This window comes from Podarcis pityusensis (assembly GCF_964106645.2).
Source record: "Podarcis pityusensis genome assembly, chromosome: 2".
Lineage (NCBI taxonomy): Eukaryota > Metazoa > Chordata > Lepidosauria > Squamata > Lacertidae > Podarcis > Podarcis pityusensis.
The window spans coordinates 3668246-3907286 of NC_138029.1; the positions used below are offsets into that span (position 1 = coordinate 3668246).

The 239041-nt window shown below is 46.6% G+C and overlaps 2 protein-coding genes and 1 long non-coding RNA gene across 11 annotated transcripts; 2 read left to right on the forward strand and 1 right to left on the reverse strand.

Moving 5' to 3' along the window:
* The first annotated feature begins 22878 nt into the window (after positions 1-22878).
* On the forward strand, positions 22879-100535 carry PPP1R1A (protein phosphatase 1 regulatory inhibitor subunit 1A). Of its 2 annotated transcripts, none has more exons than XM_080990589.1 (7): positions 22879-23063; positions 70899-70959; positions 89051-89088; positions 90494-90557; positions 92538-92729; positions 97122-97245; positions 100404-100535. In XM_080990589.1, the coding sequence occupies exons 1-7, from the start codon at positions 22983-22985 to the stop codon at positions 100405-100407; spliced, it is 564 nt and encodes a 187-aa protein (XP_080846715.1). In that variant the 5' UTR covers positions 22879-22982; the 3' UTR covers positions 100408-100535. The 2 variants fall into 2 exon arrangements, with proteins under 2 accessions (XP_080846715.1, XP_080846714.1); XM_080990588.1 differs by having other exon boundaries at positions 22888-23063; positions 97119-97245.
* A 7172-nt stretch (positions 100536-107707) lies between these two features.
* On the reverse strand, positions 107708-238417 carry PDE1B (phosphodiesterase 1B). 8 transcript variants are annotated; one of them, XM_080990043.1, is made up of 16 exons: positions 238403-238417; positions 237256-237373; positions 133338-133451; positions 131836-132018; positions 130821-130887; positions 129975-130091; positions 127967-128107; positions 121192-121292; positions 120242-120367; positions 117015-117116; positions 115820-115940; positions 115005-115086; positions 114666-114783; positions 111454-111590; positions 109206-109324; positions 107708-107855 (listed from the first exon to the last, which is right to left on the reverse strand). In XM_080990043.1, the coding sequence occupies exons 2-15, from the start codon at positions 237360-237362 to the stop codon at positions 109227-109229; spliced, it is 1614 nt and encodes a 537-aa protein (XP_080846169.1). In that variant the 5' UTR covers positions 237363-237373; positions 238403-238417; the 3' UTR covers positions 107708-107855; positions 109206-109226. The 8 variants fall into 8 exon arrangements, with proteins under 8 accessions (XP_080846169.1, XP_080846166.1, XP_080846165.1 ...); XM_080990040.1 differs by lacking the exon at positions 238403-238417 and adding an exon at positions 238041-238234 and having other exon boundaries at positions 237256-237370; XM_080990039.1 differs by lacking the exon at positions 238403-238417 and adding an exon at positions 238041-238234.
* LOC308468707 lies at positions 143435-146813 on the forward strand. The gene is made up of 2 exons (XR_013981826.1): positions 143435-144366; positions 145662-146813. It is a non-coding gene; the product is annotated as an uncharacterized lncRNA (long non-coding RNA).
* Positions 238418-239041: the final 624 nt, after the last annotated feature.

The window sequence follows — 239041 nt, forward strand, 5'->3', positions numbered from 1 at the left end:
CCCAGAGATGGAGGAGGAGAAATGAGAGCTGAAAGGGACAGATCATCCTATCATCATCCAACTCTCTCCCCTTTGCTGTCCCAGACTCAGGAATATCCCATATTCCAGGCCTGAAGCTGTCAGGATGCTTTCTTCTGACCCAGTTAGTTTGCCAGCCAAAACTAAAAAAAGAAAGAAAAACACCCAACCTTCCAAGATATGTAAATTAGTGATGAAGCTGGTGATTTAAAGCTGCAATGAGCTTCTTCTGCTTGGTGGGGAAGTCTCTCTGCAGCAATGTCTCTCAGCCGTTGAGGTGTAGCCTGAAAGCAGATGATGGTAATAAGGCAAAGTGGAGCTGCAGCTGGACACCCTGCCTGGACGGAAGATGGGCAAGAGCTCCCCAAGGAAAATGATGTAAATGCAATCAGTAAATGTGGTGTGGTGTCAAAGTCATTCTCCCCACCCCACATGCATACAAGATGCTGTATACACTAAAAACAATTTGATTCATGTATAAGCTGTGTACACCCTTCAAAGAAAATCCTCTCCACAAGGAATACTGGGAACTGTAGTTTGTGAAGGGTGCTGAGAACTGTTAGTATGCCCCTCAGCCTCAGCACCCACAGCAAACTACATTTCCCAGGATTCCTTGGGGGAGGAGCAAGTAGGGCTTTAACTGCATGGTGTATATGCAACAGAGCTGGCCCACTCATAAGGCTGGGTTAGGCAGCTGCCTCAGACAGCGCCCTCCAAGGGGCATCACCACCACCACCACCCCAGCACTGCCGCCAGTCTCCCCGGCCTCTATGGTCACAGAGAGACCAGCAGCAAAGCTCTGTGGAATGCCTCCCTCCTGCCAAGTTGGCGCAACAACATATCTAAAAACATAAAACATCAAGTGTTAAAAACGTCCAGATGCAGGGCTGCCTTCAGGTGTCTTCTAAAAGTTGTGTAATTCTTTAACTCCTTGACATCTGATGGAAGGGCGTTCCACCACTACCGAGAAGGCCCTCTGCCTGGTTCCCTGTAGCTTCACTTCTCGCAGTGAGGGAACCAGCAAAAGACCTTTGGAGGAGGACCTGAGTGTCCAGGCTAAATGATAGGAGTGGAGACGCTCCTTCAGATATACTGGGCCAAGGTCGTTTAGGGCTTTAAAGGTCAACACCAACACTGGTAGATTAGGCCAGTAGTCTTCACCCCTTTCAGACACAAGGATCCATTTTCAACACTTTCAGGCATAGGACCCACTTTTAATAGCTACACTGGGAATATATTTTATTGCAAGTTATTTATTGCTGTGAGCACATTAACCCCAAACACTCTCTGAAACCAATGACTAACCCAGTCAAGGAGATTAACATTTCCCATAGGGTGACAAAGCCTCAAAAGCCATACTGTCTATTGTTCTAGACATTGCAGTATATGTGACCAACAAAAATATCAGGTGTATGTCTGGTACCACTCTCCTGCTCCATCAAATCAAGGAGCACCCATGTCCTAAAACATCACACAACACTATGTCTCCACCACCACCACCTCTGCACTTTATCACATCGGTTGCCACTAGAAGGGAGTGGCACCAAGTACAACACAAGGGTTTGTCAGGACCACAAACCAGGCAACTGGTTTATTTCAAAGGTGCCTGCACCAGCTCTATAAATGTCTTGGTGGGAGAGACCCAGCACCTGTGCTTTGTAAAGAGGTGCACAGGGCTATAACAGCTCACCAGATGAATGGCCTCCTGATCTCTACCAGCTGCCTGAGGCACAAAGGGGAAGAAGTAAAGACATATACAAAAAGAGGATCACAGTGGACTCTTGGATTGTTTGATGTGCTGCTTGACAAATTGTGCGTTTTATTATTCTGGAGCACCAAAATTTTAATGCAGAAAATATATAGGATTGGTGCAACTGCCAATGTTACTAGTATTAATAATCATAGTAATTAGAATAATACCAATGAATGTTGCAGTCTATGAGTGATAAAGCTGCCTGTGTGAACTGGCTCCAGGTATCATTGCCGGCAATTGAGTTGCTGGCAGTATTCTCCACTAGAGGGCCTTCTGGTTCATTCTAATTCTTTGACTCAAACCCCCAAACTACCGCCAACCTATCTGGAGATGCTGACCAAGACACATTTCATAATGTTTTTGGAGGTATACCGAAGAAGTTTTTGTGTGAAAACTAAAGCATGAATGAAGCAAAAGCATGTCTCATTCACATGACTGGAAACATATGGATCTCAAAGGTGCACTCATCAGGAAACTAAGACTAATAGCAGCCTGTCAAGTGTGCCCTATTTGATGTCCGGTCCAGGTTTGCTGTCTTATAATATATGGAACAAGTCATAGCTTACGATGAAGGATGAGTATCAAGAGATTGCATCAATGGCTCTTTAAAGTAAGAGATTTTGCCAGACACTTACAATACTGCCAGTTCTGTTTGTGCTGTTTATTCCCGCAATCAGCTGTCTTTGCCTTTTGTACTTGTGATTCAACCTGACCTTTTCCACAGAACTGTCAGTTGTTATATGAGACATATCAGCATCCATTTACTGAAGCCAGCATGCACCTGAACACTGGATGATGTTGCCAAAAGGCAAAACAAACCTTTCAAGAATTTTCTCTTGCTCCCATCTCACATGTAAGAGGCTGAGAGGCTGAACCCCATGCATTCATGTTCTGAAAGGTTTCTCATTGTGTGCCTTCCTGGCTGCTGCAGTCACAGGAAGGGAAACTCAGAGCAGCTTCACAGAGTGAACTTTGGCCATAATACACCACAACTTGGCCCAAATAATTGGTTCAGGGATGTAGGGGCAGAGAAGGTAGCACCTTGGGGGTCTGCATACCCCCAAGTTTGGCTGAAGCTCAGTTGAAGGAGAATGGTACAATAGAGCAGAACTCCCATCAGCTCTAGCCAGCATGGGAAATAGGGGTGATGGGAGTTGTAATCCAACACCTACTGGACAGTGCCATGTTGGGTACCCTTTAGCAAGATAATTTGCTGTTGTCCTGGCTATTGATACTGGTATCTCAAACCACATCAGAGGGCAGCAGGCTGAATAAGCCAGCACACCAGCTGCCCAAGATCCCTTGCTTATTGCATTGGTGCACCCTTGCTAAATGGCACTGAGCAACATAGAAGTGTAAAGGTCCAAGCTAGATCGTTTCACCTTTAAGTGCCTGCCTCCTTTTAGTTCTTGAACCTGTTGGAGGAATGATGCCTACCCTAGAGCTGTCCCTGGCCCTGGAAGGGAAAGCAGGAAGAGCAGTCACAGTAAAAAGAGGAAAGGTTTGCTATTGCTGCTCTTGTAGATCAAACATAATTCTTGCATTGGGTGTGAAAGGTCATCAATTCAATTTCCAGTCATGCTCTTGGAGACATGTAAGCAGACTTTTTGAAGAAGGGGGCACAGCCAAAGCACACACTTTGCATGAGAAAGAACCAGATTTGAACCCCAGCATTTCCTATTAGATGATTCTCAAGTACCAGGATTGAAAAGGACCTCTACCTAAAAAAGCTTGGAGATCTGATGACAATCCAAGCAGACAATGCTGGACTAGATGGATCAATAGTTTGATTTAGTGAAAGGCAGCTCTGTAGTGTAGACGTTGCCAGCTGCTCTGTGACTGGCATCATTCCTACTTCTGGCCAGACAGGGAAGCAAATGAGTAAAGAATTGAAGACTGGGCAGAGTAGATGGTGGGGGATTGGATTCATATCAAACCTTGTGAAATTCTCCATACAGATATGTCATGCGTGTTCAAAATAACATTTTAGGGTGGCATTCAACCACTGTATCCTGTCAGCACAAGGATTTCTGTTTGTGCAATTGCACTTCCCCCTTTCCTTCCCCTGCACATGTTCCATGCCCTCCTCAAATTTGCACCAACTCCTGGAACAGTTTTAGGGGGTGCAGAAGCAGCAGAAAGGGAGAATGTTCCATTGCCCAAGGATGTTCCTTGCACTGATGGAACAGGACTTTAGTGTTACATTGAGTTCTACCCTTAAAAACTCATCCTGTCCATAACAGAAGCAACTCTCTGTTGCTCTGAGCCAGTTTCAGAAAAAAGAAGCAGCAAGGGGGGTGTTTAGGCTTCTGCAAATATTTAAGAGTGGAGATGCAACTTCCCTCGGATTTGGGCAGCAAATAACAAAGAGGGTCTCTACTGTACTTCTTATGCTAAGGGCCACATGCAGTTCACATCTGCATATACTTCATGGACCCAAGCATAAATCTCAGGCAAAAAGAGTCTGAGTATGGGCAGACAATCATCAGCTCTGGAAGCAGCTGGCAATCTAAAATTGGACTGTATGTATCTGAGCATCCCTGCTGAGATGCCTTGAGTTGTTGCCAGCTGTGCCAGTGGTCAGTGCTGCCTTACAGCTGAGAGAATAAATCTGAACTGAACTGAATGGAAGACTTGGGAAAGAGCTAATGGTTTGGAAGGAGATAGATGGTACATTTCCAAGCAACACCAGCATGGAGAGAAGGAAAGAGGGGCAGAGAGAGGGATCTGCTGGGAGAGCAAAACAAAAACAAAAAAACCTCAGAGCTGATTTAGCCCTCCTATGTAAAAAGAAAGAGAAAAAGTGCACTTTGCTAAGTCATATATTGGTGTCAAACTGATCCCTAACAATGTAAATGAATGAGATCCAATAAACAAGTATTATTGCTTCAATTTGAAATATTAAAATGTACTAGGGATTAAGGTTTGTTGCATATAGTAGGGCATACCCACCAAGATTTATCCGATGAAAATAGAGACATCCCTTTCCATCATGATAATTTTACTATACCCCACACATCTTACTGGGTTGCCTCAGCCTCTCTGGGCAGCTTCCAAATAATAATAATAATAATAATAATAATAATAATAATAATAATAAATTTAACATTAAAAAATCTTACCTATATAGGATTGCCTTCAGACAGCTTAGGGGGTTGGAAAACTCCATACCCTCCAACATTTCTCCAATGAAAAAGGGACATCCTAAGGAAAAGTGGAACATTCCAGAATCAAATCAGAAACCAGGATGGCTTCTCTAAATCAGGGACATCCCTGGAAAATAGGGACACTTGGAGGGTCTGGGAGGGATGCCTTTAGTCAGTGAGTCCCCTCCCCCACAAAAAATTACATATATATCCTACTTTTTCTCCAAGGAGCTAAAGGAGCCATAAATGCTTCTCCCCCTCCCCATTTTATCCTCACAGCAACCCTGTGTGGTAGGCCAGCCTCAGAGACATCAGCTACCCCAAGATCACACACTGACCTTCCTAGGACTGGCGCCCTCAGGATGAAATGGATTTCCTCCCTCTGCTCTAGACATTCTAAGCATACTTTGATGCCAGGGGGGAAAAGCTCATAGTTAAGTCTGCCTGGGTGAATGCCAGTCTTTGAGTTTCTACAAAAGACCTAAGGGGTATTGATGATTGCAACATTTATCTTGATTTGTTTCCGTGGGGTTTGGATCATCCACTGACTGTGCTGATGTGATATTTCGTTATCAAAAGTGACTTGGGAAGAGAGAGCAAGGCTCCCTGAGAATGACTGGGCCTCCACACCGTGACTCAGCAGTCCTGTTTCCATTTATTTAAGGTGACGGTGGAGGAGGTTTGACTATTGTGGGGGACAAAGGAGATTTTCCAGATAAAGTTAAGATCTGCCCCCCCCCCCCAGGCCTGGGTAGTCAGAAAAGCAGAGAAGAATCTAACAACGAGATACATGCAGTTGTGTTTCTGTGAATGTGTTTGGAAAAGATTCCCCTTACAGTGGTGCCTCGCAAGACGAATGCCTCGCAAGACGAAAAACTCGCAAGACGAAAGAGTTTTTCGTTTTTTGAGTTGCTTCGCAAGACGAATTTCCCTATGGGCTTGCTTCACAAGACAAAAACGTCTTGCAAGTTTGTTTCCTTTTTCTTAAAACCGTTAATACCCAGGGTGCATTGCTTGAAGAGGTGCAGTTGCGACTTGACTTCGAGGAGCAACTCATAGCACGCGGTGTGGTAGCCTTTTTTGAGGTTTTTGAAGACTTTGGTGATTTTTGAAGCTTTTCCAAAACTTCTTTTGCAGCCAAAATAAAAAAATCCTTCCAGTAGCACCTTTAAGACCAACTAAGTTAGTTCTTGGTATGAGCTTTCGTGTGCAAGCACACTTCTTTTGCAGCCATTTGGTAAGTTAAACTTTTAAAACTTTTTGGGGGGGTTTTGGATTTTGGGTTGGGGTGTTTGGAATTCAAGGACTTGGTGTTGGGGAGGGGTTTGCAAGAATCTGGAAGCTTGTGTGGTTTTTTTTCTGCATTTTTATGATTTTTTGTGACCATTGGGGAACTCTGCTGTTGTTAAAAAAAAAAGATTTCTGGGTTTGGATTTCTGTGTGGTGGGTGGCTGGGGGGGTCAGGGAATTGTTGAGAAGGGGTTTGCAAGAATCTGGAAGCTTGTGTGTTTTCTGGGAGGTTTGGTGCTTTTGAATTTTTTGGATGTGAAGCACTGGGGGGGGGGTTGCAAAGGTAGGAGCTGTGCTGCCATGGGGCCCAAGAAGACTGCTGCTGCAGAGGCCGGTGAGAGGAAGAAGGAGAAGGTTACATGGGAAATGAAGAAGGAGGAAGAACTGAGGGACATTTGCCAGAAGTGGAAAGATGTGCAGGCTTTTGCACAGCGGCACCACCCTGACAAGGACCTGACACGTGACCTTGCGAACACTTTTGATACGAGGGTCATGTCGTCTTTCAGGGAGGTGCTGAAAAGGCGGATGAAGCAGCAGACCATGGACAGGTTCTTCAGCAAGAAGCAAAGAGTGGAAGAGGAACCTTCTTCGAGTTGTCCCCCAGAGTCTTAGAAAATGTATGTACAGTACACTTTGGTGATTTTTAAATGCTTTTCTGTCATGTGTAGAAACTTAAATTATTGTTCCTTCAGTTTTTGAAATGCTCTTTACAGTATGTGTGACTTTAAAGAGCACTTAATAAACTCCTTTTGTACCAAATTTGGCTTTGTTTGGACTTTTTTTGACCATAGGAACGCATTAATTGATTTTCAATGCATTCCTATGGGAAACCGTGCTTCGCAAGACGAAAAATTCGCAAGACGAAAAAACTCGCAGAACGAATTAATTTCGTCTTGTGAGGCACCACTGTATTCTGTTATTGACTAAAGATCTCTTCTTGTGTTTTAAACATAAGCCAGACAGAAGGAAAAACAGTGGCTTACATGGCTATTTTCCATTTCAGCTTTCCACATGATTCACCTTACTTTCTCAACTCCCAACCCCCAATCTTCCTGGCTGTTCATTAAAAAAAAGAAAGAAATACAGAGCATTCATCACACCAGCACTGAGTTTCCTAGCTCAAGAAACTGAGGAGCACCATGCCACAGTACTCAAATCATAGAAGGAAGCTATAGGGAGCCCACCAACTTATCTGTTTTGCAATGGATAGGCTCCTGCCAGTGTGTTTGCACCACACTGACCTCACCACCAGCTCCCACTCTCCACCCTGTTATGCAGCAGCTGGAGCTCAAATGAGCAGTGGTCACCCATTCCTGTCAGTGGCACTTCATGGCAAGGCCCAGAAACACAAGCAGCAACCACGTCCCAAACATTTTGAATAAAGTTTTCCTCCTTGCCCCTAAGGAGAAAGCTGAAAAGCACCCCTGGCATTTTCACAGGTGGATATTATTTTGAGAAACTATGGCTGGGGATGCAGATTTCAGCCTAGCATAGTCTGAATTAGCAGTGAGAGCTTCTGGGAAGCCACAACATGGTGCTAGGGCACCCAATTGGAGCAGACAGTCTGGCTGCATAAGGGCAGGTAGGTTTGAGGGCTGCTGGCATGGAGGCTTCCCACACATTCGGGCAATGTTTGGTGAGGATGTTTTCACACCAGCAGCACCACAACTGCACTCATGCCAGATGCAAAGGAACACAGGGGTGCTGTTCCTTAGATGGCGGTAGAACAGGCTTCCTCAAACTCAGCCCTCCAGGTGTTCTGAGACTACAATTCCCATCCCTGACCACTGATCCTACTAGCTAGGGATCATGGGAGTTGTAGGCCAAAAACATCTGGAGGGCCAGGTTTGAGGAATCCTGCAGTAGAAGGAACATCAGCAGATTCAGATTTTATTGTTTTATTTGTTTTACAGGTATATATAGCACATAATAAACAGCAGTATCCAGGTGGTGATAAACACATGCACAAAACAACATGAAAGTAGCACCTGAGCAGCCATGCGCAAGGGCTGAAGGCTTGAGCTATGACTTACAAAAGGTCTGTGTAAACGGCTTCAGTGGCATCTGAAACAAAGTAACAATGGTCCTTGCTGAATAGAAAGAGGCAAGGAGTTCCACCAGCTAGGCACAGAAACACCAAATGCCCTCTGTTTCATAGAAGCAAGGCAAACATCAGATGTTACTCTTAATTGGGCCTCTCAGGCTTGAACATAAAGATCAGGCAGGTATATATGGGGAAAGACAGTCTCTCAAATAAGCTGGTCCCAAGCTGTTCAGGGCCTTGTATAGGAAGCTTAAGACTTCTGAATTTGGCTCAGCAGCATATAAGCAGCTGGTGCACATTCTTAAGCAGAGCTGTTGATGGGAAGCCTCTGCCAGGATGAGAGGCACCAGCCAAAACCCCCGCTTTGTACACAAAAGTGTCCTGTTCTACTTTGCATCTGGTGTCCCTACTTTCTCATGAACTTTTCCACCCATGCAAAAGACGGGTTACATTTGGCTCAAGCACATAGCAGTGAGCTGAGTGGGCTAAGAACCCTAAGAACCCCTAAGAACTTTCATTGAAGGGGGGGTTAAAATTATAATTAATAAAGCATTGTTCCCAATTCTTATTTTCCACAAATAATTCTGAATGCAATTTTTAATCTATAAACATTTGCTGCAATTCCACAGGAGTACAGGAATTCCACAGAGAATGTGGCACTGGCCATAGATCTGTAAATCTCAGCTTTCTTTTTTTCAAATGAACATGTTTTTTCTCCCTTGTGGTTGAAAAAAAAAAATGTGCTTGAAAGTGCATCAGCAAATCCTGCTGAAATCTTAGAAACTGGAGTATTAACTGGGAAATATTTCAATTGATTTAAGATGAGGCTTTAAGGTGTCCAACATGTGTGCCTTCCCCTTCCCATGACTAGCAAAACCCAAATAAAATCCACAACGTAGTGAAAATGGGCAGAACAAATTGTGCCAATGAATGGCAAAATGCATATGTGTTTAATTAACTGACATCATTTATACATTTGAGCTTTCATTGGCACCAAATTTGGTGCAGTATTTCAAAACTGATTGATGGTACAAAGTACACATAACTGCCAATAAATAGCTCAGATTTGTACTTCCTTCAAAGTCTCTCTTCGGCCTGATGACACCCTGAAGTGCTTCTGCCAATCAAAATAGAAACATAGTCAGCAAGGAGTTTCACAGGAGGGTCACTTGGAGGAGAGGGTGGGGGGCAATGGGCCAAAGGTCCCATCCTTAGACCCTGAAGCAGAGTGCCAGAAATTCCTATTGCGAAAGCCAGTACTCTCCCAAAATAGCACACCTCTTGTCAAAAGACTGGCAAGTAGGGGATCAGTTGGTACAGTTCAGGAGAGACGGGCAGTGTTGACTTTGGCCTACACTTGCTGATCTTTTGAACAGGTGCATTCTAAGTGTCTATGGCAGGAGTGGGGAACCTGTGGCCCTCCAGATGTTGCTGGTCTCCAACTCCCACCATCCCTGACCATTGGCTGGGGTGACTGGGACTGATGGAAGTTGGAGTTCAACAACAGGTACTACCTTGAGAGTGGATATCCTCAAGCAGATTCCATGTTCCCTTCATATATAACCATGGCAGCAACTTACAAGTTACATGAAAGAAGACACCACTTTGAATAATATTTGCATATGCTAATTTATAGGTATGAAAGTACATTCATAAATAATGACCTTAATTTAAACAGAAATACAATACTGTGATGAAGTGCCTGTCTCTACCTGCTCAGTCTGCTGATGGGCAGGGGTGGACTTTGGTAATCATTTGTAATAGGGCGCCCTATGCAAGGCCAAAATTAGGTGCCTCCAAACGGACCTTTTCAATTATGAATCTTCTCAATTTTGCATGTTGGCTCAGCGCCCTGTGCAGGGGAACCACCTACACCACCCTGTTGTTGTTGTTGTTGTTGTTGTTGTTGTTGTTGTTGTTGCTGCTGCTGCTGCTGCTCCTGCTGCTGCTGCTGCTGCTGCTGCTGCTGCTGGATTTATACTGAACAACTCTTCAAATTGAGGGTTTCTTAAGATAGAGAACTGTCTTCTGTAAAGTAGGTCAGATGGCCACTGTTGGTCTCATTTTAGGACTTCCGCATTCTCAGGAGAATCAACCCACCTCCATTCTGCATCTCTTTTTGCCTGCAGGTATCAGGACATTTGCCAATGGTGTGCTGTGTGGTGTAGTGCAGGGCAGGGGGCTGATGACTGCTGGATTCCCAGAAAGGAAGCAGGCAAGGTCAGAGGAGGCCAGCACTGCACAGAGGATGCTCCCACCTCTGCCCTTTGGACCAGTGACTGCAGACGTCAGGGCTTGTATTTGCAATCCTCCCAGCGCTCTGCAAACATTGACTCTCACAGGTTTCCATTCTTCTGCACATGAACCCAGCTGTGCCCAAGGCCAACCTAGCAGTGGAGGACTCACGGAGGCCCCACAGAGCTGGGCGTCGAACATTCCAGGTTCACGTGCCCTGAAAGAAAGAGTTTGCCAGCTCCCTGTGAGTTGATTGTTGACTGTGGAGTGCATGCAGCGTTGTGCTCTGCTCGGTGTGTTTATTGACACCTGCTATGAAAAGAGCACCACTGTGGCCTGGGACAGAGCCAGAGCCATCTGACAGATCACCAGATGCAAGAAACAGATGCAGGGGATGAGGAGGAGGACCTGATTTGCCCTGAAGGCCAGACAATGGCAGGAGCACACACACACACACCCCAAGCCCATGAAATAATAGGGAAAGAGAAGGATCTATTTGGTAGCTGACATTAAATGTTTATGAGGGTTGCAGATTTTCAAATCTTGCCCCCTCTCCAATAACTTACATAAAATGGTTGGTCTGTGGAGCCTTTTACTCTAGGGCAGAGGTAACTAACCTGTTGTTGGGCTGTATCTCCCACTGTCCCTGACCACTGGGCATGCCAGCTAAGTGATGGGCGTTGCAGTCCACAACATCTATAGGAGCACACATTGGCTACCATGGCAGGGATTAGGAACCTGTAGCCTTCCAGATGTTGATGGACTCCCTGACCTTTGTCCATGCTGGCTGGGGCTGATGAGAGTTGGAGTTCAAAAATATCTGGAGGGACACAGGTTCTCCATCCCTGGTCTAGGGAGTGCAAAGGAAGGGCACAGAAGGTCCCCTCTGCCTAATTACTGTGTGGAAGCTCCATAAACAAAATGCCCGGAGGAGCCCTTGGTTTATCTCTCCGATTCTAATGGGATTTTACTGTTCTACCTGATTGCTTATTGATGGCATTTTAGTGATTTCAAACTGCTGTGCAAGACAGAAAAGTGGTGCCTAAGTTTTTGAAATAAACAACCCTGTTTCTAGCAGTGTGGAGCCATAAATGCTTTTGGGAAACCCATAATCAGGGCAATACAACCCCAGTCCTCCCTTATTGTTTGTGGGGGAGAGCAGACACACAGGCCACCATCTTTGAACTGAACATCCCTCAACACTACCCATGCTGGAAGAAAACACTTGAGGAAGGTGGATACTCCAAGCCTGGGGAGAAGCTGAGCACCTATCACAAGCCAACAGGTTCCATTCAATGTGTGGTTTGCAGTTGTATCAAGAAATAGAAGGAGATCCTAACAAGGACCACTACAGTCATGGCTGCCTATTAGTTTCTAGGCCCAGTTCAAATTGCTGGTGTTGACCTATAATGCCTTCCATGGCTCAGGGGGACCTCAATACCTTAAGGACCACCCCTCCCTATACAAATTGACCCAAACCTTGAGGCCCTTCTCTATGTCCCCACTCCCTGAGAAGTTTGGAGGGTGGCAACACAAGAACAGACCTTTTCTATGGTGGCTCCCCGACTGTGGAATGCTCTCCCCAGAGAGGCTCTCCTGGTGCCATCATGACATGTCTTTAGGCACCAGGCGAAAACATTCCTCTCTATCAAGGCCTTTGGCCACTAATCAATGGCCTTTTAAAGCGGGGGGGGGGGGCTGTTATTATGATTTTTTAATTATTATACTTTTGTTATGTTTTTATTATTGATGCTCCATAAAATGCATTCTTAATGATATGCACTGCTCTGGAATCTTTTGATTAAGGGCAGTATATAAACTAAATAATAACAATGAACATTTCCCCATGCCAAGATGCTGACAAAAATTGCTCCCAAAGATCCTCCCCCCCCAAAAAAAACAGCCATAGGTCCACATTCTTTCTGAGCAACCTTCTGAGGGCCATGTGCAAGTGCTGGGCAAAGCAATTTTTCCTTTGTACAGTATGCTGGTTTCTATATCTACAAACACACCCCTTTCCCCCATCCAGGCAAGCAAAAGGCATGATCAGGATTCAAGGACACATTCCAGTCAATCAAAAACACTTGGGGTGAAGCAGGGTGCATGAGGGAGGGCAGGAAGGCATGGATTTGACCCCCTGGCTTGAGGGTTCCCAGTTCTGCCTTAAGGGAAGCTGCTTTCAGTGCAATTATCCATTTCCTGCCCAGTGCAAAAAGAATAGCTTTAGGGAGGTGCTTTTCATCATGGCAGAGGAAAAGAGTTAACCCTCCTATCCAGCCCCACTGTGATCCAAATCCAGACTGAGAGGAGACTGACCTGATGCAAAAGTGGACAGGGGTCTCCTCCTCCTGCAATAGTTATCAGGAAGTGGGGATTTCAACAGGTATAGCTTGTCGTGCAAACCACACCTGTTGAAATCTACACAACTGTTAAAGGTCCTCTTTTGCATCTTGTCAGCCTAGTTGAGACTGACAGTGAGCAGCTCATTCTAAACCTTTCAAGTGAGAAATTCTTTCTGCAGGAGAGGCAGGAGGGGTGGCATGAAAAAAAGTTGTGTTCCACTGAGAAGCTTGTGTGGTCCCCCCCCCCCCTTTGGATGAGCTTGATGTCTGGCAAGGGAAACTTGGGTGGGGACGTAGGTTTGTGACAGCCTGCAGAATCCCAGCCAGAGGCTTTCCCCTTCACAGTCCATGCCAGGCAAGTGAGGCAAGTGGAGGGAATGAGACAAACTAGCCTTCCCCTTCTCTTGTAGCTGATTTCGCAAATCTGGATCTGGAGAGAGGCTGTTTTGTAATGCAAGATCTGTGTGATGTCTCCTCTCCTGGCCATCTCTGCAGCATTTGCAAAGGGAGGAGAAGTGGGCGGCAGTGTGTGGGCTGTCTGCTCTGGAAAGTGTGACAGCAAGTAGGTGCTGCTGGGAGGAGGTGAGAGCAAGTAGGTGCTGCTGGGAGGAGGTGGTGCACCAGGCCAAAAATGGTCTCGCTAACAACTTCTCCACCTAAGTGTCAGAAGAAGAAGCTGGATATTTTTAGGCTTAGGGACCAGAAATGCCAGACTCACTGGGAGTGAGGGGCCATAGGTCACTGGTAGAGCATCTGCCTTGAATGCAGAAAGTCCTCACTTCAAACCCTGGCATCTCCTAATAGGGCTGGGGGAGCACTCCTGTCTGAAGACCTGGGGGCTGCTGCCCATCCATGTAGACAGGTGGATCAGTGGTCTGGCTGCTTCCTATGGGTATTATTGTGCTCTCATCCCCCAAGTTGTGAGATGTTCAAGGTGGGCCTTACATGTCCAGTGCTACAAGTCATGATGGCTATATTTCCTCCTTCAGGATCAGGGCTTATCTATTGACAAAGCCACAAGAACTATGCAGGTGCAACTGGGGAGGCCTCTTTAGCAAGCCATCAGTCTAAGGTTGGTTTAATGCTTCAATGATATACCGTATTTTTCGCCCTATAGGACGCACCGTCCCATAAGGCGCACCTAGTTTTTTTGGGGGGAAATAAAGGGGGGATTTATTCCCCCCCCCAGGTGCGGTGCTGGGGCGGGGGAAGCCCGAGCTTCCCCCGACCCCAGCCCCCAGAACAGGCAACTCTCCACAAGCCGTGGGAGCCCAGCGCTGGGCTCCCGCGCCTTGTGGAGAGCAGCGCGCCCAGCCTTCGACATGCAGGCAACTCTCCGCAAACCGCGGGAGCCCAGTGCCGGGCTCCTGCGCCTTGCGGAGAGCTGCGTGAAGTCTGGAGAGCGAGAGGGGTCGGTGCGCACCGACCCCTCTCACTCTCCAGGCTTCAGTGAATACCTGCATTCGCCCCATAGGACGCACACACATTTCCCCTTCATTTTTGGAGGGGAAAAAGTGTGTCCTATGGGGCGAAAAATACGGTAATTTCATCAGGTATTTCAGCAGCATGAAGAATAGCAATACACAGAAATAAGAGGGAGGGGGAAGCATATTGCAATAATCAAATCTGAGACCCATTAAAAAATCAGAGATTTACCAGAGCATGTGTTAACCTCGGTTTAAGAACAGTCCTGTTTACAAACGATTCGGTTTACAAACGCCACAAAACCGGAAGTAGTGTCCTGGTTTGTGAACTTTAACTCAGTCTAAGAACGGAATCTGAATGGTGGAAGGGCACCGGTGGCGGGAGGCCTCATTAGGGAAAGCGTGCCTCAGTTTAAGAACGGTTTTGGTTTAAGAACGGACTTCCGGAACAGATTAAGTTCGTAAACCGAGGTACCACTGTATACTAATTACTATAAATCAGAGGTTAGTTACTGCTATAGTTTATGCTAAATTAACAATTGTTTAAGCTCATTAAGTATGAACCAGAGATTCCCTGAGTGGGGGCATAGTTATGTAAACACTATCCAACTATCAAGACTTTTCCACTTCTGTCTACCTGGGGGGGGGGGGATATCCTTGAATTATACAATAATGTTCTTCACTCATACCAAAAATTCTGGGAATTCTGGGCTTGGGAACTAATTCCAAATCATGGGCGTAGCCAGGGGACGGGGGGCACATGCCCCCCCCCCAAATCAAGTAAAACAATAGAAACACTTAACTAACTTAACTAACTGACCAATCCTGTCGGTTCTCCCAACGAACGTCCTGCTCCCCCTAACAAAATTCCTGGCTCTGCCCATGTTCCCGATAGTCCTCCTTTGCTCCCATTCTTAGACCACCCACGGTTTCTTGACCCGTCTAAATACAGTCAATATAAGGGATGGGAGGGAAAGGGTTTAGCTCTATTCAGGATTTGTTCCACAGAAGGAAACCTCTCACTTTCTAACAGTTAGAAGACCTATTGAGACATGTGATAAGTCCAGATCTTTGCAGTTACTTACCTTAACAGAGTTGAAGTATTGCTTAGGGTTTGTTGTTGTTATTAATATATTGTGTTGGCTCTTCCTTATGTTGGGATGATTTGATTATTTTATATCAATTGTTTGTTTTAATGTTTTGTCTGATTTTTTTTTTAAAAAATTTTTTTAGGGAAATGGAGGGATGGATTGTTCTTCCTCATCAAAGCCATGGCTTGGAGGATCATCTCAGCTGAGAAACTGCAGCCTTAACTGAGCTTTCAAGCTCTGCCTCCCAGCTCTGTAGTATTTAACATTCTATTGAGCCAGAATTTAGGGAAACTTCTAGCCTTAGTATGTCAGGTGGAGATATATTTATGAATATTATTGTTGCTGAGTTTTGAAAATACTGAGAGCCATTTTTAATCATTCTACATGCCTTCTTGTCATGGAAGCATCTTGCAACACTGTAGACATTAATGAATTCCAGCTGGCTAGTATCTAGCTTATCTCTGTCTTTTTCAGGCATCTCGCAATTTATTTATTGCTGCCTAATCAGGATGGGTGCTGAGCTCTTACTTTCCTGGCATACACCTTAGCTTGCACTATGGACAAAGAGATGAGGCAGATTCCCATTGCATTTTTGAGGAAATGAAGGTCTAATCAGCAGCACTGAACAAACATTGTAAAAAGAGAGAAGAATCTTGAGCACAGCATGGTTCTTTTCCCACAAATGTACCCTAGCTAGGCAAGACATTATGGCAGCTGTTCACTGATATGCAGAAAGTTAAGGGGGCACTGAAGGACACAGTGGAGGTAGACAAGGTGGTTCCCACCGTCCCTGACCATTGGTAATGCTGCCTGGGCTAACCACCATGTTGGCTGACCGAGGGGTAAAGCCTAAACCTGCCCCCTGTGACACCAGGGTTTGGGGCAAGTTGTAGGCACACTCCCTCTCAACCATGAACAGGGCTGCTGCATGTTTTCTTTCCTCCATATAACTTAATGGGAGTCATGGAGAACCAGACCTGATCTTCTTGCATAGTCTGTCCTTTCATCTGTATTCTGGGTTTTGTTCCTTAGTTCTGCTAGTACAAGGATGAGGTACCTGCGGTCCTCCAAGCATTGCTGGACTACACTGCTCATCATCCCTTACCACTGGTCATGCTGGCTGAGGTCAATGGGAGATGGAGTCCAACAGCACCTGAAGAACCGCAGATTTCCAACCCCTGTGCTAGAGCAGGATGGAATCTTGGAAGCTGATGCTTATGTACAGGGGTGCCAAACAGAATAAAATATTGGAGGTAAGCTCCATCCCACATAATCAATCATATGATGCGGTGCACACACCCCATTTGAATGGCAATGCCGATTAACTTTTGGGGGGGTCCAGGCCCTTCAAATAATTTATTGGGGGGCTGAAGGGACCTCGACCCCTAGGAGTTGGATCCTATGTTTATGTATAAATGCACACAATCTATATGTTCTTTGGCTATTTTTTTTCTTTCTTCAATTAACATATAAAACACATATATATATACATTTACACAATACACGTAGTGTGGTGTGTGTGTGTGTGTGTGTGTGTGTGTGTGTGTGTGTGTTCTTTGGCTAATTTCATGGCTGACTTAGCAGTTTCCCCTCTCCCAACAGAACTAAACACTCTAGGTGTAATATTTTTTTAAAATTCTCTGTACAGCTTCTTATGCCTGCATGCATCTCAGAAAGACAGAAGCTGCTGAGTCAGACCATTGGTCTTTCTGAGTTGAATTTGTCTTCCTGGGCCAGCACCAGCTCTCCAGCATTTCAGGCAGAGTCTCCCCCAGCCTTACCCATCACATTTCCCCGCTTGTTGTGTTTTGTTCACAGAATCATAGAAGCCCAGAATTGTAGAGTTGCAAGGGACCCCAAGGGTCCTGTACTCCACCCCCTGCAATGATGTGGTTGTTTTTATTAATTGCTATTGGTTTTTACTGATTTGATGCTGTATCGTATGGTTTTGTGCTAGTAAATATTGTGCTGACAGTTTTAATGGTTAAATGATTGTATTTGTATTGGTTTGCTTTTCATTTGTGAACCCCTTAGAAGACACAGTTAATCAGATGCTATGTAAGTGGCATGCATACCTGGAAATGCGGAGACTGATCCTGGTACCTTTTGCATGCAAAGCATGTGCTCTGCCATGAAGCTACAGCCCTTCCCTGGGGCCCCATTGTGGGATATGGTGCTGGTGAGCACTGAGAGATCCAGCATAATAAGAGCTGGAGTCTTTCCTTTCTTTTCCTCCTTGAGCATTCATTGTTCCTATACATTGCTCCCAAGAACTGAGCAACTGAAAAGGAAAATGGAAAAAGCAAAGTGCTGGATGTGAATGCTCATTCATTGGACATGGATGTGGAATCAAAGGAAGGACACTCTCAAAACCCATCAGCTGTGCAAAAGTAAGTTAAGAGCAAGGAAAACCTGGTGCTTCACCCAAGAGAATTTCACTGAAATTTTCTCTCCCCTTAGATAATGTAATTTCTGTTCTCATCCACTGGTAGAGAGTTGGGATGCAAGAAGAAATTGTCGGTGCAGCACTACTTTTAACTGTGAAAAGGAGAGAGCGAGAGAGCTGGCTATGGATCTCCCAGGGCACATCTTGTTTGGCCCTGTGCCTGAGAGTGGGTGCTGGCAAAGAGCAATCCCAGCATCTCTATTGCTATAGACTACCGAAGGGTGATCCACTCGGGTGCACCTCCCACCAACCTCCTTCTGCCCTTAGCCAGCCCCTACCTACCTACCCTCTTACACACAAGTTTGTGAGTAGAACAGCCGGTCAGCTTCCTCTGCTACCGCCTCAGTGCTTGCCCTAGGAGAACTCAGCAGATAGCGACAAAACTAGAATGAGATGGCTCTCTGCCTGTCATTGGCTCTGGCACCACCTGCTGTTGGCTTCCCTGCCTTCTTCCCTACCAGTTCCAGCGGCACAAGCTACCACAACTATAACCAAAATATAGAGAGACAGAGGGGAGAAAGGTCTTAATAGTATGCACACATTGGTAATAGATACTGCAGAGTCTTGCACAGTGGGTATCGGGGGAGGGGAAAGCAATTGAAGAAGCACCGTCAAGCTGGAGGGAGAGGCTGGAAGGACAAATTGAGAAAGCCAGTATAAATAGCAGCTGGCTTCAGACCAATTTCACATGTGCTACTTAAGTGTTTTTGAGCCTCCCTCTCCTTGTTGGAGTGCAGGTGTGAAAGATAGAAATGAAATTGAAAATGTTATTATATCAGGTTTTAAAATTGATTGTTGGTGCTAAGGAAGGTGGATTGACAAGCTGCTTCCTGCATTTTGTTGCCTGTGTGTTGCTCATGATCTGACATGCTCTTTCTCTGCTAGGGACTGTAATTTTAAGGATGTGCTGGTTTTTTTACCCACTCTTTTCGTTGTAGGTTGTTGTTTTTTTGTTAAACTATTTTAATTGTATTCTATCCAGGCTTGGGAATGGTGTGCTAAAAGCACTCTTATTAAATAAATAACAAATAACTCAAGTGCATTTTTAGGTCTACACCCACCATTTCCCACCATAGGCATGTAGGCTGAATCTCCATACTCTGCACCACAGCCTTCCCAAAGCTTGTGCACTTGAAATATGGGACGTCCCTTCTCATCAGCTCCAGCCAGAATGTCCAGTGGTGAAGGTTGATGGGAATTGTAGTCCATCAACATCTGGAGGGCACCATCTTGGGCAAGGTCCCCCAATGAGAGGAGCAGTCCTCATGACTTATTCCTGATGTATCAGTTAGATCAGGGGCAGTGGGCTAGAACCAAGACTGGGGCCTTTGGACCCCGGGGGTTGCTCATGACCTATTGGATTTGCAGACAGGGAGCCTGTGATGGTCATCCTTGAATGGCAAGATGCAAAAGAGCACAGGGAGTCCTTGAATCTTTAATAGTTGTGTAGTAGGGAAAATTTCAGCAAGTATTTCTTGTCAGGGGTTGGGGAGGTAGCATCTCTGGTGGGGGACAGGTCATGCTCCTTCTGGGGTAGCTTGCCCACCTTTGGTCCCCACCCTGCACTCCGCTCTCACCTGTGGCTCCTAGAAGCTATCAGGATGTGACAGCAGCCACACCCCGGGAACGGCTTCGACTGGCCGGCTAAACCAAGTAAGGGGGTCAATGGGTCTCAGATCCTTGGTGGGTTAGGGACTTCCCCTGAATGTGAAGACAGGCTCTGGCAGATTGAGCAGACAAGACTGTTCAGTGGTCAAGAAGGCAATTTCTGCACATGCTGTAGAGGGAAGTGAGGGGTAGATAGGGCTTGTCCACCTGGGAAGGTGGTCCATCTAGGAGAAGGAAAACTCTGGTCCTAAACCTCCACTGCCTTTCTTCAGGAGAAGAAAAAGCTAAAGAGTAAACCCTACACACCTGCAGGGTGGAGTCCCTAAGGCCCTTCCATGGCAACTCCTGCAGTCAAGCTGTTGCCAGATGTTTGCTCTGCTTTCCTTTGGACCCCATCAGTGAGGCCAAGAGGGGAGTCTTGTCGTCTAGGCAACCCATGACCTCCGTACACACTGCCCAGGACTGCATCCTGGGGAGGTCACTTCCATGCTGCTAACGCAGCATTTTTACTTCACCCATGGAGGGGAACTTCATTGTCTCTTGAGACAGACGGGTGCCAACAACAACAATAATATATTGTCATGTAACAGTCAATGGGGGTCGGGGGGGGGGGGGTAAGAGGAGGAAAATAAACTTTTTGCCAGAGAGACTCTGGCACAACACCAGACCATATGTCTGCAGCCTCAGGAAGACGCTACATAACAAAACAGTGAAAGAGGAGGCATGCGAGGGAGGCAGCATTAGTAATGGCTGTGGGCTGGGACTCAGGGGACACTTGTGTGCATCATAGCTGATTCAGACGCAGACAGGCTGGCCTGCATGAGCCCTCCTGAGCAATCACGTTATCTCTCACGGGGGCTGGGGGTGGAGACGGGCATCACACTACCGGGCCAGAGTGCATTTGCACTGGGTTTCTTTAGCACTTTAAAACGTCACACTTCAACACATTTAAAAGAGGCTTTCAGTTAAGAGTCCTTTCAAATAGCTGTGGGGGTGGGAGGAGTAGAAGAGGTGGATATTGCCAGAAGTATCCAAATAAAGCCCCCGGGCTGTGCACTGTTCCACTGTCTCACGTTACCTTTGCATCTCTGTGGTGTTAACGTTTCAGACAGCGAGACTGCAATCTAGTCATGCTATCTGTGGCTGATGGGACTTCCAGTGCAGCAGGGGTGCCAACTTGAATGAATTATTGGGGGGCAGGTATGCCCTGCCCCACATAATCAATCACATGACATGTGCATGCATACTATTTGAATGGCAATGCCCATCAACTGGGGGGGGGGGTCAGGTCTCCTCAAATAGTTTATGGGGGGGGTGAAGGGACCTCAGCCTCTAGGAGTTAGCTCCTATGCAGTCCAGCAACATCCAGAGGGCCTTGGGTTCTTCATTCCTGCTATACAGCTGGAAAGCAAATCCCACTCAGTTCAATAAATTGCAACTTTGGATCTGTTTTCTGTTTTTAGTTATTTGGAGACCATGCACTCCTTTTTCTGTGCTTGAACAAACATGCAGCCAAGTTTGTAAAAGGGAGGGTGGAATAAAAGTGGTAAATTGGCATTATCCCATAGTTCTTGTTAGCTTCAGGCAATTGGAGCTTGTACTCCTAAGCATCCATACTTGGAAGTAAGACCTACTTAACACAATGGGATTTACTCTCAATTAAAGTGGTTAGGATTATCTTTGAACGTGGCCAGAATTGCTCCCTCCCCTCCTTTTCCTGCTACTAGGAGGTAATGGATAACTTTTGGAAATGATTTCATGGAGAAAACCCTGTCACATGATTTTTTAAGGGAAAACCCAGGAACAGGAGCCCATAGAATTTAGCTTCCTGCTGATCATTAGCCTTTCCTGGAAAAGCCACATGAATTTTCAATCCCTAGACCAATAAAATGTTTCATGGAAAGGAGGCTTCTGTGCAGCTCTGCATGGTGAGGGCAGGTGTGCTCCATTTCCTAATCTCTCGGAGTTCACACACACACATCTGTAAGCAACTGTCAACTACAGCTGTCATCAGATAAGGTTCACAGCACAACCCTATACAGGAGTAAGCCCCACTGAATGCAATAGGAGTTACTTCTGCGTTGACTTGGTTAGGATTGCTTGTGGCTACTACACTGCTGCCTGGAAACATGCCCATTGCTTGCTGGCTGCCTTGCCCACGTAAGGGCAGCCCGTGGGATTAGCTCAAAGGCCAGTCAAGTCCAGCCTCATTTTCTCACAGGTGGACAACCAGGTGCCTATAGGGGAACCCCACAAGCAGGACTGAAGTGCAGTGACCCCCTTCCTACAAGTGAGTCTCAGCCACTGATATTCAGAGGCATCCTACCTCTGGACGGTAGAATTGCAACATAGTAGCCACATGAAATTATTTGGTAACACTTGTATACCATGTAACTTTGTGTTTGATTGAATGGCTGTGCAAATTTCTCTTTTGTTCTCTGTAAAATTAAATTTATACAGTAAGGCAAGGGAGCATGTGTCCGCCTAATGTTTCCGGATTGCAACTCCAGGTAAAGGCCCACCTGTCTGTGGGATACTAGTTTCCATGGGATGTTAGTCTCCTACTGCAATGAGAAGCCATGAGTGGCTCCATGGGAGTTTTATGTCTCAAATGTTGAGTGACGCCCCATGTTTTCCCCTGCTATAAATTCCACTGAAATTGGTTGCATTTTAATGTTACTGAAATTGTTTTATGTTCTATCTGTATTGGATTGTAACCCACTTTGGGGCTACATGATGCAGGGCTGGCTAAAAATCTGATAAATAAATAAATTCACTCTCTATGCTCTTCCATAATCTCTTTGAATTGTGCACACCCGAATGGAGGCTCGGGGCGCTTCAGGCTATATTCATGTTGTCTTATCTCTGCAGCTCTTAGCAGTTACAGTATTCCGAATCATAGGAGCCAACTCCTAGGGGTCTAGGGGTCTCCCCCCCGCCCAGTTTATGGGCATTGTCATTCAAAGGGTGCGTGTGCACCCTGTCATGTGATCGATTATGTGGGGCAGAGCTTACCTGCCCCCCCATATTTTATTCAGGTTGGCACCCCTGCTCCCAATCATGTCCCAGGTCCGCTTTCAAAACAACCACCGGACAGTGGGCGGAGCCAAGACCAAGTTGCAGCCGGGCGAGTTTTTGCAAGTGGGGGGGGGGGCCTTGCCCCAAAGAGATCCCAGTCAGGGTTGCAGCTAGGTCGCTCGGGCCTGATTAGAGGGTGGAGCCAGGCAGATCAATGCAAGTGGGACGCGGGGGTGGGAAACCTCGTCTCGAAATTCCTGCTTTATTCGGCAAGATACCTGCTCGATCCCGTCCCGAAGGCAAGGGCTGCTTAGAGGCGCGTCTGCGTCTCCTGGCGAGCATCTCTCCGGGCAGCTTTCGTGTGCGTGTGCGGCTCTCCCCGCGCTGCCTGTGCGTGTCGGGGGCGGCCCCTCGGCCCGAGCAGCCAATCGCGGCGCGAGGAGCGCGCCCTGGGTGGGCACGAGAGCGGCGGGGCGCGCGCAGCCGGGACGGAGCGAGAGAGGAGGTGGCAGCGGCGGCGGCAGCGCGGCTGGCAGAGGGGACCGCGGGACCGGAGGAGAAGCCGGCATGGAGCCCAACAGTCCCCGCAAGATCCAGTTCACGGTCCCGCTGCTGGAGCCGCATCTCGACCCGGAGGCGGCGGAGCAGGTGGGTGGCCAGGACCTTGCCAGGCGGGCAGCTGGCTTAGCTGTGCGCGGCGTAAAGGGGTTTTCTTTTCTCCCCCCCCCCCCCGCTGAGATCTGGAGTTACAGCTTCGCCCCGGGACCTCTTTGTCTGGGTTATGTGGGCTTCCCATTCTTAAGCGCCCTTTTGAAGTCACCGTGCGGCTCCCGATCGCCGCTCCTCCCCATCCAGTAGGATGTACTGAAGTGGCTTTTGGAGCGTCTCTGAGCATATGCAGAATGCTTTCCTCTCTCCATCGGGGCTCCCCTCGGTTTTGAGCCTGTGTCCTCGGTCGGGTTTTCAGCCCTGGCAGCTCTCGTTTGGGAAACTGCGATGTCCCGGTGGTGTTTTCCTTGGCACCGCATGTGCCAAGGAACGGGGACGCAGTCGGGGCAGGTTTCTCCTGTATGTGCCCCCACCCCAAACCCTTCTCTCAAGAGGAGCCTCTCCTGGAGGTCATGAATTGGGTTTACTGTGAGGGTTGAGCATCCTCTTCCTCCTCCGAGTAACCCAACTCCACAGATGTAAAGGTGGCATATCTTGTGGCATCGCAATGGGACGTGCTCTGGGATCTGGGTGGTGAGCTCTGTGGGACTTCTCCAAGCTCTGGAGTGGGGTGGGTCGTGGAGGGTGGGTTGAGCACTGGGGAAGGGGCGGGATTGTAGCTTGTGGGTGTGGTGTTTGTCATTTTCGTCACTGGGCTTTCAGTCATATGTAGGTCACTTTAAGGAATTGGGGCTGTGGCAGGGAAATCTGGGGTGTTGCAAGGTGCTGCCCCCGATGTGGAGTGCTTGGCTCTGGGGGGTGGTTTGGGGTGAAAGTGCAAGTGCTTGGGCTGTCCTGTTCTCAGGTTTGCACTGAAATGCCAAGTGGTTATAGGGAGTTGTGTAGCACATGCTTATTAGGGTGCTAACATACATCTGTAACAATACCATCTTTCTAGGCTTATTACGTCCGCCAAATAACTCCCTTCACTTTTAATATTTCTTCTGATTTCTCTTAGATATCAGGGATGCTTTGTCAATGAGCACTCTTGAACTGTGATCACATCTGCTGTGTAGCTGGAGGCTAGTTAGTTATAGGTTGGCTCTCCTGTGGCGGTGAGGTTGCTGGCTGAAAGGATTGTCCGTGGGTGGTTGCTGTGCCATTTTATTGGGAGGGTGATGAAAAGCGGGGCTCGCTGTTTGAATTAAATTATGAGAGATTGCAGTGGAGGTTTGGGATCCGGACACTCTTGCTCTGGGAGGTATTGTGTAATGGGAAATAAATGGGGAGATTTTAAAACAGTGCAAAGGATGGCAGGGCACCTCTGACTATAAGAGTTGATGGTTAAAGTGGAATAAGAGTGATTTAAATGTATGGTGTGGATGTGACCACTACTATTAAAAGTGCTTGGGAACCTGGTGCTCTCTTGTGCCTGGCCTAGGGTTTTCACACACACACACACACACACACACACACACACATTAACTGACCCTCTGCTAATGCACTTTTTCAAGCCGCTTGCTATGTAGACATATCAAGTGTTGATGTTCATCTCCATGCTGTTAAAATCACCAGCTGCTGATGTCTGCAGGTGAAGTGGCTGTTAAAAAGCCAGAGGCAGGCCACAGTGGCCCTTTCCCAATCAGTTGGCAACCTTCTCCACCATTGGAAGCCCTTTAGGATATGTCACTTCTGCATCCTGTGCAGCACCTAGCACCCTGTTGGTACCAAATGTTAGGCATAAAGAACTGAGATGTATTATGTAGTTGTGTTTGGGTTGTTTGGAGGTGCAAGATCAACTGACCTATAGCATGTATGAGTTGTATTTGGAGAGAGAGCTTGTATTGTGCAGAGAAAGCATGGCTGACCAAACCCAGTAAGCATTACAGGTGACTGCCTGGGACTTCAGAAATCCAGGATAATGGGATGGGTGGGGGGGATCCTCTAACAGGCCTGTTTCATGCTCTCTTCTAGTACTTTTGTCTGGCTATAGCACATCATTGAACTGTGGTGACGTCCTTGGCTGGATAGAATGAGGAAAGAAGTGGATGTGTATAAACCTCTGAGTTTTGCATGGATGTAATCTATCTTCTTGTTAAAAGTCAAATCCATTGCTCTGCCTTCATTTTGCCTCTGGCCACACCCACCATTGCCATGGGGCCTCTGAAGGGTTGCCCCTAAAGGAAGTCCTCCCTTGGGTTGAACAAAATTTCCCTGCTGCTGTTAATTCTCTTGTATGGAACCTGCTTCCCAATACTGGAAGTCTATATGTACAATTTACTATGTTTTATGTAGCTTTTCAGATATATACTCTCTCACAAAGTGGCACTGCCGTCAGGCTTCCAAAGACACACAAGAGAAGGGATGAGGAGGGGGAAAGAAGCTGAAGAAGAGCAGTCATTTTAAGGCTAGAAAGAAGTGGTAAGCCATAAGTGGGTTCTGTTCACATGCATGGATCAAGCAAAAGAGATCAAGCAAAACAAGCTCTTGTGTTTTTTTTTTATAAGATATTTATTGAAATTTTCAAAGTATTACAAAATAAAATAAAAGCAGTAGAAAGTACAAAATAAAAATAGTTAACAAAGTAGAAAAAGAAGAAGAAGAAAAACAAACCCCTTCCAACCATATGAATACAAATTCAAAAATAAGAAAAAGTGACAAAAGAAAAAATACAAAAACACATCACAAACAATTAAAAACATTTAAAAACAAATTCATTATTCTCAAATCCTCAACTGTCATTACCTTCTTTCTTTGACCTCCTCCTCCTCCCTTTCTTTGTATCCTAGTTATTAATTATCCCAGCAAATCCTTTCCATATTTCATAATATTCTGTCATTACATTACCCTAAATTGTTTTAATCTTATCTTACTATAATAAAATAAACCTTAAAACTTAAATCTTATCCTTACCCATTTCTCATAACCAAAATATTCTTTCATAATTCTTTAAACATCTTTACTAAAGCCAAGTAATTTCATTCCAACACTTTTCTTACATTCATAAATTTTATAAAATAGTTCTAATGGTAGAAAAAAGAGATACAAACAGATCCAATCTTCATCCAACGTCCTTTCCTCCTGGTTCCGGGTTTTGTCAGTCCTTATTATCCCGTCGATCTAGCCCATTAACCTGGCAGCCTTATATCCGAGGCCCTCAAGTCTCTTCCATGTCCCTTCCGCAGCTCTTCTTCATATTTGTAACTGTATTTTCCCTTGTCTCCTGCTCGTGGTAACTCCAGCTTGACAATATTTTTAAACCTTCTCGACAGATCAGCCCCTTTTCCATATTCAACACTGAATTCCATATGGTATTTAAAAGCATGTTTCAAAGACCCTCCAAAATTAAAATTAAGAGCCCCCACAATCCCAAACATCTCACGGCCCATTGCCAGATTTGAAAAGTCCAAACATCCCAGCATAGGGGGGTCAATCCAGCCCCCCATTTCCAAGCCAAACCAAACTTTTTCTTTCCAAATCTGGCTTTTTCCAAGTTCATTTGTCAAATCTGAAAACTCATATTCCTGTTGGGCCTGTTCTGTCAGGACACACTCCTGATTTAATTCCTGAGTGGGCTCCACATATTTTCCCACTGTCTGTTCAAAATTTCCCACTGCCTGTTCAAAGTTTCTAGTCGAAGTCACCATCCAATTCACCTTCTCATGTAACTGTTCCAGTAGGGCATTTGTTTTATAGAAAGCACACAACAAAGCTTCTGAATACATTCTCCTGCAAGGTCAGATGCCTGTTCCCACGATTGTAATCTGTAACAGCTGCCGGCTCCCTGGAGTTGGTCACAGTTTCACAGTCTCCCTCTAGGGGGAAAACTTCTATTTGTTCTTGCAACAAAGTTTCCCTTTTTGAGATACTTTGTCAATATTTGTTGCTTAAAGATGCGAAGGGAAGCAGTGGAATTGCTATGTTTCTCTTCTTTTAGCTATCTGTCAAAAACGCTTGTCTCTGGTCAATGAACTTCAAACGTCAGTCCTGACACCCCGCTCCAGGATCAGGACGGAGGAAAGTTACTTTACTTTAAACTCACTTTAAACAGTCCAAAAAAAATCCCCCTCCTTCTCCTGCTGTCGAAGGGGGGTTCCACAATTTTAAATGATGAAATCCAATCCTTTAAAGGCGATTTTCTAAGCTCTAGTTTACATTGTCTTTGCTTTATTCTGTCTACAAAAGAACAGAAGGCTGACTTCCTGTTTAGACCTTCCCGTTCCGTACCAAATTAAAATAGGTTTTTAAAATCCAATTCCTTTCTGCTCGCAAGTCCTTATTTGATGTCCAGTTGTTCAAAGTCTGAGTACTCACTGGTGCTTATTTTAGAGTCCAAATTGTCCCAGGAAAAAGGCAGCGCTCTCCGGCAACGGCTATGCGGCTTCGCTCCACGGAAATAGCAGTTGACTCACAGCACCGTGCCACTTCCCCCTCTTCACTTCGGAGCCCATTAGTGGGTTCCTTAGCGAGTTGGGGGGGCGCTAAAGGTGCCCGCCAAGTCCCATGGTCACAGGCTTCATCCGCCTGTGATTTTTAAGAGGGTCCCCGCTTCGCCATAGCGGAGAAGACCCGTTTCCCGCAGAGCTAGTCCCTCCAATTCAGAGGGAGTCCGCCATTGCCGATGGCGCCACCCCGGAAGTCCGCCAAGGAAAACAAGCTCTTGAGGGAGACACTTGTTCATCCCCATGATTGTGCAAACAGGGTTTGGGCCATCCCTGTACCATGTAATGGAGAAGTGGGGAAGCTGTGGCCTTCCAGATGTTGTTGGACTCTAGTTCCTATCCTTGGCCATGCTGGTTGATGCCAAGTGGAGTCCAACAACATTTGCAGGGCCACAGATTGCCCATCTTTAGCATACAACGAGAAGGGGCACACACAGAATTTGACTGGGGGTACAACCTAGCTGAACTGCCTTGGCTTATGTTGCGATGTCCAAAATGAAGACAACACACCAGTTATCCCATCCCCCCCCCATCCGCTTCCTTGCAATGCTTTGTCAGTTTTGGAAAAGTAGAGATCTTGTTAGTTTTGCCTCCCTAGGAAAAGATGCCATTTAAGGAGGGTTCTCAGAAGAAGCTGCTGAGCAGATGATCCTGCACCTTTAGCACAAAGAAAGAGCAAATGCCCTGGATCCCTTTTTTGTCTTCAGGAAGTCAGTGCTGCTAGAACTAGAGCCTGATCTATCATGAGCGCTTAAGTACATTCTCCCTAGAGCAATACCCTGGTAGATTCTGCTCAAAAAGGCCCAGCACCCACTGACAGAGCTTTCTTTGCATGTAGAAGCATACCTCCAGATGAAAATAGGGACATTTCTCACACACACTGAACTCCCCCTCCTCAGCCCCTTATTTTCACCCCCCCCCGCATTTCCTATCAGAAGAAGGGTGAGTGCCCCCACCACTGCAGCAATGGGACACAGCACACACACGCTCCACCGCCCTGAGAAAACCCCTTCATCCTGAATTAATTTTATTCTTTGATAGAGTTACAGAAAGAAAAACACCCCCCAAAATAAATTTTTAGAAAGGGGTAAGATTAGATGTGGATGCACACAACTTGGAGGGTCCTGCCCTCTGCCTTCCCCTCAGCTGGTGCTTCTTGTGGGGCTGGGTCTTGGCGGCAGCAGCCTCTCCTCCTCGCCTGTTCTCCAGCAGCTGCTACAAGCTGCCCCAGAGAGAAGGCCGGCAGCAGTGGCCATGGAGAGGCCAAGGGATGGTCCCTCACAGCCACCACTGCTGTCACTCAGGAAAAGTGTCAGCTTATTCTCCTCCCCGAGCTCAGCGCTGGCAGTGAAAATAGGGACATTTTGGGATCAAATCAGAAGCCGGGGTGGCTTTTGTAATTCTGGGACTGTCCCTGGAAAATTGGAACACTGGAGGGAATGCACAAGGTCCTAGGTGCCCTTCAGATGCTCTAGGACTCCAGCTCCCATCAGTCCCAGACAGCGTGGCCAGTGGTTGGGGGATTATGGAAACGGTTTCCTACCACTGTCCTAGGTTCAGCCTCTGGTATCTCAGTACAATGATGATGGAAGCCAGGATGGGGAAGAGATTGTGGAGTTCCACTATCAAACAGAGTAGACACTACTGAGCAGCTTGAAGGCCCTGGCTTGGTCAAAGGCAGCTTCATGTGACCTTGCTGCTGTACACTCAGTGCTTCCCATCCTGGGCTCCCTTTCCTCCCCACCTTCCTTGCCTTGTGGAAAGCCTGATTTGAAGTGCTTTGATGGCTTCTGCTCTGCCCCATTTGGCATGACAGCCAGCCCCAGTCCCTGACCTGCCAGGTCACCGTGACTTTTCACCTCCCATAACCTGCAGTTACCTAATCGTAGATTACACTGGAAATGTAAGGAGACATTCTTCTCTGACAAGGACTTTGCTGGCAGCCTGCTTTTTAAGCTTTTGATGATGTTCTGGGAGCATTTGCTGGAAATGTGGTCACGTTATCTATGTACATCACTTGCTGCAGTCATTCTGCAGTCATCAAGTGATAGCGGGTGTGAATGTATGAATCAGCCCACAGAGATTTTATGGACTAGAGAATCACAGTGACAGTTCCAGCTGGTTTAGTTGAATTCACAGGTGCTTTATTATAAATGCTACCAAAAAACATGGACATTCTCCCTCACCCCCAGTAAAGCTTGCCTTCTCTCCAATGGGCAGCAGACAGCTTTTCATCTAAACCAATTTCCTTCAGGGTAGATTTGATTTAAATCAAATAGATTTAAATCACTAGTCAGTAAGACTTGATTTAAATCATTTTTTTTTACAGAATGACTCATTCTTCCTGGTATAATTTTAATATTTACAAGATGGTTTGATTTTTGGAATAATAAATTTTCAGAGTAGTTTTTACAGTTATATAAAAAATTACTGATTTGGTTATACTATTAGAAATACATTGACAGATAATTATGGAATTATTGTGAGGTTTAATAAGTTAACTGTTTATATTTGAACTCCTTTTCCACTGTACTTTATTGGAAGGAGAAAAATAATCATTTCCTTAATAACAATTTAAACAATTTATTTAAATAAAACAATAACATTATAGCATATGTATCCATGTTTGTTAACTGATGTGGTTAAATGATTTTTTTTTAACCCCTTTGAAATATACTCGGAGTCGAGAGTGGATTTCATGCTCTTTATTCAGCTCATAGTGGTGAGGAGGAATGGAATTTCCCCCAGAATGTCTGCTTTAAATACATTATTTACACAATGGGCCCCACGTGATTGGCTGATTCCGGGATTCACCTGTAGGCCAATCAAGTTGCGGATTCACTTTCACCTGGAGCTGGATTGGGTGGCTCCTGTGGACCAATCAGACTGCTGCATTTTGGATCCTATTCTCCTGGTATGTCCCACAGAGAAACTTATGGTCTTCAAATAAAAACATCTTGAAGGTCCCAGGCCACAGAGAGGTTAGGCTGGCCTCAACTAGAGCCAGGGCTTTTTCAGCTGTGGCTCTGATCTGGTGGAACACTCTGTCACAAGAGACCAGGGCCCTGCGGGACTTGACATCTTTCCGCAGGGCCTGCAAGACAGAGCTGTTCCACCAGGCCTTTGGCCAGGGCACAGCCTGACTCCCTCTTTCGGCAATCTTCGCGGAGTTCTGGCCCAATGATTGCCATTGGTTTGATTTGAATTAATTTTATAATGCATGATTTTAGAGTGTTGTGTTGTGTTGTACTGTTGTACTGTTTTATTGTTGTTAGGCGCCCTGAGCCCGGCTTCGGCTGGGGAGGGCGGGATATAAATAAAAATTTTTATTATTATTATTCAACTCAGTACATAACACCATTAGACTGAGTTTTAGCACACATGAAAAACTTGAAACAAATCCTTATTTCCTGATGAATAGCCTTTGGACTATAATGTAACTTAAATAGAAAACTATATTTAGAAAGAATTTTTCTCCAAAAGCATTTTATTTTAAAAATCCAATTTTAAAAATCCAGTTTTTAATATATATTTTAAAAAAACCATTGATTTTTATCCACCTGATTTCCTTTCAGTTCAAGTAGAAAGGATTATGAAATTATTTAAAAACAAAACAATTTATAGATGCAGGGAAATTAGAAAATAGGATGAAGTAGGTATGGTGAAATCTTCAAACTGCTTTTGGACCCCCAAAGTGGGTAGCAGAGAGATCTGCCCAAATGCTGGCTGTGATGATGGTGCATAAGGAAGAGGCAGACCTCTCAAAGGTGCAGGTGGGTCACCTGCAGCCTCCCATTCTCCTTGTAGGTGACCTCTAGTGCTTCTTGAAGCTTCACCATCATTCCATTCCCTAAAGAGTTCCTTCCTGCCTTTTAGTGTCCTCCTTATTCCCCCCCCCCCCGGGTTTTGAAGTGCCTCTCCCCTCAATTGCTTTCTGTGTAGTTTCAGAACAACTGGAAGGGACAGTGTTTTGTTTTATATACATGTAAGTGTGTATGCTTATAGGTATCACTGCAAGTCAGCTGGGGGAGCAGAGATTATTGCTTGGTTTGTGTCCTTATTTTTATTATGCATTTTGGTTTTTATATTGTAATTTTATGTTGTGAACTGCCCTGAAATATATGGATGCAGGGCAATATACAAATTTAATAACTAACTAACTAATAAAAACATACTCATTTCTTGGTTGTAAGGCTTGGGGAGATAGCCGTAGTGAAAAACTGAAGCAGAGTGGCCCCTTATTCCAGAGTAGTTAGAGGAGGGTCTCTGATCCAGAGTAGTTAATCCAGATCCATCGTCTGTGGCTCTGCCACTGTTAGCACACTGCATTCAGCAAATTACCCCTGAGAGTATGTGGCCTTTGATAGAAAAAAGAGATGGCTCTCTCCTGCTCAAAGGAAACTGCAGGTGAAGAGAGGGGCTGTGTGGGCCGCAGTTCTCCACAGTACTTGCGTTTCAAGGGAAGGAAGCATGGACACTTTACCTTTCCTGATACGACCCCTTAACTGTTTTTTAGGGGGAGACGTGATTGTGCTAAAATCAGACGGAGTCTGTAGGCCAGATTTGTAGATTTAATTAAGCTCCTACTTTCTTCCTTAATTCAAGCACTGGTTATCCAGATCCCACAAATGACGACCAACCCTCACTTTGTGTCTGCTGCTTGTCCGTTGATTTATTGATCTGGTGTCTGCATACCACAAGTGTTTGCTGTCTTTTTCCTGGAATTGAGCTGTTTTTCATCATTGCTTTTTCATCTTTCTTTTCTTTTTAATGGAGAACCATGTATTGCCTTGATTTCAGGCACCAGAGTAGAAGGTGTCTGGGCAGGAATCAACTGACTAGTCCCACCAACAGAAGACCATGCTTTGAGCATCATAAATTTATCACCAAGCAAGTCTAACAGCCACAGCCAGGGAGGTTGTAGCTTTATGACAGTATTGGAGCCATAAGCAAGCAGAACCTCTGATGAGACAGTGCTCAAATGTGGCCAAATCTGTCACTTTAAGACCTTGAGGGGAAAATGCTCCCCAGCAGTTCCCCAACAGGAAGCACCATAGAGTATTTGGGTTGTATTCAATGCTAGTCCTATTCAGAGTAGACCCACTGAAATTAGTAGACATGACTAGTATAGGTCCATTAGTTTAAATGGGTCTACTCTGAGTAGGACTAGTGCTGGTGACAACCCTGTGTCTGTCTAGCTCACTATATCTAATCTGCCAGTGTCTCAGGCAGTGAAAGCCTTTCCCATCACATGCAACATGATAAATTTAGCTGGAGATTCCAGGGATTCAAACTGGGAATTTATGTATGCAAAACATGTGCTCTACCACTGATCTGAAGTCCCTCTTGTTCTACCTCATTCTGCCTGTTCAAGAACTTACCGTATTTTTTGCACCATAACACTCACTTTTTTCCTCCTAGAAAGTAAGGGGAAATGTCTGTGCGTGTTATGGAGGAAATGCCTACGGGTGGCATGCCTACGGATTTTCCTCCTCTAAAAACTACGTGCGTGTTATGGTCGGGTGCGTGTTATAGAGCGAAAAATACGGTATATTCAATCTATACTTTGATAGAAGATGAATCCTGGCACTATAGGTCTGATCCTCAATTTTTTTTAGGGAACCAAAGTCACTCTACATCTGACCCATTTGCCCCACTCCTGATGTTATTGGACGCCAGTTCCTACTGACCCCATCCAGCATGGCCAACGGTCAAGGATGATGGGATTTGTAGTCCCAACAGCATCTAGAGCCCCATAGGCTCCCCATAATTGCTGAAGTCCATTCCTCAAATACAGGGGTTTTCAAATCATCCTCATTCTATCCCCTCACTGTTCATCAAAATCTGAGTCACAGAACACACCACAAGTTCTTACACCCTCTTTTATATTCATGAGACCCACCCATTCACACTGGCAACCAAACATGTGAGCTGGTAGCTCACATAGCTATACCAACTGTGATGATATTGTGATTTGCATAAGCAGCTGCAGTTCAGACCTATTAACTACTGTCATGCGGTACGTTGGTTTGATCAAGCAGATGAACACCTCCTGCCCCACATGCGCATGCAGAAATGTATAATGCTGGCTTCAAATGGCCTAAATATAATGCGTGAATTGACTCATAGTTGGCACCTGTTTATTTTTTTAAAATCTCATTATTCAGTTCCCTTTGGATACTGAGGGAGGCTTACAATTATAGAATAAAACAATACAAAACATCAATACAAAACTAGAAGCAGAGGGAAGAGATCAGCAGCAATTAAACCCTAAAAGCAGAAGATGATTCATGGGTTTAGGTAAATAAAAAATGTTCATTGCCTGGCATCCAAAATAGCACGGCTACCATGTGCCCTGCTTTACAGAGGATGGTCCTCTCTTTTAAGGAGTGTCCACTCCAAATCTGGTGTGATGATAAAGGACTCTCCAGGTGTTGTTTAACTATAGCTCCCATCATCCACAACCACAGGGCATGAAAGGACTTGGAGTCCAATAACGACTTGAAAGGTCACAGGTTCCTCATCCTTGCTGTCAAGTAGCCTGTCACTCTCCACATGGTGTCCACATATGGTCATTGATGATAGGATGGCCAGGGAGTCCAACAACATCTGGAAGGCCACAGGTCCCCCAACCCTGCTTTATGGGGAGTGCAGTGCCATCTAAGACAGACTAAACACCACTTTTCAGACTTCCTCCACCTTGTCTGGATTCAGCTTCAGATTGTCAAGCCTTGTCCAGTTAATTACTGATCCCAGGTGCTGATATGGCACATGTTCTGCCTCACCTGAATTGGATGAAGTGACAAAAGAGATCTGAGTGTTTGCTCACTGATACCTCATTCCTAAGCTCCCACCTGACCTCCTCACTCAGATATTATGTTGATGTTGAACAGCATGGGAAACAAAAGAAAACTCTGCCAAACATCATTGCACAAGGTCTATGGGGCAGAACATAGTCTCCTGGCACCACGTTCTGGACACCCAGGCAGGAACAAAACCAATGGTGCATGGTGTGCCTGATCCCTAGACAGCAAGCCAAGGTGGATGCCTTGGTGGATGCTTCTGAGAGATCCTGGAGAATTGGCAGGGCCAGACTCTCCATGTCCTTTTCCCAAAATAGGCCATCTATTCGGGTGCACAAGGCCCTTTCCAGGACAAAAATAAGATTGAAATGGATCTCTAGTGTTGTCTAGAGTTGCATGACCACTCAAACCTCTTGCTCAAAAAGGGAAATTAGCAATTGGCTGATAGTTATGATGCTTCTTCAACTGAATAGATGGGAGGGCCGTTGAATAGGTTTTCTGTGGGTAAATGCCCTTCCCTGTTAAACAAGCTTTATTCATTCAATAATTTTTGCTAATTTTATCTAAAACATGCACACACCCCTTAACATAGAATACATTGTTTATGACCTCTAGGAAACCAGATGCACTTTGGGCAAGTACATTAGCGGAGAAAGGGAGCGACTGAGCTTCCAAGACGCGGACAGCCAACTGTTGCGAAATTGCTGGCAACTCTTTCCTTGGGTCCGGAATAGCAGGAGAGATCATATTTCAGGGCTGTGCAATATCCTGAGAATGAAAAAGGGCACAGGGATGCAGTGGAAAGAGTTGTAAACATATTGACCAATCTGGGGAAGGGGTGAGGAGAGTTAGAAATGCAGCTCTTCCCCAGGCCGTTTGAACCAACGGCCTGCGTGTCCCTGTCAAAGAGAATGTGCTTACTTACGATGAAGCACATAAGTGCCCAGAACTAGCAATGGAGGTGGCAGCATTAGTCAATGTAGCAAGGCACAAATTGAGGAAAACCTTACACGACAAGACAAACATGATGAGAACACTGACCTAGGATGGCGGAAGCTGCTTATCTTCATCTTTCTTTGGCTGCATATGAAGGTAGTCAGAAGAAAAGATACACCTTATCTGCCTCTGGGATCTTCAGTATGTGCTGAACCTCAGATCTAGGGCTGCAGCAAGGAGGGGGGAGCTCCTACCCTCCCTGGGACTTTTTGAGTCTGTTCCCTGAATGTTCAGCCATCACTGCTTTTCTTTTATGCCAAGCAACTTTCTAGTTTTTATGAAACTTTTTTTTTTTTTTGGCAAGTGAAGGCAGCATTATACCCAATTGGTTAGTAAGAAGTAAATCTGCCTCTGCACCTCCCCCTTGCTCTGGAAACTGAATGCAAAAAAGCTGGAATGAATGACAGCCACTTGGTTTTTAAATAAATCTTGTTACCTTTGTTCTTAATTTTTTTAAATCTGTTTATTCAACCACAGATAAGTATAGAAAAAAATTATAAAGTAGGATGTTCAATATGGCTTGAACAGTTTGCATTGTTCCCCCAGCCTTTCGACCACCTCGTCTACCTGACAAGCTCAATTCCTGCTTCCCTAAATTGTCCTCTTTTCTGCAGTTTGTTTACAAGATGCCAGCTAAGACACACTGTTGAAAATGGCATAAGGACCACTGAATGCTGCCTCACACCATTACAAATTTTAGCAGCACCCTGCGCAAGGCCAAAATTCAGCACACCCACCCACCCGCCTCTGCCTTCTGTTCTGCTCAATTCACTATGTCATCATAGTGACACCCTGTGGCATCCCCTTGGCTCAGCACCCAATGTGGCGGATCCGGTCACGCTGCCCTAAATCTGCCTCTGCTTACACTGAGTCAGACCCTCAGTGTCTGTAGCTCCATGTGGTCTATGCCAGAGGTGACTAACCTGTCACCTTCTGGATGCTGTTCCCATGATTTTGAACTGGAGCCACCGCAAAATAATTGGGGGAAAGGCATCCATCGAGCATTCTTTAATGTTTGTGCAGCACCTTCCAGGAGGAGAAGCTGGCCTCGTTTGAAATGGCTGGTAGCAAATCTGGGAAAGACTCCAGCAAGACTAAGACCAAGTCTGTGTCCCATTCACAAGGGGCTGGCTTACAGTTTCTGGTGGGCCATATTCAGCGGCATCTGAAATCAAGGACTACCAGTCATGGACGTGTGGGAGCTATAGCTGCTGTGCTTAGTGCTGCTATCTTAGGGTACCGCCCAGATGAAGAACTGGATTCCCTAATCAAAGCAACCATTACTGGTGCAGGTGCAATTCCACATATCCACAAATCTCTCAGTGGAAAGACAGGATGGGAGCTAGAGTAGTACAACCGCTGGAGGACCATGGGTTTCCAACCCTTGCGCCAGAGCAGGCATGGCCAAACTTGGCCCTCCAGCTGTTTTGGGATTATTAATTCCCATCATCCCTGACCACTGGTCCTGTTAGCTAGGGATGATGGGAGTTGTAGTCCCAAAACAGCTGGAGCGCCAAGTTTGGCCATGCCTGCGCTAGAGAGATGGAGCCCAGAAACTGGTGCTTATATATAAATGCACACAGGTCATATGTTCTGTTGCTAATTTCCTGACTGGTTGGCTTATCTGTTTTCTCTCCCCACAGAACTAAATCTTGTAGGTGTAACATCCAAAAAGCATTTCTCCATGCAACTTCTTATGGCATCATCAGAGGCGTAGCAAAGTCAGGTGGTACTCAGTGCGATAAAATTTTTGCCATCCCCCCACATCAGCGGCTTGGGGTAGGCTTGGGAGTCACAGGTGGGCGGCATGCTGAATGTCACCCCTGGGCACGCCGCCCACCTCCCAAGTCTCCCGCAAGCTGTCAAAATGAAGGCAAAGTGGCACAGCTCTCCCCTTCCCCCGATGGCTCTGGGTAGTCTTGGAAGTTGTGGGTGGGCGGTGCACAGAATGTCACCCCCTTCAGCAATGACACCCGGAGCGGTCCGCTCTCCCCTCCCCCCGCCCCCCTTCCTACGCCTCTGGGCATCATGAATCCTTAGAAACACAGAAGCTGCCTTATACTGAGTCAAACTAGTTGGTCTACCAAGCTTAGTATTGTCTATGTTGGCTGACGGTGACTCTCTGGGGTTTCGGACAGAGTTCTATTCAAGTCTTTCCTGTGTAGGCCAGGAATTGAAATGGAGGCCTTCTGCATGCCAAGCATGTGCTCTGCCACTGAACTGCAGATCTGCTGCTTGGGTGCAACTGATTTGAAGTCCTGCTGCTGCTTTCAGTAGGACTTGGTCCTGAGGACCAGCTGTACCTTGGTTATGTGCTTGAGTGTTTCCTCATTTTTACATTCACTTCTGAAGGCCTCTTCAATATTAGCCACACACAGTCCAATTCACACATTCACTCACGCAAAGGCCTACAACTGCCCTTTTTGGCTGCTGGAAGAAGTCAGAACAATGGTTAGAAAGACTGCCCATTTGTCAGTTTTGGAGTTTTGCTGCCCTGAAGCCTTAATTCTGTGATTGTCTGGACCCCTAGCCAAGAAACAGTTTCTTGGGTCTGATTCTCCCACCCAAAAGCAGCAGCTAGTGATGTTTCCTATTTGTGTAAAATTGCAGAATGGTGGCATGAGCTTTTCCAGTAAGGCAGCTGGCTATCTTTCAAAGCCAAAGTAAGACACCTGCCATATGTAGATCATCAGCACAAAATTAAGCTGATGGCATTAGCCACCACCAGCTGCAATGATGGCTACCAACTTGGGATGGTGTGTGTGGTGCAATGGTTGGAGTGTCGGGCTAGGACCTGGGAGACCAGAGTTCGAATCCCCACTTGGCCATGAAACTCGCTGGTTGACCTTGGCCCAGTCACCATCTCTCAGCCTAAGCTACCTCATAGGGTTGTTGTAAGGATGAAATTGGGAAAAGAACCATGTACACCACCTTGAACTCCATGGAAGAAAAGTGGTATATAAATTTTAACATAAATATCAAAACAATGTGAAAATGAATTGATATAGAATTTACAGAATTGAACAGAGCAAGTGACTGAATGGACTAGATGGCTAGACTAGATGACAATTTGGGTCCCTTTAAACTCTGTGTTCTATGAATACCAATCATATGCACTTGACTGCTTTTGTAACCACAAACTGCAGCAATTTCCGCTTCCTTTTTCCATTTTTCATCAGAATTCTCTGACATCCCTACTGGAGAATTGTATGTTCCCTGTACCTACTCCAGCCTCAAAAACAACTAACCCAGCTGCTGTCCTATTCAGATAGCAAACGAAATGCTCTTTGTGCCACATGCCCCTTTGTCTTTTAAAATGGCAGAGCTGTTGAGAGGCAGGATGGGGGAGCAGGGAGGGAGGAAGAGAAAGCAGTGAAGTTGAGGACAGGGCGCAATCCCACTGGGTCCAGCTTCGGTTCCCAACATGGTTATGACCGTATGTGTGCAGAGTGTTCTCAATAACACTGTGGGGAGCAACATCGCATCTGCTTTAATGCGTGTGCGTACACACACACACACGCACACTGTTTGCTCGCCCTCCTTCTCCAATTAGTCTCAGCGCTAGCCGGGTGTGGTGGGGTTGCCCTCACCAGCAGGAGCCGGGGGAGAGAGTCCCAGCCACCTGGCAGGCTCCTCTGCCTTGCCTGGTGCCTTGTTGTTTGCTCTGCATCTTGCTGTGTGCAGAAGGGCATCTGAATGTCTCCCGAGGAATGTGCTGCAAAACAGCTGAGCTCATCCTTCTCCTGCTGCACTCAGGAGACTTCTGCCGGTGGCTTCTTTTTGGTTGTTGTTTTGTTACATGATGCCATGAGCAGTTTGCTTTGCGAGGAGGGGGGTGTATTATTTATTTTTCTTCTGAAAGAGTACAGGACAATGGAGAAAGACCAGCCCCAGAACCCATTTTCAGATCAAACTATTCTTCTGGCAAAAGACAAAGGGCTGGAAGAGGAAGTGTGTGCCTGAACATGTGCAGAGTCCTTTGCCATAAGGAGAAGCCACCCTCCAATCTGAGACTGAGTGATCTCAAAGTCTGGCTTTCGTGCTGTTGGAGGCAGTGCGCTTTTCTGAATAGCCATTGCTGGAAATGCCAAGATGGGGAGATGGGCTTTTGTGCTCTGCTTGCCGCCTCCAGAGAGGCATTTGGTTGGAGGGCAGGATGTTGGTCTAAATGGGCCACTGGCCTGATTCAGCAGGACTCCTTACACTTAACAAGAACTGGCCACCTTCAGAAGTTTGGACCTGGCACCTTTCATGCCTTCCCCAGGAAATAAATTAAATCCTGGCATCTGGGCCATAATCCCCGCCCCTCCCCTCCCCCATTTCCCTTCCATTATGGAGGCTTGCACTATCTCCTGTACACCTTGTCCTCACAGGTCAGGCAATGCACATGTCTTTAAAAAGGTTTTTAATAGAATTCTAGGCACCAGGAATGGAGAAATTCCCACTCGCCTCAGAATTAGAATTATTTGGGAAAGCCTGTTTTTGGCCAAGCTAGGTATTAATTTAATTGTACAGTGTGCCACGCATCAATTTCTCCCCCACCCCTTCAATCTTTATTTAATTGTGGGCACAGGTGGCGCTGTGGTCTAAACCACTGAGCCTAGGGCTTGCTGATCAGAAGGTCGGCAGTTCGAATTTCCGCAATGGGATGACCTCCCATTGCTCGGTCCCTGCTCCTGCCAACCTAGCAGTTTGAAAGCACGTCAAAGTGCAAGTAGATAAATAGGTACCACTCCGGCGGGAAGGTAAATGGCGTTTCCATGCGCTGCTCTGGTTCTCCAGAAGCGGCTTAGTCATGCTGGCTGCATGACCCGGAAGCTGTATGCCGGCTCCCTCGGCCAATAAAGCGAGATGAGCGCCGCAACCCCAGAGTTGTCCGCAACTGGACCTAACGGCCAGGGGTCCCTTTACCTTTTACCTTTTACTGGGATGACTTACTCTTCTTTTACACATCAGGACTGCTGCACATGGGGAGAAGAGGTTTAACCCTTCCATCTCCAGCTGCAATCACAGTAAAACGTTTCCCTCTTCACATGAATCTTCATGGCGGACCCACAAGAGTTATTTTCTAAGCTATGGCTGCGTGTGTTCAATTTTTTGTGTGTAAATAATTTTGATTGGATTTCTAGAAGTAAATATATCCAGATCTAAATATATCCATAACACCCCCTGCACCTCCCAGTCTCACCAGCTTTCTGGTAAGTATTAATGTCTTTAAGATATGCCTTCCTCTTTTAATTTTCCTACAGGCTTCTCCCATGTGACTCCATCAGAGTTGTATGGAAGCATCCATCCACTGTGTATGCGATCGTAATTATGATCCCACATGGAGAGAAAAGGATGGAACATCCCTTCTGCCCATGATGGAGTCCTGATCTATGCTGCCTATCCCATGCCTGTAATTAAACAAAGAACAAAAAACCCCATAGCTGCAGTGACTTCTTACACAATTAAAGTAATGTGCCAGTTTGGGCAAAAAAGTCTGTTTTCTTCCCAAACGTCTGGCAGCTGAGGCAACACTCCTCCCCCACCCCAAATTTTAAAAATGGTAGGCACATTTCATTTACACCAGGAAAGTGTTGCTATTGTTATTATTATTTTTAAGTCTGTAGCAATCATTTCCCTGCTGTCAGAGGAGCCTGCCCTGTCCTTTGTTTCTGTTCTGCATGTGATTCTTGACTGTAAGGGGGCTAGTCTAGAACAGCTGCCTTGCGCACAGATGCAGAGGTAGCCTGCCCTGTGTGGATGGGGAGGAGCGAATGCTGCTGTGCGTCTATTATCCGGAGTAATGAAAGGATGCAGCCACTGCCATTGGAAAGAGGCACAATAGAATTTCCCTTCCCAGCGGAAGCTGATTGGATGGAGACATTGCCAGAGGCCTGCATCATGCAGAGAAGCAGCAGGCAGCCTCTGTTATTTGGTGGGCGGGCAGGAGAAACACTGAGCTCACAGGAGCCTTTTGTAACTTCATATCAGAGCAAACTTGGGAGTTCTTTCACAGCTTTTTGTCTGGGAATTAAGTGATTGATTTCCCCTGCCTGCTTTTTTGTTTGTGTGAATTGGTATGCTGCCCTATGCCTGGTGATTTCAGTAGTTCAGATTTCCTTGCACACTTTCTAACCCTTCCGGTCCCCTCCACTCAGTGGTAGTAGATGGCTTGCTTTTGCAATGCATGCGGAAAGGTCCAGGCTCGATCCTTGGCATCTCCAACTTAAAAGAGTTTGGGGCAAAAGGGCTGAGAGAAGGAGAGCTTCTGCCAGCCAAAGTAAACATCACTGGGCTCGATGTTAAAGTGGCCTTCCTTGACCCTGTGGTCCTCCAGACACAGTCCAACACCTCCTCCCACCATCTCTGATGATAGGGCTGATGGGAGCTGCAATAGTCCATCAACAGGAGGGTACCACATTGGAGGAGACTGGCACTACCCTAGGGCAGCAGCTTTTGACAGATATGACATCCTTTTAATCAACGGAACTGATAACCTCCCTTGCCACTGTATTTTTCTCCCCTACTCAGATCTACTGACATAAATATGCAGCCACACACATATAAACACTCTCCTCAATTCCTACTGGGCAGAGGCCATAGTGGGGTTCCAGAATATGTGCTCTATCTGCAGGATGCCCCAGGTTCAGTCCCTGGCATCTCAAAGCAGAAGGGACCTCCTAGCACAAGAGTGAGCAGCCTGTGGCTGGATATCACATGGGGGGGCCAGGAGGGGGGAATAGAGGATGGAGTGGCAAAAAGAGAATGTGGGGAGGGGAGGAGCATCCTGCCTGCCACTCACTGTGGCTCCACCCACTACCAGCAGGCAACTCTTGATAGAAAAGTGCTGTAGCTCTTCTGTTAGGCAGGGGTTCTCATGAGAAGCTGGAGCCGCTGCTTTTTGTACCATTAGTCTGACTGACCCGGGAGCTCCTGCATGCAAAGGGTGTGCCCTGCTGATAGTGTGGGACCATAGAATTGTAGAATTGTACAGTTGGAAGGGACTCCAAGAGTTATCTAGTCCAACCTCCTGCAATGCAGGAATCCTGCCCACAACCATCCCTGGGTTTGCACCAACCTTCTGGTTAACAGCCAGGCACACTGACCCATTGCGCCATTGGGGACCAGGAGGGATGCAGAGCAGCCTCCAGTGGTGGCAGGTGTCCACTGGGACCAGTAGGGTGGAAGGCAGGAAGACCAGTGGGAGGCAGAGCTGCAGCCAATGACAGCCAGCTAATTCTAATGTCCCTCCCCCTCCCTCCTAGTTTTCTGTAAGGGCAACACTGAGGCTAAGCAGGGAGAATATTGACAGCCAAGGCCATCCCCTGTGCTGGTTGTAAATAAGAAGGCAGGCAGGTGGGGGTGGGGGACTGAGGGCATACTTACATTATTGCTTGCTCCACATCTAAAGCACACCCCCCCATTCATTTCTGAAGCTACATTCACACAACATTAGCCACAATCCATGTCAGTCCTGTAGTTTGTCTGCAAATACTGCTATTTGTCATGATTCTGCCCTATAATTTCATTCTTGCTAGAAAACTGGGAGGTGTGTAATGGGAAGATAACTGTACAATCCCAATGCATGGGCAGATGAGTGCACATGAGCCGTCAACATCTTCATGAATGGGAGAGTGTGGGTTGGGGGTGGCAGGGGCAGGGAAATCAAAAAGATCTTGCATGCCAGGTGAAGACATCTCTGATGTGAACAGCACACCTTGAAATGCAGGCTGTGTGTGAATGACCTCACTGCAATTCATGCCACTCACGTGAACCTACCCTGAATTTGGTACCCTACTTGCCTTAAAAGTCTAGCCTCCACTTGCAGCCTTTTAAATGTCTTTTATTTCCCTTCATAAGCCACCTTGCCCAGGCCCCATCCTTTCCTTGCTCTCAAACTATCTCCAGCAGCCAACAGATGTATAGATTGCTCCTTTGTAAGTGCCTGCATGACACCTCCTAACAGTTACAGGCTGGGAACAGCAGAGTTATTTCAGAGAGGTGGGAAATGGTGCCACAGAGGAATGGTTGCCTGTGGCGCATATGTGGCACATAGGCTTATTTCTTCTATCCCATTCTCACTTCTGGTCAAACAGCTTTGTTCTTGAGGAGGTGCAAAAACCCCTATTTATCTGAGATGACACAGAGGTGCAAGTACGCTGCAGGAGCAACAATGCTTCCATCACAGACCACTTTCAGCCCTCTTCTGAAATCAGTGCTGTCCATCGCTGCCTGCAAGCAGTTTCACCAGAAGCAGTTTAGTCATGCTGGCCACATGACCCAGAAAAACTGCCTGCGGACAAATGCCGGCTCCCTTGGCCTGTAAAGCGAGATGAGCGCCACAACCCCAGAGTCGTCTGCAACTGGACTTAACTGTCAGGGGTCCTTTACCTTTACCTTTTCAAGGTGCCTTGGAGAGGAGGAAGGAAAGGTGGAAGGAACACCCCCCTCACCCAGTGAGGGCACCATGACCTCAGAACTTGAGAAGAGAGCTCTTCCGGATCAGTTCAATGGCTCATCTAGTCCAACCAGATGCCTGTGGGATGCACACAGGCAGGACCTGAGCAGAAGAGCACTGTCTCCTGCTCTGGTTAAGGTCTCCCCAAATCTGAAACTAGCAGAGCGGAGGTTGGTTTTTTCCTTTTCTTTTTAAAGCCAGTTCTCAGACCTGAGAGCCATGTGGATGAACTCTAGGCAGCTCTTGAGCTCTCGGGGCAGCGACAGGCCCATGTGCAGGACAAAGGCAGTGAGTGGGTGAGGGGTGTGTAAGCAGAGAACTGTTCCAGCCCTTCTCTTCTGCACCTCACCTGGGGAGAAAGAGGGGAGAAAGCGGCAGCATCTTGCCTGCCTGGCGTGTGGGGAGGAGGCAGCCGACAATTTAATTTGTTTGTTTTTGTATATGGATTATTATTATTATCACTATGCTAAAGAGCAGTGATTAGACTGAATTTGTTTAAATAATTAACTCAGCCTCTTTTGCAGTGATTGCCTCCAGTTTTGGGTTGCAGCTTTTATTTCTCAAGGGGGAGGGTGCTGGTTCTTCAGCTGCTTTCCAGCATTGATGCAACAGTGCAAGTTCTGATGTCGCATTGAGTGAAGCAGTCATTGGGCCCAATCCAGCCTGACTGCGCAGCAGAGCCATAGCTATGGGGCGGGGGGCTAGCCAGGTTTTTTGCCCTGGATGAAGCCTCCAGAGGGGTACCCTTGAGGCTCCCAGCCTCTGTGTGTGTCTACACAAATGCACGTGCGGGAGTTGCCAAACTGAGTCTTTGATCCGGGTGAAATGAAGCCTGGTTTTGCCCCTGCTGTGAGGCATCGAAGAGGGTCAGGGCGGGGGGTCTGCCTGCCTTACATGGGCCTGTGCATGCAGGCATGGGCACATGCACATGCGTGCACACACAGAGGGAAGTGAACTCTGGCAGGCTACTCTTGGCGTTCCCCGTTGTGATGATTGGCCTCAGTGGTAATTGACAATCAATGTCGGAAAATGGTCTAAAAATAGCAACGGGAGCAGCAGCCGTTCCAGTTCCAGTCTCCAAATGGGGCTCTTTGCTGTGCCAAAATGGAGATGCAGTCAGGGAGTAGGGCTTAGGGTGGGGGGGAGGGAGGCAAGCTAACCAGCACAGCCTTGAGGGCACACACACACACCCCATTAGGCAGGGCTCTTAGAACCCAGCTCTGGAAGGAGAGAGTAGTACAGCCAGGGGAAGCATGTTTTATTCCACAGTTTCACAAGCAGCCTGTCCAAGAATGGATATTTGGCTTTGTTAGCCAGCCATCCTGTTGGCAGACCAGGTTATGCATCCCCTCCCACACCCGAAAAGGACTTAAATTTGCAACAGACTTGCATAGGGTAATTTATATGTATAGATGCATATTCAAAAATAATTACTCTTATTTAGAGCAGAGAAGATGTAGGGGGATCTTTATGTGCCTGCTCCCCCCTTTTGTGGTTTATCCTTAAAGGGGACAGCCTGGAACAGCTTCAAACAGAGGGCTGTCCTCTAAGAGCCCTTCAAAAAAGAGGACTGCCTCTATAAGGTAGGACACACGGAACCAGGTTGCTTTTGCAAATGGGATTGAGGGGGAGTGATTTTCCATGACCTCTAATCAGGTAGTGTAGCCAACAGTGGCAACTGACTCTCTCTCTCTCTCTCTCTCTCTCTCGTTGATGTAGGGAACCCACCAGAGCTATACACACCCTTGTAGATCACAATTTCCCTACCCCCTCAAATGCTTTGCTTACAATGACCTTCTGGGGGCCACGAAATAGTGGCTTCAGGCCAGTGACCATGGCTGTGCCCACCAGGGGAGATCTTCCTGGCAGGCTAAGTATATCACTCCACCCCACCCACGGACAAGGGGGGGGGCTAAATAGGAAGGTATCAATGCCTCCCATGCTGCATAAGTAAAGGTACATGCAACATTCACCCTTTCCTGCTCCGATTTGCCCCCATTCAGAATCCAGCATACTAAGAACTTTTTCAGACTACCAGAACTTAAGCTGCTCTTTCTTGACCTTGGGTCCACAGATGTTGTTGAACTATAACTCCCATCATCCCTGACCAGCTAGGTATGGTGGGAGTTGTAGTTCAACCAAAATCTGGGGACCCAAAGGTTGAAAAAGCTGCCATAAGGTTTTAAATAGCTGGGAGGCAGTAGTTGAAAGCATGTGCTCAGTGGCTGGTAAGAACATGGAAGCTGGCAGTGTGTATGTGCAGAGGAGAACTAAGAGGAAGTAGGCAGTGAGCCTTTGGAGCAGGGGTCCTCAGACTACGGCCTGCCCGGCCATTTTAGAACCCGCCACAAAGTCCAAGGCTGAAACGCCACACCGGGTTTCCCTCTGCCTCAAGCTCATTCCCCAACCCCCTCATTCTGTCTCCCCCTCCATCCCTTGGTCGCCTCTTCCCGGCCACGCGCTGCCCCGCCGCCTCTCGGCACGCAAAAATTTCACACAACGCACATGTCCCGCATGAAGTCAGTGGCAAATGCCTCTATTGGTTTTCACGGTGTCCAGCGAGGGTGCTGCAAGTCAAGCCCAAGTCTTTTTGTTTATCTTTTTGTTTATTTCTCCATTCAAGAAACTGACCAGCCAAGGTGGGTTTATTTTTTGTTGTTCTCTCCTCCGCAGTTCCCACCCAGGAGCCAGAAACAGTGGCGTCACCCGGGCCTTGTCTTGTTTCCCAAGAGATCTCCAGTATTGGGATTTTTAAAAATGAAGGGCGGCTCCTTGGTTGGGAACTGCAGTAGTACAAACAGGTCCAAGTTGCAATCCACAATTCCCCAGCCTCTTCAGCTGCTCCTTCTCTTTTGAATAGGGTTACTCCTGAGAAACGGCATTTCTGTGCACTGCTCTGGTTTGCCAGAAGCGGCTTAGTCATACTCGCCAGTAAAGCGAGATGAGCGCCGCAACCCCAGAGTCATTCATGACTGAACTTAACGGTCAGGGGTCCCTTTACCTTTACTCCTGAGAAAACGGCTCCTGTCTCTGGAGTGCAAGAGGGCATGCTCAGGGCTTTAGAATTGGGTCCTTAGCTGTGTGCCTTTGGGAGTTAATTCAACCCAGAAGGCTGCACAGTTCCCAGTCTCTGCGTTAACTTCACACTTCCTCCCTAAGCTCATTTAGGGAGAAGTTCTTTGAGTTAAATTCTTAATAAATTTTAAAAGGGTGGAGTGGGCCAGAACCAGGGTGACAGTGGGGCATCTAAACCTAAAGTCTATTTATTATTGTGGATTTTTAATAATGTTGCAGTATATATATGTTTCAGCGCTGACCATTCATAGTTTTTTCAAACTATATTCCGGCCCCCAACAGTGTCTGAGGGACAGTGAACCAGCCCCCTGTTTAAAAATTTTGAGGACCCCTGCTTTAGAGGAAATAAATAACTATCTGACTTTTAGAAGACATCTGAAGGCAGCCCTATTTAAGGAAGCTTTTAATGTCTGGTGTTTTATTTTATTTTTAATATTTTGTTGGGAGCCGCCCAGAGTGGCTGGGGAAATTATTATTAATAATAAAAATATTAGGCTCTTTGCTTCTCCCTTTGTGGGATATGAACATATTTCATGCAAGCATCAGATCTGTGCCTGTGCATGCGCGCGCGCACGCGTGCGCACACACACACACACACGGGCAAGGGCCATAGCTCAGTGGTAGAGGATCTGCTTTGCATGCAGAAGGTCCCAGGTTCAATCCCTGGCATCTCTAGGGAGAGCTAGGTGAGACCCCTGTCTAAAACCCTGCGGAGCTTCTTCCAGTCAGTGTAGACAGTACTGAGCAAGACAGACCAAGGGTCTGGCTTGGTATAAATCTGCTTCCTGTATTCCATACATAACATATTTATTCAATATCTCTGGATAACTTACACAAGTCACTTTTTCATTCTGCAGACATTTGCCTCCTCTTCCTCCTCCTCCTTCTTTGCACAGAGTTTACATGTTCCTGGACATAATCTAGGAATGGAATGTCTGTTCAACACAGAAGGCTCTATATTGAATTGCCTATAGACTCTGGAGACCTAGGAGAGGGGTGATGACATTGTGGAAGAGCACAGGCTTTGCGTATCCCCCACCCGCTCCCACTCCAAGACTGAATCGCTGGCATTTCGAGTTAAAGGATGTCCAATTTCGGAACCTGGGAAGAGAGTCTGCTAATCAGAGTTGACAGTGCTGGGTGAGATGGGACAGGCCAACCAGTCTGACTCAGCACTCATGTCCATATACATGAAAATCTCTGGATGGCTTTTATGGGGACAGTGCATGTATTTCTCTCACTTGTGCCCATCCTTGAAAACCTGGATGACCCACCAACCTGGATGATGGGCAAGGCAACAAATGATAATTTTACCTTTGTCCAGTAGGCTAGTTTCCATGCACACTCACACACCCCTCTCTACCATCCATCCAAGAGTCCTTCAAGGACACATTCCAGCCAGGGCAAAAACACTCAGGGTGTGATGCATGGTCAGTGGGGGGTCTAGCCTGGGGAGGGTTCCTGGAGGGACCATATTTGGCCCTTTGGCTTGAGGTTTCCCACTCCTGCTTAAAAGAGTCTCTAGTACTCTGACAATTGGGGGGGAGGGGCAGGAGAGAGCCTAGAAGAGGTGCACTGGAGTCACTCAAGAGAAGCTGCTCACTAGGAGCTCTCCTTGGTGCTGCAAAGATGATGCTGTCATGTCCTGTGGGTTCCACCTTGGGACCAGAAATGGACAGTTGCAGCAGAAACAGCAAAGATGTCCTTGTGGCATCTTTAAAGACTGTAAGGTTTCAAAATGGCAGGGGCTTTTGTGGTATAGGAAGGCCCTGAGAGTCTCTGGCTATGCTTTCTTCTCCCTCCCTCTGAGATATGTGGAAAACGTTTTTGCGCATATGTTCCCAATTACTTCTGTTTGTTTTTTTAAATGATATTTATTAAGATTTCAAAGAGAAGAATTACATAAGTAGAGAAAAAGAGAAAAAACAAGAAAAAACAAAAACAAAAGACAAAAGTAAAAATATAAGAAAAATACAAAATACAGAAAAAAGAATAAAAAACACTTAAAAAATACATCAATCTTTCCATGCCTTACATTCATTTCCTTGCTTCCCTGACCTCCTCGTACCTCCCTTTTTTGTATTCCAATTCAATTAGTTAATTCAGCAATTTCTTTCCCTCTTTATTTTCTCTTAATCCTTTAACTTAATATACTATAACTTTGGATTTTCACCTGTTAACAGTCCATTTTTACATACACCTTTATAGCATTGCTGCTTAAACCACTTAACTTCATTCTAACATCATTCTAACATTCATTAATTTTGCAATATTTCTGTCTCTGACCTACCCATGCTGATGAGCATGGGTGTCAAAGGCCACTTCTTAAGTCTCTGCATCAGATCCCTGACCCTGTAAGGTTAATTGATTCAGAAATGGGGAGGTACGCCTGCCTTTTAAAAGGGGCCTGTTTGATTGGTGAGGGGGAGGAGCGGGGGAGAGAATGAATTATTTTCCACAGAATTCAGTTTGACAGATAGGAAAGTCCCCAATGCCTTGTGGGATGTAAGAAACATGACATCAACTTTTACCCTAACACAATGAAACAAAACAGGGGTTTTTTTGTATCCTGCACCAGGTGCTCCTCTGAGCAGGATTCCCCCAGAGGGAGCATAAGTTGCATTATCTTAAGAGGTGTTCAGATGAGTGCAGTTTTGAAAACTTCAATGCATTTTGAAAGGTTTGTTAAAGGTGCTGGAAATTGTAGCTTTGTGAGGGATAAACTACAGTTCCCAAGATGCTTCAGGGAATATAATGTGCTTTAAATATGCTGTGTATATGGAGCATGTGTTTGGCTCCTCAAGCTCTCCACCTCCACTTTGTCTTTGGTGCAAGGTCCTTCTTCGTCTAAACCTCTTAGTGCACTAGCAGACCCAAACCTCTGGTTCCTGGTTTATTTTCAGCTCCTGTAACATTCTTACGGGCCTTTGTTGCAAAGGTCTATTTCTTTCAAAAACCTGGCCCTTGGAAGGATAATATAAAATATACACCTAACTGAGTGTTATCCACAAATATCTTGTGTGTGTGGATAACAATGTCAAGTGTGCCCCTAGTCTGGCACCCTATGCATTGAGTGCAAACATTAAAAAAGAGACACTTAGTGTGTAACTGCCTGAATGTGCACAGATGTTCCATGTGTCAAGGATCCCTTGCACTGAATTAGGAAACTCTTTCAAGTGTCTTTAATTTTCTGCAGCTTGTGCTGTCTCCAGAAGGAATCTGGGTTACCTTGGTCCTGAATTTCAATGTGTTTGGGACTGGCTATAATAATAACATGGTTCTGTTAAAGCAACAGAGCAGCAGCTATCAGTTCTACTTCTTTATGCTTGGGTAGCAGAGGTTGGCTCCGTCTGCCAAAAATAGGCTTCTGAAAACTGGAGCTTGGAAAGACTAGCCGCATCCTTAGATTCTGAGCACTTTACGAAAAAGCGAAGTGTTTGTCTGGGAGAGGGAGGGCAATGTGGAGGGAGGGGTTCCTCTCTCTCTCTCTCTCTCTCTTGGCCAATAGTAGCTCAGGGAGATGCTCAGAGCAGGACTTGCAGGTGTCCAGGGCCACCATAAGCAGGATGAGCAAAAAGAGCCAGCCAGTGCAGCAAGGCTGGATTATCAACATTTTGAAATGAACGATGCCATCTATAGACCCCTCCCCTTCCTGCTCTTGTAATATTACAAAGTCCTGAGCACCACCACAAGAAGGAATAGCATAAACAACTCCACTATCAGAGGCAGTATGCCCCAGGGGCCAGAAGAGCCGTAGCCCAAGTGCACAATTTTGAGGGGGCATGAACTAGGTGCCCCTCCCCCAGGGATCCCCGTCCTGCCCTGACTGCCGCTGAGGGTCTCTGGGCCCTGGAAGGTGGGCTGCCTGGCCTGCCACTGTGCCCCCAGCTCCCTCGCTGAATGGCCACCCAGCCAATGTCAGGGGGCATTTGCCCACCAAGGGCGCTTGGCTCCAGTGGCGAGGGCTGGGCTGGCGCAGTGGGCTCTGCATGCCACCCTCACTTGGTGTGTGTGCACCTGGCACAGCAGGCTCTGTTCACCCTCTGTACACTTCCATGCGCATGCACCCTGCACATGCAAATGCCGCAACACGGTTGGTATGCCCCAGAATACCAGTCGCTTGGAATCACAAGTGAGGAAAGTGGGCATGTGAACTGCTGGCCTCCATTTGGGAAGCGGTGAATTTGAGGTAGTATGTGGCCTTTGGCCTGCGAAGTCTGTCTGGCAGACTGGCTGGAATGCCCGACTTTGGTCATGGTAGGCTTCAGTCTGGAATATCTGCTAACCCAGGAAGTTTACTGGGTAGCCCTGGTGGAAAGTCATTGCTTCTCTGCCTAATAGTCTACCTTACAGGGTTGTTGGGTGGATAAAATGACACTCCCTGCATCCTCCTCTGAGAGGGAGCAAGATACAAGGAGGAAAGAGCAAAATACAGCTGTCACACATGGGGGTTTATTCTCTTTTTATGTGGCACTCCATGTAGGTGTGAACTCTCTGTAAGTGTGAACTTTGAGGCTTTTCCAGGCCTTGTTACTCACAGGGCATCAATTCCCGTTTGAAGCAAGACAGAATGAAAGCAAGAGAGAATGCTCCTTGCGCAAGCAGGCAGACAGGCAAGTAGGACACTCTTTTTTCCCCACGGCCAAAATAAATGGGACAAACTGTGGCTGGTATTCCCTTTAACTTATTCCTTTTCTAAGGGAAACAAAGGTGTTTCATCAATATGGATTTTAAAAAAGGTTGCTTAGCAAGGAAAGCTGGTGTTGTGTGTCAACATCCCCCCCCCCTCGGCTGCAGACTCCCCCTCCCCTGACTTCTGCTTCAGGCCAGGATGAAATCTAATCTCTCATCCCTTGGCTTGACCTTGCATTACTGAGGGAGCCATAAGTAAAACAATCTCAGCTGATGGGCCAAAGCTCCTCTGGCTAGGGGTGGGGGTGGGAGTGTCAGGGCCCCTCCTTGTGGAGAGAGAGGGCGGTTGGAGGGCTATTCATAGCCTCTTTCCTGGCAACCATTTGGAACAGGGCAAGTTGAACATGGCTCTTTTTCATGCGTAGAGGCCACTACGTGTGGAGGGGATTCTTCAGGGCCCTGTGAACCTATCTTAGCACCAAGTCAGTTTGTTGGCCTGTCTACCCTGGCACAGTTCAACCTGACTGGGCAGTCATTTCCCCAAGTTGCCAGGGGAGGGGTCTTTCCCCCCAGGCTTGCAGACTTTTGATGCTTTTAAGTAGAGGTGCCAGGGATAAAACATGGGTTTTTTGCATGCCACGCAGGGGCAACCCAAGGCTTTTGGCTGCCTGAAAAACAAAATAAGCTGCCTTATACTTAATCAGACTATTGCTCCTTCTAGCTGAGAACTGCCAACACTGACTGGCAGCAGCTCTCTGGGGTTTCAGGCAGGGAGTCTTTCCCATACCTACCTGGAGATGTCAGAGTTTGGACCTAGGACTTTATGCATGCAAAAGGTACCACTGAGCTGTGGCCCATCCCAAAGGCAGAGGACAAGATGGTTTTTCTCTCTCTCTCTTTCTCTCTCTCTCTCTCCCCACCCCCCCATACCCACCCATTTATTCCATGGCTGATGCTCTGTTGTAGGTGCTGTGTAAGAAGACACATTCACATACTCTGAGATAGCAGAGTACCAAAAAACCACTTGGTTTCATACATCTTATATAGCTCTACAGTACAGTGGTACCTCGGGTTACATACGCTTCAGGTTACAGACTCCGCTAACCCAGAAATAGTACCTCAGGTTCAGAACTTTGCTTCAGGATGAGAACAGAACTCGTGCAGCAGCGGTGCAGCGGCAGCAGGAGGCCCCATTAGCTAAAGTGGTGCTTCAGGTTAAGAACAGTTTCAGGTTAAGAAGGACCTCCAGAACGAATTAAGTTCTTAACCCGAGGTACCACTGTATTAGCACTACTGCCAACTAGTAACAATGGGCCCAATTCACCTACGTTGTTGCACAAGTGGAAGCCAATGCAATGAGTCCCATTGATACAAGGGGTTTCCCCCTCACCCCACCTGTCAAAAATCTGATTGGGAGGATCAGGGGAACCCCCAGAACAGGATGTATGCCTAAATGCTTGTGTGGATGGAATAATCCCCTTAGTACTACTTTGAATTCCACCCATTAATAGTAACTACACTTACTTTGCAACTACCAGATTGCATATAATTACATAAATTGACCAGATTTTACTGCAATGCCAGCAATCATAGAATCATAGAATGGTAGAGTTGGGAGGGACCCCAGGGGTCATCTAGTCCAACCCCCTGAAATGCTGGGATTTGTGCCCAACATGGGTCTTGAACCCGTGACCCTGACATTCAGAGCTTCCTGCTGGGGGGAATGGTGTACTTCAGTGTACCTCAGTGGGGCAGGTTAGTTTAGGACTGTGTGACAGGCCTGTGAGACACACAGATCTGATCTCCAACAGTGGAGAATAGCTCAGGAGGAATTGGGGGGAGGCTGTCACTGCTTCCAAGCTTCTGCCCCCTGAAATGATTGCCACACTCTGCCTTGGCGGTGGGGTAATGCCATTTACCCTCTGGCTGGAGCTAAACCCCTTCCCCTTCATTGTGGAAATGATTCCTGACTCATGAATAGTGTGGAAATGCTATTGGCACATTTTGCTGTCTGAATTTGTTCTGAGTTTGGGACGCCAACATGCGCATGAAATTTGCGTACGGTAATTTATATGTATAGATCCAAATTTAGAAACGATTACTATGAATGTAATGGAAATACCTCTTCCCATAGTGGGGAAGGTACCAGTGACTTGTGCTGTTGCTCAGTGTGCTGTCCGGGTGCTGCAACGCTGTCAAAGAGCATCTTCAAGGCTCCTGCTGCTCTCCTTTCTTATGCTCCCTTATGCTTAAATCAGACTTAGGGCAGGCTGTCCTCCCAGAGCCCTTTAAAGAGAGAGAGAACTGTCCTCTGCAAAGCTGGATATGTGGCCATTTTGCTTGCAATGGGAAGAGACTTGGAGGAACTCCTTGTGCCACTGGACATCAAGCCAGTATGTGAAAGGAGAGTAGGGTACACAACGTGTATTGAAAACTCAGGCCCATGGCCCTGAGCCTGCAATTAGTCCTTCCTATTTGGGGGTGGGGCGGGGGGATAACTGGCCTTGGCTCAGGAGCAGCTCAGCCTGGGAAGAAGTGACAGGCCTGTCCGGTTGCTGAAAGGTGCGGCATATGTGGCACAGACCATGCCTGCCGCCGCCGCCTGTTTCCGAGAACAGTAGGCAGAGGATCAGGAACATCCTGTACTGTGTAGGACAAGGAGACTCTGTCTCCCGCTTCTCTGTCTCGCTGTACCTGGAGTTTTGAAGTGGGTGTTTCCAAAAAGTCAAATCTTTATTCAATGTAATCTTCATCTTGTGTGCTCCTCCCTGTATTATATGTATGTGGGATAGCTCAGTTGGTAGAGCATGAGACTCTTAATCTCAGGGTTGTGAGTTTGAGCCCCGCTTTGGGTGAAAAATTCCTGCAATCCTGGCACAGTCCCTACCAGCTCAACAGTTCTATCATTCTGTGATTTTCTTACCATCTTCCCACAGAGTTTGGCTTGTCCCACTGGATTTAGTCTCATGGCATGGTTCTTTTCTGGTGAGTCCCATGGGCCTCTCAGGACATGGTGTTTTGATGCAAGTGTTTTATGCATCATGCCGGACTTTGGTAATATGGTGCCTGAGCAAGGACAAAATTTGGCAAAAAAATCCTTTTGGTACAGTTACCTTTTTAATGGTTCTTCTCAATAGTATTATGTATACGCTTGGCTCAGCGCTCTCTGCAGGGGAACCACCCACACTGCCCTAAATCCGGCACTGATTTGTACTGGACCATCCGAACGTTTCCTGCTTTGTAAGTTGTTCTGCGATGCTTTCCTGATTGCTGTCTAGCAGTTACTTTTGCCCCATAGCACAACAAAAGTGGGACCAAAATAACAAGAGCAGGCATTTGCCATATAGAATCATACAATCATAGAGTTGGAAGAGACCACAAGGGCCATCGAGTCCAACCCCCTGCCAAGCAGGAAACACCATCAGAGCACTCCTGACATATGGTTGTCAAGCCTCTGCTTAAAGACCTCCAAAGAAGGAGACTCCACCACACTCCTTGGCAGCAAATTCCACTGTCGAACAGCTCTTACTGTCAGGAAGTTCTTCCTAATGTTTAGGTGGAATCTTCTTTCTTGTAGTTTGGATCCATTGCTCCGTGTCCGCTTCTCTGGAGCAGCAGAAAACAACCTTTCTCCCTCCTCTATGTGACATCCTTTTATATATTTGAACATGGCTATCATATCACCCCTTAACCTCCTCTTCTCCAGGCTAAACATGCCCAGCTCCCTTAGCCGTTCCTCATAAGGCATCGTTTCCAGGCCTTTGACCATTTTGGTTGCCCTCCTCTGGACACGTTCCAGCTTGTCAGTGTTCTTCTTGAACTGTGGTGCCCAGAACTGGACACAGTACTCCAGGTGAGGTCTGACCAGCGCAGAATACAGTGGCACTATTACTTCCCTTGATCTAGATGCTATACTCCTATTGATGCAGCCCAGAATTGCATTGGCTTTTTTAGCTGCCGCGTCACACTGTTGGCTCATGTCAAGTTTGTGGTCAACCAAGACTCCTAGATCCTTTTCACATGTACTGCTCTCAAGCCAGGTGTCCCCCATCTTGTATTTGTGCCTCTCATTTTTTTTGCCCAAGTGCAATACTTTACATTTCTCCCTGTTAAAATTCATCTTGTTTGTTTTGGCCCCGTTCTCTAATCTGTCAAGGTCGTTTTGAAGTGTGATCCTGTCCTCTGGGGTGTTAGCCACCCCTCCCAGTTTGGTGTCATCTGCAAATTTGATCAGGATGCCCTTGAGTCCATCATCCAAGTCATTGTTAAAGATGTTGAATAAGACCGGTCCCAACACAGAACCCTGTGGCACCCCACTAGTCACTGTTCTCCAGGATGAAGAGGAACCATTGATGAGCACCCTTTGGGTTCGGTCAGTCAGCCAGTTACAAATCCACTGAGTGGTAGCATAGTCAAGACCGCATTTTACCAGCTTCTTTACAAGAATATCATGGGGCACCTTGTCAAATGCCTTGCTGAAATCAAGGTAGGCTACATCCACTGCGTTCCCTTCATCTACCAGGCTTGTAATTCTGTCAAAAAACGAGATCAGGTTAGTCTGACATGACTTATTTTTCAGAAATCCATGCTGACTATTGGTGATCACAGCATTCCTTTCTAGGTGCTCACAGGCTGTTTGCTTAATGATCTGCTCCAGAATCTTCCCTGGTATTGATGTCAGACTGACTGGGCGGTAATTATTTGGGTCCTCTCTTTTCCCCTTTTTGAAAATAGGGACAACATTTGCCCTCCTCCAGTCTGCCGGGACTTCGCCTGTTCTCCAGGAATTCTCAAAGATGACTGCCAGTGGTTCTGAGATCACATCTGCCAGTTCTTTTAATACTCTTGGATGCAGTTCATCTGGCCCTGGAGACTTGAATACATCTAAACTAGCCAAGTATTCTTGTACTATCTCCTTAGTTATTCTGGGCTGTGTTTCCTCTGCTGAATCATTTACTCCAAATTCTTCAGGTCGGGCATTGTTTTCTTTATCGGAGAAGACTGAGGCAAAGAAGGCATTGAGGAGTTCAGCCCTTTCTGTGTCCCCTGTTTGCATTTCACCATCTTCTCCTCTGAGTGACCCCACTGTTTCTTTGTTCTTCCTTTTGCTACGAACATACCCATAAAAGCCTTTTTTGTTGCTTTTTAATCTCTCTAGCAAGCCTGAGTTCATTCTGTGCTTTAGCTTTTCTGACTTTGTGTCTACACGTGCTGGCTATTTGTTTGAATTCCTCTTTGGTGGTTTCCCCCCTTTTCCATTTTTGGTACACATCCTTTTTTAATCTTAACTCAGTTAAAAGTTCTTTAGATAGCCACCCTGGCTTCTTTAGGCACCTTCCATGTTTCCGTCTCATTGGTATTGCCTGAAGTTGTGCTTTTACTATCTCCCTCTTAACAAACTCCCAGCCATCATGAACTCCCTTTCCTTTTAGTATTACTGTCCATGGGATCTCACCCAGCACTTCCCTAAGTTTTATGAAGTCAGCTTTCTTAAAGTCAAGAAATTGAGTCCTAGTATGCTTGGCTGCTCCTTTCCGCTGTATAGTAAACTTCAGAAGAGCATGATCACTCGCGCCTAATGATCCTTCCACTTCTACCCCACTAACCAGGTCATCAGCATTGGTTAGGACCAGATCTAAAAAGGCTGTTCCTCTTGTTGCTTCTCCCACTTTCTGGACAATGAAGTTGTCTGCAAGGCCAGTGAGGAATCTGTTTGACCTTATGCTCTTGGCTGAGTTTGACATCCAACAAATATCCGGGTAATAGAAGTCCCCCATTACTACTATCTCCCTTCCTTTTGCATGCTTGGCCATCTGTTCCAGGAAGGCATCATCTATGTCCTCCGTTTGGCTTGGGGATCTATAGTAAACTCCCACAATGAGGTCACTGTTATTCTTCTCTCCCTTAATTTTGACCCAAATGCTCTCACTTTGGCTTTGAGGTTCTAAATCTTGGATCTCTTCACAGGTATACACATCCCTGACATATAACGCCACTCCTCCTCCTTTCTTGTCTGGTCTGTTTCTCTGAAATAGATTGTATCCCCCCATTATTACATTCCAATCATGGGACTTATCCCACCAGGTTTCAGTGATGCCTATTATGTCATATTTAGTTTGCTGTACCAAGAGCTCAAGCTCATCTTGTTTATTTCCCATGCTTTGCGCATTAGTGTACAGACATTGAAGTCCATTAATCATCCCCCCGTGTCTCTTATTTAAGGATTTTTTCCTCCCACCACTAGGTCTGCATGCTGTTTGCTCCATTTGGTCTATGACATTTGGATGATCATCTTCATCAATTGATAGACTCCTACCTTCAGGAGCACTGTCTCCCTCCCCCACATTAGTCAGTTTAAAGCCCTCCTGATGAAGTTTCTGAGATTTTTGGCAAAAACATTCCTCCCAACCGTTGTGAGGTGCAGCCCATCGCTTGCCAGAAGTCCATCTTCAAGAAACTGCAGTCCGTGATCTAAGAATCCAAACCGTTCCTGTTTACACCATTTGCGAAGCCAGCTGTTCACTTCCACTATTTTCCCCTCTCTCCCTGGGCCACGTCGTTCAACTGGGAGGACAGATGAGATGACAATTTGTGCATTTAATTGCTTCAATTTCCTGCCCAGAGCCTTGTAGTCTCTTTTGATCTTCTGGAGGCTATTGCTTGCAGTGTCATTGGTTCCCACATGAACCAAGAGGAAGGGGTATTTGTCAGTGGGTTTTATGATTCCTTGCAGTCGTTCAGTTACATCTTGGATCTTAGCCCCGGGGAGACAGCACACTTCCCGAGACATGTTGTCAGGCCCACAGATCACTGCTTCTGTTCCCCTCAGTAGGGAATCCCCTATCACCACTACATGCCTCCTCTTAGGTTTGGTCGGGGTTCTTCCGTGAGCTGTCCGTTCCAAGGTCGCCTGCACATTCCCTGAGGACTGACTTTGCTGCTCGTCTTCATATACCTGATCGACTGTAATGAGGGAGAGATCCTCAAATGGAGTCTGCTCTTCGTCTTCCATGCTAGGGGAGAGGACCTCAAAGTGATTGTGTATTTCTAAACAATCAGAGCGAACCCTGGGCCTCCTACTTCTTTGAGTCACATTTCTCCATATATCTGGCTCCTGTGTTGGTGAACTAGCCTCCTTCTCAGGGGAGTCCCCTGTCTCCTCCTTGGTGGAGATGGTGTGCTCTGTTGCTTCCAAGAAGAGCTCCAGCTCTCTAATTCTTTGGAGCGTAGCTACATGTTCCTCCAGTTGCTGGACTTTGTCTTTTAAGAGGGCAATCAACATGCAATTGCTGCAGGTAAAGCTGCCTGCAACCTTTGGCAAGATGGCAAACATTGCGCAGGAACCGCAGGCGACTGCAGTTGTTCCCTCCCCCTCCATCTTGAGAACGTGTCGTTGGGGGTGGTTACAGCGGTCCTCCATCATAAAAAGCGTGAAGACAGGACAAATAACTCCCCCCACAAAAAAACCTAGGTCTCCCGCAACAAACGTTTGAGACTAGCTCCCCTAAATCTAAAAGATGGATCAAACTGCCCTGCAAGCTCTGATAAGCTTCTCCCACAGCTAATCACCTGCCTCAACAGAAACCCTGCCCCCTCTGACCTTTGCACAGGGAGAGCAGCCAATCAGCCACAAAGAAACACACACACACAAGAAAACCCTTTTTGCTCCTTCTTCAACTGCTGCCCTGCAAGCTCTGATAAGCTCCTCCCACAGCTAATCACCTGCCTCAACAGAAACCCTGCCCCCTCTGACCTTTGCACAGGGAGAGCAGCTAATCAGCCACAAAGAAACACACACACGAATCATGATGTGTGTGTGTGTGTGTGTGTGTGTGTGTGTGTGTGTGTTATGCAAAAACCACAATGTAGGAAAATCTGTGAGGCCAGCTAATGCCTCTACATATCTCCATCCTTATTTCAGACATGGTGATATATCAGTATATCATTATGTTTGTCATATGCAGCAATTGCATATGACATGTTACAGGATTTAGACAGGACATATGCAGACTGGAAACAAAGCAGTGTGCCTCCCCCAAAACGTTTTCAGGCACCAAACAGTATTGAAAGTGGGATGTTGTATAACTGCCCCAATACCAACATGAATGCACAGTAAAAAGGACATGTGGAGGGTCAGTAGACACCCAGGAGTAGGGCTGGGTGAGACCTGGTTTTCAACATTGTGATATATAACCAGCTAAACATAATGATATACTGATATATCACCATGTCTGAAATAAGGATGGAGATATGTAGAGGCATTAGCTGGCCTCACAGATTTTCCTACATTGTGGTTTTTGCATAACACACACACACACATACACATCATGATTCGCAATATATTGCCAGGTCAAAAATGATGAAACCAATATCATGATATGAACTTCAAACTGGTTGGGACAGCTGCTTCCCAAAGTCCAGCAATGCTGGTACATTCAGTCTCCAGGATGAGGACCCCCAAGAATGCTCCACTGCTTGGGGTGGGATAGAAAGCTGTCAGTCAAGTCCAACATTCCGAGAGGACTACCATATTTTTTGCACCATAACACTCACTTTTTTCCTCCTAAAAAGTAAGGGGAAATGTCTGTGTGTGTTATGGAGGAAATGCCTACGGGTGGCATGCCTACGGATTTTCCTCCTCTAAAAACTACGTGCGTGTTATGGTCGGGTGCGTGTTATAGAGCTTAAAATACGGTAACTCCCTCTGTGTGGCAGGCAGTTCTGTCAGTTGGTCGGTTGCTGCAAGGAGTGTTAACTGGCAGCTGCTCGGATGCAGTCTTCTCCTGACTCACTACTATCTAGTATATAGTTTATAACCTAAGCCTGCCTTCAGGAACAACTCTGTAAACTTGAATGAATCTGATAGTAAAGTAGTTTATGTTAATATGATTCTGATTCATGTGTGTTTTCTTTAAGAGGGGCAGAAGGGATTATCAACCAGGAAGGTATAATTATTGATAGGACTCAAACGAGTTAGCAACCTGCTTGTTGCTGCATAAACTCAAGCAGGGGATCGTTTAAACTCTGCTAAATTATATAAACGTTCCCACACTTGGGAGGAATTGGAGAAGCACAGGGCACTCACAAAGCACCCTTGCCTGCTTCTCAGTGCCTGTCTGTTCCCTATTTTGTTCCTGCTTTCCCGTTGCCTTTGATCGCTCATCAAGGCGTCAAGCGAGGTGTAACATGGCTGCCTGTTGACAGGAGTTAGCCTTGCATGAAGCCTTGATGCCTATTTTGTTGCTGCAAAGCTTCTTTCCGCCCCGCCTCCTCTGACATCCTTCCTGTCCTCCCTGTTCCAAAATGTATTTTCTTGTCAGAAAATGATCCAGCTGGCCCAGGTTCAAGGGAGTGCTGCCCTGAGGGACCTGAAAGTGAACTTTGGGTTCCAGCACTTGCCGTGCTGCTTTGAGGAGTTATTCTCATGTTGGCTCTGATTCAGGGGAAATTAGGCCCCATCTGCACTGAGCACTTGACGCAGTACCATTTCAAACAGCCATGGCTTCCCCCAAAGCATTCTGGGAAGTGTAGTTTCTTTAAGGGTGCCAAGAGTTGTTAGGAGACCCCTATTCCCTTCTACGAAGTTCCTGGGGAAGAGCGATTAACGGTTAAACCACTGTGAGAATTGTAGCTCTGTGAAGGGAACAGGAGTCTCCTATCCACTCTTGGCACCCTTGAGAAACTACAGGTCCCAGAATGCCAGTGGGCATGGCCCTGTTCCACCCTCCATATGACTTATCATCCCATGAAGGGAATGGATGGAAAGAGTTCTTGACTGAAGGGAATTTCTGTATGTGCAATAAGAATTAAAACCTTGGCACACCAGCACTGAGCTGTGGGTCAGCCACCCCTGGGCAATTGTTCTAGGTGAGGCAATGGTGCTGAGAGAGCAACCTGCATGTACTGATGGGATCTGCAAGGGATGCAGGAGAATGTGGGTGCCATGTCCTCACTTTAGGGTACCTGGAAGTTGCTGTCTGCTTGATCGTGCAGTGACTATAGTCTTTCTGGTTCCTGTGTGCAAGAGAGAGAGAGAGAGAGAGAGAGAGAGAGAGAGAGAGGTCACTGGGCAGAAACTGCAGTTCATTTGAAGAGAGCCAGGAGATGGAAAGGAGCTTGGGATCACAGGAGGTGGTTCATGGCTCCTGGGTAGGGGACCTAGGTACTGCTGGGGCTTAGGGATCCAATCAGCAACAAAAAGGGAAAGCTCAGTGGTCATAATATCTAAATAATGTCTCATGATTCCCTGCTCTCTGTATATTCTCTGCTGGAAAACAAATAACAACTATCTTCCCTTTTGGGTGGGGAGCAGGTAAGAGTTGAATCCTCTATTTGGAATTCCAAATGTGGGTTTCCATAGCAACTAGTTTTAGTAAGGAGGTGAGGCAGGGGAGAGAGGCACCTGGGACCTCCCAATGTTGCAGTTGTCAGAATGCTGCATGGTAAGTCCCTCCTGGAAACATCATTAGCATCTCATTGGTGCCTCCTGGAACTCACATGACCAAACACACATGTACCCCCGACTCCTGAACTGGCAAGATCTCCTGCACTGGGGAGGGTGAAAGTCCCAAATAATCCTAGCAGTGGAGGGATGCTTGTGTGGAATATGGAACACAGTAGCATTTGACATGCCCCACAAGGAACATGAATCCGGCAGATGGGGCAGGACTTTACCCTTAGTGATACCCAGTCGGGGAAAATAGGCTCATCATCACCAGATAACACTGCTTCTAGGCTGCACCTACTGTGTCAGATTACAAGCGGTGGTGTGGAAATAATAAGATTGGAAGCTTTCCCCTCCACCGCATATAATCACCTTAATTGCTGATACATAGGCAATTATCATGGCATGGAGAAGGCTAGGCAATAGCTAGGGACACCATGTGCCCTATTCTGCAGTGGATGGTTCTCTGTTTTGAAGGTGTCTTTTATTTGAGTGTTCATTCAGACTTCCTTTTGTGCCACACTTTCCAGGCACAGGTTCATGTTTTAAAGCTCCATGTCTGAGCAGAATTTTTTCTGCCCTGGCACTTTCCCTAGGGAAGCCCGTTATTTACTGCTGAATTGGAGAAAACAACAATCCACAGGAAACGCAATTGTCTCTATTGTTGCCTGTTTTTAAATCCCATGTTAATTGGTCTGAACTTGAGATGTCTAATGCAGTATATTGGGTTCTTGCAGGACAACTTCAGTTCTGAGTAGATACCTTCATGTTTGCGTATATACAGTGGTACCTCGGGTTAAATACGCTTCAGGTTACAGACTCCGCTAACCCAGAAATAGTACCTCGGGTCAAGATCTTTGCTTCAGGATGAGAACAGAAATTGTGCGGCGGCAGCGGAAGGCCCCATTAGCTAAAGTGGTGCTTCAGGTTAAGAACGGACCTCCGGAACAAATTAAGTACATAACCAGAGGTACCACTGTATATAGCCGAGAGGTTTTCAACCTTTTTGAGTCCATGGCTCCCTTGACAATCTACATTCTCTCTGTGGCACCCCTGTGGGGCTCAGGAGCCCAGTTATGTCACCCTTTGCCTGCAAAGCTGGCAGATTCTCACCCTTTCTCAAACACCCTTCCTTGTGGAGTGTTCCCTCAGCCTCCTCTCCTCTCCCCTCTCCTTCGGAGTCTTCTGGGCAGCTGTCCCTGGTCTCGCCCCAAAGAGAAATGCCTCCCAGAGGCACCATCAGCCTGTGGAGCTTATAGCCAGGGCTGCTGCAAAAAAACAGCTGTGCAAGCTTTTGGGAGGCAAAGATGTAAGAGGGCATCAGGGAAGAGAGGGAAGGAAAGAGGGACAGAGGCCAGCATTGCCCGCGACGCCCGTGACTATCATTCAAGGCACCCCAGGCACAGCAGACTGGTTGAAAACCACTGATATAGCCTATTTATGGCTTTGTTTCTGTTTGGAGCAATTGGTCTGCTGCTTGGCTGGAGGTCCTGGCTAGCACCTTAGCTTGGTTTTGTAGGTAACAACCCACTGCTATCTGTTCATGTGCCCTTTGCTGGATTCTGCAACTCAGAGGTTACTCAATTATTCATAAATATTGGTTTTTCTCCATTATGTTTACACTTTTGGGCCGATCCCAACCATATCATTAGTAATGTGTACACAGTGTTGAATGATGTCACACGCCGGGTGCCTGTGACCTTGCATTGTGAAATTACCATTTTACAGTTTCACAGCAAAATAATCCCAGGGTTCTGGTGCACACGACTGTTTCATGTGGGGTTCAAGGGAGTGCTGCCCTGAGGGACCTGAAAGTGAACCTTGGGTTCCAGCACTTGCCGTGCTGCTTTGAGGAGTTATTCTCATGTTGGCTCTGATTCAGGGGAAGTTAGGCCCCATCTGCACTGAGCACTTGACGCAGTACCATTTCAAACAGCCATGGCTTCCCCCTATTCCCTTCATAGAGCTACGAAGTTCCTGGGGAAGAGTGATTAATGGTTAAACCACTAAGAATTTGGCACACCAGCACTGAGCTGTGGGTCAGCCACCCCTGGGCAATTGTTCTAGGTGAGGCATTGATGCTGAGAGAGCCTCAAAGGAGCCTCAAAGGAGTGTGCAATATTCTTTCCCCCCCACACACATTTTATCCTCATAAGAATCCTGCGAGGTAGGTTTGGCTGAGAGGCAGTGGCTGGCCCAAGATCACCCAGTGAGCTTTCATGGCCGAGTGGCGACTCAAACCCTGGTCTCCCAGGTCCTAATCCAACAATCTAACAATAGTACCACACTAGCTCTTCTGTGTAGAAGCAGGGGTGGGGCTATAATGTATGCTAGGCTGTGACATTGTGGCCCCGTTGCTGCCCGGCTTTGCCATTACCATGTTGAGCATGGAGGTCTGAAGAGAGAAGGGTTTGGGCAGGCAGCTGCTCCCACATCTGGGCTCCATGAAACCAGGAAGGGTGCCTTTTTTAAGACCTTGGTGCTTGGCATGCAAAACTCTTGGGAGACTCATGGGGTGGAGCTAGAGACCTGGCCCCACTTCTGCTTCTCTATGAGCCCCCCCCCCCAAGCCAGCGCATTAGCCGGGCTACTGGCTCTCTTCAGGCATCCACTGCCTGAGTTAAGGAGGCACGTGATGAGGGGAGTGGGGATCAGATTCCCCCCAGTGCTATTCTGATTGCCCTCCCCAGCATGGAACTCTGCACACATTTCAGAACCCTGGAAAATCAGGATCCTCTAAACCACATGAGGAGGAGCAGACCCCTTGCTTCATATAGTTACCCTTGAACTCCTGGAGGGTGACCCAGAACAACAACAACAGGGGTGGAGGTAGTGAATTCATCCCTGCAGCCCCCCACTTTCAGATTACTTACACTTCAGGCATTTGCTACCTGGTTTAAGTGGGACCTCCAAAGGCCTGATCTGCTTTGAACCAAAGGGATTGGGCTGACAAAAACCATATTTGATCAAAACCAATCAAATGTGCCTGGATAGCTCAGTTGGGCAGAGCATGATGCTGGTAATGCCAAGGTTGCAGTTATGTGGGACAGCTGCATATTCCTGCATTGCAGGGGGTTGGGACTAGATGATCCTCATGGTCCCTTCCAACTCTACAATTCTATAAAATAACCTTCCACTGACCAGTGCAGGTGGGGGAGGTAAGGCTCAAGGTTTGCTCTCATCTGTAATGCCCTTTCCCATCAATGCAACGCAGCTCCACACTCAAACTTAAAAAAATAAAAATTAAAAATCTCTTTTTTAAAGGTAAAATACTGACACCTAACAAGATACATGGGCTTATTGCTTGCCATAAGTCTAGACATTCTGGGGAGGCCTGCATTTATTTACAGTCTCGGGACTGGGTGGTCTGTGTGCCTTCCCCCGCTTCCCCAGCTTCTGTGAATGCAGGAGCCTTATTAATAGCTCTAACATAGCACACTTCATCTCCAAAGCACTTTAGAGAGCGAGAGAGAAATAGAGAGTATAATTAATTAATCATTTAATGCTTAGCAGCACTTAAACTGCACGCAGCTCTCCACCAGCGCGCAGGCACACAAAGCGCAGCATAGACGTTAAGCCCTTTGGCGTACTTAACTCTCTCCGAGATTGTGCGGAGCGTGGCCCGGTGCCAGCTAAGGAGAGGGCTGGGAAGACTCAGCTCCCTGGGCGCCTGGGTTATGCCTGTGAGCTGCATCCTGCTGCAAAGAATTGGCTAGATCTGTGTGGTCCTTTTATGTGTGTGCTTTTAAAAAAGAAAACAAATATATTCAGGCGTAAAGGTTGCAGCTTGCCTGGTGGGGGCACACAGACCTCTCTTGGACCCCACTTTCCCTTCTGACATTCACTCCAGAGTGCATCTGCCCCCACCCCACAAATCATGCATAATCCCAGAAAATTTCCCGCCCATGTTCTTTTCATATATGTTCTGCTTTGCCCCATTTATGTTTCCATTATTTTCTTTCAAAAAAATACATTACATTTTGTATACAAATACGTTACTTACTGTACTATACAATGGTGCTGCTGTAAGTGGTGATTTGTGGACTGGTTCTAGTCTGTAAGTCATCAGCTGCTGGTTCCCAATGACTCCACCACAGTCCAGGTTGGGTGGGATGCTTAGGGACCAGATGTGGAACATGAGGGGCAGAAATTGCCAGTCTAGCACGTTGGATAGCTTGAGAAGAAATCCTGCCACACAAGATGGTCTGAAGGCTCCTTTTAAAGTTCTATAGCCCCCCCCCCCAAGGTTTACAATCTTGTAAAACAAGTACAACAGACAATAGCCACTTTGAATAGCTAGCGTGCAACTGCTGTCAGATCAACATTTGTGAAAACTAATATGCATATTTTGCATAATATATACTGGTGTTTTTATAAGTCAACGGAGAGGTGGTTGTTGTTATATTCAGTGCTTTCTTCTGGGGGGGGGATGCAGGGGTACTCATACCCCTAAACATTTTATGAATCTAATGGGAGAAGAAACTTAAAAAAATTAAATTGTTAGTTTCTTCTCTAGCACGATAATCGTCAGTTCCGTTCCTACCCCCGATGGCAGCCTCATTTCCTGTCACAGTGTTTTCTGAGTCTCAGATGGAATTCTGGATTTGTTGTAGTTTCTGAGTCACCTTCAAAGGTAGCCCTAAGTAGAGTACATTGCAGTAGTCCAAGCGGGAGATAACCAGAGCATGCACCATTCTTGCGAGACAGTCTGCAGGCAGGTAGGTTCTCAGCCTGCGTACCAGATGGAGCTGGTAGACAGCTGCCCTGGACACAGAATTAACCTGCGCCTCCATGGACAGCTGTGAGTCCAGAATGACTCCCAGGCTGCGTACCTGGTCCTTCAGGGGCACAGCTATCCCATTCAGGACCAGGGAGTCCTCCACACCTGCCTGCCACCTGTCCCCGTAAAACAGTACTTCTGTCTTGTCGGGATTCAACCTTAATCTGTTAGCCGCCATCCATTCTCCAACCATTTCCCGACACTCACACAGGACAATCACTGCCTTCACTGGTTCTGATTTAAAAAGAGAGGTCATCCACATACTGATGAACACCCAGCCCAACCCCCCTAATGATCTCTCCCAGCGGCTTCATAAAGATGTTAAAAAGCATGGGGGAGAGGACAGAACCCTGAGGCACCCCACAAGTGAGAGCCCCAGGGGTCTGAACACTCATCCCCCAACACCACTTTCTGGACACGGCCCAGGAGGAAGGAGAGGAACCACTGCTTAGCAGTGCCCCCAGCTCCTCTAGACAATCCAGAAGGAGGTCATGGTCAATGGCAAGGGTCAGCAAACTTTTCAGCTGGGGGCCGGTTCACTGTCCCTCAGACCTTGTGGGGGGCCGGACTATATTTTGAAGGGGAAAAAATGAATGAATTCCTATGCCCCACAAATAACCCAGAGATGCATTTTAAATAAAAGCACGCATTCTACTCATGTAAAAACATGCTGATTCCTGGACCGTCCGTGGGCCGGATTTAGAAGGCAATTGGGCCGGATCCGGCCCCCAGGCCTTAGTTTGCCTACCCATGGTCAATGGTGTCAAAGGCCACTGAGAGATGCAGCAGAACCAGGAAACAGCTTTCCCCTCTATCCCTAGCCCACCGGAGATCATTGACCAGTGCAACCAAGGCTTTTTCAGTCCCATGATAAGGCCTGAATCCTGATTGGAAGGGATCCTAATGGTCTGCATCCTCCAGGAGTTGTTCAGCCACTGAAATTTAGTTCAGCTGCTCCCCTGGGATGTTAGCTGATATTGCCCACACACTTTTGAGCATATTTTCATAACCAGGAGGGATAGAATCTTGATTTAAAAGAAGAAGGAGTGATGCCATGGGTCACATCTGGCTCTCAGCCTGGCAGTTTCCTACTCCTGCTCTTGCCCCAGAGTGTTTGCCCTGAATTCTAAATCTCTGGACCCAGATGGGGCATCCTTCCTAAATCTCTGGAGCTATAATAACAGTAATAATAATTTTATTATTTATACCCCGCCCACCTGGCTGCCATCTTTCCTAATCATGAGGAACGGCATTTGCTGTATAAATTACCTTACACTTCCTATGGTATCTCAGTTAGGCCTTAAATAGGCACTGGTGTGGGTTGTTGCTCTTGTTTTTGGTGATATGTAAATTTTATTTCAACTTACCGGTAATTGGCTTATCAATAAATAAGTTGACAGCCCTAAGGGAGGGAAATAGAGCCTTCTGATTATGCAGTCTCTCATCTGTCCTCTTAGTCGTCTGCGTGTGGACATGGAAAGTGACAAATTGGAGGAGGGTGTCATTCTCACTCAAGCATGCTCAGAGAACATGTGCGCACTTCAGAGAACACTAGTGAGTGTGTGTCTTGTGTGTCTGTGTGTCAATGTGTGGAGTGCTGGCAGAGAAGAAGAGCAAAGGATGATGATCTGTCTTCAGGAGTCCTTGATTGTTAGTGCATATTTTGCCTGTAATTCATCCTTCTTCTCTTGCAGAAAATAGTGACTGTTTTCCTTGAAAAAACTGACCCAGATCTTAAGTAGCAGAAGTGAAGCAAATCTAAAGCAAGGTGCCTCTGCCTGTTTTGGTGGTGTGTGTGTTACATTCTTCCTCTTCCACCCCCCACATCCTCATGGTCCCTACACCTCACTGGCCCCCTGATCTTCTGCAGAGGCTTTATGAGGGGCTGGAGGGGTCAGGAAAATCCCCTTGCTCAAGCTTCCTTCTTCTCTTGCTGTTTGCAAGCTAGCATTAATGATGGTGATACTGTGCTGTCATACAGTTATGGAGAAAGGCTTTAAAGTGCACCACACACACTACATGGCTGCAATCCTATAACTTAGGTTCAGCTTGTACAATTATAGTTGATTCAGAGGCCTTGTGCAAGGAACCTACTTTTCCCAAAGATTGGGCTTTCTACACTAAGGAAAGTGATGGGAAAATATCCTGGAAAAGGTAGGATAGCTGCCGTTAAGATGGATTTGGCAGCATCAAATGACTGAGACTGAATTTAGAGAGGCTGTGTACCACCAAAATGCACATGTCTGCAGCATGGACTGTAATTTGCACCTCCCAGTGACCTCAGAAGCTCATGCAATGAGAAAGCTGCAGTTATTCAGTCAGCGACCAGTGTGTTGGCTGCCATTTTCCTCAGCAGTTGCCTTTCGTGCACCACATGGGTGCCTTCTGCAGACAGCAGGGAACACATTAAACTTTCTGCAATGTTACTATAGGTGTGGAGGGGAAGGAAAGGTGGATCTGATCTTTCAGCTGCCACCAGCTTGATCTTTGTTTGACTCTGAGCTGTGCTCCGCTTTTGAAGACCAGGTGAAGAAGTCACTTTTGCGTATGGCGTTATGCAGCTCAGTCTTTGAGTGGCAGTTGGAAGATACCCCACATGTTTCTCAGTCTGTATCTATGCTGACTTCCTCTATCCTACAAATTGGCTTAATGGCTGATTTGTCTCTCCAGGGAACCTGGGAGGTGGGGATCTGTCTATGAAACAAGTGCCAGCTAGAGGCCACCTAACCAGTTGTAGCTCTAAGGCAGGAAATGCCAACCCAGTGCCCTCTATAACATGTGCTACAATTCCCATAAGCCCCCACTAGTATGATCAGTGGTCAGGGATAAGTGAAGTTGTTGTCTGTGGTATCTGGGTGGCACCATCTTGACTTCCTCTGCTCTGGGGTTTGAGTGGGTTCAAGGTGTCCTCAGAAGATTGATTTTAAAATGTGGGAGGCACTGCTTTTCACTTGGACATCAGACACACCTCCCATTGGAATATGGAAAGTCACTTAATTTACCGGTTGGAGGAAAGGGAACTGTCTTATGCTCCTTTTGCCCACCCTCCCCCTACACTTGCAGTAAGGTTGGCACTGGCAATATCATGAAAGAGCACAAACCAGGGATGCAGAACCTGTTGCCCTCATGATGTTGTTGGACTCACAAATTCTGCCAGCCCCTACCAGCATGGCCAATTGTCAGGGTTGAAGGGAGATGTATTTCAGCAACATCTGGAGGGCCATAGATGTCCAGAAGGATCATGCTGTGCTCCAGGAGCTGTCTGTTTATGAATGCCACCCTTGTCTCCTACTGAGGTCTATCCTAAACAGGTCTTCTTTGGGATGTCTCTTTGCAAATAGAGCTGTCAGTCTGGGCACTGAACCTGGGGCACACCATAAAAAGGCTTCTACTGCACCAGTTTCGAGGTGCAGAGAGGAGGGACGGCAGGCTGCTGAGCAGGACCATTGTCAGTCTGCGCGTATGCACATGTTGCATTAGTTCAAGGCGGTTTGCAGATAGATGATGAATGAACTGCACCCAAACAAGAAACCAAGATCTCTGAGTTTAAAAACAACCCAGAACCAGCAGCAGATAAATCAGGCCAGATGGTTACAATATTAGACTAAAAAATATTTTAATCTCACACTGTGGCAACATTAAAAACACAGGCGCTGATTTAAAATGCCTTAGTGTAAATAAACATTTTCATCTGCTGCTCAAAGGGAATTTATCAGAGCAATTCACAGCTATTTAGATCTAAGTAGATACCCTTTGAAAAGAGAATTACGTTTCCTTGGGGGTTGTATTTCCTTATATTGGCAAGGGTATTTGGCCCTCACTGGTAATGGTGGTGCCGCCTCGATTATTTGACACCAGCTTCCAACTGGTAGTTGGCAGACAGAGCCAGCCTGGTGGTCCCCTGGTCTCAAGCCCCCCTTCAACCATGGACTTAGCTCACTGGGTCATCTTTGACTTAACACCATCTCTCAGCCCAACCTACGTCACAGGGTTGTCTCAGGGATATACGGAGGAGAACTGTGAAAGCCATCATTGAGTACCTTGGTGAAAAGGCATAGTATGAACAGAACAAAATAAAGAAAAGTCACATCCTGTGGCTTTGTAGTTGCTGTCCATTTATTGTCTGTCTCTCTACCCATTTTGCTATATTTAAGTGTTTGGACAAAAGTGGTTCTGAGTGCCTAACGCCCCCACCCCTCTCCCACTCTTTTTTCTTATAGATCCGAAGACGTCGCCCAACTCCAGCTACCTTGGTCTTGAGCAGTGACCAGTCATCTCCTGGTGAGAGCCAAAACATACTCATCCATATTTTGGGGTGTCTCACTAGTTTGTGGGAGCAGCTTCAGAAATAAACAAGGAGACCTTTGTCACAGGGGCTGTTGCACTGTTCAGCCATTTTATTGGCCTAGAAGATGCCCTTATGGATCCCTAACATATACCTTGCTCTATCATGGGCAATGAGAACTGTTTTCTTGGCCAATTGTTCCCCTGAAGGGCATGTTATATGTAGGGCTGCCTCTGAAGATGGTTTGGAAACTTCAGCTGGTGCAGAATTCAGCGGCTATGTTGCTCCATGGGGCTAGACGGTTTAAGCATATTATACCAATCTTGGCCCAACTGCACTAGCTGCCAATTAGTTTCTGGGTCTGATTCAAAGTGTTGGTTTTGACCTATAAAGCCTTAACCAGCTGATGACTGCAATACCTGAAGGACTGCCTCTCCCCATATAAACCAGCCCAGACCCTGCAGTCATCACCTGAGGCCCTTCTTTGTGTGCCTCCTCCAAGGCAGGTCCGGAGGGTGGCAGCACAAGAATGGGCCTTCTCTGTAGTGGCTCCCCGTCTGTGGAATTCTTTCCCCAAGGAGCCTTACCTGGTGCCTTCGTTATACACCTTTAGGCGCCAGGTGAAAACATTCCTCTTCAACCAGGCCTTTGGCTGACTGACACTTGATGCCCTTTTAAATGTGTTGTAGGGGGATTATTATTATTGGTTCTTATTTTTTATTATGTATTGGGGGTATTGTATTTTTATGTTACGAGTCACCCTGAGATCTACAAATGGAAGGTGGTATGCAGATTTCATAAATAAATAAAATGTTGCAAGGTGTTTGTTGATGGCCTGTGTCTCCCTGCTGGTTTTTTGAGAGGTCTTCTTTTTTATTGGCAATCACTCGTAGCTGAGTAAGATGGACCTAGTGCAAGAAGGTGGGCACCCTACAGCCCTAGAGCTGCATAGGGCCTTCAGCTGAAATCTGTTACCTCACCCTGCCCTCAATAGTTTAGGACCAGGCTCTTTGAAGGACTTCCTGTACCCATATGCAGCTACCTGAACTTTAAAATTGGTCTCAGATGTCTTGCTCACGTTTCCTTTCATCAAGATCTATTAAACTGGCAGTGACTAGAGACAGGGTCTTCTCAGTGTTGGCTCTGCACCTGTGGAGCTCCCTCCCGAGGGATACATGCAGCTTCTTTCTACCACAGTGCTATGAAACACCCTCCCTGGGGCAGTGTCTTGCACCTCTTGATTTCTTTCAATTGAGTTTTTTACCTGTTTTTCTTGTGGGAGGGTTACATGTTTTGTGGAGGTATTGCCTGCTTTTTTGTGCATTTTTGGTTTTTATTTTGCAATGTGTGTTCAGTATTTTTTGACTGGCTCTTTGTGGGGGGAGAGATGTGGGTTCTGAGCATCACCAACTTTTCTTTCTGTGAAATGGGCATTTTGTGATGCTCTCAACAGTTTTTTCTTAGATTTCCACATGCCCCCCTCTCCAGATCCAGAATGTTTGCCCTCCCCCATCATTCTTGCACATTGGAGCCCCAAGATGCTTTTGATAAATTTAGGAGAGAACCTCCAGAAAGTGACTTTTATGGCTGAGTGGGGACTTGAACCCTGGTCTCCAAGGTCCTAGTCCAGTCCTCTAACCACTACACCACAGTGGGTCTCTGGATATCCCTTGTGGGTTGCTGTCCCAAAGACAAAAGCGGGAAAATTCAGCTGAACTGGACAAACAGGAAAGCATCTTCTTTCTTAGCAGGGAGCAACATCTCTGGAAAAAGACCTCACTTGTTGTCTGTGCAGGCCTCTCCTTCCTTTCCCTTTCCTGTCAGTCTCCCACAGCTGCAGCCGGCCTGCACAAGACTTGACAGTCTCAGTCCCTGGTTGCATTCTCTGGCTTTTCTTGCATGCTGGATAATTGACCGCCTGTCTGACCTGTGTTTCTCTCTGCTTCCTTGTCTGTCTGAATATTTAGGAAGTTGTCATGGTAGATTGTTGATTTGGCAAATAACGCTGAGAGCAAGCAATAGTCAGCAAGCCATGACATCTTTTTGTTGGTGGGGGAAGGGAGGGTGACTGGAGAAGCCTCTGGTGCCAAAGGGGGCATTATTTTCTTAGATTAGGAGCTAGGAGGAATCTGGAGTTCAAAGCTGGACAACACTGGGATTTTAATGGGACTCATCTTAATGCTGGCTCAGTTGGTTAGAGCGTGATGCTGATAATGCCAAGGTAGCAGCTTTAATCCCTGGACGGGACAGCTGCATATTCAGGTTGTACCAGATGATCCTCAGGGTCCCTTCCAACTTCTATGAATCTGTAAGGGCAGCCTGTGTAGGTGACACCTCAATGGAGCTCAGTGGCAGAGCACCTCTTTTACGTGCAGGAAGTCTGTGGTTCTACTCCTGGCATCTCCAGGCAGGGCTGGGAAAGGGAGCCTGTCTGAAGCCCTGGAGAACCGCTGCAGTCACCAGGCTTGATGTCTGATTTGGTGTAAGGCAGCTGCCTCTGGTCCACTAGGATTATATTGGGGTCAGAATTGGGAGTGGACCTTCTCACACCAGTCACTGGATCACAATGACAGGACTGATCCAGGGGAATTTTGTACTTATTTGAATGCAACACCTGCCCCCCCCGCCCCAATGTGGGGGCCTATCGTCACCTTCATGGGGTAAGCATGGATTACTAAGGCGTGTTGAATTTTTAGACTTTCAAATTCCAAGAATGAGGGGTGCTAAAAAGTTGGGGAATTCAAAATATATTTTGCTTAAATTAATTATTCTTGCTTGATAAGTAAAATGTGTGTAAAATTGCATAGAAATCATTAACAATGATTGCCAAGTACTTGCAGTTATATTATTAATTAATTAATTAGCATTATTTGACATTTTCAGAAGGTAAAATTAAATTTCTTTGGTTGTCTGAAAGCAGTTTATGTGTTTCTTCATCAAACATAGACTTATGAAGTTAACTGTTGTCCAATCATAAAAATAATATCAAATTTTAATTACTCACATCCAAAAACATATTTTTAAGACCACTCACTGAATAAATTTATAAAAATTCAGTTTTACCTCTAAAACAACACACCCTAATAGATGACTACGTTTGACTCCGCAACTGGAGACCCCTCCATGGATGGAACTGCCAAGATGCTCATGCTCACCCTTAGAAGACCTCTTGGACCAATCCATTCTGTAAAGGAAAGTGTGGCTATCCCATTAAGGACACTGGCTCCCTCTAGCAAGCTGACAAATGTCAGCGACATTCTGCTGAGCATGGCAGACTTGGTAAAAGCAACCTCTCTTAGATGATCAAATATGACCGAGTCCCTCCAGGACTCCTAAGGACATAGCATATTCCTAAAATCCTCAAGATTTTGGTGCCCCAGAGTGGGAAATGGGCAGCACTGTTCCAGGAACAGCCTTGCTATACTTTTTACTGGAGGGAAATATGCTTTGGCCTAGAGGGAGCTCTGTTTGAGCAGTCTATGAAAGATATCCATCACAGAATAAGGATGCATGGCAACATGGTTATTTCCAAGATGTCCAAAGCAAAAAACATTGCACTGTATTGCTTAGGTGCTGGTGCAGCCTCTGATGCCAGCTGGCTGAGCTGACATCATGGCATGGCAAGTCCATAAACATAGCAATTGCTCAGGGAGAAAGAATGTCTGTAGTTCAGGTTCCATGAGGGAAGTGAAAGGTGTCAGCTTGGCTGAGCTTAAAACCCCTCGCATACAGAAGGAGCAGATACCTGGGGACCTCCAGATGTTGCTGGGCTCCCATCAGCCCTAGATCAATGTTCAAAGGTCTATGAGAGTCACAATCCAGCAACATCTGGTTCCCCACTCCTGCTCTAGGGACAGGAGCACTTGTCTGAGAAAGAGGAACCTGAGGATAGTGGATCTTCTGGACAAAGGCAATGAAGAATTGAGGTGAGAAGGGGCCGACGAGAGAGGGAGCTCTGAGGAAGTGCTTCAGGTTAAGATGTAGGCTGCAAGGAATTGGAAAAGGGTACAGAAGGAATGCCAAGGGAGGTGGCCAAGGGTTAGGGTGGCTGACATAATAAGGAGGCATCCAAGGAAATAACTTCAGTACGGTGCCTTGGGACAATAGCAGCTCAGCATTCTTGGCAGGCAGACAGGAAAGGGAGGAAGCCAAGAAGGGCCCAGTCTCTGTTTTGTCTTTTTAGATACCCCCCCCCAAAGGTCCTGCAAGGCAATTCTTGGCAAAATTGATAATATGGCATAACCGATCTATAAAACCCTCAACCATGAAAGTTCATGAGGCACAATACCTCTAAATCCAAGTGGCTTTGGGGCTTCAGAACAGGGGTCCTCAAACTAAGGCCCGCAGGCCAGATTCGGCCCGCCAGGCTCGTCAATCCGGCCTGCCAGCCAAAATGCCACGCCGTGCAAGGACTGACAGAGCGAGCTCAAATTCGCTCCTCTCTGTGATGAGGGGAGACGCATCTCCTCGCCAACTGGATTTCTGCCTGTGGGCAGCCGTGACTGGACACAATTCTTATGTTCTTAGTGCTTATGAGATTATTTTGGCTTTCTGGAGGACTAGATGAATTGCTGTGTGTGTGTGTTTATTTGGATTTATATCCTGTCTTTCCTCCCCAAGGAGCTCAGGGTAGATATATATACAGTATATACTGTATTTTTCCCGCGTATAAGACACCCCCATGTATAAGACGCCCCCTATTTTGAGGGAATACGATTTAAGAAAATGGGGGGAAAGATCTATCCGTGTATAAGACATTCCCAAATTTTGGAAATTATTTTTTAGGAAAACAACCTAGCCTTATACACGAAAAATACGGTACAGTGGTGCCCCGCAAGACGAATGCCTCGCAAGACGGAAAACTCGCTAGACGAAAGGGTTTTCCGTTTTTCGATGCGCTTCGCAAGACGAATTTCCCTATGGGCTTGCTTCGCAAGACGAAAACGTCTTGCAAGTTTGTTTCCTTTTTCGTAAAACCGTTAATACCCAGGGTGCATTGCTGGAAGAGGTGCAGTTGCGACTTGACTTCGAGGAGCAACACATTGCACGCGGTGTGGTAGCTTTTTCTGAGGTTTTTGAGGACTTTGGCGATTTTTGAAGCTTTTCCAAAACTTCTTTTGCAGCTCTTTGGTAAGTTAAACTTTTAAAACTTTTCTTGGGGGGGTTAGATTTTGGGTTGGGGTGTTTGGAATTCAAGGACTTAGTGTTGGGGAGAGGTTTGCAAGAATCTGGGAGCTTGTGTGGTTTTTTTCTGCATTTTTATGATTTTCTGTGACCATTGGGGCACTTTCTTTTTTAAAAAAAAAAAATCTGGGTTTGAATTTCTGTGTGGTGGGTGGCTGGGGGGACAGTTCAGGAGGGGTTTGCAAGAATCTGGGAGCTTGTGTGGTTTTTTTTTGGAATTTTTATGATTTTCTGTGACCATTGGGCCATGTTGTTGTTTTTTCAAAAAAAAATTTCTGAGTTTGAATTTCTGTGTGGTGGGTGGCTGGGGGAGCAGTTGGGGAGGGGTTTGCAAGAATCTGGGAGCTTGTGTGGGTTTTTTTTGGAATTTTTATGATTTTCTGTGACCATTGGGCCATGTTGTTGTTTTTTCAAAAAAAAATTGCTGAGTTTGAATTTCTGTGTGGTGGGTGGCTGGGGGGACAGTTCAGGAGGGGTTTGCAAGAATCTGGGAGTTTGTGTGGGTTTTTTTGAATTTTTATAATTTTCTGTGACCATTGGGCCATGTTGTTGTTTTTTTCAAAAAAAATTTTCTGAGTTTGAATTTCTGTGTGGTGGGTGGCTGGGGGAGCAGTTGGGGAGGGGTTTGCAAGAATCTGGGAGCTTGTGTGGGTTTTTTTCTGCATTTTTATGATTTTCTGTGACCATTGGGCCATGTTGTTTTTCAAAAAAAAATTCTGAGTTTGAATTTCTGTGTGGTGGGTGGCTGGGGGAGCAGTTGGGGAGGGGTTTGCAACAGTTGGGGAGGGGTTTGCAATTTCTGTGTGGTGGGTGGGTGGCTGGGGGAACAGTTGAGGTTTTTGAAGACTTTGGTGATTTTTAAAGCTTTTCCAAAACTACTTTTGCAGCCATTTGAGGATTTTGAAGACTTTGGTGATTTGCAGCCATTTCGTAAGTTAAGTTAAACTTTTAAAACTTTTTTGGGGGGTTTTGGATTTTGGGTTGGGTGCTTGGAATTCAAGGACTTGGTTCAGGATTTGAATTCCTGTGTGGTGGGTGGCTGGGTGCTTTTGAATTTTTTGGGTCTGAATCACTGATTTTTTTTTCTTTTTCTGAGTTTACGAAGCTAGGAGCTGTGCTGCCATGGGACCCAAGAAGACTGCTGCTGCAGAGGCCGGCGAGAGGAAGAAGGAGAAGGTGACGCTGGAAATGAAGAAGGAGATCATCCGGAAGCACGACGGTGGAATGTGTGTGACGGACCTCGCCAGGGAGTACGGCAGGAACCCATCGACCATCGGCACCATCCTGAAGATGAGGGAGAAGATCCTTGCTACTGATGCAGCCAAGGGAGTCACCAGGATCGTGAAGAACCGCCCAGCTGTTCTGGAGGAGGTCGAGAAGTTGCTCCTCATCTGGATAGACGAGAAGCAGTGTGCAGGGGACACAGTGACTGAGGGCGTGATTTGTGAGAAGGCCAAGGCCTTGCACGCAGACCTCATCCGGGAACAGCCAGGAACCTCAGGCGAGCCAGAAGTCTTCAAGGCAAGCAGAGGCTGGTTTGACCGGTTCAAGACGAGATCCGGAATCCACAGCGTGGTCAGGCATGGAGAGGCTGCCAGTTCTGATGTTCCTGCAGCTGAAGACTTTGCCTTGGAGTTCCTGGAGGTTGTGAAGACGGAGGGCTACGTTCCACAGCAGGTCTTCAACTGCGACGAGACCGGGCTGTTTTGGAAGAGGATGCCCAAAAGGACTTTCATCACTCAGGAGGAGGCCAAGTTGCCTGGCCACAAGCCCATGAAGGACCGTCTGACCCTGCTCTTCTGTGCCAACGCAAGCGGCGACCTGAAGATCAAGCCCCTGCTGGTGTACCACTCGGAGAACCCACGGGCCTTCAAGAAACACAAGGTCGACAAGGAGCAGCTGAGTGTCATGTGGCGATCCAACAGCAAGGCTTGGGTCACACGTGTGCTGTTTGTGGACTGGGTCAATCTTGCTTTTGGCCCTGCTGTCAAACAGTACCTGCTGGACAACGACCTGCCGCTGAAGGCTTTGCTTCTGATGGACAATGCTCCTGCTCATCCTAAAGGCCTTGAGGAGGACTTGCTGGAGGAGTTCAGCTTCATCAACATCATGTTCCTGCCGCCTAACACCACACCACTGCCCCAGCCGATGGATCAGCAGGTCATCGCCAATTTCAAGAAACTCTACACCAAGGAGCTTTTCAGGCGATGCTTCGAGGTGACTGATTGCACCACCATCACCCTGCGGGAATTCTGGAAGGACCACTTCGACATCGTCACCTGCTTGAAGATGATCACCACGGCCTGGAAAGGGATCAGCCAGAGAAATTTGAATTGCGCTTGGTGCAGCCTGTGGCCGGACTGTGTGGCACCAAGTGACTCTGATGCACCAGAGTCAACAGTGGTGCAGGACATTGTTGCCTTGGGGAGGACCATGGGCCTGGAGGTCACAGAGGAGGACGTCAGCAAGCTGGTGGAGGAGCACGACCACGAGCTGACCACCCAGGAGCTGGTCGAACTGCAGGCAGAGGCTGCGCAGGAGCAGGCCTCGCTGGAAGAGGAGGAAGCAACTGAGGAACGGCTGTCCTCCAAAGAACTGAGGGACATTTGCCTGAAGTGGAAGGATGTGCAGGCTTTTGCAGAGCGGAACCACCCTGACAAGCACGTGACACGTGACCTTGCGAACAGTTTGATACAAGGGTCATGTCGTCTTTCAGGGAGGTGCTGAAAAGGCGGATGAAGCAGCAGACCATGGACAGGTTCTTAAGCAAGAAGCAAAGAGTGGAAGAGGAACCTTCTTCGAGTGGTCCCCTAGAGTCTTAGAAAATGTAATGTACCCTTTTTTGATTTTTAAATGTTTTTCCTGTCATGTTTAGAAACTTAATTTATTGTTCCTTCAATTTTTGAAATGCTCTTTACAGTATGTGTGACTTTAAAGAGCACTTAATAAACTCTTGTTGTACCAAATTTGGCTTTGTTTGGACTTTTTTTAACGATAGGAAAGGCATTAATTGGATTTCAATGCATTCCTATGGGATTTCGTGCTTCGCAAGACGAAAAATTCGCTAGACGAAAAAACTCGCGGAACGAATTAATTTCGTCTTGCGAGGCACCACTGTATATGAAATAGTCTGTGATGTTTTGGATCTTTTTAGCTGTGGTATGTTTGGACCGTAATCGGGGTGGGGGTTTTTTGTTTTTGTTTTTTGTCTTTTTAACATTTTTCAAGTTGTGTTTAAACATTTCTTGTTACATTGCCCAGAGAGCCATGTTACAGGGCAATTAATGAATAAGTGAAAGTAAGTTGCATGTATTGTATTGAGCAGACGTATAGCTGCCAGAGGTCCAACCTTCCATCCTCCCCAAGAGGGAGGAAGCTTGGGATGCACAGGAACTCTGCTTATACGATATTGTATTAAACAGCTGCACAACATGGATAAAATGCAACTGGTGGTGATTTCTACCACCCCTGATTAAACAAAGTCTAGCTATCAGATTTCTGTCTCACATACTGGTGTTAAAATGCACAGGAACTGTGCTAGGGCTTATTCTCTCCCTCCCTCCCTCCCTCCCTCCCCCCCCCCATTCCTGCCTCCCCACTCTACTTGTTGGATTGTTTCTGCAGTATTATTTGAGATACGGGATGCTGGTGGTGCTGTGGTCTAAACCACTGAGCCTCCCTGCAATGTTGCTCTGTCCCAGTTCCTGCCAACCTAACAGTTGAAAGCACACCAGTGCAAGTAGATAAATAGGTACCACTGCAGCAGGAAGGTAAACAGTGTTCCCGTGCGCTCTGGTTCTCGTCATGGTGTTCCGTTGCGCCAGAAGCAGCTTAGTCATGCTGGCCACATGACCCGGAAATCTGTGTGTGGACAAACACCGGCCCCCTTGACCTGAAAGCGAGATGAGTGCCGCAACTCTATAGTCGCCTTTGACTGGACTTAACCATGTGGGGGAGGGAGACAGTGCTCCTGAAGGTAGGAGTCTATCAATTGATGAAGATGATCATCCAAATGTCATAGACCAAATGGAGCAAACAGCACGCAGACCTAGTGGTGGGAGGAAAAAATCCTTAAATAAGGGACACGGGGGAATGATTAATGGACTTCAATGTCTGTACACTAATGCGCAAAGCATGGGAAATAAACAAGATGAGCTTGAGCTCTTGGTACAGCAAACTAAATATGACATAATAGGCATCACTGAAACCTGGTGGGATAAGTCCCACGATTGGAATGTAATAATGGGGGGATACAATCTATTTCAGAGAAACAGACCAGACAAGAAAGGAGGAGGTGTGGCGTTATATGTCAGGGATGTGTATACCTGTGAATCCAAGATTTAGAACCTCAAAGCCAAAGTGAGAGCATTTGGGTCAAAATTAAAGGAGAGAAGAATAACAGTGACCTCATTGTGGGAGTTTACTATAGATCCCCAAGCCAAACGGAGGACATAGATGATGCCTTCCTGGAACAGATGGCCAAGCATGCAAAAGGAAGGGAGATAGTAGTAATAGGGGACTTCAATTACCCGGATATTTGTTGGATGTCAAACTCAGCCAAGAGCATAAGGTCAAACAGATTCCTCACTGGCCTTGCAGACAACTTCATTGTCCAGAAAGTGGGAGAAGCAACAAGAGGAACAGCCATTTTAGATCTGGTCCTAACCAATGTTGATGACCTGGTTAGTGGGGTAGAAGTGGAAGGATCATTAGGCGCGAGTGATCATGCTCTTCTGAAGTTTACTATACAGCGGAAAGAAGCAGCCAAGCATACTAGGACTCAATTTCTTGACTTTAAGAAAGCCGACTTCATAAAACTTAGGGAAGTGCTGGGTGAGATCCCATGGACAGTAATACTAAAAGGAAAGGGAGTTCATGATGGCTGGGAGTTTGTTAAGAGGGAGATACTAAAAGCACAACGTCAGGCAATACCAATGAGACGGAAACATGGAAGGTGCCTAAAGAAGCCAGGGTGGCTATCTAAAGAACTTTTAACTGAGTTAAGATTAAAAAAGGATGTGTACAAAAAATGGAAAAGGGGGGAAACCACCAAAGAGGAATTCAAACAAATAGCCAGCACGTGTAGACACAAAGTCAGAAAAGCTAAAGCACAGAATGAACTCAGGCTTGCTAGAGAGATTAAAAAGCAACAAAAAAGGCTTTTATGGGTATGTTCGTAGCAAAAGGAAGAACAAAGAAACAGTGGGGTCACTCAGAGGAGAAGATGGTGAAATGCAAACAGGGGACACAGAAAGGGCTGAACTCCTCAATGCCTTCTTTGCCTCAGTCTTCTCTGATAAAGAAAACAATGCCCAACCTGAAGAATTTGGAGCAAATGATTCAGCAAAGGAAACACAGCCCAGAATAACAAAGGAGATAGTACAAGAATACTTGGCTAGTTTAGATGTATTCAAGTCTCCAGGGCCAGATGAACTGCATCCAAGAGTATTAAAAGAACTGGCAGATGTGATCTCAGAACCACTGGCAGTCATCTTTGAGAATTCCTGGAGAACAGGCGAAGTCCCGGCAGACTGGAGGAGGGCAAATGTTGTCCCTATTTTCAAAAAGGGGAAAAGAGAGGACCCAAATAATTACCGCCCAGTCAGTCTGACATCAATACCAGGGAAGATTCTGGAGCAGATCATTAAGCAAACAGTCTGTGAGCACCTAGAAAGGAATGCTGTGATCACCAATAGTCAGCATGGATTTCTGAAAAATAAGTCATGTCAGACTAACCTGATCTCGTTTTTTGACAGAATTACAAGCCTGGTAGATGAAGGGAACGCAGTGGATGTAGCCTACCTTGATTTCAGCAAGGCATTTGACAAGGTGCCCCATGATATTCTTGTAAAGAAGCTGGTAAAATGCGGTCTTGACTATGCTACCACTCAGTGGATTTGTAACTGGCTGACTGACCGAACCCAAAGGGTGCTCATCAATGGTTCCTCTTCATCCTGGAGAAGAGTGACTAGTGGGGTGCCCCAGGGTTCTGTCTTGGGCCCGGTCTTATTCAACATCTTTATCAACGACTTGGATGATGGACTCAAGGGCATCCTGATCAAATTTGCAGATGACACCAAACTGGGAGGGGTGGCTAACACCCCAGAGGACAGGATCACACTTCAAAACGACCTTGACAGATTAGAGAACTGGGCCAAAACAAACAAGATGAATTTTAACAGGGAGAAATGTAAAGTATTGCACTTGGGCAAAAAAAATGAGAGGCACAAATACAAGATGGGGGACACCTGGCTTGAGAGCAGTACATGTGAAAAGGATCTAGGAGTCTTGGTTGACCACAAACTTGACATGAGCCAACAGTGTGACGCGGCAGCTAAAAAAGCCAATGCAATTCTGGGCTGCATCAATAGGAGTATAGCATCTAGATCAAGGGAAGTAATAGTGCCATTGTATTCTGCTCTGGTCAGACCTCACCTGGAGTACTGTGTCCAGTTCTGGGCACCACAGTTCAAGAAGGACACTGACAAACTGGAATGTGTCCAGAGGAGGGCAACCAAAATGGCCAAAGGCCTGGAAACGATGCCTTATGAGGAACGGCTAAGGGAGCTGGGCATGTTTAGCCTGGAGAAGAGGAGGTTAAGGGGTGATATGATAGCCATATTCAAATATATAAAAGGATGTCACATAGAGGAGGGAGAAAGGTTGTTTTCTGCTGCTCCAGAGAAGCGGACAGGGAGCAATGGATCCAAACTACAAGAAAGAAGATTCCACCTAAACATTAGGAAGAACTTCCTGACAGTAAGAGCTGTTCGACAGTGGAATTTGCTGCCAAGGAGTGTGGTGGAGTCTCCTTCTTTGGAGGTCTTTAAGCAGAGGCTTGACAACCATATGTCAGGAGTGCTCTGATGGTGTTTCCTGCTTGGCAGGGGGTTGGACTCGATGGCCCTTGTGGTCTCTTCCAACTCTATGATTCTATGATTCTATGATCCAGGGGTCCTTTACCTTTTACCTTTAATTGTTTGAGATACATTATTGCTTTTCCTAGTTGGTTTGAGCTCCTGTATATTTAACAGTGCATGACAGGCAGAAGCCTGCTAACTGTATTCTTCATTCATAACTGGGGGGGGGGGGGGAATCTCTTCGATTTCTGCCTCCCATGCAGCTAAATGCACAGGAACACTCCTAGGAAAAATAGTTCACATATATGATTGTTATCGGCATTTTGCAGCTACATGACAGGTAGAAATTCAACAAAATTCATTCATATTTTTTTCAAAATATAGTCTGGCCCTCAACAGTGTCTGAGGGACAGTGAACTGGCCCCCTGTTCAAAAAGTCTGAGGACCCCTGCATCAGAATGACTTCTGTGGTCTTCCTATTAGAGGACCAGGGAGATGGATTTTGTGTGTTCCGACTGAGACCCTCATGGGAGCACCTGCATGCTCAAGGGCTAAGTAGAGCTTCCTATTGCAAATGTTTGTTGAATACCACCATGTGTATAGAAACTAGCCCACTGTGCAAAGGTAAAAGCACACTGGGTGCCCTCTGGCTGAAAAAGGTTCCCCACCCCTTTCTCAGGAAATGGGGCAGCTGATAAGGCAATACTCATTTGCATCACAAATCAGGAAAGTAATCAACACAGCCTGGGCAGGCATGACCTTAGCTGCCTTCCCACTCTACTGGAGTGGGTGGGGGTAGGATGTTATGAACATTTGCATGCTATTGCATCAAGAAGGGTTACACACGTGTGTGTGTGTGTGTGTGTGTGTGTGTGATTTAGCAACAAAAAGCAGTTAAATTCCTCTAGCTGCATAAATTAAAGCTCTTTTATCTCAAGGCTAAGCTGCTCCCTGGAGCTGATAGGTGAACTCACTTTATTCTGCTGGTAATTGCTCAGTCTCCTTCACTCACTGCTTTGCAGCTATGATACTCTTTTAGAAACACAATGGAGGGAAGAAGGGGTTTGAATATATCAGTAAGGAAGGTTCTGTGCTCCATCTCTTAGCATGAAAGGGGTCGGCCTCAGCAGTTGTGAGTCATGCTTCATCAGCCAGGAGAAAATATCCTCCTCGGAGAGATGGAAAGTGGCAAGAATGAATTCAAAGGTTAGGGTGGGTGGACTACCTCTGCTATGCTGGCCCCCCACCCCACCAGTCCTGGATGACTCCCCACCCTAACTTTTTTCATTTCAGCACCACAATACATTTTGCTGCTGCCATTGTTAAACAACTGGCATTCAGAAAGCCATGCCTTGTCTGCTTCAGATCACAAAGATATCAGCCAGTAGATCCAGAACGACCTTCTGGCCACCCCTGAATTAGATGGCTATGCCTTCAATCATACATTCAGGCTAACTGGCCTTTTCCCAGCCCTTCCAGCACCCTGGAACAAGGTGATTTGTGCCACTGACGTGACTATCTTTCTATACAGCGGGGGGGGGGGGACAGGGATGGGGACATCCATGGATCTCCAGACATTACTGGACTATGACACCCATCATCTCTGACCATGCTGACTGGGGCTGATGGGAGTGGGAGGGCCGCAGCTCTCCCACCCCTGTAATATAAGGTGTTCAGAAAATATTGGACTTGTTCACCATAACGAGCCAATTTCTCCTATTACCTGGAGCCAGCCCTGCTTTGTGGGAAGTTCTACCTGGAGCCAGCCTACCAACTTCATTTTCAAAGTTAAGAGAAAGGTGATTTGCTTATGCTTGCTTGAACAAGCTGCACGTCAGATGTCTCAATGGTCTTATGTTCACAAGAATGCAAGGAAAAGCTAGTTTATACAATCTTCCTGTAGAGAAGGAATAGGGAACTTGTGGCCCTCAAACTCCCATCCGTCCCAGCCAACATGGACAAGGGTGATGGGATTTGTAGTCCAGACACATCTGGAGGGCACCAGGTCCTTCATCCCTGCTGTAGAACTTGTCTGGCAGTGCCTTCTTCTAAAAACACCCTTGATTGCAAGATTATCATATGACTGTGAGTGCCAATCATCCTGGGTTAGACTGAATTTTCCTCCCTGCCAGGAATGCTCATTTGAGAACAAAAAATGCTGGGGTTGAATGAGGCCCCAAAAAAGGCTTTCTCTGCCTTTTTATGGGAGTTGCAAATGCAAACTAGATTAAACTTGCTCTGTGTTATTATCTAGCACATCTAAAGTGCAAGTCTTCTTCCTACCACACAAAGCAGATTGGCCGAGAGAGAGAGAGAAAATGCTGCAGTCTTGCAAGCGCACAACACATGTGCCTGTATCATGCTCTGATTACGGTTTCCACACAGTGTTTCTTCAACTCCCTCTCCTGACATAAACCAGCACCCCCCCCCTTCTGCCAGGAGGCACCTGTGTTTGATCTTCAAATGGAGCAGAGATAATCTGAAAGCCAAGAAATTACACGCTCCTCTTTGTGAATTCCAAAACCATCCCTTCCTCTGAGACCCAACAGCCACAGCAGCAGAAAAGAAGAAAATGTGTTTGTTAAATGGGGGGGGGGGGAGTATGCCACTGTATGGAGTCGCTGCTACAGTGCACATAAATATTGAATGCTGTGCTGAGCCCCATCTGGTAGCATAATATGAAGTCAGATCTCAGATGGAGGATATGTATAAACAGAGGTTCTGTTTCTGAAGGAGCAATTCTGAAGGCTAAACACAGGATCTCTGGTTTCCAGGGTTGGGTCTTTTTGGCTGAAGATGGAATGTAGCATTTGTAAGGCAGTAGAGATGCTTTGGAAGTTCCTGGCCAGTATAAATGCATACTTATTCTTCACCAGGAAGCAGCAAGTTATTAGGTGGATTACTCAGTAGATTTCCCCTTTAAATGCCACATCTGTCTTCAGCCTGAGTGAACAGGTGGGGGTGGGGTGGAGGAAAGACATGGACTGTCCAGATAGCCAAGACTGGTCCCTTTCACCCTCCTTTCACCTTCCTGCCCCACACCACCAGCCCATACTCTTCTGATGCCAATGGAAGTTGGCCTTCTGCATGGCCAGGGGCAGGGAGAGCATCCCTCCTTGCAGCAGAGGCAGATTTAGGGCCCCACACCTAGGGGGCGCTGCAGGGCATTGCAACCAAGACATAGTGAATTGAGTAGAATGGAAGGTGAGAGGTGGGGGGGGAGGCTCTGAATTTTGGCCTTGCACAAGGTGCCACTGAAATGTGAAAGACCCAAGTCCTTCCCTGTTGTCAGCACTGGATTAAGATACAGTGAGGCCCCAGGCCATGTGGAGTTTAAGAGGTCCGTAGTGGTGCTAAAATCAATGCTATTTTTGGTATATATTTTTGGTCCTATCAGAACAATTGTGTCTATTTTAGAGTCTCTTTCCCCAGTTTCCTTTAATTTTTTAAAAAGCCAATTATGTAAGACTTGAAATTCAGTAAAAATGTCAACTTAGTGTAAGTTTTACTCAGCATAGACCCACTGAAATTAATGAACATATGACTTAAGTAAGGGTTATTCATTTCAAAAGGTCTACTATGAGTAAAATTTAGCTGAATGCAAACCCTCATATTTAGAGGTCATTCATAGTCTGAGGCCCTAAGCTGTTGTTTGCTTAGGTTGCCCATAAATCCGCCACTGCCTTCACTCCCTGGGAGTGGGCTGTATTTCACTGCAGCTGCAGTACAGGAAAAAGGGTTAACCATCCCTCATGCACCATGATTTTGAGCCTAATCTCCACCCCCACCCTGCCTCACAAAAGTTGGGGAAGGTACAATTAATGCACTCACAATTCTTTTATTCTTTTAAGTGTCCATTCGGACCCTTTTCTCCATCAAATTCTCTATATTGCTTCTGGGCAGGTTTGCTTAACACGGCAGTTGTGCAGCGTCTTCAAACGTTGTAGGGGTTCTCGTGGCTCAAAACCAAAGAGACAGTTTTTATGAAACACATTTTTCTCCATGATTATTCCTAAGCCTGTATATCTCACAAAAGGTGTATTTGTAGCTGACTTTAAAAAAGAAGAAGCTGCACAGTTCAGATCATTGCTAAATGGGTCGTGCCCTCTGGCAGACTCTGTTTGGGCTAAGTCCCATTCCCTTGCAATCTGTTTGATCCTGCCTGGTGTCTAGTAGCACGTTGGAGCTAAAGCAGCATGTTGGAGCTGTGAGTTTCTGGGATCCTGCCGGAATGGTTTCTGGTCTGCTGGAGTTACAGAAGGGGAGCCTGGTAGTCCAGCAGTGTTCTAGTTCCCATGACAACACCCTCTTACGTTTCCTGGGTGACAGAGCCGCTCCAAATTAGGTACCCTGTGTGGTGTGTGAAATATTAGAGGCTGTCAAATGTTTGCCCGTTTAGCTTTCTATTTAGCAAAAGTCATGCTTTTGAAGGGGAAGATGCATCCTGAACACACCTATAATGCTGAAGTCATGGAGGGTAAATGAAGCAGCCCTCAGGAAGTATTGCCCTTATTCTTAACACATTGTTGTGCACCAACACTATCTCCAAGCAGTGCAAGATTCCAGGGGTTCCAGCCATTTACCCAGGGTTCGTGTTTCCTTTTGGGAATGAGGCATGGCAGAGACTGTGGTGTCTTTGTGATATGTGGCTTCTTTACGCATATATACAACCTGAGCCTACAGTGGAGGGGTTCCCAGCACCAAGACCCCAAAGGGGTACTGTTTCTTTGATAGCTGCAACCATGGATTCAAGCAGAAATCAGCCATGTCCCTCTGACCCTCTGCTTGCTACTTTTTCCTCTCCCTCACATCACACAAAACTAAACTCTGAACTCTGGGTTTTGTTCTTATCACTCTCTCATTGCTGGAGGAGGGACCCCACCCATTTGTCACCCACAGTGGCTTAGAGTGGGGGGCTGAGGGGTGCTTGGCCCGGATGCATTTTGGGGAGGGGGCGCAACTAGGCGCCCCCATGATAGGCTCCCTCATTGGAGCCTGGTTCTGGTGGGCGAGGGAGCTGCCGAGCCAGTTTCCTTGCTCCCGGCTGCAGTAGCTCCGCTCCCGGGTCAAGCCTGGGGGTGGAGTGCAGGAGAGTCAGCGGCAGTGCTGCCTCTCTCCTCAGCTGGGCTGCGTGTGTGCCTGGCTGCAGCTCCACTCCTGGGTCAGGTCTGATGCTCGGATTAGTGATGTTCAGATCTAGTATTCAGGTGTCTTTTTCCACCTACCTCCTGTCCTGGGTAAAACTGATTAGCGGATGAGTTGGCAGGAAATACCTCTTTGGGCCCAATGAGGGAAATATTTTCTGTATTGATTTTATTTTGTTTTTTGTTTTTTGGTTAAAAGTCAAAAGCAATGCCCAGTCAGTCCTAATTGCTTGTTTGCACATTCATCAGTCATTCTTTTACATTTCTCTGACTAGGCATTCTCAGACCCATTGGGGTCTTGAAGAGAGTTGCAAAGCTCCACAAAGGCCTATGGTCCTGTGCCTCAATCAGCACCTTGAGCCACAGATAACCCTAATCCCAAAAAGTACTACAACAAGGAGAACCATAGAAACACAATAAATTGAACTGAATTTAATGAGAAGCAATTTAATCCAAAAAATGAAACATTCCAAAAGTTTAATGAGCCACCACCACATTATAACAACATTATGGAAGAACTCCACTCAATACACTCTGAGAATCCCTGGGAGTTTTCTCATTCAAGCTATCCTTCTCCCAAATAATCCTGGGAATTGTAGTTTGCCCCTCACAGAGCTGTAGTTCCCAGCACCATCACACTATAGTTCCCAGGATTCTTGAGGATAGGCAGTGTTCTTTTGTGCATGATCTTCTGGGGGGGCAGCCAAGGGCGTTACTTGCACCTATTTTGAAACAAGTGAACCAGGTTTATCTCCTGACTGATTTGGTGACTCTCCCTGGCTTGCCAAAATTATGCCCCCTTCATCATGGCATGATTCTGTCTGCTTCTTTATTAACGTATTGCTCTTTTCCCCCTCCCTTGTGTCTCCTCTCCACACATACAAATCCTTCTCTCCCAGAAATTGATGAAGACCGCCTCCCCAACCCTCTTTTGAAGGTATGTATAACTTCTCCAAGGGGTGAGGAACTGAAGTCCAGTTTCATTTATCCAGCAAAAATGGGTGCTAAAGTATGTCCTGGATAGAACCATTTCAAGCTGCAGATACAGTTTTAAGGCACCCCCAGTGAAAATTCTCCATGCACATAGAAAAATGAAATGTCAGTGAAAAGGTTCTCCCTGGTGTGCTAGCTTTCTATGTGAAGAGGATGGTTGTTTGTTGGCAAGCGTTGACACAGGCAACCTTCTTCCACCATGCACCTAGTCCAGGAAAAGGCTTCATTGCTTGATCGTATAGTAAAGTGGTATTTATTTAACATTAATTTGGGGAGTGAGAAAGAAAGAATATTATCTTTCTAAGCCAATCCAAGTGCTTGGAAGGGTGCCTTCTGATCCTCACCAAACGTCTTGCCATCACCACCAGCTCCACCACCTAATGCACATCCTTTCATTTCAGTTGGTGATCATATAAGTCCTCAGAAGAGCTACTGATCTCATGGTAGGAGGAGAGAGGGAGCATTTGCCACTGCTGCTCCTCTTCCTTGACTTAAGGAGCAGTGGCTTGAAGGAGAGTGTCGTGATGGTGCTGGTGGAAAGATCTGGTGTGGATGGGTAGGGGGGAGCTAACACTTCTTATCTCGTTTGGATTTTAATCTAGCCAGGGGAAAATTCCTGGCCTTGAAATATTTCCTAATGTGGCAAGTTTTAGGAGCTGCTAAAATTCTTCTCCAAACATAGAGAAGTTCACCAGCATCTTCCACCTCCTATTGTCAGCTGATGGGCATGTGGGGGCTCACCTTGTACCATCAAAGGAGTAATCCAGAATGCACCTTAAGTTCCCAAATGTTCCTTTGAAGCCCCACCCATAACCACCGCACACCTGATGCCATAAATGATGTCAGGTGTAAGATGGGCTTCCACAGACCAGTCTCACAAGTCAAATGGGGAGGCCTGGCAATTTGGCCCATGTGCCCACAGGCTGCTCACCCCTGCTTTAAGAGCCCCAAGTCAACGGGTGCTGGTTTTCCTGACATGAGACTGCAGTGAATGGGAGCACTTCCCACATCATGCCTCCATGGGAGTGGACAAATCAGGCACCCTTTTTGGTTTGAATCTTGAAGGGAGGGGCTGCAGGTGGGGAGGGACTTCTTCTGGCAGGTTGTTGCTATGTAGACTAAAGGCACCTGCCCATCAGGCAGTGGCACGTTCTCTCCAGACGGACTGGGCCCATCAGAGAGGAGAGGCTGCATTTTGAGAGGCCTTGTTCTCACTGAGCATCTTCTCTTTCATTCCTGAACTGGCAGGATCCAGATTCAGGACATAGCTAAAGTTTTGCTCCAGAGTTTCCACCTAGGGGCTCATCAGGTATTTTCACCTCTCCCCCCACCCCCACCTTTCTTTACAGCCAGGAATGTCGATGTCTCCAAGGCAGAGGAAGAAGGTTTCTCGCACCACCCCCACCATGAAAGGTAACAGTGGCTGCAGTTTAGGGACTAGTTGACTCCAAGTGAAGAGCCCTTAATGATTCTTGCCATTACCCAGCCTGAGCGTGTTGCTTCACTCTGGGAAGGAATGGAGGTTTTTCTTAACTTCGTACAGATATTGGCAGTGCTTTGAAAGCAACAAGCTCTCTCGCTGCTTTCCCCCACTCTGAAAGGCTTGGCACAATGTCTTTCTCTGCACTCTAGAGAAGATCAAGAGTTCTGTCAGTGAGGTTCTGTGCAGGATAGGCTAAACCCCTGCGTCTTCCCCACTTCATTAGCTTGGAGATGGGGGAGAGCGCTGGGGCTCACAGCCACAGCTCCTTCAAATGGCAGCATGTTTCACCCCCGCAGTATTTCCCCCTTCTCTTTGTGAGGTAATGGCAAGGTCAGTAGCCAGCACAAGTTTTTGTCTGGCTGTCTATTGACTTGCTTGCTAAAAGCACTGAAGGCCCACAGATGGAATGGCTGTTTTTTCAAAGGTGTGCATGCGCATGCGCACACACAGACACACTGCTATGTCCCTTGCTTGGCAGTATCCCAGGAATGCCATCCTGTAATTAATGACATGGTCGTTTAAGAGAGATTAGGATTTATTTTTAAACAAGCATCCTCCAATTATAGGGCTGGAAGGTACCTTCAAAGGTCATCCAATCCATTCTGTTCCCCCCAACTGGTCTTAAGCCCATTTGCACGTAAACAGCCCCAGGCAGATGCTTCTCCCAACCTATTTTTACAAATGCTCATTCATGGCATTGCTCCAGAATGTCCAACTCTTAGAGACGTGATCTACCCCCATGGAAGACCCACACCTCCGCCCCCCCCCAAGTGGGTCTGTACCAATTTAAGATGGATTCCTGCATGTAGAACAGTTGCCAACCTGATATCCGCTTGTAGTGAGGGTTTTAGTTATTTTTCACTCATGCAAACCTACCCACTCCCATTTGCAGTTGAACATTCTGAAGTGCCCACAAAGATGTCCTGTGTGATTCTTCTGTACGTGTGGATGGGTTCTAAGTTGTCTTTGTGTTTTCCCATCTACAATTTTCTTCTTTCTGTCTGACTAAATGTGTCTGGTCCCCCCTCCTCCTCCTGCAGTCTTTCCTCATAAATTTTGCATTGAACCATTTTATATTTTGCATTGCTCTACATTCCCTCCAATTTGCCCACCCTGCTATTTTTTAAGCCTTGCAGAGCACAATTCTCAGGCTGTGACAGAGTCACAGGATCCATTTTGGAGCACAGAGAGATCAGGGTTGAAAGAGGAACAGGTTCCATAACTAGAGGTCATTATGACTCGTGGGTGATGGAGAAATTATGTTTTCCAGAAAACAGGTTCAAGTTCTGACAACCAGGATTCAAGGTCAAATATTCATATACTAGGTCATTAGGCATTGGGTCAAAAAGGGTGATAATGGCACTGACAGTGTGCTCCTATGCATATCTGCTCAGAAGTGAGTCCTCCTGACCTTAGTGGAACTTACTCCCAGGTAAAGGAGCCCAGGGGTAGGAAGCATGGAGTACAGGAAGTGGTTTAGAACACTGTTCTTCAACCTTGGGGGATTGTAACCAACAAAGTCTTTCTGTTGGCACATCTCCGCAATGGGACTTTGCCTCCCCCACATCTAAATCCATTCTGTGATTTACCCCAACACTCTGGAACAAATTGCACAGGGGGCAGGAGAGGAGAGGGAGAGAAAGACCTGGTACGCAGGCAGAAATCCTTGCACCAAAGGGACCATTTCGTTTGCCACAGCCCTGTGTGTTGGGCTACAACTACACCTTCCTTCAGTTCCCAAGTCATCAAAAAACACTGCCTACTGGTAGCTGAATGTTTCTAAATGAACAACTCTCCTTTTTTACAACTGGGCTTAAAAAAAATTAAATGTGTGCACAGGAAATCGTCCCAGACTCTTTAAATTTCATATTTTTCATGAGGTTTTCTTCCTCCCCTTCTCCCTCTTTCAGAGCTCCAGCTGATGGTTGAGCACCATCTCTGCAAGCAGCAGGCGGATGAGGAGGATGTCAGCACTGGGAGCCAGGAGCCACACAGTCCAAGCTGCTGCCCTCATGCCAACTCAGAACCTGGCCACAGTCCTGGGAGTTGCCCTTTGGCCCAAGCTCATGCTCAGCTGGGGGAGCCCATTGGCCTGGAGGAACGTGAGTATGTTTCAGTCAACTAGAGGCATTACCCACTTTTCCTAGCTTGATGAAGCCCTCCAGATGTTTTGATGAAGGTTGATGAAGGTTAGCCTACATTTTATGCTTTATTTTAGGGTTCTCATATTTTGAAGAGCAAAAAAGAGGACACATTTGCCAACTTCTACTTTTAACAATGGATAACTATGACGACACTCATTTTATGTGCCCATGAAAAGGAGAGCATGTCCTGGAAAAAGAGGACATATGGCAACCCTACATTTTATCCCATAGAACTCAGTGGGGGCATAGAGGTCTTTTCTGATTTGTGCAGTCCTTTATCTGCATAGCACCACCCTGGAATCTGTTTTTGGTTTTTTTAAATGGTCCATGTAATATGATCGATCCATGACAGCCTATGTGAAAGCAAGCTGTGCATTAACACAATGCTGCTGCAGATCATGCTAATAGCCTGTGCGTGTGGCAGGACACTCTTCTCCTCCACACTGCAGCAGGCAGCCTGAATGCAAAGTCATGCCAAAAAATCCTTTGTCTAATAAGGAGATCCAACAGTGGCCTCTAGCGGATGTAGTTCAAAATGATAGCCGAGCTTTGCTTGAGTCCTCTCTCTGTGGGGGGGGGGGGGAGGCCTTCCTGGAGGGAAGCGTTTTGATCCACTCCCTGTCTTGATAAATGATTTATCAGGGATGTTCTCTCTAACAAGCTCTGCCCAAGCCCCTTGTCAAATATTCATAGTGTGAGCGTGTCCTGCAAAGTGCTGGGGCTGGATGATGGGCTCAAAACAGCTGTGGTCTCCCCTTTGACATTTCACAGAAGAGGGAAGATGGCTGCTCTTGTTTTCCATTATAAACAGGACTTCAGAGTGGAGCAGGGAACAGGCAAAAAGAGCAAACTGCTTCCCTAGAGACTTGTGTCATGTCCCACCAAGGGTTGTGAGTGGGGTTCTCCCCCAACCTAAGCTCAAGTAATGTATGTTTTATTATTTCCCTTGGTTGAGAACTCACAGCTTTTGAGGAATATGCTATGGGAAGCTGTCGTCCAAGACATAACAACTGGAACTTCAGCCAGGGCCAGCCTAACCGTAGAGTCAGGCTAGGGGCCTTCCTCAGCTTTCTCTTGGAGAAAGAGACCATTGCCTGCACCTCTGGAGGAAGGGCATCCTGGCAGAGGCTTAGCTACTGGGCTGAAATTGCCCTTGTCCTTTCCTGGGGATTCAACCAAGAGCCACCTTGATCTCCCCCAGCCCCCCTGGGGCACAGGCACAATTGTAAGCTGGAGGAAGTAAAAAAAGTGGCAGGCATTTGACCATGTTTCTCCCTATATAAAAAATAATAAAAAAGGCAAAACAGGTCCAAGATGTTTGGGCTATTTTATGAGAAAATGTGTGTCTGTTATATGGGAGACTCAACAAGAACAGTTCTTATTTTCCTTGCCCCAAGTAAGAACATAGGAGCTTGGCTGGATCAAGCTAATGGCCCATCTGGTCCAGGTTTCTGTTCTGAGAGGGCCAAGCAGATGCCATGGACAGCCTGCTCCTCCGTGAATTTATCCAGCCCTTTTTAAAGCCATCCAAGTGGGTGGTCATCCCTGTATCTTGTGGGAACGATTTGCACAGTAACTATGCACTGTAGGAAGAAGTGTTTAATTTTGCCTGACCTAAATCTCCCAACATTCAGCTTCTTTGGATGTCCCCAAGTTCTAGCATTATGAAAAATGGAGAAAAACATCTGCCTCTGAACTTTCTCCTTGCTGTGTATAATTTTATATACATCTATTGTGTCCCTCCTGAACTCATCTTTTTTTTCTAATTCCAGAGGGTGCATTATAGAGAAACAGTGTTGTGTTAGAAAGGTGGGGTGTGTGTGTGTGTGTGTGAGAGAGAGAGAGAGAGAGAGAGAGAGAGAGAGAGAGAGAGAGAGCTGCTGTTGACTGAATGAATTGCACAATCACAATAGTAAAGGACTGGTAAAAGAGGTAGCATGTTACACTTTTCAGCGCTTCCATAGACAGAGGTTTCTAATATATGTAACTGATAGATGTCCAGGAATCTGAGGGTGAGTTTCAGTCCAGTTTAAGGAATGTCCAGCACAATAGCATGTGATTTAAATTACAAGGATTTAAAATGAAACTGAGAAGATGTAAATCCAGTCAACTCTTGGAAATGTTAGGTGGCTTGTCTTGTAATAGGACACAGTGGTGGAGAGTTCAACATTTTGACTTGCCTAAGGCAGCATCAACAAGAATCTTTTGAGCTAGCGGTATTTTTAATACAAACTGGCCCAGTATCATGAAGCAGCAAAAGACAATACACCCAAAACAAAACCCATTATAGGGACCAGCATTATCACATTCATTCTCCTTGCAAGAACCTAAATACTCTTGGATGTCTTGAATTTTGGTGAAAAGAATGGTAGTTCTAGTTCCTTTTTGATGTTTTGTAAGAGTGTGATTCAAGAGAGGTTTAGAGTTGGACTCAGTGGCATGAAAATGCCATCCCTAAGAGATGGAAGAAGCTGCAGTGCCCAGTCAGTTAGCCTGGCTCTCTTAATAACTCCACCCTATGGCACTTCATACATAGAGCTGCATAAGTAAAGTATGCATCATGGACAAATGCATCATGCAGGCGATTCTATGTACCTACACACAGGTTTTCCTGTGCACACTCCCCCCCCCCCCCCCCGCTTTTGTCAAATCGCAGTGCCTCTTGCATTGTCAGGAGGCTGACGTTTGTGTGATGGCACAGAGAACTGACTTTGGAAATGAAGACCTCACTACATGATTCTCTCTGGATATTGACCTTTGTCAGTGATGGTCCATGCCCCCCACCCCGATAGCAGGCTTGGGGAATCTATGGCCTTCCAGATGTTGTTGAATTAAAACTCCCATCAACCCCAGCCAGCACAGCTAATGGTCAGGAGAATGGAAGTTCTATTCCAGCAACATCTAGAGAGCCGCAGGTTCCCCACAGCCACCCTACAGACACATTCGTCACTCTTGAGACACCTGCCTTTACCCATTCTCCAAAGCAGCATACACCTTCCTTTAGGCTTTGTATGGGGTTTCTTATCACCCTCAGCTCCTGCTTCAAACCTTCTTGCCTCACTTCTTCACTCAACCTGATTTCTGGGCCTATTATCCCTTCGTTCCCCCACCTTTTCAGATGACTGCACCCATCTCTACTCAGCACCTGTGGCTGATCCTTCCTCTTCCAAAGCCAGAATGTTTATGAACATTCCATGATGGCCATTTGTCCACAAAACTTCTCTGTGCGTATAGGCAGCTATATGCACATAGCAACCCACTCCCATCAACATTTTCTCAACACATGAACATTGAAGCTGAGGTGGTGGGCACTTTCCTCTTTTCATGTGCACACATGTGATTTGCACACAGAGGAGGCTCTTCTGAGCAGCCCTGTTGCAGCTATTTAGTCAATGGTTATGGAAGGCACACAAGTTGCAAAGGTAAAAATGTACACTGTTATAGAATATTGATCAAATGGTTACATTAACAAAATGTACATTACAACTTTCTCTGTTACCCTCTATTAAAGAAATCACCATCATACTCCCTGTTCTTTTCCCATAGACAAAATGCCCCAACTGAAGATTTTCTTAAGGAATATACTTGATGCAGTCTAGGCTTAATTAGCAGCATTAAGATACTTTTCTCTTCTTTTACTTTTTTGATCCCTTTGCTGGGGAAACCGAGCCAGATGGGCAAGGTAGAAATAATAAATGATTATATAATAATCATTATGATTATATAATCAATTATTATTCCTATTACTATTGCACACCCTCGCAATCCTTTGCATGCGTGGAGCTTCCAAAGAGTTGTCTGCTCACTTTAACAGAGGTAACGGCTTCTCAAGTGCCAAGAGGTGTGCATACAGTTTTCTCTGGCAGGGTTATAGATGGGGGAAGGCACACCTGCTGGAGTTCAGAACGGCCATGTGGCCATGTGGATTTGGGAAGAGGGGGCTGGCTATGACTGGAATTTATTGTCATGACACACTGAGTTTAACATTCCCTGTGAGCTTCCCATTATTTATTATTCATACCTTCCCAAATCTTCCCTGAGCAGTTCCAACCAATTGAGAATCTATCCATGCATATATGTAGTGAGAAGTAAGTATAACTGTGTCTGCTTATTAACAGTGAATCTCATCTGGTATGCCTTTACTCAGTGACCCAGTTTAGAGAGATTTCTCTGGAGCTGTTTTGACAGCCGTTCTTTGGTTTTATTGTTGTTATTGTTCTCTATACGCCAGTATCATCTGCCAATGTTGCTGTTCTCCCTATTCCGCTCCGTGGCTTGATTGTTTTGTGAATCAATTAAAAAATCCCTCCATTTCCTCATGGACTTATTGACAATTGTTTTGTGCAGAAGGAAGCGTCACGGGAGCTTGCTGCGCAGAGAGACCCAGTAATGTGAAGCCAGACCTGTCCTCAGAGAAGCAAGGAGTTCATATACCACCGGAGAGCTCTGGGGAGAAGCAGAAGCTGGCCAAGGAGTATGTATAGCTGTGCCTCTAAATTTGGGGAGAGGGCAGGAAAAGGGAGATAAAGGAGGCAACTCTGCTCTGAATAGAATGGACACCCAGGGGTGTATTATACCAATTCTGAAATTGCCGTCATTAGTGATATATAGTCTTCCTTTATGAGCTAGGGAAAGTATTGCAGGGAAAAGCCTTTGACTTTGCTGAATGGTTACCTCTTTGGGGTTTGGAAAGTGAAAGTAATTTGCAATTCACCTTTCTCTTGCTCCTTCATAGCTATTATTTCCCCAATCTGTTGCTGCTTCAGCTGCTTTCCCTAGGCTTAGGGCTTTCCTCCCCCACTTCCTTCTTGTAATCCAGGTCAGTGATGGCTTAGCAAAATGAAGTTGATTTAGAGTGAAGCAGCACTGCCTTTCCTTGGAATGGGTGAACACTTTTTGCCACATTTTAAAAAAAAGATCACCTGTAAAATACTGTACCAAAATCCAGGAAGAGGTGGATGGTTCATAGCTGCTGGATTTTGTGTGTGTGCAAACAGTAGCTTCACATTTTCAATCGTTTCTTTCAATCAGTTATTTCTATTGTCCCCCACCCCCACCCCAGGAGAGCAGGCTAAAATGTGATAGCAAATAACACCCATTCACTTGGAATTTCAGCATTTTCTGAAATGCAATGCAAATGTTTGCCCAGATGAATAGGGACACTGTATATCCCAGAAGCGCATCAAGATCTCTCTGCACATAGTAAGGAAGAATAAACCCATAGTTCTGCCTTGGTGCATAGTAACCCTAATATGACCTGCTGTATGCACATCAAAGAAGAAATTCCATATGTTGGCACACATGCATGGCACTGAGCAGAACACTGATGCAATGTGGATACTTTATTCTGCAAGGGGTATGTACATCTTAACATAGGGATGGATGAATACCAATGCCAAAATAATGGGTTGTGGCCAATGTTAGTCCTACTTGGAGTAGACCCATTAAAATGAATGGATAAGACTACCAGGTCTATTAAGGTAAATATGTCTACTCAACCTGGTGGTGGTTAACCCCAACCCCCCTTTTTTCTGTTTTCTAAACTTAAAAACATGTCAAACATGAGCCTTTTATACATAGGAATGGCACTCAGGGCAATATTTGAAAATGCTCATTCAGATATTGCCACGTGAACCACCTTTGTGATTCTTCAGTTCATGCATTTCAGCACTGAGCAACTGAACAGGAAAATGGGTTTGAGAGCTATGCTTAAATAAAGGCAGCGTGTCCAGGTGAACCTGAACCAGAGGATGCTCTGGGGTACAAAATAATCATGATAAAATATTTATCTTTTGCTGTGCATGTGCAAGCAAGCTGTATTGCAGATCAAAAGGCCACAGGTGCCAGGCCATCTGCATGACCTCTGGCACAATGCAGACACATGCAGCTGCAAGTCCCGCAGTGATAAAAATCATTGGATGGTGTGAGAGTAGGGAGAGAGCGAGAGCATGTTAGCTCTGCGGGTATCAAATTCCCTTTGTGGATGCCTGGATTATGAAGTCTCACTGTGACTTCAATTAGTTCTCCTTTCAGCTTAGATTAGTTCATTTCAGATCAAATTGGTCAAGGGAAAGGTTTGGTTGCTTCACTCAAGCCCAGGCTTAATGAAAACTGAAAGGGACGTTCTTTGTACTTTAGTATACTGAGAATGAAGATACAATGTGGGCCCCAGGGGAGATGCAGACACATGCAGCAGACTTGGCACAAGTCTTCACTCTCTGGCTCCCGCACACCTGAGTGCCTACCTGTACCCGGCAATGTGTTGTCTTAACACAAAGCACAAGCCAAACAGAAGCAGAGATTTCAAGGTTCTTCAACAGTAAGAGCTGTTCGACAGTGGAATTTGCTGCCAAGGAGTGTGGTGGAGTCTCCTTCTTTGGAGGTCTTTAAGCAGAGGCTTGACAACCATATGTCAGGAGTGCTCTGATGGTGTTTCCTGCTTGGCAGGGGGTTGGACTCGATGGCCCTTGTGGTCTCTTCCAACTCTATGATTCTATGATTCTATGATTCTATGATTCTATGATGCATTCAGGCACCACTAAAAGTGATGACAACCCTCTTATTAGCATTGGACAGTTTGACTATTTTGTTAAATTTACCAAGGGCTGTGATTAGTTTGGTCTCTATATTTAGTCAAGGGGCAATTTTAGAGATCTTACTGGATCATATCAAAGATCTGTTGCTGAGCCAACAACCCTCCCCACATTATTCTTTTCCCCTCATGGTTGGATGTTCAGAGGAATATTGCCTCCGCTCAGCTGGGGCTGAGAGGAGTTCTGATCCAAAAATGTGGAGGGTACCAGGTTGGCAAAGTCTGTTTTAAGACGGTCTGTTGAGCTTACATAGTTCATAGCTGTTAGTAGGCATATCCTCCAGTGAGTTCACAGAATCACAATCAATAATTATAGAGCTGGAAGAGATCCATGAGGATCATCTAGTCCAATCCCTGAGATTAAGAGTCTCATGTTCTACCAACTGAGCTATAAGGGGTCTAATTCCTTCTTAAAGCTATCTAACCCCATGGCTTTAAATTCCGTTGCATCTTGCATGCAAGAAAGAACATTTCTTGCCCATCAATTCCCTTAGGTGACCCTAAGTCCTAGTATTATGAGCCATGAAGAAAAATGCATCTCTGAACTCTCTCCATGCCATGCATAATTTCATATATTCTGTCCTCACCCACCCACCCAAAATAGTCCCACACTCTTTAGCCTTTTCTTACAACAGAGGTGAAGAACATTTGGCCCTCCAGCTGTTGTTGGACTACAGTTCCCATCTGGCCCAGTCAGCATAGCCAATGGCCAGAGATGATGGGAGTTGTAGTCCAGTAACATCTGAACGGCCACAGGTGAGCTATCCCTGCCTTTTGCAAGGAAAACAATCCAAACCCTTGGTTTTTGTGATTGTCTGTTTCTATATCTTTTCCAGCTCCTAGATGTCCCTATTTCAGATGAGGTGATCAGAAGTAATGATTGAAATAGGTATTGGACAAGATAGCAAGCACCTTTGCCGCATCTGTCACAGAATAATTAAACTCTTGTGCCTATCCCAGCTCCACTTTATAACTAACCTTGGTCTTCAGCAGCCATTTTGAAGAGCCTGTTCTACAAACTTTGTTTGTTTGTTCCATAGGTGATGCACTGCTTCAGGAATGGAGGTTACGTCTGAACACAGGCGGAGCTCATGCCTACATACGGGAATATCACACAGCAGTTTTCTTTAAAGAATTTTTTTTTAAAAAAAAAAGATTTCAATGGCTGTTCAGATGTTTGTAATGTCCCCCCCCCCCCTTCTTCTTTTTTAAATGAAATGTCCAATGGCCTAGGGGAGGGTGTCTATTCAGTTTTGGGCTTGGGCTCATGTTTTAGGTGTTGAAGTAGAAAAAGGTGAATCAGCACTAGAGAGTATGTTTGTTAGTTAGCAGAGCTGGAGAAATCTCCATATTGTACATTTATCACTGGCCCAGTTCTCCAGAACAGCAGATGAGTTTGTAAAGTCTTGTGCCTGGAGCTGAACCACTTTAGAGCTGGGGGTGGGGAGTGAGGCACATGCTTGCGCACTCCCAGCACACACAATAGATTTCTTTATGCCAAGAACTGCAGAGAATTCTAACTTAGCTCTTTCTCTGATGTGCCATTTTTTATATACAAATATTTTGTTGAAGTAGTAGTCGTTGTTGGGTAGAAGAGCATTCAGTCATGTCAGCTTCCACCTGCAGTCTCACTTATGTAGTACAGCTCAAAAATAGGTTTACCATTATTTCATCTGCTGTGGGAGAGATCTAGGCCACCAGCTAGATGATTTTATTCCCTTAGACCTCATTTTTCTATACTCTACAATGATGTTTTCCTAGCCGTCCAATACTGATTTCTACAATTTTTTATTGCTTTCTACTGTAGCCATAGATAGGTGCAGGCTGGGAAAATCTGCAGCTCCTCCTATCATGCTTTGGAAGGAAACTAGGATGGGAACAGTAAGTAGAGCAGGAATGGGGGAGCTTGGAGCCCTCCAAAAGTGGTTGGGACTCCATGTCCCATTAGCCTCAGGCAGTCAGGGATGATGGGAACTATAGTCCAAAATATCTGGACGGCCATCTAAAAGCTTCCTGCTTCCAGTGTGGGGGGAACCTGAACAAATGACAACCTCCTCTTTATTCCTTCTCCAGCTGAGCTGTCCTTTCTTTGGGAGTGATAAGATACAACAGTGCCTTCTGGGAGAGAGTAGCAGGTTTTCCTCCCTTGAAACAACCTACAGGCCCCAGTCGTGTGTGCATAACCTCCAGTATTTGTCACACATTAAACAAAAAAAAGGTCTGCTTATTTCCTGGGACGTTAGAGTAACACAGTCGTGAGTGCTTGAAATAGCTATTTTTTCTCTTTATGCTAGACATACTACCAGTATTTTGAATTTTGCTCTTATGTAATAGAAAATGCAGTCAAGGCTTCCCTGTCATAAAGAAACCAGCTGAATGCAGCCTAGACGAAGGAGTGGAGGACAGATCCGTGGCTCTTACACTGGTGTTTTAAGCCAAAGCCTCCATATGACATGGGCCTTTATCCTGCCAGCCTTCCCTAAGTCAGAATAGGCAATGGGGCAGGGATGGTGGATTGTAGTTCTAGCAACATTTGGAGGGCACCAGGTTGGGGAAAGGTGCTGCATGCCTTTATTAACACACTCATTGCTCCACCCGCAAAAGGGGAGGCTGCAGGCTAGATACACAGGTCCGAGATATCAGAGATCCCACTTGAGTTTCTCATCAGTCGTACATATCCCTGAATCGCTGGCAAAGTTTTACATATCCGGACCACCATTCTGGGCTCTCTTCCCCATCACACATGTGAATTCTATTTCTTTATTAAACGGATCATCTTTGCTTGGTTTTTGCGTTCCAAAATCACTCGTTTGCCCTATGTGGCTTGTGTGGTGCTATGACAACATGGCAGGGCTCCGTCTTTCAGCCTCAGCAGTGCTGTCAAGGATGTGTCATTTTTCCTTGGTCTGCAAAAATGCCTCTCGGCCAGCATTACATACCATCTTCGTCTGACACCAAAGGCAAGAGTCAGAGCCTCTCTTCCTTATTAGAAGACACAACTATGAAGCTGGTGGATTTATGAAAGCAACGCCAGGAGGGCCACGGGTTCCCCTCTCTTTTAGTGGTGTGTTTGAGAGGAAGAGATTCTGCCTGACAGTGTCTGGGGATAAGCCCATCAAAATAAGAAAATAAGAAGGAAGAGGACAACTGACACCCGGGAGTCCCAGTACAGTCTTGGCTGACACTTTGGTGACTAAATGAAATGCAGCTGCTATCCTACTTGCCAGTTCTGATTTAACTTTGTGTGCAGCATAAAGATGCAGAGCTAAAGGTATGCCTGAATTTGCACCCATGGAGAGCTGATTCACACAATGATTCACAATATGAAGGCAAACTATGGCTTAGTGTGCAGGTTGCTAGAGAGAAGTTCACAGCAACTGTGCTCCTCTCCTGGTACTCCTGCTGCTGCGAGGTAAGCCATGATTTAGCTAGGAGTGCTTTCTGAACCCAAACTGACGGTTTGCCTCACTCTAGACCAGTGGTGGAGCAAGCCAATCGGGTCCTGGGGAGGCGTGTGTGCCCTGCGCCCGGGGACAGGGCCAGCTGCCCGTGGAGCAGGGTGAGCCGGGGCAGGATGCTCTGCGGGGCCTCCAAGGACTCTGCCTGTCTCCTCCTCTCAGCTGTCCTACAGCTGGGGGGAGGCAGCAGGCGGACCATTTAGGCAGTGCAGAGCCTGTGCACGCCCAAACCACTGCATCTCTCCCAGGAGTGACGCATGGCTTGGGCACACTGCAGGCCCCGCAGTGAGTGCCGCCCGGCGTTTTGTCACCCCCTTCAGTGGTGATACCCGGGGCGACCCACCCCCTTCCTCTGCCCCTGATCCAGACACACCATGAGCCCAAGTTTGGATGCAATGCTAAACCAAGCTACGCTGCTCATGACGGCAGCAGGGGGACCTGAACTGGAGGTGGGACCTGAACTATTGAAATTTCCAGAAACACTAATGTGTGCATGCATTTGTGCTAAACTGTGGTTTGGTTTAGCACTACGTGTGAACTAGCGCAGAGACTCACGGCCAACCATAGCTTTCCATTACAATGCAACTCATTTTCTTACCTGTGTGACAGGTAATTGCGCACACAGATTTGCTTAAAACATGGTAGGGATAGTCCATGGGAGAAATTGCTAATGGGCCGACCTCACTGACCCTGCGGATCAATAAAAGTGGCAGCCACATCCCAACTCCAAATGAAAAGCAGCGAAGGTGGGTTGAGAGTCTGTATTGGCCAAGGAGCTGAGCAGGAGGGATCCAGAAGGAGGTTGAGCCTCCCTTTCAGGACTGGGAATTTCCACCAACTGACTCTCAGTTTGCATGCAGTGGCTCTGGGGCCCCATTAATAAGCTTATCAAGTCTCTGGGTCATTCCCCATAACCACCATCACACCTCCTGCTGACTCTCGCTGCACACATATAACACAGTGACCCTGACAATTGTCACCGGCTACTGGGGGGGGGGCGCTTGTTTCAGCAGCTGTTTCCCATCACTGCCACACACACCCCACATAACCGTTTCATTCTACAGGGGCTGTTTTGCAAGGACCTCCCCACCGCCAATCATCATCCCCTCTTTATCAAGCCTTGACAAGCACTGCCTTTTGCCAGCAGGGATGCTTGAGGAATTTGATCTTTTCACATTCTGATACAGGCTCACTTGATCTACAGCTCCTGGACAAAAATTCAGATTGGAATGCAATTGTGGTGCTGCACTTCTTGGCTCAGAAAAAGCATCAAGATCGGCTTTAAAACCCGTCTTTTGAGATTAAATGCATTTGGAAACGCGTATTTTGAGAAACTACTTTAGGGAATAGCACTTAGTGGTAGAGCAATCCCCTGGGAGAGAGAGAGAGCCCTGCCTCAAGCCCTGGAGAGAAACGGTCATTCAGTATAGACAAGGCAGCTTCCAAGGCTCCTAAAACTGCTTGCTGAAAAGCAAACTTGGGGGCATTTTTAAGTAAAGAAACCAGATTTATGGGGAAATGGGGTTCAATGTACAATCGGTGATCACATGAGACAAGGACACAAGTCAGAAACAAACTGTGGCATCCATCCCTGCTTGCAAGGTGCTTATTGTGGTATTTCTGATGGACAGAAACCAGGAGAACCAGCCATTTGTGTCTCTTCCCCTTCCCTTTTATTTGCTGTTTTTGATCATCACTTTCCTTTTATTCTTTTATTAAGTTTCTTTTACATGCGCATAATTTGGAATTCTGCATTGTATGGAGCTGTTATAATATAAGAATCTGAGTTCAAGAAACAAAACCAAAAAGAAAGAAGAGTTACTGCATGGTAGAAAAATTATGTCCGAGGTACAGACACATACAGAGTTCCACGGACCAAATGTGTTGACAAAGAGGATATTTACAAAGTTCTGGGGCTGGGAGTTGGAGGACAAAGAGGCTGGAGACCGTAGCTACAAGTTTCTTCCAGTTTGGACACTCAGGAAGAAACTGCAGAGTTGGGGTGAAGGTAGCTCCAGCCCTTGACATTCCTTATTCAGCCTCATTAAGTCTCAGGGGAAGCATTCAAAGCACTGGACAGGAAGTCATAGCTGAAGAAGCCCCAAAGAGCAAATTCTCAACCAGGTCCCCATTCCAAGTGCTTACAGCTAGGGAGGAAGTGAGTCCCAAATCACACAAGTCATATGATGAGAGATTTCAGGCTAGGACAGACATTGGTTGCGAAGGAATGGAGGGGGCATCCTGTCCTGCCACAAAAATGGGAGATTTTTCACTTCTTGCACACCTTCAGCAGCTTCAAAATGGCTTCTTGGCCAGAGACCCCCAACTCACCTGACTACAGTCTCTGGAGATTGTATCCAGTGCTAGCCCTATTCAGAACAGAGCCACTGAAATTGATGAACCTAAGTTAGTCTACTCTGAGGGGGACTAGCACTGAATGCAACCCTCTCTCTCCTTCTGCCTGAAAGCTTGTCCATGTCAATATGCCTAGCCACATTGCCCCAGAATGCACTGGGGTATTCTTAAAATAAATCAGAACAGTCCGCCTTTTCCTTTGTTCTTGGAGCCCCTGTACCAATTCCTTCAGCGGACATTCTACAGCCCTCATGAGACTGAACCATACGCTTTACTATGTGAATGTAAAGATTGGCCTAAGGCAGAATTTCTCAAAGTCACTTGCTGCCATAATTTAGTGTCAAGTCGCATGGTCATATTGAGAACATGAATTGTCAAGATCCATGCATAGTTTGGCAAGTGCTGAAGCATCATGTGGTTGCTTCACCATGCACTCAATTTGTCTCTCAACCCATTTTCACCATGCCATTCAACTTCTTGCTGGCAACCTCTATTTCCAATACTATACTTCCTTATGCTATAGATCAGAGTGTGAGGAACCTCTGGCCTGGCAGTCTTGCAGAACATCAGCTCCCATTTCCCTGGCCCTTGGCTATGCTTGCCAAGGTTGATAGGAGGTGTGGTTCAGCAACATCTGGAGGGCCACAGGTCCCCTATATCTGCTGTACATGAACATATGCACAGTAACGTAAGGGTAAAGGTAAAGGGACCCCTGACCATTAGGTCCAGTCACGGATGACTCTGGGGTTGCAGCGCTCATTTTGCTTTATTGGCCGAGGGAGCCGGTGTACAGCTTCCAGGTCATGTGGCCAGCATGACTTAGCTGCTTCTGGCGAACCAGAGCAGCACACGGAAACGCCGTTTACCTTCCCGCTGGAGTGGTACCTATTTATCTACTTGCACTCTTGACGTGCTTTCAGACTACTAGGTTGGCAGGAAGGGTACATAAGGGTACTATTGTGTTATATCAGCTTCTAGGGGCAGCATTTGGGTTGACATTCCATGAAGGAAGACTTCTCCAGGCTGGGAACTGCCAGTTCAACCCTTGAACTCAACAGACGACCCCAAATCTCATGAGAACTCACAAGAGATTCTCCATGTACATGTTCTGCGATGCGTCTCAGCCTCAAGCTACAATCCAATGAGGATCCAAAGCCCTGATTCTCTTATGGCTCACTTCTTGAAAGAGAGAGAGAGAGGATGAATGTTGAGGTTCAAGCTTACCTAGAAAGCTTACCTGGAAGACATACCTTCAAGATTTCAGATATGTGGGAGTGTCTGTAGCTAGAACTCAGCAAAGCCCTAGCATTAAAAATGGATTCTGGCTCATGTTAAACCCTGCAAAACCATTTGCTCTCCTCTCTTCACATTCATACGAGATGAGCCTGCCTCAGATCTCCATCGCACACAGCGATATGATTGCATCAATCAAAAAGGGAAACAGGGTCCTTAACTAAAGACCATCCAAGCCCATGAACTGGCTTTTGAGATCCCATGAATGCACAGATCAATGCATCAGTCCATAGAAGATGCACCACTAGGACATCCTGTGAGCTATCTATGCCCAGAACCCAGTAGCTGCAGAATAACCAGCAGGCATAAGGTCCATCCAACTTCCATACTGCATATCCCCTATAGGCAGACAGAATGGATTCAGTCTATGGATAGGATGAAGAACTGCAATTCAACTCTTCCTCTTCACCCCCCAACCCATGTGACCAAATAGCTGCCAGAAAAATGGGTGCCTGCGACTCTCCAACAGATGCCTAAATGTCATCTCACAAGTGGAACCGCAATTGCCGGCAGTGGGCCATGGATAAAGGTGGCATCCACTTAGGGGTTGGGTTGGGTGGGGCTATTCCACTGTGCAATATAACTATTGCTCCAGAGATGTGAGATTCGATACACAGCAGATCTGAGCCAATATAATGCTTTAACGAGTTGAGAGAGGCTGGCTGATCTGGCTTCATAAAAATGGGAGGCTGAGTATAGGGCATACACATTTTGATACAAGGGACTAGGCTTGTGAGAGACGTCAGCAAACTGCCCCAGGAGGAGAACTGCAGGTGGAACCTCATACGTGGGGGGGGGGGGACTCTTGGGATGCCATTAATTTAGTCCACCCCTGAGACCAGCTAGGAGCCATACTGATCATGCAGGGGTGCAATTCTCCCTCCATTGCCTTGACACTCTCCTCCAAAGTGCAATTTCAGCCAATACAGTAAAAAAATGTGGCAGCGGTCTCGGCAGTCACTTCGCTGGATTGGCAGTGAGAAGCCTTACCCGGCCCGTTTGGTACAGCAGGGAGGGGGAGGGTGGCTGTGAGTGTAAGCCCTCGGTGTTGCCGAGGCCATTTGCTCATTCACTGGTGCTTGGGGGGTGGGATAGACAAAAATCCCATGACTGCAATCATGGAGCAGGAATTCTAACAGTTACATGGGGGGAATATGTGTCTCTCTCATTCTCTGCAACTCAGGGATGGGGCAGGCAGTGGGCGCTGTGTGATGTCGACATTGTTGACTCATTAACAGTTGCATTTATCATTATTAATATTATTACTAGTAGTATTGATGGTCACATTCATGTCACACCCTTTTCGAGCCTGGGGAGGCTCCCTCCCTGTGCGAATGGTGCTTTGTCGATGGTATTGAAGACTTTGGAGTAAACTGCGTTGGAGACCTGCCAGGAAAAACAGAAACAGCCTCAAGAGTCAGAGTCAGGAGCGTGTCCATTGTCTGGATAGGAAGGAAGCCATTCATACCTTCCACCAGAGTTAAATCATGAAAACAATTCTGATTGGGAAATAACAAAATTAACAATAACCTATGAAAATAAGAGCAAGAAAGCAACAGCAATACTTTGAGTCTGTATAGAGCAGGGCAGATCCTCATATTTTGTTGGGCTACAACTCCCATCATTCCAGATCATTGGTTAAAGGTGGCTGGGGATGATGGGAGTTGTGGTCCCATAGTATCTGGGGGGCCCAAAGTTGAAGAACCCTGCATTAGAGTGGGGCTGAGGAAACTGCCCCCCCCCCAGATGTTGCAGGATTACAACTCGCATCATCTAGGACTATTGGCCATGCTGGCCAGGGCTGATGGGAGTTGGAGTCCAACAAATGTATGAAGGGCCACACATTCTCCAGCCTTGCTCTCAGGTAATAAGCTTGCATCTGGACTATACCACTAAACTGCAAAAATCTGGGGCACAATTATTGCTTATTAAAAACTAGCTAGGTGGGGTGTTATTTCACACACCTGAATGTTCTGCCACTAAAAACAAACAAACACCCTACATCAAGGCAGCAGCTTCCTTGATGTAGGGCTGTTTCTTCTTCCCTGCCCCTCTGGCTTGGATTATTGAAATTCTGGGGCAGTGGCAAACCTGCATTTTGGGGACTGTCATGGGGCCCCTTCGCAACCAGCAACAAGGTCTGGGTAACTACTGTTCTCTTCTTCACTGGGGTTGTTCCATGGCAGATCACCACATCTTTACAACATCTGTGCTACTGACTCTCAAACTTTGGGATTGTTGAAATGCATACAACAAAAAATTAATCAATTTAGGCTGTGCAACTCCAGTTGGGTCTGCTAGACCCCCCCCCCCAAAAAAATTAGGCAATGTGGCCTAATCACTTTTGGGGTCCCTCTGGGATTAGGGGCCCTGACGCTTAAGGTTCATTAAATCCATCCCTGTTCTGGGACAAGCAAGTCACCAATGCAGGGGTATTGTTAGGAGGTAGCCCAGGGGCCCTAGACTCCCTCTCTCTTTCCCCTCCCCACTTTTTAATCTTAGCCTTTTTATTATTTAAAAAATACAAACTTGGCTTACAGGCCTGCTGAGTGTGATGCAAAACACCAGTGAGATTCTAACCACCTTAATCTGAAATTGTTTAGAGACCTACATTTGCATCTGTGCATATAAATCAGGAAATACAAATATGATGGGAATTTGCGTCACAAGCTTGGTCTCCCAGCTCTCTTAGAATTCCTAGCAGCACCCCTGATCAGCAGGCAAGCAAGCACCCACCTTGCTCCCTCACGGACTGTGCTATTCCACGTTGCCGTTCTGATTGTGCTGGTTTCCAGGCGTGCGCGCCTCCTCCTCGCAGGGTGAGAGCTCGTCAATGGATGTCTGGTTTGTAATTCCTAAGGAGGGGGAAAGGCATTAGCATCAGGGGGGTTGTGGGTACAGGTGCCAAGATCAAGAGACCCAGCAGAAGGTCGGGAGGAGTGAGGGGGCAGGTAAGGTGAGACGAGGGGGGCTTAGGAAGATGTAGGCCCTGAAAAAGGAGAGGAAACAGGAAACCTGTGAACCCCCTACAGACTTTGGACTCCAAATCCCACTGGCCCCAGCTGGCATTGCCAGTACAGTGGTGCCCCGCAAGACGAATGCCTCGCAAGACGGAAAACCCGCTAGACGAAAGGGTTTTGCGTTTTGGAGGTGCTTCGCAAAACGAATTTCCTATGTGCTTGCTTCGCAAGACGAAAATGTCTTGCGAGTTCCTGCGGGGTTTTTTTCCTCCCCCCCCCCTTTTTCCCAAGCCGCTAAACCGCTTATCAGCTGATGGCTAAGCCGCTTAACAGCTGATGCTAAGCCGCTTATCAGCTGATCGTTAAGCCGCTTATCAGCTTATAGTTAAGCCGCTTATCAGCTGATCGTTAAGCCGCTTATCACTTTATTGTTAAGCCGCTTATCAGCTGATCCACTAAGCCCGCTAAGCCGCTAATACTGTAGCACTAATCCGCTAATGGGCTTGCTTCGCAAGACGAAAAAACCCGCAAGACGAAGAGACTCGCGGAACGGATTCTTTTCGTCTTGCGAGGCACCACTGTACTCAGGGATGAGTACCTACTGTATATCCAGAGGGCCAAAGGTTCCCTGTCAATGGTCCAAAAGAAGGGAGGGAAATGCCATAAAGAATTTGGGTCGCATCCACTCCGTGCATTTAAAGCACTATTCTACCACTTTAACAGTCTTGGCTTTCCCCAAAGAATCCTGGGAAATGTAGCATGTTAAATATGTTGAGAGTTGTTACACAGACCCGCAAGGGGCGGGTTTGCCTTATCCACCCCCCCCTAACAATGACAATTATTCCTCATGGTCTTTGAAAATGAAAGCCCTGCTTGAGAGGTAGAGAATATTTGGGGTGATTCAGAATCCCGTTCCAGCAGCTCCTTCATGGGCTTGGAACATTTCTAATGTGCAGGCAAGGTCCGCGATCGTATTGTGTGTTGCTGACGATCAGCTCGTACATATAGCGGATTTGGAATTCACGAGAGAGATTTCGCTCACGCTGCAGCGAATTCATCAGAGAGATGCCGCAGGCACAGCGCTGCTGCATTTTGAGAAACTCACAAACATGAACTGAAGCCTGGTACCGATGTGCAAGTGCATTTGACGGAGACCCCACACAGAGCTATGATTCTCAGGATTCTTTGGTGGAAGCCATGACTAAAAGTGGTAGAAAAGTGCTTTAAATGTACCGTGCAGAGAGATGAGTCCAATACCAATTGATGTGTGAATACCAGAACAAGCATACATTGCTCAAGAACTGGATAAACTGAGATTAGGAAATGTTAGTGTTAGGTTTGTGTACTTTTTTTAACAAAATAATCTATCAGTCATGTTGATGGATTTACATATTAACTTTTCTATTTATTCTTGCTTATAAGCTGCTCTTATTGTCCTTACCATAGAAGAGCAGGACATGAATACAACATGGCAATAGCATTAGGAGAGGCATGGGCCTTTTATGTGGTGGCTCCCTCTTTTTATTTTATTTAAGTTTTATTTATTAATTCTTATTCAAAGATATACAGAAAATCATACCCAGTAGAAAATATCTTTTTATAATATACTGAGATAAAACAACTACTTAATCTAAAAAAGAGCAAAGTCAGAAGGGAGAAAATACAAGAAAAGGAGAAATCTAAAGAAGGGTAAAGCAGCTAGAGAGGCATTAGGGAAGATGCAAATGGAAATTAAGAGAAAGAATGATTACATCAATGGCAATCAGATTGTGTTCAAGGGCTGGTTCTTAACGGGCTTTTTGTTACAAGGTCAGGAAGTGGATGTTTGGGTGTGAATTTACATATTACATGTGCATGCATGTCATGGAGCCCACAATTTTTTATTTTTTATTAACAGTTTGGTGAAGGGGCAGTATTGACCACAGCTCCCTTACAAACTTGATCAGGAAAACTGATCCAACACAACTAAATCTGTCCCCTACTCACAAAGAAAGACATCCCTCTGCCCCACCGTCAACCCATACCACTGGCAGCTCGCTCCTTCCACTTCTGTTTGTTCTCTTGGATGTACTTCGTCCAGGTGGAACGGAAGCTGTTGATGTCAGCATTGATTTCTCCCAGTTCAGCATGCTCATCGACAGAGGGCTGGCGCCAGTGGGAGCTGCAAGAAGTGAGAGACACCATCAGAGGAACCTTGCAAAGCCCCAGAGCCAAGGGCCATAAAGGGCTGTTCCTGCCATGCAGTGCCTGGCCAGAGACAGTCACGCTGGCTGGACTGCTGCCTGGTGTCCCTCTAGGGACAAACTCGGGGGCCCTGGAAGCACTTCCTTGGTTTTGGCCATGCTTCCACTTTATACTCCCTCACTTAGCCTTGACCACTGCGTTTCCCTGCGTAGCAAATCAACTTCTCTTAGTCTCCCCGCCCCCAACTCCTATTTTGTATTGTGCATTTTAAGTCAGGGATGGGGAAACCTGGGGTGCTTCAGATGCTGCTGGACCAGACCACCCATCACCTCTGGCTACTTGCCAGGCTGGCTGGAGTGGATGGGAGCTGGAGGACCACAAGTTCCCCACCCCTGTTCCATTTTCAAACTGGAAGGGAGGAGGTATTCTTTTTTAAAAAATAAAATAAAAAAACAGTAATACCCACAAATAAAAATCAAATCAAATTAAAGACTCTCCTGTGAACTTGCCCAGCTTTGGGAGTGACAACCAAGACAGGAACAGGAGCGGGGGTAGGGGGGATGGGTGGAAGGATCCATGTTTCTCCCTTGGGCATCCCCAAGCCAGGTGCACAAAGAACAGCCTGCATGGTGAGCCACGCCAAGGCAATTTCCAGCTACAAAGGGGCCCGTTTATGTGAAGCCCGACATTGCTGCTGGCTGTGCTGCTTAGCACTTACCTCACGGGAGTTTGGGGACGCACAAGCTCTGTCAGAGCTGGCACCTTGAAAGGTTCCAATTGATCTCACAGGCTGACACAGGCTCCCTTTGGTCCTCGCTGCCTTCCCCTGACAAGCAGGCGAGAGGCAGTCAAGAGGGGAAGCACTCCACAGCCCCCCAAAACTCACATGGAGGGATGGGAAATGAAAAAGCCCCTATTATTCTTCAAAAGAAAGAAGGCTGGCTGACTCTCCCACAGCAAACATGCTTCAGAGAGCCAGTGTGGGGTAGTGGTTAAGAGTGGTAGTCTCGTAATCTGGGGAACCGGGTTCGCGTCTCCGCTCCTCCACATGCAGCTGCTGGGTGACCTTGGGCCAGTCCCACTTCTCTGAAGTCTCTCAGCCTCACTCACCTCACAGAGTGTTTGTTGTGAGGGAGGAAGGGAAAGGAGAATGTTAGCCATTTTGAGACTCCTTCCGGTAGTGGTAAAGTGGGATATCAAATCCAAACTCTTCTTCTTCTTCAAAAGCTGAACTTCCCCTCCAGGGCCGGCCCTCCCATAAGGCAATGAGGCAGCTGCCTCAGGTGGCAGTTGCTAAGGGGTTAGGCATGCTGTGTGTGCCACATGCCCTCTCCAGCTAAGCTAGCCCATGGCCCCCAGCTGCTGTGGAGGTCACTGTCCTATTGACAGTGTTGAAGTAAGACTCAGCCACCATTCCTTATACATGGAAGGGGGCAGGGGGGCACCATCTTGGCCTTCACCTCGGACTTGGACCAGCCCTGTTTCCCCCAAATCCCCAGCACTGGGACAAGCAGGCTCAATGGGGAAACGGGTCCCTGGCAAGATGCGTTGTCCCTGCCTCCCGATCCCCATCCGCAATGGCTGGGCCAACCAGCATCCTGGGAGGGTCTAGAGCTCAGGTACCAAGTTCAATGCCTGGCAGCTCCAGTTAAAGGAGAATTGGTCTGCCAAAGATGGGAAGTGCCCACAGCACTTGGCCAGAGCAGCCAAGAGGAAAAATTGTGGGCCTGATGTAACCTAGCATAAAGCATCTTGCTCTGTTCCTATTGTATTATTTTCCTGCATAGGAGTGAATGAAAACCATGCATTTACTGGAAAAATAAAAGGGTACATCCAGGGGCACTATTGGTGGAGCGGGGTATTAAACTCCACGCCCTCCTTTCCTCAATGAGAAACAGGCCTGCTCATATCTGCATTGCCCCTAAACTCTGTGCAGACTCCCCTGACATGCGTACCCTCCAGACCAGGGCTGGTTGAACTGCAGTGCTGATCATCCCTGAACATTGGCTGTGTTGGCAGGGGCTGATGGGAGTTGTAGTCCAACAGTGTTATTGGGCACCACATTGACCGCTCCTGCTCCTGATGTTATTAGACCACAACTCTCATCGTCCCTGACCATTGCCCATAATGGCTGAGCCTGACGGGACTTAACTCTAAAATATCTGGAGGGCATCAGCTTGCAGAAGGCTGAACTTACAGCATAACAGAATACAGTGGTACCTCGGGGTACATACGCTTCAGGTTACATACGCTTCAGGTTACAGACTCCGCTAACCCAGAAATAGTACCTCAGGTTAAGAACTTTGCTTCAGGATGAGAACAGAAATCGTGCTCTGGCGGCGCAGCAGCAGCAGGAGGCCCCATTAGCTAAAGTGGTGCTTTAGGTTAAGAACAGTTTCAGGTTAAGAACGGACCTCCAGAACAAATTAAGTACTTAACCCGGTTCTTGAACGTCTCCGTTGACAAACAATTCAGAACCTGAACGTCAAAAATCCAGAAGTAATTGCTTCCATTTTCAAATGGTTTCCGAGGCGCGTTTCTCCATTTTGTCAATGGATTTTGCTGACTGCCCTTTGATCTTCAGTTTTCTAACGTTTCAGAAGTCGAACAGTCTTCCGGAATGGATTACATTTGAAAACCGAGGTTCCACTGTATCAGGAAACTGGCTTGTCATTATGTCATTATTGGAGGACTGCAGGTATGCTTCAGGGGTGCTATCCCAAGTAGGGGTGATGTAGTCCATGGTATGGAGAGTACCATTAGGTAACATGAATGGGCTTCACTCAAGTACACCAATGGAGTAAGGGCCAACCCAGCTCTCTTGTCCCTGGTGAGCTCAGCTATTGAGAATCAAGCCACCTACCACTGCCCAAGCCACCTATCATCACCCTGGGTTATTTTTTATTGGTCACATTAGCATGTGACAGAATGTTGGGAACTTGTGGCACAGCGCATGACACTGAAGAAGCCGGTCTCTCTTCCTTTGGAACTGGTTCTGGCTGCTTCTCCATGCCAGTACTCCTCTCCACCCCAGCCCTTCCTGTGTACAAACCTGCTCTGCTGGCTGGAGGATTTGTTCTTGGAGCCCTCCTCCACCAGGGGGATGACCATCTTCTCAGCCACGTCCGTCAGAACTTGGAAAGTGGGCTCCACGATGAAATCAATGAAGCCTGTGGAAAGGAAGAGGCCTTAACAACAGGGCTGTGGACCCCTCCGCTCCCCCAGGCACCGTGGTGCACCACAGAGAGGGATGGTATCTAGTGGGCAAGAATGACAGCAGGATGAAATAAGGTGGCAGATGGAGCAGGACGGGTGGTGAGCCCCACTAGGGAAGGAGATGCTGGTCGTGAGGGCCTCACCAAAGAATACAGCCTGGTACTGTGCAACTCACCAATCTGGGACTGAGCCACCAGCGTGGATGTACGGTCACACAAAGGGGAGAAAGGCAAACCAAGCTCAGCCTCTTTGTCACCCTAGAGAAAGCAAAAGCAGCATCAGAACCAACCCTAAGAGCAAGACATCTGAGCCAAGCAGACTGATCCCGGGGTAGTAAGCATGGCTACTATTGTGCTGTGAAGCACAGACTATCACTCCGCAACTGCTGTGAAAATCCTGTGAAAACGCTGCAATTGCTGTGAAATCCTGAGAATCTTTGGTTTGGTTTGGTGTGTTTAAAACCAAACACACATGGGTACCATGGCTACAGACTGGCAGCATAGGGAGGGGAAATGAAAACAAACAGGCCACCTGATAAGATACATTGCCTGGAGATCATAAACATATGGCTTGCAACAGTCAGGGGGGCTGTGGTTCTTCCTTCAACACAGCTCTCAGTCTCTGCTCAGGAATCCTAGCCCTTCCACCTCCCTATATTTCAGCAACTTTCTCTAAGGGATGCCTCCTACAAAATATTTCACACTTCCAATTCAAAACTAGATCCCAGTTTCAAAACTGCGCTCAATACTGAAAGGAACACACAAGCATATTTTCATGGATTTGCCTTTCAGCATACTCACAGTGGAAGGAAGGTGGGGGAGATTCCTTTCTTGCTTGCAAATAATTTTAAGCCAAGAATGTAAAATTACATGCATGCACCCCTTACTACGCTATGTCCTGTGTGTCTGTTTTGTAGTGGAGTCACCTGTACGCAAGCATAATAACCCCAGAGGAAACAGGCCTCTGGGTCACAGAGGTCACAGGATATACCTGTCGGAAGAATTCTTCCATGAGGGCCTTGGTCCATCGGGAGTGCACCGTCCACTGTTTGGTGGGGTGGCTGATGTCGGCTGCATGCAGCAACAAGGAGAGTGCTTTTGACTTGTCAATTCTGGAAAAGTATTATCATGGAAATAATGAGGATAGAGTAGGATCTTACCTCTGGCATACCCCACCTTCACCCTACAGGGTAAGGCTGCTTTAGCAGGCAGCCACAAACCCACTTGCCAACTCACCACAGACAAATGATCTTAGCCCTCTGGCCAAGCAGGTCACATAGCACCACACAGAACCCTATTGTGAAAATCTCATTTCCACTGCAGTTTTCAAGCAGGCAAGAAAAAGGGAGAGTCCCTTCCAAGCCGCTGGGGAACTTGGGGAAAAGTTCTGCTGTTTCTCATTTTTCTCCTGCCCTTTTCTCAAGCCCTCTGTGCATGTCAGAAATGGCAACCAAACATAATGGCTGACTGGTGGGCCTCTGTGCTTCAGTACAACCAGAACTCCTGAAAATAAGTCATGACATTATCGATAAGTTGGTGGCTCAATTAGTAGAGAATGAGACTCTCAATCTCAGAGTCATGGGTTCGAGCCCCATATTGGGCAAAATATTCCTGCATTGCTGGAGGTTGGAACCTCAATTCTACGAGTCCATGACTCAAAACGTAATGGGCTAAATAAATTGCTTCTCCTCCACCTCTCTCACACTGGTTCTGTGCTGCTGCTGCTCTTCTGTCTTTCTTTGGTCTATTCTTAGAAAAGTAGAGTCCTTCTGCTGGTACCATTCCCACAAAACCTGCTCCTTTTGAAAAGCCCCAAGACTCCTTTTTCTTTCCATAACTCCTTTAGTGAAATGCCATTAATAGAGGACAGGTTCCCCAGCATAACTAGAGCTAGGCTGAAATAAGCCCCTCTCCCTTTGGGCTTCAGATCTTGCTTCAAAGCATTGCCCTTGCTCTGAATTGTTACATCAGCACATGGCCAGCTCTGGTTGTCTAGCCAGATTTGTGATGTCATCACATTCACTGGAACACTGCTAGCTGGACATCCCCGGCCTTACTAAGTCACTGTTACTCTGCAAGGCTGGAAAAAATTAGGACTCAGGTCCCACTGTCCCTATCACCCCTCCATCCATGCCATATGGTCTGTGCCCCTGCCTCCCCCGCAGTCCCCTTCTTCTGCCCCTTACCGCTCAAGCTGCTGCAGGGAGGTTTTCATGGACTTGACTTGCTGGAAGTGACAGGACATGTCCGTAGCCAGAACCATTTCAATCACAAGTGACCGGAGTTCCCTGCACCACACAGAACGGAAGGAAAGAGATATTCACACAGACTTTTCCTGTGTGTTTCATAAACTCATAGAGTTGGAGGGGGCCTTGTAGGCTGTATAGTTCATTATTCTTGTCTCCCCAGATGTTGGACTACAACTCCTCTCATCCACAGACAGCTAAATCAGCTGTGGATGATGGGAGTTGTAGTCGTAACAACATCTTGGGACTCCAGGTTGAAGAATGCAAAAACACTGGTCTAGGCCAATGCCCTGCACAATGCAGGAAATCCAGAGCAAGAGCATCCCCAACAGAAGGCTGTCCAAATCCTCTGCTTCAAGCCCACCACTCTCTAGGTAATTGGTTCCATTATTGAACTGCTCTTACCATCCAGAGGTTTCTTATGGTGCACGAGCAAAAATCTACCCTCCTGTAACTTGAAGCCATTGGATCTAGCTCTGCCCTTGGAGCAGAAGGGCACATGTATTTTCTGCTGTGTGACAGCTCTACCACAGTACCATTACCCCCCCCTTCTTCTTCTTTAGTTTAACTATGGAACTTGCCCTCACAGGAGGCCATGATGCCCACCAGCCTGGATGGCGTTAAGAGAGGATTAGACACATTCCTGAGGTACAAGACTATCAACGGGGCTATATTCTACCTCCACTGCCAGAGACAGTATATCTCTGAATACCAGCTGCTGTGAAGGTGTGCCGAGTGCTGTTGTGCTCATGCTCAGCTTGCAGGCTTCCCACGGGCACCTGGGCGGCCACGGTGAGAACAGGATGCTGGACTGGATGGGCTCCTGGACTGATCCAGCAGGCTCATCACAGGTCCTTACACCCAGTGGAGCCCTGACATTTGGTGAGAAAAGAAAGGATCTATCCATTTGGTCATCTTGAATGGCCAGATTTGAGCAGATGATCTTTGATTCTGTTCCAAGATGTGTGTCAGGCAATAACACTGCTGCGATGTGCTTTCTAAATGACCTCTAATATTGGTGGTTATATCTTTTGCCCTGCATCCCAGGAGTCATGAGAAGCTCAAATGGCATTGAGTCACATAAATGCCTGTCTTCTGGCGGATATGTTCCCAAATATAATACATCTTCTCATTTACTCTTGCCTCCTGGAAGCCTTTGCAATGTTAAGCCTCCCAGCCTCCCAGCAAGGCCTTAGTAACTATAACACATTTATCAGTCTGTCAAACTCTATCCAGTTTCATTCTTTTTCTGAAGATGAACGGATTCAATAGGTAATCATCATTGCGATTGTTTAGTCCTGTGCAGCTGCATCTGAAGGAGAATTCTGTAAAACTCAAAAGCTTACTCCCACTATTTCTTAGGACTGAACAAAAGATATAATCACACTTCTTCCATGTATAGGCACATCCAGACCATCGTTACAAAGTATCTGGCTACCCAGCATGCATAAGGGTGTCCTGTAAGTTCCAGGAGGAAGCCAATCATGATGGGTCCCCATCAGAAGTGTATGGGAGGGGGGGCAGCTGTGTAGCTGGGTCTTTCCTATACCCCCCTTTTTTCTCCAAGTGGTGTGATCCATGCAAGTATAAAGCAACTGCACAATCTGCAAATAGGGAATTCTCACAGAAAGTGAAAGGGGTGAGGACTGGCCTGCAGGAAAACCAAGTGATGTATCATGAAAGGTGAGCTGCCTATAGACCCTGTCAAGTTGACCTACAGAAACAAGCTATGGGTTGCTTTTCAGTCTGGTCAGGGAGCAGGTCTGGAGATGGGTAATGAAAAGGGTTTGAAAATTGTTTTGGGCCAGGAAAGGGTTCCAAACCCAGGGTGCTGCCTAGGAAGGTGATGCTCTGGCCTGCTCTGGTCCACGGGGTCACTAAGAGTCGGACACGACTAAATGACTAAACAACAACAAGGAAGGTGATGTGGGTTGAAATCAAGGAGACAAGCAGGCCAAGCATGAAAAGACATTTGGAAGACGGGATCTGCAGAAGCTCAGACCCTTATCACCTGCACCAGTTGACTCCAGCTAAAAGTCTCATCATAAATCCCAAGCCTCTGAGCCTGTGTGTGCATGAAATGAACAAATGAGGTTCTCTGCACTTTGACTCCAGAGTAGCTGGTTTTTCCTACATTGCAAGTGCTTTCTTTTTATGTGGTGTGTTGGCAGTCTGGGTATATTTCCAGGTGAAGGCAGGGGAGAGCCACAGCCTTCATCAACCCATGCAAATCCATAAGGATTTATATACTATTTATAGCATATGGATTTCCTGGAAATGCCATTGTTTTCAGACCTGAAATCCAGTGGTAAAGTCCAGAAACAAATTCACCACTTCATTTGCTGCTTCTGTGAATTAAGCCTAATATTCTGTCCCTTGCTTCACGTATTGGTGCACAAGTCATGAGTTCCTGTTTTCCTGGTCCTTACAGTATTGCTGTCATCACCCTGAACAGCCGGGGTGAGGAACCTATGCCCCTCCAGATGCTGCCAAGATACAACTCCCATCATCCCTGTCCATTGGCAATGCTGGCTGCAGCCAATCAGAGTTTGAATCCAACATCTAAAGGGTCACAAGTTCTCTGTCCATGATCAATAGGTGAAAGAGACATGGAGACCAAAAGTGGGTCCAGTGAATGAATTGGGAGCACCTGGTGCTTTATAGAGCACAAGTGTGGGAAACCTTGGCCCCCCTGGTATTGTTCAACCACAACCCCCATCAGCCTCAGCAAACATGGCCAATGCCAGAGATGAAAGAGATGTAGTTCAGCAACATTTGGAAGGCCAGAGGTTATCCATACCTGCTGTGGTGTATTCAAAGCCTACTGGATGTGTGGACCTGAAATGAGACCATCAGGAGCTCAACAGAAACACGTATGAGCTTAAATAAAACAAAGTATTTAAAACTGGAATCCTAAACCCACCCAACTTAGTGGGACATTTTCTGAGTAAGTAAACATTGCACAATGAGAGGGCACTGTGTCCACAATCCTATCCACTTTAGCAGACAGCAGTGGTTGCAAACCATTGGCTTGACTCTCCCACAATGTCTGCCCCCCCCCAGGAGAGTGCCCCCCCAGGAGAGTCCCCCCCCCCCCATTCCAAGGCAACATCTTCCTCAGCAAGAGTGAGCCCTATCCAGCAGGCAGGAGGAGGACGAGGTCTCACACGAATTCATCCTTGGTCAGGTTGACGAGTATGTTCATCTCATCCTCCTGCATCATGCGGAAGACAGCACTGATGTGGTGGTTCTCAAGCACCGAGCGGTCATTGTACAAAATGGCCGTGTCTGACCTGGGGAAGGGAAGAACAACAGTACAGTTCAGAGGCAGCTTTAGCAATGCCAATTCCAGTCTTGTTTCACAGGGATTGGGGTAGACATTCAAACTCTTCTGATTTTCACCCACGCGCATATCAGGTGCCATAGTCCAAAACTCTAAGCATTGAACAGGGGGTATAGTTTGACCTGCACAGACTTGGCTGCAGTGGTGGTTGGAGCCCATTGAAGCTGGTAAGGTGGACGCCCAACGGTAAGTGAAGCCACAACCAATGACAGGCAGAGCCACCATATTCAAGTTTGCCCCCATCTCGTTTGAACCCTAGTTCAATAATGGCAACCGGCTGCCCAATCCAATTGTTGGTTTCAATCTACAAAGTCCTAAATGCCTCAGGACCAAAATATCTCAAGGACTGCCTCTCCTCATATGATCATCCACCGAGGCCCTTCTTCATGTGCCTCCTCCAAGACAGGTCCAGAGGGTGGCAACACAAGAATGGGCCTTTTCTATAGTGGCTCCCCATTTGTGGAATGCTCTCCCCAGGGAGGCTCACCTGGTGCCTTTGCTACATATCTTTAGGTGCCAGTCAAAAACATTCCTCTTCTCTCAGGCCTTTGGCTACTTAAACCATCATGGCCTTTTAAACTGCAGAGGGGGGTTGTTTTTGTTTGTAACTATGCTAGGTCAGGGACTGGAACATGCTCTACCACTCTGCCATCAAAAGACTCTCTTTTACTTTTTTGTAATAGCTGCCCATTGTACCAATAAGCGCTCTCTCTCTCTCTCTCTCTCTCACACACACACACACACACACAGACGAAATAGATCCATATTGCTCACTTGGTTTGGATGTGGAAGCTGTTAGTGGTCCCTGTGTGCTCATAGTCATGGATTGCTGCCGCAAAGACAATGGCCAGGACCTCAATCTCTGTCAGGCAGTGCTGCAAAGGGGGACAGAAACAGGAGATGCCATCGGAACCTGTGGGGAGCCCTCCCTTGCCCAGCAGCAGAGACGGAGGGGAAATACTATTTGCACCAGAGTATTCACCAGGATGGATCCGCTCTAGCCTCACATCTCTTTGCCTGGTTGGATATTCTCCTGTGTGGGTGAACAAGTCCAGTTCATACTCATGGATCATCCTCAGAATAGCATAGTGCTTTGGTGGCTTCCTAATGGCCTGGGTCGGGGACCCCTTTCCATCCCAATGGCCATGTTTCCTTATGGGCAGCCTTTCTGTAGCCTTATGTCAGTGACGGGCAGAGCCAGAGGCAAAAGTAGGAGCAGCAACAAACATAACTTTCTCTGTTGTACAGTTAACTTCTGCACACACCTCTTTGGGCATCCTTCAGGTTGCATATAGTTTCCTCAGGGTTCCTAGGTCTCTGGTTTCCCACCCCTGCTAAATTACTGATTTGCTGTACTACAAACCTCTGTGGACCAGAGCCCATTTTATCAGATGCATGAAGCCATCTGATGGGGAGCCTGTGACCTCCCTGGAGAAATAGGAAATTGCTTTACATCAAGGCATACCATTGGTCCCTCTAGCTCAGGACTGCCTATCCTGACTGGCAGTTGCTCTCTAGGATTTCCGATGGGGAATCTCTCCCAACCTTACCTGGAGATGCTGGGGACGGAACCTGGGACTGCCACCTGCTGTACCACCCAGCTATGGCCAGGCACTGCTGCACTACGACCCCAATCATCCTTGGACAACCACGGACCATGATGACTGGGGCTGATGGGACTTGGAGTCCAATCAGATCTGGGGTGTTACAGGTTCTTCATTCATCTGATCATATGGGCTCTGATCCATGAGATCACAATACATTTGTTCGTTATTATGATGCCACTAGACTCTATTGTTGTTTCATTGCCAAGAAACCAACCAGCTACCCCTCTGGAATCTATTGCAGTGCTGATGCAATAAGAGGCAGAAGCAGTCTGAACACACAGCACAAGGTAGAGAAATATGGAAGAAGAGTAGGAACTATGGCTTCTTTTCGACTGACAGAGGTGCTTTCAGCACCTGAAGATAAAGCAGAAAAATCGCCATTGCAATAACTGCAAGTTTTACGGGTTGGATTTCTGCCTGTTGCATGGCTATTGAAGGTACAGAGTCTCTATTAGAAATAAAACACAGCAACAAACAAGGAAAGAGATGGTGAGGAGGGAAGGGTCTGGCTTAGTGAACCGTTGACTTCAGAAAGAAACCTCTTTTCCAGCTCCTGCCATTATGTTAAACCAAAAGAGGCCACTAGGAGTCGCTATGTTATTGATGTCAATGCTCAGTGCTATTTTTCTAGAAAAAGGGGTGCAGGAATGTCTCCCTTGTTCTCTTATCATGGCAATGGCACCTGTTATGTAGTGTAGTTTCACCCTGGGCCAACAGGGGGATACTGTATATAGTTTTCACTCAGGTCTGTAGATAGTTTTCACTCAGGTCCGCGGCAGTTATTTTAGGCGGGAACTCTGGGCTGTTGTGGTTACAATGTTGACAGCCGGCTGCCTATAAATACAGGCCGGCTGAGCTGTTCGCAGTTAGTTCTATTCCAGCTTACCATAATAAAGAGCTACTTGAAGAAATCGCTGTGCCGGCTGCTATGTCAACCCACCACCTAACACTGGCGACGAGGATGGGATTGATGGACATCAGAGCACAGCCAGATGCGGCCAGCCTCTGAACTGAGCTGAATCACTGAGCTGAATCACAGAGCGAAATCACTGAGCGAAATCACTGGGCAGAACCAATTCAGAGCTGACTGTTCTGGCTAGAGCACTGTGTTCCATCCATCGCCCTTCAACGCCGGCATCGGAATCATGGCTTCACTTGTGCCTCTACCGCCGTTTGCGCCAGCCTCTGAATCATGGGACTCCTACCTCGCTCGGTTCGACTGCTACCTCCAAGCCAACGAGCTGACAGAAGTATCACAGGAGCGGAAGCGGGGCCTATTCCTCAGCCTCTGTGGGCCTGAGGTGTTTGAGACGGCCCGAGCGTTGGTTGCGCCTGAAGCAGTCCAGGCAACACCATGGGACACGATCCAAGAGAAGCTCCGCAACCACTACGCACCAAAGCCGTCCAAGATTGCTGCCCGCCATGCGTTCTACCACCGGAACCAGGCAGAGGGGGAGTCAATCAACAACTACACCACCGCCCTGCGACAGGCTGCAATGCACTGTGAGTTCCGAGACTTAGACGATGCCCTGATGGATCGAATCGTCTGCGGGGTCCGGGACATCCATCTGCAACGGCGCCTCCTAGCCAAGCCAGACCTCACGCTACAGAAAGCCATTGAGGAGGCTGTGGCCTCAGAAGCTGCTGAACGCTCCGCCCAGGAGATCCGCAAGTCCAGCAGCCCGCGTCTTGCTAGGGAGCCAGTTCCGGTGCATCATGAAAAGGCCAGCAGTGAGGAGGCATCCTCCAGTGAAGACGATGACGTGCACCAGACAAAGCGGGAGCGCAGGAAGTTCCAACAGAAGTCCAAGGGCCAACCGGAATGTGCTGGCTGCGGAGGCAACCATTCCCGTGCCAAGTGTCGATTCAGAGACGCCATCTGTAGGAAGTGTTCCAGAAGGGGCCACATCGCTAAGGTCTGCCGATCGGCTCCGTCTGACACCCCCCCTTCATCAATTCGCAAGTCCAAGTCTTCACTCCAGTCTGCCAAGGAAAGTTGTTTCGCTCTCACCAACTGCCGCTGCCCGTCTGGAACCACGATTGGCCAAACCGACTCGCCTACGCGACGCAAGCTGAACGTCACGGTGCTCATTGAAGGAGCTCCATGTGACATGGAGATCGACACCGGCTCTGCCCTGTCCATCGTGTCATGGAGCACCATCAAAAGACTGGTACCCAGAGTGTCCAAAAGGCAACTCGACTCTCACCGCGTACACCTGAGAGACTACCAGGGAAACGACATTCCCGTGGTAGGCGTTGGCCGGTTCCGGATCGCCTTCAAGGATTTTTCGGGCCTGCTCCGGTTGGTGGTGGTCGAAGGTCAGCGGCCAAGCCTCCTAGGGCTAGACTGGTTTGATGCCCTCGGCCTGGAAGTCACCGGCATCAACTGCATCTCTAACGCAGAGACTGAGGGTCTGGTCAAAGACTTTGCCGAGGTTTTTGACGGCACCTTGGGCCAATATACAGGTACGCCCATCTCCTTTAGCCTTGATCCACAAGTCGCCCCCATCAAGCTAAAGCCACGCCGGGTTCCCTTTGCTCTCAAGGCTAAGGTGGATGAACAACTGGACAAACTGATCGCCCAAGGAGTTTTGGAGCCGGTTGACCACGCAAAGTGGGAAACCCCCATCGTCACGCCTGTCAAGCCAGATGGGTCGGTGAGAATCTGCGCTGACTACAAGTGCACGATCAACAAGGCACTTCAGCAGCACGCTTATCCGGTTCCTGTTGTCCAACACCTGCTGCATTCCCTGGGTGAGGGTAAGGTCTTCGCTAAGCTGGACCTTGCCCAAGCCTATCAACAACTGCCAGTCGATGATGCCACTGCTGAAGCCCAGACGATCGTCACCCACCGGGGGGCTTTCCGTTGCCGCCGGTTGCAGTTCGGGGTGAGTGTGGCTCCTGGCATCTTCCAAAGCCTTATGGAGCGTCTCCTGCAAGGGCTTCCGGGCGTGGTACCATATTTTGATGACGTCTTGGTGTCTGCAGACTCACACCAGCAGCTGTTCGAGCGCCTCCGTGCCGTGCTGACCAGGTTCCAGGAGGCCGGGCTCAAGGTAAAGAGGGAGAAGTGCCAGATCGCCGTTCCACAGGTAGAGTTCCTGGGCTATCTTATCGATGCCTCCGGTCTTCATCCAACCACATCCAAGATCCGCGCTATCCAGCAGGCCCCCACCCCAAAGAACAAAACGGAGTTGCAGGCATTCCTGGGGCTGCTGAACTTTTATAACATGTTCCTGCCCCACAAAGCCACAGTGGCTGAGCCTCTTCACCGACTCCTTAGCACTAAGACGCCTTGGGCCTGGGGTCATCGGGAGACGGCGGCTTTCAACGCGGTCAAGGCTCTCCTTTCTTCAGACAGTGTGCTGGTACAGTACAGTGAATCCAGGCCGCTGGTCCTTGCCTGCGACGCCTCACCTTTTGGCATCGGTGCTGTCCTTAGTCACCGTTTTCCAGATGGAAGAGAAGCACCGCTCGCCTACTTTTCCAGGACACTATCTCCGACGGAACGGAATTACAGCCAGCTCGACAAGGAGGCATTGGCACTTGTGGCTGGAGTGAAGAGGTTCCATGAATACCTCTATGGCAGGACTTTTGACCTCATCACTGACCACAAGCCACTCCTGGGCCTCCTCGCCGGTGATCGTCCAACTCCACCGGTCCTCTCACCACGCATGCTGCGATGGACTGTTTTCCTGGCTGCCTACCACTACCGGCTCATCCATCGCCCGGGGAAATCGATGGGCCATGCCGACGCCCTCAGCCGTTGCCCTCTTCCAGCATTTGTGGAAGACCCGGCTCCAGCTTCATCGCTCCTTCTGATTGAGGATCTTCCGGCAGCGCCTGTATCGGCTGCCACTGTGGCCTCCGCATCTGCCCAGGATCGCACCATCAGCCGGGTGCTCAACTGGGTGTGGAGGGGGTGGCCACAAGGGCCTTTTGCATCGGAGTTCCAGCCCTTCGCAACCAGACAACATGAACTCTCAGCTCATCGTGGCTGCCTGCTGTGGGGAGACCGCGTCGTGATTCCCCAGGGACTCCGTCAGCGCGTCCTGGAGGCTCTGCACGTTGGCCACCCGGGAATTGTCAAAATGAAGGCGTTGGCTCGGTGTTACGTCTGGTGGCCTAATATGGACGATGCCATCACTGCCTGGGTGTCCGCCTGTCAAGCGTGCCAGGAGTCGAGGCCTGCACCACCGGCAGCTAAGGGACACACCTGGGAGACGCCAAAGACACCCTGGTCGAGGGTGCACATCGATCTGGCTGGCCCCTTTCACGGCCGGACCTTTATGGTAGTGGTGGACGCCTATTCCAAATGGCTGGAGGTCGCCCTGATGCCCTCCACCACTACCGAAGCTGTCATCCGGGTGCTGCGAGGCCTGTTTGCAACGCATGGGTGTCCTGATGTCCTTGTCTCTGACAACGGACCGCAGTTCACGTCAGGCACGTTTGAGCGGTATCTTTTGGGACTGGGCATCCGCCATGCCCTAACGGCACCTTTTCATCCATCCAGCAACGGGCAAGCGGAAAGAATGGTGCGCTCGACAAAAGAGGCACTGGCGCGCCTGGACCGGGGAGACTGGCATGAGCGGGTCGCCGAATACTTGTTCGTGCAACACATCACCCCTCATGCGGCCACAGGGAGGAGTCCTGCTGAACTGCTTATGGGCCGCCGCCTCAGGTCACCGCTCGACCGGCTACACCCAGACTTTGCCGTGGCTGAACCCCCAGGCTGTGCCAACACACCACGGTCATTTGTCCCAGGAAACCAGGTCTTTGCCCGGAACTATGTGGGGGACATCCCTTGGGTGCCAGCCACAGTAGTGGGAGTCACTGGACCTCGCTCGTACCAGGTGGCACTCGAAGACGGACGCTTGTGGCGACGGCACATAGACCAGCTTAGGCGCAGGGTTGGGGACTTGGACACTACCGAGGTGCCCCCAACTGCGCTTGCGGCTCCAGAAGAGACACGTACAGATGGCGAGGCCCCACCTACACCTCCCTCACAAACTGCCAGCGTGGAGCCGAACCAAGCCGTTTCAGAACAGGCTCAGACCACTCCACTTGCGGAGGCTCCACCCACAGCAGCGGATCCAGGGGAGTTGGTTCCAATGCCACCTAGGGTCGCACCACAGCCTCAGCGAGAACTGTGTGGCCCTCCGGACTTGGCTACCAGTCCCCGGCGGTCTGGCAGAGTTTCCAAGCGCCCAACTTATTTAAAGGACTATGTTGTTGGACAGGTATCACTGTTGGTCTAAGTATGGGAAATGTAACTGATATGCTTTTGTGCTTAATTGAACCATTACGCGTAGTGCTGTATATAAGGAAACCATTACGATTGTAACTAACGCCTTATCTCGGTGGGGAGGGGTGTTATGTAGTGTAGTTTCACCCTGGGCCAACAGGGGGATACTGTATATAGTTTTCACTCAGGTCTGTAGATAGTTTTCACTCAGGTCCGCGGCAGTTATTTTAGGCGGGAACTCTGGGCTGTTGTGGTTACAATGTTGACAGCCGGCTGCCTATAAATACAGGCCGGCTGAGCTGTTCGCAGTTAGTTCTATTCCAGCTTACCATAATAAAGAGCTACTTGAAGAAATCGCTGTGCCGGCTGCTATGTCAACCCACCACCTAACAGCACCCACCTGAGAGGTGCTGGAACTGAGTTCTGGTGAGTTCCCACTGAAATAAAAGCCCTGTAAATGCTTGATATATAGATTTTCTAGAGTTGGACCATTAATCATGTGGTGTACCCTTCATTTCTGCGATCTAGGACTGCATTACTGGGGTGGACTTGGCCAAGATGAGAAACACACTTTCTAAGAGCATTAAAAACCCATGATTCCCACTTTGCCTACACCTAGAAGAGCTATCCAAGATGGCACCATAGACACTTCTCAGTTAGAGAACCAGCAGACAGAATATCCACATGGTGCCCTCACCACCATGCCCGTGCGAAGCAGGAAGCAGTGCACAGTCTGGGTGACGTCAGCAGCGTGTATCTGGTTGTGATACGGGTTCTTGTATTTCCCGTAACCAGCCTCCAGCGCATCAAGGAAGGTCATGAGGTACACTGTGGGGATCTAGAGATAAAGGAAAAGGTTAACAATGTAGCTCCAGGCAAGCTTTGGGGATAGGAGTAGTCAGTGCTTTTTTTCTAGAAAAAATGTTTAGGAGTACTCTCATTTTCCTACTCATATTGAAATACTGCCCCTCAATGAGGCCAAACATAGATTCACAAAATGTTTAGGGATATGCGTACCCCCGGGGGGGGGGGGGAGCACTGGAAGTAGTCAAGGATATAGGACGCTGCTCATACCTAGGAAGTCCATCTAACTCAGTATGGTAAAAGGTAAAGGTAAAGGACCTCTGGACAGTTAAGTCCAGTCAAAGGCAACTATGGGGTTACGATGCTCATCTCGCTTTCAGGCTGAGGGAGCTGGCGTTTGTCCACAGATAGCTTTCAGGGTCATGTGGCCAGCAGGACTAAGCCGCTTCTGGCGCAGCAAAACACCTTGACGGAAACCAGAGCTCACGGAAACACTGTTTACCTTCCCGCTAATAGTGGTAGCTATTTATCAACTTGCACTAGAGTGCTTTCGTTTTTTGTTTTTTTAAAGTAATTTTTATTAAAGTTTTAAACAACAAAGAAATAAAAGAAAAACATACACAATACATATAACAAAAACACAAAAAAAGGAAACAAAAGCAAGATTCAACAATAAAAATACAAAAAACATAACAATTAAAAACAATATCTCTTTTTCATTTCCGTTTTTTAGTTGCTTATTTTCTGGACTTCCTCATACCTCCCTCTTTTGTATTCCAATCCAGATTATTTGTCCAGCAATTTCTTTTCCACTTTTTTAATCCCAATCTTTAACTTTAATAAAATATTGAAGTATATAACTTCAACTCTTTAAACCTGATCTTTAATCTTGGTCTCATATAATGTTAAAATTTTCCCTCTTAATGTCAAATTTCCGTTTCTTAAAACATTTTTAATCCTAATCTTTAATCTTAGTCTATCATCAACTTTAACCTGTACAGCACGAAACCGCTTATTTTCAGTCCAACATCGCTCTAACATTCTTTAATTTTGCAATGTTTCTGAAGATAGTCTTTAAATTTCTTCCAATCTTCCTCCATCGACTCTTCTCCCTGGTCACGGATTCTGCCAGTCATTTCCGCCAATTCCATATAGTCCATAAGTTTCATCTGCCATGCACTAGAGTGCTTTCGAACTGCTAGGTTGGCAGGAGCTGGGACAGAGCAACAGGAGCTCACCCATTGGCAAGCCGAAGAGGCTCAGTGGTTTAGACGACAGCGCCACCCACTCCCACTAACTGCCTAGCTCCCCCAGTACCTAGATGTGCCAGGGATTGAACCTGGGATCTTTTGCATGCAGTGTGGGACCCATCCTTACAAAAAAAAGTCACAGGCTGACATCTATGCTCTGATGCAGAATCCTCCAGTCTTCACTTAAGATTCCAGCACACACACACACACACACACACTGGCAAAGAGACAGTTTAAAAGTGGAAGATCGCAGGGCGCTCATATTCCTTGTCCAGAATGCATGTGAGTCCTCCACCCGCACTATCCCATCACTAACCTCTTGAAAAACAGGATGTGTCTGAAATAAGCCATGACCCTTATGCCCTTTGGCAGCATGAACTTCAAGGGCATCTGCTCTGTCCTAAGGGGCTGGGGCGTTCCAGAATAAGGAATGACCTGCTCTTAAAAAGGGGCCCCCTTAACAAAAAGACCACTTCCTTCAAATACAGAACATCCCAGGCTTGGAAGAAGCTTTCCTTTTTGGGCTCTGCAGCTCAGGGTAGCTTCTTGTTTGGTGCCCTGGAGTCTTTATTTTGTAGGAGGGGTATGGAATAGCCCTTTAATAAATCATCATCATAACAACACTGTGATTATACACATGCCATTTCTTACCTTGAAGCGGCTGTTGAGGTTGTGGCGGGTGAGCAGTTCAAAGACAATTGTGCGCAAGGCATGGTCCTCGCTCACCTTATTCAGCGCAAAGACGTCAAAAAACCAAAGGTCAAGAGTCTATACAAGAAAAGCCAAAAAAGAAACGTAAAAAAGGAGGACTATGTCCTGAGCATAGTGCACTTAACTGCTCCAGATGGAGAAAGAATGAGCATCAGAAGAAAGGAAACCTTCCACCTCTCAACTTTGGAGCATGTTGAACAAAAAGTATTGCCACAAAGAGTTCCTTTAAGCCTGTGCAAAGAGCATTTTGCTTTTGCAGTGATGAGCTGTAGCTGGTCCCCTACACATCCAACAAGATTACAGGCCATTAATTCCTGATAAAAAACCACCGCTTTCAGCCCCAGTGTCTCTCTTTTAAAAAGTTACGGCAAAACAAAGGAGGAAAGCTAGGAAAGTTTCCTTGACTCATGCAACTTGATCACAGAAAATGGGTCAGGGTATAAGCAGTCAGTGCCTGTTTTGGGACAGTAACCATTGGAACAGAGTACCATCAGGACTCCTTCTTTTTGCTGTTCATGGCAGCCATTTTGTGCTGGGACCCACAGCATGAATACCAGCCTTCTAATTTTTTGCCCCCCAGAAAGCAGAGTGAATAACTCCCAGCTTAAGAGGTTGGGGCAAGTGCAGAAGCATCACGTCAAGGAAGGAAGCAAACGAAGTTAAGGCTGCAATCCTACACACACCTACCTGGGAGTGAGCCCTCTTAAACTCAGTGGGCTTACTTCTGAGTAGACATGGGCAGGATTGGGCAGTAAGTCCAGCATCCCCCTAATAGAGCTGCATTACCTTCAGGCAGTTGATGACAGAGGGAGAATAGTTCGGCCCCACCGCCGTGTAAGTCCGACGGAACATCCTACAGGGCAGATAACAGCAGGTCAGGCTCTCCACGGAACATCTGGACTGCATCCCCATAGAGACACCTCCCAAACTCCACTGAGTATCCAGATGTCTGAGTGCTGGATAAAATACTGCATCCAAGACCCTCTCCTTACACACCAGGCCAGCAGTCCTCAATCCTTCCAAACCCAGGAAATTCAAATGGGACTTGACTTTCAATCTTTGCACCTTATAGATCAGGTTGGGGAGCCCTTTTTTCAGCCTGGGGGCCAGGGCTAAAAGTGGGTGGGTCAATGGCTGTATGTGTTGCCTTTCTCTGTCCTCTTTCCAGGGAAAGAAGAGGTGTTCTCACAGCTCAAGGACAGGCTCCAGCCAGGCAAAACAATTGAAGAGGGTGTGAAGCAGGGCTGGTGAAGAGTGTAGTCAAAGGAGAACTGGTGTTGCCGGTGGAGAGTTCCAATAGCTGCACAGAGAAGACTGGAGGGATGCATTTGGTTCACAAGGCCTCATGTTCCCCACCCCTTACTATATCTTTCTGGGTCTGCTGCCTTCCACCTCATCCTCCTGCTTGCTCAACCCCGGTGGAATCTACACACATATAAAAAATGCTGTGAAAATGCTTTTTTATAAAAAACGTTTTGAAACCTATACTGAATTTGTCATAACTCACCATTGCCATCTAGTGTCACATTTGTATATTGCATGATACAACACACTTAAAAAAATTTATTTACAGCTGTATAGCTGAGTCCCTGGTCCTTCTTACTCCTTCCCTTTCCAAATGATAGCCAGGGCACCCTGATATAGTCACCAACAAGGCACAGTTGTGGGGCAGGACCCACTTATTGGGCCAATGTGCTAGGCCAATGCATGAAGCAGATGGAGGACTGTCCCCATCTGGAGCAACCCTGTTCCAACACACACACACACACACACACACACACACACGGCACTCCATCCAGACCTCTCAACAAAGATGCCAGCTTGCACAGCATGCACAATGCTGCGGAACTTGGGCTTCTCCTCGGATCGACGTCCCTTGGCGCGGGTCTGCTGCGTGAAGGTGGAGGCCAGCCAGTCCCGCACCTCAGAGGGAACTGCATCAGACTTGATCTCCTGGAGTTCATCTTCCGTGTCCAAGATCTGCCTGGAACAGGAAAAATGAGCAGTGAGGAGCAGTGAGCGTTTTAGTGAGAAAGGCACTGCAAAGAGAAGCAGAACTGCAGTTAAAACAGAGAGGGATAATGAGGGAGAAGGAGAAAGGGAAGAGGAAGAGAAATAATCTGGAAATTGGTCAAATTCTGGCATACAAAATTCTGACTTTTGTAAAAAGCTGTGATTACAAGATTCAGTTTCAGGGATGCTTCACTGGCCAGTTCAACAGGCTGCACTTATTTCCTCCTAAATTCTCTAAACTTTTTTTTTTTTTTTAAATAATTTTTATTAAAGTTTTAAACAAAGAAAAAAGAAAAACAACACACATGAAAAAACAATACAAAATTTAACAATAAAAACACAAAACATAACAATTAAAAACCAACTCTCTTTTCCATTCCCAATTTTAAATTACTTATTTTCTGGACTTCCTCATACCTCCCTATTTTGTATTCCAATCTACATTATTTGTCCAGCAGTTTCTATTCCACTTTTTTAAACCCAATCTTTAGTTTAATAAAATATGAAAATATATAATTTCAACTTTTTTAAGCCTAATCCTTGTTCTTAATGTCATATACCTTTAAATTTTTCCCTTTTATTATCAAATTTCCATTTCTTTAAACATCTTTAATCTTGATCTTTAATCTTAATCTACCCTTAACTTTAACCCGTACAGCTGGAAACCACTTATTTTCAATCCAACATCATTCTAACATTCCTTAATTTTGCAGTGTTTCTGAAGATAGTCTTTGAATTTCTCTAAATTCTCTAAACTGAACAGCTTCCAACAGGCTGTAAAGGTCTGCTATTCCTTATGCAGAAACAAATTGAGGTAGGGAAGAGGATAAGATCAAATTCTCCTGAGCCTCCAGAGACACCCTGCAAATTAGAGATGCTTCGTGTAGCCCAGGAGATTAGCTTGGGGGAGATGGTGAGTCCTGTGGCATAGGTGAGGTTTGGGCACAGGGAAAGGGTTTATAAATGAGTGGGGCCCAAGGATAGTGTGCTCTTTACAGTGGCAATCCCAGAGTCAATACTAGAGGGGAGCCATAACTTTTCCTGCTCCCAGCATGTACTGGGGTCTACAGGGGTCTACTGCCTCTCCTCATGAGATCTCATCTGACTCAGGATCAGGTCCCAACACTACTGAACTGTTTCCGACAGCATGCAAAACACTCACCTGAGCTTCTGAAACAGTCTCCCTAGACTTGCAGGCTCTGCAGTTTAACCAGTGGCTAGCTCAGTACTTATTTCTGGGTCCTCTCGGGAAAAGGGGTCAGGCAAGACACACGAGCCCCACAGCCTCACCTGGTCTCATCAATGTAGACAGCTTCCAGCAATGAAGCAGTATATTCCAAGTTCTTCTTGAGCTCCACCAGATTCACTTCTCCTGTCTCCAACTGTTTCACCATGTACCGCAGCCTGGAGGGGGAAATGGAAACACAGGGAAGGGGGAAATGAGTAAGGGGGAAGCAGACCTTTGCAGGGCTCTCTGGGTCATCCATCAAAGGGCAGCCCACTCCCATCATTACCTTGTGAGGGACTGCTAGGGGGAAATGGAGCCAATGGCATTTACACCAGTGAAATCACTCAAATGCTGTGATAATTGTTAATGGTTTCAGAACTCACAGAGTTAAAGAGTTCTGGTGACGTCTCTTTCCTGAGGCGTGGTTAGAAACACTTAAGGGAGTGGTTTGACTCCGTGTGTTTCAGTCTGACTTTCGGACGCGATGCGAAAGGGAGAATGTGTCAGTTCTCGCCAGGTCTGAATTTATGATGTTATTCTTCATGATTAAAGCGCAAGAGTAGATAAGGACTGCCTTGTGTCTGCTCTGATTTATTCCACACGTGCTGCACTCTGCTTCTCACCGCTGTGTTTCGCTCTGCTACCGGCAAGAGAAAGAGGCCTGAGGAGGATTTTTGCGGGAGGCACGGATAGCTTGCAGAGTTTCGCAACGGAAGTGGTGCCGGGCTCCATGTTCAGTCTCTGTGTACCCTCTTGTCCGGTGTAAATAATCCGAACAATAATGTGGTAGCTGAATTAGACACATATGTGCCCAAACCCCATTCCACAAAAAAAGAAACTGAAAAATGAATTATGGATCAAAAACAGCCCAATGAGGACTGAGCATGCTCAGTAGGCATGGAATGCTGAATGGCTATTAAGCGGGTGGGGAGAAGAAATCTAGCAGGAGAAGGGATGGAATGGAGTGACTGGAACCCTGAACAGAATAACGCCACACTGGACCACTCTGTTGCAGTGCCTCACTCATATACACAAAAGCCAGTTTCCTGGCTTCTCTGTTAGTTGTGCTTCACCCTGATGCAAGATGGCTCTCCTATGTTGAAAGTCTGACAATGGCAAAATGGCGTGTTAAGCAATGCACCTTGGGCCATCTGCTCCCTTGATGGGGCACATCACTAGTTAATAACAAGCCATCAAGCTCAGCTGGGTGTGTGGTCCATAACGTTTCATTTCTGGTTAATCAGCCCTATTGTTCCGCTTGAAGGACATTAATGTAAAAACATTGAACACTTCAGGAGAACCAAATGAGTAGAGATCATTACAGCGTGATTATCCTTTTAATGAAATGGTAAAAACCACACACACACACACACACACACCCCACGTTGTTTCCTGTGGAGCAAAGCTACCTGTTAAGAAAAACACAGGCCTGCTGCCAAAACTAGAAGTTCCATGCTGAATCATAGAATTGTAGAGTTGGAAGGAGCCCTAAGGATCATCTAGCGCAGGGATGTCCAACTGGTTGGCCGTGATCGACAGGTCGATCCCCTTATGCTAGTGATCAGTCGTGGGCTCATTTTCCTCTGTGGGGGAAAAAGAGCATCTGGCCCTGTCCCCTTGCTCTGCCCTTCATTCGCGCACGATCACAAAGACGGAAGAGGAAGTAACCGCTGCTTTGTTTAGTACCCGGTTAGCTCAACAACTTTGGCTTCCCCCCTAAAAAAAGCTCAACAACTTTGGGTTCCCGCCCCCCCAAAATGGGTAATTACTGCTAGGTTTTTTTTTCAGGGAGTAGATCACAGCCTCTTGGGAGTTGGATGTCCCTGATCTAGTCCAGCCCCCTGCAACGCAGGAATCTCAGCTAAAGCATCCATGACAGGTGGCCATACAACCTCTGCTTAAAAACCTCCAAGGAAGGAGAGTCTACAACCTCCTGAGGGAGATGGTTCCACTATCAAACAGCTCTTACTGCCAGAAAGTTCTTCCTGATGTTAGGTGGAATCTCCCTTCTTGTAACTTGAAGCCATTGGTTCACATCCTATCCTCTGGAGCAGGAGAAAACAAGTTTACTCCATCTTCCATGTGACAACCCTTGAGATATTTGAAGATGGCTATCTTATCTTCTCCCAGTCTCCTCTTTTCCAGGATAAACATCCTGCAACCACTTCTCATAAGTCTTGGTTTCCATACACTTGATTATCTTGGTTTCCCTCCTCTGCACACGTTCCAGCTTGTCAATATCCTTCTTAAATTGTGGCACCCTGGACACAGTTGTGGGTGGTCAGGTGTGGAGTGACCAAGGCAGAATAGGATGGTACTATTACTTCCCTTGATCTGGATACTAGACTTCTGTTGATGCAGCTTAGAATTGAATTCTCTCCTTCCATAAGACACAGTTCTGTGTCCACCAACACCTAGAAGACTCCTACATTGGCTGCCTCTGCCATCCTGCACTTCTCTACCCATGGAAGCCAAGGATGTGATGTGGGGAAAACTGAAGCAACTCGTAGCGTGATGAGTCAGAAGAAGAAAGGGATCTCAACCATGCCTGCCATTTTTGATGGCAGTCCTAGGTTTCTCCAAACATGCCTTTCTGCCCTCAAATAATAACTCTTTGCCACAACTGCCGAACGAGAAATTGTTTCCCTTTTCCTGTGTTTCTTTTATTGCTATGTTTCCAGAGGTAATATAAGGCAACTGGCTAACCTCTTCTTTGTTTGACTGATTGCTGGAGGTTAATGTTCCAACAATGGGAGATAATGAGAGGAGATAGGTCTTCTGATAGCTAAGAATCTCTCTGGAGTGTTTGGGGAGTCACCTATCAGGAGCCTGGAGCATGGAAGTAAGTGGGGCAGGAAAACAAACATGCACAAAGAAGAGAGGTGAGTGTTTCCAGCCAAGGTTAACTGAAATTGTGGGAGCAAATGGGGGTGGCTTTAAAAATAGGTACTCTAGGTCTCCATTTAAAAAAAATATGTGTTTTAACTTTAGGAACACGGTGGGTTTCAGTTTAGTTTTATTGATGTAGGGGTTCTAGACCCTTTTCTTTTAAGGTTTTATGTTTTATTTTGTATTTAAATTGTTTTTTAACCTATTTCTTACAAGCCACCCAGAAAACTATGCTATAGGGCGGCATATAGCAGTCATAAATGAATATGGGGTTATATCAAATGTTGGTCCTGCTCAGCGTTGACCCACTGCCAGGGCCAGCCCACCCATGAGGCAACGTGAGGGGACTGCCTCAGGTGGCAAGATCCACAGGGGCAGCAGATCCCGATGTAGCTCTTTCTTCCCCCCTTGCTCCTAGTATAGATCTTCCCTGGTGGGGAAGTAGGCGCCATTTTGTAGTCAACCTCAGATGCCAAAATGCAAATTGGGCTGGTCCAGATCAGGGAAGGTTCTGGAGCAGATCTGGGAAGATTCTGGAGCAGATCATTAAGCAAACAGTCTGGGAGCACCTAAAAAGGAATGCTGTGATCACCAATAGTCAGCATGGATTTCTGAAAAATAAGTCATGTCAGACTAACCTGATCTCGTTTTTTGACAGAATTACAAGCCTGGTAGATGAAGGGAACACAGTGGATGTAGCCTACCTTGATTTCAGCAAGGCATTTGACAAGGTGCCCCATGATATTCTTGTAAAGAAGCTGGTAAAATGTGGTCTTGACTATGCTACCACTCAGTGGATTTGTAACTGGCTGACTGACCGAACCCAAAGGGTGCTCATCAATGGTTCCTCTTCATCCTGGAGAAGAGTGACTAGTGGGGTGCCACAGGGTTCTGTCTTGGGCCCGGTCTTATTCAACATCTTTATCAACGACTTGGATGATGGACTCAAGGGCATCCTGATCAAATTTGCAGATGACACCAAACTGGGAGGGGTGGCTAACACCCCAGAGGACAGGATCACACTTCAAAACGACCTTGACAGATTAGACAACTGGGCCAAAACAAACAAGATGAATTTTAACAGGGAGAAATGTAAAGTATTGCACTTGGGCAAAAAAAATGAGAGGCACAAATACAAGATGGGGGACACCTGGCTTGAGAGCAGTACATGTGAAAAGGATCTAGGAGTCTTGGTTGACCACAAACTTGACATGAGCCAACAGTGTGACGCGGCAGCTAAAAAAGCCAATGCAATTCTGGGCTGCATCAATAGGAGTATAGCATCTAGATCAAGGGAAGTAATAGTGCCACTGTATTCTGCTCTGGTCAGACCTCACCTGGAGTACTGTGTCCAGTTCTGGGCACCACAGTTCAAGAAGGACACTGACAAACTGGAACGTGTCCAGAGGAGGGCAACCCAAATGGTCAAAGGCCTGGAAACGATGCCTTATGAGGAACGGCTAAGGGAGCTGGGCATGTTTAGCCTGGAGAAGAGGAGGTTAAGGGGTGATATGATAGCCATGTTCCAATATATAAAAGGATGTCACATAGAGGAGGGAGAAAGGTTGTTTTCTGCTGCTCCAGAGAAGCGGACACGGAGCAATGGATCCAAACTACAAGAAAGAAGATTCCACCTAAACATTAGGAAGAACCTCCTGACAGTAAGAGCTGTTCGACAGTGGAATTTGCTGCCAAGGAGTGTGGTGGAGTCTCCTTCTTTGGAGGTCTTTAAGCAGAGGCTTGACAACCATATGTCAGGAGTGCTCTGATGGTGTTTCCTGCTTGGCAGGGGGTTGGACTCGATGGCCCTTGTGGTCTCTTCCAACTCTATGATTCTATGATTCTATGAAATGACCAAACTTAGGCCTGTTAATTTCAATGGGTCTACAATGAGTGGAACTTAGTTGGCAACAACCCCTGGAGACCAGGATTCACAAGTTACTCTCTAGAGGTCTGCAGCTTGATGTAGGAATGCCTGTTTGCCTCCACTTAACACGTTCTGCTTGTACATCACCATCATCAGTGCATCAATAAAAAATAAAGCCAATATTGGAAAGACGTGGTGAAGGGACCATGGGGAGGAGCTGCAGCAGGGGCTCCCCCCACCACATAGCCTTGGACTTGTTACGGAAATTACGGGGGGGCACATCTTTAAAGTTAAATATTACAAATATTATGCCTGAATGTATCCTTTCAACTTGACAGGTCAGGGAAGTTACCTAGCTTTAAAAATAATATAAAATCATCTCCTTTCCCAGTTTCCTCCATTCCAAAGCTATTTTCCCCTTGCAAAAGGACTCCAGGAAGTTCCCAGAGGTGACAATTGCTGGGCTCATTGTTAGCCAAGGGAAGCCAAATCTCATCACCTGACTCGCCTCAGGCTCCAGACATGCAAAGGAACTTCTATTGTACTTTTGGGTGGTGGGTACTTAAGACATATTTGTCTATGCTAATCTTATACAGTGGTGCCTCGCAAGACGAAATTAATTCGTTCCGCAAGTCTCTTCGTCTTGCGAGTTTTTCATCTTGCGATGCACGGTTTCCCATAGGAATGCATTGAAAATCAATTAATGCGTTCCTAGGGAAACCGCCTTCAGACCAGGTCCGGGGACAGTCTGTCCCCGGACCTCTTCTGAAGGCTGGGGGGGGGACAAGGGCTTTTCTTCCCACCCCCAGCATTTTAAAAAACCCCGGGACAGCGGAGGACTTCTCCGCTGTCCGGGCGATCTTAAAATGCTGGCGGGCGGCATTTTAAAATCGCCCCGGGACAGCGGAGGACTTCTCCGCTGTCCGGGGCGATTTAAAAGCCCCTGGGAAGGCGGGCAGGGGGGACAAAGACTTTCGCCCCCCGCCCGCCTTCAGAAGGTGTTCCCGCCCCCCGCCCCGCTTCGGAGCAGCGTTCTGAAGCGGGGCGGCTGGGGCAGGTGTTCCCGCCCCCCCGCCCCGCTTCGGAACAGCGTTCCGAAGTGGGGCGGCTGGGGCAGGTGTTCCCGCCCCCCCGCCCCGCTTCGGAGCACCGGGAGAAGCGATCTCCCCGCAGCCCCTTGCTTCAAAAGAGAAGACCCGCTGTCCCCGGGGCAAGCTTCGTTTTGCGAAGCAAGCCCATAGGGAAATTCATCTTGCGAGGCAACTCGAAAACGAAAAAACTTTTCGTTTTGCGAGTTTTTCGTCTCGCGAGGCGTTCGTCTTGCGGGGTACCACTGTACCTGAGTCTTGCCCTGCCATGTCTGCTTATGCTAATCTTGTACCAAGGACTTGTCTGGACCTGTTTGCCAAGGTTAACCCCTCCCCTTTTGTGACATGTCAGTGATGTAGCAGTGATGCTGTACGAACTGTATTCTGGGATATGGTGGGAAAGTTTTAAAAGTCTTTGTCACCCCATCCTTGGGGTTCAAATTTGCTCTTTGAACCTATTGCGCAATAAACTTTGGTCTACAGCTATTTGCTCCGGTTGGCTGGACTCCTTCCTTTATTCCGCAGGGACCCGTGGGCTCTGCCCGACAAGCTGGGTGACTGAGCAGCCTCACACCTAGATTTTTCCCTAACAGACTTCACAGGTGACCTCGTACAGCTGCTTTTCTGTTTTGTTTGTAGATATGTCTCTTTTAACAGCTGTTATTGAGCCTCTCTTTGAAAATAGTACAATCCTATGCACATCTACTCAGGAGGAAGCCCTACTGAAGTCACTGAGGATTTACACCCACGTAAGAATGCATAACACTGGAGACTATATGTGTTGATTCCATATTGACTTCACTTCTAACTATTCAGGCACCAATTCGGTTGTGAAGATCTGTGCTCATTCACTGTCGTTCTTGAATCCCTTCTTACCTTACTAAGAGAAATTTGATAGAGAGGGCTAGGTTTCGAACGGCTAGTGCCAACAGATACAATCGCGGGAATTATCATCATTCATTACTGCCATATTTGCCACCTTTTATGAAGAAGTGTCTCAAAGTGACTTTTAATGTAAGAATAGGAATAACAAGAAACAATGAAACCAAATTTAAAAAGAATAAAGCCAGAACTTAAAATGCTCATCCTTATATGTAGATGTATCCACCACACTAAAGGTGCTGTGGTCTAAACCACTGAGCCTCTTGGGTTTCCAATCAGAAGGTCGGCAGTTCGAATCCCCACGACGGGGTGAGCTCCCATTGCTCGGTCCCAGCTCCTGCCAACTTAGCAGTTCGAAAGCACACTAGTGCAAGTAGATAAACAGGTACCGTTCCGGCAGGAAGGTAAACGGCGTTTCTGTGCACTGCTCTGGTTTCACCAGAAGCGGCTTAGTCATGCTGGCCGCATGACCCAGAAAAACTGTCTGCAGACAAACATCGGCTCCCTCGGCCAGTAAAGCGAGATGAGTGCTGCAACCCCAGAGTCATTCACGACTGGACTTAACTGTCAGGGGTTCTTTACCTTTACCTTTTTTTTATGCTCAGACCATCTTGCTCTGCTCAGCAATCCATCTGCTGAGCCCTGTGTCAGCTGGGTGAAGGCTGAAGGTTCTGTGAAAAGCAACCTTACAGCTACCAATGCCAAGTTGTCATGTTTATCCACCACCCCACACTTTGCATCACTTGGCTCAACAAAGCCCAAGAAGGGACAGCAGCTATGGCCAAGTAAACCAAAGCTCCCTCCAGCTTCGCACCCAGAAGCAAGAGAAAGAGTCCACTGGGCCCGAGCCCAACAACCTGGTTCTCTAGTTCCTGTGCATGGCTCACACAGTCCAGTTGAACATTATGATGCTATGCTTTGCTTTAAAAGTGGGGTGGGGTGACCCAGCCACCTGCCTACCAGAAGGCATGGGAAATGCCAGAGGTTTCTTTGCTGTCCCGAAGATCAACCCAAACCTTCCTCCTACTGATATGCACAAGTGCAGTGGCTTGAAAGGGCAGAAGGAGGCAACCTCCACAGCTGATGGCACAAAAGCAGCTGCTTTGTGATCTCACAGAGAAATCCACCACTTCCTGTTGCTGACATGTGCAAGTTTGGTGGATCAAAAGGACCACAAAAGTTGCCACAAGGGAGTCAGCTCACACACCACATCCTCCACAAATTGGGTCTATGAAAGCCAACATTTTAAGCAATGTGGACTAAAGTCACTTCCGGGGCCCCTCCGGGATGAGGGTCCCTGGAGCTGAAGCTTCATTAGTTTCATGGTAGATCCACCCCTGTGGGAAATTAAGCATTCCTTGATGCAAAAATGTCTTAAACATTTTATGTTGTTTTACTTCATTTATCTGTTAAGTCAGAATGCTTTTTGAGCTGATTACAAGTACAACTATGACATCAACTATAAAATCCATACATCATTACAATACACAAAAACAATTCCATCACAGCACTAGAGCATCAGAGCATCAAGACACCCTTAATTAAAATATACAAGGAAAGAAGCCGCAAATTAGCATCCCTGCACTAAGCCATGGCTTGGTTTTGCTGTTTTTCTACAGGACAGATTGGATAAGTCTTATCAACTATACATGGTCACTTTGCAAATTGCCAACATTCTCACCAATATCTTTGGAATTTGTATAAGCATCTTGCTTTATAATTTCCTCTTGGGGAAAAAAGAAGAACAAGAAAGAGCATGGACATTAAAACAGTTTAAAAACAAAACAGTACGGTCAGAAGTTCTAAGTTATATCACTCAGAGAAGGTAAAAGGCAATGTATAAGAATGGGGAACTGTACTGCCCACTAAAAAAAATCATTATACTTTATTAAATCTCAAGAATATGCAGTCATTGCAACAAATAATTAAATGCATACACACTGTGATATACACACACACACACACACACACACACACACACACACCACATAGAGAAGCTATTCTAGTCATTGTCATTTATGTTATATTTATTCTTCATAAATTCAATTAGAGGATTCCACTTGTTTTTAAAAATTTCTCTTGTCAATCTTGTCTCAGTCTAATGAATTCTGTAAATTTATACATCATTTCTACCTTCCTTTTTTTTTTTTTTTTTTTTTTTTTTTTTTTGCTAACCATTCTTTCACTGTTGGTGGTGACCTACTTTTTTATTTTATTTTCAGTAACTGGAATAGGTGGACTCAAAACAAGAATAATCAATTGGGCCAAGTTAGTGAACAATTAAAGGTATAGGAAAGCATAATGGATCAGTTTGATTTGCAGGTTAAGATTATACATGCATCATTTGCTAGTCTTCATATGCTTTGGGCTTTATGTGTGTATTTTATAATTTTAATATAAAACAGCCTTGTTTTATCGGCTTAGTTTTCACTGAGTTGGTGAATTAGGATCTGTGCTGAATTGCGCTGAATCAAAGATGAGTGCTCACATGGCCAAGAAACAGGTTTACCACCTAAGATGGCTATCTATCTATCTATCTATTACATAAAAGTTATACACCATAAACATAACAGTTTAACACATTTTTTTAAAAGGTTCTTTCGAATCTTGAGACCTCCTTCCTTCCCTCCATGGGTTCCAATTCTAAATTTTATTCCTGCATATTTTCTGTAATCTATCTGTTATATAAATATAGTATCCCAAATCCATGTTACATTACAAGTGCAAATGCATTCCTGCCAATGATTTCAGCTGTTTACAGTGATCTCTCAAATATGTTAGAAAGTTATTCCAGTCTTTTAAAAATACTTGGTCTTCCTGATTCTAAGATGGTAATCCTAACCCCATTTCACTGAGAGCAGGTCCTACTGAATTCAACAGGACTTGCTTCTGAGTAGGCATGGTTAGGATTGCAGCCTAGGTAGAATCATAGAATTAGTTGGAAGTTGGAAGAGACCCCAGGGGTCATCTGGTCCAACCCCCTGCAATGCAGGTAAGAAACAGATCTTGGTCTGTTTCGTACGATGTTTGTTTGTTACTGTTGTTTATTAAAGAATCTAAGGAGCTCAAGGTGGTGTACATGGTCCTCCTCCCAACAACCCTGTGAGGTGGGTTAGGCTGAGAAATGGTGACCAGTTCAAGGTCATACCCAGTGAGCTTCATGGCTGAGTGGGGATTTGAACCTTGATCTCCCAGGTCACAGTTCAACACTAACCATTGCACCATACTGGCTCTCTTGAGCCACTCTTCTCCTTCAATGCCATGACTGCAAACCACAGGTTAGCATAGCATGGCAAAGGAAAAGGTGGTCTAATTTCTGCCTCTCCAGTATTGAGCTAGACTTGCCATTTGTATCCAAGCTGCCTTTTGCCTTCTGCAGCGGATGTATGCTCTTCCCCCTCTTAAAGCATCACACAACACCTGCACACCTGTTTAAATCATCTCCCACGCAGATGCAGAATTGCTTCAGGCTCCTTCAAGCTGAAGTCTTTCTTTGCGTGTCTTGTAAGCCAACTCTCTCCCACTTCCTCTGCAGCAAAGACCTGGCTTGCATTTCACAAACAGGGGACCAGCTGGCCTTTTATTGCTTTCTTGAAAGGGCAGGTTGGTGCCCGGCTGGCCAAGGGAATAGCAATTGCGCATAAAGAGCCACTTAGCCAATTCCCAGGCTGGCACTCCAAAGCAGAGAGATCTGTGCTGCAGGCTAGGCTGGGACAACAAGTAAGAGTCAAAAGAGAAAGAGAAGACAAAGCCATCTGCTTTCTTCTTGCTTCTCAATGGTCTCGTCATTCCTTGCGGAGGCTAAGGAGTCAGCGCTCTCCTCCTTAACAAAATGCATCCCAGAGGGGGGATTATTTTGCTTTGCACAGGCCTTACCTCCTTAAAATAAAAATGCCATTGCTGGCTGTTCTCCCTCAGAAAAGGATTTACATGACCCACAGATGCCTAGGGAAGGGTTTCCAATGGCAAAGATGCTCAGATATGCTCAGTGGCTCTGCTCAGCACCACCAGCGCAATGCAGTGTGCATGGGAGGTGGGGAGTAGGATTCAGGCACTCCTGGGCAGTTTGCCTAGGTCCTCTCAACTATCTGTGCCTCCCCAGCAGTCTCCTCAAGCACAAACAAAGGGGAATGGTTTCAGTGGGATTTCACTCCAGCCGGCTGAGTTCCTACACTAGGAATCTGTTTGCTCTTATGGGCTTTGCTGTGGTGTTCTATTACCATGGCAACGGCCTGAGAGACTCAAGTTACTGAGCAGAGATGGACCCATGTAGGGAGGAGGTATCTCTGTGTGTGATGCAGTCTTTTGAAAATGCCCAACGCTCCTAAAAGCCACCAGACCAGGAGATCACCCATTACCTGGCAGGTGATCTTTCTGCACAGTCAATCCTGGAAGTGCTTGTTCTCTACATCAAGCCTCCCTACAGCCCCGTGCCGCTACAGAAGGGGCGAGGGAAGGGTGTCTGAGCAAGGGCACTGCCAGACTGTCACTACTTTGGGGCAAATTCAGCTTGCACAGTTATAGTTGGTCGGGGGGGGGGGGTCTTGCACAAGAAGCCCACTTCCCCTAAAGATCAGACTTTATACATTAAGGGGAATGCACTGAGAAGTGTGGGATTGCACTTCTTTGGTGCAGCAGCAGCAGCAGCATTTACCTTCCCAAGGAAGAAATCAGAATGACTGCTCAATAAGCAACTGCCATCACCTGACAACAGCTGCAAGGATGAATGCCCAATGGACAGGTCTTCTGCACAGGCTTCACTACCATTATAATCCACTTTTGGTCCAGTGCAGTTAACAGCCTTGGCTCTTTGTGGCAAGGAAAGCCAGTGTAGCACAGTAGTCAGAATGTCAGACTGGGACTGGGATCCTCAGCTGTGATTCTCACCAGGTGACCCTGAGTAACCTCGCAGCTTATTGTTGTCAGCATAAAGTAGGCAGAGGGGGATACAGTGGGAGGAAAGGTAGGGTTTTTATATTTAAAAAGAATCTAAAAATCCATATTTTTTTAGGAAATGAGATAGTATGAATGTCAGCACTCAATGTTTGTAAGGTGGCTATATTTCACCTCCACTGTTGGAGGCGGTATGCCTCTGAGTACCAGTTGCTGGGAATGACAAGTGCTGTTGAGCTCAGGTTCCACTTACTTGCCGGCTTCTCACAGGCATCTGGTTCGTCACTGTAAAAACAGAGTAGATGGGACTCCTTTGGCCTGATCTAGCAGGGCTCTTTTTGCATTCTTAGAATGCACATTCTTATTGGTCACATTGCCTGGAATACGACTTCCAAGTCTCACACACACGCCTGGAAGAGACTGAGGCTGAAGATGTTAACCCTGCCTGGTTTAGGAATCACTCAGTTACCTGGGATTCTGCTGGATTTGGAAGAGCTGCTTGGGATTTCTGAATTGTGTTGAGAACATGCTGTATGTGCAAAAGGTCCCGGGGTTCAGTCCTCAGCATCACTAAAGTAGGGCTGGGAAAGACTCCTGCCTGACGCCCTGGAGAGGCCCTGCTGATCAGGGAAAGGCAATTCTGAACTAACAATCCAAGTCATTATAAAACAGTTCCATTTGCTCCTTTGTCTAGAAGCTTCGAAGACGTTCATGCATACATCAGTGTCACACTGCAGCATTTCAAAGACTTTCTTTCCACTTTGCAGATCCAGATGGCTCTGAGTCAGGGCAACGTTGGGGGGGGGGGAGAGAGATGCGTTTTCCTGGCCAGCTACAAGTCTGAGAAATGACTGAGGAGCCCCCTAATGCCATTGCAGGGCCTTGAGCGTGTTAACCAGCACCTGGCAATCGGATTAGGGACTGCAAATTCAATTACAGAGCCCAGGCTCATGCATTTGATCAATTACTGCTGCCTCCGGTCGAGTCACATGAATCCTGGAAGCAAGTCATGCGGAAGAACGTGAAGGGCTGGAAAACCAGTGATACCACTGCCCATGTAGCATCACCCACTGGGAGTGAAGCAGTGCAAGAAGTATAATGACGAGTGAGCATGGCCAGCGATGATGAGGGTTGAGGTCAAACACCACCTGGACAGCAGAACATTGGCTGCTCCAGCCTAATGAGTAGCCTTGGGCCAAGGGCCTCTTTCAGCCCAATCTCCCTCACAGGGTTGTTGTAAAGATAAGTCAGGTGGAAGGGAGAACAACGGATGCTGGCCTGAGTTCTCTAGCTAAAAGAGCAGGATGGAGATGGTGATAATTTGGCATAAGTGTCTCTGGGCTGAAGCCATCCCCAAATAGTATGGGATCTCAAAGAGATCTGTTTTGACAAGTCTCCAGCCATGTGGGAAATAATACAGCAGCAAATGTTTTGCTCTGTGAGAACAAAGGGCAGCCCTGAGCTCTGTATAATGAACAGGGTTTTAATTAAGCAAGCTGATAAAACATTAGAAAATAAAGACTGCACCGGAGAAAGGGGGAGATGGCCCATGAATTTCCTGGAGAGTCTTTCCTAACACAAAAGCAGGCAAAAGAGGAAGGCTGCCACGCAGGATTGACAGCAACCATCCAACAACGGCTAATTGCCAATTTTATATAACAAACCAGGGGTAGGGGTGGGGGTTCCTGGAGTTACCACTTTCTGCTATATGTAGGGGGAGGGCTGCATATGGGAGCTGGCCTATTGCAACATCTGGAGGGCCAAAAGTTTCCCATCCCTCTTGTAAGCCATGGTACTAGCTGCTGTACATGTTTTAAGGTGCCTCCAGACGTTCAGTATTTTGTGGAAGGGATTGAAGTATATATCCAAGGTTCAGGTTTGTGTATTTAAAGTGGATTAAATAAGGCTATCAAGGCTCATCTAGACCTCCTTCTGTGCCATGTTTCTAAGACCAAGTCTGCACTTCCTCCCCCCACCCGCCCCAACCAGCGCTTACCTCAAGAAAACCCTCCCTTTACTGCTGAACCAGAGCCAATGGCAATTCACAGAAAACCCCAATTCAGCATTACTGTAAAGAGTAGGTTTTCCTTGGGAAAGTGGTGGGGCAAAAGGCAAAAAGCAAAACAATGCTTGGACGCAGACAGGGGAAAGCATGCATCTGTGCCTAGAAAGTGTGGGGCAAAAGGTAAGTGTGGATGAGGCCCCCCGTGGCTACTGGCCTCAATGGCTACGCTCTGCCCCCAAAGTCAGAAGCAGCAATGCTTCCAAATCCCAGCTTCTGGAAACTACAGAAGGCTGAGAAGGGGAGAAGGCTGCTCTTGCACTCACGTCCTGCTTGCAGGTTTCCCACAGGTCTCTGGCTGGCCACTGTGAGAACAGAATGCTGGACTAGATGGGCCACTGGTCGGATCCAAGAGGTTATTCAGATACCCTTATGTTTAAAGGGCTCTTGTGCAACAAAAAGCAACAGGGAAGTGCACTGAAAAGTGTAGGAGGAACAACTGAGTAACACCCCACAAGCAAACCAGGATAAATGCTCATCGTGGTATAAAGGTGAAGGGACCCTGACCATTAGGTCCAGTCATGACCGACTCTGGGGTTGCGGCGCTCATCTCGCTTTATTGGCCGAGGGAGCCGGCGTACAGCTTCCAGGTCATGTGGCCAGCATGACTAAGCCGCTTCTGGCGAACCAGAGCACAACACGGAAATACCATTTACCTTCCTGCCGGAGCGGTACCTATTTATCTACTTGCACTTTGACATGCTTTCGAACTGCTAGGTTGGCAGGAACAGGGACCGAGCAACGGGAGCTCACCCCGTCACGAGGATTCAAACCGCTGACCTTCCAATCGGCAAGTCCTAGGCTCTGTGGTTTAACCCACAGCGCCACCCACGTCCCTCATCGTGGTATAGCTGCCCCTTAAACAAATCAGAACAAATGCTCAATGAAGACCAGACACAGTCTACCTCCATGTAAACTACATGCAAGCAAATCAGGATGAATGCTCAAAAACAGGTCGCTCGGAGGAGCCCCTGGTTTCAACTTGCACTTCATCTAACACAGCAGCTGGTGCTTCACAGTAAGAACAATAAGTACTCATTATAATGTGTGGTCCGGCACCAGTTCTATATCCAAGGCACAGCAAAGCTCATGACAACTTGGATTATGGCATCACACATTCTATCAGCCTGCGTTCTATGTGAATAATCATCACCTTGGCTGGGCCGGTGAGGGGGATCGGGCAACGTCGCCCAGAGCAGACTTTCCAGTTCCACTGCCTCATGATTGATTCATTGGCCAGAGCATCTCCCTCGCCGGCTGTCAAGCCAGCCTCCCATCCTGAGCAATTTACACAGCAAGGCTGTAATCTGGGCCCACTATCTTTTCAATTAGCCAGGAAAGGTGGGAGGCAAGCTGCGATGCCACTGAAGGATGGGGTGGGGGGACAAGAAACAGAATGGGTGTTTAAAGTGCTTCGGAGCCAACAGCAAGGGCAAAGTCAAGGAGACATTAGTCTGAGATGTGCTGCACTTAGAAGATGCTCTCCCAAAGCACAGCCCACCCGGTTCCTTCCCATTTCATCCCATAGGATCAGGAGTGGGCAGGGGATTCTGTTTGAGCATGATCTGTGGCAGGAAGCACATGTTGACAGTGGGTGGAGGCAGAGCCCAAAGGGGGTACATCACCCCCTCTCTCTACCCCCTCTCCTCTCTCTTTCTCTCTGTCTCCCATTTTTTCCTTCTTTCTACCACTATAAAATTAGGCCAGAGGTAGGGAACCTGTGGCCCTTCAGATGCTGGTGGAACTTCAGCTCCCATCATCCCTGACTACTGGTCATGTTTGCTGGGGCTGATGGGAACTGGAGCCCCACAGTATCTCTGGAGGTCCATAGGTTCCTCATTCTGGCATTTCAGAAAGCAACAAGGAAGTCTGTTGTGGGCTGCAATTCTGCACACATTTACCTGGAGTAAATGTGACCCCCATCTGACTCAATGGGGGTTACATGTGGGCAGATATGCATAGGATTGCACTGTCAGCAAACTCTCAGAAGGCAGAGAGTGAGGTAGGCTGCAATCCTACACCGGCTTACTCAGGAGTAAGTCCCATTGAACTCTGGAAGTTGAAATTGAGAGAGAGAATAACCTGCCTTTGGCCCCCTTGGCCCCCTCATAAGCTCATGGCAGAGGTGAGATGCAAATCAGGGACTCCAACTTTTGTAGCTTACTCGAAGGCACTGCTCCATATCTCTTACTGAGATTGCTGGCATTAACTTTCTTGTGGTCAGGGCCAGACTCCTTCCATGTGTCCATGTAGAATCAGTTACGCAAAAGTGTTATGCAAAAGTATGCAAATGTGATGGGCTTGCACAAACAAAACACATCTTACAGAATCCAGCTCCTCTTAACAGTGGGGCAGCCTCTTCCATGGTAAGTGTTTTGGAGCCACAGAAGAATTCAATCATTCACCTTATTTTGTTTACTGGGAATAAACAGAAGAAAATCCTTTCCTGGGCTTGAGTCCGACCCTTCGCTGCAAGCTTCTGAGCATTAATTAATTATATATAGATTTTGTATATGAAGTATCAGTCCTTCATTCTGCTTAGAAACACAATCTTATACAAACAGGATTCTAGTGACATTAAAGTGGTACTTAAAGCCATCACCTTAATGGCCCTATAATCATACTAAATTATCATATAAAGCAACTATGCTTTATAGGTATCATTTAAAAAAGAAAAGGCATATCCTTGCCCCCCAAAGCTTACCATCTAAAATTTCAAGTGAGGGAGGGTAGTCGACAGAGTCAAGTGTAATGGGCAAAGAGCAGTGTAAACACAGTTACATGGACTAAGGGTTGATTTCTATAACAGGTGAGGATTAATAGCTTTGAAGGATAAAAAGGATTTTCAGGAGGGATTTCAAGGGCAAGAGAATAGGCATTCTGAAGGAGAGCTGCGGGCATCAGAGGGAGCTTAATTAGAGCTGGCAGGTTAGTCTGACTCTTCGCTATTGCTCCTCTCTTGAGGGTGTGAGAGTAAGAGGCAGCAACAGAGAATGCACAGAGTGCATTTCCAGAACCAATGACTCCACGCACACCAGGACTAGAGAGGAGAGGCACACAAGGGATCTTCAGGAGGTGCAGCTGGCAAGACAGCCTCCGCTTTCTGAAATCTGCTCTTCTGTGCGGGAAGGGCAGAAGCACCCCCACCCTCTTTTTGAATCTGGCCACCCTAAAGGTATTGGAACCCCCAGCGTAACACCGTTGTCTTGCAGCTTGTCCACACCTCCCAAAAGAGAATAGAGTTAATTGCACAAATTAAAGTGCTATTTCCCTTGACTGCACAATTCTTTCACATAGCAAAAGATCAGCAACTTCCACAAGGTGCAAGAAACATTTAGTCAGCCCAATTTCTAATATGCTTCCTCCCCAAGGGCTTTGGGTTGGTAACAACACCTGGAACACCCACGGTCCAAAACCAATTAAAAGGAATAAAGGAAATGATGTTTACTCAGAGGTAAGTTCAGGGCCAGCCCAAGAGGCTAACCACAAAATGGCACCCCTCTCCAGGAAAGAAGGAGTGAGTGGAGGTCTACACTGGGAACAGAGGGCAGAGAATCAATCAACCTTACATGAACATTGAAGTAGGATGTAGCCTACCTTGATTTCAGCAAGGCATTTGACAAGGTGCCCCATGATATTCTTGTAAAGAAGCTGGTAAAATGTGGTCTTGACTATGCTACCACTCAGTGGATTTGTAACTGGCTGACTGACCGAACCCAAAGGGTGCTCATCAATGGTTCCTCTTCATCCTGGAGAAGAGTGACTAGTGGGGTGCCACAGGGTTCTGTCTTGGGCCCGGTCTTATTCAACATCTTTATCAACGACTTGGATGATGGACTCAAGGGCATCCTGATCAAATTTGCAGATGACACCAAACTGGGAGGGGTGGCTAACACCCCAGAGGACAGGATCACACTTCAAAACGACCTTGACAGATTAGACAACTGGGCCAAAACAAACAAGATGAATTTTAACAGGGAGAAATGTAAAGTATTGCACTTGGGCAAAAAAAATGAGAGGCACAAATACAAGATGGGTGACACCTGGCTTGAGAGCAGTACATGTGAAAAGGATCTAGGAGTCTTGGTTGACCACAAACTTGACATGAGCCAACAGTGTGACGCGGCAGCTAAAAAAGCCAATGCAATTCTGGGCTGCATCAATAGGAGTATAGCATCTAGATCAAGGGAAGTAATAGTGCCACTGTATTCTGCTCTGGTCAGACCTCACCTGGAATACTGTGTCCAGTTCTGGGCACCACAGTTCAAGAAGGACACTGACAAACTGGAACGTGTCCAGAGGAGGGCAACCAAAATGGTCAAAGGCCTGGAAACGATGCCTTATGAGGAACGGCTAAGGGAGCTGGGCATGTTTAGCCTGGAGAAGAGGAGGTTAAGGGTGATATGATAGCCATGTTCAAATATATAAAAGGATGTCACATAGAGGAGGGAGAAAGGTTGTTTTCTGTTGCTCCAGAGAAGCGGACACGGAGCAATGGATCCAAACTACAAGAAAGAAGATTCCACCTAAACATTAGGAAGAACTTCCTGACAGTAAGAGCTGTTCGACAGTGGAATTTGCTGCCAAGGAGTGTGGTGGAGTCTCCTTCTTTGGAGGTCTTTAAGCAGAGGCTTGACAACCATATGTCAGGAGTGCTCTGATGGTGTTTCCCTCAGTGGCAGAGTGCCAGCTCTGCACGCAGAAGATCCCAGGTTCAGTCCCCAGAATCTCCAGGTGGGGCTGTTAAAAACCCTGGAATAGTCACTGCCAATCCATGCTTGTTTGGAATCTCTGTATTTCAAGGCAGTTGTGGAACAAGTAAAGGTGGGTTATTGAAATATACTTGGAGTTGCACAGTAATTTCATGCTCTTTATTGCAGCTTGTAGAACAGAAGTTAAGTTTCCCCCCAAACCTCAGGTTTTATATACATTATTTACACAATGGGTCCCGTCTGATTGGCTGATTCTGCTTTCTGCTTCCCTCCTGGAGCCTGATTGGTCTTTTCCTGCAAGCCAATCAGTTGTTGCATTCTAGGATCCTACATGCCTATTGTTCTAGGATCCAAGCTTAGTACATAACAGTTATCATCCTTTTTATCTTCTGGAAATCATTTTAGGGTCACATGGCAAGCAAAATAATGATCCAATATGGCAATTCTCCTCATGTTCTTATCACGGTATTCCAGAGTACAAGAAACATAGTTCTACTGTTTGTATATGAGAATTTATAGCAAAGCATGGCTTTCTATCAGCTGAGCCAAGGCTGTTTTTATGGCTATCTCCATATTGTTTATATATTGCTCAGTGAATTTATTACTTGGTTTATTACAATGGCTTTAAATATTGCTGTGCACTGCTTTGAGCATTTGTTGTTGTTGTTTTTTGTTTTTTAAAGGCAGAAAACATAAAAAAGGCTATTCTCTTTTTTTTTAAATAATATTTATTAAAGTTTCAAAAAATACAGAAAATACAGAATACAGAGAGAAAAAGAATAAAGTTTTTAAAATATAACCAAAAAAGTAAAAAATAAAAAGAAACATACCAAATAAAACAGTTAAAAAGACATTAATTTTCCATAACCTATCTTCCCTACACTTATTTCCCCGGACCTCCTCATACCTCCCTTTTTTGTATTCCAGTTCAATTTGTTAGTTCAGGAAATCCTTACCATTAAGCTTTTACCCAATTGCAAACCTTTTTTCATGTCTCTTAAGGCATTACAGCTAAAAAGGCTATTCTCAAGCCCCTTCCACACAGTGGGAACTTTGCTGGATCAGGCCAGTAGCCCATCTAGTCCAGCATCCTGTTCTCTCAGACCAACCAGACACCCATGGGAAGACCACAAGCAAGACCGGGATGCAAGAACCCTCTCCCCTCCTGCAAGCTCCAACAACTGCCTCTGACAGGGGAGGCAGAACAAAGCCATCCTGACTAGTAGCCATTCATAGCCTTACCCTCCATGAGTTTGTCTAATCTTCTTTCAAAGCCAGCTGGCCATCACTGCCTCTTGCGTGAACAAATTCAATCGTTTAACTATGTGCTATTTGAAGAAGGGTTTCCTTTTATCTGCCCTGAATCTTCCAACGTTCAGCTTCACCGGATGTCCACCAGTTCTAGTGCTAAGTTACTAAAGACAAGGAGGCCCATCTGCCCAGATCAGATGACATTTACTGTCCAGATACTGATTAGTAGAGGGTGGGGAGACAACCAATTAAGAAAAACTCAGCCACATATCAGAAGCAGCAAAGAGCACACACATTTATTATTTTGATAAATGACATACCACTAGGGAGGAAAGTGCTTGCTGTATCATGCATTAAAGAAGAAGAAGAAGAAGAAGAAGAAGAAGAAGAAGAAGAAGAAGAAGAAGAAGAAGAAGCGGGGACCCGCTAGAAATCCCAGGCGGAGGAAGCCTGGGAACGTGGGGTTCGGCAGGGCACCAGAAGCGCCCCCCCTACTCACCGGGAACCCCTTTTTGGGGCGCCGGATCGAAGCAGGGTGAGCGGCGCGGTGCTGCGAACTGATTGCTACTTTCACAGAGTGAAGCTGCACAGCCATTGCCAGAGAGCGCTGACTTTTTCCTGTGGACAATTGGATTTAAAACAAGTACCCGTGAGTAGAAACGGAAAATTGGATCAAGAAATATCTTAATCTGGCATCGAAGCGGGAAGGTTCAAAACAGGAAGTCTGCCTTCTGCTTTTTGTATATAGACTAAAGCAAAAACTTTGTAAGCTAAAGCCTGGAAAGCTGTCAAAAAAGTCTAAATTTCCTTCATTCAGAACTACTGAAACCCCCTTGGAAGCAGGAGAAAAGGGGGGGGGTTGTTTAACCCCTGCAGGAGAGGGAGTGAGAAGGATGAGTTTCCACCGTCTCTAACCTGGGAACGGGGTGTCAGAGACAGAAATTGTAGGTTCATTGACTGTGAATGGAATATTTTGACAGATAGTTAAAGAAGAGAAACAAGCTGATTCCAAGGTTGCCTTTTGCATCTTAAAGAAACAAAATATCCGGAAAATATCTGAAAAACATAAGTAATTTTCCTTTGTTGGACTTGCCTTAAAAAAAAAAAAAATGGATACAAATAGAAATTGTCTCCTCTAGAGGGAGCTTGTTAAATTGTTGCAACAGTATACTTGAGGACTCAACAGCTGTGAGATTAAGACCGTGGGAACAGTCTTTTCTGACCTTGCCTAAAGATGAGCTGGGAGGAAGATTGGGTGCTTGCCTTATGCAAGACAAGTGCCCTGTTGGAACAGATGCGTGAGAAGATGGACTTGATGAATGAAAAAGTGGATTTGACTGTTGTGGTTAATAACTGTGGACAAACAGGGAACATTGATACAGAAATTATTCAGGGACCAACTCATGAATCTGTACTGACTGGGCAAGAACAGAAGATAATGGAGGAGGATGCGGTTGCACCTCAAATAATATAAATGGAGAGACCCGAGGCCCTACAGGAGCATAAGCCGCTGTCATTGAAGATTGAAGTTGGAATGGGCCAGGGGGAGTCTGGTGCTGAGGAGGTTCCCAACTTTGGAGAGACCTTGAAATATGTTCTTAAATACTTTTTGGATTTTATCGAGGACTGTGGGGAGTGGGACTGTGGGGAATGGGCGGGTTTGATGAAGGGAGACGGAGACAATTCTGGGTTGGAACCCCCCAGAGAACTACTCCTCAATGAGAAAGGAAAGGAATTAAGAAAGAGACCAACAAAAGACAAGGAAAAGGGCAAGTATAAACAAGAAGAAGAAGAAATGCAGAAGGGACATGGAAGAGACTTAAGGGCCTCAGACATAAGGCTTCCAGGTTGATGGACTAGATGGATTGGACAGTAAGGACTGACACGATCCGAGACCAGGAAGATGAGACGCTGGATGAAGATTGGAAGAAAATTTATAAAGGAAACTTTTGATTTAGGGAATTAGCTAAAAAATTATGAATATTAGGGAAAATGTTGGAATGAAACTATATGACTCTAGCAGAAATGATATCAGGAGTTATGTATATTTGAAAACTAAGATCTAAGCTTTAAGGTATTTTAGGGTAAGATAAGGCTAAATAAATTAAGGTAATTTGAATAACAGAATATGGGGAAAGATGGTAAGGATTTGCTGAGCTAATTATTAAGTTAAACTGTCAAGATAAATTTTTTAACAAAAATTTAGAAAGATGGAAAGAATTTGCTGAAATAACTAATTAAATTAGAATACAAAAAGGGAGGTGTGAGGAGGTCAATGAAACAAGCAAATGGAAGTTATAGATATGTAATTTGGGATCTATGTTGTTTTCCTTTTTCTTTTGTTTTCCATTTTTCTTTTTATTTTTTTGTTGTATTGTTGTTTCTTTTTTTTCCTATGAATTATAGTGTTGTTTTTAATTTTTCTTTTTTCTTTATAACTTTGAAACTACTAATAAATATTATTTTAAAAAGAAGAAGAAGAAGAAGAAGAAGAAGAAGAAGAAGAAGAAGAAGAAGAAGAATTTGTACTTGATTTCCCTCCTTTCACTCCCCTTCAGGAGTCTCAAAGCGGCTAACATTCTCCTTTCCCTTCCTCCCCCACAACAAACACTCTGTGAGGTGAGTGGGGCTGAGAGACTTCAGAGAAATGTGACTGGCCCAAGGTCACCCAGCAGCTGCATGTGGAGGAGCAGGGAATCAAACCCGGTTCACCAGATTATGAGTCCACCACTTTTCAAATTAACATGGGCAGCTGCAGCATGTGAAGCAGCAAGTAGTGGCCTAGAGAAGACTCCGCGTTCCTGTGCATGCATCAAAACACACGCGCACTGGAGGACTAAAGATGATCGCATGCCTGCCCCACAAGGAGACTCAACTTCCAGAGACCGTACATTCTAGTAAGCAGATGAACAACCCTAGTGAAACATCAAGTGATCATCACTAATCATTAGCAAGTAAACAATAAGGTGGTCAACTCAGCCATTGCTATTATATGCATGCATAGCCATATCTTACTATATAATATTTTTACAAAAAAAGAGTTGTCATGCTGCTGTTTGTGTGGCCACCACTAGGTGGCCACACAAACTGCAGCATGACAACATTGGACACAGCAACTGAGTGGAGCAGGAAGGGCAGCAGTAGAAGCAAGCAGGCGAGCAGAGCGAGCAGGTTTGAAATGGCTCATCAGGCCTTCCCATGTTCCCCGTAATCGTTGTGGCTGCCACACACCAGTCCACTTGCTTATTTGCTCACATGTGTGCATAACAAAGCGAGGCAAGCCTGGGGTCCAAGCCAGCAGGCAGCCTGGCTGAGTGAGAGAGTGAATTGGCAGGTGGTCCAATGGCATGAGCAAGTGGGCAGCTGGGAGGGCAGCACAGGCAAGCCTTCATGTGCTCCCCACCACTGTCAGCTCACCACAGGTTGAAGTCTATCTCCCCTTAGTGTCCTGCCGGCAGAAGGGAGTCTGCATTTCAAAATGTGCACTTCATTTGGGCAGCACCGGAGGAAGAAGGAAAGAAAGTCTGTCTCCTCTTCATTCCTCTCTCCTCTGTGAACTGTTGGGGGAGGGGCAGCTTTGGGGATTGGAGGGGAGGGGGCTAAAGGAGATTGAGTGGGTAAGGGTTGAAGGGTCTGAGAGGGAGGAAAGGGAAGTGTGGGGAGCACAGCAAACAGGCTGGCAGCGTATCTGATGGATAAGCCTGGCCTTCTAAGGCTGCTGTGAGGATATTCTTCAAGAGCCATATAAGGCAAGTTGCAATAATTGTTTTATTATTACTTGATGTTGATGATGATGATGATTTCTTGCCCACCCTTCACCATAAGGTGCAAGGGTACGCTACAGCTATTTGAAAATGCGATGTCTAAAACAAATTAAAACAGATTACAGTTACAAGGATAGAATGGGTCCTAACATATATATCTCAGGTGTTGATGACCAGCATTAAGAGGTGCATCCTCTAAAACAGGCACAGGCAAACTCGGCCCTCCAGATGTTTTGGGACTACGGTTCCTATCATCCCTGACCACTGGTCCTGTTAGCTAGGGATCATGAGAGTTGTAGTCCCAAAACATCTGAAGGGCCGAGTTTGCCTGTGCCTGCTCTAAAAGATGAAGGTGCCAAACGCACTGGTAGGGGTGGGGAATTCTCCACTTCCTATATCATCACCCTGGTTCCCTAAATGCAGCAGAGGACAGAGTAGAAAAAAATGTGAGGCTCTAAGAAACATCCTGCCTCTCCCCCAAACCATAAAAACTGGATCAGAATCAGTGGTGTGTGTGTGTGTGTGTGTGTGTGTGTGTGTGTGTGATTCCACACTTCCCTCCTGCTGCTGAGGAATATCAGTAGCAGATGGCAGCACACAGGCACAAGCCATGAAGGCTGGAGAAATTGTGCAAGCTGCAGTTGAAAGCGAAGCCACATTCTCCTCAGAGTACCTCCCCTTTGGGCCCAGATTTGCCCCCCACCTCTCCAAGGAGCCTCTCATTTCTAGGGACCCCAGTTATGGAGAAGAGAGGCAAAGGTGACCCTCAAACCCACTGCAAGGTCTCAAGTTGGAAACATCGCCGTGCAACTTACTTTCCCTCCTGGTAGCGTTACTAGGTAACTGCAGAAAGTTGACTTGCAGCATTTTAGCACAACAAGCATGTGAGCGATGGCAGAGAGTTTTCTTTGTGTTTGTAATGAGCTGTTCGTTCCGCCCCACACCCACCAGGGTCCCTACACTTGTCACACTCTGGTGGCAGGCACCTTGTGTGGGCACCAGTCCTGATCGTGATCAGCCACATTGTGCGAGTAGAACGCTAAACAGCATGTTAGCTGGGGGGTACGGGACTTCACAAGCTGCTGCCTCGCAACCGTCTTGCAAGCTGCTTTAACTTCGCTCAACATTGATATGCCATTCAGCTTTCCTTAGGAAGGGAAGGAAGTTTCCAGACAAAAATTCGCACCCATATCCTTCCACACCAGGAGTTCTGCTTGAAGAAACTCCCTGCAAGAGACCCAAGGCCTGGAAGATGCAGCCACAAGGGCAGGACTTTGGGGCAGAAGTGTGTAGCAATGCTCAGCAGACTGAGCCGGGCTGGGTGGGTGAAAGGGCAGGGGGGCAGTGCAGGGTTGGGTCACCACTAGAGATGGGGGAGGAGCTCAGTTCGCATTCAAAGGCACACTCACCTAAGCTGCAGTTTCCGAAACAATGTTCCGAACCGGAACACAGCTATCCCTCAACTTTCGCATGTAGAAGCAAGCACTTCCGCAAATTTTTGCACTTCTTAGCAGAATGTGTATAAAAACACACACACTAGGGTAAAATAGACATCAAAGGCATAGCACATGAAGGTACATTAGGGGAAATTGCAAAAATGTCTATAATGGGGAAAATGGCATAAAATCATAGACTCATAGGGTTGGAAAGGACCCCGAGGGTCATCTAGTCCAACCCCCTGCAATGCAGGAATCTCAGCTAGATCATATATCACAGATGGCCGTCCAGCCTCTGTTTAAAAACCTCCAAGGAAGGCAAGTCCACCACCTCCCAAGGGAGTCCCTTCTGCTGCTGAACAGCTCTTAGTGTCAGAAAGTTTTTCCTAATCTTTAGTCAGAATCTCCTTTCTTGTAACTTGAAGCCATTGGTTTAGGTCCTCCCCTCCAGAGCAGGAGAAAACAAGCCCCATCCCTCCTCCATGTGACAGCCCTTGAGATATTGGAAGATGGCTATCATATCTCCTCCCAGTCACCTCTTTTCCAGGTTTAACATACCCAGTTCCCTCAATCATTCCTCATAAGGCTTGGTTTCCCGATCATCTTGGTCACCCTCCTCTGTACATGTTCCAGCTTGTCAATATTCTTAAACTGTGGTGCCCAGAACTGGACACAGTAGTCCAGGTGTGGTCTGACCAAAACAGTATAGAGCAAGACTAACAAGTCACTTGATTGGGACACCAGACTTCTGTTGATTCAGACCATATATAATATGTAATATGTAAAAACATGTATATATAAGGAGAAACACCATAATGCTGATGATTTTATGTTGGATTTTGTTAAAATAAACTGCAAACTTTTGCGGCAATGTGGAGAGTGAAAGCAACATTTGAAAAATGCAAAACTCCGAGAAACCAAAACTGACAGTTTTTCACATCCCTACTCCCCACATTCTGAAGTATAAGGGCACACACCCATCGAAGGACACATACACACCCCACTAAGTCCAGTGGCTACAATGACCTTACAACACCATGGCATAGTTACTGTCTTGATTTATTTGGTACAAACAAAAGCTTTTTTTCAAACGCAGCCAGAGCTGATCTGGCCCAGTCAAGAAAAAAACTCTGCAAACTTGATCACACTTAAGGAAAACAGAAGGTTGCCTTGCTGTCCCTGATTTAAGAGGCACATTTTCAAAGTTTTTTTAAAAAAAATTAAACCTACTTTAAAGAGTTAAATACTCAGAAAAGAAAAAGATTCAAGGGGAGGGGCCTGTTCCCCTCTTGGTCACCCATTCAGGCGAAGTGAAGGCGATGCAGTTCTGGAAAGAAGGACCTCATTCTAAATTAGATGCATCTGCCCTCAGTGACATTGTCACTGATGGGAACAGTGATGTCAATATTTCTAGGAAGAAGAAATAGTTGAGGGGGGGGCGGATTAATACTGCTCAAGCAGAACTCAATTAGGGCACAAAGAAGGAATAAACAAAGCAAACAGGGGGCCCCAAAACACCACTTTTGCACTGCAAGAGTGCCCCCACAGATATCTGGTATTCCAGGGTAACCTTATTCCACTGATTCCCCACTCCATCTATCCCAGAGGAGAATCTGTGGCCCTCCAGATGTTGTTGGACTCCAGCTCACACCAGCCCCAGCCAGAATGGCCAGCTAGGTGCCAAGCTGGGCCAACAGAAGGGGTCAGCATTGTTGGGCATCCGCCAAGGCCTACGCCCTAGCAGGGAACCTTTGCTTACTGCCTGCCCTGCCCCAAGTCCCCTGGCTGTGATCTTCCTACGATTCTATTGTTCTTCCTCCCCATCTTTGCCTGATTACTGCACTTTGGAAGCACACAAGCAGGGCCAAAGCAAAGCGGAGAAGGAACAGCAGCCTTCGCAGTGGTGCGGAGGGAGAGCACAGAGGGTGCTCAGCCATGCATCTCACTGAGGCAACTTGGAGGAAATGTGGAGTATCAACCAAAAAGAAATGCTCCCAATTTGCTTTCCTTGTATTCTGTTCCAGTATCCCAGAGTAGTGTGGTGGCTAGAATCTTAGAATCATGGTTGGAAGGGAGCAGGAGGGCATTCTAGCCCACCCCTTGCAGGAACCTTTTGCCCAATGTGGGGCTTGAACCCACCACCCTGCGATGAGCTCCCATCTGTAGTTGACTAAGCTGTGGGAGAACAAGGTTTGAATCCCCAATAATAGTAATAATAAATAATGTTCTTATTTATATGCTGCCCATCTGACAGGGCTTCCCCAGATACTCTGGGCGGCTCCCAACAAATATTAAAAAGACAATAAAACTTCAAACATTAAAAACTTCCTTGCACAGGACTGCCTTCAGATCTCTTCTAAAAGTCAGATACAGTGGTACCTCGGGTTAAGAACTTAATTCATTCTGGAGGTCTGTTCTTAACCTGAAACTGTTCTTAACCTGAAGCACCACTTTAGCTAATGGGGCCTCCTGCTGCCGCTATACCGCCACTGCATGATTTCTGTTCTCATCCTGAAGCAAAGTTCTTAACCCGAGGTAATATTTCTGGGTTAGCAGAGTCTGTAACCTGAAGCATATGTAACCCGAGGTACCACTGCAGTTGTTTATTTGACATCTGATGGGAGGGCATTCCACAAGGAGGGTGCCGCTGCCAAGAAGGCCCTCTTCTTGTAACCTCACTTCATGCAGTGAGGGAACTGCCAGAAGGCCCTTGGAGCTGGATCTCAGTGTCCAAGCTGGACAATGGGGGTGGAGACGCTCCTTCAGGTATACTGGACCGAGGCCATTTAGGGCTTTAAAGGTCAGCACCAACACTTTGAATTGTGCTCAGAAACATACTGGGAGCCAGTGTACTTAGGACTGGTGTTATATGGTCCTGGTCACCAGTCTAGATGCTGCATTCTGGATTATGTGCAGTTTCTGAGCCGCTTTCAAAGGTAGCCCCAGGTAGAGCACATTGCAGTAGTCCAAGCAGGAGAAAACCAGAGCATGCATCACTGGTGAGACAGTGTACAGGCAGGTAGGGTCTCAGCCATCACACCAGATGTGATGTACACTGGGTGACTTTGGACCAGTCACTGTGGATTAGTCTAATCTAACCTAACCCACAGGGTTGTTGTTAGGATAAATAGAGCTGGGGGGGGGGAGCACTGAGCTCCTTGGAGGAAAGGTGGAATATAAAACAGTGGTGCAGCAATAAAATTGCTAGCACATTTGCAAAGGTAAGCAGGGTCTGGTCTGGTTGGGGGCCTGGGGACTGAGATTCATGCATTCCAGAGAGTTGGACTAACTCTACAATTCCATGATTCTATGAAATGTAGAAAATTGTTAATTAAGTAAGTGGCTAGGCAGTGGCGACAGTGCCATGGAGGTGGACTCATTCAGGAAGAGCCCCCCACTGAATACTGAATCTCCCCCAAGAGCCCCTAAAATCTGGCACAGACAATGGGTCTGCTCGGCTTACAAAGAATGAAACTGCTGGTCTTTAAGGTATTACAGTCTTCTTTATTTTTCCCTCAAGTACTATAGAATTTATTAACCATCACTAAGGCACTTTTCAAATTGCAAACATGCGCTGGATTATGGAGAAAGCTAGAGAGTTCCAGAAAGTCATCTACTTCTGCCTCATTGACTATGCAAAAGCCTTTGACTGTGTCGACCACAGCAAACTATGGCAAGTTCTTAAAGAAATGGGAGTGCCTGATCACCTCATCTGTCTCCTGAGAAATCTCTATGTGGGTCAAGAAGCTACAGTTAGAACTGGATATGGAACAACTGATTGGTTCAAAATTGGGAAAGGAGTACAACAAGGCTGTATATTGTCTCCCTGATTATTTAACTTACACGCAGAATTCATCATGCGAAAGGCTGGGCTGGATGAATCCCTAGCCAGAATTAAGATTGCCAGAAGAAGTATCAACAACCTCTAATATGCAGATGACACAACCTTGATGGCAGAAAGTGAGGAGGAATTAAAGAACCTTTTATTGAGGGTGAAAGAGGAGAGCGCAAAATATGGTCTGAAGCTCAACATCAAAAGAACGAAGATCATGGCCACTGGTCCCATCATCTCCTGGCAAATAGAAGGGGAAGAAATGGAGGCAGTGAGAGATTTTACTTTCTTGGGCTCCATGATCACTGCAGATGGTGACAGCAGCCATGAAATTAAAAGACGCCTGCTTCTTGGGAGAAAAGCAATGACAAACCTAGACAGCATCTTAAAAAGCAGAGACATCACCTTGCCAACAAAGGTCCGTATAGTAAAAGCTATGGTTTTCCCAGTAGTGATGTATGGAAGTGAGAGCTGGACCATAAAGAAGGTTGATCGCTGAAGAATTGATGCTTTTGAATTATGGTGCTGGAGGAGACTCTTGAGAGTCCCATGGACTGCAAGAAGATCAAACCTCTCCATTCTTAAGGAAATCAGCCCTGAGTGCTCACTGGAAGGACAGATCGTGAAGCTGAGGCTCCAATACTTTGGCCACCTCATGAGAAGAGAAAACTCCCTGGAAAAGACCCTGATGTTGGGAAAGATGGAGGGCACAAGGAGAAGGGGACGACAGAGGACGAGATGGTTGGACAGTGTTCTCGAAGCTACAAACATGAGTCTGACCAGACTGCGGGAGTCAGTGGAGGACACAGGTGCCTGGCGTGCTCTGGTCCATGGGGTCACGAAGAGTCGGACACGACTAAACGACAACAACAAGGCACTTTTCAAAAGAAGAGGAAGGAGGAGGAGGAACATAAACAGTATAACATAACTTTGAGCACACCATTAGTGGGTTTTCCATCTTGAAAAGGCAGCCTGGCTGAAAGCTAGAAGCAGCCAAACAAACCCCCCAGGTGCAGGAGCACTTTCTAGTCCAGCTATACAACAACTCAGAACTTCTATAGCACAAGCCTCTACCTGTCTGCTCAGAAGTAAACCCCACTGAGTTCAGTGGACAAACTCCTACGTAATCCTAACCCCACTTACCTGGGTGCAAACTCCAATGAATTAATTAGAACTTGCTTCTGAGTAGACAGAGGGTGCTGGTATTCAGCTAAGTCTTTACTCTGATCAAACCCACTGAAATTAATGGACATGGCTAAGTCAGCTCCATTCATTGCAACAGATCTGCTCAACTTAAAAACCGAGTTGAATGCCACCATACTTAGGACTGCACAGCAAGTCTGTGCAGGATTGCAGCCTCAGCCCAGGAAAATACCACTCCCTGTTCTTACCTGAGGATGGGGCTGTGCATATGGGCCCGCTGGACTTGAAGAACCTCTGCCATGAGCAGAGAGGCACTGAGGACCTTCACTGTCCACAAGAGCCTTCAGGCTCCACCCTGTCAGTCCAGGAGGGCTTCAGCACCACCAGCCAGGGCCTAGTCCACTGTTTATTTTCTAAAAACATCCTGATATTTCTTCTTTCTTCACCACAGCAAAGGGGTTGTTCCCCCTTCTTGCTTAAATGCTGGGTTGCTGCACAGGATGCAACCTGCGGTAGGGTTGTCAGGCCTTCTGTCCACAAGAGTTTGTGAGTTGCGGTTGGGAGGGACACAAGGTAGAAAAGGTTCACTACCGCTAGCAAAGGCAAAAAAGGAAACGCACAAAAGCCATTTAAGGCAACCGGAGAGAGGGAGGAATATGCGCTTCAATAGATGCAGGCTGGCTTCAACTGCTGGCTTGGCAGACTATCGGACACCACCACTGACTATTTTTGCCTGTGAAAAGCCATTTATCATTTATATCACAGGAACATCTATTGGCAGCCAGCAGAGGCCAAGGGGGATGGGCAGGCTGCTCCCCAGGGGTGATGGGGGCGAGCAGGGAATGTGTGGGAACGGCCTGTTTGTTTTGGAAGGGGGGGAGGAGGTTCAAAAAAGTAAATGAAGCCTTGCCTAAAATGACTAGCAGCCCAAGAAGCAACCTCCGCTCTTTTAGGACACTGAAATGCAGCAGGTTGCAAAACTAGTCAGAATTTCATCTTTGCATTCAGTTGCTGGAACACAAAATATAAAACAGGTGTGTTCAGTGATTTCATTGTTATTTTTTTAAAAAAGGGAACAGAACAGTCTGCACATGGTCAGAAGCACTTTGCACCAAGCTCTTTTTTTTTGTGGTTGGGGGGCGGACAATGCCCTATTTCTCCCAAAGGACGAGAGTCAGTGAAATAAATTTTTGAAAACAAGAATGTGGAAAACAAGACCTCACAGAATTTGCTTTTCCACATGTTCATGTATCAGCTTACCTCTGTGCATTCAGCATCCAACTCCTTCTGAGAACACTTTGCCAATCCAGCTGTTTGCTTACCTATTTCCCCCCTCCCACCCTCCAAGTTGCTCAGAGTGACAAACACGCTTCTCCTCCCACATTTTACACTCACAACAAGCCTGTGAGGTAGGTTAGACTGAGGGACACTGACTGGCCCACATTCATCCCCTAAGCTTTGTGGCAGAGCAGGGATTTGAACCCCAGCCGTCCAACACCCGATCCATTCTGCCACCCTGCCTGGGTAACCCTCTCTTACCCAGCTGTGACCCCTCAGACACACTGCCAAAAATGCCCTCCATGGTGCAATGAGGCGTCTATTGGCTACAACAGAAGGTTTATTTCAAGCCTGATTTCAGTGAAAGGAGGGGCAAGGAGGGGACATGACCCTGTGGGCACCAGAAAACACCTCTGGGGCACATGTGTGGTGGCACATTGGCCTCCAGTGTTGAGCAGCAATAACCCTTGCAAGGCTGCAGCCTAAATCAGAGGTACTGGTTGTACTGTGAAATCCCTGAGTGTCAATTCTAGAAACTTCCTTTTCTTTCCATCCACTCTCAAGGGAACTTCCCTTGCAGCATTCCACTGGAGGGGGGGATGACAACAAGCAGAGCCCCCGAGGCAGGTCCAGCCCCACCAATGAGGTGGAGTGAAGCAAGGCCACGACAGCGGCTTCCCGCGACATCTCCCAACAGTTTTCAAAACTCTTGCAAGAGTTCCATGAGATCTCATGAGATCTTTCTGGAAGTCGCTGCTGCTGTGCAACCCTAGTAGACAAGGCTTCAGTGGGGGGAGAAGGCAGCTTCCCATTTCACCTCAGGAGACACGAATCTAAAGTGCATTTTAAATCTCACTATCCCTCACCCACCCAGGCACTGGCCCAGACACTTGAGGCAACTTCTTAGCTGGTGCACCACAATTCACATGGCACAAATAGCTCTGTCCTCTTCGCCGCTCCCTGCCCCCCAGCATCTGGTGGTTGAAGTGATTGCCTTCTCTGTCTAATGATAGAATGATAGACTCATAGAATTGTAGAATTGGAAGGGACCCCAACCATCGTCTAGTCCAACCCTCTGTGATGCAGGGATCTCAGCTAAAGCATCCATGACAGGTGGCCATCCAACCTCTGCTTTAAAACCTTCAAGGAAAGAGAGTCCAGCACCTCCTGAGGGAGATAATTCCACTGTTGAACAGCTCTTACTGTAGAAAGTTCTTCCTGATGTTTTGTAGGAGTCTCCTTTCTTGTAACTTGAAGCCATTGCTTCTAGAGCAGGAGAAACCAAGTTTACTTCATCTTCCATGTGACAGTCCTTGAGGTATTTGAAGATGGCTCTCATATCTCCTCTCCTCTTTTCCAGCTAGCCATACCCAGCCTTCATGAGTCTTGGTTTCCAGACCCTTGATCATCTTGGTTGCCCTCCTCTGCACATGTTCCAGCTTGCCTGTTACCCAATCACCACTACCATGTGCTACAAGGTTGGGCTGTGGGTGGGTGTTTAAGGGGAAAGTTGCACATGAATTCTGAAAAGCAGAGGGAGATATCCTTCCCCATCCCCAGCTGCATTTTTAAGAGGAAATACCTAACCATTTTTCACTTCCTCTTTCTCATGATGAGTCAAAATGGTCCCTGAGGTGGATGGGTCCCTCTTTGAGCTGTCACCGCATTTCCCCTAGGGCAGATGACCTCTGAGTCAAACCACAGTTTGGAACATGAGTTCATTAGCAGCAATGAATGGGTGCTAATTGCAAATGCAACCGTATTAAGTCTGGCAGTTTCAAGTTTATGGGGTTATATTCAGTGTAGTGGAAAGCTGGATGTTCTGCCAGGGCAAGAATTTCTCCTTGTGTGACGGAATGTCTCCTCCTACTGTGCCCTTCCTAAATCTGTTCTGGGGTTTCTCCCAACATTCTGGAACGGATTTGGGAACAGGGCAGGGCAGAGAGGGGGGAATCCTCTTGGGCTTCTGCAGAACGTTAGCTGAATACTTCCCTTAGCTTTGTTTACCAAATACAATTAAAATAAATGATAGCCAAATTAGATCAATTTCTATGCAATTCAGGAAATTTTCTGGTGCAAACTGGAGGGGGGGAATCAATGCAAATGTTTGCATAGAAACATTTTCCGATTTGAAGTTTTGCGGAAAACCCATACCACTGCAGTCTAGTTTGAGAGATTTCACCAGAATCATACTCCTTTCACCCCACGTTGCCTCTCTGTGCTCTTCTGAGGTTACATGAGTGAAGGAGTCCTTTGATATCACCAGAATCATCTATCCTCTCTGCCTCCACCTGCTCAAAGCACCCCTCTCCTCCACCCAGTCTCCTCATAGCAGCCCTCTTCCTGCATTCAAGAGATGGATCAACCTGGGAGGGGCTCATGCGTGCTTGTCCCACCTCCAAGAATCCCCTCCCAACTTTTTGCACTATGAGCATGAAGGTCTACAGGGAGATTTTAACAGGATTCAGCTGAATGCAGCAAAATCCCCGTTTCAATTTGGAACTGATACGTGTACAGTTCTCAGTCATGGGGAGGATTCTCGCCACACTCAAGTCAATGTGGCTAGAATGTCCCTTCAGATCTTCATGTTCAACTTGTGAAAGGTCAAGGGGAAGGGCAAAATCACACCAGGATAGGGGTAGTGATATCATGCATAGCCCCACAATGACTCTCAGGGTCCCAACTCTAAAATTCTATGATTCTATTTAGTTGAGATTCCTGCATTGCAGGGGGTTGAAGCAGATGACCTTCAGGGTCCTTCCAACTCTAAAATGCCCTCTGCCCATTTTAACACCTGAGAGGGTCTGTAGGGAAGGAGTTAAAACTAGGAGGAAGGAGTTAAAACCATGTAACTAGGGAAGGAGTTACATGGGTTCGAAATGAAACCTCAGCCCGTAATCTGACTTCTACAAGTTGGATTAGTTGAGGCTTCTGAGTCATCTTCAAGGGCAGCCCCACACAGAGCGCATTGCAACAATCCCGTCTGGAGGTTCTGCCTTGTTGAGTATAGGTTTGGCAGTGTCCATACAAGAGAAGTTTGTTACCACTTTAGGGCTTTCAGCACTAATGCAGCATCCTGAACTGGGGCCAGAAACAAACAGGCATCCAGTGAGGAAGAGGGATGGGGAAGGAGGAGAAGCCCTGCTGGATCAGGCCAAAGGACCATCAAGCCCAGCATCTGCTTTCTGCCTGTGGTCAGCCAGATCCTCTAGGAAGCCCACAAGCAGCATGTGATGATGTCGCCCCTCACCTCATTTGCCCCCTGCATCTGATATTTAGATACAGTCAACTTCCAGCTTATGCAAATTTAACTTGTGTGAATTCAGTTTTATGCTCTTGGAGGAAAATTAATTAAAAGGGGGGCAAGCATCTGGCAGGGAAACTTTTGTAATCCCACCTGCCATTGCACACAGCTTGGGAAAGCATTTGGAGATGCAGAGAATGTACATTTTGACTATACGTGATTTTGGCTTTATGCGCTATCCCAGGACTTAACCTCCACATAAATTGAGAGTCAACTGTATATGCTGCGTCCAATACTGGTGGTAATAAACTGCCATCATGTCTAGTAGCCACTGACAGACATCTTCACTGAATTTGACTAATCCACTTCAAACCCATCTAAGCTACTGGCTGTCACCACAGTAAGTGGCATTGAATTCCGTAAGTGAAACACGTACTGTGTGAAAAAGCTCTGGTGATGCCTGTTGAGACTCTGGCCAATATGGGAGTGGAGCAATACATGGGGAAAATGTGAACTTAAAGTTACATAACTGAATAGGCTTTGCTATTGCACTGGGTTAGTTGTTACATGCGATCTCAGAAATTTTTGCATAAGTATTCTGCCATCAATGTTTGACTTCATTGGTTGAGAAGCACTAGTTTTTGAGCTGCAGTTAATCAGCCTCCCTGGCTACAATGGTCATTAAATTACTAGAAAGAGCAGAGCCAAGTCTCACATGTGTTTGGCAGTTGCAACATCAGATATGAAACGATCCTTATTGGTGTAGCAATATGCCATATTGAGTGAGGGAACTGCACTCTGCACATGCTCAAAAATTTCTTCTTTTAATCAATTGTTGCTCTGCCTCATGGTCCAGGTTTAAGTTCCACCACTGCAATCCGGCTGAAATCAATCTCTGTCACTCTGCATTTGTGCTGGATGTTTTAAGCTTGTCTTTAAAATGTGCTGTGTATATGCTATGAATACTGAGACTGCAGCAGAAGACTGTTTGAGTTCCATACCTTAAGGAGCATCTTAACATAGGCTGCATTTTGATGCAAGCAACTCCTTCTGCCCCGCCGCCCCCGTCCCGGACCAGACTATTTGTAAAAGCTGCTAAGCCAGAGAGCAAAGAGCAGGTGGATACCGTGAGAGCCATTCAACGTCCACAAAACCTTTAATGAAAAATACCTGCTTCCCCCCTTTAGAGCACATTCTCTGACACTCAGTTTTAAAAGAGAGAACAGGCACTTCTTAGGGTTCCATGCTTTTGAAGAAATCAATTTGTATACTTATCCAGCAGGAATTTATCACACCAGGATTTCGCCTGAGCTAAGGCATAACCCCCAAAGTAAACCTCAGTGCTTATTGTTAGCCTTTGATTAACTCCACATCTATTCCTCAACCCATCATCTCCAAATGTAGATTCTTAAGCAGAGAGATCCACGTGCAGCCTGATCTATTTAAAGTACAACTACAAGCTTCTCTTGTGGAAACAAGAACAGAAGAAGAACCATGCTGGATCAGGCCAAAGGCCCATCTTGTCCAGCACCCTGTTCCCATAGCGGCCAACCAGATGCCTGGAGACACTTACAAGCAGGACCACAGTGTAACAGCACTCCCACCCACATGGCATTCCCACACAGCCTCTGGCAGTGGAGGAAGAATGTAGCCAGTATGGCTAGCAGCCGTTGATACCCTGATCCAACATGAATTTGTTGGCCATGAGGGTGTGATTTCCAGCAGAGAAGTGCTGGGTGGAGGGGGGTAAGGGAGGGCACTTGACCCCTTCCCAGCCTGCTCGTTTCTCCATCACAACTCTGCACCCCACAATCAGCTGCTTTTCTTTCTACCCAGGTTCTAGGCTCTCATTGCATCACAAACACAGCTCTAGAATCTGGGCAAGGTGTCTATGTGAACAGCAAACAGAAGAGTTGCAGGGGAGGCCAGGAGGCAGATGAAAGGTTCAGTGCCCTTTAGGGTGGGTAAGTATGCATTAAAGAAGGAGATGCATCATCCAAGGAGAGCACAGGCAGCATGAAATTGCACAGGCTAAGGCAGATGTTCCCAAACTTGCCGTATTTGGCCTACCACCCCCTTTTCAGAAAAAACAACTCAGCGCCTCCCTGGAAATCTGCCTTCTTTAAGCGAACAAACAGAAAGATGCCGTGATAAATTTGCTTTCTTCTATGTATCTATGTTGCTACATTTTGTGTTTATTTGGAAAATAAAGTAATCACTAAAATGCCATGTTATATCGGTAAGCGTCGTTACACAACAGATGAAATATGTATGAACACTTTTCCAAAACTAGATGAGGAGGTGGACCGGGCCCCGGGAATAAAAACCCATGAAGCAGAGCGGAGTGAAAACTGCCACCTCCATCTGATCCGCCCCGGGGGCAGTGCCAGTGCCGCAGCCCGCCTGCCATTGGCCAAACAGGCAGGCAAGCTGTGATCCACTTCCCAGGCCTGGGGGAAGCCAAAAAGGGTTTGCCCAACCCCGGGAAAACCTCTCACCTCCAGCACGACCGCCAGATACAGGGGAGGCATTGTCACCATCCCACAACGGTGCTCAACCTAATGGTAAGTGTCATTACACAACAGATGAAATATGTACAAACTGTTTTTTTTCCCCAACATTTCCTTCTCTTCTCTTCTCTTCTCTTCTCTTCTCTTCTCTTCTCTTCTCTTCTGTTCTTTCTTTATGCTTCCACCACCCTCTTATTTTTATTCAATGCCCCCCAACTGCACCTGAGGCTAGCACCCCCCCCCCCGGATCATTCCAGTGTCCCCCAGGGGATGGTATCACTCACTTTGGGAAAGAATTACTGCAATTTAAATTGAAATACAGTATATCTCACAATGGAAGTCTGCAAGCAGGGTACCTGTTCAGCCTGGCTGTGTGGACGCTGTTAGCTCTTGAAGGCAAACTTTGTTAAGGTTCTTTATTTAAAACCAGACCTTGACCAGACAGTCCTTCACACACATGCCTTCAAGCATAGGACAGCACTTCCTCTTAATAACTATTGGCTCTTGCTCCTTCGTCAATCCACACTCTTGCTCATGTTGCTATGCAAGGTGCTGTGTAACACTTGAGTTTTAAAAAGAGCAAGAGGGGCATCTAGAGTCACCCTTCCCCAGCCGTCAGAATATTGCCACCATGACTCTCTCAGGAAGTTGGGTTTCTGGGTGTTCTGCTGCCAAAACATTTCATGGCCATGACCAGCAAAACAAGGGCACGTTTTGTACATGAACTGTGCTGCTGAAATTTAAACACATCAGTCTCCTAATGCCTGGGGGGGGGGGGGAGTGGCACACACCAAAGGGTGACTTAATTGTGGTTTATCAGTCACTCAATCCCCACTGCAGCTGGTATGGAAAGCAAGTGGGTGAGCTGGAAGTAGGGGTGTTGGATATGGAGAGGAGGAGAGGGAGGGGGCAGGAAGGCCCAGCATGGAATCATCTCTGCGAGACAAGAGCCGTTCTCTGCATACGCTGCCAGGCTAGTAACATTTCAGTCAATCAATCAAAAGGTTTTGAGCTGATGCAGTGCTGCAGACCTTCTATGAATGAAAATGGGATGGTGGGGTTGAGGAAACCACAATTATTTTGCCTCCATTGGTATCCAGTGTATCTTTTTTTTCCTCTGGGAATGTGAATGGGGGATGCACACGTGAAGAAGAGGAAGAGGGAGGACCATCCTTCGCTGTGGAAACTATCTGAGAGTATCTATACTACAGGCTTAGAGATTTTCAACGCAGCAGTGCCATTCTGGAAGTGCCCTCCCTGCATCCAATCCAAAAAGTAAAAACGGTTTGACCAGCTGTGTCCACAGGACAAATGATGCCTCTATTGCACCACTCTCAGCTCCATTAGAAACAGAAGCGAAAGGATTGCCGGCTTCCAGCCTTTCATTACACCAGCTCAGGAAAATCTTTCAACTCATCTTTTCACCCTCATTCACAGCTCTCTGTAAATCTTCACCAGGGAATAAAAGCAAGTCCTGGGAGTCTTACTCACAAGGAAGAGAGGAGCTCACGGACTAGAGGGGATCTCCCCCACCTGGTGTCCAGTACAAGGCGCAGAAAGCAAGTACTACATCATCCTTGAAGAAGAAGCAGATAGGGCAACCATTTGCATCCATTGCCAAAAGGAGGGGAGGCATCTCACCCCCCACAAAAAAGGACTAATAGGTTTCGCACAGCCATCTGAGAGGATTCATTTGACATATGATGCAACCACCTGTATGATGGTTTGGAGTGATAAATATATTCTTCTTAATCGAGTTACACTGTTGCTTTAAAGAGAGAGAGTGTCCTCCCCCCCCCCCGCCCACCTGAGATATTTTCTCCTCGCCTGCACTCGCCTGGCTCACTTTGGAAAACCTACTTAATAGCAGCACAGAAAGGAAAAATGTGGGGGGTGGAGAACAAGAGGTTTTGCTCCCCTCTCTCATGCACAACAAATTAAAAGGCTAGAGCGGTCCATGTACCCTACTTTGCAGAGGACAGTCCTCTACTGGCAGGGCTGTCATGGGAACATGGGACCACAAAGGCCACCCCAGGGAAGCCCACAAGCAGGCCAGCGAGGCAAGACCCCTCCTCCATGGCTGTTCCGAATTAATGGTGTTCAGAGGCATGATGCCCCTGCTGCTGGAGTTAAATATAGCCATCATGAATAGCAGTCTCTTAGGGGGTTGTCCTTTGGCAGAGATTTGTAGGAGTCCTCTGTTTGTCCAAGTCCAGTTTGACTCATAATAAGAGAGAGCCTGATATGGGGTAGGAGGTTAAAGTTGCCAGTCAGCAGGGAACATCTGGACAGCAGACTGAGCAGGCACAGAGGTCACCATCTCTCTCCATGGTGAGCTGTATTGCATTAATAATTATTTACAAATTTGCATCCTATACATTTAAACTAGCTCATGTGAATCAGTGGCCTCCTTTTCCTTTTTCGTGATGCATGTGGACACCTGAACCCAAACCCTGCGTTATATGTGGACGGTGTTTCACATATACCATGGCCATGTCTACTTCAGCACTGGAAACTCACTAAATAGGAAGCTAGTTTGGGAGTTTGACAGAGCTCTTCCTCAGGCAGGATGTTAAGCAAAAATGCTGCTGGTTTAAGGCAGGGCACTTACCTAGGTGATACTTTACTCAGAGTTGCAGGACAACAGGCAAGCAACCAGTGCTTGATTTGTTTTCCTCCAGGAGAAGAGAGAGCAAGGGCTAGTGAAGTCAATAGCTTCTTGTTGCTGTTCCTTTCCAGGGACGCAGGCCAGCCAAATGAGATCAAGCCTTGTTCTCCCGCTGGGGACAGATTCCAGCTGCCAGAAATAGGTTCAAGGTTCCCCCCCACCATCCTCCCTTAGGACATTTCATTGCTCAGACTTGACCACCAGCTGCTGATGACTCTGCATCATAGCAGCTGTGCAGAGGAGACTGAGGGGCAGCCACTTCCTACTCAGGGAGTTCTCACGGACTCTGCTGACCTCAACATCCAAGGAAAGGAGCCAGATTGTTGGACAAGGGTGTGGAAAAGGAAATGGGAGGAGGAGGGAGACTCTCACTGATGGCTGCTTCATAGCAGCAGCAGGAAAAGCATCTCCTCTCACAAATGTGCCAGGGTTGCCACAATCACTAACGGTTGATTTACATGACCATTTCATGAACTTGCTCCTCCAGTTCCCTTTCAATCTGGGCAGAATCGGTACTTTGGTGGTTAAACACAAAGCTTTCCCTCGATGCAACAGGCCAAACCAGAGGCAGCACAAGCAAGTTGATCCAACATGCGCATGCCGGATTGCCTATAAAGCTTTAGCTGAGATTCCTGCATTGCAGGAATTGTACACTGCGGTATATGGGGTGTTAGGGAACACATTGTGCTCCTTCTGGGGTAGTTTCTCCACCTTTTGTCCCCACCCTGCACTCAGCTCTCACCTGTGACTCCTAGACACTGACAACGTGCAACAGCAGTCACATTCTGGGAAACAGCTTTGACAGACTGGTTAAACCAGGTGAGGGGAGTCAATGAGTCTCAAACCCTTGGTGAGTTAGAGATTTCCCCTGCATGCAAAGACGGGCTCTGACAGATTGACGAGACCAACAGAGGGTCTAACAGTCAAGAAGGTGGTTTCTGCATGTGCTGTAGAGGGAAGGGGGGGCAGATGGAGCTCATCCACCTAGGAAGGTAGCCCATCTAGGAGAAAGAAACTCTGATCCTAAACCTCCATTGTCTCGTATGGTATCTTTGGGAGAAGAAAAGGCTAAGGAGTAAACCCTACACAAATCCATGGTATGATGGTTGGGTGGTACCTTGTACGTCTCCTTCCAGCAACTCCTGCAGCCCAGCTGGTGACAAACGTCTTGCTCTGCTTTCCTTTGGACCACACCAGCGAGGCTGAGAGGGAGGTCTTGTCTTCTGGGAAGCCCAGGTCCTCCATACATGCTGCCCAGGCTTGCGCCCCGAGGAGGTCACTCCAGTGCTACTAACACACCCCCCCCCCGGTGCACTCCATTGTCTCTCAAGACAGATGGATGCCAACAACAGCCAACCCTGGGCTAGTTCTGCAAACACTCAGACACTTCTAGCTATCTTCCCTCTGTGCAAGCAAGAGGTGTTATCAGAGTTCAAGACCAGGTAAGATATACTTAAGGAGGATGCAAAGTAGAGCAGGAAGGGGGTGTGGCTGAGGAGGTGATGTAACCTGTGGAGAGTCCTGATAGAGAGGGACACAGTTGGATCCAGGTCTTAGGTTCCTCACTCTTCCTATTAAGTGTAGGAGGCAGGGAGTCACTTTCAATAGTAAATGGAGGTTGCAGGAGAGAAGGGGGGTGCACATAAAAATAGGTTTCTTTTTTTCAAATGCACATTATATGAGGAAATGTACTGGAAAGAATTGGAAAATGTGTATTTTACAAAAACCAAAACTATGCAAAATGTGTACTATTTAAAAGGGAACTTTTACAGTATTCTTTCAAAAAAGAATCTAGATAAAACAGGATGGAACGGACCTCTGATTGAGCACCAGAAAATCTGAACTGGGATGTGTTTCAGCTGCTTAGTCCACCCTTAAAGAGAAAGCATTCTTCAGAAAGCTGTACCATGTGGTGTTTTTGAAGATACAGAGCCTAGCTCTTAAACTTGTCCCTAGTGGGTCACAGGAGAGGTGGACAAGGAGATCAAACCTTCCTGCTTTGGGGGCAATTGCCACAACAATTTCATTGGGAAGGAAGTCATTCAGAAATGCTTTTTGTCTTTTCATTCCAGACCCCTCCGGCAGGCAGATCCTGTTGCTCATCAACAGGGTCATTACATAGGGAGATTTCAAACCTAATGAAGAGATTATTAGAAAATAAAGAGCATTTTTTCCAGAAGCAGCTTCCTGCCAGCTTCTCCGGTCTGCAGCTCCCTGCCACCGCTCCCTCCCTATTAGCACTAATCAGAACTGTCAGTCGCATGCAATAAACTTGCAATGCTATTTAGTTAACTGCATCTCAGACCCAACTGGGAGCTAATAGCATCACGCAGCAGAGCCCCTGAGCAGCGCCAGAGCCAGATGTGTGATTCACTTGGGCACATTCACTTTCCGTGGGTGTTGGTTATTTTTTTCAGGGTGCCAGGACATTTAATTGCAAAACTCAGTACAGACATGATTTTTATACTGCCATCCAAATTCTAATTCTTTGCTTAGGAAAGCTGCATTCCACATCATATACGTATATTTAAAGCACATGCATTTGCATGTGCTCGATTGCTTCGCAAAAAATTTTTTGCTTCTGCCAAAAAACCAGCTAGCCCCTGGAAAACCCTCTCCAGCATCTTTACCCACTCCGTTTGTGGAGTTTTTGACCAGACATCGGCCACACACTTCCAAACCATTGCCTTAGCTTAAGGACTATTAAGGGGAACTCACTGGCCTACCCCAACCCTGCAGAAAGCAGGATTGACTCCCCCCTGCATCAGCTGAGGCACAGGGAGTTCAGTTGCCATGACCCCTGTACCCAGCAGTGATCTGGACACAGGGTCGGATGCCACAGGAGCACCAAGTGGGAAGATGGGTCTGGGCTCACAGCCAGCTGCAGAGAATAGGGAGAGCATTGTGGCTGAGCTGGTTGGGCAGAGAGTCCCAGAGGAACTTCCCATTCCACCAGGGCCTATACGGCCAGGACTTCGTACCTCACGGAACCAGGAACCGTCCACTGTACACACCAATCTAGAAGCACTGGGAGTACACCAGGAGGGGGGCTATGGAACAGAGGAGTAGGGCCTGTCTTCAGGCCAGAGGGCTGGTCATTAATGTTTTGAAGTTTTCTCAAGAGAGTGGAGCCTGGAGGAGGCACTCTGGAGACAGGCATGAAAGGGCAAAGTCTTCTCCCAACCTTTGTTGGAACAAGTTGTTTACTGGGAGCTGTCCATGGTCCTCCAGCCTTGCCACTTTCCCTGAGAGCTCCAGCATCGGAACATGACATGATATCAATCCTGCTCAGTCATTACCCCCACAACCCTGTGGGCCAACTTTGATAGCTAGGAACAACCACCCACCTGTTAATCACCTGACATCATTATGTCATCACATAAGTGACATGTGGGTGCCCCTACCTATCTATCAAAACTGCCCTGTGGTGTGGGAGGAAATAAAAGATCTGGCCCACCAGGCCAAAAAGGTTCTGCACCCCAATAGAACAGCTTAACAGGGAGAAGCATGCCAAGACCCAATCAGATGCCACTAGCCCCTATACAGCAGCAATAGTTCCCCCCCCCCCCGCCACCCCAAGCAGCAGCACACCCAGAGAGGCTGCTTCTTGCAAACTAGCTGCAAAAACTCATGTCTCCCCTCCAGCCTTTCACTGGCCTCTTTCCAAACTGCTTCTGGCCTAAACCCAGACAGGTAGATTGTGACCCACATTCCTAACTCTAGGAATAGCAACTGAGCATCAGTGTCTATTAAAGCAAGCAAGCCTTAGCTATCAAGCTACAGAGAAATCTGCATGCTGTAGGTATCAAAACAGTGTTCTTAGTTTATTTTATTTTATTTTTAAAAAATCTTTATAGTTCCAGGAAAATGGGCATTTTATCTTAAGATGTGCTTGTTAGAGCCACCAGTAGCTCTGTGTGAGGCTAAGTGGGTTGGGCACTCTGTGGTGGGAGTTTAGATGGCATTGAGGGCAGCAGAAGGGCAGGTGGATCAATCTGATCCAAGGGGCACAATCTGTCATTAAATTCTCTTTCTCGGGCTCCGGTGAATAAACAGGAGCATGCATGAGGATGGTAAATGTCTGTTTCAATTGCTCTGGGTAGCAAAACAGCCCAGCAGATCAGGGAAGGGGAGCCTGTAGCCTTCCAGATGCTGTTGGACTCCAACTCCCATCAAGCTCCAGCCACAATGATCAACTGTCAAAGATGGTGAAAGTAGTCCAACAACATCTGGAGGTCCACAGCTTCCCCAACCCTGTAGAAGATGATCCCCTCTGTTACCTAGGAGAATGGTGTCATTTTGGATTTTACCCCTCATGCACCAAAATGGATTAAAGCTTACCCCGAGTGGGGCTTTTCAACCACCAGATCCATTTTTAAAAGCCTTGTTTCTTACCAACCCAGACCACCACACAGTGTAAAACGGATATACCAATTTCATCTGACCAACACTGCGGGGGGTTGGTATCATGATCCCTGAGTCGAGCAATGACCAGGACGCTAGATGCTTCCAAATGGGAGTGCTTAATTTGCAAACTTTTCATTGAAATATAAAAAATGAGATACTGGCAACAGCTTTTTTTATAAAAATAAAGTGTAAATCTGGATTAAACTGAGGTGGTTTGGGGAAATACAGGCTGGCTTTTTGATGCCAACACACACACATGCAAGAAGAGAACTCATCTCACAAGAAATGCCCCCCTGGGGGCGCCCACTGAGTCAGAAGCTGCAGTGCTACCAGCTATGGAAGCAGACCATGTTTCTGGCTTGAAAACCGATGCTTGTAATCTGTGGATTATTCCAAGGGTGTCAAGTCAGAAGCCTCATGAAACAGATTCTGCAGCACCAGAGCTCATAGAACCAGAGCCAGAATCCTCATGGGAATCTTTTCCCAGATGCAAGAGACCAAGTGCCTCCCACATTACTGTCAAATCTGAGGACAGACCATTTAAGAGACTCTAGTTCCCCACAAGGGGATGGAGCAGAGGCTCAAAAGAAGCCAGCTCACATCCAACCTCTGTCTGAGCAGGGATCTCTCCTTGCTCAGTGGGATCTTCTGCAAGACCAGGGCAGGGCAAGGGGTGGCAGTGTAGCTTCACACTGCTTAGACATGTCAGGAAGGGAGGGGGCAGCATTAAAGGCACAGCCAGGTTCTCAATAAGGCACTTGGAAAGGGGTTGATGTGTTTACAACAGTGCCCTCTGCACCCACACCTTCCAGCTAGGACAGGATCTGTACACTGTGCAGAGAGAGAAAATGTGACCTTGAAAAGCAGCCACCAGAGATTTCAGCCATCGACCTCTTTGTTGATGTCTCTCTCCAACATGCCATCAAAAGCTCCCTACGATGGGTAATTGCAATAGATTTTGCAACAGCAGTTTGGGCTGCTGAGAAAGCTGATGAAACTGGACATGTAATTATCTGATGTTTTGTGCCCTGCACACTCATTGTAAAGCCACTTAATACAGATTTCCTTTCTTGGTAAAAATAAAAACCCAACAGCATAAGGGGAGTGAGTAGGTGAGAAAAATCATACAGATGCACGGCCTTCCCTATCCCTAGGCTCAAGTCAGGCTAAAATTCATTAGCCATTGCACAGTCACAATTACGCTGCAGACTGTGCAGTGCCGGCTCCATGTTGCAGGAGCCTGGAGGCAAGATGCCTTCGGTGGCCCACTGCTGTCACCAGTGCCAAGCCTTGAATCATATGAAGCCAAATGAGTCAGAAAACTGATAATAGGAGCATAAGAAGCTACTTTATACAGAGTCAAGCCATTGGTCCATCTAGTTCAATATTGTCTACACTGACTGGCAGCAACTCTCCAAGGTTTCAGACCTTCCTAGTCCTACCTGGAGTTGCCAGAGACTGAACCTAGGACACCCTGCATGGAAAGCAGATCCCCTAATGGTGATGGATCTTCAAATTATCCTGTAGGGCTCTCCCTTATGCTCTTATCTGGTTTCCAAGCTCTGCCAATCCCAACCCTCCCTCATCCTCCTAACACCATCTGGATCCTGATCCTGCCCAGATTTATGTCAGCCCTGGGGTGAGGGGTGAGTAGGAGCCCCCTCAATCCAACAGCTGGGGTTTCTGTCCTCAGCCTGCATCCCAACAGCAGAAGTTTCAAGTTGAAGCTTGAAGCCTGAGCTACGTGGCGTTTTCTCCTCGCGTTTCCCAAGCTCGGCACCATCTGTCCCGCTTCCACAGTCTGTGCCACACCAAGCCCACCGCCGAGACCAGCGTCATCTGCAAACAGCAATTTGCAATGAAACCCAATCACTCGGAAAATAAATAAATAATAACGAGAGAGACGGCTGATTGAGTCACTTAAACAGCTCAACTGAGCAACAAACATCAAATTGGGGGATGGAGGCAGGGGGTGAATAGGCACTTAGAATCAATAATAACCATTTATTCCACTTCTGGCATGGGTAAAAGTTTCTCTGTTTGCAGGAGCGGCTGATTAACAGAGGGAGAGGGTGATGAAGAGAGGATGATGGGCCTCTTGGTCCAAACCCAGCTTGGGAAGGAAAAGATGGCATGGAGCGGCTGGGGGTAGGGAGGAAACTTGGTTCAGCTCATTCTCCCTAATTCATGCTTTCCAAAACAATCCACATGGCCCAGCCATGTCTACCAAGATGCATACACTAGGGGAAAGTGTGCATGGAAATGTGTATATTGGTGAAAACAGCATACAAAAATGCATAACATATGGGGAAATGGCTTTGCAAAATTGTGTACATTAGGCAAAATTACATATGCAAATATGAATATTAGGAGAAAGTCACACTACAATGCTGATGAATTTTTAGAAATATGTGAACTGACATGGCAATGTAGGAAAGTAAAGTGGAAAAAGCAGAAACTGAAATTGACAGATTCTTCCACATCCTAGGTCCACACCTAGGATGTGGAAGACTGTCAATTTCAGTTCCTTTGCACTCAAAAGCTGCCAGTTTGCCTCAAGAACAACAACAGAAACAATAACTGGCGAGATATATAATGCGGTTCTAATGCTACAGCTAAGCAATCAGGAGCTGATCTGTGCTTGAACGAGAGGACACCCAGGAACTTTGTGTACAGCATCCTGAGCTCCTGGGAGAAAAAACAGCAGGCCATTAACTGACTGATATAAATTAAGGTTACACTAAATACGGTACTCTAATTTTATGCAAAGCAAGTATGGTTTAAAGTGGTGAAAGCACACCTCCTTCCATCTGGGCCTCCCCACGTGCTGTGATTATCCCGGAGGGGCTCTGTGTCCCACACCCACCAGAGGTGAGGGTTCTTCGTGACGCCATCATCACCACCACTGCCTACCAGCTCCAAGTCAGGAAAAGGTCTCTGTGCCTCCTGCAGGAAAGTGATAGTGCTGATTCTTGAATTGGCATCTGCCTGAAATGCTGCTTAAGAGTGTGATCTTCCCAAAATGAGTCTGTTGCTGCTAAATTTTCTGCAATGCTGCTTATGTTTGTTTGCTTAATTAGTTGTGCAGTGTTTTGTCATGATTGGCTGTAAAGATTATTGCTAGCTACCCCAGCTGGAGGTCTCATTCCTGAGGCAATAGGCAGGAAATTGTTTTTGAAATAACAACAACAATGAATACAAATATAGAGATCATAAGAATGTAAGGAGGGCTGTGGGGTCTGACCAAAGGTCCATTTGGTCCAGCACCCTGTTCTCGCAATGGCCAGAAAGGTGTCTATGTCAAGGCCACAATCAGGACACAGATGCAACGGCAGCACTCTCCCCTGGTATCACCCTGGGAAAATTCATTGGGTCCATGAGATCATAGAATCAGAGTTGGAAGGGCCCCAGTGGGTCATCTAGTCCAACCCCCCTGCAGTGCAGCAATCTCAGCTAAAGATCCCTCTTCCTCCCTTCCCTCTACTATTCACATCTTGGCTTCAGCACCTCAATCCTGGGCTGTTATGCACAGAAACTGTGGACATGATGGGGAACATTGGTTTAATGTTGACTTAACAACCAGGATTTCAAACCATGGCTTCACCCTGGTTCAAGATCCTAATTAATAAGATCTGGTTTAAACTAAACTGGGATCGCAGCGCCAATGCCAGTGCACAAGTGGGGGGAGAGGGTGAGCTTGGAGTGTGAGAGCAACAATGCTAAACCCTTCTCATTCCCCTCCCAACTGCTGCTGCCCCTGTGCCAAGTGGCTCTGCACTTGTTTGATCAATTGCTGCTTCTGAACATCCGCCAGCTGAATTCAGCCGCTCTTTAATCGACGCCCGTCATCACCAGAATATTGTTGCCAGGTGACTGAGCCCAGCAGCCAGCTGACACCGGCGCTAGCTGAGCGAAAGGGCCCCGCCACAGCCAAAGAAGAGCGCAAGTGGAAGCTCATTTGTGCTGCTGCAGGGATCAGGCCGAGGTTTCTTTTGGACTTCGGGTGCTCAAAGGGCTACGTCACACACGCAGCTAACAATTTATTGACGGTGTTGTTTCTCCCTTCCCCAAAAGCCTTGTCTGTTTGGAAATGAGGGCAATAGAGATAGGAAACAGGGGAGGCAGAAAAGCAAGGAGAGGAGGAAATCAAAGGGTTCCAAAAGCTTGTGTATGTGTGTGCACGTTTGTGTGTGTTAAAAACAAAACAAAATAACCATGCTTATTTTCTCTGTTAATTGGATCACTTTCCCTGATGTCTGTGATATTATAAAGCGATTAGGGCTGCAATCAACCATGAGCTTGCAAGGAGGATGAGTGCTGCATGTCTAATGTGTGGGCCACAAAGGGAGCCACAGCAGAACATGCGCTGGCACACTGCAGGCAGCTTGGAGAAGACAAGAGGACTATTTGGAGGGAACAGCAATAGTTTCCTGATGGGTGCCTGATGCCTTCTCCTGGCTGTGCTCCTCTCCCACCCTTCATACCAAGGATTACATCTTGGATTTTCTGCCAGAAACCCATGCACTCTGCTGCTGAGCAACATGTCCTCTCTTTTTGCCCCTGAGCCACCAAACTAGCCTGATTTGAGACCCGTGCAATATCCCAAGTTTGGGCTCCCTCTCTTTGGCCACAAAAACTTTTCTCCCAAAAGCATCTGTAGCACGTAACCCAGTCCAGATCACCCTTCCCCAACCTGGTACCCTCCAGATGCTAGTGGACTACTGTTCCCATCACTGGGTCTGATTGCAGTTGTAGTCCAACAACATCTGGAGGGCACCAAGCTGGCAAAGGCTGCTCTAGATTATGAGCAGGTTAAATGAATCTGGTTCTCTCATTACCTGCTTAGCACCTCCACACCTAGAACATGGAAACACAAAGCTGATGCCTGTGTCTGGGTTTTGCAAACACATGTACTGTACTGCATTCTACTCTTCCTCCAAAGAGTTCAGGGTGGTATACAACATTTCAAGTCATGGGAAGAGCACGTCCTCCTCATCACTTCCACTGAAAACCTTAATCCCTCATTCCTATGGCTTCCACAACCACCACAGGCACCCATTTTCAAACTTAATTTTGCAGCCATGAGAACTAGAAACTTGCTGCTTAGAAACAAGCAAGCAGATTGTTTCAACACATGGCAAAAAGATATTTCTAAATATATTTGGCAAGGGGGAAAACCGAAAATAAAATATAAAATATTGATAGATGCAAAAGAAAGAGGAGATTTTCCCCTGCCGGATATGAGACTATACTATGAGGCATCCTGTCTTTGTTTGGTTGAAGGAATGGATGATATTAAAGAATTCACATGTTCTAGACTTGGAAGGTCATGACACTATTTTTGGTTGGCATGCTTATTTATGGTATGAAAAGGTAAACGTGCATAAAGGATTTACAAATCATATAATTAGGAAAAAATTGTATAGAGTATGGGATAAATAGAAGGATTTATTAGAGGTAAAAACAACACTTTGGCTCTCACCATTGGAAGCTATAATGGTAAAGAAAAAGAATATGATAGAAGGGTGGACAACTCATACAGATTTATTAAAACAAGAGGGAGGAGAGTATAAATTTTTTTAAAAAATAGGAATTATCAGGAAAATTAACAGCACGGATACAATATCATCATTTGAATGAAGCATGTAAGAAAGATAGGATACAAGGGTTTGGGGAACAAATATCACAACTGGAGAGAGACCTGCTGGAATGTAATTTCAAAGTGGTGTCTAAAATATATAAAATACTATTGGAATGGGAGACAAAGGATGAGCAAGTAAAATCCTCAGTGATACATTGGGCAACAGATATTGGTCATAATATAGACATGGAAGCATGGGAATGATTGTGGAATATGGATATAAAATTTACAACATGTTATGCTCTAAGAGAAAAATATAGGAAAATGATATATCAATGGTATCTAACACTGAGTAAACTGGCAAAAATGTATAAATCTAAATCAAATACGGTTAGTGTTGGAAATGTAAAGAAAAAGAAGGTTCTTTTTATCATATGTGGTGGTCTTGTAGTAACGTTAAAGCTTACTGGGATGTGATATACAATGAAATGAAAAGGATGTTTAAAATAACGTTTGTAATAAAAACAAAAACCCAGAAGCTTTCCTTTGGGGAATTATAAGGACAGAACTACCTAAACTGTATAGAAACTTATTAATGTATGGAAGTGGAAGTGCTATTGAACATGATTAGAGGGGATCGGTTGGTGGAAGGAATTCAGGTCGGTCAGAAACAATATAAATTAAAAGCTTTCGCAGATGACCTGGTTTTGACCTTGCAGAAGCCAGAGCCCAGTACGAAAAGAGTATTACAACTGATTAATGACTTTGGTCGGGTGGCTGGATTTAAACTAAATAAACAGAAAACTAAGGTTTTGGGGGAAAATTTGACTGATACAGAGTCAGAACGGTTTCAGAATGAGACGGAACTTAATGTGGTTAAAAAAGTAAAATACCTAGGGGTAAACATAACAGTAAAAAATCTAAGTCTATTTAAGGACAATTATGAAAAATGCTGGACAGAAATTAAGAGAGACTTAGATAGTTGGTCAAAATTGAAACTTTCTTTGTTAGGCCGAATTGCTGCTATCAAGATGAATGTATTGCCAAGGATGTTGTTTTTATTTCAAACACTTCAGGTTTTGGACAAAACGGAGTGCTTTCAGAAGTGGCAGAGAGACATTTCTAAGTTTGTCTGGCAGGGCAAAAAGCCCAGAATTAAGTTTAAGATATTAACCGATGCAAAACAAAGAGGGGGCTTTGCCCTGCCAGACTTAAAGTTGTACTATGAAGCCGCAGCGTTCTGCTGGCTAAAAGACTGGCTACTTCTTGAAGACACTGATGTGTTAGATTTGGAAGGGTTTAACAATGCCTTTGGATGGCATGCATATTTATGGTATGACAAGGTTAAAGCAAATAAGGCCTTTAAGAACCATATTGTCAGAAAATCATTGTTTAATGTCTGGACAAAATATAAAGACTTGCTGGAAAATAAAACACCAAGGTGGCTTTCACCTTTGGAAGCCAAGGCCCGAAAAAGACCCAATATGGAGGCTAAATGGCCAAAATATTGGGAAATACTAGAAAAGGATGGAGACAATTGGAAATTGCAGAGTTTGGAGAAAATGAAAGACAAAGTGCGAGATTGGTTACATTACGCTCAGATTAAAGAAGTTTTTAAAAATGATAAGAAACTAGGGTTCCAGGTGGAGAAATCGAAATTAGAAACAGAATTGCTAGAACCAAAGATTAAGGTACTTTCAAGGATGTATAACTTGCTGTTGAAATGGAATACACAAGACGAAACGGTTAAATCGGCTATGATAAGGTGGGCACAGGACATTGGGCATAATATCATGTTTGAGGACTGGGAGAGGTTGTGGAGTAATGGATTGAAATTTACTGCATGTAACGCTCTGAAAGAAAATGTAATGAAAATGATTTATAGATGGTATATGACCCCAGTCAAACTTGCCAAAATTTACCACCTGTCTGATAATAAGTGTTGGAAATGCAAAGAGTGTGAGGGAACGTTCTTCCACCTCTGGTGGACTTGCCCTAAAGTGAAGGCGTTCTGGGAAATGATTTATAATGAACTGAAAAAGGTATTTAAATATACCTTCACTAAGAAACCAGAGGCTTTCCTTTTGGGTATTGTCGGCCAAGGGGTGGCAAAGAAGGACCAGACATTTTTTATGTATGCAACAACAGCAGCAAGGATACTTCTCGCAAAACATTGGAAAACTCAAGATCTACCCACACTGGAAGAATGGCAGATACAACTGATAGACTACATGGAACTGGCTGAAATGACCGGCAGAATCCGTGACCTGGGAGAAGAGAGGATTGAGGAGGACTGGAAGAAATTTAAGAACTATTTACAAAAGTATTGTAATTTGAGTGAATGCTAAATAAGATGCTAGATCAAAATAACTGAGCACCACTAAATTTAGAAGTTTTTAAGAAAATAAGTAAGACTGTGAAATTTAGCTCCTTCTGAGAATTATAAGATTATGAAATATAGAAGGGATATAAGAATTTAAATAAGATGATAAATTGCTGACAAAATGTTACAACGATGAAAGTGGGAGCGGGAGATGTGAGGAAGTCCAAAGAAAATGTGAAAATATGTTAAGATCAATGTTATATTGTTTATTATGTTTATTTTTATTGTAAAACCTAATAAATTGCTTTAAAAAAAAAACAAACAGAATATTAAAAACTCCAAAAAAAAAAAAAAAACTTATTAATGTATGCTACTACAGTGGGAAGAATATTACTTGTCCCAAAATGGAAAGATGTAGAAGTCCCAGCAAAGGAAGAATGGATACAAAAACTTATGGAATATGCAGAAATGGCGAAACTTACCAGAAGAATAAGAAATCAAGATAACAAACTTTTTATAAAAGAATGGAAATGATTTATTGACTATTTACAGATAAATTGTAAACAGATAAGGACAGGATTATTGTGATAACCTGCAGTTTCCATCTGCATTCATTTGGAATCACAATACACACAGACACACACACAGAGAGAGAGAGAGAGAGCGCGATGTGCATTGATTGATTAAACATTCATTTTAAAAAATGGGTGCTGCCACAATTAACAATCCCAAATGTGCACATTGTAGTGGTGGGAAGAAGGAGGTGTGAAACAAGATGTTTGTGCTGCTGGGGGGGGGGGGAGAGAGAGAAGGTGCCCTCATCTGAACCAGACCTTTTCAGAATTCACAGGTCGTTAATTCAGCCAGGAATTCCATTTGGCCTTGCCTCCATTAACCAGCCCGGATCTTGCTGGGTCCTTTATCTTCCACCTCCGCCAGACTTGACAGCAACACTAGCTGGCAAAGCAGCTGCCACGACATGAGCCAAGGCAAGGAAGTGCTCAGAGCTGCGAGCCTCCCAGGACCCAAGGGAGCCCTTCCACCGGGCACACTCCCTTTTAATTACTTGGCTGAGCCGAGCGATTAAAGTTCTGTTTCCGCTGCTGTGGCTGAAGCAGCCAGGGGCTGCCTGTTAAGTTGATGCACGATAAGGAGCTCAACAGCAAAGCCATTTCATCTCCTCCTTGACGAAAGGCAGGGCTCCTGCCTACCAAGGAGTGAGGGCCACAGCGCAGCTCCACGTGCGTGGAAGAGAAGGGTCGCCTCTGCTCCTTGCTGGGAAAGAGGGCTTGGGATGAAATCCTTTGGCACATCCTACTCACTTCCCAAGGGGAGGTCCCAGGTGCCTACAGCATGCTGAGAAAGAACCAGGCAGGACCCATTTGTGAAAGATGAGTTTCTGGGATTATATCAGGTGCAATTTACTTTTATTTTCCATTCCACCCAAGGGACACAGAGCTCAGGATTTACTGTCTACTGCAAGGATAAGGAAACTGTGGGCCCTCCACATGTTGCTAGACTACAATTCCTGTCAGACCCAACCAGTATGGCAAATGGTCAGGAACGATGGGAGGTGGAGTCTAACACATGGAGAGCCACAGGTGTCCCATCACTGATGAAGGTCCTGCTTGAAGGGCATCTGAGCTGTTCTGCTTCTTTTTTATATAGTCTGCCTCTTGCACACACACACACACACACACACACACACACACACTTTTTAAAGCCCCAACTTTTCCTAGTTGCTGATTGATTACTGATTGATTACTTGGCCTCCATTTAATCTTAAATGGTCAGTGGTCAAAACAGTATTAAAAAGGAAAGAAATGAGTTGTAGATTTAAATCAAGCTTCCAATCTCCTCCCTACCCCATCCCTTTGATTGCAAGAAGTTGCATGATTTAATTTTTTTACTTATTTATAAAAACTATTTCTATACCGCCTTTCACTTCAGAGTACCAAGGCAGTTTGCAGCCAAACAACAAAAGGCAATAAATAATAACTTGTGGCTGTAAAATATTAGTATCAGTTACAGTAATGAGAGTGCTAAAAACTGGCATTAAGAATCCAGGAACACCCATGTGAACAGACATGCTTTTAAAGCTGCACCCACCAGTGATAATGTGAATGGGAGGACACACACACAGATGCAACATGTGATCTCACCCAGCCTTCACCATCCTGGTGCCTTCCAACACATATCACAAAAAGCCAGACCCAGTAGTTACAGTACTTTCGGGGTAGACTCAGGTTGTTCCAGGATCTTGCAGTTACTGGCTCATAAACCAGTATGCACTTTTTAAATGTTCATCCCATTTATTTGCAATACAGCTTTGTGAGGTAGGGTCAGACAGAGGAAAGCAGATTAGGTGCACACAGGTTTGTAAGAGGCAGGAAGCATTGGCTCATTCAGCTGAACATTCTCTCCACTGGCTGGCAGTAGCTCTTCAGAGTTTCAGCTTAGGGCTGGAACCTGGGGTGCTCTGAATGCAAGCCATGGGCTCTCCCGCTTGCTGAAAGCCACCATGCAGAGGGCCTCACTGTTCATGCAGCAACTGTGACTGCGTTGGACACTTGTACCTGGGCTTTTTTTCAGATGGGTGCCATTGCCATTCTAAGAGAATAAGGGAGGTGTTCATGGTGAGTTCCACCACCTCTTTTTCTAGAAAAGTAGGACTGGCTGGTACATCAGTGTCACAACAGTATTTATTTGCTGCAGTAAACAAGAAAGTGTAAAAGCAAGAGTAAAATCTTTAAATGTGCCCTAGATATGTGCCAAGAAGCTAAGAGCAATTCCAGCTCCTTGGCACGGGACTGTGACTACACAGAGACATGCATCTCCCTTTCATACTTTTATGGCCATAGATATGGCAAAAGAATAAACTGTAGCCAACAAAACTCAGCGAAGTCAATTAACATATAATTCCCAATGTGTTTTGCTGATCTCATCAGGAAAATTTGGTTCAATAGTTAGAGCAACAGAAGGAGAGTCAGAACGGTGTAGTGCTTAGAGTGTTGGACTGGCAGCTGGGAGGCCAGAGGTCAAATCCTCACTCAGCCATGAAACTCGCTGGGTGACCTTGGCCAGTCACTGTCTCTCAACCGAATCTCCCTCACAGGGTTATTGTTAGGATGAAATGGGGATGGGAAAACAATGTACACCACCTTGTGTTCGTTGGAGGATAACTGGGATATAAATAGAATAATAATTATAGACAGACAGAAACATTGGCCTTTTCCTCTAAAAGTATTAAGAGAAAGCCAGAATTTGAGTCTGCATGTCTTGGCTCCCACAAAACTGAGAAGGAAAGCTGAGGATGACGATGATTAATTAATTTTGTATACCCACTGGTCTCAGGGTGGTTCACAATATAAAAACACAATGTAAAAACACAAAATACATAATAAAAACAAAAACAACCCAATAATCCCCCCTTGTTTTGATAAAGACCAGTCTTCCCCAACCTGGTGCCCTCCAGATGTCATCGGTCTACAACACCCAACATTCCTGACCATGCTAGCTGGAACTGATCAGAGTTGTCCTTCAACTGGAGGACACCAAGTTGGCGAAGGCTGAAATAACTCAAACCTCTTCAGTCAAGGACAAGGTTGCAGAAGAAATCAAATGCAAAATCATGCTCCCACCCAGCACTCTCAGAGATACACGGAACTTTTCCTCTCACAATCCCCTTAACCTAGAAACAGGAAAGGGAAACCCAGAACAGGTTCTTTTTGTGGTGGGAAGGCAAGGAGAGAGGGGAATTTCCTGTTCTACAGGTGGACCTTGTTCTCCATGGGAACACCCTACTTGTCACAAGGCTGAGTCCCACCCTCAGGCTAGAACTACAAGCAGCAGCAGCCCTGAGTCTACTCGCCTCTCTCACTCTCTGCTGTGATGTTCCTTGGTTGTCCCTTGCAGGGGTGCAGAAAGCTGCAATATGATTATGACATCCATTGGTGGCAGAGAGGAGAAGTAAGTGGCAATGCATGGTATCTGTTTCTGGCAACAGCCTCATGTCAGCCATTAACATCTAGTTCTGGTCTCAGCCCTATAGTTGAAATTATTTATTTTTTATTATTATTACTCATCATCATCCCCAGTAGTAGCAGATGAAGAAGTGTTTACCATCCATGATGCTTCCCCTTAGTCAGCTTGTCTATAAAGGTCATCCAGGTCAGAGCTCAAGATCTGAAAGCATATGGCAGCCATCAGCAACCTGGCTCCATCCAAATGTTGTTGGACTCCCATCAATCCCAGACAACACAGTCAATGGTCATGGATGATGGGATCTGGGGTCCAGCAACACCTGGGGGGCTGCAGGTTGGGGACATCTAGCATATGAGTCAACTGAAAGAGAAGAGTGGAAGTTGGTGAAATGAAGGGTGGCATTTTTGTTCCACTGAACAAAAAATGGAATCCTTGAAACAGAGACTGTGGAGGAGGGAATGGACAGCAGAATCAATGCGCAGAGAACAGTTCACAGTGATCCTTTTGGAAACCCTGTAGGCTGAATTCAACTTACTGGAGCCTAAGGTTCCATATCACAGGGCTACTGCCATCCAGACAGCTCAGTGGAACAAGTGACAGAGGATCTCCCCAGGAGGCTTCCCATCACCCATGGAGAAGGGAGAAGAATCTCCACCTGCCCCACAGAAGTACTTCCCATGCTGCTTTCTGGAATGTCCAATCAATTTGCTAATGTGAAAATGCAACATGCAACATGCGGCCTGTCCTTAGCTGCAGCCATTGCTATTCTTCCAGCATTCCAGGTAGCAGTTTGGCAAGTCTGAGCACAGAATGGATGTCTTTAATAGGGTCCAGCTTATTTCCCCAGCACTTTTCTCAGGCACCCAGCAGGTGCATGCTCAGCATGTATTAAATTAGAGGCAAGAAGGGCTGCTTTCATGAGAGGAAATTAGGCTTGAGAGAGAGGCAGGGGGAGGAGGGGAGAACTCAGCAGTTCAGCTGCCAGAGGGGGGTGGGCAGGTCGGCAGGGGGGAAAAGAAAGAAAATCAGATGTGCAAAAGGCCTACCAGGGAATGCTGCTGAATAAAAAAGGGCTGCAAGTGGATGGATCACTTTCCCTCCAGGCAGTGAAAGAGAGAATGCTCAGCCGACAGGCATCAGCTCTGCAACATCTTCAGTTAGACCTTCAGGGGTAGGGAACCTCAAGCCCAGGGACCAGATGCAGCCCCCAGGCCTCCCTGGGGAGCTCTCAGGATGCAAGACTCAGTCTCAGTCTCTTTTAAAAGACTCAGTCTCAAACGTTTGTTGGGGGAGACCTAGGTTTTTTTGGGGGGAGTTATTTGTCCTGTCTTCACGCTTTTTATGATGGAGGACCGCTGTAGCCACCCCCAACGACACGTTCTCAAGATGGAGGGGGAGGGAACAGCTGCAGTCGCCTGCGGTTCCTGCGCAATGTTTGCCATCTTGCCAAAGGTTGCAGGCAGCTTTACCTGCAGCAATTGCATGTTGATTGCCCTCTTAGAAGACAAAGTCCAGCAACTGGAGGAATGTGTAGCTACGCTCCAAAGAATTAGAGTGCTGGAGCTCTTCTTGGAAGCAACAGAGCACACCGTCTCCACCAAGGAGGAGACAGGGGACTCCCCTGAGAAGGAAGCTAGTTCACCAACACAGGAGCCAGATATATGGAGAAACGTGACTCAAAGAAGTAGGAGGCCCAGGTTTCACTCTGATTGTTTAGAAATACACAATCGCTTTGAGGTCCTCTCCCCTAGCATGGAAGACGAAGAGCAGACTCCATTTGAGGATTTCTCCCTCATTACAGTCGATCAGGTATATGAAGACGAGCAGCAAAGTCAGTCCTCAGGGAATGTGCAGGCGACCTTGGAATGGACAGCTCACAGAAGAACCCCGACCAAACCTAAGAGGAGGTGTGTAGTGGTGATAGGGGATTCCCTACTGAGGGGAACAGAAGCAGTGATCTGTGGGCCTGACAAGATGACTCGGGAAGTGTGCTGTCTCCCCGGGGCTAAGATCCAAGATGTAACTGAACGACTGCAAGGAATCATAAAACCCACTGACAAATACCCCTTCCTCTTGGTTCATGTGGGAACCAATGACACTGCAAGCAATAGCCTCCAGGAGATCAAAAGAGACTACGAGGCTCTGGGCAGGAAATTGAAGCAATTAAATGCACAAATTGTCATCTCATCTGTCCTCCCAGTTGAACGACGTGGCCCAGGGAGAGAGGGGAAAATAGTGGAAGTGAACAGCTGGCTTCGCAAATGGTGTAAACAGGAACGGTTTGGATTCTTAGATCACGGACTGCAGTTTCTTGAAGATGGACTTCTGGCAAGCGATGGGCTGCACCTCACAACGGTTGGGAGAAATGTTTTTGCCCAAAATCTCAGAAACCTCATCAGGAGGGCTTTAAACTGACTAATGTGGGGGAGGGAGACAGTGCTCCTGAAGGTAGGAGTCTATCAATTGATGAAGATGATCATCCAAATGTCATAGACCAAATGGAGCAAACAGCATGCAGACCTAGTGGTGGGAGGAAAAAATCCTTAAATAAGAGACACGGGGGAATGATTAATGGTCTTCAATGTCTGTACACTAATGCGCAAAGCATGGGAAATAAACAAGATGAGCTTGAGCTCTTGGTACAGCAAACTAAATATGACATAATAGGCATCACTGAAACCTGGTGGGATAAGTCCCACGATTGGAATGTAATAATGGAGGGATACAATCTATTTCAGAGAAACAGACCAGACAAGAAAGGAGGAGGAGTGGTATTATATGTCAGGGATGTGTATACCTGTGAAGAGATCCAAGATTTAGAACCTCAAAGCCAAAGTGAGAGCATTTGGGTCAAAATTAAGGGAGAGAAGAATAACAGTGACCTCATTGTGGGAGTTTACTATAGATCCCCAAGCCAAACGGTGGACATAGATGATGCCTTCCTGGAACAGATGGCCAAGCATGCAAAAGGAAGGGAGATAGTAGTAATGGGGGACTTCAATTACCCGGATATTTGTTGGATGTCAAACTCAGCCAAGAGCATAAGGTCAAACAGATTCCTCACTGGCCTTGCAGACAACTTCATTGTCTAGAAAGTGGGAGAAGCAACAAGAGGAACAGCCATTTTAGATCTGGTCCTAACCAATGTTGATGACCTGGTTAGTGGGGTAGAAGTGGAAGGATCATTAGGCGCGAGTGATCATGCTCTTCTGAAGTTTACTATACAGCGGAAAGAAGCAGCCAAGCATACTAGGACTCAATTTCTTGACTTTAAGAAAGCCGACTTCATAAAACTTAGGGAAGTGCTGGGTGAGATCCCATGGACAGTAATACTAAAAGGAAAGGGAGTTCATGATGGCTGGGAGTTTGTTAAGAGGGAGATAGTAAAAGCACAACTTCAGGCAATACCAATGAGACGGAAACATGGAAGGTGCCTAAAGAAGCCAGGGTGGCTATCTAAAGAACTTTTAACTGAGTTAAGATTAAAAAAGGATGTGTACCAAAAATGGAAAAGGGGGGAAACCACCAAAGAGGAATTCAAACAAATAGCCAGCACGTGTAGACACAAAGTCAGAAAAGCTAAAGCACAGAATGAACTCAGGCTTGCTAGAGAGATTAAAAGCAACAAAAAAGGCTTTTATGGGTATGTTCGTAGCAAAAGGAAGAACAAAGAAACAGTGGGGTCACTCAGAGGAGAAGATGGTGAAATGCAAACAGGGGACACAGAAAGGGCTGAACTCCTCAATGCCTTCTTTGCCTCAGTCTTCTCCGATAAAGAAAACAATGCCCGACCTGAAGAATTTGGAGCAAATGATTCAGCAGAGGAAACACAGCCCAGAATAACTAAGGAGATAGTACAAGAATACTTGGCTAATTTAGATGTATTCAAGTCTCCAGGGCCAGATGAACTGCATCCAAGAGTATTAAAAGAACTGGCAGATGTGATCTCAGAACCACTGGCAGTCATCTTTGAGAATTCCTGGAGAACAGGTGAAGTCCCGGCAGACTGGAGGAGGGCAAATGTTGTCCCTCTTTTCAAAAAGGGGAAAAGAGAGGACCCAAATAATTACCGCCCAGTCAGTCTGACATCAATACCAGGGAAGATTCTGGAGGAGATCATTAAGCAAACAGTCTGTGAGCACCTAGAAAGGAATGCTATGATCACCTATAGTCAGCATGGATTTCTGAAAAATAAGTCATGTCAGACTAACCTGATCTCATTTTTTGACAGAATTACAAGCCTGGTAGATGAAGGGAACGCAGTGGATGTAGCCTACCTTGATTTCAGCAAGGCATTTGACAAGGTGCCCCATGATATTCTTGTAAAGAAGCTGGTAAAATGCGGTCTTGACTATGCTACCACTCAGTGGATTTGTAACTGGCTGACTGACGGAACCCAAAGGGTGCTCATCAATGGTTCCTTTTCATCCTGGAGAAGAGTGACTAGTGTGGAGAAGAGTGACTAGTGGGGTGCCACAGGGTTCTGTCTTGGGCCCGGTCTTATTCAACATCTTTATCAACGACTTGGATGATGGACTCAAGGGCATCCTGATCAAATTTGCAGATGACACCAAACTGGGAGGGGTGGCTAACACCCCAGAGGACAGGATCACACTTCAAAATGACCTTGACAGATTAGAGAACTGGGCCAAAACAAACAAGATGAATTTTAACAGGGAGAAATGTAAAGTATTGCACTTGGGCAAAAAAAATGAGAGGCACAAATACAAGATGGGGGACACCTGGCTTGAGAGCAGTACATGTGAAAAGGATCTAGGAGTCTTGGTTGACCACAAACTTGACATGAGCCAACAGTGTGACGCGGCAGCTAAAAAAGCCAATGCAATTCTGGGCCGCATCAATAGGAGTATAGCATCTAGATCAAGGGAAGTAATAGTGCCACTGTATTCTGCTCTGGTCAGACCTCACCTGGAGTACTGTGTCCAGTTCTGGGCACCACAGTTCAAGAAGGACAAACTGGAACGTGTCCAGAGGAGGGCAACCAAAATGGTCAAAGGCCTGGAAACGATGCCTTATAAGGAACGGCTAAGGGAACTGGGCATGTTTAGCCTGGAGAAGAGGAGGTTAAGGGGTGATATGATAGCCATGTTCAAATATATAAAAGGATGTCACATAGAGGAGGGAGAAAGGTTGTTTTCTGCTACTCCAGAGAAGCGGACACGGAGCAATGGATCCAAACTACAAGAAAGAAGATTCCACCTAAACATTAGGAAGAACTTCCTGACAGTAAGAGCTGTTCGACAGTGGAATTTGCTGCCAAGGAGTGTGGTGGAGTCTCCTTCTTTGGAGGTCTTTAAGCAGAGGCTTGACAACCCGTATGTCAGGAGTGCTCTGATGGTGTTTCCTGCTTGGCAGGGGGTTGGACTCGATGGCCCTTGTGGTCTCTTCCAACTCTATGATTCTATGACGCTCCCCAGCCCCACACACTGGCTCTGCTTTGCCCCATCCTGGAATGTGTCCTTGATCTCTGGTTGGAGGACACAGAGGCATGTGCAAGTGTGTGCAGAAACTTGCCTACTAGGGATGCTATCACACCAGCTGAAGCAGCATTTGATAGATGGGGAGAAGATTATCATTCAGAACCCCTCAGACTAGCAAAGAAAGGACCATGAAAAAGCAGAATTTGAGGTCCATGAAGTTTATATTATTGATGTTCTCGTCAGCAATATAGAAGGAAAGGCAAAGGATGCTGGGCAGAGAACTACAATTTACAGAAGGGACCCTTCCAAGCATTGTGGTTTGAAAATGAAACTTCCCGTGCCTTTTTCAGTGAGGTGCTTTGATACTATGCCATTCACTCTCAGGGCATTTGAGGATGAAAAGGCAAGGATGGGGGTAGCAGAAGATGCTAAACATGAGCTGCTACAGCCTTTTCATGTCCTCTATGAGAAAGAAGCAAAGTTTGTTGCCCAGCTTAAGTTCATGGTCCTTTTCTTTTAAAAGATATTTATTAAAATTTTCAAGATATTAAAAAATGAAAAAAGAAAAAAGAAAAATACAAAATAAAAGTAGTTAAAAACAACTCAATCTTTCCGTTACTTATCTTTCATTTGCTTGTTTCCCGGACCTCCTCGCGCCTCCCTTTTTTGTATTCCAATTCAGTTTGTTAGTTCAGCAAATCCTTCCCCTCTTTGTTTATCCTAGTCTTTAATCTTAAAATATTGTAACATTAAATTTTTACCTATTAATAATCCATTTTTCATATTCCCTTATAATATTACAGCTAAAAACCACTTAATTTCTATCCAACATCATTCTAACATTCATTAATTTTGCAATATTTCTGTAAATAGCCTTTAAACTTTTTCCAGTCTTCTTCCACCGACTCTTCTCCCTGGTCTCGGATTCTGCCATTTGGGACCATTGGGCATTTAAAGTACCATGAACTGGATCTGGCAACTTCTGTTTCAGTGTATCTGAAGAAGTGTGCTTGCACACGAAAGCTCATACCAAGAACTAACTTAGTTGGTCTTAAAGGTGCTACTGGAAGGATTTTTTTTATTTTGAATCCGAAGTTCATGGTACTTTTAATGCCCAATGGTCCCATGACGATAACTAGCAGACCCTTTGAGCCTGAACTCTACAAATCAGAAGATGCAAAACTGAAGGCACTCCTACAGAGCTCAGCAAGCCACAAGCCCCCCCCAAAGAAGAAGAAGAAGAAGAAGAAGGCGGCCCCTAAGGATGCCAAGAACGCCACACAGGGGAAACAGCAGAAGAGAATGAGACTGGTGACTGAACAGCTCTGATCGCCTCTGCATAGCACCCGATTCTTTCTCTCACATGCCCCAACTCAAAACAAGAGAAACAAATATCCCTTTATGCCTGATTGTCTCATAGGACCAAATGACAAATAGCCTGACCTTCCCACAGAGTGTAACCAGTTGTGACTGACTTTGCCACTGAGGGAGGAGTCTCTTGGCCAGTTCAGATTACTTTTAAAAGTATGAAATAATATAATCAGGAGTAAAAAAAACAAAACAAAACAAAAAAACCAGGCTTCCCCACTCAGGTTTAAACACCCAGGTTTAAGCCCTTATAACTGCAGAGATGAAACCACAAATATTTAGGCACCAATGGTGAAAAATCACTCTGCACGGGCTCAAATCCACTCTGTTCTGCAGTGTTGCATCACATATTTATGGGCAAAGCTCTGTTTAAAGAAAATGAGCTCTACATCTGTGATATGGTGGCCCCTGGCTCAAAAACAGCCCTGCAGTTCTGACCAAGTGAGCAGCAAGGTCAGGTGAAGTGGAAAAGAGAGGGGCCACCAAACCAACAAGTTTCAAAACCTGACTTTGGGGTTTCTATTTAAGAATTTCATTTGGAGAATCAACATGTCTCATGGCAGTCACTGGGCTGTAGGCTTAAGGAGTCCAAAATAAGACACCACAGACTCCCCTAGAAAGGACCAGGCACTTCCGATCCCAGCTGGATCCAATCCAAATTCTCCAATTTACTTTTGAGCAGTAACTCATCATGATAGATTGCTACTAATGGCCACTCAATGCATTTAACCCCATGGCCCCAATTACCACCCCCCAGCAGATGTGACCTTTTACTGTAAAAAAATGTGCTCAGCACAGCCTGAAATGGCTTGTTACTCATTGCCAAGCCAGGGCCATTCATCTTTGCTTTTTTAATTCTCTGCACCATCCTTTATTGGGCAAAATATTTCTTTCGAGGCTTTAATGCATTCGGTAGAAATTAGCCCTTTTAAAAAGATTTATTAGGCAATTAGCAAGCTTGGAAAGATAATCATTTAATGTCAAAAGCAGGATTGACTTCCTCTTTTTAAAAGAGGAATCTGGGCAAGGGATACTGAGCTTCTTTTACTGTGGCATGGGGGGGGGAGAGACACCCTCTCCACTTTGTCCTCCGGCAAACAGCATTGGTTTGCAAAAGAAAAACCATAGTAATTACCTTGCGGATGGTTCCACCTTCATTTTCCTGCACAAGTATGAGTCTTTACCAAGATTCCTGAGGTCCTTTCTGCTAAGTAAGAGCCCAGCTCCATCACAATTTTCTGCTTCCACCTCCTGGGGTTATTGTTATTACTTTTTATCCTGCCTTTCTTCCAAGACCCTCAGAGCAGCATACACTTATCCTCACAACAAGCCAGCAAAGTAGGCTAAATCAAAGAGATGGTGATCAGCCCAGAGTCACGGATTATGAGCAAATGGGATTCATAACTCCCAGATCCAAGTAGGGAATCCTAGCACAGGGGTCGCCAACCTTTTGGGGCCCACGGGCACATCTGCAGACTGGGAGAAGATGTTGTGAGAACCACACAACTCACCACAACCAAGCACACCCTACAAGCTGGTCTGTTGGCTACAATAGTGTGCTTCTTTCAAGCCTAGTTTGGGGAGGGGGAGAAGTAGGGAGACAGGGGCCCTGTGGGTATCCAGAAAGTCCTCTGTAGGCACATGTGTGCCCATGGACACATTGCCAACCCCTTTTTGAAGACTACCACATTGGCTCTTGAATGTGTACATGTCAAGCTGCACAAGACACGAGAGGACCTAAAAGGAAAGCCATTTGATCATTAACCAATACAATGCAGCTGAAACATTCAGTCTCACAGAAAACAGTTCACTGGGCAGTTCACATGGGCAAGGGTGTCATCTTCTAAGGGCTGCACACAGTGTGCCAATGGCCTATACACTCGAAACGGAACAGCATCACTGCTTCAATTCCTAATTCAAAAAAGGGGATTGCTGCACAGAGCACTGGCTAGTTGTGCATTATTTAGGGATTTCTGGGTATGTGGACAAATAATACTGCTTTGGAACCAAGAGGATAATGGGGTGCTTTTTCTTCAATAGGTTACAAAACAAGCAGGAGTGCTGTGATGCTGTATAATTATGTTTCACTGCAAGAGTGGTTGCTACAGGCTTGGTGGAGGTGGCTTTAGCTAGTTGGAGATAAAGTAGAGTGGCTGGGGGGCAAGGATCAAAGTATGTCCCCTAAGTCAAGTGGTAGAGCATACACTTTGCCTGCAGAAGATCCAAGGCTCAGTCCTTGGCATCTTATCTAGAAAAGATAAGGCAGAGCTGCTGCTAGACCATAACAAGCTAGATCAGGGGTAGGGAAGTTGTGGCCCTCAAGCTCCCACCACCCCTGCCAGCTTGACCTGTGTTGAAGCAAGATGGAAGTTGTGGTCCAACAACACCTGGAAGGCCACAGATCCTCTTCCTTGAGCATCATAGGCCAACCGTAGGACACAACATAAGGCAGCTGCATATAGAAAACACTCCTTAAGCAAGCAGATAAATGACCAAAGGAGATAGAATCCTTTTGTAAAGCACTTTAAATTTTTCTACAATCAAGTGGTATATAATTTTTATGAAACAAAATAAATAAATAAATGGGGAGAGACCAGGTGGGTTATCAGGAGACAGTGGAAGGTGGGGCTTTGGATAAAGTTATCTCTCACAGAAGCAAGGCAATAAAAAGAGGAAGTGTGGCACGGGAAGAAAGATTAATATTAGATAGTTTACAAGGTGACCCCCCCTCCCGAAGTTATCTACTAAACAAACAGTGAAACCATGGTGGAAGCAGTGTGTTTCCACTCAATCCACTTGAGATTTTGTTTTCAAATTCTAATCTGCTTTGCACATTCGAAATAACAGATAAACACAAAGATCTAAAACAGGTAAAATAAATGGAGAAAGAATAATTTGGTTGGTTGAAGACAGCAAAGAAGGAAGCCGGAACTGTCATCGGCATTCTATCTGCTGTGGAACAAGACAGGGAAGGGAACAGACCAGCTCCCTCCAGGACCTTGGACAGCTCCCAGTGCTCCACTACATGAAAAGCCTGGAAAATCAGCCAGAAAGCAACGGTTGTTCTGCGCTGGAAGCCAGATGCAGGGAAATCAGAATGTGGGAGGACAAGGCAGCAGCATTGTGTGTTTGCATCTGCCAAGGGTGTTTGTACAGCGGGATCACAACCCCAGTTCTGATAAAGATACTGAATGGTCAGCACCTCATTAGTTAACTGCTGTGTGAACTTAAAAGAGCCATTACAGTATGTTGTTGAATTAGTATTTTCACCGTATTGGAGTCATTTAGATCTCCAACTCCTTCCTTGTCCAATATGTAATTTCCCCCAATTCACATTAACTGACATCAATAACTGTGTTACTACTGAAACTAAACAAAAAATACTATGAAGGGTGATTAAAAGCACAGAACAAAACCAGCTACTTTATTAAAGGCAACATGAAGGATGTTTTCCCTATTTTTTTAATCTCGAGTTCAGCTATGCTCCCCCAAATGGAATGTCGGGTTAGAACTCCCAATAAATCTCTGCTGCAGGCAGAAGATCCCAGGTTCAAACCCCAGCTGGGAAAGAACCCTGCCTGAAATCCGGCAAAGCTGCTGCAAGTCAGTGCAGACAGTACTGAGCTAGATGGACCATCTCAGTACTCAGTAGACAGCAGCTTCCTATGTTTCTAACAGGGAATATGCAGTAGCTTATTTTTCACTTGGCCCCTTGTAAAAGCCTCAATGGGCAGATCTCAGCTAATCCAGCGTCAGGTCTCATAACAGCTTTTGCCTGGCTGAGGGAAGCAGGGAGAGAGCCTGAGAATCTGCTTTCCCTGCCAATCTAGGCTCTCATTCCTTGAGGACCCACAGCGCACATGCACTCCTGCACGGCATGTGCGCACAGAGTGATGGAACACTACTTTCTCAGTCTTACTGAAGCCTGCTGCTTATCATTAAGCCACATGTTCTCTCCTAGCTCTAGTTTCTACCCTATTCTGCATTCACACAGAGCCCCAGAGCCTCCAGGTGTACAAATCCAAGGCACTGGGCCTGCACAGAAGCCGAGGAACCAGCAAGGATCTGAGGCAGAACTATAGGCTTCAGGACCTACTTGGAGGAAAACATGGAGCCTTGTTAAGACTAGAGGACTTCACTGCACATAGGCAGGAATGTGTTTATTCTGTGTTTTCATGCTCACAGCGCACAAGCACAGAAATTCATTCTTGGCATTGAATTCAGTATTCAGATGACATCAGCTAGTTCATTCTCTCTTGCTCTCACTCTCCCATTAAGTTTGGAAGAAGCAGGTGGGAAATGTCTGCTGAAATCCCAAAGGCTGCTTTTCAAATTACAAAGAAAAGCAAATAAGTTGTGCTTCTGCTTCTTGCGCTTCTGGGATAGATAGTATGCAAAGGCATGCACACTTGCACATATTTTACATGCCCCATGAGGGGGGGGGGGAGAGAGAAATTGTGCCAGTTTTCCTCTTACAAGTCACAGAATACAGCTTTTCTAGCTGTTTGTGTTTCCTGAGTGCCACATTCTCCTTTCTTAAGTGTCATGTATAAACACAGCCCAAACTGTAATTGGCAAGGGGGCAAGAGATAAATTTAGGAGGAGACCAAGTCTGGACATCCAAGTCATCTCCCAAACCATTAGGAAGCAGCAGTGGGGAAGCCGTGATTTACAGCACATGATTTAAAGCTTAAACCCCCACTCCTCACTTTCTAATTTATTTTCATTAAAATATTTGTAATTCACCTTATGACTAAAATTCTCCAAGGTAGCAAAAACATGAAAAATAATTTTTAAAAAGAATACTCCTTTTTTGAGGGGGTGGGACTTATAAAAACTAAATTAGCAGCAACATTGTTCAAAGCAATAGAATCAAGAAAGAGAAACTCAACACGGCAATCTTTTCCTCTGATCAGTTTCCCCAACATTGTGAGTGAAAAGCAATCTGCAGAAGTATTGGCAGTGGAAAGGCAGCGAGAAGGTAAAGGGCCCAGGATCCCTCTCCTGTCGTGCTATTTCTCAGCTAAAAATTGCACTCAGCCGTTGCTGCTGATTCTCCACTGCTCACTGCTGACCCAGGCTGCACACCTCCTGCAGCAGTTAATCGGAACTTCCCCAAGCTGGCTCTATCCGGGCCAAATCCTCCAGCAACCACTTAAGGCACCATCCCCGTACTTGGACATGTTCCTCCATCTGCAGCACATATAAAAGGGACAACCTGCATATAAAATGGGCCCCAAAATATTTCCCTAAGCGTCTGCACACAGCTTTGCTCACAGAGCATTTGTGATGGTGCCAGCAGGCGGTTTTCTGCCTTCCACAAACCAGCTGGCCCCAATCCCCTTCGGGTCATGCTGCCATGGTTTCTATTCTTCCAGAGTGGTGGAAGAGAGAACAGAGCACCCATAAAAAAGAACGAAAGAGGCAGCCTAGTGAGAGAAGCGCCAACTTCCCACATCGCCGCTGTTATCTCTAGGATGGGTCAGCACTGAGAGCTCACTGAAGGGACTCTTGCGTCTCTCCAAGATGCCAGCATTCCTACGCATTGTGAGCTGATCAAAATTACACAAATGTTACTCAGTATGGAGTTTCTGGCTCATTGGTGCTCTCCAACAGTGTGGACTGAGAGGCGGGAGGAGAATGAGAATTTTTCAGTTCATTCTGATAAAAGTCATAATGATGAAAGTGAGTACAGTGGTACCCCAGGTTAAGTACTTAATTCATTCCGGAGGTCCGTTCTTAACCTGAAACTGTTCTTAACCTGAAGCACCATTTTCACTAATGGGGCCTCCTGCCGCTGCCACCCCGCCGCCGTGCAATTTCTGTTCTCATCCTGAAGCAAAGTTCTTAACCCGAGGTACCATTTCTGGGTTAGCGGAGTCTGTAACCTGAAGCATCTGTAACCCAAGGTACCACTGTAACTGGAAACATGGCAGAAGGGTACAAGATTATGCACTGTGTGAAAAAGTGGCTTGGGAAACATTTTTCTCCCTCTCTCAAGATACAGTATATGAACCTGGGAACATCCAATATCCTATGGCAAGACATACAGCGCATAGTTAAACTCTGAAGCACAACCCCACAAGATGTAGTGGTGGCCACCAACTTGGATAGCTTCAAAAGAGAATCAGACAAATTCATGGCAGATCTAGTTATCCATGTGTAGGAGCCACAATGGCTATACTGTAACTCCACTGCTGGAGGCAGTATGGCTCCAAATACCAGTTGCTGGGAAATCACAAGAGGAGAGAATGCTATTGCACTTAGATGCTTCTTGCAGGCTCCCCATGGGCATCTGGGAGGACAGGATACAGGACAAGGGGGGACATTGGCCTGATCCAGCCGGGCTCTTCTTTCGTACCAAGCATTAACTGTTAATTAACATTAACTGTTAGTGATCATAATGCTACAGATTTCTGCAATCTGTGTCCATAGCTCTGCCTGATGTTTTCATTCACTCCATTTCTAACCTACATTTCTTAACTAAAAATGCCAATGTAGCTGTAGGACCAATGAAACACTATCATAGTTTGAGAGAGAGAGAGAGAAAGAGAACGCTTTCCAATGGCAAAACAAAGCAATCATATCAAAAACAGAATATAAATTCACCCTAACAAACCCCACTCAAGGTGCCACCATCAAGTAGCACCTGCATCTCCACCTTGACTTCACAAGGAGCCCGGCCTCAATTTGCAGATATGTGAGAGCAGGAAGAGATATGGGGTGGAGGGGGCAGCATTTGAAGGCTAGCAGATTTATTGTGGCATAAGTGTTCGTGGAATAAAGTCTACTTATTTATTTATTTCCTTATTTCTTTATTGTACTTGTATCCCACCTTTCTCCCAAACTGAGATTCAAGGCAGCTTGCAACATTCAAAATTTTCAATTACAAAATACAGTGGTACCTCGGGTTACAGACGCTTCAGGTTACAGACTCCGCTAACCCAGAAATAGTACCTCGGGTTAAGAACTTTGCTTCAGGATGAGAACAGAAATCATGCTCCGGTGGCGCGGCAGCAGTGGGAGGCCCCATTAGCTAAAGTGGTGCTTCAGGTTAAGAACAGTTTCAGGTTAAGAACGGACCTCCAGAACGAATTAAGTACTTAACCCGAGGTACCACTGTATATAGAAGATGCCATGCTGTATACAGTGCTGTGCAAATGGGGCTCCTCCTTCCGCTTCCTCTCCTCTCTCCCAGATTTTGAATGTCTGTGGGGGGCTGGAGGAGGGGAAGTTCCATTGCACAAGTGGAAGTCCATTGTGCACCTGGATTGACAGTGCTGGATACAAATCCATTGTCCAGAGGTATTACTCAGTTTGTGTGTATGACCCCCTTTAAACCACTGGCCTGTTTTCAGAGCACTGAGTTAATGTTTCTTTTTTTGCCCACCACCCAAGTGAAGTGGTTAATGTCCAGGAAGAAGTGTGGCAGGAATGCTCAAGAGTTCAGACTTCCATCCTGCTCTCAATCCTGGTCCTATGCTTAGGCAGGCTGCAGTTATTCATTGGTGTGTAAAATGCACTTTGCACATGTTTGCAGGGAGTCTTTGGCATGTGGGGCTAGCCACAGGGAGCACATTGCTCCCATGTTATGTGCCGGAACATTTCAGGGGGGTGGCTGTATTAGTTTTTGCACTGAATGCACACCCACAAAAATTCTTGCGGCACCTAAAAGATGAACAGATTTATTGTAGCAGACGCTCTCATGGACTGGAGCCCACGACATCAGATGCATGAGATGCTATCCACAGTTGATAGATGATAGATGATATATAGATAGACAAAACACAGAAAAAATAACTGTAAATTGCTTGTGGGTATATCTGTCTACATATATAATCATTCTCAGTCAAACTCACATGTATGTATTGAGTTCCATGATAGAAGAAAGGTGGGATATGAATATAATAAAATAAAGAATATGCATTACACAGATATGTAGATATACAGAAAACCTGCCAACTGAGGCTAACACATCATGCATCTGATGACAGGTCTTTGGAAATTAATGTGCAGACAATACTGATCACTAGGCTGCTGTCAGGGCAAATCATATTTTAACTGGTGCTTGTAAATACGTTGTGCTGTATTTTTATTATTGCTTTTTATGTTTTTTATTTTTCTGAGGGAAGGTCAAGGTGAGATGGTGGCTGGCTTCAGGACTGCAACAACCAAAGTCTCTCACCTTCCCTTATTACAGATTATTTAAATCAGGGATAGACAACCTTTTTTTATTTGCCCTGTGAGGAGCTGGACACCCAGCAGTGGGCAGAGTTGGAGCCAAGGCTGAGGCAAGGACACCCTCTTTCTTCTCTCTTGCTCTTTCTGCTACTCTCTGTCCCACTTTTCCCCACAAGGTACCCAGCTGTGACATAAATAATGAAGTCTGTCAAGACAGATTCACCCCCCCCCCTCCCCTGCCGCAGCTTTTAATTGCAAAATTGCCAAGTTTCTGTATAACCAGCTCTCATCCCTGGGGAAGAACACAACAGAAGCCGAAATAAACTTAATTTTTAAAATGTTACCTTCCCCTCTCTCTCTTCTTCTTGCTACTCTGGATAGGCAGGGTACATATTTAAAGTTAATTGGATAATTAAATATTGTCTCAAATTATCAGCATCAACATTTACAAATGCCAGAGTGGTGTCTTTTTTTTAAAAAATGCAAAAGAAACAATGTTGTTACAAAATGTGTTCCAGTTGTCATTCCCTCTGCTCCTTCTCCTCCAGCTTTGCCTTCTGCTTTGAAAAGATGGTGAGGGAAATGAAATGGTTCTCTCTCTTTCTGCCCCCCCCATTCCAAAACGAGCTAAATGAGTTTAGAAGCCTCACTTATAATATTCTGTCTCTTCCCTCAAAATATCCTCAGCTGGCAGGTATGTGGGAGGCACTGCATTCATTCTCCGAGTCCCATTAGATCTGTTTTCCCTTTTATAATCAGCTGGATAACATTAGCTTAAAAGCTGGCTGGGATCCAGCACAGCGGAGATAGAGGAGTTAAGAGCAAAGAAAGGTTGGAGCCACAGGTAGCAACTCACATCATTTCATGTCGCTCTATGGGAGCCTTCAACAGGCAGGGCCAAACCTTCTGAAATTGCCTAAAGCAGAAAGGAAGATCCCACTTAGCTGAAGGGGGGGGGGCTGCAGCTCTCAACAAGGGTGTAGTGCTGTTTGCTGGCGCCTGGGGTGGGTGCATGCACATGCTCATCAGGCGGGGGGCGCAGAGGGTGCACAGCATCCTCCACACTCACCAAACCCTCACAGCCAAGGGGCGAGTGTGCTCTTCACCTTCCACACTCAACTAGCCCTTGCGGCCAGAGCCAGGCAGTGCACAACAGGGATCACTGCAGGCACCACCTGGTTTGTGAGCCTGGAGCCACAGGGGCCCCCTAGCTCCCCACACTATGGCCCTGGCTGTCCAGACTACAACTCCCATCATCCCTGACCACTGGCCATGCTGACTGGAACTGATGGGGGCAACAGGCTCCCGATTTCTGTGCTAGCTGTTCTTGAGGCAGGTGGAATAATTCTCCCTCCATCGAGTAGCAGGAAGCAGCTGGGGGCACTGCAGAGAGAAAGCAGGAATGGGTGCACCTTAAGCACACACACACCCTTTGCGCACTGCTTCTGCTTTGTGAACTGCTTCCTCCATGACCACCTACGGTAGTTCCCCTGCCACTTTGGGTCCCCTGCCCTGCGCCTGCAGGCCAACGTGGGGGTTGGCCCCGAGACACAGTGGGAAGTAGGGGCTGGCCACGGTGCTGCAGTGTGAAATCCTCCAAATGTAAAGCAGGTGGATGCACAAATCAACAGGGGCGGCCCATGCCCATCTCTGCCACTATCAAGTAAGTGGCAGCAGGACATAATAGAGGTGTATAAGATTATGCGTGGTGAGCAGAAGATTATATTTTCTCCCTCTCTCATAATACTAGAACTTGGGGCTGGTCAATGAAGCTGAATATTCAACAATTCAGGACAGACAAAAGAAAAGCACTTCCTCACATGGAGCAGTTATCTGGAATTCACTCCCACAAGATGGAGTGATGGCCACCAATATGGATGGTTTTAAAAGGGGCTTAGGTAAATCCATGGAGGATAAAGCCATCAACAGCTACTGGCCATAACGGCCGGACATTACTTCCTGCGACAGAGACAGCATGCATCTGAGTACGACTTAGGGAAGTTTTTCATGTCTGATCTTTTATTGTATTTTTAATATTTTGATGGAAGCCACCCAGAGTTGGGGAAACCCAACCAGATGGGCAGGGTATAAATATTATTATTATTATTATTATTATTATTATTGCTGAGAATCACAAGAGGGGAGAGGGTGTTGCACTCAAGTCCTGCTTTGGGGCTTCCCATAGGCCAATGTGGGAACAGATCGCTAGATGGGCCTTTGTCCTGGTCCAGCAAAGGTTTCCTTATCTTCTTATCCTACTACTGCCACCCTTGGAGCCTCATTTGGGTCAGGGAACAGAAACACTAATAAATCTCTCATCTCTCATTGAGCACACGGCCCCTACATAAATATTGATTTAATAGTGAAATGCCCGGGAAGAACCACTAAGTAGTGAGAGAAAATACACACAGAGTGATCAATACAGAAGGATAAATATCAGGGTGTATATACATATCAGGGACCCCTGGAAAGGAAATCATCACTATAGGTTCTGTGTACACATTGTGACAAAAGCACTTTCCCTGACTGCACCCATTTTACTTGTCCCATCAAACACATGAGAGTAGAGGAGCCCCGCTGGATCTGACCCAAGGCCCATCCAATCCAGCATCCTGCTCCCACCATGGCCAACCAGATGCCTAGAAGAAGCCTACAAGCAGGACATGACTACAGCAACACCCTTCCTGCTTGTGATCCCCATCAGAAGGAGAGCACCTCCAACAAGGGAGGCAGAACACAGTTGCCATGACTCGCAACTACCAAGAGCCACTGAGCACCAGTCCTTATCTGAACAATGCAGGCTATGTTCCTTTTCAAGTTCATGATGTGCTGCTTTTTCAAAATCTGCCCAGAAAATGAGAACAGCAGACAAATAATCAAGACTACATCACCATCAAGGCACAACTAAAACATAACCATAAATGCAATAAACTCATTTCGCAAATACCACATTTATATCCACATTGGCAAGCTAACGGAAACGTTAACATTTCCCTGGGTGGATAGGAAACATTATAGTTATCTTCATCAGCTGGAACAGCCTTCTATGTTGCAGCCAGCCAGGGGCCCCACCCTCCCAGGACAGGTGGAAATGAGCCAAGCACAGGGCAGGTCTTGCCCAACTCGCTGCAAAAGGGTCAGAAGGGTCAGAAGCAAGGAAATGGCTTTTAAAAAGTTATAGCTGGAAGCTTAATTTGGTGTTTTGTGTGCCAGGCAGATTCTCAGCATCTCTGGTCAAGGGCACATAGGCTGAATCAGACAGAGTGAGGGTTGGGGGTGAGAGGGAAGTTACTTGTGAGCCTGTTATCATGGGGCAAATCCTGCCAGCATCCACAAAGTGCAATACTCTGGCAACTCTGAAGCCCATGTGAGGCACAGGTTTGTTCCACATGTTTCATGACACACAGTGCTCAAGGCTTCGGCTTGCTGCATCTATGGGTTGGACTTAGCACAGGGTATGCAAAACTCTTTACTGTGATTGAAAAGAAAGCAGTGCCTCTGTCATAAGGGCTGCTCTCTTTGCAGAGAGCTTTGTGGAGACACCAGGAGGATGCAACTTGCTTTAGGGAAACTCATGTTGTACAGACCAGAACATTTTCACTTTTCTACAGTCACTTTTCTACACACCACAATCCAGGCCACAGTGCAGAGGGCTCCAACCTTTTTGAGCCCCGGAGCATACTTGGAAATCTGCTGTGGGCACCACAAAACACTCACTTCACATGGGAAAAACTGGTGATGCTCAGAATCCAGACAAAAGACCTACACCCACCCCACACCAAATAAACAAATGACACAAAGAAAAAAGCAGAAAAACTTCCCACCACCAGACAATCCTTAAAAGATTTCCCCCTTTTAAAAAGCCCACAGTTTTTTAGAAATAAAAATAAAATTAGAAGGGTCCAGAAACCTTGGTGGGCATTAAGGATGATATGGTGCCCAAGGATGCCAGGATGCCATGTTGGGCAGCCCAGCCGCAATGTGCCACTGAGCAAAGAACGAGCATCAAGCGAGCAGCCCATGAAATCCTGCGCCAAAGCGGCATTCCCGTCATTAAGTAACCTCGGCAGAACAGCTGTTCCAAGATACCAAGATGTTTAGTTGCACCCAGTTAATAAAACAGATCCATCATTTATAAGCCAGACAGTTAATCGGCTTAATTAAAAAGAAAATCCCTAATGGGCAAGCTGAAAGCCTGGCTCTACAGCCAGAAAGAACACTGGCCTTTTGAGGATATATCTGACAGTCTGTGCTGGGGAAAAGGGGCTCTGTAGACTGAAGGGGATTCAGTGTTTTATCTTGGGTAGCATTGCCCAGTGCCAATTGTAATGCCTGGCGGAAGTTGTTATCTCTCCTTCGCACACTGTGGCAAGGCGCGCTTTTGTGGTGCATAATTGTTCTTTCGCATGGGATTTCTTCAGCTTAAATAAACCCTTGGAAGGCTGTTTTCCACCGCTTCCCTCTCAAGCTCTTCTTGAAGCAGCCTCCTCCATCCTACCCCCACCCCCCACCCCCAGCAGCTTGCCATCTAGCCAGGGAGCACATTGTGAAGGAGGCAAAGGTGTGGGTGGCATGGGGAGATAAGCAGGATCCCTGAACCATTCCAGTCATGGGCCAAGAAAGAAATGAACAAGTGCAAATGTTGGCTGAGGACCAAGAAGTGGGTGAGGAGACTGCCACTAGGTGCTGGAGAATCACAGAGCAGCAGCATAACATTCACCATTCACATACATACATACATACATGTTCTCTCTCTCTCTCTCTCTCTCTTACACACACACACACACACCTCTTTCTCAGTGAGAGAACTGGAAGTAGCCTCTGGATGAAGCCAAGCCACAGCTGCATAATTTCAATTTCTCTTCTCACTGCCCTGCTGCGCCTGACCACCCCCAGCACAGCCCATTATGAAAATCTCAGGCTCAACAGACAATTTCAGCCTGCTCTTCCTTTGCTCCACAGTTCCAACCCAGTCAACTTTGAAATGCAAGATTGACACCCATCTATTGCCACCAAAGCCACACCCCCAAGAAAAGTTTCACTACCAATTCATCATGTGACGGGGATGTTGCCTTCAAGGGGCTAGATTCAAACTCTTCCCAAACAGCTGCCCCAATATCTCTGAAAGTGCACTTTCTCCTCTTGTAGTCCAACGCAGCTCTAGCAGAGATGGGAAAGAAGAGGTGAAGCCAAGCAATTTAAAAAAAAAAAAGATGCCATTAAAGGTTCTGTGTTTTTCCTAGGGAGGAGCCATAGTTCAGCGGCAGAGCACCTGCTTTGCATACAAACAGTCCCAGGTTCAATCCTGAGCATCACCAACAAGTATTCAACCACAAGTCCATGCTTTCTGTTACAATAAGGCTTAAGACTCAGATAAGAGATGACCCTCAGTTGTTCTAAACAGCTGAGATGCTCCATGACTTAAGATTAGATAGCAATGAGCTAAACTCGGAGTTTAGAGAGGTAGTTGTCTATGATTTCGTGGCCAGCTGGCTCTGTTCCAACCTCATGCATTTTTCAAGCTGCACCTCCAGGACACCCATCTATGAACAAAAACAGCAAGCCTAGAAAGCAGAAGCCAGAGATGGCTTTGAGCTCCATCATCCTGTTTAGATTTCTAGACAGCAGACCAGTAGAAAAACAGTAGAGTGATAAACGCAGTGTACCGAAATCCGTAAGAATTGACTGAGATTTGCACAAATTCAGAAGCCTGGGTAATTATTTTTAAAAATTCCCTTTGCAGCTAAAGGATTGCAGCACTGGTGTCAAGTGGACTTCTTTGTGGCATAAGTTCCACAGCTGGGGTGCCCCTGCCAATAGAACCATCTCCTTTGTAGGGGAATGACGTCTCTCTATGAGAAATATAGAAAAAGGCCTCGGTGGAAGATTCAGGCAGGTTGCTATGATGGGAGACAAAGCTGCAGTGGCGTAGCGTGGGGGGTGCAGGGGGGGCCGGGTGCACCGGGCGCAACATCTGGGGGGGCGCGCTCGCACTCGAGTGCTAAAATCCACAGGTTAGGGGGCGCAAATTACTTGCCTTGCCCCGGGTGCTGACAACCCACGCTACGCCATTGCAAAGCTGCCTTGCCTGCAGAAAGTCTCAGGCTCAAGCCTTGGCATCCCCAACTAGGAATCACTCCTGCCTAAAGCCCTGGACAGCCACTACCAGTCAGCCTAGGCAGCACTGTGCTAGACTCAGTATAGCAGATTCAGGTATTTTAGTCCCAAGCATTTCGGGGCTTTAAAAGGCAGGTACAAGCAGCTTAAAGTGAAGAGGCAGCTAATGCAGTTCATCTGGAAGCTGCTTAATGTGTGTCCATCAGGCAGCACCTGTCAGAATTCTGAAAGGTGCATTCTGTACTAATGGAAGCTTCCAAACCATAGTCAAAGGCAGCCGTCAGGTATGATGCAGTAACACAGCCAGAGTGCTTTTCCTTTGGACCACAACAGCGAGGCTGTCTTGTCGTCTGGGCAGCCCAGGACTTCCATACACACTGCCCTAGCACCCTGGGAAGGTCAATTCAGTGTTGCTAACACAGCACTTTTACTTCACCCCCAGAGGTGCACTCCATTGTCACTCAAAACAGACAGATGCCAACAACAAAGCACAACAAAAAAAGCTAAAACTCGTGAAAGGCACTTGGTGCCACCAAGGCCACCTGGTCCTCTAGTGACAACCCTGGATTTACGTGTCTCTCCAAGCTGCTAAACTGCTCCCTCGAGGGGACTGCATGCCCTGCAGAAGTTGTTACCAGTTCTGCAGACCTGAACCATCCATGGCATACCTGTCTTGTCGGAATTCCATTTCACTTCATTGGCCCTCATCCAGCAGCACCTTACTTGACCTCAGATGACATGCAGAAAATAGAAGTGTCATCAGCAAACCCCTGCAGCACCTCACTCCTGAATCCCAAACAACCTCACCCAGAGGCTTAATACAAATCAGGGGGCACATTCCTTCATGAAAAACTTGGGCGGGAGGGGGGCATGTCCCAATAGTGAGCATGACCAGAGGCAAAAGTGAAGAAGAAGAAGAAGAAGAAGAAGAAGAAGAAGAAGAAGAAGAAGAAGAAGAAGAAGAAGAAGAAGCAGCAGCAGCGGAGGAGGAGGAGGAGGAGTTTGGATTTGATATCCCGCTTTATCACTATCCGAAGGAGTCTCAGAGCGGCTAACATTCTCCTTTCCCTTCCTCCCCCACAACAAACACTCTGTGAGGTAAGTGGGGCTGAGAGACTTCAAAGAAGTGTGACTGGCCCAAGGTCACCCAGCAGCTGCATGTGGAGGAGCGGGGAAGCGAACCCGGTTCACCAGATTACGAATCCACTGCTCTTAACCACACCACCACACTGGCTCTCTGAGTGGAGCAATGGATGCGATCCTTGCCTTTCAAGCCATACAGAAGTAAGAACTTTCTACATACACACACCTCTCCATCTTGCATCAGGCAAGCAAGAGGTATCATCACACTTCACTGGCATATTCAAGCCAGGCAAAAGTATCTGAGGAGGGCAGGGAGCAGGATGAGTGAAGGGTATATAGGAAAGGGGTGTGGATTGGGAAGATTCTTAAGGGTCAGACAGAAATAACTGGCCTTTAAGAATTTTGTCCCCATGCCCATTAGGTTTAATTTTTGTTAGTCACTTATCTCACAGTGACCCAAAGCAACGTACGTTAGAAACAATAGATATAGATGCTAAAAAGCAGTGGGGATAAGATAGACAGTAATCTGAATGCCAAACAACAAACAATGAAGGGGGTGGGAACACATTCACCCCTCTCATTGTGAGTAGTCTTCAAATTAGCCAGGCACGGGGAACATTTTGCACCTGCTTTCAACCACTTGTAGACAAGTCAAGATGCCAGGGTGCAAAGATGGCGCCTGACATCACCATCTGGAGATCCCTGGGTCTGGACTGTTTTCACACACTAATACCTCATCCTGTAGAATTCTATCAGTTATATTTTATCTGCACAATCAGAATGAATTGCTTTTCCTCTGCAGCAGAAGCAGGAGCAGTCACTATTAGGAAAAAGAGGTCAGACTGGGCTGATATATATGTGGGCTGTCCCTGGAGCAAGTGACTTTTCTTCTTTAAGTTCTCAAAGCTCTTAACCTAGCTCAAGGTTATTCTCTGAACTAGCCAGATGCTTAACTGATAATCAGTCACAGTCAGTCCATCATTTGGAAAATAAGACTTTAGAGCTGTCTTGCCCAAAAATGGCAACTAAACATTTCATTTTAGCGACTGCAACCTTGATTTAAGGAGTCATTTGGTGCCTAGCTTATATACCTGAGTTTCAAAACTGGTTGTGAGCTTCCAGGGACAGAACTGGAGGCCTTTAGTCTGAATAAGCAAGGAGAGTCTTATCAGTACACACCACTGCTGGGCCCACAATGAAGCAGTGCCTGGATGTGCAATGAAGATGGTCATCAGTGGGCATCTCCAGTCACACATTCTGGTTGGCCACCAACAAGTTTGTCCCTTCCACTTCAGCTGGTTCTAGAATTGCACCAGCATGGATAAGAATGGAGAGAACTCTCCTCCTGGCCCAACCACAATACGGGAAGGGGACCACCTGGCATCTGTGCACTACTGCTTTGAAAGTCATTCCATTTCCAAGGGGAGGGTTGACTATCTGGGGAAAGGGAACAGTGTTCATAAGACACACACATACCCTTGCAGTTTCTGATGGCCTTGATGGGCAGGGGGAGGATCAGCTGTCTGGCACAAGGGCATTCAGTGACGGCTGATCCTCTGAGGCTCTGTTTCTGGGAAATGCTGCAAGCACTCACACAGCACTTGGAACTCTTTGCATGAAAAGGCTTTTGCTCCTGAGAGTCAAGAAGAACAGAGAGGCGGAGGCGAGGTGGGGGGGTGAAGCAGCTGCCATCACTTTTAAACTCTGCTCAGAGGTTGCAAGGATGACCTTGCCAAGTCTCTCTCTGATCCCTCAGCATCCAAATTAAAAACCCACTTCAGCCACAAATGATAACAATGTGTTCTGCACACTCCCAGCATTGCAAAGCCACCCTGGGCAAGATGTGCTTTCTGGATGACGCTCAGCCCGTCTAGGCTGGCCAGTGCTGAAAGGTCCAGGAAGACCAGTGGTGTGAGTGAGAGGGGGCACCATCATAAGGGAGAGGTATAGGATGACCACCATAAGCCAGCATGACACAGGAAGTTGCCTTATACCAGGTCAGACCATTGGTCCATCTAGCCCAGCAGCCCCCCACAGTTTCAGGCAGGAGCCTTTACAAACACTGGTGATCTAGGATCCTTTTAACTGGAGATGCCAGGAACTGAACCTAGGACATTCTGCATGCAAAGCATGTGCTCTGTTGTGGAACTATGGTCCTAACTTCAAACATCTGGTTCAGGCATAATATTCCAGATCTCAAAACCATGGTTTGGATAGCACCAATGTGCCATGGGCTGCATCCCCTCATCACTTGCATTCTCTGCACCTTTCCACTGTTTGCCATTTTTCAGCATTATATCCACATCGCTGGGCCAACTGTGGTCAGTGCTAACCAGGATTGTCCAAAACCATGGTTGACAAAACCCAAATAAATTTGCAGGAAACCTTGGATGATTAAATTTGTATGTAAAGTAGGGGTCATTCAAGACTACAGCACATTCCATGGTTTCAAAATTAGGAACACCGCATTTGAGCCCGTCTTTATATATAAGTGACAGAGGTTTTGGTGGCCCAGCCAAGTGTGAAGGAAACTCTGAATATGCACAGAGGATGTTTTCTTATTTTGACCCTTTATTAAAGCCTGAGGGTTACTTGTCCTTTCTGGTCAAGTTCCTGGTTGCCACATCTCAGTTGCACTTTTGTACAGTAGGCTAGTTCATTGGCACAAACCTGTGCCGTGTTGGTGATGTTCCAGTCTGGCATATCTATCTTGCACAATGGTCCAAATCAACACCTGAAGAGGAGGCACGTGGGAACCAGTTTTCCCAACAGCACCACTTCCATTGCTGGCTATTTGCATCCGTCTGCCAGACCCCTTCCTATAAAGGTTCCTAAGTTGCAGAAGGGAAAATAAATTTGGGAATCTCCCCCACACACACACACACACAAAGAGTGGTTGAATGGAAAATGGTGCAGGGGGAGTGGAACAAATATAGAAGCCACTCTCAGTATGCTTCTTGATTCCAAGAGTGGGTGTCACGCTGTTGCAAGATATATTCCTGGAAAGCAAAGCAGCAAGCAAATGAAGTAAGTAATGTGATACCCGATGGGCAATGAGAGAAGAGAGGTTTGCAATGTGCTTTGATGATCTGCTTAGGAAAGATAAAACCACACGTTCCATTGCACTGCAAAAAAAGGGGGGGTTGCAGCAATGGCCTTTGCAGGGGCTGGTCAAGAAAAGTGATGGGCAAATTGGGCTTTTTATCAGCCAGAACACATCAGAACTCAGTTCTGGCCCCTCTCAGATGGGCGCCATTGTCATTATAAGAGAGCAAGGGAGGCATTCATGGTGAGTTCCGGCACCTCTTTTTCCTGAAAAATAGCAGTGCAAGTACTTATTGGGGTGTTTCAGGTAACTGGAAAGTGTGCCAGAGTAGATGAGGCAATGCATTTCCACAGGGCAGTGTGGAAGGAAGAAAGCAAAAGTAAATAAAAAGTGCCTAAAATGACTAATGACTAACATCCCTGAATTGTAATAAGCAGTCCAAGATAAGGTCAGGGGCAGTTAGGCCTGCATTCAGCCTGCAGTTGGGGACCTCCTCAAGAAGGGTCTCCCGTGCCTGCTGGGGGTGCAGATGGAGACAGGATTCCTGGGGGAGCATGAAGTGCAGCAGACCAGAGGACACCACTTGGCAGGACCAGGCAAGGGCTAAAAGGACAGGCTTGGATTGCAGACTTGGCCAGTCCAGGGCTATTGTACCAAAGACTGTGTTGAAGCGGTGATTCTGTGGCCAGCGATGGGTGGAAACAGAGAAAGAAAGAGTAAAATATGGCAGTGAGTGCAGAATTCAGCTTCCTGTAAATCTCAGCTTTCATTTTTTAAAAAAATTAAAAGTCAAGTTTCTGGTCTTAATCATTTCAAAGATACTAATGAATTAACATACATATATACTGCCTTTTATGCAAGTTTATCAAGGTGATTTACAATGAACATCACAAAAATAAAGAAACAGGGAGTCAATAAAAACTTTAACTAAATTTAGAGAACTGCTAGAATGATTGGAAGTTATAAGCCGCACCCCCTGAAATCTCAGAAGACAAAGGAGATTCTGGCAACAGGAAGCAGCTGCAAATACCTTTTTCAAAGTGCAACCAGAGCAGATTGAGGTAATCAATATTTCACATGGGTAGGGGGAAACATTGTGGGTGTGGCCTCTGAGGAGCGGCTGCCGAGGGCCCATCCTCTTCCAAGGGGGGTTGCAAAAGGTGCCACTTTCTCACCCTTGCCCCAGGTACCACCTCCACTGCCTGGCACAACAACCCAAGAGAAAGCACTGCAGCTGCTCAGCTTTCCAAAACTTCCATGGAGATTTAAAAAACAACCAAGCTTTCAAGCACAAAAGGAAAATGAAAATGGCAAAGCACAGAAAAGGTATCAAGGAGCTGTCAAGACCAGCAGCCCAGGAGCAGTGGGAACATCAGAGAATGACAGGGAGAAGCCGAGGGCTTTGGGGAGTGGGAAGAAGCACAGTTAACCAAGGACTGCCAAGGAAAAGTGGGGGTCCTGCATGGCTCCGCGGAGCTCACACAGCCAGTTTTGATTTATGGAAATCTGCTTGGAGGGAGAGAGAAAAGGATAAACACTGCAATGCTGCAGACACAAAATGGGCTTTTGGCTTCCCGGGCGCTGCAGACTGCTGAGATCCAGCCAGCCCACCTAGCTTGCCCCCTTTCCAGTCCTTCACCAGATGGATTCTGTGGGCAGGAAAGCACAGCAGAGAAGGCAGGAATGAGAAGCGCTTTCCCTCTGGTGTGCCAAGCAAAGCATTCCCCTTGAGAAGGGAAGCAAACCACCACCACCACCATCCCATGCACCCAGTTCAGGAAAGGCACGTTCAGTTTCTTCAAAGCTGGAAACTCCAGCATAGGAGCCTGGAATTGACAGGCCAAGGCACAAGCTGGCCAATGGACTTCCTCAATCCTCAAACACTTCATTCCCGCCCCCAATCAGACTGCTTAAGTCCTGCTCAGTCCGAAAGGCTATTTACAGTGCAAGGAGCACTAAAAAGTCCTCCCTATGCAGTGCACGCAAGGATACATGGAGTGCATTTATCTCACCGTTGTGCTTATGCAAGACGCGGGTGGCGCTGCGGTCTAAACCACAGAACCTCTAGGACTTGGCGATCAGAAGGTCGGCAATTTGAATCCCCGCGACGGGGTGAGCTCCCGTTGTTCGGTCCCAGCTCCTGCCCACCTAGCAGTTCGAAAGCACGTCAAAATGCAAGTAGATAAATAGGTACCGCTCTGGCAGGAAGGTAAACGGTGTTTCCGTGCACTGCTCTGGTTCGCCAGAAGCGGCTTAGTCATGCTGGCCACATGACCTGGAAGCTGTACGCCGGCTCCCTTGGCCAATGAAGTGAGATGAGCACTGCAACCCCAGAGTCGGCCATGACTGGACCTAATGGTCAGGGGCCCCTTTACCTTTATGCTTATACAAACAGCCTCTCTTGCCTGCTTTACCATGGGACTCAAAATGAGCCAGATTTAAGGGTTTTATCCATCACAGGACTAAGCAATGCAGTCCATCAGGAGAAGGATCCACACTTGTGGAAAAGAAATTTCTGCCTCCTCTCCTTCCTCTGTGCACCCCTTAAAACTGTTTTGGGGGTTCCTTCAACCTTCTGAAGCAGATTTGGGGAAGAGAGGGAATAGGTTCTGTTGCACCAGTGTAAATCCTTATGCTAACTGAACAAGTGCATTGGATACCAGTTCAGTCTTAGAAGCTTTTTTAAATAATAAAAAGACAAGAAAAAGAATCCCGTTATTTGACCCTGGAACATGTAAAGTTGTAACAGAACTTTTCCATGCATGTACCAAGTGCATTCTGCACCCCCAACCCATGATAGCCAGTGTGGTGGTGTGCTTAGAGTGCTGGAGGTCAGAATTCAAATCCACACCCAGCCATGAAGCTCACTGGGTGGCCTTGGGCCAGTTACTGCCTCTCAGCCTAACCCACCTCACAGGGCTGTTGTGGGGATTGCATGCGGAGAGGGGAGAACCACATACACCACCCTGAGCTCCTTGGGAGAAAAATGTGGGATGCACATGCAATAAAAAGCAAGGCAGTCAGGAAAGAGGGCATCCCTTCCAATGAGGATTGGGCCCTGAGACATTATTCTGGCAAACATGGCCATCACGTCTTTCCTAAACACCAGAAGCGGTTTTAATACAAAGCAATGATTTCTTCTGCAGCTGAGACAGCCAGCAGATAGATCTATACATCATGCACCAGGAGTGGTGTGGGGAGTGACGGGGGGGCTGGGGGGAGCTGCTGCCAGGGCCTTGTCCCCACACCCCCTTCCCTTTGTCGTTAGCAGAGAATTAGTAGGCGGAAGATGCTGAAACACAATCAGGCATTCTCCTCTCGTTTCAAAGGCAACAGCACATCACGGGCGCACATCACGAGCCTCATACATTCAGGCAAAGATTAAAGGAGGGGAAATCATTTGCTTCTCAACCTCTGGTGCACAGATTCTGTTAACTTTTAATGCCTCCCTTTTACCTTTTTTAAAAAAACAAACAAAAAATCCTGTATACCATCCGATGCCAAATGTTATTTTATGCCTAAAAGCAGGCGTCCAGTGGCAGCATAAATGAGAGCTTCTCTCCCAGACAGATCCAAGAGCTGCTAGGACATCAGCACTGTTGGCTGGGAGGTGGGGCAGGCAGGGCAGAGAGAAAGGGTCAGGATGGGGGGGTCATGAAGAGACAGCAGGGGTTGCATTTGCTCCAGGTCGCATTTAGCTTGCAGAACAATTGACTGGTCAATGGTCTAGTGCAGACATTAAAAACACTTACAGACCGTGGTTTAAGACAGGGATGGGGAACCAGCAGCCCTGCATATGGATTCCAGTTCCCATCAGCCCCCAGCCAATGATCAAAATGATGATGATGATTCACAGCAGCAGCAGCAGCAGCAGCAAAAACTAAACTTCCAAAGAAGCCCCAAATAATGGCAATTTATTTTAAGATAACTCAGTACATCACAGCTAACTAATTTCAAGGTTGCCATAACAGCATATTTCAGCCATCAAATAAATGTGTAAGCATAGAGGAGTGATGGAAACTAGATTCCAATAAAATCTAGAGGCCACAGGTTTCCCACCCCTGATTTAAAATAAAGAGCCATCCTAATGAATGAACTTCTCCTCTCCGGAGCCATTTCTCACTTCACTTCCCTCCCCAGTGTTAACTTTGGTTCTGTGATGGAGGTACACCAACGCTACCTGTCGCCAGGGGTTTTTTCAGGGGGAACTCGCAAGAACTCACTTCCAGCACCTCTCAGGTAGGTTCCGGCACCTTTCTGGTGGGTGCCACTGCCATTCTAAGAGAACGAGGGATATGTCCACAATGAGTTCCGGCACCTCTTTTTCTAGAAAAATTGCACTGACTATCACCAACACTAACCAGGGTTCTCAGGTGGGCTAGGATTTGAAACTAGGGTTGGGAGTGAGTTTACACACCAGGGTTAGGAGGAAACCTTGTTTGCTTGGAGGGGAGGGCATTGCTTTAAAGATAAAAGATAAAAGCAGAGCTAAAGTGCTTATTTGTGAAGCTAGCTCCCATGAATCTGCAGAGAGCCAGTGTTACATCTGCGCTACTAGATGGACTAGCCAGCCAGCTCCATGTGCACAAACACCACTGGAAAAATTCTGTTTTTCAGAGTCACTCTGCATGTTCAAAATAGTCTTACGCCACAGTCCTATGGTGACTGGACCATATCAGACTGCAGGTGTGGGAGAGTTACATCTGAAATTTTTTTAAAATCATGCACACAAGCCCCATTCTTGACATTCATAAAAAACACTTCTCACACTGCCTCGCTACATCAAAATGTTCCCAAAGTTCAACTTGCATCAACTCCTGTGGTTCACACTTAATGTCTGTTCCACAACAGACAAACCCTGGCTTGTGTCTCCAAAGTTGGTTTGTTTTCTGCTTGCCTCATGCCCTTCTACTCTGGTGAGCTTCTGGGGTGGGGTAGTCAAACAAATTATGGTTAAGGAAGGGTGCTGGGTTCACACATAGTAAAATGAACCACAGCTCATAAGCCAACAGCAAAGCACAGCATAAGATCATGGTCTGTTGAGAGTAAACATACAATAGTTAAGCTACTGAGCAGAGTTTACTCACAGCACTATTTTATACAAACCAGGGGAATTAACTTACAAGTATACCAGCCACGCCTTGCTACACCACCTTGGAAAGGGTGTCCTTCTTCAACAGTCATGGTAGACGTACCGTAGTTATATACCATGAACTGGGCTGCTTTACTCCTTCCTGCTAGTACACTGGAGAAAAAAATCATGATCTCTTCATAGTTTTCCTCTGCATAACAAGTACAAAGGCCCTCATTCAATTACAAGGCAAGTTTCTCTATAATCCTCTAAGAGTCTAAGTGGACACCAACCCAGGATGGATGGTTCAGCTGGGCTCACCAACACTGCCACCTACAGGCTATGCATCCTATTGACAGGCAGAGAACAAAGAAAAAATTCTCTTGCCTGGAAGATCACACAAAAATAATCTCCACAGCTGAAGATACATAATTATTATTTCTTACATTCTCTTACATTTCTTACATTCTTGATATTCTCCCTTTCTTGCTAGGAGCTGGTGGAAGAGTACATTGTTCCTTCCCTTTCACACTGATCTTCACATCAACCCTTCACAGAAGGTTGGGATGAAAGGTGGCTCAGAGCAGCTTCACAACATTAAAAATGCACACACGTTTTTCCACATGTGGTGGTCCCATAAAGTAATTAAGGAATATTGGGAAACTATATATAATGAATTTTAAAAAATATTTTATAAAACTTTCCCCAAAACATCTGAGATTTTCCTCTTGGGGGTGGTAACCACGGAGGTCCCCCCAAAAACAAGAGAGGTACTCTACGCCACAGCCACAGCTAGAACCTCATTGGCACAAAGGTGGAGAACAAATATAGCACCCACTCAGGAAGAGTGGCAGTGTAAAATGTTTGCATATGCTGAACTGGCTGGTCTGATGAACAGGATAAGAGAAATGAAGATAAGGAATATAAGGAGGATCTGACAATGTTTACTGAATATTTTAAGGACCAGTATAAACAAATACATAGCTTAGCGGGTCTTGAGTAAATCCAGCAGAGTTGAAATAGAGTATTTGATAGATAACAAATTGGATGATTAAAAAGATGTAGATTACGCGGAGTAGTAGAAAAGCAAAAGGAACCAGGAAAAGGGTGGAAGGGAAGTCATTTGGTATATGTATACATGCTGTATTTTGTACAAAGTTGTAAGTGGGGCGGGGCAGGGGGAGGGGGAGAGGGTTAAGTATGCTCTCTGTTCCTGTTTTTGAAAATGCAAATGAAAAAATAAATGAAAAAATGCACACACACAAAAACAGAAATAAATTAAACTGCTTTTACTTTAATTTTATTGAAATCTAAAACAATGAGAATCCAGGCAGAAATGAAATTTAAGGGCCGGCCAAATAAACCCCAAGTGTTTAAGGTGATGGAAAGAATTCAGAGATGGGGCTCAAAAGATCTCTGCAGGAAGGGCATCCCATAGCCATAGCACCATCACCCAAACCCTCTGTCCCTTGTGCTCATGAAGGGCTACTGGGAGCGCATGCTTAAAGGTAGGGAGGCTCATCTGGCCAGGGCAGCCACTAAGATTGTATATCTTCAAGAATCAGTGCCTGGATTTGCTTTCTTTCCGCTTCTCTCCCCACTCTCCCCTTTTTCCTTTCAGGCCATGTCGTTTAATTGTGAGCCTGCAGGCAGAGACCATCTTGCTTTTACTCAGCATGTTAAAATTGTAAAAACAACCACCCAGAAACAACAACAACAACAGGCTATTGCACAAAGGGAGCAAGTCTACTATGGTTTATCTTAAAGCTGCAGGCAGCAGTTCATGTGAGAGAAGATAGTCCCTTAAGTTATTGGCTCCCAGGTATCTCAGGCTTTATAAAGATCAAAGCTAGCACCTTGAATGGTGGCAGATCGGGGTTCAAACCCTCTGGTGCACAGGGCCACTTCAGACTAGACAAATTCCTACACTGAAAGCTGCTCTGTGCAACTAACCATGTGCATAGGCATAAATCAGGGGTGGTTGATCCTGAGCTTGGAGGCCTGATCTGCCCCCGCCACAAGCAAGTCCCCTCACCCATGACCTCACCAATTTTAGTAGCAGCTGCAGAAAGGAGAAGAAATGTAAGTGAGTGGTGGAATGAATAGAGCCCAATGCATAGCTGTCAACGTTTCCCTTTTTCTAAGGGAAATTCCCTTATTCCGAATAGGAATCCTCGCAAGAAAAGGGAAAAGTTGACAGCTATTGCCCAATGCCCTGATGGGGATGCCAATTGTGCCCCTCCTCAGTCATGAGATTGGTCATTTAATGAGCACAGAAGGGATGGTAACTGCTCTCCTCTGTATATCTGCACATGTCAGAAGAGGAAGGGAGGCTATGTGCTTAGGTGTGAGTCTGCATGAAAGAGTGGGGGAGGGGTGGGCACATCCATTGCTGATATGTGGCTGCCACAAGATTGGCCAAGAGTGAATGCAGTCCTTGGGCCATAAAAGAGTAGCCACCCCTGATGTAGATGGTTGTGTCCCAGCAGTCAAACATCAAAGCCTTGTATTGTGACCATCAACCTTCCCAAAGACTAGCTGCTCAGTCTGTTACAGGAGAAACCACCGAGAATCCTGTGTTGTGTTTAATGCTAAATGCTATCGGGGCATAGTTGTTCAAGCACTCAAGCCCACTTTTCGGGTGCATGAAGCGTAAAGCCTGTGCCAGAGCTATGCTATTATCTTCAAAAAGAAAGGACTGGATCACTATAGGCCCTCAATTAAAAAAAAAGAGCAACATACGTACACCAGAACCCACAATTAACAACCACATGGGCAATTGTCACATGCAATAATATTCTAGTCAGCAACCAGCTACTGTGCAGGGATTTTCTCCTGACATAAAACAGCCGTGGCCTTTAGGTTGCCTAGAGCAAGTTTCTCTCTCTCTGACCATACGTTCCTAATTTGTGGAACAATTCCCTGTTCCTTTAGGAATGCTGCAATTGCGAAAATGTACAAAAGCGGTAAAGCCTCCTTGCCTTGAATCTAGAGTTGTCATCACCAACATGCTGGTACCTGGATGCAGAGCCCAGTGGACGTTGAGCAGTTTGGGATGGGAGCCAGCCTAAACGTTATCTGTTCGCTGGAGGCAGGGGCAGGTGGGCTGCAGAATGCGATTGCCTGGTAGGATAGATGGCTGCTTTGCAGGAGATCAGCAAGATTTTCTGTCACCCAATTATTTAACAACAGCAGCAACAAAAAGGCTTATTTTCCCTCCCTCCCCTCCCTTTCCAACTTAGACGGATAAAATGAAATGCATTGGGGGGGGGAGGTGTGTTTTGGGGGGAAAGAGGCTATGAGCTGAGTTCTGGTACAATTTCTGGGTTCTTCTGCAGCACACTGTACCTTCATGAATGCTAAGTGTATACCCACTCCGTCCCACCCCAAGGCATTATTTTGGCAGACCTAGAAAGCTCCAGTAACAATAAAGGAGTTCTGTATTCTTTAATTCTGGGGTGAGGAACCTGTGACCTTCCAGACTCCCACCAGCAGCAGACATGGGTACCATGGCACCCTGCGCGAAGCCAAAATTTGGCACTCCCCCACCAGTCCTCACGCTGCCTTCCCAAAGGTAGGTAAGGAGGCCCTGACTTTGGGAAAGAGGGGTGAGGTTGTGGCAGGATCCTAGAGCCCTCCCATGTCCTTCCCAAAGCTGAAAAAGCACTAGGAAGGAGGCAGCAGGACTCTATGACCCTGTCAGAGCCTCACATTTCCTTCCCAAAGCCCAGTGCCTTCCTTACCGGGCTTTGATAATCATCATCATCATCATCATCATCATCATTATTCTTCATTTGTACCCAGCCCATCTGACAGGGTTGCCCCAGCCACTCTGGGCAGCTTCCAGCATGCATAAAAACACAACAAAACATTAAACCTTAGAAAGCTTCACAATACACGGGCTGCCTTCAGGTGTTTCCTAAATGTTATATACTTGCTTATCTCCTTAACGCCTGATGGGAGGGCGTTCCACAGGGTGGGAGATGGCGCTCCCTCAGCTCAGCACACAGTGAGTGCACACCACTGGCACAACTCTAAATCCGCCCCTGCTCCCACCATCCCTGACCACTGACCATGCTTGCTACAGCTGGTGGGAATTGGAGTCCCAACAAAGAGACGAAGGCTCCACAGGTTCCATCACCCCTGCATTCATCTATGCCTAAAAGCTGCTTGGGGCAGTCTTCTCCCCCCCCCCCTTGGAAGGCTGCAGCCCATCACCACGAGGGCACTTCACTTTGGTGTAAGCGCCCCTGACTTCAGTGTGAATATTCAAGAGTTATGGTACCTTTGTCTGCAAAACAAAGTCAGTAAGGATCAATATCAAGGCACAGAGTTGTTCTGATTGTCTGATTTTTCAAGTATAAATCTCACAGGTCTGCCAAGTCCTCCTGGGAGCCTTGCCAACAGTCCGCTTAGCTAAGCCGACCAACATACGTAAAGCACACAGTTTCACAATCCTCAGCCAAGATTCATTCAGGTTAACGGAATCTGGTTCTGTTGAATGCTGACAAGAGGCCAAAACACACAGGACTGTGAAAACTCCTGCCACACTAAATCTTTTACTCCTTAAGGCACCACTAGATTCCTTAATAATCTTGGAAGATCCTGTTATCACCTATTACCGCTGCTGCAGAAGGGCAACCGCGCTTATCTTGTAGGCATTTGAGCTCAGCATAGAAATGTCACAGGCTGAACCCATTGCATTTCATGCCCTTTTGGTCCTAGCGTTTCATCACTGTCTTCTCTCCCACCTGCCCATGCAGACATATCTCTTGTTGGCTGTGGAGAACACTTCTCGCATTTGAGGAAGTGACCCCTGCTCCACAAAAGCTTCTGTCACAAAAATAAGTCTGCTAGTCTTTGATGGCAGCCTTCCCCAGCCTGTGGTCCTCCTGGTGCTGTTGGTGGACTGCAACTCCCATTAGCCCCAGCAATTCATAGTCTGAGATGGTGGGAATTATAGTCCCACACCCAGAGGGCACCAGGTTGGGGAAGTCTGCTTTAAGGGGACTACAACACTCATTGTTATTCTTGCTGCATCAGACTAACCCAACTACCTCTCTGGATTATTCAGTGCTCTCTATTAAAAAAGAGAAAAAAGTATCCACATCCATTCAGTTTCCATGCAAACTAAGGCTCTTAAGACCGGCAGCATCAGTAATCTGGAACATTGCTACTGTTGAAATCAGACAAGCACATAGAATTCCAATACTAGATCACCAAGCATTTGTTTCACCAAGCATTTTTCAAGAACTAATTTAATTCTGTGTTGGTTCTTCATCCTGTGTTTAATGGTGCTGCATTTTTATGATATTTTTATGTTTTTATTGCAAACTGCCATTATTTATGTATTTATTTGTTTATTATTATTACTACCACTACTATTCCAGGCCCAGGACCTCAGTCAATATCTTAAGGGTCGCTTCTCCCCATACAAACCGAGCTGGACCCTGCGCTTGTCATCTGAGACCCTTCTCTATGTTGCCCCTCCCAGAGAGGTTTGGAGGGTGGCAACAAGAGGACAGGCATTTTCTGTGGTGGCTCCTCAGGGGTGGGATGCTCGCCCCAGAGAGGCTCACCTGGTGCCACATGTGAAGAGGAATGTTTTTGTCTGGCATGTCTGTCAGTATGCTTTCTATTATGTTTTTACCACTGATGTCCTGTAATTTTAAAAATGTTGTACACTACCCTGGGATCTTTTTTCATAAAGGGTGATTTATTATTATTATTATTATTATTATTATTATTATTATTATGAAGTTGGTAGTTTATGAATATTCTTATAAATAAAGTAAGTGTTGGTCCAGAAGAAGAAAACCTTCAAAAATTATTATTACTGCAATTAATTTATTAAATGCCTTCTAAACCACCAAAGCAATTTACCCATGACACTTAAAAACATCAAAAACCACAAATACATTTAAAAGAAGACTAAAAGCTGTTTCCATGATTCTAAGTGCACACCTGAGGTAAAAATCCAAAGATGGCAGAGAGCGCCTGTCATCCTGGGTTGGAGAAGCTCACAGTTTGGTCCCCTATCTCTGGATGGTCCCCTACCACCTTAGCACATCCCAACTGCAGGGGTTGGAAGAATACTCAGGCCCCCCCAAACTCCACCCCTTGATGACACCAAGTTCCCACCCAATAAATACGGCATTTGCGGAAGCATAAACCCACTCATAGGAGCGAAGGCATTTAACCAGGTTCTGTGGAAGCATCTTCCCCCCCTTTCCCTACGTAGCTTCAGAGACCTGAGATCACCGGCAGTGGCATGAGTCTTCAGAGCTGACCTGGCTTGGACACTGGAACTGCACCCATATTCCAAAGATTTTAAAACAAGCCTAGCCAGACAGCAGCAGCACTCAAAAGATAAATCAGATGCTCAAAGACAGCACAGTACACCGGAAGCTGCCTTATACTGAATCAGACCATTGGTTCAGCCACCTTAGTATTGGCTACACTGCCAACTGGGCTCCCTGTCTTCAGCTGGTGGGTCAGGCCCCACAGCTGGACCACAGCCTGATCTAAAGTGGGTCACAAAAGCAGGACCAGCACCACTCTCATCACTAGACAAAGATATGGTGAAAAAGAAAGAAAGAAATTTACACATTAAAATGTATGGGTTGGACTCGATGGGCCTTGTGGTCTCTTCCAACTCTATGATTCTATGATTCTATGAAAATACATGTCAAATTTGCAAACCTGAATAGGCTTCTTTAAACAAAAGAAACGCCATCGCATCAGGAGGTCCATTCCATACGATGTACGAATCACGCCTTAGTGTGGCAGCACCTGCCCTTTGGAACTCCCTGCCACTACACAGCAGGCAAGAACCATGTCTAAAGTCTTTTCAGCACCTACTGAAGACCGTTTTCAACAAGACATTTAAGAGGAGGGTTCTTTTTTTATCCCATCTGTATCTGTATTGAATTTGGAATCATTTTAAATCTGTTTTTTATTGTTGATGTTTTTATTATCCTTTTGTTGTTCATCATCACTTTGGGATATTTCAGGGGAACCGATTCATAAATGAAATGAAATAAATATAAGTGGCAATTGACATTCATTCCTTTGGGGAAAAGTAAAATACTGCACTTGGAGGGAATGTTATGACGATGCTGAAAGCTGCCCACTATGCTCAATGCTGGCTGATCTGACCACCAGCAGGGCAAACAAGCAAAACGAAGTCAATACATTTTCCGTGGATTATTCTTGGGGTGCAAAATGCACATCACATCCTAAGAGGCTCAGCACTCCAAGCCCTCCCCCCCCCCCGCACACACACCTGTTTATCATAAAGCAGACATTTAGCTTAAGGTTACCAGATGTCCCCAGATTTACAAATCAGTCCCCTGACAAAATCCATCCATTCTGACTGAAGTTGAAAAGTGTCCCCGGATTCATTGAAAGAAATCTGGTAACCTTAATTTAGCTAGTTAATTATACCTAGGCGAACTAACCTGATTTCTCAGGAGTGACTGCAGAGGTCACTGGCAACTGCAAACCTCATGTCATATTAAGACAAATTCTGTCTGCCTCCAACCTCCTCTGAGCCAGGGGAAAGAAAGGCTCAAGCGCCATTAAGAGTTTCAAAAGCCAAACACAGTTGTGCATTTGAACACAGGCACCTACTGACAGCCGATTTAAATGGGACTCTGAATGCAGCCAAGATGCACAGTGATGGATTCGTTATTCAAGCAACTGGAAGAAAATTCACAGATTCATCATCCACCTTAAGGGAAAGCTGAGCAAACGACAGATGAGCCATGCACAGCTCTGCCATCCAGCCTGCTAGAATAAGCATCAAGTCAAACCACACCTGGCTGTGTGATGAGGGGACTGTAGGAATCAACCTTGAGTCAAAATCATAAGAGATGTCAAACATTTACTGGACCTAAATCTTAAAGACACCTCTCCAGTGCTTCAGCCAAGCCTTTCCCAATCATCCTACCTAGAAGCTTCTGATGCTGCAGCTAGGAATGAAACATATGCCTCTCACCCTTCCTTTTTTAAAAAAGAGAAGCATTAAAACACTTATTTTATTGTTTTCAGGATGAACAGACATGCTACATCTTGCCAAACAAATACTTCTTGTGATACAGATTGTTTTCCCCATTTTATACACACACAAATGCACCCACACCTTTTCTGAAATCCAGCGGGATTTGAGCTTGTTGGTGTCTCTGGTAACTTACATCATGGATGCTGGCTCCTATTATAGATGTGTGTTCTGCATTATTTTATTAAAACTTTTGCTACAAAATTGTTATGGCCTTTGGCTAGAACAATAAACTCATATGTATATGAATGTATGTAAAAATAGTTTTTCATACATGCCAATGAGAAGTAGGCAGTTTGTATCTGTTTTCCTTTCTAAGGGCATACAAAATAAAACTGAACCATGTTCTTGGGCCAATCACTCTGCCTGTCTCTCTGCTCAGCCTACTTCACAGAGCTCTTGGTAGGATAAGCATCAATCTGAGCTCCTTAGAGAAACAGCTGAATATAAATGCCATTCAATATATACGGTAATACAGTGGTGCCTCGCAAGACGAAAAGAATCCGTTCCGCGAGTCTCTTCGTCTTGCGGGTTTTTTCGTCTTGCGAAGCAAGCCCATTAGCAGTTTAGCGGATTAGTGCTACAGTATTAGCGGCTTAGCAGGCTTAGTGGATCAGCTGATAAGCGGCTTAACGATAAGCTGATAAGCGGCTTAACGATCAGCTGATAAGCGGCTTACCATCAGCTGTTAAGCGGCTTAGCCATCAGCTGATAAGCGGTTTAGCGGCTTGGGAAAAAGGGAAAAAGGAAAAAAACCCTGCAGGAACTCGCAAGACATTTTCGTCTTGCGAAGCAAGCACATAGGAAATTCGTTTTGCGAAGCACCTCCAAAACGGAAAACCCTTTCGTCTAGCGGGTTTTCCGTCTTGCGAGGCATTCGTCTTGCGGGGCACCACTGTACCTCTGGTTACGAACCGTCCTCCTTGCGAACGCTTCGGGTTATGGGCTCTACTAACCCGGAAGTAGATGCGAGTGGAGGCCCCATTAGCACAGCGGGAGGCCCCATTAGCAAAAGCGTGCCTGAGGGTAAGAACAGTTTTGAGTTGAGAACGGACCTCCGGAATGAAGTTCGTTACCAGAGGTACCACTGTACACCCTTTCTGGACCTTATTGTTCTGATTCTTTTCTGCCCCTCCAGGCTTTTTAGATCTGTGCACTTTTCCTCCACTGGATGTTAAATTCTGTTTTTGGTGATGCCATGTAGCTGATTATACTCTTTGACTTGCCGTTGCTGAGAAATTTATGTTGTTGCTTTTTTATATTGACAGCTGAATGACTGCTATGTTTTTCTTTTTCTTTCTTTTTTCTTTTTTTAAAGTTTTATCCTTGTGAGCCACGCAGAGAATGCTGCTTTTGGGTGCCATACAAATGTTGCAAATAAAAATAAATAAAACAGATCATTCTGCTGTGGGAGAAACGCGGCACCACTCATGCTGCATGCTGCTCCAGAAAACATAAGAATGCAGGAAGGGAAACATGGAAGAGGGCAGGGTCATGAAAAACCCCATGTGAGCATCAGCAGTCAAATCAGGGAAGGGGAGATTTCAGCATGATTTCCAGATGGTGTTTGAGAAAAGATGGGGAAGGAAGGGTTGCAGCTCAGGGGCAAAGCATCAGCCATGCAGGCAGAAGGCCCTGGTTTCAATCCCCGGCATTTCCTGGTAAGTAGAGGCCCTTCTCAGAAACCCTGGAAAGCTGTCACCAATCAATATAAACACTGCAGAGCTAAATGGACTAATGGTCTGATTCAGTATGAAGCAGCTTCCTGCATTCCTTGGCTCCCTACACCACTTCCTTCTCTCCCCTTTCAGGGCTAACAGTTCCTCCAAGGCCCTATATACACCGACAGTGGCATGAAACTGTCATGCAGTCCCATTACTGGGCAGGACCAGTTGCGCAGGTCTTTCCCATTCAGCTTAGGAGAGAAGGAAACAATGGCAATGGGAAGGAGAGAGAGAGGGAGAGGGAGAGGGAGAGGGAGAAGGCAGCAAAAACTCCATGCAAGTAAAGACACTAACAAAATATTTTACTGTGAGCCCTGCTTCCCCAACCTAATGCCCTCCAGACTCTTTGGATTCCGGTGGTGACTATCATTCCTGACGGTTGACTATGCTGAGCTGAAGTCCATCTATATCTGGAGGGCACCAGATTGCAAAAAGACTGCTACAGGCAGATTGGAAAGTTAACACGCAGACTCCCCCAAAAAAAAAAGAAAGAAAGAAAGAAAGGATTAGCAAACTATTCCCATCACAAAGCATAAAAACAAAAGCACAAATGAGTAGAGAGAGTTAGCATAAAGCAGTTGAAGCTCAATTATTGTAAAGCATCGCCATAGGCGAAGCAAAACAAGAGTGACTACATTTGCATCCTAAACAGTAGAAGGAGAAAAGCACACAGACTGGCATTCCCTCAAGCACTGGATCATCCCATGGGATGAGAATGCAGCTCCCACAACCCTGCTTATGTCTTTTGAAGCTTATGTCACTTCAAAAAAATCTAGGAAGGGGACAGACAGGTAAGTTTTTTTAAGAGGGTTCAATGTGCTTTGAGAGAGGGTGCTGCTTCCCACAGCACACAAACAAGTCCCATCCTTCCTAAACGGCCCCTAGCCTCACCTGTCCCTTCACAATTGTCTGAGTATCCCCTAACACATGGGGGGGGCAGTCTCAGGGGGTGTAGAGACACATGAAGTCATCACCTGCTGAAACTAAAGGTGAGATACAAAATAAACGAACTCCACCAGCAAGCCGACAATGCCCAAAGGAGAGTATTGGAAGGCTTCTGAAAATGAGAGCCAGACATTGGAAGGGGCTGCTTAACCCTCCCCGCCCCACCCACCCATTCTTCTCTGGTCATTTCACCCTGAAGCTGGGTTTCTTCTGACCTTAGGAGACCACTTTGGACAGAAGAGATTGGGGTTTTTATTTTACATTGGGGGTGGGGGCTTTTGCAAGGAAGAAATCAGCAAGCCAGAGAAAGGTTAAAAACTCCTCTAGTGCCCCTTCCCTGAAAGGGGGGGAACCCCTACACTCACATCTACATCAGGAGGGAAATGCAGGCTTGGAAGTGGCACATTTCCCTTCCTCTTGTGTAGATCCAACCTCAGTGAACCCCCGACATTCCCCCACCAATGCATATCTCACCAATATTTCCAGCAACCTTGTCCTTTTGGGTTGTATATCCTATATTGCCCCTTGCATGTGCTTTACATGACACACACACACACAAGCAAGGAGGCCAAACAGGGAAGGCTCAGAGAGGGTGGGCACATGTGCACAAGAGTCAGTGTGGTGCAGTGTCTAGAGTGCTTAACCAACATCTGGGAGAGCCAGGGATCAGACCCCAACTCAGCCTTGAAGCTCTCTGGGTGACTCTGAACCAGTCACAGTCTAACTAACCCCTGGGGAAGGGGAAAACTGTAGACACCACCTTGAGCTCCTTGGAGGAACGGTGAGCTATACACTGAAATTAATAAATCAGCAATTCTACAGGTTCCCAAGCTGAGGCCTTTCAAAAGAAGGAAGGAAAGGAAGAGGGTCTGCACTAAATATCATCTGGTTTAAATCTTCTTTTTGAAAGTTGCACATCTCACACAACCCAAAAGATTATCTGTGTGTGTGTGTGTGTGTGTGTGTGTGTGTGTAAAAACTCCAAGTGATATTAGTAAATATCTCCATGACAACACAGCCAGACATCACCTTGTGACATCATCAACAGAATCATGTGAAGTCAACAGTTTTATCACCAGAAATAAATGGTAGGAAAATGAAGCAGAGGACATTCAAAGGGGGAAAAGATGGGGCATGATGCCATGACGTAGAGCATCAAAAGCATGCAAATGTGTTCATAGCAAATGCCAAAAATGGATGGTGCTTTTAGATCTGGGATGGGGAACCTGTGCCACTTCAGGTGTTGTTGGACTACAGCTCCCATTGTCCCTGAACATTGGCTGTGATGGTTGGGGCTGATGGACGCTGGAGTCCAACAATATATGGAAGGTTCCCCAGCCCTTCTTTACTCACTCACAAACCACAGTAAGGTGTTCAACCCTAATGAAAAATAATTGAGTTTTATGGCCTGAGAGACGCTGGCATTCCAGCACGGTTCACTTGATTATGAAAAGCAACTTATCCACAGACACACTTAGCCCAAGAATTTGTCCACAGTTACAGAAGTGAACTGAGCTCATAGCCCTTTCACACAAAAACCAACTCCTGCTTCCCCCACCCTTTCATTTCAGCAGTAAAATTGGGGGAGGAGAGGGAGTCATTTGTTGTTACCATTGTTAGAAACAATTGGAAGTTAGAAATCCTCATGAATCGTCTTCTCATCACCCAGGGATCTTAGAGCCTCACTTACCAGAAGCCCACCCCACCCCCAACTTATTCTGAGAGCTATACTTAGCAAGCAAGACATTTAAACCACCAACTAGAAGCCCCCAATACATGTCTGGTCATTGAGCAATGCCTGGCGTAAGGAGAAGCACCAAAAAAAGTAGCATCAATGGCAACTTCTGTTGCCAGCAGGCCATAAAGTCAGGGAGGGAGTTGAGGCACAGGCACCCATCACTTCCCACAGTCTTGGCAATGTGGGCACCCACCTTTCATCCAACAGGAAACAGCCAAGAGGCACATGCAGGCTTAAGGGAGCTGGAATTTGGAGAAAACTTAGGACAGACTGAGTTGCATCCAATATGAATGCAACGCGGGTCACCGATGCAACATTCACCTCAGCAAGTGTTGCACATAACCACTGCCTTATCTTAAATGACATGCATTCAGGTATTGGCCCCCAAGGCGACATGCTGAGCATAGCAGCAATCTGTGACTCAGGCAGGCCACAGGTGAATTCTTCATGTGTACAAGCTAGCACACACTGTATGGGAACGCACGCATGCACAGATGGAGACGTGCGCAGATCAGTGTTTTGCCATGCCTTGCGTCACAACTGAAATCAGGCCGCAAAATCAAAGGATGTTTACTTTGTGGATAAGCTTGTCTATCCATGGGACATTGCAGGGCTGGAAAGGGGGCAGGAGGGGCATCAACAGACAGCAGAAGCTTCCTCGTGAGAAAAGGCTAATAGAAATGAGGATATTTAGTTTAGAAGACAGGATAAAGGTTTATAATTGCATGTGCATGGCTTGGTGCAAGGGAAGCAGAGAAACAATTTCTCTCTTTCGTATGCAATCTGATCCCACAAATGCTCAGTGAAATGAATGGCTTGTAGAATGATGGGGGGATTCAACTTGATGGGTGTAAGGAGGATGCTAAAGGGGGGAAATTAAATGGTCTGTGGGCACCAATGTGGCAGTCAAAATTCAGAGCCCACTGTGAAAGAAAAACAAACACCACTGACAATCACTCCACATGTTTACTGCATCCTGTCTAATTTGGCTTCCAGACCACAGGCAGATGGGCACATCTGTGTGCCAAGAAAAGCCCCTTGCACACAGAAAACTAGCATGTCCAGCCTGGCTTTCTCCCTGACATGCTGATTTTCTATGTGCAGGAATCTTTTTCCCCCTCTGTGGGTAAGGAAGCAGTCAGTCCTGTGAGTTCCCACCTGCAGCAGTACTGGCCAGATACATTTTCCAGCTCCGTGGGAATAAGGTCCCTGCCTGCCCTATGAAACACGGAGCCCATTCACACACTGCACAGCAGGAAATCAGAGTTTGCCACCAAGTGTTCACTGCTCAGGGATCGGCAGCAAATCCCACCTCCTGTACAAGTGTCGCCTTCACACCTCAGGTTCTCAGTGCATAGAGAAGAACTGGGCAGACTTTAGCCAAATCTCTAAACCCCAATTTCATTTCCGCTGCTATGAAGTAGGGACAAGAGCAACCTGTGCAACTTTTTGTGTGGATCAGGGACCCTATGTTTCAATTAGGCTTTTCCCTGTCCTGTTTCAAGGGAGGGACCAAGAGTAGACTATAAATGTATCCTTAGCTGATTTCACTGCAAGGAAGGTAGGTCAGGCTAACAGGAAACTCGGATTGAAGGTGAGTCAGGCTAACATATGAAGCTACCTTAAATTGAGTCAAGTTGGTCCATCTAGCCCTGGTGTCTTCCAAATGATATTGAACCACAGCTCCCATCATCCCTAACCGCTGAGCGTGTTAATGGGAGTTGGAGGAGTCCAGCAATGTCAGTTTCCCAACCAATGCTGCCTAGCAGACAGTTTCAGGCAGAAGTACTCCCCAAAACCTGCTACCTGAACCAACCACTACAGGTACACAGAGGAAGGTGCCTTACATCAGGCCAGCCTATTTGACCATCTAGTACTGTCTACTCTGACTGGCAGTGGCTCTCCAAGCTCCTACAGGAAAAGGTCTCTCCTATTACCTGCTACCTGACCATTTAGATGCAGATGCCAGAGACTGATCCTGAGTCTTTCTATATCGGTTTTGGGGAAGCTATGCCTTCCCAGATGTTGCTGGACTCCAACTTCCACTATCCTTGGGGCTGAACCGCAGCTGGGGGGCCACAATCCCTGCTGTACTTGCTGAGGAGGTCTTCTACCACTGCGCTAAGGTCCCTGTCCCCACGCTCACCCATTTGCCATTTGCATCTCTCTACTACACTGCACCACCATCCAGTTTCATTTTAAGAAAACTGCCCAAGCAGGAAAAAAGACATTTGCAATTTCCAGCACCTTCAAGCTAGACACAGTTTAACCACACCGCAGAGCGGGTTTCCTCCCCTCCTTCTTTGAAGCATTATGGATGAATTAAAACGCACCCTTGCTGAGCTGCTGACAGGTGAACATGCTCACCTCCTTTCTACCCTTTGCAAGTGTCGGAGAGGTGTGAATTGGCACTCTGCTCTGCTAAAAGCAAGCTTTAAACATAACATGTTGCAGCCGTGGGATGGCTCCCAGAATAATCCCTGGAGCCTGATTCACAAATTGTCCCCTGGAGTTTAAGCCAGATTCCTAGAGAGCCTGAATGAAAAGGAGAGCCAGAAAACTTAAAGCATGTGGGTGAGCCAGCTATCTGGCCACAGGGCAGCAGCCACACAGCGCACCTTATTTCATTCCTGTTTTCATCCTACTCTTCTTCCAAGGTTCATAAGGGGCCACAACAACCCTGTGAGGTTGGCTAGCCTGAGAGATGACAGCTGACCAAAGGTCACCCAGTGAGTTTCATGGCTGAATGGGGATTTGAACCCTGGCCTCCAAACAGAATCATAGGATTGTAGAGTTGGAAGGGACTCTGAGGGTCATCCAGTCCAGCCCCCTGCAATGCAACAAGCTGGCTGTTGAGTGTTCGCTTGGGAGGGTGGAACAGCACTATGGAGCGAAGGATGACTTTGTTGGAAGCTGCCATTCGCAGGTCAGACCATGGGGTCCATCTAGCTCAGTACTGTCTAGACTGACTGGCAACAGGATTTCACCCAAGAGCCTCTCCCAGCCCTGCCTGGAGATGGCCAGGACAGTACCTGGGACCTTCTGCTTGCAAAGCAAGTGTTCTGCCACTGAACTGCGCCCGACATCTCCTTCAGGTGACCAGGTCACATCCAGTTTCATAATTCCAACAACAACAAAATTCAGCATATGCAAGCACTTAAAGAGATCTAATGTGGGGCAAGATTGCACGAAGAACACAATCTTAAGCTACTTCATGATTATCCCTTCACTCCCTCAGGAAAGAAAGGACTCTTTTGGAACAGAGCCTGCCTGCAAGGGCAGCTTCAGAAGGAGACCTCTGTGCCTTCAGGTAGCAAGGGAATAAGATGCAAGGGGTTCTGTAGCCAGAAACTGGGAATTTGTATTTACGGAAGCGTCAGATCCCAGCCTGCCTCTTCCAACCAACACAAACCTCTGCACTTGGCCCAATGAATTCGACGTCAGGTTTGCAACAATAAAAAGATGCTTTGGGGGCCACAGATCTCTTTGGTGGCAGGCAGCTAATTTGCAGTGCAATCCTCAGCATGTTTACTCTGAAGTAAATTCCACAATAATAATAATAATGGGTGAGGGGTTGTGGTTTTTGTTTGTTACCATGCTGTGTATTTTTTTGTGTTTTTATATTGTAAAAATGCTCTGTGCTCCTCAGAGGAAGGGCAGTATAGAAATTCTAACAACTCCTCAACGGGGTTTTCTCCCTGGCGAGTTGTGCTTAGAACGCAGCATTTCATTCCTGCCACCTACAAGCCATGCAGGACTTGCCCCGATCCCTGGAAATGGTTAGCAATAAAAATGCTTGAAGAGCTTCACATACGCCATTGTCACAGCGCAATTCTTATGACAAACTCTGCAAGGCAAGGAGGTCAGCGCTACCATCCCTACATTGCTGCTGGTGGTGAGACTCAGCAAATCTGGGCTTTGCTAAGGCCCCCTGGTAAGTTCACCACAAGGGCAAGCTTTGAACCCAGAGCTGCCCCATTTGTCGCTCGGTCTCATAACTATCAAGCCACACCAACGTGGTCAGCCTAGGAACATAGGAAGCCACCTTGTACTGGCTCGGCCATTGCTCCATTGGTCTCTGGCTCAGACTTCTATGCCTAGTAGCTGAAGATATTCGCAGCCCTAACTGGAGATGGGAAATTGAACCAAGGACCTTCAACATTCAAAGCAAGTACACTTATCCCTGAGCTAAGGACCTTCCCCAGAGCATATGGATGTAGGGTATAGTCCAAGGAACCCTCCAGGGTGTTGAGCAGTATCCAAACAGCTGCTAGGGTGGAAGCATGGGCACAGCCAGGATTTTGGTTAGGGGGGCAGATTTTTATTTTTTTATATTGATATATTGATTTTGATGGATTTAGGGGGGATTTCTGCCACCCCCTGCCACGCCTTGGCTACACCCATGGGTAGAAGGTCACAGGTTCCCTGGCATCTCCAGGTTGTTGTTTTGTTTGTTTCTCAAGGAACCAGAAAGCAAGCAATGCAATGATCTTCTTTCAGATAAGCACTGCCAGTCACTAGTAGACAACACTGGATAAAATGGATATATACTCTGTTTTGCTGCAGGGTGGCTTCCTATGCCCCATCCCATGCACTACTGGTTTTCTTGTTGGTCTTTTCGGTGCTACTTCCTGCTCTAGATCACCCACTTTTGCATTATTCAAGCACTAAGTCACAGAAAAAATGGTGCAAACAAGTTCTGTCTGGAACGCATGGCAAGTTTCTAGTCCCCATGGATGCAGCTAAAACAACAACAACCCCCGACCTAGGCAACGCAAGCTCACTAAGACTGTTGCACATTGCATGCAGATGACTTCGTCTCACAATATGGAAAGATCAACAAGCGCTGCTGGCGGTTGTGGGGGGTACATGGGTTTCCCCACACCAAAGCAGCTGGAGACAGTTCGTCAAATGCTATTAATTGCTGCGGCAAAAAAAAATTAGCCCCCCAGCGGTAAAGCCTGGCAGTTCCCCCATGACAGCGGCAGGAGCATAGCGAGAATCGAACTGCCTAAACTTGTTGGGGCAGACAAAAGCTTGAGCGAACCCTGAGCTGAGGAGGATGCACACGTCCCGGTCCAGGGTCTAGAAAACACGGGGCGGGGGGGGGGGGCGAGCGGGACCAGCGCTACTACAAGCCCGGCCAGGCGTCGTCTCCCCCTGCGCCGACAAGGCACCGCAGCAGCAGCAACCCTGCCCTCCAAGCCTGGCATAGTCCTCGCCCCCACCCAGCCCGGGCGCAACGAGCGATTGGTGTCCGGGAGATCGGAGAAGCCTCCGCGGTGCCCAGGGACGCCAGATGGGGAAGATCCGAAAGAGTTTGGCGGCGGAGCCACAGGCAGACAGAAAGGCCCAAGGGGGCGGGGGGGAAGCAAGTACATGGGGTTACTCACAGCGCCCGGAGCTTGACCCACATCTTCTTACTGGGGGCGGACTTGAGCTCCAGGGGAGAGGGGCAGCCCTCGGGGGATTCCAGCAGGTCGAGCTGCGGGACCTCCATCGCCGCTGCTTCTGACACCAGACGGGGAGAAAGAGAGAAAAGAAATGGTGAGCCCCGAGAGAGCAAGCGCCTCGATTCCCCTCCCCACCGATCTTCTAGCCCCACTCCCGCGCGTGGGGGGGCAGGCAATGCTCTCCCCCCACAAGCAAGCAAGCGCGCACCCTCTCCCTGCCTTTGCGCGCTAGCTGGTTACCCCACGTAACCGGGTGGCTTGCTGGGCGCTCGGCGCTGCCTGGAGGACTCGCCGGCCGGGGCTGGTGCGCAAGAAGCGGGGGGCGGGGGGCGGGCTCGGGCGAAGCGAGCCGCCTGAATCATCCGTTGTTGGGGGAGCTGCAGCCAATCCCCCCCGCGCCGGTCTTAATGGCCTCCCTTAACCGAGGGAGGGAGGGTGGCTTCCCGTGCGATCCCTCCTCCTCCTCGGCCCGGCTCCCGCGATCCACTCTCCTTCCCCTCTCGGCTCCCACGCGCGGCTCCTCAGCGGAGAAGATGAACCGCGCGCGCCTCCTTCCCTCGCTTCTCCGGGGAAGGCAAGCGGGAAAGGCCGCCGAGTCCCGCGCGCCCTGGCAGGTGCCTGCAGGGGAGGCGAGGCGAAGCCAAAATGGCCCCCGCGCTGGGCCACAAAAGCCCGCGACCCCCGCAGCCTCCATCCTCGGCGAAGGCCGCCCTCGCGACCATTACCCGGCTCCAGTCGCCCTCTCTGCCCGGGGAGACCCCTGGGCGGCGGCGGCGACGTCCCGGAGAGGAGCAGCCCGGGCGCAGCTGCTGGGGATGGTGATAATGGGGCGGCGGCGGCGGCTGCTGCCTCCTCGGAGCGCATCCGGATTCCGGTGGAAGCGTCGCTGGCAGAGCGCAACTTTCTGCAAGCGGCCAGCAGCAGCGCGGCTCGCCCCTGTTGCTGGCGCGGCGGCGCGGGCAGTGCGGCAGCGGGAGAGGCTGGGCGAAGGAGGCGGGCCGGGCCGGGCAGGGCAGCGCAAGGCAGCCAGCCAGCAATTACCTTGGAGCACCGTTGCGCGGAGAATCCGCGGGACCGAGTCGCGCACCTGTTTCCTACTCCAGCGCTCCGCTCTGACGAGAGAACCTCTGAGGACGGGCAGAAGCCACCAGGCAGCCTTCGGCCTGTGTCAACGTATGCTTAGGAACATAGAAACTTGTAGCCACTAAGACACGCACTATACATCCCACGCCCCCAAGACTCCTGGAAACTGTAGTTTACCCCTAACAGACCTGCAATTGTTGGCACTCTTAACAAACTGCAATTCCCAGGATTCCTTGGGAAGAGATGTGCTCTCAATGTCTGGCTGCTGCACAGCCTTTTACTAAGTCAGTTCCACTGGTCCATCACGCTCCATATTCTCAACATCGGGGATGGGGATAATGGGCATAGCAGGGATTTTTGTTGGGGGGTGCTAAACCTCAGATTTGTGCTGCTTTTGATTGATTGGGGGCAGCTCCCCCTCTTTGGCTATGCCCATGATGGGGAACCTCAGGTCCAGGGGCCAAGTGCCCCTCTCTGTCCAGCTCTCAGAACTCTCCCCCTGCTCAGGCTTCAAGTCCTCCCTGGGTGTATTGGCCTGACTGAGTTGTGTCCTACAGTTTTATGATTCTATGAAATTCCAAACTGCAGGATCTCTTCATGATAGTGATAGCCAAGCCCATGCAGAGGGGCCGCGGGGAGGAGC

Coding starts and splice junctions, on each gene's coding strand:
- PPP1R1A (XM_080990588.1), top strand. CDS start 22,983: ATGGAGCCCAACAGTCCCCGCAAGATCCAGTTCACGGTCCCGCTGCTG. Junction 70,960..89,050: donor CAGTGACCAGTCATCTCCTG/GTGAGAGCCAAA, acceptor CTTCTCTCCCAG/AAATTGATGAAGACCGCCTC. Junction 89,089..90,493: donor TCCCCAACCCTCTTTTGAAG/GTATGTATAACT, acceptor CTTTCTTTACAG/CCAGGAATGTCGATGTCTCC.
- PDE1B (XM_080990039.1), bottom strand. CDS start 238,179: ATGCGCTCCGAGGAGGCAGCAGCCGCCGCCGCCGCCCCATTATCACCA. Junction 132,019..133,337: donor GTCTACATTGATGAGACCAG/GTGAGGCTGTGG, acceptor TTCCTGTTCCAG/GCAGATCTTGGACACGGAAG. Junction 117,117..120,241: donor CTGACCAAGGATGAATTCGT/GTGAGACCTCGT, acceptor TGTGTGGTGCAG/GGAACTCCGGTCACTTGTGA.